We start from the raw sequence: 278730 nt of genomic DNA, 5'->3' as shown, positions 1-278730 counted from the left end.
CATTCACTGGGGAAAGACTGATTTTATACCTGCTGCGTGCCGGGTAGTATACGAGGCCCTGGGGACAGAAACCAGGCTTAGCCTTGGTGCTCAGGAAGTGGACGGTCCAGGTGGAGAGAAAGGTGTGGAAGTCACGTGCTCAGGAATCCAACTACAACCAGTGCATGTTGGCAAGGGGCCCGGGGCGGGGGAGGGGGGCAGGGAGCCCACCAGGAGGGGAAGAGTGGGTCAAGCAGGGTTCAACTGAGGTGAGGAGAGTCTTAACCAGCTCAGACGCAAGGCTGGTGAGGCCGGAGCCCAGAAGGAGAGAGAAGTCGGGGCGCCTGGGTGGCTCGGTCGGTTGAGCGTCCGACTTTGGCTCGGGTCACGATCTCACGGCTGGTGGGTTCGAGCCCCGCGTCGGGCTCTGTGCTGATGGCTTGGAGCCTCAAGCCTGCTTTGGATTCTGTGTGTGTCTCTCTCTCTGCCCCTAACCCACTCACATTCTGTCTCTGTCTCTCTCAAAAATAAATAAACATTAAAAAAAATTAAAAAAAAAAAAAAAAGAGAGAGAGAGAAGTAGCCAGTGGCTGAGGCTGCCAAGGTGGGCAGGGGCTACACCCTGCTGGGCTTATAGATCGTGGTGAGGGGTTCGGACGTAATTTTAAGGTTGGACTATGTCACTGAGACTCTGAGAGGTGGCAAGGGTCAGATGCGGCAAAGAGGTGATGGGGGAGGGTGGGGAGACTTAGGGAGGCCCCGTCACCCGGAGCACAGCACTCGGGTAGGCCCTGGGTTAGTATCACGAGGGAGGGAGGGAGGCCGGCTCTCTGCTCCAGGCTGAGGCTGGAGAGGCAGTGGAGAAGGGTGGGCCACGTGTCATCAGTGACTGCGGGCTGGCAGAGAAATGGCCCAGTGGAAGCTTTGGTTGATGGGCTGGGGACAGCCTTTTCTTTCTTCCAGTTTCTTTCAGGGAAAGGGAGAAGGGGAAAGAGAATGACATGACTAGCCCCTTGAAAGCGAAGAAGAGACTCCTTCCATGTAGGACAGCACTCGCCGGGGAGAGATGACGATGGGATTGAGCTCACAATTGGATTTCCTCCCAACTTCCTCCACCCAGCTGAGGCTGATAAAGGCCCCCGAGTTCGGAGTGGCTTAGATGCCAGCCCGTTGCCAGACCTCACGGAAGACTTTCCTGCCCAGTGAGCACGGGGGCTTGCTTCAATCAACCCTGCACAAACCTGTGGACTCATGCTACCTAATCCAGAAGGCCAGGGTCAAGGCTTCATTAGCACGACCACTGCGACCTGCCCCTTTGAGTGCCTCCTACACTGCCCAGCTAATTGCTTCCCTGGAGTGTGTTCTCTTCTCCGTTTTACTCTTTATCAGCTGAGGGTCAAGATGGTCTCAAAGTAAAGGCACCCAGCAGAACCTGGGAGGCCAGAGCAGTCGAGAACGTGGCCCAGCAGGTGGAAGCCTTGACCTGCCCCATAGGGCGAGAGGGTTGCTGGCATTGGAAGGATCACAGGAGGCAGGTGCTGAGGGAGAGGCTGAACTGAGCCCTACCTGCCGTCTGGGACCCTGGGGAAGGGAAGTGCTCTACGGCTGAGGCTCTCAAATGTTTGTTCTTCGTCGTGATTCAGGACACGTATGCATGTGCATAACTAGAACAAGGGTTGTACAACTTTTTTTTTTTTTAACCATCAACAGACCCTAAGCCTCAACCACCCTTTGGTTGATTGATTGATTCTTCACTTATTTACACAACAAGCACTTCTCAGGAGTCAGAGTGTGTCCTGTGCTGTACTTAGAACTGGGGAGACGGATGGAGTGAATTAAAGGGCCTCCTGGGTCGTGGATTTGGAATGTTGGTGGAGGAGACAGATACTAGACAAACGCTCACACCAAAGGTAAATGGCACATTTCGGGGGTGATTAAAGGAAATATATGGGCTGGCCTCCTCTGCCTGGTCCGTTTGTCCACCTGCGAAGGGTGGGAAGTCAGCTGGAGTGGACTCTGAACACCTGGCTGGCTCAGATTCCAGGAGGGAGGGTCAGGGTTTAGGAGCCCTGTTTCCAATTTAGAGCTGGGGTCAGGGAAGGGCTTCCAGGGGAAGTGATGTGGACGTTGGGCCCCTGAACGATGAACTGTAGGCAGCCAGGCAAGGGGGGAACAGCACATGCACAGGCTGTGAGGTGCCTGGTTACATGGACCATTCAAGGAACTGGAAGACAGCCATGGAGGCCGGAGAAGAGTGAGCCCACACGAGTCCCTGTGGTCTCGGCTCAGAGGGGAGAGTCTCTAACCCATGCCTACACCACCACCAGGAAGGAAGCCCTGATTTTACCTTCCGTTTAAAAAACTGTTTCCTGGGGCGCCTGGCTGGCTCAGTCGGTTGAGCGTCCGACTTCGGCTCAGGTCCTGATCTCGCAGTTCGTGGGTTCGAGCCCTGCGTCGGGCTCTGTGCTGACAGCTCAGAGCCTGGATCCCGTTTCAGATTCTGTGTCTCCCTCTCTCTCTGACCCTCCCCCGTTCATGATCTGTCTCTCTCTGTCTCAAAAATAAATAAACGTTAAAAAAATAATTAAAAAAAACCTGTTTCCTGTGGCGCCTGGGTGGTTCGGTAGGTTAAGCATCCAAGTCTTGTTTTCGGCTCAGGTCATGATCTCATCATGATATGTGGGTTCGAGTCCTGCGTTAGGCTCTGCGCTGACAGCATGGAGCCTACTTGGGATTCTCTCTCTCTCTCTTCCTCTCTCTTTCTCAGAATAAATAAATAAACTTAAAAATATATATTTAACGGGGCACCTGGGTGGCTCGGTGGGTTAGGCGTCCGACTTCGGCTCAGGTCATGATCTCGTGGTCCGTGAGTTCAAGCCCCACGTCGGGCTCTGTGCTGACGGCTCGGAGCCTGGAGCCTGCTTCCGATTCTGTGTCTCGCTCCCTCCCCGTCCCTCCCTTACTCGCACTCTGACTCCCTTTCTCTCTCAAAAATAAATAAACATTAAAAAGAATATATATATATATTTATGCAAATATATATAAACAGTTATTTATATATATCTAAAAAATGTTTCCTTTGCACTTTGGATTCTGTTTTGGGCAGGTGTGGGAGTGGGGATTTGGGAAAACAAACAAACACATGTAACAAACCCGGTGTGCGGCTCAGTGAAGGCTGGACCACAGGAGACTGGTCGGTTAAGCACTACTCTCGCCAGCTGCCAGCTGAAAACATAAGAACCACTCACTGTGTCGGTATTTGGGAATCTCCCGTGAGCGCGAAATAGGCCGGGGTCAGTGGGACACAGAACAGGGGCAGAGAACAGGCCAGGCCCCTTTGTCAGGAGCCACCAGGAGGATGTCCTGCCAGGGAGGGCCCTGGACGAACGGGCCTCTCTAACGCCGAGCCCGGCAGGCAGGCATCATGGCAGAGGACAGGGAGGGCCGCCCCGAAGATTTGTGAGGTGCTACTCCCCAGTCAGCAGCAGGGAAGTGCGGGTGAGCGCGAAGGGAAAGAGGGGGCACGAGACGCCTGTTCTGGGGAGTCGGTCCCTCCCTCCCTTCAGGTTCCAACCCAGGAGCAGTGACCTGGAATCTGTCCGTCTGCCCAGTGTGGCCTCAGGAACCCAAGGATCTGAGGAGGCAAAGAGCCCTCCACTGAGGGCAATGGGCATGAGGGGGTCGGGATGAGGGTTCCATGTCTGAACCCGACGGCTAGTCCTCCCCTTGGGGATCCCCGACCAGGGGACCTGGTGCTAGGACCTAGCACAGTACCACATTCATCAATCTTAGCATCTAGGGGCTGTGCCTGAGCCCCTTTCTCTCTGCAAGACTCCCTAGTAAAGGAGACCCAGACCGAGGGGGCAGCTGGGGCCAGGACCCTCAGGACGGCTCCGACCTCCCAGCTTCCTCCCCAGGGTGCGAGCCGCGGGGTCAGGGCGGGCTGACTGGCCGGACACCCGGCCCCAGGTGGCGAAGATGGCCCGGAAGAGGGCACAGCTGGGGCCCCCACCAGCGAACCCGTCCTGGGACAGCGGCTCCAGGTCTGGCTGCCACGGGGGAGAAGAGAGGAAAGAGAAAGGACCAGACTGTTTTCCTGGAAGAGCGGAAGTGGACCCGAGGGCATGTGTCAAGGCCACACACGTGCCCTTGAAAATAACCCCATCCACGATTAAACGGTGGGTGAGTGAGTGTTCTCGGAACCCGCCTGGTAAGAGGAGCCTTCCTCCTTTGTCCACCCTCTCCATCTTCCATCCTGTCACAACAGATGACGCGTCCCTCGATTGAAGGGGTTTTTCTTATTTTTTTTTTTTTGTATTTTTTACATTTATTTATTTTTTGAGAGACAGAGCACAAGCTGGGAAGGGGCAGAGAGAGAAGGAGACACAGAATCTGAAGGTGGCTCAGGCTCTGAGCTGTCAGCACAGAGCCCGACGCGGGGCTCGAACTCACCAGCCGTGAGATCATGACCTGAGCCGAAGTCGGACGCTTAACCGACTGAGCCACCCAGGCGCCCCTCGATTGAAGGTTTTAATGTGCTGGATGCCTCCCCTTCCCTCCCCTTCCCTCCCCTCCCCTCCCCTCCCCTTCCCTCCCCTCCCCTCCCCTCCCCTCCCCTTCCCTCCTCTTCCACATTCTTAGCAACTTGATATCATCATTTATGTCTCCTCTCTCCCAAACGCTCACTGCCTCCTCTCTCCTGCACCATTTATTTCCATTAGCATTCGGACACACTCAAGTCTCACCCATCCTGCACAACGAAATCATTCCCTTGATCCCACATTCCCCTTCCATCTACAGCCCTGCCTCTCTCCCCGCCTGGAGCCTCGGTCTGCATTTTCTGTGTCCATTTTCTTGCCTCCCGAATCCACGTGCTCCCATCCAGCTTCCCGCATGCACTTTGCCAATGCACCTGCTGCTAAAGCCACCAGCGGCGGCCTTGACCCTAAATGATATACCCAGTCCCGGTTTTCTCCATCTCTCTGGAGCCCGTGACCTTTAGACCCTTTACTCTAGGGATAGGAACCCCCCCCCCAGGTTTCCACCTACTGCCCTGGTAGCTCCTTCTCCAACTCCTTTCTACCCCACATTGTTGTGCAGAGAGGTTTGTCCCCGCTGCGTCCTCAGTAACCCCTCCTCTCACATCACGCTTCTCCTCCCGCCACAGCAAGTGGTTCAACACTGGCTGCACCTTCAGAATCATCTGGGAGCTTTTAAAGAGTACCAGCACCTAGGGGTGCCTGGGTGGCTCAGTCCGTTAAGTGTCCGACTTCGGCTCAGGTCATGATCTCCTGGCTAGTGAGTTCCAGCCCCGCATCGGGCTCTGGGCTGACAGCTCGGAGCCTGGAGCCGGCTTCGGATTCTGTGTCTCCCTCTCTCTCTGCTCCTCCCCCGCTTACACTCTATGTCTCTCTCTCTCTCTCTCTCTCTCAAAAATAAACATTAAAAAATTAAAAAAAAAAAAGTTCCAGCACCTGAACGCTACCCTAATTAAGTCAAAGGCACAAGCATGGGGCCCCGGTGTGAGAGCTTTCAAGCTCCCAGATGATTCTGAAGGTGCAGCCAGAGTTTTGAGCCGATTCCCCAGATGACCTTGATCATGTAAGCGCCAGGAGACTTCAGAGTCCCATCTGCACATCCTGCAACATCCAGAAGCATTCTTGGTTCCCCAGAGGCATCTGGTCAGATGTCTTCTCATACACGGAGTCCATTCAGTTTACAAGCCACTCCAGAGTCCAACAGCTTATTCTAACACTGAAGTCATATGGTTCTTCCTCTTATCTACGGGTAATCTTCCATAATGGGAAGATATTTTCTCTCTCTCTGGCCTAAGACTTTAATAGCACATCCAGAACAAAGTGTATTATTTTTTTTCAGTAAGCTCTATGCCCAATGTGGGGCTTGAACTCATGACCCCAAAATCACATGTTCCATGGCATGTGCCAGCCAGGCACCCCCAAATTTATTTTTTCCCCAAATTTATTATTTTTATATCTTGAATCATGAATGAAAACCATCGAGAATGCTAAAATGCCTTTGATGGCGTTATGATACTCTGGTGCATTTCTCTTCTCAATTTGTCTCTCTCTCTCTCTCTCAAAAAAAAAAAAAAAGTCACTGCTTCCTGCTTCCTGCTTCCTGCTTCCCTAACCTGGGAAGCTGTCCTGTCCTGGTGACTACGTGTTTCCCCAGCCAGATCTCAAGATCTTTGGAGGCAGGGACCATGCCTTAGTCACCACTGTGTCTCCCACATCTTGCATGGTGCCCAGTGCAAAGTTTTGTTGAATGAATAGGTGCATAAAATTTTACAAGTATAGCCCACAGAATAAGCCACCACTCTGGCTGGTTTCCCTGGGTGGATTCATAAAGAGGAGACACGAGCTCTTAGTCTAGAAGCTGTAATTTAGAAGGCAGACCTATACTGTCTGCAGAAAGTACATGGTCCTCGTCTGAGCATGAACTTGAAGGAGGGTCCTGTAGAGAATCCGGAGCCTGGCACACGTAAGAATCACCCGGAGGGCTTGCAAAACTTGTCCTGATCCCACTGGGGTAGGGAGTTTGTCTCTTCACACGCTCCCACCGGCTGCAGACCAGAATTGAGGGACGTCTGGCAGTCCCCAAGGGCAAAGTTTCTATCGCTCAAATATCTAAGGAGTAAACTGAAGGGAAAAGCACTGCAAGGTGGAAATTCACCAGCAGTCCAGGTAGAAAACAACTTTCCGGCACCAAACTTGCCCCAGCGCCCCTTGCTAGGGTGGGGAAGCCCCACGTGGCCACAGAAGGGACGCCGCAGACATCATCCAGGGGCTGACCAGCGGCCTCCCTTACCGGGCAAGGGGACCTCCTGTCTCCCCAGGGAGGATCGAATAAATCATCCAAATGGGGGAGACAAGACAGGGTTTAAAAGGTACTTCCTGGGTCCTGTGTGCTCCTGGCTATATTCGCCAGCCCCTAGCATACACCTGCCCTGTCAAGGAGACACTTCTCTGTTCCAGAATAGATGTCGAAATGTGGTATCTATCCACGCAATGGAATATTATACTATTAGTCAACCCTGAGAACATGATACATGCTATAATGTGGCTAGGCCTTAAAAGCATAGTGCTGAGTGAAAGAAGCTAAGTGAAAGGCCATGTATTACACGATTCCATGTGTATAAAACGTCCAGAACAAACGCAGAGAAACGGAAAGCAGATTAGTGGTGGCCAGGGGCTGTGAGGAATGGCGAGTGACTGCTAATGGGTATGGAATGTCCTTTGAGGGTGATGGAAAGGTTCTGGAACCAGATATGGTGATGGTTGCCCGATAATGTGAATGCACTAAATGCTCCTGAATCGTACCCTTTAAAATCATTTAAATGGGGGCGACTGGGTGGCTCAGTCGGTTAAGCATCCGACTTCGGCTCAGGTGGTGATCTCCCGGTTTGTGAGTTCAAGCCCCATGTCAGGCTCTGTGCTGACAGCTCAGAGCCTGGAGCCTGCTTCCGATTCTGTGTGTGTGTCTCTCTCTCTGCCCCTTTGCCACTCATGCTCTGTCTCTCTCTCTCTTTCAAAAATAAATCAACAGTAATTAAAAAAAAATTTTTTTAATGGTTTAAATGGTAACTTTTATGTTATGTGTATTTTACCACAATTTTAAAAAAAAGAACACGTACGGTTGTTCGTAAGTAGAGTGTTTTCTGTGGACCCCTCGTGGTTCTGTGAGAACCCCCAGGGCTGGGCCCCACCGGTCAGCTCAAAGGCTTAGGGGTTCAGCCCAGGGACTGGTGTGGTTCCCCAAACCAGGTCAACAGCCAGAACGCCCAGAAACAATAAGACCCCTGTGCCTCCCAGTCACCCACGACCGTGGTCTGTTTCTACCCACAGAACACTGCTGACACCAAATGCGGGCCGGGTGGGGGCCCACACTAAGCAATTCTCCAACACCAACTGGGCGTCCTGCAGTTTAATTCAATTCCGACCCTAAGTACCTGGAGTTAGCCTCAGACCCCACAGGCTAAGGGCTCCGTCCCCCAACACTGCCCCGGCTTCAGATGCCAGTTGCACGTCTTGGGCCACCGGGACTTCTGACTGAGGAGCTGTAAATTCGGGGGGTTCCCACCGCCTCCTCCCCAGGTTTGATAATTTGCACAGAACCCAGAAAAACAGTTTACGTACTGTTCCCAGTTTATTATAAAGAACACAGCTCAGGCACGGTCAGATGGAAGAGAGGCGTAGGGCCAGACATGGAAGGATTTCTGAGCCCTCGCCAAGTGCACCCTTCCCCCCACCCCCAACCCCCACCAGGACCGGTGTTCACCACCCGGAAGCTCTCCGAACCTCCTCGCCACCCCATCATCTGTGGTGAGGGGTCATAGCGATTTCATTACTTGGGCAGGATTGAGTGAATCATGGCCATTAGTGATTAACTCAATCTGCAGCCCCTTCCCCTCCCGGGAGGCTGGGGTTGGGCTGTGGGGAGCTGACCTCAGGCCCAGGGCGCGTGCAGAGCAGCGAGGGAGCAGCAGCGTGGACACGGCGGACTCAGGGTCGTCTCAGAGGAGGGGACGCTGAGGAAGCCCAGGGCGGCCGGTGAGCCAGACCAAGGTGGCCCGGAGCACTGCAGAGGAGGCAGCTTGCAAGGGGAGTCAGAGTCTGGCAGGTGAGGGGTGAGTAGAATGTTCCAGGCACAGGGACTGACCGGCCGAGGGTAGAGGGCAGGAACTGAAAGATGCACACAACTGACGGGATTCCAAAGACCGAGGAGATGAGCGGGCAAGGATGTGTCTGGAAGGACGGGCCGGGGCCATGGAGGACAGGGCTGTGTGGTCCACGGTGACGCGTTGGTTCTCGACTGTAGGGAAATCTGCGACTCCTCTCTGCTTCATCCTCTCTAGTCGAGTGACTCCCGAGTTGCCTCCAAGATACCTATTGCCTGTCTACTTCCCTTGTCCTCCTTGTTATGAATCTAGTTTATGACACCATCGTCTTGTCCAAGAGTGGCTCCCCTGCTCGCTTTTTCTGGTTCCTCGGAAGTCCCTCAACATCACTGTCGCAGGGAATCCTAGCCTTCCCCTCGACTAACCCCAAGGCCTCTTGGCCTCTTCCCACCTCCTGTCCCCCAAGGATGGCTCTAAGATGAAGGCTGTGACTGGAGGTCACCTGCCCTCACCATGTTGCCTTGACTCCTCATGGTCACAAAGTAGCTGCAGCAGTTCCAGCCTCCCCCCACCAAAAAAAAAAAAAAAAAGAAACAAAACAAAAAAACACCAACACACCCAGAAAGAGCTGGGACATTTCCCTCAACAGCTCTTTCTAGAAGAGGATTAAATCCTTCCCAAAGGCATCTCCACAGTCTTCCCTTCAGATTCCATTCCTAAATCAATCACTGGCCAGAGGAGTGAGACATCATGATCCCCCCCCCCCCCACCAGGAAGGAGCCCACAGGGCCCAGGACTGCTCACATGAGAAAGAACCAGAGTTTTCTCAGTAAGAAGGTGAGGACGGCTCTTGGCCAGGAAGCAGCAGGTCTCATTACTTCCTGTGAACACTGCAATTTACTCACAAATCTACTTTCCCTCTCCAGGACAAATCCATCCTAAAATATACCTTTGTTGGATGCCGCAGACCCATAACACCCCACCCACCGGCTTCCTTCTGCAGCATCTCTCACGGGAGATCTGTGAAGACCCCAGCCTGGTCCTCCAGCCCCGGGCCACGCTGGAACATCCATCCTGTTCGCCCTGTGCCCAGACCACACAGTCCTCTTCCAGAGAGTAATTCCAGACACCCACCGCTCGGGCTCTGGCGATTTTCTCTTTGCAACATTGTTCGGCCGACAGTTTAGCAGAGATGGAACCCTGAGGCGTGTCCTGGCTTAGTTCCACTAATGCAGTGACTCGAGGGAGGTCGGACGCCGCCACACTTCCGTTCCCAGCAAACCCCGAATCTGCCTGTGTCCTCAATGGTGAAGGGAGGGATGGAACTTCCTCTTAGTCAAGACAGAACTTTGGCGTTGTCTGGGAAGGGATACTCGGAGCCCAGGAGGATGGAGAAAATGGGTCATCAGTTTTGAGTAGTGTCTTCCACCTGTACCGACAGTGACATGCTGGAAAATGGCTAATAACCAGTCCTTATCTTTCTCCCCCCTCCACACACCTCTCTCTCTCTTTCATCTATCTATAATGAACTTGAGGGGCACCTGGTTGGCTCAGTGGGTTGAGCGTCCGACTTCAGCTCAGGTCATGATCTCGCGGTTCACGAATTCGAGCCCCACGTTGGGCTCTGTGCTGACGGCTCAGAGCCCAGAACCTGCCTCGGATTCTGTGTCTCCCTCTCTCTCTGCCCCTCCTCCACTCATGCTCTGTCTCTCTGTCTTTCTCTCTCAAAAATAAATTAAAAACATTTATTTATTTATTTATTTATCTCTGCCACCTGGGTTGGGTGGCAGAGACACTCATGGGTCTTCAAACCCTCCAGCTGCTCCCTCAAATCCTTGGAGCCACTGTCCTGAGAGTCCATTCCCCTTGGCTCCTTCCCTTCTATCTCCCCCCACACACTCTGTACCCTCACTACCACGACCTAAATCGGTGCCAGAAGGCTAAGGGTCTGTTCTGTGCTTAATGTGACCAGTCAATAGAGAGGAAGCATTGTGAATAACCCAGGACCAGGAGAACTGCATGGAGTCTCTGGACCGCCAGGCATTTTCACAGTCTTCATTTCGAACTACCAGCCTTGACTCCCCTTCCTGGTCTCTCAATTCCTATTTGTTCAACCCTCAACAGCCTTGTCCTACTGGAACCGGATACTCAGCCTCATTTCCCTGGAAGTTCTGTTCTTGCCTGTCCCCTCCCTTTCAGACTGTTGCTCTGGCTCCAAATGCTTGGGCTGCTGAAGAGGCACAAGTCTGGAAGTGTGTGGCCCCAACGGTTACTTGCCTCCCTCCACGTGCAGGAATTTGACCCCTCAGTCACCTACCTGAGGAAAGGGGATCCAGTGAACTGAAAGAAGTTTACTGCATCTGGTGCACAGGGCACCCGCTGACAGTCGTCAGTACACCAGCATCCAATGGATCTCCCAGGGAGGTCACTTGTATTGACCACGCTGGGCTCCAGGAAACAAAAATTGATGTTATTTTGAGCGATGCAAAATGTCAGAACTTTTGCAGCAAAAATGACATCCATGTTGCATTTCCAGGAAGACAGAATATTGTACTAGTTGTGACCTCATGATAGCTCTGTGTCACCGTGTATTAGTTTTCGGTGGGTGCTATAACAAATTACCACAAGTATGGTGGCTTAATTCAACAGCATTTGTTATCCCTCTTGCTCTGGAGGCCAGGAGTCTGAAATCAGTTTTTGCTGGGCAAGGATCTAGGGGAGGACCCATCGCTGGGCAAGGATCTAGGGGAGGACCCATCGCTGGGCAAGGATCTAGGGGAGGACCCATCGCTGGGCAAGGATCTAGGGGAGGACCCATCGCTGGGCAAGGATCTAGGGGAGGACCCATCGCTGGGCAAGGATCTAGGGGAGGACCCATCGCTGGGCAAGGATCTAGGGGAGGACCCATCGCTGGGCAAGGATCTAGGGGAGGACCCATCGCTGGGCAAGGATCTAGGGGAGGACCCATCGCTGGGCAAGGATCTAGGGGAGGACCCATCGCTGGGCAAGGATCTAGGGGAGGACCCATCGCTGGGCAAGGATCTAGGGGAGGACCCATCGCTGCGCAAGGATCTAGGGGAGGACCCATTACTGGGCAAGGATCTAGGCAAGAATCTCTTCCGGCTTCTGCTGCCTTCTAGCTCCCCAGCTGCACCACCTCAATCTGCCTCTGTCTACCCAAGTCCTCTTCTTGAGTAACATCTCCCGATGTCTCGATCTGATGGGAATACTTGTGGTGTATTTAGGGCCCACCGAGATAATCCAGGATAATCTCCCCATCTCAAAATCCTCAGCTTAATCACATTTTGGGCCATAGAAGCTAATGTACCTTCCAAGGATTAAGAATGGATTTCTTTGGGAACCTTCATTCAGCCCCCCACACACGGGGGAACTACAGACTTCAATCTTTTAAAAACATCCTACACTACAATGGTGCCAGGCACAGATAATTACAGGACTTGTAGACGTTATTAATTCATACAGATGCCGTGGTCCAGGGACAGAGCATCAATTCAAGTCTGTACGAGAACCTTCCAGTCCCACCAGTGCCTCTCTGCTTCTGCATGGACAACCTTGCTTAGAGAGAGCATCTAAAATCTTCATGTGAGGCGTTCTGAAAAATATGAGGGCCCAGCCAGTGGCAGTCCGCCAACCCCACTCCATGCCTGCTCAGGATAGGCCCCATGGCCGGTGCACCATGGTGCCTCCAATTCCCCAGGCAGGGAGCCCATTTGGAGCCCACTCACATCTTCATCCAAAACTCGACGCCTGAAGCCCCCACCTATTTGTCTGAAGGAGGCCTGTCTTATTATTCTTATTGTGCCAAAATACGTCTCACATAAACGCCACCATTTTAGCCATTTAAGGACGGACAGATCAGTGGCATTAAGGACATTCACAATGTTGTGCAACGATCATCATTAGCTAGACCATTAGCTAGACTCCTGTACCCCCTCCCCCAGTCCTGGCAACCCTAATCTGCTTTCTGTCTCTATGGATTTGCCCATCTGGATCTTTCCTATAAAGGGAATTGTACAATGTTGGCCATAAAGAATGTGGCCGTGATAAGCCGGGCTCCTTAATGAAATGCGCACCTGCCTTTTGGTCTCCCCAATCCCTCCTTCAGGGAACAACCATCCTTCTTCTGACCCTGTGGTTCTAGTGGGTCTTCCGTGCCCTCCCAGCATTCTTGACAGATACAGAAGTCCGAAGCTCTCGGCGTTTCCTGGGAGTGGAGGAACCAAGTCCACAGCGGGAGGGAACAAACCATGTGGGGAGAGGGAAGCAGGGCTGAGAGAAGAGAGTCCTGGGAGGGGCAGGGGGGGGCAGTCCCAGAAACCACTGTGCCTGAGTGCAAGGCTTTCCTGCCGTTGGTTGGTTGATTCTGGTAAATTCCTCTCTCTGCCTAAGCTGCTTCATATTGGATTTCTGTCACTTTTAACTCGAAGGATCCTGGGACATCCTCAGACCTCTGCCACCACGAGGCTTGGTGTTCTCTGAAGCGGAGAAGATGGGGAACCTCACCTTTGCCCAGACTACTGTCACCTCGATGTAATGACTCTGTGGGATCCCAGGCATTTTGCTGAACTTTGAATGTGCAGGACAAACTGCGCGGAGTTCAAATCCAGGTGGGGATGGGGGGGTATGCACAGCCTTGTTAGGACCCTGGAGGTCAAGAGCACAAGGTTTTCTAGTTATTCCTTGGACAGTTAAGCAGCTGGGAATCAACCCTCAACTTGTGGGATGGCTCTACCCACACTCCTCGTGTTATTTAGTGGGAAACAAATGGGATCCTGCAGTGGGTCACTCTGGACCCGGAGAACCTCCCTGGGAGCTGCCCAATGTGGCCTTGAAGAGTCACAGGCCAGGGCAGTGTCACTTCCGAGACAGCCAGTCCTCAGGCCCGTGTTATCCCCAGTGTAGACCTCCTGGGCCCTGCTGTGTCTAGCCAGGGCCTCCCCAGGAGCAAGCCTCCCTACCTCCCCTTCGTAATGAGTTGTGAAATCAGAAAGTGTAAGTCTTCCCTTTAAAGATGAGAAACGCAGGGGCGCCTGGGTGACTCAGTCGGTTGAGCGTCCGACTTCGGCTTGGGTCAGGATCTCCCAGTTCATGGGTTCAAGCCCCACATCGGGCTCTCTGCTGTCAGTGCAGAGCCTGCTTTGGATCTTCTGTCTCCCTCTCTCTGCCCCTCTCAAGCATGTACTATCTCTCTCTCTCTCTCTCTCTCTCCCTCACAAAAAAAAAAAAAAAAAAAAAAAAAGATGAGAAGTGCAGAATGACAATTATAGAAACTTCTTTTGTTTGGTCTTCTTTAAAAGGGAACAATGGACCAAGCAATTTCCTTGTCATGCCCCCAAAAAGAAGTATTGAGGTTATTAAAATAGCTTGCTTACTTTGTGCTAATGAGAAAAGCTGGAGAATATCAATGAACTTGTGGAGTCCACAGAGCCCAGATTATCCGACTCATCAGGCAAAGGTCCCGAGTACAACTAAAGGAGACTCTTCTCCGACTTCTAGGACAAAAGACTGGGTGGCACCTGGCTGGCTCAGTTGGTTGAGCGTCTGACTTCGGCTCAGGTCACGATCTCATGGTTCATCAGTTTGAGCTCCACATCGGGCTCACTGCTGTCAGCCTGTCAGCACAGAGCCCGACATGGGGCTCGAACTCGCGAGCTGCGAGATCATGACCTGAGCCGAAGTCCGAGCTTAACCGACTAAGCCACCCAGACGCCCCTGCAGATACTGGTTTTAGAATGAAGGTGCCTCTCACTATTTCTGAGTTTCAGTGAAGGCAAAGCTCTTACTTCTCCCACCCAGACCCCGCCCAGGAGGCGGGGTCGGGCGGTGACTCAGGCTGAACCCCACTCTGGTTACAGTGATTGCCATGTCAGACGCATCAAGACCCTTCTCTGCTCCGGCCCCTCAGCTGATGGGGCAGGAAGCTGTGGCCTGGAGCTGCTGAAGCTCCGGGAACCACATCCCCAACTCGACTTCCAAGCTCTTCAGGGACGCCCCGGCTGAGGGCACTCTGGGGCTCTCCTTGGTGACCTACCAAGAGAGGCCCCTTTTTCTGTTTTAACCAGTTTGAGTAGACTGTCAAAGAGACCCCAACATTTCCGGGGCTCAACAGAGGTGAGAGAAACTCCACTGCCATTGCCACAGCCCTATCGCCCAATAGCCAGCCTCCTTAGCAAGGAGAAAGGCCCGGCCTTCAATGGCAGCCACGGGCCCCCGGGAGCTGGGACACCCATTCACATCTGGGCACCCTGGTCTCCTCTGAGCTGGCCTTACAGAGGGTGGTGCCTTTTGTGTGCTGCCGGGGACAGAAGATCCAACAGGAGGCAAAAGCACAGGTGTACCATCACTTTGGAGACAGCTGGTCCTCGCTGAGGTCAGTGTCCCAGGAAGGAGTAATTAGGCCACCTTCAGAGGGCGGGCAAACCATTTTACAGGGCCCTGGCTCCCCAAGAGGGTGCATCTGACCTCCATAGCCCAGTCATCCGAGACAAGTGACCTGGCTTGTGCCCAGTGAGATGGAACTGTTTCCCAAGAATTTCTACATCTGCTACAGGCCAGGGAGCCGAAAGTGCTGAGCGGGTGTCAGAATAGCTGGGGACAGAAGCTAAGAGATCTTGTGGCCTGAAAGCTTCGTGGCTACCTGTGTTATGAGGGTAAGTCAATGCTTCGAAACACAAGCCCAAGAATGACAGCGCATAAGCCCAGTGAAGTTGGTTTCTCATTCACATAAACGGCCCCAGGCGGGCCCAGGTCTGATGGTTGATTGGAGGTGGAGATCTTCAAGTCCCTGGGCTCTGTCACCTTCCACATGGCTTCCAAGATGGCCCTGGTGTTGACAGCCAGTAATGAAAGGGCAAACACAAGTGGGGAAGACTTCTATAGTTATAGCAGGCCTAGAAGAAGAATGGGCATATTTCACAGGCTAGAACTCTGTCGCACGACCACATCTAACTCCAAGGGAGGTGGGGTGCCGTCTGTCTGTGTGCCCAGAACGACGAGGACACCAGTTTGGAGAGCAGCCGGAAAATCTCATCACACCATCCAACCATGGCTGCCATGGATATGAGGTTCACCTGTGTGTGTGGTATCCACGCTCCTGAAGCCCGGAACCACCCTGGCGGCTTCCACGGGAGGAGCTCCTAGGGAACACCAGACTATAAATTCCGCTAGGTTATACCCCCTAGCCCCACCCTCCAGGGAAGGCTGGCTCCTCCGTGCTCACTCATCAGAGGGCAAATTCTGCATGGCCCTCCTGGATGCTGGACGCTCTGCCCATCATGTGGTCTCGGCCTTGGGACCCTTGACCTTGACCCCAAACTGAGAGCCTCTCTAGGGTACCATGGCTGAGGGTTTCTAGATGAGCCTCCCATCCGCACCCCACTGCCTCTGTGGCTGTCTCACCACCCTGGGAGCACCGTCCATCCTCCACCTTGACCCCCGCCAACCCCGGCCACTTCCACTTACCTGGCAGAAGCTCTCTCCTTCCATGAATGATTCAGCTCCCTGAAGTCACAGTTCCCTCCCAGGTTGGACAACCATCGTCTCCCCTCGACTACCCACCACCCAACAACCAATGACCAAAGAGAACTTCTCAACCACATCCTTCAGGAGTTGGGGCAACAGCGGGATGAAGCCAAGGAACTTTCGGTGACAAGGAGTCCTGACTCCAGACGCCCTCTCTGCCACTGGCTAGCTGGGTCTCTCTGCGCGAGTTCCCTACCTCGCCAAACCACAGCAAAATGAGGGTGATGAAACCTCTGTGCAGGATTCCAAGAGTTGGAGGAGACGGTGCATACAGAGCCCGGGGCCTGGTGCACAGTAGTTCAGCCGCGGTCGCTGTTGTAACCCGGGGGCTCCAGGCCGCTGCCATGCGCTTCGAACTTGGAGGCGACGGTACACCCAGGCCCCTGCCCAGATGATCCCACGCCTCCGCGGGGTTGATGACCACAGACACTGCCGGTGACTCCCAAGTCCTTCCCAGTGCCCAGCAGCTCGCCCACCGCGGCCAGGATGACCTAATTCACAAACTGGATCTGGTCTTCATGCTTCGAACCCATGCGTGTTGTCCCATCGCCTAGAGGATTCAGTCCAGACTCCAGGGTCCAGGACTCCTGGCTGTCTGGTCCCTGCCTGTGACCTCTGCCGCATTGCTGGCCCGGCCCCCCACTTTGGTTCTTCCGGCCTTCTGAGTGATTTGCATCCTTGAAAGGCACCTGGATTCCCTGGGTCTCCCTTCCTTTCACTTCCAGGAGAACCCCACTCACCCCTCAGTGGCCCTCCCAAACGACAGCTCCCCGCCTCTCCAAGCCTAGCTGGGGCCCCTCCCCCAGCCGTCCGTCCCCGGAGTGTTCCCGACCAGAGCATTTCTCCCTGTTGTCACTTTGCTTTTGTGTCCCCGGTGGCACTGCATCTGCTATGTGACAAGTGCTGAGTGTATGGTGCAGAACAAAGGCATAAATTAATGACCAAGCCGAGCCCGACCCTGAGGCGGCCCTGAGGAGACCCAGTGCCTGCGAGAAGCCGGCTTTGCACCGCCTTCCTCACCCAGCTCCGCTGCGGCCTCCCCGGGGTTGGGCCAAGGCGGCTGGCCAAGGACTGTTGGTCAGGAAGCGCAGGCTGCAAACCCTATGCATTACCAGCACGTTGTGGCTCATGCAACTGTTCTGGAAGGGGGGTCTGCGGTTGCCTACCTCCTTGCTCTGCCACGTCTGCAGTTGCCAGGAGCTCTGCAGGGGTGGGGGGGGAGGGGATGCCAAAGTCCAGAGGGTGTTCAGGGCCGGGGCTTGTTAAGGAAAGGCAAATTAGCTCGCGGGGTATACGGGTTGAATTGTGTCCCCCAAAAGATATGTTGGCGTCTTGACTTCCAGTCCTGGGAACGTGACCTCATTTGGAAATAGAGTTGTAACAGGTAAGATGAGGTCATACTGGAGTAGGGTGGGCCCTTCACCCAGTCTGTGTCCCTGTGAGAAAAGGAGAAGAGGGACAGACACACAAAGGGGGACGCCATGAGAAAACAGGCACAGGTTGGAGTTTTGCTGCCGCGAGCCAAGGAGCACGGGAGTGCGGGCAAGTCCAGAAGCGAGGACGGCAGAAAGCAGGAGGTTCTCCGGCAGGATTCAGAGGGAGCTCAGTCCTGCCGACGCCTTGACCTGAGACTCTGGCTTCCAGAACATGAGACGATACATTTCTATGGTTTAAGCCACCACGTTTGTGGAGCGTTAGGACAGGAGCCCTGGGAACAAACGGGGCAAAAGGGAGGCCTCAGATTTGGAGGAAATGGCTCTGATCGCCTACAGTGAGTTTTGGAACCTCTGTCGTGTCCATTCCTGTCCCTAGTCATTCTTCTTGTGAGGCCACCAAGAGCAAAGGCCAAGTAATGGAACTGGCAGGCGGAGAGTCTGGGGAGCCCCGGTCCCCAGACCCCTCCTCATTTAGGGCGAGGAGGAAGCTGGTGGAGGGCGGCCAGGGCCAGCGTCGTCTCACACCCGGCACCTGCCTCCCCAGGCCCAGCGCCGGCTCTGTCCCAGCCGCTCACAGCTCACACCGATGCCCTGCTGTCCCCCAGGGCTGCCCCGCTGCATGCACTTCAGATTCAGGCAGGCCAGCCCCATCCCTTGGTGTCTCCACGGTGCCAATGCCTGGGGACAGCTGAAGAGCCCCACGGTGTCGTGGAAAGAGAAGGAGGAGAATCCCACGCACTTGCCTTCGAATCCGGGCTCTGCCATTTCTAGCTGTGGGGCCCTGGGCTAGCTCCACCCCGCATCTCTGTTCCCTCCTTGTAAAGCTGAGATCCCTGCGGGTTAGGGGAGGTAGCTAATCAAGGTTAGCAGAGGTTCTTTTCCCTGGGCTCCTGGGCTGGCCTCCAGAACTCCAAGGAAGCACCGAGGCCGGCGATAAAACAGCACGTGCCTGCCTCGCGCGTTGCTCTGAGGAGAGAGTCTTTAGCCTTTTTCTGGTTCTCAGAGGGGTCCACGACCCCAGCAGTCGAGACCCCTGCGTCAGTCCCTGCGTCCAAGGCGCCCAGCACACACTGCCCACTTGGTGCTGAGCGCCTTTCCTGGGCTCCCCCTCCGCCGACCCCGCATTTTGCTGTGAGTTGCACTTAGCATGTGCCATTGTGGGGCTGTGTCTCCCACATCCTTTGAGGAAAGGGACTCACACAGGGACATCCTGTTCGCTATGCCTGACCCAGGGCTCATTTGCCAACTAGAGTCTTTTTTTTTTTTTTTAATGTTTATTTATTTATTTTTCAGAGAGAGAGAGACAGCACAAGGTGGAGAGGGACAGAGAGGGAGACACAGAGTCTGAAGCAGGCTCCAGGCTCTTGAGCTGTCCGCACAGGGCTCGACATGGGGCTTGAACTCGTGACCCGCGAGATCGTGACCTGAGCAGAAGTCAGATGCTTAAAGCACTGAGCCACCCAGGCGCCCCACAAAATAGTTTTAACAGTGTTCCTTCCGGGGACCCCCTCCCCCCCAGAGCCCTCAGTCTCCTTGTGCCTATTTCTCAGCCTACCTTGTGGCCACCTCCCTTTGCCCAGCCTCAGAGCACTGATGTTCCCAAGGTCCTGCCTGGTTGCCCTCTCTCCAGACAGAGTGAGCCTCACAGCTTCCATAGTTTTCCCTGGATTCCAGTGGGGGTGACATCAGCCGCTCTGACACAGAAACCCAAGGGTTCACAAGGGAGATGCCTTTTTTCCTCCGCAGAATCCAACTGGCACTGTGTCCCACAAAGTCATCAAGGGAACAGCCCCCGCCATATTTAGCACATGGTTTCCAAGTGGCCTCGGGCATCTGTGTCCGGCAGCCTGGAGAGCACGCGGAGAACAACGTGGAAGGTTTTGTGGGCTTTTATGATCGACACAAATGTCACTTCCACTGGCCAGAACTCCGCCTGTCTTGGTCCCTTCAGGCTGCCACAACAAAATACCACAGGCCGGGCGGCTTACAAACAACAAACATTTCCTCTCACAGTTCTGGAAACTGGCAGGTCTAAGATCAAGATTCGGTGTCTGGTGAGACCTGCTTCCTGCTTCACGGACGGCTCCTCGTGCGGCAAGAGGGGCAGGGAGCCCTCTGGGGTCCCTCTCTCAGGGCGCTAATCCCATTCACGAGGGCTCCCCCCTCATGACCTCATCACCTCCCAGAGCCCCTAACTCCTGATAGCATCACAATTGGGGCTAGGATCTCAACATATGAACTTGGGGGGTGGGACACAAACATTCAGCCCACGGCCAATGGCCACATCTAACGACAAGGAAAGTAGGAGACGTGGTCCTGACGTGCAACAGGCAGCAGACGGGTTACGGTGGGCGGGCAGCCAGCTAGTCCCCGTCACGAGCTGCCCGTCTGGTCCTGGAAGAACCAGCCCCCGCTTCCTCTCCGACGGGGAGCACACGCATCGCTCCCCAAAGGGACAGCTGAGTCCCGTGGCCTCGCCGTCTTCTGGGACCTCCGCGAGAGGCACGGTTCTTTCTCCCTCTGGGTCCTCTGCAGTTCCTGGCCATCTGGTATCCGGAAACCGACCAACTGAAAGAACAAGTTATCTGTGCCCTTCCCTCCCCCCACAGCCCAAACACACACAGTGTTGGACATAGGGGTCGGACAGAGTTAACCACAGTACAGTATCCCAATGGGAAGGGGAAGGACGGAGGACATATGCAGGCTCTGAACGCGGGAACACTCCTGCCCCTGGAGGTTCTGGGGGAGCCCTGTTCTCTCTGACTCCTGGCTCCACCCTCCAGAGCTTCTGCCATTTTGCTCTGAGGTCACGTTGGAAGTGACCTTTCTTGCCTTTTTTTTTTTTTTTTTAATTTTTAAAGTATTTATTTTTGAGACAGAGACAGAGCGTGAGTGGGGGAGGGGCAGAGAGAGAGGGAAACACAGCATCCGAAGCGGGCTCCAGGCTCCGAGCCATCAGCACAGAGCCCTACGCAGGGCTCAAACTCACAAGCTGCGAGGTCATGACCTGAGCGGAAGCCGGACGCTTAAGCCCCTGAGCCACCCAGGCGCCCCTCCTCCTTTTTTTTCTAACACTGTTCTTTAATTTTTAGCCCAGGAATTCTCATATAGGAAGAGGTGGTGGTGGGAGATCGAATACAATAAAACACTCTTTTCTAAGAGACACAAGAGACTTAGAGATGGTCCATGCTAATGGCTGAGAACACTCAATGTTCTCAAATGTGAACATGTGAGGCGGGTGTGGGGGATGGGCCCTCCTCCGGTAGGCGCTCGTCTTTTGCAGCTCCTGGTGGTAAACGTTTTGAGGCGGAAGGTAGTCTGAAGGCCCAAAGGGTTAAAGACTTGTTTTAAGTTCAGGTTTCTGGCTCACTGGACAATGCCGCTCCCTCAGAACCTGCAAAGGCTTCTCATCTCTTTGCTTCCTGTCGGCGTGAGGTGCCAGGGACCACATTTAAGATTCATTTTGAGACTCAGTTCTCCTGACTTTTTTTTCTGCTCCCTGGCCTCGGGCTATTCTCTGTCAATGTACTAATGGCAATCCCGAGACTCTCAGGCCCCTGGATGGGATGGAGGACGCACCCTTACCCTGACCCTTGCACAAGGCCAAGGCTTGCCGAGCTTTTGCCGCACAAAGCTTTGTTCAATATGATTTCCTTCGGCTTGGCATCTAGAAGCGGTCAGCTTTCCCAACCACGGCCCCAAACTTCTGGAATCTTTCTATTTCGTTTTAGTTTTGCTTTGCAGATCAGCCGATTCTGGCCTGGGCTCATCTTTTCTCTTCTAATAGCTTGCTAAGCGCTGCCTGTGACATCCAAGGCTCACTATGACAATCTGGTTTACAACCTCTTCCCTGAGAATGACAGGCTCAGAGGACAGCAGTCCTGATTACCTTGGGCCACTGCACAGGACGGGCCTCCACCCTTCCAGACCGCAACTCCAAACCAAGGCCACACGTTTTAGATTTTCATTATGGTAGCACCTGACTCCTGGTACCAATTTCTGTCTTAAAGTAACACTAACTTATATAAGAGATACACCCCCCAAATTTCATTTGCTAAACACACTGTATTTTTTTTACTGGTATAAAAGGCAGTGGGGCACTATCAACAATAGCCAAAGTATGGAAAGAGCCCAAATGTCCATCGATGGATGCATGGATAAAGAAGATGTGGTATATTTATATACAATTACTCGGCAATCAAACAGCATGAAATCTTGCCATTTGCAACTATGTGGATGGAACTGGAGGGTATTATGCTAAGCAAAATTAGTCAATCAGAGAAAGACAAATATCAGATGACTTCACTCATATGAGGACTTTTAAGACACAGAACAGATGAACACAAGGGAAGGGAAGCAAAAATAATATAAAAACAGGGAGGGGGACAACATGTAAGAGACTCTTAAATATGGAGAACAAACAGAGGGTTGCTGGAGGGGTTGTGGGAAGAGGGATGGGCTAAATGGGTAAATCATTGTTGCACTATATGCTAACTAACTTGGATGTAAATTTAAATACATACATACATACATACATACATAAAAAGCAGTGGGGAGGGGATGCGCGTGGGTGGCTCGGTCGGTTGAGCATCCGACTTCAGTTCAGGTCATGATCTCACGGCTCGTGAGTTTGAACCCCGGGCTGGGCTCTGTGCTGACAGCTCAGATTCTGGAACCTGCTTCCGATTCTGTGTCTCCCTCTCTCTCTCTGCCCTTCCCCTGCTCACACTCAGTCTCTCTCTCTCTCTCTCTCTCTTTCAAAAATGAACAAACATTAAAACAAATTTTTTTAAGGCAGGGGGCACCTGGGTGGCTCTGTCGATTAAGCATCCCACTCTTGGTCTCAGCTCAGGTCTTGACCTCGGGGTTGTGAATTCAAGCACCGCACTGGGCTCCTTGCTGGGCGTGGAGCCTACTTAAAAAAAAAAAAAAAAAAAAAGCAGAAAGGAGGAGGGCGAGGGATTAGGGACCTCTGTTGCTTACAGCCCTTCAGTGACTCAGGCAGATTGAACCCGTACCCTGTTCAGTACACAGCTTCTAAGGGAGACCTGGACATCAGAATCCAGGCACAAAGAGACAAGAGCAGAGCAGGGGTTAGCCTGATTCTGGAACACAGCGAGACCCATTCATTTACATATGGCTCATGGCTGCTGTCATGCTGCAGGGACAGAGTCGATTCAGCCCAGCCGAGATTGTATGGCTCACAAAGCCTAAAGCAGTTACTTACCCAGCCCTCTGCAGAAATGTCAGCCAATCCCTGCAGGGGGGGACCTGAGGGTACGCGGGCCAGGCCTGGAAGCGCCATCAAGGTTTCACTCTGGTTCCATTGGCCAGAACTCTGCCACGTGGCGCCTCAACTGTAAGGGAGGCTGGTAAGCGTGTTCTCAGGGGGCCCCTGGAAGGCAGGGGAAAGAGAGAGTCAGCATCCGGCCAGTCCCCGCCAGAAACACCCTCCAGGTCCCGGGGCTTCTGACTCAGCACGCTTTCTACACTCCAGATCCATATTTCTAGCCACGTGCCCGACTCCTCACACTTTACCTCCTCCAACAGACTCTGACCCTTTCCCCTCCAACTGTTTCTCCTTCTGTGGTTTGTAATTCGGTTAACAGTTCATCATTCCCCGAAGGGCCCAAACCGGAAAGCCCGGGATTGCCCATGACCTTCCCATTCCCTCAGCCCCAGATACACACTCTTCCCGTACCTTGGAGCTTGCACCTCCCAAATTTGCCCCCCTCTTCTCTGTACCCTGCTGTGGCATTGGTATTAGCCTACCAACTTGCAGCCAGGACCCCAACTACCCCTGAAGTGTGCACACGATGGTCTGGGCCGGCTGCTTCAACATCTGGTCTGCCCAAACCGCTCCCTTGCTTGAACTTTGTGCCGACCCCAAAGGAGAGAGGCTAGTCACCTGGGATCACCCATGTGTGCAATGGCAGAACTGAGGCGGGAACTTTGGTTTATGGGCCTTCAAAGACCCGTTGCTCCGCTCCCCCATTCTTGGCAGGATAAACCTCCAGGAAGCACAAAGAAAATTCTTTGCATAGCAGAAACTCTCAAACCAGTGCAAGGGGAGCGGCCCCCGTTGCATGCTCAGAGAAGAATTTTGCCGTCGTCTGAGCTGGTTTGCTCTGCGGGGATGCGGTCATGTACCTTTCGCGGGTTCTGTCCCCTTGCCTCTCGTTTCCACCTGTTCTGTCAGAGAGTCCTAGTTCCCACAGCCTGATACCCAGGATGTGTTCACAGAGAGAGTCTTCCCCAAGAGAGTCTTCCTCTAGGACCAAGTCCTTCCCAAAGACCCTCGAGGGTCACTGTGGGTCCACTCCTCGCCCGGCCCCTCCTCATGACACTTTGGGGGGCAAAAAGAAGCCGAATCGGGCCAGGGTCCTCCTGGAGAATCTGGCGTTGGTCCTCAGGGCTGCCTGGATGATCATCTGATCTAATTGTGACTTCCCTGGTCGCTCGCTGCCACTCTCCAGGGTTTCCTTGAGACACCCATCCTTCTCTGAAATCAGCTTGCCTCGCGCATGTGTGTGCTTATTCCTCACCTGGCTCCCCACTAGAAAGTAAGGTACCGAACCAGAGTGATGCTGTTGTCTCTCTGTCCTGCTGCTTCCCCAGCATCCAAGAACGTGTCTGGTTTATCCTTGGTGCTCAACAAAGCTTTGCTAATGAGGGAGTGGATGGATGGATGGATGGATGGATGGATGGAGTGACACTCTGATGGCCTCTTGCTTCCCCCATGGAACGTGGGGTTCCGCAAGCCTCCACACCCGCCTCTGTCACTGCATTTCCAATGACTCTCTGCTCCCAGGGAATTTTCATTTCCCAAATGGAGCCCCTTCCTGGCTCCCATCCAAGCAATAGCAACCCCATTTACCCATCTGTTCAGACCAAAATGTCAACCATTCTTGACTCTTGCTTCCCTTTCCTCCAATGTGACCCATGTATATTCTGAGTCTGTATGTTCTGACTCTGTCTTGCATGTATATTCTGACTCTGACCACCTCACATGGCGCCCATCACTGCCACCACCCCCATGACGACTGCAACAATCCCCGAACAGGGCTCCCCACCTCCCTGATGGGGTGGGCCTTCTGGAGGTGTAATTGAGATGGCCTCACCCCCCCTGCCGGCCACCCCCTAACTGCTCCCTTCACACCTGGAGTGGAATCCAAAGTGCTCGCCAGACCCACAAAGCCGTGCATGGCCCGCCCCAGCTATCTCCATACTCCTCCTTCCTTCCTCTCTCTGCTTCATGCTGTCCCAGCTGCCCGGGCTTCCCGCTGTTCGACAAGCACACCAAGTGCATCAAGCACCTGCTGCCCCAGTGCCTTTGCACCTGCTGTTGCCCTGGCTTGGAACCTTCTACCCCACATATCCATGCAGCTCGCCCTCTCACTTCAGTAAAGTCTCGGCCCAAACATCTCATCAGCAAGGGCTTCTCTGGCTGTCCCGTCTACAGTAGAGCCCATCCCTGCTTCCCGTTTCTTCATAGCATGTCCCGGACTTCACAGAGCACTTCCCGGACTTTGTTTCTCCATTTGTTTTGTGTCATAAACCTCTAAAGTATAAGCTGCCAAAAGGCAGGGACTTTGTGTGCTGCTGTGTCCCCAGTGGCAAATGCTCAACAGACATCTGTTAGTTAAGAACAGGACAGTGACTGAAGGAGAGAGATCCTGGAAGTCCCTGTGCACCGGAGGGACGGGCGGGGTTGGGAGCTGAGGTCAAGTGTGCAAGAGTCCCCACCCCTAACTGCCGTCCCTCGCTGCCTCCTCACGACGTGCCATCTGTGCTCCTAGTGCCCACTCCCTTGGCCTCGGGCTCCGCTGTGTGGCACTCCGGCCAGTAGGATGCTAGCAGACAAGACACAGCAGAGGGCTGGGCACTGCCTTCTGCTCACACCCTCTGCTTCGCTAGGACACACCCGGCCAAGCCTGCGGGATGACGAGAGGCCCGGGGATGTGTGAGGTAGGACATCTGGGCTGAGGGAGCAGCCAGGGCAAAGGGCCCAACGCAGGGGCTCTCCTGGTGTGTTTGAGAGAGCAGAGGGCCAGCGGGGCTACGGCCCAGTGAGGAAGGGGACAGGACAGATGCGGGGAGGTCACAGGGGCCAGACCACGGGGGGCTTTGCAGACTCTCGGAAGACTCGGACTATTCCTCAGAGTGAAATGAGAAGCTGAAGTTGTGTGGTCTGACTTACGCGTCACAGGATTGCTTTGGTGCTGCCGGAAGGCGGACACAAGGTGACACAGAGCAGGGAAACCAGGGGGCCGGGGATGTTGCACTAAGGAGACCAGGGTGGCCACCGTGCAGGCGGGGAGAAGAGGTCAGATTCCAACTGTGCTGGCAGCTTTGAACTTAGAGGATTTGCAGAGGGGCCGAAGGTGGGGTGAGACTGTGGGATGAGGCAGGCGTTCTGAGCTGAGGACAGCCCAGAGACCCTGCCGGAACAGGCCCGAGGTCCCGCCTAGAGGTTCTCAGCTCTCTCCCTTCCAGCTGTACTGGCCCTCTTTTCATTCTGCAGACACATTCAATTCTTTCCTGCCTCAGGACCTTGGCACTTGCTGTGGCATCTGTCCCCTTGCTCTTTGCCTGGCCAAATCTTGTCACGGGGTCACAGCTTGAAAGCACTTCATGAAGACCTTCCCTGGGACCCACATTGTCATTCTAGTATACTCCCTCCTTTCACCCTGCTCTTTCCTTTTCCAGTGCTCGTTGTAATGATGTACATAACCCTATGCTTCCTGGTTTGATGTCTGTCTGTCTCCACTGGATTACAGAGTGGAAGCCTCCTCCTAGCCAAGCTCCAGAGTAGAGGCTGCCTGGATCCAAGTCTCTCTTCTTTGCATTGAAACCTGTGTGAATTTGGAAAAGCAACTAAACCGTCTGGCCTCAGTTTCCTCCTTGGAAACACGGCAGCAACTTTCAGGGCGGGACCCAGCGAGATCATTGACATAAAGCACTCAGCTCAGTGCTCGGGACCTTGTTCAATGAACACTAGTTATTAGGCTAGCCATGGAAAGAAGGCCGGGGTGAGAATTATCTAGAAGCACGCAGTCTGTTTACATGATTTAACCATATTTGGCAAGCATTCCGAGTGGCATAAACAAAACAGTGCTCCAGGTACCAGACTGCCTAGATGAGGCAGGTTTGAAACTGCCTCTTGGCAAATGCACATTTGGGGATATAAGAGAGATGTATGGCATTTGTTGTTTCTGGTTGCTTAGCATCGAAATATCCATGGTGGGGGGCGGGGCATGGATCCCCGGAGGGGCGGGAGTCAGGGTTCCCCTACGGAAGCCCAGCGGGGCCAGACTCCCTCTCCCAGATCACACTGCAGAGGGAACTTGGGCACTCAACCTGGACTCGTCCCGCTTTGGACTTTGGCACTGATTGAGGGTCATGGGGAAGCTGGGACCACTGAGATGTCACTCCTCCCGCGTCAGGACGGGGGTGGCGGTCATTCTCACTCGTCCTTCTGCGTCCCAGCCTTCTGGGTTCCTGCCCAAATGATGCCCTGATTCTCCAGCCTATCCTGTGATTCTATGGGCCACCCATCATCCTTCCAGAAAATTCCTTTCGGGCTCTCATTAACTAGAGTTGTTTTCTGTTGTGGCAAGCAGGAACTCTGACTCTTCTACCCTCCCAAAAGGGGCTGAGCGCCAACCCTCAGAAAACCTCCGCCGTCACCCTTGACTCCACCCGACCCATTACCAGGAGCACAAAACTCCCCTGGAGTGCTCTGGGCCGTGAGTCAGTCCTGTACAGTACCCAGAAAACAGGGTAAAAGGTGTGGCAGGCTGATATTTGGAAATATCGAGAACATCATCCCACCCTGCCCCGGACGCAGATGGCAGCAAGGAGGTCTCCAGGGCAGGGGCTGTTCCGGAAGAAATGAGAGAGGCAAAAGGAGCTAGGTCTTGAACCTGGAGTTTCAAAGCTGAGGTCCTTGCCTCGGGAACCACAGTAAGCTTGCAAGAGCGTTTTCCTCACAGCTACTCCATCCCACTCTCCTGGCCGGACCAGAGGGCACCACAGAGCTCAGGGAAGAGACAGGCCTGCTGCCTGGGTGAGGGGGTGGGGGTGCCACCCTCTCGGAACACCCTGCATGTATTTACATGTAACGCAGATGTGGTCACGCAGATAAGTACATGTCTCTTGCCTGCGCAGAGAAGGCCTGAGGCAGCCCCCTCTCAAGTTTCCCACAGAAGTGGCTGCGAGAGGGTTCTGGGGCGAGAAGATGCTGGGAGTCTGCATGATACAAGGACAAAGGAGGCGGGATGGACCGCGGGCCTTCTTGGTGAATGCTGGCAGCTGTGGCCACCAAGCGGGGTGGACAGCAAGCAGCATGGACAGACACCTGCGACTAATGGCCAATGGGGACAAAGACCATCGTTCTAGCGGCCAGCGGAGCAAATGAGTGACCAAGGTCAGAAGCCCTCTCCTACTGATGGCACTACTTGGAACCCTGGGGAGAAAGGGAAACTGAGGCAATCCTGAATCCTTTAAGCACATGTTTCCACAGCATGCAGCATGAAAAACTGAGATGGGAATTAATGTTAGTTATGGAAAACAAAAACGCCCACACATCTGACTGCAAGGTTTCTATCTGTTACAAAAGTATCCCACCCCAGGAACCCCACCACGTCATTGCCCGAGGGAACAAAGGGTGGACAGATCTTCCTATGGCCTTTAAGGGGACCCATGGAGACATTCGTAGAATTTTGAAACCTTGCTATCAAACCTTGCTTTTTTTTTTTTTTTAAGAATTCATTTTTTTTTTTTTTTTTAACATTTATTTTTGAGAGACAGAGCATGAGCAGAGGAGGGGGAGAGAGAGAGAGAGCGAGGGAGACCCAGCATCCAAAGCAGGCTCCAGGCTGTCAGCACAGAGCCCGATGCGGGGCTTGAACTCACGAACCCTGAGATCCTGACCTGAGCCGAAGCCGGACGCTTAACCGACTGAGCCACCCAGGCGCCCCAAGCCTTGCTTTCATTAAGCCCTTCCTGGGTGCCAGCCGCCCTGCTACACGCCGTACGTGTTATTTTTGAGCGAGGTGGGAAATCGTTCCCATTCTGCAGGTGAGATAACCGTGGCACAGAGGCATGGAATGAAAGAGCCAGGCTGCACTGGGCTGATTTCCCACAGGACGCTTTAAGTCGTGGCAGCTGCAGCAGTGGGCTCCTCCCCTAACCTGGAAAACGGCTCTGGGGCTTTAAGCCCGAAGGTGTCGCTGGGAGATGGGAGGACTGGGAGGGACGAGGTAAATTAAAGCGCAGGTTCCGGCAGGGAACTCAGGCAGGAGCGGGGCGGCCCCTGGTGGACGTGACGAGGATGGCAGCTGGGTGGCGGAGACCGCGCCCAGGGCCCTGAATGGGAGTGGGGGTAGGGAGAGGACGGGGAGGCGCTGAGACAGGCCACGCGCTGGTCGCTGTGTGGGGTCTGGACATCAGTGGCTCTAGGGAGGGGCATTCTGTGCGGACAGAGAGGAGGGAGGAAACCCACCTTCACTAAGGGCTGACCACATGCGCAGAGACACGGGGCGCACGCAGACCAAAAGAAAACCAAGGTTATGACCTGAAGAGCAAAGCTGAATTCAACTCAGAGAATTACATGGGACGAAACAGATCTCTTTCGAATGCTGAGGGGAGCAAAGGCAACATACCAGAAAAACGTGTCCATCAATAAGTGAACGCCACCCCACGGGATGGGAGAAAATATTTGCAAATCACGTGTCGGGTACGCGACTTGGATTCATCATATACGCAAAAATCTCTTAGGACGCCAACACTGAAAAGCCAACCCGATTTACAAATGGGCAAAGGATTTGAGTAGACAGGTCTCCAAAAAAAGGCATACAACGGCCAAGAACAAGAAACAATGCACAGGGTCATCAGTGATTAGGGAAATGCAAAACCACGAAGAGATACAGCATTTCACAGCCACTAGGATGACCAAAATGAAAAAAGACGGGTATTACCAGGTACGAGCGAGGATGTGGGTAAATCGGACCCTTTTGCGTCGTTAAGGGCCACGTGGCAGGACTCCATTTAAAAGAAATGTCCGGCACAGGCACATCCGTGGAGACAGAACGTAGGTTCGTGGTTGCCAGGGGCTGGGGGAAGGGGTGATGAGGGGTGACTGTTGCCGGATTTCTTTTCGTGGCGAGGAAAATGTTCGGAAGTAAGATAGCGGCGATGGTTGCACAAGCTTGGGAATGGACTAGAAACCCGTGAATGGTACGCTGTGAAGTGGGCCAGTTTTACAGTGTGTGAGTTTTATTTTAAGATGTTTAAAAGGGGCGCCTGGGTGGCTCAGTCGGTTAAGCCGCTGACTTCAGCTCAGGTCACGATCTCGCGGTCTGTGATCTCGCGGTCTGTGAGTTCGAGCCCCGTATCGGGCTCTGGGCTGATGGCTCAGAGCCTGGAGCCTGCTTCCAATTCTGTGTCTCCCTCTCTCTCTGCCCCTCCCCCGTTCATGCTCTGTCTCTCTCTGTCTCAAAAATAAATTTAAAAAAAACGTTAAAAAAAATTTAAGATGTTTAAAAAACATATACAAAGCAGAAACTGTAGAAAACGCAGGGAAAAGGAGACAAACGGAAGCGTCTCTCAGTCCTGAACAGATCCGATATTTGAAAGAGGAAGAAAATAATCATCCTTCTTGGAAGTTGTATGTTGCAAACAATGAATACATCTTTACAAGGGCCACCCACCCACTCCTTTTTTTTTTTATAAGCTTATTTATTTATGGTTTAGTAATCTCTACACCCAACGTGGGGCTTGAACTCACGACCCTGAGATCAAGAGTTGCCCTCTCTTCTGACCGAGCCAGTCGGTGCCCTTCATCCACTCTTTATTCAACGGATTGATATTGAGCACCAACTGTGTGTGATATCATTCAAAGCCCTGGGGACACAGTTGTGGGGGGATTTGGGGGGGGGTGTCTCCGCCCTGGTGTCACGTTCTACAGGTAATGTAATATTTATGAACATTTATGAAAATTGACTTAGGCTGCAAAGAAAATCTCAATAAATTCCCAAAGAAACAGTACAGACCGGCCCTATATTTCATCACCACAATTGAACACATTAGGAATCCATAATCAAAGTAGAAATAAAATCGTCCGACCGCTTAGAAACTTTAATGCTCTCTCATCAACAACCTTCTGTTCAGAGAGGATGTTAAGACCCCATTGCGGAGCGCTTGAAAAGCAAGTTAATATCGAAAACGCACACATACCTATCTCTGGGAAGAGCGTTTCTCCAAGTATACCACTCAAGTCGGAGCCCAAAGGGGGAAGGCTTCTGGTGATCACTGCTCTTACTTCACATTTTCCTGGAAGGAACGATCAATACAGTTCTACAAGAGAACAAAATAAGAAATGCCACTGCCCATAAACCGCATCGAATTGGCAACGACTGGAGAGGTGAATTCCCATCGCCACGGAGCCCGCAGTGAGGCGGGCCCTGTCATGCCTCTTCGCTGGGGGCACAGATGCATGCGAGGGCGCCCCGGCTTCAGCTCAGCGGTGTCCCACTTCTGGAAAGTGTCCTGTGGAAACACACAAGTGCTCCCGTGGGCCCCTTGCAAGGGACCGAAAACAACTCGGCATCTTTGACAAATGAGCTTAAAGATCCCACAGCCACACTCTTTCTTGGAATACTCTGAGAGCCAAGAAGAGAAGCAGGTCTGTAAATCTATGGTTTCTCCAGTGGGGGGCGATCTTGCCCCCCCAGGGGACATTCGATAACACCTAGAAACCTGTATTATTATTGTTCAGTGGAGAGTGTGGTACTGGCATCTTGGTGGGCGGAGGCCAGGGATGCTGTCCATCCTGTGGTGCACAGGACTGCCCCCAACGAGTCCTGACCCAACCCTGAACACCAATAGTGCCACACTTGAGAAACCCTGGTATAAAGTAACAGGGACAAGCCCCCGCAAGGAATTGTTCAATTTTTTTCAAGCATTCAGAACCGCATTTATACCATGACCCCATATTTTTTCTATGTTTACGCTGGTAGACACATGGAGAAAATACTGGAAAATGCTTCCCAAACTGCTCATTCGTTCATAATTCCTTTCTTTATTCAATAAACATTGGGCACCCCAGGGTCCCAGACACCGGTCCGTCCTACGGGCTGGGCACACCTCAGGGCCCCTGCCTTCGTGGGAACCCTGGGGATTCTTGGGAGGTGCCCTGGAGAACTGAATTTTCTACTTTCCAAGCTTTTGAGGTTTTGACTTTTCTCTTTTTTAACCAGGAACTTTATGTTACTTTGTAAATAAAAAACAACAAATACCGTAGCAGCCAACAAGCACACAGATGCAGAGGAAAGTCAGGCAGGGGGAGTCCCACGGTTCAAAGCAGCAGGTGGGCTGGACAGGTGCCAGGACCCTCCCCACCCCCAGCTCTTCCGGCTGCCTGCCTGAACCTCCTGGGGTGAGGGAGACACCCACAGTCCAGGGCAAATGAAGCCGGGACAAGGCCACGGGGAGAAGCCCGCAGATGGCCTCACACGCTCTTACCCGCTTCAACATTGTCCTGTGGCGACACCGTGATAGGCAATCCCGCCACCCCAATGAGTAACGCTCTCAGATTGGCCCTTGTTCCCTTCATCCTAAATTCAAGTCCTCTTGTCCTGCAACAGCCCCGGGACTCTTCTACCCACCCTCGTGGTTGGGAGCGCTATACAAGGTGGTTAACAGCCCCGCATGTATGTATGCTACAAAGTCAGCACCTTTCTCTAGGGAGCCTTCTCGCAGCTTCTAAGACCAAAGAAAACATTTATGGCCACAGTGATGTCCCTTCTGCCCAAGGAGACAAAACTGAACAGCTGAGGGAAGGTGCAGCCTGGGGGTGCAGGGTCTTTGGTATCTCAATACCTTCCTCAAAGCCATTAAAAGTCTTTTTTCTTTTTTTTTTCAAAGTAAGATACACAAATAACTTAAAAAATCATCATAAGAAAACAGCTTGTGGGGCGCCTAGGTGGCTCAGTCGGTTAAGCATCCGACTCCGGCTCAGGTCGTGATCTCGCAGTTTTCGTGGGTTCGAGACCCACGTCAGGCTCTGGGCTGACAGCTCAGAGGTTGGAGCCGGCTTCAGATTCTGTGTCTCCCTGTCTTTCTGCCCCTTCACCACTCATGCTCTGTCTCTCTCTCTCAAAAACAAATAGACATTAAAAATTTTTTTAATTAAAAAAAAAAAAAAAAAAACAGCTTGCAAAGGAGGACCCTGACCTCAGGGAACCAGAATCTTTTACAACGGTCAGTAGGCTTGCCTGACCCAGAAGGAGTCATTATCTTTGTTACACTGACAGTAAAGAAACCTGCCCTTGGCTCTGGAGAGAGACACTATCTCTAACTTCCGAGATTGTTCACTCCAGAAATGTCCTTGAAAAAGTCCAGACAAAGACAGCCAATGCCTATGCTGTGCTAACTTCAGGCCAGAGGCGCGTGAAGAATTCTCTCTCAACAATGAAAAAGGCCATTTGGCTAAATGATAAAGCCAAAACAACAGAAGAATGCAAATGTGGCAGGGTATAAAGCTCCCACGCTCTGGGCCATTCTCCACTTGCCCTAACAACCCAGGGCTGGGTACCAGACGATTAGGCTGCCTCTATACCCCAGAGACCAGTGAAACGTTCATTCAGACCAGCCAGTCTTAAACCTGCTTAGCCATTCTTCCCATTGAAATAAAGGCTCTTGTCTACACTTCCGTCTCACTCCCTCTGCCTCCTGATCGACCTGGTGCTTTTCTGTGTGGCCCCAGGTGGCACACCATGTCCCCTTCCTCTTGGGAACTGTGAGTAACACTACCTTCCCAGTGCTAGTGGTCTCCTGATCTCTTGGCCTCATCATCCCTCAGTAATAGTAACATCTACATTCCAACATGGCATCTCTTATATCTGATAGGCAAAAGCTTGACAACAGTCTGTTCGTGAGGCCATGGGGAGCCAAGCACTCTTGTATGTGGCTGGAGGGAACGGGAAATGGTTAAGCATTAATGGAGAGAAGTTTGGTCATGTCAAACAAAACCATGTATGCATTTACTTTGTGACCCACCAATGCTACTTCTAGGAATCTACCCAGAATATAAACCTTCAACAATAAAAAAATACATAGGCAGATTACTAACTATGGCATTATCTGTAATTACAAAATTTTGGAAATATGCTGAATACCTGTATGTAGGCAATTAATTGAATCGACTACAGAATGCCCATACAGGTAGTGGGGAGGCGATCTCTAGGAACTGATATAAAACGATTTCCAGGGGCATCTGGCTGCCTCAGTCAGTAGAGCATGAGACTCTCGATCTCAGAGTTATAAGTCCGAGACTCATGTTGGGTGTAGAGATTAGTTGAGAATAAAATCTTTAAAAATAAATTAAATACATAGGGCGCCTGGGTGGCTCAGTCGGTTAAGCGGCCGACTTTGGCTCAGGCCATGATCTTGCAGTCCATGAGTTCTAGCCCCGCGTCGGGCTCTGTGCTGACAGCTCAGAGCCTGGAGCCTGCTTCAGATTCTATGTCTCCCTCTCTCTGACCCTCCCCTGTTCATGCTCTGTCTCTCCCTGTCTCAAAAATAAATAAACATTAAAAAAATTTTTTTAAAAATAAATTAATTAAAATAAATTAAATACATACATACAATAAAATAACTTCCAGATGGATTGTTTAGTGAATAAAAAGCAAGGTAGAAAAGAATATATGTACTACTCTTTCTGTAAGAAAAGAAGAAATAACAAGAAAATAAACATCCACCTGGTTAATTCTACAAAAAGAAATCTAGAAATGATGGCTCAAAAACTACAGAGATAGGGAGCACCTGGTGGGTTAGCCAGTTGAGCGTCAGTTTCCTGATTTCAGCTCAGGTCATGATCTCACAGTTTGTGGGATCGAGCCCCACGTTAGGCTCGGCGCTGACAGCATGGAGCCTGCTTGAGATTCTCTTCTCTCTCCGCCTCTCCCCCCTCACGCGTGTGCTTTCTCTCTAAATAAATAAATAAACTTAAAAAGAAAAAACTACGGGTATTCATTTCCCACAGGAAATAGATGAGAACCAAATGGAAGGGGCAGAAATGCCAAATGATATTTCTCTAAATATACATTTTTGTACAGTTTTGATTCTTAGAACCACACCATGTTTCATATGCTTAAAAAAGTATCGACAAGGTTCGGGAAGAACTCTAAAGCACAATCACAAACAACAAACCTGTGGTTTCTTTTTATTTTTTTATTTTTTTATTATTTTTTTTAACGTTTATTTATTTTTGAGACAGAGATAGAGCATGAATGGGGGAGGGTCAGAGAGAGAGGGAGACACAGAATCTGAAACAGGCTCCAGGCTCTGAGCCATCAGCACAGAGCCCGATGCGGGGCTGGAACTCACAGACCGTGAGATCATGACCTGAGCTGAAGTGGGACGCTCAACCGACTGAGCCACCCAGGCGCCCCGGAACCTGTGGTTTCAAACGAGCAGCACTGGAACTATTTTCTGTGGATTGTAGGATTAGTAGATGAGTAAATACATTAAAGGGGTTAGGAGCCTGATTTCCCACTGTTGAGGGAGAGAGTTGTAATATGGGACTGAAGAAAGCCAGGGAGAGCCCGATGTTGGGGGATGATGGAAGTCCGTGCATATGTGTGTATATGCAAGTGTGTATGTGTGGTTCCAGTTCTGTCCACTGAAAGGGTCCCGATGCATTCTTCTTGGCATCTCTGTAGGAATGAGTACACCTCTTCCCCCCACTAGAAGGAATCTGGCTTCTTGGAGCAGCGACGGATTCCAGGGCTGGGGTGGGGAGGCACAAGTTGAGCCCAGAACATCTTGATGTGCCAGAAATTAAGAAAGTGCTCATAAAATGATGGAGATATGTCACAGAATATGGGAAGCACATACTGTATAAATTTGGGATCATTTGAACATCAAAATAGGGACCCCTGGCCAGCTGGGTCGGTAGAGTGTGTGACTCTTGATCTCAGGGTCATGAGTTTGAGCCCCACATTGGTTGTCAAGATTAAATACATAAAATCTTTGGGGCGCCTGGATGACTCAGTTGGTTAAGCCACCGACTCCAGCTCAGGTCATGATCTCTCGGTCTGCGAGCTCGAGCCCCACGTCGGGCTCTGCGCTGACAGCTCGGAGCCTGGAGCCTGTTTCGGACTGTCTCCCTCTCTCTCTGCCCCTCCCCCACTCATGTTCTGTCTCTCGCACTCCCAAAAATAAATAAACATAAAACACTTTTTTAAATAAATAAATACATAAAATGTTTTAAAGCAGAAACCATAAAAATTTAAAAAAATTTTTAAATGATGATAGTAATGGATCATAACCCACCATATAAAGTAAGAACCCATGAGTCCATATTGCTGACGGATGAAGGAATGAGAAGGAAATCTCTTCCTTACAGTAGAATACCAAATATTTATATAATATCTGGTATATTATTCTTTAAAGAATAATGGAATTCAAGAGTCACCATTTTGCAATTATTATGCATCACAATTGCTTCAAGCCAAAGTCTTCAATGAATTCTAAATACTAAGGGGTGAAGATCTGAAAACTCAGGTTTCACAGTATCTCCCCATAAAATACACACTAATTACAAAGGGAGGAAAACAAAGCCTGCAGAGGAAAACCTGGCAGACGCCTCCTCTCCCAAGTAATTGAAGTCACCGTCCCCTCAAATGGGGCGAACCAACACGTGCCCCCTGGTGTGGACGCACTAAGAGAGACAGGACAGAACTTCTCCAGCATTGCTGCCAAAGGGCTTAATTTGAATCGAATCATGAGGAAACGTCAGACAAAGCCAACTGAGGGAAGAATGACAAAATTGTTGGCTTGGATCCTTCAAAAATGTCAATGTCATGAAAAACAAAGGCTGAAGAACTAGTCCGGATTAAAGAAATTTGAGACTTGACTGTTAAATGCGGTGCATGATCCTGAACTGAATCCTGCACCAGGAAGAAAAAAAAAAAAAGCAAAAAAGGACATTGTGGGTCGATTGATAAAATTTGAGTATGGACCAAGGTTTAGGTAATGACATTATATCGATGTTAGATTTCCTGAGTTTGACCCTTGTATCCTGCCATGGAAGAGAATAGCCTTCATATTAGGAAAGACACCCTGATGTCTTTGGGCAGAAAGGAACATGAGGTCTACAACTTACTCTCACATGGTTGAGGGGGGGAAATGTGTATATACACACATACATATATATACATATTTAGAAAAAATTTAAAGCAAATGTGGCAAAATGTGAACCATGGGTAAAGGGTATAAATTCTTGCAACTTTTATGTAAGTTTGAAACTACGTAAAAATAAAAAGCTACGCCCCCCACACACAAAAAACACATAAATACATTAAAAATATTTTTAATATGAAATTTATTGTCCAATTAGTTTCCATACAACACCCAGTGTGCATCCCAAAATGTGCCCTCCTCAATACCCATCACCCACCCTCCCTTCCCTCCCACCCCCCCATCAACCCTGTTTGTTCTCAGTTTTTAAGAGTCTCTTATGCTTTGGCTCTCTCCCTCTGTAACCTCTTTTTTTTTTTTTCTTCCCCTCCCCCATGGACTTCTGTTAAGTTTCTCAGGATCCACATAAGAGTGAAAACATATGGTATCTGTCTTTCTCTGTATGACTTAACTTCACTTAGCATCACACTCTCCAGTTCCATCCACGTTGCTACAAAAGGCCATATTTCATTCTTTCTCATTGCCACATAGTATTCCATTGTGTATATAAACCACAATTTCTTTAACCATTCGTCAGTTGATGGACATTTAGGCTCTTTCCATAATTTGGCTATTGTTGAAAGTGCTGCTATAAACATTGGGGTACACGTGCCCCTTAAATACATTTTTTTTAAACATTTATTTATTTTTGAGACAGAGAGAGACAAAGCATGAACGGGGGAGGGTCAGGGAGAGGGAGACACAGAATCTGAAACAGGCTCCAGGCTCTGAGCTGTCAGCACAGAGCCTGACGCGGGGCTCGAACTCACGGACCGTGAGATCATGACCTGAGCCGAAGTCGGCCGCTTAACCGACTGAGCCACCCAGGCGCCCCTAAATACATTTTTTTAACGTTTTATTTATTTTTGAGAGAGACCGAGGGCAAGAGGGGGAGGGGCAGAAAGAGGGAGACACAGAATCCCAGGCAGGGTCCAGGCTCTGAGCTATTAGCACAGAGCCCGACACGGGGCTCGAACTCACGAACCGTGAGATCACGACCTGAGCCGAAGGTCAGACGCCTAACTGACTGAACCACCCAGGCGCCCCTAAAGCTAAGGCATAAATAAAAGGGGCCACGGAGTGCCCGGCATGATGAATGAAAAAGACCCACACCAAGGCCTGTGCGACTCCCTCCCCACCAGGCACTTTGCCTTCTTCCTAGCTAATGGCCCCGATTTTGAGCAACATTAGACGGTTGAAACCAGAGCATGCAATATTCTGATTGAAAACAAGTTAAATACATTAAAAGGGACCCAAAAAGAGAGCTCCGAAAATGAGAAGAAAAAGCGAGCCTTGTTGCGTGAATATGTGAATGAAGGGATCCGTGAATGGGGAGCGCGTGAGTGAATGGACAGAGTCATGAATGGAAATGGATGGAGGTTCCCCCTTAGTCCAAGCCTTTTTATCTCCAGCCCCTCCTCATCTCTAGTCCCCCCACCCACTCAGGTGACCGAGGCGAAGAATGGCTCTTTTTATGGTTGACCACACCCTGGTGGCCAGACTGGCCAAAGTGCATTCTCTTCCCCATTCTCAGGCTGCTTCCTTCTCTGCTGGAGCCCCACCTTCCTCCATTCCTGGCAGAAAGGGCACCACCGCATGCCGAGGGGAGGCAGCGTCGGGCTGGCGACCTGGCGGCCCAGAGCTGGCCCCAGCCCTGTGCCCGGCAGCCCAGGCGACCATCAGTGAGCACTTCCTCGGGTCTCCATTACCCTCATCTGCCCCTTAAGCAGTTTGACCAAATCGGCAGTTCTCAACTGGGGCCACACATTAAAATCAGCTGGGGACCTCTTAAATATTCCAGGGCCCAGATGGCACCCCAGACCAACGATGTTGGACCCTTCAGAGGGTGGGACCCAGGCACCCACTGTTTTTAAGGCTTCCTGGGTGATGAGAACCTGTGAGCTATGATCTCCTTGGCTTCCTCCGGCCTTCTGATGCCCTGTCCCTGGAGAGTTAAATGAAATGTGAGAGTCGTCCCCGGACCCGTGGGCTCCTATCCTCAGCACCCCTTTGAGGCAGCAGCCCTTTCTGGGACTTGGCCTAGCCCCACCCACCCTTCATCGAACGTCCTGCTCCAGTCCTTGCCTCCTCCAGTTTAATGTTGGAAATCAAGGGATCTGGGATCATGGTCGACGGCAGAGTCTCCCAGTTGTGGGCTGGGGTCTTCCCGCTTTCTTGAGTGTCCCATTGGGGTTTGGGCCATGATTGGTCTCCCTCCCTCACAGGATGGGAGGCGAAATGGGGGAGGGAACGGGGAGGACGAGAAGCCTGTTCGAATCAAGAACCTAAGTGTTTGGCTTTTCTTACCCCTGATGTAGTAGCTGCTAACCTTTTCCAGAGAGGAAAGGCTAACGCTGCCTGGGTCTGGCTGGGGGCTGGGGGCCGAGCCTTCCAGGGGCGCATTCCCTTGGGCGAGCACTATTAGCCTACGGGTGTTACCCGATGGACACAGCCTGAGGGAGGAGGGAGCCTCGAACTTCACTCACATCATTCCCTGCAAGTCTTACGACACCGCTGAGTCTTACTCGGCCCGTCTATAACATGGCAACCCCCTGCCCCATTTCACCAGGCCGGCGACACAACACGCTTGTTGCCCTGCAGACGGACGCACTGGGGCTTTTGGAGGTGCTTATGTGGTTGCGAGCTCGTGCACACATGCCAGAGGGGACAGTGATCTGATGAATCGTGGCCAAATGTCCTGATCGTGGGACACGAAGAAGCCGGCAGGTGAGTCTAGAAGACCTGTTTCCCATGGAGTCCTCAGGGATCTGGGAGGGGCCGGTGGCCCTCGCCAGCTCTGCCACTGGTGAAGCCGGGAGCGAAGGAAGCAGACCAAGGGTCCTTGCAGGGGGAGGCAAGCTTCCATAGCTGTGACGAAGGGTAATAGCAGCCAGCAATCGCTGGCGCTCACTTCTTCCTTGGTCCTTGCAACTTCTCGAAGGCAGAGATTACGAATCCCATTTTCCAGGGCAGAAAACTGAAGTTCGGAGAGGTTAAGTAACTTGTCTCATGAGCCACTGCTGCTGCGTCAGAGGAAATCTTCAGACCCAAATCTGCGTGCCTTCGAAGGGCATGCTTTCTGACCTCCTCGAGAGACCCGGTCCAGGGTCTCTTAATCAGACAGGCTCGCCAGCGCTGAGGGGTTCCCGAGAGAGGGGCTGGCTCCGTGGCTCAGAGTGCAGGGCAAAGACAAGACTACAGATCCCGCTGTCCTGGGGGAGGTTGGGAGGCCCTGGGCCGTGTGGAAAGAATACTTTTTCAGTCCAAAGCAAGGCTGGCTTCTTGGGCCTATGATCCCAGCAGCCGTGCAGGGCCCCACGCTTGGGATGCAATGCTCTGTGGTCACTGGCTTGACATTTGAAATAATTTTATCTTGCAGTCCGTCTGGTAAGTGAAGTCAGCTGAGACAGTGGAGCATGTGCTGGGGGGTTGGGAGCTCGGAGCCTTGGCTCCCCGGGGTGCGAGGTCCCACTCCTTCCCCCCACCCCCCCCACCGCATAACCTCCACCAGAGTCCTGGTTCTGTTGTCACCTTCAGCCCCTGGCAGGGATTCCAGCAAGAGTTGGGAGTTGAGGCAGACAAGGCAAGGGCATGTTCTGAGGGCCACAGGCAGGCAAGAGACGGGAACCTCTCGCCCACCCCCATCCAGGTACAGATGCATGCAGGCGGGGGGTTGCAATTGCTTGGGGGTCGCCCATCTGGTAGGGGGTGCCGCTTTGGGGAAGCCGTTTTGCGGATCTTCCATTCGCTCTGGGCTCCGCCGATGGGGCTGGCCCTGTTCACATCCGGGTCCTGCCATTTCCTCATGGAGCAAACTGAAGCAAGTTACCTCACCCGTCGGCCTCAAATGTCTCGTCTGAAAATGGGAATGATGTCAACACCCCACAGGATTCTTTTGAGGACAGTGAGTCTTGTTTCCCACCCCCCCTCCCCACCAAAACGCAAATCTGATTAGGACAGCCTTGGGCTGAGAACTATCTAATGGCTGGGTGTTGTTCTAGAACAAAAACCAAAATCTTTCACCTAGACCAGTGCTGTCCAGTAAAAATATGATGTAAACCACGCATGTAATTAGAAATTTCCTAGCAGGCACATTTAAAAAAGTAAAGACAGGTGAAATTAATTTTAATAATTTACTTCACTCAGCATATCAAAATTATCATTTCAACATCGAACCAATATTGAAAAGTAAATATTTCACTGTTCCTGTCTTTGAAGTTGTATTTTAGTTTTTTAATGTTTATGTATTTATTTTTGAGAGAGAGAGAGAGAGAGAGAGAGAGAGAACAGAGGAGGGGCAGAGAGAGGAGACAGAGAATCCCAAGCAGGCTCCAAAGCTGTCAGTGCAGAGCCCAATGCGGGGCTCAAGCTCACCAACTGTGGTGAGATTGTGACCTGAGCGGAAGCCAAGAGTCAGATGCTTAACTGACTGAGCCACCCAGGCGCCCCTATTTTATGTATTTTTATGAAATAAGCATATCTCGTTTCACAGGACTCACGGCTCCCGAGCTGGACGGCACAGGCTCCCCCAACGTCCAGGCTCCCCCAACCTGGCCACTGCCCCCAACGAGCTCTGCCCGGTGGCCATGTTGGATTGCCCATCTTTCCTCAAAAGCACCACTCCATCCACACAGGTTCCTTCTGCTGTTCCCAGCCCTGGAAGGCCCTTCTTCCCTCTGGATCTGGTTAAGCCTACTCACCCCTCAGATGTCAGCTCGAAGGCCTTGCCTTCAGGGAGACCTTCCTTGACCCCTTTCCGTGCTTCTGTGCTGTGTATCTGGCCCTCACGACTGACATTTCACCCTTTACCTGAGGTCACCTGATTTACCTCTCCCTCTCTCTCTCTCTCCTGCTCGTCTGTAAACTCTAGGGCAGAGACCACTCCGGGGTTCTGTGGCGGTGGTTCTAATCATCTCCCCAGGGTGGGGCACCCTCCACGTGCAGGACGGACACCGTTAAGAATGGGAAAGGCCTTGGCACCTGGAAAGGAACATTCATTCCTTCCCCTTCCCTCTGGTTGAGAAAATGCCCAAGAAAGGGACTCTTCTAGCTGTAGAGCTCTGCTGGAGAACCGGGGACACGAAGCTCTCAGTGCCGAAAATATTTAAGTAGGAGCTCGAGTTGAGCACCCAGATTGTCTTTCCGAGTTGAGCACCCAGATTGTCTTTCTTCCCCAGATTACATACCACTTAAAAATAGCGTCTCGGTGCCTCTTCATGATTTGGGCCGTGATTAAGGAAAATTGCTCTTCAAGTCTCAACATAATTACTGCCCTTCTCAGGACTTGGCTTCTCGGTCGAGGAGGCGGCGGAACTGTGGAGCAGGAAGTGGAGAGGGGGCATCATTGTCCCTGTTCAACTGGCGGATCTGGCAGAGCACCAAACACGGAGGTGCTGCTGTTCAACGCTTTCTAATTCTTTCCCAGGTGAATAGCAACAAGGCGCCAGTCCACAGTTGCCAACTGACCCAGGTGATGCCACACCTGAGGACGCCTGTCTAGGTGAGGACTCAGCCCCTAGACCATGTTGCAAAGCCAAATTCCATTTGGGTCCTTCCACCTTCAGTCAACTACTCCTTCTTAAGGACAGCTAAGTTTGGAGACTCAACACCACAGTCTCCAAAAAAGATGGCGGTAGAACTACCTCAGGGCCTGTCACCCTGAAGTCCTGGGGAGGGGGGTACAGTAGGAGTCACACAGGATGATTTGCACCTCGGCACAACGGCTTCTGAAGGATACAGAACCCCAGGGCTAAACATTTCCTTCAAGCTTTCCAAATAACCAGCAGGTTCAAACACCCACCGTGGATTGCTCGAGGGTGACACATTTAAATATTCGTTGCATATTTTAAATCCTAGCCGGGCTTCAAACTGCAAGCTTGTTGGGGGGTATAATGGGGCATACACCCCAGAGCTTGCCCAGCATCCCAAGAAAAGCCTCAGATAATTTCAAGTTTATATACACCAATAAAAGCTCCGTGTCTATTCATTATTTTCTTGGGATTACCTATGCTATAATCACCGACGAGGTCAACTGAAAGGCTTTAAATTAGGTATTGTTTCTTTTACAAATGAATTTGGGGGTGATCTAGAGCTGGTGCTTAAAGTCAGAATTCAGAGGCCCAAAGAAAATGACTTCACTGAAGTTGAACTGAACAGAGGAGAGCTGAGCTATCAAAATCTACTAAAAGTGAGTTGCTGTGAATGAGGGGTTAAGCCAGAGCAAGTGAAGATCAGAAGGCCACCAAACACGCTGCTCAGAAAGGTGGGGTTTCCAAGGTTCTAAGTGGGCAAAATTAATGTTCTGTGAATCTAATCATTTACCTTTTGCATTCCTAATGTGAAAACAAAACTTAAGACACTGGACATTCTGGCTACGGGATAGCCAAACACAGGAGCTAGGTCATTTTCAATCTGGTGCTTTTTACAGACTTACACCCCTAAATTCATAAACCCTTTAAAACGGCCTGAATGATAACTTAGTGCCCATTTTTAAGACTCAGTTCAAAGCATATGGCCCCTTCTACCTCTGCAAACCTGGCCGGTTAACAGTAAGTGACATGATCCCTGGCAAGGAAAATACTAACTCACCCTTACCTGCTTAGCAACAGTCAGCCTTTGTAATCTCACGACACAAAATAGTTTTGCATTTTTATAGATTTATCCGATTCAAAACACAGGTCTCAATTCTTTATTTCAGAAGAAAAATCTCACTTCTCTGGGCATTATTTTTTTTTAAAGCTTTAAAAATACCTTTAACAGTACTCACTGGTGTCTCGGCTAACGGTATAAAGAATTGGCAGGAAGATCATATTTTCTGGATTTTTTTTTTTTAATGCCCTGGCCTGAGGTTTTCTCTTCAGCAATATCAATTTGAGACTATAGATAGTCCCCTTAGAAACCTACAACAGAGACCAAAGAAAGGAAAAACAACCTTCTGAACTGCTGAGTTTACCATGAATAGACTGAGAAACCAATCAGAAACAGCCTGAGTTTAGACAAGAACCCAAGACGTTGGCCATCAAGACTTTTTCATCTTAATAATTTGACATGTTATTTATAAACTGTAAAAATCTCTTTTGCATATTAAGGACAAAGACATTAAGACTACAGGACTTCCAGGAAATAAAACTCGTTTCAATGAAAAATGGAAGCTCTGAATTGGTAGCACACGCACCATCCCTGACAGAGAAGCCCTGCTTCACAACAGCCACGCTGCAAACCTGACCTATCAGAAAATCCCAGAAATGAACAACTCGAGTCTATGTTTTATAAACAATGCAGTACTGGTTTGCTAACTTCATGTGGGTACTTTGGAAAATCGTTCCCTTGTCTTGAACTTCTCTGGACCGGGATAAAATTTCAAAGTGCTCTGACAAATAGAGCCATTAAAAAATTGTGCAGTATGGTACCTATAAACACAAGTTTATTTTGTAGAGTTGTAGGTCAATCCTTATCAGGCACGGGTATGTACCACTGAGGTTCAGTCAGGACAAATGGCCAGGGTCTGTTCATGTTCATGTGAACTACAAAAGGGTTGGGGGGAGGGTAAGCTGACAGACCTGGAAAAGCCAAGACCCCCTTGGCACGCTGGTCCAACCAGTGTTGTTGCTGTTGTTTAATCTTTAAATAATCTCTACACCCAACATGGAGGTTGAACTCATAACCCCGAGATCAAGAGTCACATGCTCCAGACGGAGCCTGTCCGGCGCCACCGCCCCCCTTGATGCTCCATCTTTAAAAGCATGTCATACCATCATTTCCTATTTACACTTTTAAACTTGCCTATAAAATGGCAGGACTTGAGTAACTACCTTTGGGGCCACTTTTAACATACAACTTGTAGAACGGCCAAGGCACAGCCCACAGCAGTGAACTCTTACTAAACAGATGGAAAGAACAAAGTTGGCAGGCACCCTTACCGACAACTAGCTCCAAGATAGGCTGTCATCCCATCCCACGCTGAGCTCCTTCCACCACACTATCTAGAATCCTTCTGGGTCAACCCTCCCAAACTGCTAGTTGAGAACCACCAGTACTTTGGAAGCACTCGGGTGCTGTTTGACCCCATTTACCCATGTTAACACACTGTACACGGTCACTTCTTTTCTCAGCCGTTACTCCTGGGCTATAAAGTCGCCACTAATCCCCATGGAACTGAGCTATAAAATACCATAGCTCCTTCTGGGCAAGCACAATGTCTTGTCTTCCCCAGCACATAAAATTGGCCTCATCTCCCAAATTCTCAATACTTCAGGGCTGATGGAGGGTGGGGGACACACACTAGACACCCAACTGTCCAAAGAGCAGTCTTATTAAACAATGTGGGTACAGATGTACCATTCCACTCCTAGAAATGAGACGAGTATACGAGGCCTGAATCTGCAATTTGCTTAGTACCCATGGATCTCTTTGGTGGGAGCATCTCAGCTGGGAAGAAGTCACAGGTCTTTTTGAAAGACCACACAGCCCCTAACGTGGGCCAATTCCACGTAGCGCTGTTCTAGTGCCACAGGATTCTGGAGGATGACAAGGGGTCCATCCCCAAGTGCCACCTCCCTCAGGTATTCTCAATTTATTTGAATAATAAGGAAAATCTGTGGGGTGCCTGGGTGGCTCAGTGAGTTAAGTGTCTTTTGATCTCGGCTCAAGGCAATCACCTCACGGTTTGTGAGATCCGAGCCCTGTGTGTCAGGCTCCCCACTGACAGTGCAGAACCTGCTTGGGATTCTCTCCCTCTCTCTCTGCCCCTTCCCAGCTTGCTCGTGCACGCACGCAAGCTCTCACAAAATAAACAAACTTTAAAAAAATAAGGAAAATTTGGGCAGGAGTTCCAGATTAGGCTGTTAACGGTCCCAAATCACCCTTTGTGGGAAACTGAGACTTTCATTTGTGTTTTTAAGTGAATATGGTAGAATTCGATTACAAAATGCCAGTCAGGAGGAAAGCTTACACTATGTTAACAGCAGAACCTACAGGTTGCCTCATGGTTACAGTAATTCAACAAGGGCAGCAACTGAATTATCACCAGGTTGTTGAGCAAATTCAATATCCATTCCAATCAACAGTTTGCACCAAACAACATGATAAAAACTGACTTCCTGTAACAAACACGAATAGCCTTAAGGATGAAGATTGAGAATAAACATTTGAAGCTTCAAGAGCAATTTTCATTAGAATTTATATTTCATGGCAGAGATTGCAAAAACGAATTTCTGAGGAAGCTACAACTCCACCAACTTTTACGCCAACTTGATGTCATTTTAAGATTTTTAGGTTGTTGAAATGAATCCGATACTAGGATACGATCTTAAAAAGTTCCAGAACACATTTGGGTTAAAACAAGACAGAATGATCTAGAATTCTTAGTCGTTTGCAACCTACATTCATTTACAATGAGGTGACTGGTAAATCAGCTGTACCTCCCTTCCACCCCTCAGCGCAGAAATCCTTCCTGCACAGCTCACAGGGCCTGACAGACTCCACCCAGAGAAGGTGGTGCTCCTATTTTGCTCACAGACCTTTCCACGGTGTCAAAACAGCACCGGATGCACTAGGACTCAGGGATGCACAGAAGAAACTCAGGGCTAAGCCCTACACTCCCACTAGGGGATTAAAGGCTCACCTGGGGACCATGGTTGGGGGTAAGAAGTCCGGGGCTGGCACAGGTGAATTTCATGTACCTGCAGGTACATTCCTACTTTGAACTACTTCCCTTCTGAAGAGCGAACATCTAACATTTCATGGTACTCCTACCCAGAGTAGAACAAGGCCGAAATGGAGTAGCCCCTCTGATTTGACACTCTAGCTTGAAGAGGGGAAGGATGTGCTGACCACAAGCCAGGAGTATGGCTCTTTTCACCCAACAAGTTCCCTTTCTGGAAGGGCATGAATGTGTAAGAAATGCACAGCTACAAAAGTAGCAGCTCCCTGGCTGACACCCAAATGCAAATTATGGAAAGATAAAAATAAGTGATCGCGGAGAAAACATACACTTGGGCTCTGCTTCTAGCTTTTAAAGGACTACAATTAAGACCCTAAATTTGGTGCTCAAGAAACCGTACCTTTTACATCTGCCAGTCATTAAACGAGGGTAAACTTCATTACATACAGTGTGCTTTTATTATGTTTTATTAGTCGCTACCTACACCAAGACCTTTTCCCATTCTTTCTTTAAATTTAAATTTTATTAAGAAATATCATACATACAAAAAGCACATAAACATACAGTTTAAAAAAGAAACCACCCACCCAGCTCTCGCAACAGAGCACTGTCAGCAGTTCCTCTGAAGGCTGCTCCTTGCCCTCCGTGGTCTCGTCTCCCTCCATCGTCGCAATAGGTAACAGTGGATTTCACGTTAATCATTTCCTTGCTTTTCTTTCATTTACCACAGACTTAATTTAACCGCTCGGTTTTGACCTTCACAGAAGTGGAACTGTGGCGGATGTAGTCTTCTGTAACTTGTTTTCCGACCACTGAGATTCATCTGTGTTCACACGTGTAGCTGTAGTTCAGCTGGACTTCTGTGTAATCCCACAGAATTGGTAGGAATATACCACGGTATTTATCCAGTGGACGGAAGGACATTTGGGGTCTTCCCAGTTTGTTTTGGTTTTCCTTTTCTTCCTATTACAAACAATGCTGTTATGACATTTTCACATCCATGTCCTGACACACATGTGTAAGAGTTTCTCTAGGGTATGTATCTAGGAGTGGAATAGCCACAAGAGAAGTTAGGGCACGGACCCTTATGCCAAACTATTTCCCAAAGCTGTTAAAACATTCTTAAATCTGTTGACAATTGAGCTACTTGGGATGGCTGAGGGGAAGAAATAGATCAAGGACTCTCAAACTGCATTTTTAAAGTAGGAAATTAAAAAATCTGATACAACAATGAAAAGCACATTTACGTCTCTGCTTTGGTTTACTTGAAATGTACTTTGAAAAACTACATGTTTAAAACTTAAAAGGGTGGTCTCCTAGGTCTCCAATGTTTCTAAATATACGAGTGAAAACAGCAAGATTCAAAACATATGGTGTACTATCATATATAAAAAAAGGTCTATACATATATGCTTATACCTCCCACCTCCCTCCAGCAAGAGTAACTGTTTAACAGTAGTTCCTGAAAAGGAACAGGAGGACAGGAGAAGGGGAGAGAGATCACCTAACACTTCTAATGTTGTTTTTTGAACCATGTACAAGCATTACAATTGTAATACAAAATTTTTAAAAAGTAGTCACCTGGGGTTCTTTCATAAACAACTAAAAAATCAGTCTGAACTCAAACCCGAAAATCGGCCCTAAACAAAGTTCCATCCTACAGAAAATACACAATTCTCAAGTGTTTTCCTTTTGTTTCATGCACTGTAGAATAATGTTTAAAAATATTCACACAGCCCATCTAAAATGCATTTTTAGAAGCATGGAACGGACACAAGCTCAAAAAACTCCCACCCTAAGTTGTTCCATTGTAACATCTCTAGAAACTTTAATCAGAAGGTGGCTGACAACCTGTATGTATGAGGTGTCCTCTGTGACACTAACTATATATGGAAAAAGTAGACAGACTGCCTGCAGGTGTGACGGTATAAGGAGAGGAGATAAACACTTAAGCCGAAATAGGACTAGTTTATTACAACCTCAAGAAGGCAAGAAATAGGTTTTAATCCAAAATGAAGAATACAGCTGACCCTTGAACAACACGATTTTGAACTGCATGGGTCCACTTATACAGGGATTTTTTTACAGCATGGTAAATGCATGGTCTCCTATGATTTTCTCAACACTGTTCCTTGAGCTTACTTTATTGTAAGCACACAATACATAATATGCATACAAAATGTGTGTTTATCAACTATGTTGTAGGTAAGGCTCTGGTCAACAGGCTTTTGGCAGTTCTGGGGGAGTCAAGTATGTATGTGGATTTGACCACACAGGGGGTGGGGGTGGGGGTGGTTGGCATGCCTAATCTCCCCACATTGTTCCAGGGTCAACTGTAAATATCTTGTGATCTATTTGAAGAAAAAATGTAACAAAAAGGGAGGTGACGCATAGTCTTTCTACATCGAACAGAAGAGGATGCCAGAGCAGCAGACTCATTACATGGTCCCTTCGAGACACACAGTGGAAAGTAAGCTACCAGACCAGTTCTACGGTTGAGGACTCCAGCCAATTAAAAGTTCATCCGGTTTATTTTCATTAATGAACTTGTTTCTTAACTTTTAGAAATACATGCTGAACTATTTACAGATTAAATGGTGTGTCTGACACTTGCCCGAAAGTAATAGGAGGCAGGGGATACATACACACATGCACGAACATATAAAATTAAGACTGGCCACTGAGTCTTACTAGTGGTGAGTTTTAATAAAGGCTGATTGTACTGTTCTACTTTTATGTAGGTCTGAAGTTTTCCAAAATGAAAAGTTAAAAAACCCTGATTGCTCTCATCCAATTCCAATCTTATCAAGTAATCTTCTGAGTAGTAAAATCTGGCTCCCCTTAAAGGCTCTTCACAGAGAAAATACACACTGACCAACTGACAACTGTTTAGCCCTAAAGGCAGAAACGTGTATTTCTTACAGTAAATTCAATTAGCACACAGCCTCTATATTTGATTATGAATTTAAGTAAGAATAGTTTCCTCTTGAGCCTGATAAATTCTGGGTGTTGAGGGCAACCCAACTTCTAAATCTCCAGCTAAAACCAGACCTTAGTCATGGACACCTTAAGGGGCCAGGCCCCTCCCTCAAATCCTACATAAGTCCCATCGTGATCAATACATCTAAGTGTCCATGGAATCATGAAGATGATGAAGACTTTTCATGAACTCATTTACTGTATGTACCTCATTAAAGTAATTTAGCTATGGATTCTAGAAGAGGCAAGGACAAGTCTGGCATTTTAAATCCCTTAATAATTTTAGTAGCTTAATACTTTAGTAAACTGTTTTTGGTTTTTCAGGATGGTTTTTCCAGAGACGGAGCAACAGAATATGATGAACTAGCACTCCAAAGTCCTTCGCTCTCACGACCACAACCTCGTCCAACTCCACCAACAGTGCCTGGGAGGGGCTGACTTTGTATCAGATGGCTTCACATCTTATCTTATTCCTGACAAAGTCAGAGATCTCCAACCCATTCGCCTGCTGCTGTACCTCCAAAATCAGCTAGTGAGCCAGGAGTGCTCTGTGCCCCTGGCATGATCTCACACAAAGCACCTCTAAAGTGGTAGCTTCATCATTTCCCAAAGCTTGGTGGAGGGTATTTTAGGAAACTCTGTGATACTGCACTATGCCTATCAGAACGAATACAGTGGCAGAACAGGGAGGCACCAGACCAAAAGGCAGAGGCTAGGTTCCATGAGCTAGCTCTCCGCCAACATGGAGCCACGTGACTTTGCGTATGTCATCTAACCCAGTTACCCGGTTTCTCTACCTTATAAACTGACAGCAATATTTGAAAATTATAAATCACAAAAAAACTGCTAGGATATATGTAGCTGGATAATACTTTTACACAGTTGACAAAGCTGGCTATAGATAGAAACATGCTGCCGAATCAGCTGGGGGTGGGGGGACCACCTGCTTAAGCCTCAGTTTTTAAGAATAAATCCTTATCATGTGTACTACACACCCCATACACAGAACTGAATACATCTGTAATCTGACAAGACCAGGTTAAAAGAAATCTTGACACAGGATTTAAAACAAAGACCAAAAGCTAGTTAAAAGTTCTTGAATAGTCTTCTACATCATTATTTCATAGCTAGAAGAAGATAGTGTTCATCAGAAGGCTATTTTGAATTTTCTACTACTAAAGGAATCTCTCAGGGATGTAAAAATATATTCTAGTTCACTGTACATCTTTGCTATTAAAAGCAAAATTCAAATTTATTCATAACCACCCAAAATTGAAGCACCATTATTTAAAACATTTAAACTGCAGAAATTCTATAAAAATTAGTCTTTAACAGAACAATCAGATAAAACTGTACACCAACACTTCTAGTAACAGTGCACCTCATATTTAAAACAGGGGACTAGTTCAGAGTCAATAGCTTTATTAGAAAAGATTAATACTAAAACTTTTCAATGACAGAGACAATCAAATTTGTAACAGAAAGTCAGAGATACTTTATTTTCACTTCTAAATCCAAAGGCTAGATAGAGCAGAGTTGTAAAAATGGAATCCCACTTAATCTGATTCACACAAATACTAACGTTTAATCCTGTTTTCAAAGTCCAAGAATGAAAACTTGCAATTAAACACTGAGCAAGCCACATGTTTAGGTAATATTTCTTAAAAAGTCTTAAAGAAAACAATATGATACAGGACCTAAGTTTTCAGTGGCATATATATGCTATTAACACGTGTTCTGAAATCTGGGAGGTCACGTCAGTCCTGAATTAATTTTTAATAAAAAAACAAAACAAAACAGAACAACTAACTGAGCTTTCTACTTTTCTATGCCACTATAGTTTTCTTTCACCTCATTTTAATGTCGATCTTCATGTTATGCCGTTTTCAGGTTTCTTCCAGAAATCTTCGAACAGTTGTCCTACAATGCAAAAGTTGGGGAAAAAGGATAATTAGACAACATGTAAAAGGCAAATTTTTATGACTAAGTGTTGGCCCAGTCACTAACTGCTACTTAACATATGGACACGGAACGTCTGTATTCTTTGTAAGTTATCAAGGCATCAGCGTGGTCTTAAAAGCCCTGTGCCCGCGTGTGCTGGCCTATGCGTGAATGGCTCACACACGTAACACTACACTGCTGTCCTAGAAGAAGAAAGCCATTGACAAACCAACTACTTGGTACTCCCTTTCCGTAGAAATCTTTTATCCCAAGCCACTAGCCCAAAGAATGAATAGTTTATAGGTTTTCAGAACTCATCAAACCTAACTTTTAATAGTTCTTTAAAAACCCAAATTCATTCTACATGATTCATCAACTCCTTGTATTTCACAGATTGAAGGTGTCTGTCTCTGCCATCCACTGCTGCTTGAAACGTCTCAGCCAGTGACTATTCCTAGGGATCTATGGCTGCCTGCAGATTCTCCTACACCGTAGGAAATATTAAACACATACCTCTTAAAGACTTGAGAATTGCATTGAGTGTAACAAGGCGAATAATGTGAAGTGTTTATTGTATTTAAAATTCTTTAAAGATATCTAATTCTGGGCACCACTGCATCCCTACATACAGTTGAAAAAAAATTCCATTCTGTTAACATTTGATTGATAAGTTTTCACGCAATACACAAAAAACCCCTCTGTGCGTCTTGTAAAGAACAAAAAAGATACACAACAGTTAAGCGTAAAGATCACAGGCAATAGCATTCAAACATGGATGTGGGTAGAGAAAGGAGTACCTGGCATGAGTACCTGCTTAGTTTGACTGAATCCTTGATTTTTAATTTGGCTTTTCATGGGCCGCTCACAACACCAACGCTGTGTGAGGTATGGTAGTCAGCTGCAATAATTCATAAACCCTACACTTCCATCAATCCAATGCTACTGGCTCTCGAGTTACAGAACAAACTGCATTAGAATGCAAGGCAATAAAGCAAAAAACTAGAAACATCCTTGACAAAGAAATACTAGCAGTTTAATTAAAACAAAGTAGTCCAACATGTGCCTCAGAAATATTTAAGTTGTTAAAGCATATGTCTCTGCCAATGTACCAACACAAGATGGACTTAATACCAAAAAGAAAAAAAAACAGTTCAACCTTTTTATTAAAAAAAAGAAAAAAAAAAGAAATGACAGCAAAATCCCTAAAAAAAAGGATAATTAACTTTTCAATGGCGACTACATTACAAACGTGGGCAGTAATTTCCAAAGAGGCACACTAATGGGGGCACGAGTCTGCTACAAAATAGCTGAGACAAAACAATGTACCTCAAAATGTTTTGCAGGACTACACTGTCTTTTCCTTCAGAAGATGCTTTTGTATGTCTTCTTACTCGGCTTAGCTCCGTCTTCGTCTGTGCATACTTACGCTGCACTGCCAAACAGTAACAAAAAGCCCTAATCAAAGTGAGAAACAATACACTTACCTCTGTCTGATCTGAGGTCTTATCAGATCAGTTTTAATTGGACTGAGTGTCACCTTCAGATTTAATGTCTTCACTGGTCCCATTGACCTCATTCTTAGTATCACTTTCCTTTGATTCAGTGTTTGTGTCTTCACTCTGTTTTTCTCGACTACTGGACTTCACACTACTTTTTTTATCATCAGATCCCCTCTTTTCTGCCATAAAAGAAGACATTGATCGTGGATTTTAAAGTAAAATACAATACACATATGACATTTTGAAAAGCGAAACAATTGAGAGATGAAAAGACAATTATTTTCCACACACTGCAAGTAACACAGTTTGGCGAATCTATCAAAGGGATAAAAATCGGGGAGCACCATACGGGGGAATTAAGAGAGAGCAAAAGGTAAAAGAGAATGCAAATTCTCTCAAACTGGTGAGAATCTACTAAGTACGGGCAACTCCAAATCACTGCAGGATCTAAGATGTAAGTAAATTTCATCTGGGGCGAGGAACATCAAAAGGCAATGGGAAGGGTATGAACGGTAGCACACAAGAACTGTGTTCACACAAAGTGAGTTACTGAGGTAAAAAGTAAAAACAGTTCAACATTTAATAGGCCTGTTTCTCCAACTGTAGATTTGGTAATGCAACAGACTACTTACATATGTATCAATCTGAACACCTAAGAGGAACAAGCCCAATGAAAGAAAGTGGACCTTAGATCTCAATCCAAGCACTGCGCTTTGCTAAGAAAGTGCTTTGCTAAGAAAAGTAATATAGATGCCACCTCAGAGTTGTTTTTCCAAAAGGAGAAATTAAAATTCAACTCAGCTGCGCATGAAGAACGAAAAAAGTATCTCAACTTTTTCTCCTACTGTTTTCCTCGTAATGGTGAAACCTCAGACTAGGGGCAGAAAGTGGGATGTGGAGCAAGAATATTCCAGCTTTTTTAGTTCCAAGTATTGCCTAACAAAAGATTTCTACAGAAAATGCTAACACAAACTACAAGCTTCCTGGAAAAATTGTTTTTCCCCTTAAAACTAAGTTAAGAACTGGTCTAGCAGAGTAGTCCATAAGACAGAAAGACGTTTTAAGAGAAGCACAACCTTTACAGATTCTGGACAAAGTTGTTAAGACACAACTACAAGTAACTAGGAGAGGGATGGTAATGCAAACAAAATATGGTGGTGGCAGGGGGCGCTCATTCAAAGAATGGAAGAACTGAAGATCTTATGTGAAGGAGCAGATTCAGTCCATAAGACTTGCAAAATGCACACGAAGCAATGTCCAAGTAGCTGATGGCAGGACTTGCTCCATGTCTGTCCATCGACTCAGGAGAACTGAGCCAGTACAGTGTGCTCTAACTGACCTTGTGGGCAAGTCCTCCCTTTGTGCCTTATGGGCTTCTCCGGTGCACGGGTAGCTTCAATGAGGAAGAGTCGTCTTGTTGCCCCGTAGAGGACTAGTAGTCAGTCCAATAATCTTATCTTCTGCCCTATGTAGATATGGTAGATCTTAATAGTCCTAAGGACATCCACAAAGTGTGGTGGATTTCAGGGCTATGGATTAAAGAAGGAAACTCTCTGACAAAGAGAGAACCTTAAATTGGTTGGTGTTAAGAAATATAGGTCTGTGTAAGAAACCACTTTTCACTGTGGCGTTCAAGTACTTCCAATCACAGCACCTGGAGTAGTGACCTTCCGCTTACTCATGTGCCATTATCAAGTGCTGTTCCTGCTCAGAATTCAGGCCTTTGGTCATCTGTATACCTAGGCGTGCCTCAATGGCTACATGGCATTTTCAAAAGCCAGTAAATCGTATCGCTTTTAAAAGAGATCCCCAAGTTCAAGACAAATCTATAATGCATTCCCAATCTTTCAAGGTGAACCTGATGCAGAACTTTCTCCAAATCAAGTCTTCCCTCCTTCCTCCGTGAAAATCTGTCCATAATCCAAACAATGTAGCTTATTCTACTTAAGCAAAGGTTTTTATTAAATTCTATGATGTCACCATTATAATTAAGATTCTATTACAGCTATGCAATTCAGGACATCTTTTTGCTCCATCCAGAAATTACACAAACATGTCTGTTTGAAAGCAAGCCAGTTGCATCTATTGCTCATTTCTGATCCCAGACAGTTCTGAAGGCTAGCTATTGTCCCTGGGCATCAATCCAACTATTTTAAGCGACACAAAGGGAATATAGCAAAGAGCTTTAGTTCTCAAAGAGAAGTGATTAATTTGATCTCTGACGCCCATAATCTGGCTCTGGAGACTGGACCCCTCACCCAAAAAACACATTTACAAAGTCTTGCAAAAAAGGTTGGGTGAAACTTTCTAAACTAATGTAAAATCAGTTGATAACCCTTTGTAGCAACTGCCTATTGAATCACAGAAGTAATTTCTGGACTTAAATGACACATAATAAAGCTCGTGACAGCAAGTTTAAAAAACTGTCGTTTCCTATTTAACATTTGCTCCAGGTGGTAGAAAAAACAACATATGTAAATATTTTTAAAAGAAAAGGGATACTTATTTCAGGAAAAATGAAAGCGTAAGACCAAAAATATATGTCCATTGTTTGTGTGCTGGCATTTCTCTAACTCAGTTTAACAAAAACCTGAGTCTGGCCCAAAAAACAAAAAAAACCCAACACAACAACAAAAAAAAAACCACACACAAAACAAAAACCATAGAATAGTTCCATAAAAGAAAGTAAGAAACGAGTATCACACAAAAGTCCAGTTTAACAAACTCAAACACAGCAGCACGTATGTCGGGTGATCTAACACGGACACCAATAGGCAGGACAGGATGGAAAAAGCAGAGCCAAGAAAATTAGAAACAGGCCCTTGCTCTCATTCCTAAAAACCATGCAAAGCGGAACAGCCCATTCAAGACAAAATGAAAGATGCTTAAAAGATCTAAAGAAAATACAGAAGGGAGACCCTGATTTTCAAAGAATGATCTTTCAGTTAAGACTAAGCTAAACAATGAGAATATCCATGTGAAAACATGCCAAAGACAAAATGAGAAAGTCCATTAACAGAGCAGTGACAGTGCACTCCAGCCACCAGAATGCCACAGAAAACCAAAGGGAAAGGTAGAAAGGAAAGAGCGTGTTGTTTCAATAGAAAACACAGTGAAGACGTATGTAAGATACTCAACTTCTGCAAACTTAGAAGTTAATTACGGAGGTAAATGAAGGCTGCACATGAGGACCAATGCAAAATAGCACACTTACTCTGCAAGACATATTATGGAACACGCAGCAGATAAAAAAAATGTTGCCAATAACCAAGCTAATAAATTCTACAGCCTTATAATCCTGAAGAGTAATGCGATACTTGGAAGAATTGAGACGATAAACCTCAGGTTAACAACTGAAGGATGTGGTTTTGGCATGTTCTAAGAAAACACCAGGTCAACTGTCACTGTCACAAGTCAGAGCAGGAGGGGAAAATAATGCCTGCCTCCTACTGAATGGTGTTGGTTCTAAGTAAAAAAGAAGATAGCTTGAAATGGAACTCTGCCTATCTCCAAAGAAATGTGAGTGCAGAGAAAGGAGTGTTAAAATAATCTAATTAATGAATTAAATCTTTAATTAATGAATTAAATTCTCACATAAACTAACCTTTCTCCTTGGATTTTCTATCTTGTTCTCTGTCCCGACTTTTGCTCCTGTGCTTATAGGACTTTCGATCCCGGCTTTTTGATCTTCTTCGATCCCGACTACGAGATCTATGTTTTCTTTCTGATCGATCATGGCTTCTGCTTCTTCGTCGATCTCTGCTTCTTCACAATTTGAAATAAAAGGAAAGCAACTTCAGCTGACATGACAATGAGAAAAACCTTGCAAAAATTATGTACTGTTTAATAATTAACAAGATTAAGCAAAACTTAGCCTTAAAAGGCAAATGAATAGAATCCACTACTAAAACATATGTACAGTAGAAATCTTAAGAAGTTACTGAAAATCTAACTTCAACTTTTCAAATAGTGCTAAGATAATTATCATGGTCTTTAAGACTCCTCTTCAATCGTTAACTCTAAAATAATAAAACCGATTTCATTTTTTTTGTGTTTTTAAAGAATCAGTTACATAACACTTTATTTCTTTTTAACTTTTTATGTTATTTTATTTTATTTTTGAGAGAGAAAGAGTGTGAGTGGTTGAGGGGCAGAGAAAGAGGGAGACACAGAATCTGAAGTAGGCTCCAGGCTCTGAGCTGTCAGCACAGAGCCCAATACAGGGCTCAAACTCATGAGCCGTGCCATCATGACCTGAGCCAAAGTCAGATGCTTAACCAACTGAGCCACCCACCGGCCCCTAATTTTTGTTTATTTTAGAGGGAGAAAGAATCCCAAACAGGCTCCACAATGTCAGTGCAAAGCCCGACGTGGAGCTTGAACTTACAAACTGTAAGATCATGCTGTGAACTGAAATCAAGAGTTGGGCACTTAACTGACTAAACCACCCAGGCATCCCAGTTAGGTAACACTTTAGTTCTTGTATTAAGCGTGGTGTCCTCCAAAGTAAATGTACGTAATTTTACCCAAAATAACTTATAATTTAAATGTCTTCTTAGAATCAGTGAGAAGAGAAACAAAGAGACCACCCAGTTGCATGGACTTCCTAGTAAGAGCACATCAAACCTCCTTAGACAGGTGAAATAGCAAAGAAGTTGCCTTGAAGATGGAGTGGCTAACTGACTCTACTCTCATAATCTATTCTAGTCTTTGACAGTACTTGAGAGCTTCCCAAGGACCAAGGAAATAACATTAGTAATCACTACTGTTTATTGCACACTCGCTCTATGCTGGGCACAGTCTTGTGTGCTCTATGTACCTGCTTCGCCTTCTTTCTCTACTTCGTGATCTTTTGTGGTCCCGAGACCTGCTGCATCTTCGGTCTGAGGTTCGGCTTGAATGCCGACTTCTTGAACGACTTCGTTTTCTTCTTTCTCTGTCTCTAGCCCTTTCTTTCTCTCTTTCTTCCTCTTCTCTCCGTCTTTTCCTTTCTCTTTCCTCTCTTTCTCTTTCCCGTTCTTTTTCTCTTTCTTCCCGTTCTTGCTTCTCCTTTTTTAAACGCTCATCACGATCAGGTTCTTCAGTTCTTTTTCTTAACTTTTCCTAAAAGAAATCAAGTTCAATTTTTATAAACACCCTTAAAGACTCTGTCAAACAAGGGCTGACGTGTAAAACATGTGTAAATCAACTTATGGAATCTGATGTCCTAAAAGAAAATGTAGAAATTCTGACACCATGTTTGTATGCAAGATAATGTTACTTGACAAAGTCCTCAGGGATAGGCTTTCTCCCAAATTCCTGGCACGAAAGAGTGAAGGAATTAAAATGCTTTGATAGTATTCAGTAATAGCAAAATTTTATAGGGATTATTAGTTTCAAATAATACACATCAACAAAATATCCACAAGAGGCTTATGTCTCTATGTGATCAATTTTTAGCCACACTGAAGTACAGTACTAGCTGTGGCTAAAGTGCATGCTTGAAAGCTTACTTTTAATTCTTCAACAGTAGCTTTAATTTTGGCATATCCCATGTGCTGCTTTCCCATCAAATGGTCATCTACCCGGGACTGGGCATCTCCGACTATCAAAAAGGCTCCACACACTTCACAAACTTCCATTTGTTTTTCTTGGGCAGCAAAACTTTCAATCGTCTGAAATGACAAATCAGTTACTATAAAGAATATCTGAGTGAGAACAAACAAATCCAAAATATATACTTAAAATTTAGAACAGAGTTCTAATTTTGTGCATTTCTCCAAAGCCATTAATACTGAGTACCGACTGGCCAACTTTTAGAGCAGGGAACAAGGCAACAGCAACCAACTTTCCATTATCATTAAGGAAGTGTGGAGACCCCGTCCCTCAACAGTAACTAGTCAATTACCCACACCACCTTGAAAATGGTTAACTACCTCTCAGAAAGCTACCTATTTTAGTCTGAATTCCTTTCTTAGGTTCAACAGGCTAAAGGTGTGGCCTCCATATTAAAAGTATTTTTAAAGGGGGCTTCTGGGTAGCTCAGTCAGTTAAGCATCTGACTTTGGCTCAGGTTATGATCTCATGGTTCCTAAGTTTGAGCTCCATCATCAGGTGAGCAGGAGCCCCACCTCTCTCTCTCTGCCCCTCCCTCACTTGCACCCTCTCTAAATAAATAAATAAACTAAAAAAAGTATTTTGGTGGTGGGGGGGGCGGTTTCCTGAGCTCAGCAGGTTAAGCATCCAACTCTTGATTTCGGCTCAGGTCATGATCTTACGGTTCAATGGGATCAAGCCCCACATCAATGGGACTTGGGATTCCCTCCCTCCCCCGCTCCCAATCTCTCTCTCAAAATAAACAAACATTTAAAAAATACAAATAGGGGCGCCTGGGTGGCTCAGTCGGTTAAGATTCTGAATTAGCTCAGGTCCTTATCTCCTAACAGCTCGGAGCCTGGAGCCTACTTCAAATTCTGTGTCTCCCTCTCTCTCTGCCCCTCCCCCACTCATGCTGGCTCTCTCAAAAATGAATGATGTTAAAAAAAATTTTAATAAAATATATATGTGTATTTTTTCAAGAGGCACCTAATCGGCTCAGTCAGCAGAGCATGCAACCCTTGACCTTGGGGCCATGAATTCAAGCCCATGCTAGGCACAGAGCTATGTAAAAAAAAATTTTCCAAAATGCTTAGGGAACTGAACTCACCGAGCATAATCTGTACATATCCTATTCAATATATGGGAACCAATGACCAATTATTTTCTACCATCGACACCCAAAACAGGTATATCACATTCTCTAATATAAAAAAGTAGAAGATACTTTGAGTACACTAATTTTGAGCTAAGGTAAATATATATGGAGTAATTAGGGATGCCTGGGTGGCTTAGTCAGTTAAGTGTCCAACTTCAGCTCAGGTCATGATCTTGCAGTTCGTGGGTTCGTGCCCCAGGTCGGGCTCCGTGCTGACAGCTCAGAGCTTGGAGCCTGCTTCAGACTCTGTGTCTCCCTCTCTCTCTCTGCCCCTCCCCAACTCCTGCTCTCTCTCAAAATTAAATAAAAACATACATATATACATATACATACACACATACACATATACACATATACATACACACACACACACACACACACACACACACACACACAGTAATTTATTGGAACAAGAAAGCAAAGAAAGCAAAACCCAGGCCCAAATGAGTAGTCCTAAGGCATGGGCTGGCATGCCAGTACCTAGAGGCTTGTTTTTGTAAATAAAAGTTTTATTGGAACACAGCCACGTCAATTTGTTTATATGCTGTCCAAAGTCGCTTTCATAAAATAAAAGCGGAGCTTGGTAGCTGCCAGGGATCTTCTGGCCTGCAAACCTGAAGTATTTACTGTGTGGCCTTTTAAGATACAGTTTGCGAACTCCTGATTTAGGACATTAGAAAATTGTCTACAAAGATTCTCAAGTAGCAACAGGTCATAGTAATTCACAGTGAAGAGCCTGGATAAATCAAAATGAGGTTGCTACTCACCGAGGTCGTGGATCTAAGCAACTCTCTCTCTTCTTTTAACTGTTCAACTAATTTCATCATTCCCTGGGCTTCTTCTACTTTTCCTTCAGATCCTAATTCTTCAATCTAAGAGGGATTTAAAAAAAAAAATGCAGTCAAGACTTCTTTCTAACCAAACTACCTAAGTATTTTTCTGTTCTTTCCCAAGTTTCATTAGCATTTAGTGGTTGTTTTGGGTCTTTTGTCTAATTTTTTTATTGAAGCCTCTTTGGGTTAAATTTATCCTTTTGATTTTTTACAGCATTAGTAAAGTGTATTTGACATGCAATAAACTGCATATTTTTAAGGTGTACAATCTAGTAAGTTTTGACAACCATGAAACTAACACCATCATCTACATAATGAACACATCCATCACCCTAAATTTGCTTTGTAGCACCTCCTCCCCAGGCAGCCACTGATCTGTTTTCTGTCACTACAGACTACTTTGCATTTTTTAGGATTTTATGTAAATGGAATTATGTACTTCTTATTCCTTTTTTTGGGCTGGCTTCTTTCACTCAGCCTAATTATCTTAAGATTCACCCACTGTTACATTCATTTTTATTACTGAGCCATATTCCACTGCATGGATGCACCACAGCATTTATCCATTTGTCTACTGATAGACATTTGAGCAGTTTCCAGTTTAAGGGTTTTTGCCAATTACAAACAAAGCTGCTATTATACAACCCTGTGTAAACATATGCTTTCATTTCTCTTGGGTTAATATCTAGGACTGGAATGACTCATGACGCGTCTTAACTTTTTAAGAAACCTCCTCTTTCCAAAGTGGCTATACCATTTTTAGCTCCGACCAGCAGTGTATGATAGTTCCAGTTTGCCCACATCTTCATTAACACTTGGTATGGCCAGTCGTCTTAGCTTTAGCCATTCTAACAGAAGAATGAACAGTAAATGTCTCATTGTGGTTTTAATTTGTATTTATCTAATGACTTCGAGCATCTTTACATGTATGTATTTGCCATCCCTTTATCTTCTTTGGTTAAGGACTATTCCAAGGATTTTCTGTTATTCATGTATACAATTCTCACCTGCTGCAGGAGTACATCAATTTTATCTGTTAGAACCTGAATTTTTTCTTCATTTTTGCCTGTTGGACCAGCTGCCTATTGAAAAGAAAATAAATGTATTATCAGTAAGTAAAACACAGGAATATTCAAGCTCTCACATACCATACAGAACACTTGCATTCATCCGTTAAAATACTGAATCACAAGGATAACTCAATTACCTTCAAATAGTCAATTACATATTTTATCAGTTACTAATAATTAGAAGAAAAATCTTAATGATTAGCAAAATCAGTACTACTAATAAAGACTGAAAAAACTGAATGCCTTTTAAGTTTATGTCATTCTAAAAGAACACAAATTAATGAACCTGAACACAAGTTTCAATACTACAGAGGCCTCTGGGTCTCCAGAGAAAAGGGACATGTTACAAAGACTAACAAATTAATTTCATACTCACCCCAGAAGACTGCTGGTTTTGAGATAATGCCAAACGAGCATGGCCTCGTCTAATTCTACGCTCTACTTCTGCAAGTAAGCTCTGCAGGTATCGCAAAAAATCTCTCTCATAGCCAACTTTCATAAAACGAGAACTCTTCTCATACCTGATAAGAATAAACAAGCGTTACTTTCTTTTCACATCTTTATCCATTAAAACTCACATATTCTATCTTAACTATTTTTGTTAATGTTTATTTTTGAAGAGAGAGAGCATGAGTGGGGAGGGGCAGAGAAAGAGAGACAGAGAGAGAGAAAGAGAGACAGACACACACACACACACACACACACACACACACACACAGAATCTGAAGCAGGCTCCAGGCTCTGAGCTGTCAGCACAGAGCCCACAGCAGGGATCGAACTCACGAGCCATGAGATCATGACACCCGACCAACTGAGCCACCCAGGCACCCCTTAACTAATCTTATACACTGCTGTATTTACTCTGAAGGGTAAATCAAGTGTTTAAGAAAATTTCTAGTCCCTCAGCTTGGTAAAAGGAAAGTAGTACTTAGCATTTTGTCTGGTTAAGAGCACAGATAAGGCAAATCTAGGTGCTTCGACAGCTCTACAGCTCTACCACAATACTGGACCTGTGACCCTCGCCCCAGGATAAGTCTCATTTATAAAATCAGGGATGTTAAGGGGCACCTGGGTGGCTCGGTAGTTTAAGCGTCCCACTCTTGATTTCAGCTCAGGTCATGATTCCAGGATCATGAGACAGAACCCTGCCCTGGGCTCTATGCTGAGCATGGAACCTGCTTGGGATTCTCTCCTTCTCTCTCTGCCCCTCCCCACCTCATGTGCACACACACCTTCTCTCCCTCTCTCTCTCAGAATAAATATAAAAAAAAAAAAATCAGGGCTCTTAAAAAAAAAGATCAGGGTTTATTAGTATTTAAGCATATAGTATGCACTCATGTGGTGGCTAACAGTATCATTTTTGAAGCTATGACTTTCTACCATCCCACCTATTGAATAGAACCCCAACAAGACATTCATTTTATACTAATTGCAATTATTTCTTTAATCCTTATCCCCTTTAAACCAAATAACTGACCAAGGGGAAAGGACCTCAAAAGACAACTTACTGTTTCCGAAGATTTTCATCATGAATTTTCTCACATGGACCTGAAAAAAAATGAGAAATGTAATGTATAAATTATTGGGGATGTTAACCTTTTCTCTTGCCAAAACAAAAGAAATTTCTTTAAAAAAAGATCCATTTGATCACTGAGTAGTCTGTACACACCTAAATTGGGCCTAATGAATCACAAAGCAATGTGCCCAAAGTAAACACATAAAAATTGTTCCCATTAATCTTCAAGATCAGTATAACGGAGAGCAACTATACTGTAAGAAGAAAGAAGAGGGAATGCATGGAAAGAGAAATCATTCCTACTGCCACCCAAGAAAAAAACTGTAATGAGGGCCAACCTGCTGATCTTTTACTAATTTGGGGCATCTGCAAACAAAGCCAAAGAGTACAAGAATACTGACCTAGTCCCACCCCCACCTACCTCCAGAAGGCAACCGATTTTAACCACATCAACTACGCCTTCCGGAATTTATTTCCATATTTCTAAACAATTTTGCCTTTTCCTGGTTGATCTTAGACATCAAAATTTTAGGTTCAATAAACACTTTATATTTTGACTATACAAGTACTATTACTTGCTGAGTCCAACAAAAGGAGCATTATGAGGACTTATGATATACTTCGTACTTTCGCTGGAATTCTTTTCATTTGCTTAATTTTCTGTATCTCCAAATTCTTCTCACTTTAATTCAGCTACAGAAAGTCCCTCAATACTAATTTCTCTCAAGATTCCAAATCTATCAGATAATCAGCTTCAATTTCATCCCTGAGCTTTCTGTTCTGTTTCAATCCAGCTGCGTATTTTCTAAACTCACTGATAAGAGTTGTCATCCTGAGAGGTTCCTTTTCTGGTCTGCACTGGATGCAGTTTACTGGATCTCTTGTTTTTCTCCTTGGTCTTACACTCATGTGTCGGTGGAATTTCCAGAGAAAAGAATCATGGGAGATAAATTTGCTGAGATCTTGCATATCTGAAAATGTCTTTTTTTCACCTGCAGGCTTTGATGTTTGGCTATATAGCTAACCCAGCAAAAAATATATTTTCACTCAGAATCCTGAGGGTGTTTCTCCAAAGTCTTCAAGCGTCCAGTGCTGTTACTGACAAATCTGAGGCCATTCGGATTCATAATCTTGTGTGCTCCTGGCCCACCCCCACCATTCTGAAATTTCAGTGGTGTGCCTCGGGATGGATCTTTTTTCATCCAGTGTGCTGAGCATTTAAAGGACACGCTCAATCAAGAGACTAACGTCCTTCAGTATTGTAGAATTTTTAATTTGCTCTCTTCTGCTTTCTCTAGAATTTCTAATTAGTGTTGGACTGATACAATTTTGTCAAATTTTAGTATTTTCTGTGAGATCACCCAACATTCCAGCAAATTTCTTTGACTTTATTCTCAAACCTTTATAGTGATTTTATTCAGATTTCTCCAGTCCTAATTTCCAAGAGTTCTTTTGGTTTTTCAAAAGGTCCCTTTTTATATAGCATCCTATTTCTGATGTCCTCTCTTATTTCTCTGAAGATACTAAATTTAGTTATGACTTTTAATATTTTAGAGTGCCTGGCTGGCTCAGTTGGTAGAGCATACAACTCAGGGTCATGAGTTCAAGCCCCACGTTGGCCACAGAGCTTACTTTAAAAAAAAAAAAAAAAAAAGACTTTTAATACCTTTTCTTCTCCTTCCCCCCTTATCTCTAATTTCACTAAACTTTTTCCCCCCTCTTATTGGTTTTGGTTAATCTTTTGTTTTGAAAGTTTTCTTCAAAGGCCTAACTTGGATTCCTTGGCTGGAAAAACACTTCCAAAATCTAACTGGAAGTTCGTATGCACAGGCAGGGTTTATCAACAAATGGGCTTTACCACAGGAAAATAAGGCAGCAAAATTCTTTTAGGAGATTCCCCAAGGGTCAGTACCTGTAGATCACTTCTCTGGAACTGTTCACTTTCTCTAAAGACTCCTCTTCTCTTCTGCCTGAGGAAAAACATCTGGCTGTATCCTTCTAGGAACAGGGCAGAGGAAGGGAATGGGAAAACCCCACTAGTAAGAATATAGACTTAACTCTCTTATAAGTCTCATTTTTACTCACGACTGCCCTGTGCTATGTCTGGAATCCCAATATCTAGGTTTGTCCAGTCCTAATGTGCTTCTGATGAGCTGGGGCAAGCATCGTGCTTAATGAATTAACTTCTCTTTTACGTTTCTAAAATGATACTAATTATGTACCATTCTTGGGAGAAGTCACTCAACTGGGGTTTTTTTTTTTTTTTGCAATCTGTGGTTCAGATGAACTACAATCTCAGTGGTCCAATTTCTCCAGAAAATAACCCCCTAGTATCTCCAGGTTGTGGGAGTAGAAGTCGAATCACCAGATGCACAGGTCTTACGAGTCTCTCCAGGGACATTTGGCAATGCCTTTTTAGTTGGAGATGTTTTTGGTTGTCACACTCAAGGGCTACCTGCATCTAGTGGGTAGAGGCCAGGAATGCTACTAAACGTCTTACGATACACAAGACAGCCCCCCCTAAAACAAAATCATCCAGCTCAAAATGTCAAATGTCAAGGTTGAGAGACCATGAACTAGACTAATTTTTAATTTTCAGCCCCATGACTATGTTCTAGGGTACGTGGTGCCTCCAAATCCTGAGCCTGTCCAAGGTTCTGCTGATCACTCACTCACTTCCTTTTAATATTCCCTTCGGCAGACTTTTAGGGTACAGGGTTTCTCTGTTGAGTTTGCTGCTACTATTCCATCCACTTGTCATCTTCCAAAAATTTGTTGACATCTCTAATGTTATCTCTTCTTCTGTTTATACCTTTTTTGTTTTTAAATTTTCATTTTAGTGGAGAGATTTGGGAAGGAGTGGAAATAGACATGTATGTTCATGTAAGCTACCGTGTTTAACTAGACTGGCATTTATTAATATAAAGTCTAAGCCAAGAAAGAAGTTATTTTATCAACAAACCTTATTTAAGAGAAAAGTTTTCAGAATTTATAAAGTACAAGTTTTTATTTTAAATCATAATTTGATATAAGTTACATAGAAAATTCACTTACCAAGATCAGAACGAGTGTTTGTGAACAATTCCGCGGGACAAAAACCACAGAGATAATATTTACAAACCTAGTGAAGAAAAACAAAGGTACTTAAATTTTTTAAGTTGTTCGGTTTTAAAACTATATTGGAAAAGGGTACGAAATAACTATTTTCTCATTTTTTAACCTTCATCTTTCAACCAAATAAGTATAAGAACAGGTTCGTTTGTTAAGCCATATTAGTTTTTAAATTCATGACTTTCCAACTCCCAGATTTCACTAAAAAATGTCAGGATGGACGAAGAGTCACCAGAATTTCCTACTACCTACCTTTTTTTGTTTAATGTTTATTTATTCTTGAGAGAGAGAGAGAGAGAGAGAGAGAGAGAGAGAGAGAAGGGAGGAGGGGGCCGAAAGAGAGGGAAACACAGAATCCGAAGCTGGCTCCAGGCTCTGAGCTGTCAGCAAGAGCCCGACACGGAGCTCAAACCCCTGAACCAGGAGATCATGACCTGAGCCAAAGTCGGATGCTTAGCCGACTCAGCCATCCAGGTGCCCCTCCTACTATCTACTTTTAATCACCACTCTCCTCACAAAGCAACAAATATGGGAAAGATATCCACAAGGGAAAATTTTAACTTTATTGAAAACAAAAAAAACCCCTACACTGTTATCATCGTTCTAACTCTGTTAAAGACCAGAACCAATTTACAGATTAGAATTTGGAAATCACTGTCTAAATTACAAATAACATTCATATAAAGCAATCTGGGTGGGTATTTTCCTTTAAGAGATCCTGTAACAAGCCCTGAAACGCCCTGGATATTTTCACACACGAGCACTTCACTAAGCGACTCCTCATGGGCTCCTACAGTATAAGCAAAGACTATTAACACGAAACTGACTTTTAATTCTCTCCATTAGTACTTACTCTTAACTCCTTCAGATATATTCCAAGACTGCCCTAGCTGATTATTTAATTGTACACACTGCAAACCAAAAGCTAAAAACTGTTAAGCAAAATTCCAAAATATCTCCTTCTTTCTTATACTACTTCATTGTTATTAGGTAATCAATGTGCAACACTGAAAGGTATGAAAAGAAAAGGTCTGTTAAATTTAAGAGAATTCTTTGTAAATACATAGGACTGGATGTTAAATTTGAAATCGAGGGGTGCCTGGCTGGCTCAGTCAGAACAGCATCTGACTCAGTCTCGGCTGTGAGTTGGAGCCCCACGTTGAGTATACAGATTACTTAAATAAAACTTTAAAAATCAATCAATTGGGGCACCTAGGTCGCTCAAATCAGTTAAGTGTCCAACTTCAGCTCAGGTCACCATCTCACGGTTTATGCGCATCGGGGTCTGTGCTGATAGAGCGGAGCCAGCTTCTGTCTCCCACTCTCTGCCCTTGTCCCCACTGCTCTCACTCACTCTCGAAATAAATAAAAATAAACCTAAACACACACACACACACACACACACACAAACACACACACACACACACACACACAAACACAAAAGGAATAAACAGCTCTATGGTCCCTCTCCTGACTCTAAAATACAAGCAAACATAAACTTTTTTCTAGACAGGAAATCATACAATTCTTTTTGGTAATGAAATATCAATATAGTACTTACTGAATCTTAGTTGTAATATTTTTCACTGAAATCAAAAGGACCCAGATCTGACTTTGGGCTTTACCTGTGGCTTACCTTTTCTGTAAAACTGGTGATTACTACTAAGCTTCAACGTTTGTCATAAACTGATATATGTTGTTTTTTAAAACTAAAATATTTCTAGCTTACCATAAACCCTAAGTTTCATTTATACAAATAAGACTTTCTCAAAAATAGTAGATTCTTGGGTGCCTGGTCAGTGGAGCATGTGACTCCTGATCTTGAGACCATGAGTTCAGGCCCCACATTAAAAAGAAATTAAAAATAATAAATAAATGTAGATTCTAAGTGGCCAAAACTCTAAGTCTAAATGTTCTATGAGACATAGAAGTTTTTACATAAAACTTCAATAAAGTATTTTCAATTAAATAAACACATCCTCAAATCTAATTAAGTACTGCATGGGATTTTAATTTAAAGTGGCAGTTAGAGGGCCCTAAAGAAATTGGATCCCAAAGATTACAGGTGGGCATTTTTGAAATATGTCCACATTCAAGTGGAGATCAAAGAAGCCCAACAGAAGGAACTCCGGACAGTGAATTTGGATTGAACAAAAAAGTTCTTTTTCTAAGTTTTTTTTGAAGATAATGATTCTGACTTTGGAGGAACTATGGTGATTGGCAGTGGAAGGAATCACATGTAAAATTCATTAAATAAAAACTTATTGAGGGGTGCCTGGATGGCTCAGTCGGTTAAGCGTCCAACTTTAGCTCAGGTCATGATCTCATGGTTCGTGAGTTCAAGCACCATGTGGGCTCTGTGTTGACAGCTCAGAACCTGGAGCCTGCTTCAGATTCTATCTCCTTCTCTCTCTACCCCTTCCCCACTCGTACTCTTAAAAATAAATGAACATTAAAAAACAAAACAAAAAAACCAGGGCGCCTGGGTGGCTCAGTCGGTTAAGCGCCTGACTTCAGCTCAGGTCATGATCTCACAGTCTGTGGGTTCCAGCCCCACGTCAGGCTCTGTGCTGACAGCTCGGAGCCTGGAACCTGCTTCAGATTCCGTGTCTCCCTCTCTCCCTGCCTCTCTCCTTCTCATGCTCTGGCTCTGTCTCTCTCAAAAATAAACAAACAAACAAAAAAACCTTATTGACTTTAAAGTTAAGTTAAATAAATAAGCAAGTAAGCAAACAAATAAATAAAGTGCCATTCAGGGGCACCTGGCTGGCTCAGTCGATCTGTGGAACATGTGACTCTTAATCTCAGGGTTTTGAGTTTGAGCCCCACATTGAGTGTGAAGACTACCTAAAGGAATTTTTTTTAAAAACCCTTAAAAACTAAAGTCAAAGGGGCATCTCAGTGGGTTAAGCAACCACCTTTGGTTCAGGTCATGATCTCATGGTTTGTGAGTTTAAGCCCCACATTGGGCTCTCTGCTCTCAGCATGGAGTCCACTTCAGATCCTCTGTCCCTCTCTCTGTCTCTCTCAAAAAATAAACAAAGTGGCATTTAATTTTAGATGACATTTTAATTTTAAAAAGTAGAAAGTGACACTTCAATAATAATTTAAGACTATGTGCTAAAAACAATGCTAGAAATCCAAGAATGAATTAAGACCTACTCTTCAGGAAGATCAGTCTCATAGAAGACCGTCAAAAACAAAATATAGAGTGTACTAGAATATACATGCAACACCAGACACAGAAGTGAATTTAGTCAGGACTGTCAGGTCATCACAGGTGGTGAAGCTTGAACTGGTTCTTAAGTTCAGAAGGAGAAAGACTGTAAGGCATTCTAGGCATAAGGAAAACAATATGTGAAAAAAGATTATGATAGTATGAAATGGGGAAGTGTAAACAGGTATGCTTGGAGAGACAACACAGTGCGGAGCTTGAATCTTGGCTCACACTTATCCATTGTGAACTATAGACTAACTCTTGGTTTCCTCATCTAAAAAAAGTAGACAACACTGTTTCATAGCGAAATTATAATATTTAAATTATATGTTTGTTACATGAGGAGAGGGGACAAATTAGTCTGATTTTTACCATACTGTTTTTTTTTTAATGGTTTTAGACACTATGGACACCAAGTAAGACATGCCTACCAGTGGGCTAACCAGGTGCTACCTAGAATTTAGTCCAATCACCCCATTTAAGAGATCAACCACATGACCTGCCCTAAAAGCACCTCGCTATTTACAAAATCCAGATTAGAAGCCACTTTCCTGGGGTGCCTGGGTGGCTCAGTCAGTTGAGCGGCCGACTTCGGCTCAGGTCATGATCTCGCGGTCCGTGGGTTCGAGCCCCGCGTCGGGCTCTGGGCTGACAGCTCGGAGCCTGGAGCCTGTTTCGGATTCTGTGTCGCCCTCTCTCTGACCCTCCCCCATTCATGCTCTGTCTCTCCCTGTCTCAAAAATAAACGTTAAAAAAAAAATTTTTTTTTTTTAAAAAGAAGCCACTTTCCTAATCCAGTTCTATGTGCTCTTTTCCACTCTTCAATTCTCCTTAAGATACCGCTGTAACATGACTGGTACATCAAAATATGTTACTCTAGGGGAACCTGGGTGGCTCAGTTGGTTAAGCATCCATCCACAAGACTCTTGATTTCGGCTCTGGTCATGACTTCATGATAGCATGGAGCCTGCTTGGGATTTTCTCTCTCTACTCCTCCCTCCTCGCTCACGGGCTTGCACGCGCTCTTGGCTCTCTCAAAATAAATACACTTAAAAAAATGTTATTCTACCCATTAAACTCTAGCTACTTAGACTGCTTCTTTTCTTTTCCAGGAAGAGAGTGAGAGCACACACAAGTGGGGGAGAGAAGTGGGGGAGAGGGGTACAGAGGGAGAAAGAATCTCAAGCAGGCTCCAAGCAGAGCGCAGAGACTGCTTGGGATTCTCTCTCCCTCTCTGCCCCTCCACTGCTCTCTCTCTCTAATAAAGAAAAAAAAGTTGGACCCTCAACTGACTGAGCCACTCAGATGCCTCCAGACTGGTTCTTTTAAACTCTCCCCAGGGACTAAGGATCTTTAACTAAAAATACTAACAGTCTTTTATTCAGCAAATGTTTACTAAATGTGCATCATGGAGCTAACAATCTGATAACCAAAGGTGGGACAGGGAGGCACCAAGGGAGTGGGGTGACCAGGATTCTTGTGATTTATCTTCTTGATAAATCTAAGGCAACACCACTGACCAGAAGAGTTCAATCTCAATAGCATCCTTTAGTGAATTCATTAGCAGTCAAGAGAAAGCAGAAATAATAATCAATCTTGGAAATCTGACTAGAAAATCTGAAACGCAAATTCCCATATTAAACAAAGTCAAATTGTCAAAAATTAAAACAATATCTGGCATTAGATACAGTGCTGTGACAAGGATACTCCAAACATACTAGAGGGCTGTGGGACAATTTGGCAGCGTCCATCAAAATGTAAAACGTGCGTTTACTTTAGCCATGACCTTTCTAGGAACCCATCCTACAAGTGACTCAGCTATATGTACTAGAATGTTCTCTGCAGCTTAGTAATGGGAAAAGAATTAGACATAATCTACATACCCACCAGAGAACAAAAAGTTAAAAATTAAGGTAGATTTTTTTCTTAAAGATTTTATTTTTAAGTAATCTCTACACCCAATGTGGGGCTTGAACTCACAACCCTGAGATCAAGAGTCACATGCTCTACCAACTGAGCCAGCCAGGTGCCCCAATTAAGGTAGATTTTTATGTACGAACAAGGAAAGATGCCACAATGGAAACTAAAACTGTTAAATATATAATTAATTATATATTACATATTATTACGTTAAGCTACCTGTAACTTTCACTTACATATGTACACGTCTATAAACATAATTACGTGTTATGTAATATTACATTAAGCTATCTGTAACTTTCACTTACATATGTGTATACATCTGTAAATTATCAGGAAAGGCACAGAAACATACACACCAATTTTTCAAGTTTTTCAGAGGGATTTGGCAATGGGGAGGGGAGGCAAGGACAGGCTTTCACTATTTCTAAGTTAAATTTTAATTTTTTACAGCAAGCATGTTTACTTTGGTAAAAAATAATTTTAATGGTGCTAAGTTCAGAGGGAAAACTTGAAATAATAAAATCAACTCCCAATTATTAATGGAATCAGTATTTAAATGAGATTATTTAGTATAAAGAACACTTACACATGTTAGGAAACTGAAGTATAAATATCTAACTCAAACTATGCTAAGACTTACACCTTAACAAAAACAGTCCTATTTTTTTTAGCATTCACTTCTTCAAGGCACAATCAATTCTGGTCATTTATTTAGACCACTTCTAATCACAAAAGTATGTTAAGAATACCTTATTTTTTGTCTTTCTATACCCACTTGAATCAAACAATATTAATTCTCCCTTGAGCTAATCAAATATTTTCAATGCTGTCTGCATTATTTTTGTTAAACTGCTTTCCCCAAGTCAGTTGAATCCCTAGTTGTTTCTCACCCCAACAGGCCATCTAGTTATAATTTACAGACAGTGAAGCCTTCAAATCATTAAAGCACATGTAAATGTCTTTACAGGGGCGTGTGGGTGGCTCAGGTGGTTAAGTGGCCGGTCTCTTGGTTTCCCCTCAGGTCATGAACTCACCATTCTTGGGATCCAGCAAGGACAGCATGGAGCCTGCTTAGAATTCGCTTTCTCCCTCTCTTTCTGACCCTCCCTCATTTGTGTGTGTGTTTCCTCTCAAAATAAAAATAAACTTTAAATGTCTTTACAGACACCTACAAACATAGGTCTCCAGCTAAAATCCTATGAATGTCTTAAAAGAGTTTCTTTGGTATTGTAAGTTATTAACAGCCTTGGACACATCTTTGGTTCCACGAGATAACAAGTTCCATTTTATAAGCAAATTCTAAAGAGAATGAATTTATTCAATTTCTATTTCTGGTCATCTAAATACTGGCATTTAAAATTCATCATGTTGGCAACAGTCAATCTGATATTCCATCTACTGCTTAAAGCCTTTGTTCCCCAATGTAATTCAGTCCCAACTTTTAACAAGGCTTACAAAAATCATTCAAAACCAGATTTCTGCCCATCTATCCACATCCCCTTCTCCAACAAAAGCAACAAGGCCTCCAGCACTATTCACAATTTCTCAAGCCTAAGATCTTCTCCAGCTCCTAGTAACAGGTCTTCTCTCCCACTCCCTGAGGCTAATTCCCAGTATTTAAGAGCCACTTTTAGATGCCTTTCCCAACCACCCCAGTCTAGGTTATTAGATGCCCCTCTGATGTGTGCTTTTCAAGACGCTATATGTGTTCTATTGTGGCACTTACCACATGTTACAAAAGCACATTTACTCTTTTATATCTGTCACCAGACTGATGGTTCTCTCAGGCCAAGTGCCCTATCTCTACTATTACGGTTCTGTTCTATATTTTTGTTGAATAAATGAAAACAGAAAATATGCCCAGCTTACACCTAAGAAATGAGAAAATTAAACATATTTCATAAAACAATGAAGCACTATTATTACTAACTTAAGCTGTCTCCCCCTGTGAAATCAATTCTAATGATACATACGCACATTTTCCCTGAAGCAATCAAACAAATATTAAAGAAATACCTAACATTTTTAGTGTGATAACAGTAGTGTGGTTATGTTCTCTTGAAGTCCTTACATTGTAGAGATATATAATGATGTCTTTAAAGCTTAAATGAGAGAACTGCTTCAAAATAAAAGGCGGAGAATATAGCAACTATAATACTGCCAATAATAAACGCATTAATGTGGCATTGGGCATAGGTACACAATTTATTATAGTATTTACTTCTGTATATGTTTTGGGAAACTGCAAACAACAGTTATGTACATACACAACACATAGACTGCTGCCAATTTGGAGAAGCCCAACACTTATGTACAGGAAGACAGGAAATGCCTGCATTTCTGACAAAACGAACACTTTGTAACTGAACGAAAACTATCCAGTAAAATGCTTACATTAGATGTCATGAGCTATAATGACTAATTTTTGTTGTCAAAGTTCACAGGTAAACATGTGGACAGGATTGTTTTTCTTTTTCAAACAGCTTTCAGTGTCAACGACAGTATCTGTTAACATTCTGAAGATTTTAGAAAAGAACATTTAGTTCAACTCCCTCCATAAATTATTAAACCCCCACTGAGCAGGAGGCACACTTGAATTTGATAAATGATGAAAGAAATCTCACTTTTTTTTGAGAGTATGCGTGTGCACAAGTGGGGGGGAGGGGGAGAGGGAGGGAGAAGGGGAGAAAGACACTCTCAAGCAGGCTCCTCGCAGGCCTCAATGCGGGGCTCCAACTCACAAACTGTGAGATCATGACCTGAGTCAAAGTCGACACTTAACTGAGTGAGCCACCCAGGCGCCCCAAGAAATCTCATTTTAGAGTTAAGCCAACAGTTAAATATTTCACTTCCGTATTGAGATCTACAATGTAAAAACCTCAATTTGAACTACAAAGTTCCTGTTATATCATATAAGAGATACTGAAAACTCTAGACCAAACCTTAACACATCCCCTACAATCTGAGCTATTCAGATAATTAGAAAGGTATTAACGCCTTCTCTGACAAACACTGAAATCTTCCCATGTGGACACCCACTGAAAGATGCTCACACTAGGCAGTTAAAATCGTATGCTTTCCTCATTACTGCAGTTGTTTAGAATTAACAGAACTGCTTAATGCAAAAATACTAATAACCTCAAGGAAATGTAAAATATTAATAAGCGAGGTAGCAGGATTATGAATGAATCCTTGGAATGGTATTAAAGCTGATTTGACTGTAGCTGAAAACTACTTTCAGACCCAGAGGTAACAACAAAGAAGGTGGAAATGCCTGTAAAACTCCAGTAAAGCACTTTCCAAGATTCAATCAGGATAGTGGTTACATAGACACCATAACAAAGGAAAGGTTGATAATTTGCATCACAGATATGCATCCTTCACTTAAAAAGGAGCTTCAAGTGCTACTAAGTCACAATTAAAAACCCAGGACTAATCAAGTGGGTCAGGAAGCTACTGTAGTTCACAAGCTTCAGAATGCATAAGGCCATTTAAAGAAAATCCAGATTTCCAAGGTTTTCCCTCAGGGCTACAAAATCAGTATCTCTCCAGGGTGAGGTACAGAAATCTGCATTTAAAACAAATTCCACAGGTCAGTCAGATACAGACATCCAACAACTATTTTTTTAACCACTAAGGTAAAGTTTCTATTTCAGTTGTTAAACAAAAGGACCCCACCCAGATGAAACAGCTTTTCCCATCTAGTGCAAATGTAGCAAAGAAAAATTTCCAGATAGAATGGGAATGTAAAAATATTTTGAAATATCAGGTTGCAGTATCCTGAAACCTGGGGTTGTCCATTTTCACAGGATTTTACCACTAACAACCAACAGCATAAGAATATGCAAATGACCCGGAAGTGATGCCACGAGCTTCCAGAGCTTTATTATACCCCAGAGTAATTGAGTCTTATTTAGAAGAGGCCATGTGCTTTGTTCCAGGTCAACACCAACATTCTCCCAGCAGACATAAATCTGAAATACCAGTAATTGGCTTTTCAAATCCCTTGATCGAGAATAAAGTGCAACCTGTCATTAAAGGCATAAATACCTTGGTGACAAGCACTAAGAGTTTAAATCAACAAGAAGCACTAAAAGTGAAAGATCATAGCTGAGATGACAAAACCTAAGTGGCTATTCTGAGAGCCTCATTGCTAACTAAAAGCAATGCTCAATAAAATACAACAGGAAAACAAAGTTTCTTCACAACACGTGTTCAAAACCAAGGAGGCGTAGACATTAGACTGCTCTAGTTGCTGAGCAGGCAATCAAAAGCAATTTTCTCTTTAATCCAAAATAATGTCCAAAATGTCCTATTTGCACATCAGCTAAATTGTAATTTTGTTTTGTTTTGCAAAGCAAGATAAAAGATTCCCAAGTAGTAAAGAAAAAATGACTTCACTGTGACAAACAGATGCCTAGAAAGAGGTTCAAAACAATCCACAAAGTTACTCAGCTTCCTATTTTAACATGCAGAGAAAAAACCCAAATATAAGAATGAACGAAAGAAAGAAAGAAAGAAAGAAAGAAAGAAAGAAAGAAAAGCTTTTAAAAAGCTTCACCTCTGCTAAATTCAATGACAGATGCATGAATTTGACCCCACACAATAAATTCTACTGTAACACTTCCTATTACTTTGGAATCAGGCAACACCTCAATACATCTTTAGCCACTTATTTTTTAAGATCCTGAAAGGATTCACCTAGCACCAACTTGTTTTCCTGCATCACAAAAAAGAAATTTTACTAAAGCCTACATTAAAAAAAAAAAAAGAGTAAGCAACTTTTTAAAACAGCTTAATTGTTCAACTACACTTCATATTTTGACTAGCAACCGCCTTTAAATTACCACGTTGTTTGGTTATAACCGCGAGCTAAGTAAAATTAAAATCTACACCTGCTCTTCAGGTTAAGACCCAACATAAAACATTACACTGCATGTTCAAAACACTTGAAATAGACTGGTTATCTGCAGAGAGTCAGTTTCATAGAATCGTGGAAAGTGAACACAACTACAAAGATTAGGTTCAGTTTCGCCACTTGCCAAGAGACCTTGGGTAACCTCTCAAGACTCACCTGTGAAAATGGGATTATAATATTTACCCTTACTCATAAGGTTAAAATGACCAAATGAGTTTTTATTCAAGCATAATTAACAGTGTTTTATTAGGTTCAGGTGTACAATATAATGATTCAACAATTCTGTTTCTCAGGGCTCATCAAGATACGTGTACTCGTATCAAGTGAGTTTTACGTGAAAGAAAAAATCTTGACAACCATCTACATGAAGGGCTTACTAAAACGTACTGCTATCAAACAGTATCTGTTTATCATCATGGTAAACCCTACCAAGTTATGACCTCTTAAAATTTTATTTCCTCATATAAGCGTCGAAATTGAACTATTACTAAAGTAATAGAGTGCCACGGTTTTTACCACTAATCCTGGCCAGAAATTTCAGTCTAAATACGACGCTCAACCCAAATAACGGAAGAATGTGCCCTTTTCCCTATCTTATAATGAGGTGAAAACTCCGGAGCCTCTAGATGTAATAAAATCCTTTCCCGCGTTTCCCTGCCTCACTAAGGTGCTCTTCAATTCTGCCAAGGGCCCTTTTCGACTTCCTAGGTACTAAAACAACAACAACAAAAACAAATCATCCTTCATCCCCAGACCCGGGCGGGCTCCTCCCTCCCGCCACAGACTCACTCGTCCCTGGCGCGGCCCGCGCCCCAAATCGCGCCGCGGGCCGGACCGGCCCCGGCCCGCGCCGCTCCCCTCCCCCACGGCACCCGGGCACAGACCCAAGGCCCGCGGGACTTACGCTCTCGTGGTCCCACCGCACGTTGCTGCGCTTCTCGTCCGGGGCGAGGTTTCGGTCCCGGCCCATTAACTCATCCAACAACTGCGCGGCCGAAATCATGGTGCTTTTCTCGGGCGGCTGCTCCCACCAGCCCTGGCACCCGCTAAAGAAAACGCCGGCGACACAGTCGCCAATCCCTTCGGCCTGCTTGCAGGCCGAAAAGCCTCCTCTAAAGAGGAGCCGATAAGACAAAATGGCCGCCGCGCGGCCGCCCTCCCAGCATGCCGTGCGCGCGCGTGCGCCCGCGCGGATACGCCCAGGCCTAGGAGGTGTGGACGGGCCCGCTTCCGCCTGCCGGGGGGGCGGAGCCTGCCGAGGCCTGGTCCGGACTCCGCCCCTGCCCCGTGGCACCGCCCCACTTCAAGCCTGGCGGAACCGAGGGTCACGCAGCTCCACAGCGCTTCACGCCTCCTTCCCTAGGCGGTCGTCTTCGCTGAGCTCCTTCGCAGGAAGCAATGGGAGGCTACGTGTTGAAACCTGGCCCCCGCTCTGAAATGGAGAAAGGGGCAGTGTCTCCCTTCGCACCACGCGGTGCGGTCTGTACCATCTTCCAGTGGAGGAAACTGAAGATCTGCACTCCGATTCCGTGTTCCGACTGCGGTGTTCCTAGTCACTGCGCTCGCTTCCTCTTCCACCTGGGGATCCTCCCACCCCGATTCCCCTGATCAGGCAGAGTGTGGAGATTCAGTCATGCACCTGATGACCTCCCAGTCGAATTTTTTAAAATTATTCATCTCTTCAACAACAGTATTTACCGTGTGCCAGGTAAGCTCTTGAAGCTTGAAGCTAAGCTCTGAACCTTTCAGACACAGTCCTTGCTCCCCCAGACCTTGAGGATTATTGAGGGAGACAGTCACTAAAGAAATAAAATGAAATCTGTCAATATAAATTGTGCTAAGTACTCCATCACAGTTAAGGGTATGGACTCTGAAGCCAGATCAACCTGATTTGGTAATCCCAGCTCTGCCACTCTGTGCCACCTTTTCCCCATCTGAAAAATGGGATGAATGATAGTGGTCCTGTTAAAAAAAAAAACAGGCCCCAAAATGGAGTCACTGTTGATAAACCCCACTAAGAATGTGTAACCTTTAGCCTCTCCCAGGAGTAGAATGTAAACGAACAGATCTGGAATTTCCTGATCTGCACTCCCCACCTTACTCTACTCTAGAGGAAGGTAACCTTGCCTGAAACAATCCACTCTTGACTTCCTTTTCATATCCTCCTTCTATTTATAAAATCCTTCCATTTTGTGCAGCTCAGAGCTCTTCCTGTCTGCTTGCTGGATGAGATGCTGCCCCATTCATGAATCTTTATCAAAAAAGCCAATTAGATCTTTAAGTTCACTTAGTTGAATATTGTGGTTTTTTTTTTTAAGTTACCTACCCACAGTTTGTTCTCCTGAAAATTAAATTAATTGATACAATATAAGGCATGTAGAACAGGCCCAACACATTTTAAGTTTAATTAATCATTAGTTGATATGATGAGGGAGAAAAATCAGGGTTCTTGTAAAGAGTAAGAGAGAGGCTTCTCTGTGGAAATGACTTAAAACCTGAAAGATAAGGATCCAGCCAAGCAAAGTGAACGAACAAGAATTCAAGGCAGTGAGAGTAGCATTATGAAAGCATGTCATGAAACAATGTTCACATTATTTCAAATATACATAAAACTGATTCTAGGTATGCAGGGTGCCCATTAGGTGGCCTGAGGATGCCAAATATTTGAGACACTGCTTTTTGAAGTTTTTTTTAAATTTTATTTTCGAGAGAGAGGGAGAGAGAATCTCAAGCAGGCTCAGAGCCTCCAGCAGGTAGCTCCCCCCGCCCCCCACCTCGGGGCTAAAACCTGGGAGGTCATGGCCTGAGGTGAAATCAAGAGCCAGATGCTTAACTGACTGAGGCACCCAGGGGCCCTGAGCCTACTTCTTAGGAAGAAAGAAAGAAAGAAAAAGAAAGAAAGAAAGAGAGAGAGAGAGAGAGAGAGAGAGAGAGAGAGAGGGAGGGAGGGAGGAAGGAAGGAAGAAAAGAAAGAGAAAGGAAGGAAGGAAGGAAAAGAAGAAAGAAAAAAGGAAAGGAAAAAGAGAAAGAGAAGAGGCTCAGCTTGCTTGGGATTCTCTCACCTCTCTCCTGCCCCACTGGAGCTCTCTCCCTCTCTCTCAAAAAACTTTAAGAAAAGAAAAAGAAAAAAAAAAAAGTACCCATTGGATCTTACAGTTGGGAGCCAGATTGGAATGGATTGAAGAATGAAAGGGAAATTAGGAAGATAAATGATTGGACAACTCATTTAAAAAAAATTTTTTTTTTAACGTTTATTTTTGGGACAGAGAGAGACAGAGCATGAACAGGGGAGGGGCAGAGAGAGAGGGAGACACAGAATCGGAAGCAGGCTCCAGGCTCTGAGCCGTCAGCCCAGAGCCCGACGCAGGGCTCAAACTCACAGACTGAGATCGTGACCTGAGCTGAAGTCAGACGCTTAACCGACTGAGCCACACAGGCGCCCCTGGACAACTCATTTTAAGAAGGGAAGGGGTGAAATGGGGAGAGACCTGAAAGGAGCTATGGGCCAAGGGAGGCTTTTTTAAGATGGGAAATTAGAATATGTTTAATGTCAAAGCAAGAGGTGGAAGATAAAAGTTGTAAGTTCTTAAGGTGGCGCCTGGGTGGCTCAGTCTGACTTCGGCTCAGGTCAGGATCTCACGGTTTGTGGGTTTGTGCCCTGCGTCGGGCTGTCTGCTGTCAGCACAGAGCCCCGCTTCGGATCCTCTGTTCCCCTCTCCCTCTGCCCCTCCCCACTTGAGCTCTCTCTCTGTCTCTCTCAAAATAAATAAATAAACTTAAAAACAAAAACAAAAACGTGGTGGTGGAGCTCATCTCTGCTAGGTGGGATGCTGCCCAACTCATGAGTCATTTAATAAAGCCAATTAGATCTTTCAATTAAAGAGAAGATAATGGTGGTATAGGCTTCAGGACATATTTGTAGCTTATTGCCTTTGCTACAGGAAAGGACCTTTCTACACTGAAACAAGAAAAAAGACATCAGTTTGTAGATGTAGCAGTGAAATGAGAGAGTTCTCAGCTGCTGATGGCTACTCTTTGCTCAATGAAGCACTTTTTGAAGGTTCACCACTGCCACTACCACCAAAAGTGGGGACAGGGGGTAGTATAGATCTTGAACCACAAAGAGTTCTTATAAAACCTGAATGCAGGGGCGCCTGGGTGGCTCAGTCGGTTAAGCAACCGACTTTGGCTCAGGTCATGATCTCGCGGTTTGTGAGTTCGAACCCCACGTCTGGCTCTGTGCTGATGGCTCAGAGCCTAGAGCCTGCTTCAGATTTTGTGTCTCCCTCTCTCTCTGCCTCTACCCCCGCCCCCCACTGCTTGCGCTCTGTCTCAAAAATGAATAAACGTTACAAAAATAAAACCTGAATGCAAAGTTCCAGCTTCTGCTCACTAAAACTTTTAAATCGAATTCCCTCATTCATTCCACAAGCTTTACTGAAGCATGTGCTCTGTGCCAGGAACTGGATTAATGGCTGGGAATGCTGAGACAGTTGTAGAAAACCCTTTTCCCAGAAAGCTCCTGATCAGTGGAAGACCCCCCCCCCCTCCAAAAGGAACAATAATTTGAAATGAAATGAAATGAAAATATTAAATGCGTTTGGATTTTATCCAGTCACACCCTCAGCAAGTCTTACACTACAACCCTGCTTTCCCTAGACTCTAAGGGCGGACACTTCCATGTGTATTACAAGTACAGATAATTGTTTCATTCATCTATCCTACAATAATTCAACCAGAACCAGCATCATCTGCTTCAGACTCTGCCAGGCAGCAGGGACTCAGAAATAAAAGTAGTCTATTAACATCACAATGCCCAGTTTACCGTTAGCTTCTACAGATTTTATGAATTGGTCATTTCCTAATGATGAGAAGGGAAACAATCTTAACAGCCAGTGGTCTCCAGACCCCATTCCATACATCCTACTAATGGAAAGTATTAATGGGCTGAATTGTGTCCCTTCCCCCCCCCCCTTAAATTCATATGTTGAAGTTCTAATCTCCAATATCTCATAATGTGACTGCGTTTGGAGATGAACCTTTAGAGAGGTGATTAAGTTAATGGGGCGCCTGGGTGGTTCAGTCAGTTAAGCGTCTGGCTTTGGCTCAGGTCATGATCTCGTGGTTTGTGAGTTCGAGCCCCTCATTGGGTTCTGTGCTGATAGCTCAAAGCCTGAAGTCGTCTTCAGATTCTGTGTCTCCTTCTCTCTGCTTCTCCCCACCCCCCCTCTCAAAAATAAATAAACAAAAAATATATCAAAAAAGTAATAATAAAAAATAAAGAGGTGATTGAGTTCAAATGAGACTGTTGGGGAATGGACGGATGGGCAGTCTGATATAACTAGTGTCCTTATAAGAAGAGATTTGGACACACAAAGAAACCTTAGGGAGGCGCACACAGAGGGAAGACGGCCATCTGCAAGCCAAGGACAGAGGCCTCAGGAGAAACCAAACCTGCTGACACCTTAATCTTGGACTTTTCACCTCCAGGACTATGAGAATAAATTCCTGTTGTTTAAACCACCCTAGGGGCGCCTGGGTGGCTCGGTCGGTTGAGCAACCGACTTCGGCTCAGGTCATGATCTCACGGTTTATGAGTTCGAGCCTTGCATCAGGCTCTGTGCTGACGGCTCGGAGCCTGGAGCCTGCTTCCAGTTCTGTGTCTCCCTCTCTCTCTGCCCCTCCCTCACTCATGCTCTGTCTCTCTCTGTCTGAGAAATAAATAAACATTAATAAATAAATAAACCACCCAATCTGTGGTATTTTGTGATGGCGGCCCTAGTGACCTCCTGTGGAAAGAAAACCAGTTATGACAGGTCTCCTAACTGCTTCCCAGTTTCCAGCGTGGCCCCCAGGCCCCTGGCCTCCACCTGCTTTGCTGCCTCAGTCACCTTAATAAATGTAAATCTGGTCCTGTCTCTTTCCTGTTCAAAACTCTTCAATGGCTCCCCATCACCCCCACTCAAAAAACCACAAGGTCACCCGTGATCTGACCTGCCTCTCTAACTTCATCTGCTACTGCTGGCCCACACCCTCCACACCCCAGCTTCCTACCACGTTATACTGTGTTCCACTGCTCCAGGCGGGGGATGCTCTTCCCTCCCTCCAGCAGTTACCGCCCATCTTTCTCAGGTCACAGCCCAAGCATCCCCAGCTCTGTGAATCCAACCTGGACCCTCATTCTTCACCTGCCACACACAACTGATCACCATCTTTTTTGTGCCACGATTTTACCGTACGTAAACCTTCACATTTTGAGGTTGGCCACACAATATGGCAAATCTGAATCTCCCTATAAAATCAATGAAAGTTCTTCTCGGTGGTAACACCATTTCTTACTTGTCCCTGTAATTCCCACATTCCCACAGAGGATATAATCTGTAGGAAGTAGCTCCCGTTTACTTCTAACTCCATGATAGCCCAGCTGTCCTCCCTACCACTCAACTGCAAACTTCCTTCTCCAAGCTCTCCAGCAATCTCCTCGTGGCTGAATCTATTCCACACTTTTCAGTCCCTTGTTTCTTGCCCTATCTGCAGCACTTGGCCCTGTGGGTCCTTCTCTTTTCTCCAAATTTTCCCATTCCTTTGCTTTTTCCTCTTCTTCATCTCATTTGTGGATTCTCTTCTGCCCATCATTAAAATGTTGAGTGTTCTTTGGGGTTCTGTCTTTGTCTACTCAGCACACTCTGTTGGGGCTATCTCTTCCTTTTCCATGATTTCGATCAGCACCTTGTACTGGTGGCTACCAAATCCAAATCACCAGCCCAGAACTCCTTTATAAAAAAAAAAAAAAAATTTTAATGTTTATTTATTTTGAGAGAGAGAGGCAGAGACAGAGTTTGAGCAGCGGAGGGGCAGAGAGAAAGGGAGACACAGAACCTGAAACAGGCTCCAAGCTCCAAGCTGTCAGCACAGGGCCTGACACGGGGCTCAAACTCACCAGTTGTGAGATCGTGCATGACCTGAGCCGAAGTCGGATATTTAACCGACTGAGTCACCCAGGTTGCCCCTAGAACTCCTTTCTAAATGTCACACTGTCACAGCCCTATACACAACTCCTTATGGGTAACCATTTAAATGAAAGTCGGGCACCTGCGTGGCTCTGTCCGTTAAGCATCTTGATCTCAACCCAGGTCATGGTCTCAAGGTTCTTGAGATTGAACCCCGAGTCGAGCTTTGTGCTGACAGTGCAGAAGCTGCTTGGGATTCTCTCCCTCTCTGTCTGCCCCTCCCCTGCTCATGCTCTCTCTCTCTCTCTCTAAAGAAAAAAAGAAAATCAAAAAAGAAAGCACAGGTTCTGGAGTCAAACTGCTTGAGTTCAAAGCCTTGCCCTATCACTAAGCTGTATCATGTTGGGCAAGTTACTTACCTCTCTGTGCATCAGAGAATTATGATGGATCTACCTTTATGGGGTTGTTGTGAGAATTAACTGGGATAATCCACGTACAGCACTTAGGGTAGTACCTGGCAATAAGTAAATGTTGGTAGAAGCAGTAATTAAAGGTCTTCAGAAAGCTCAACTCAGGAGATTCAAAAGTGAATTCATCATACCTAAAACCCTTTCTTCCTTCTTTGACTCAAATCTCGGTAAATGGCACCATAATCTCCCCAACCAGAAACCTGGGTTTTATCCTTGTTTCCTGACCACCACTGCCCTCCCATTCTATCAGGGGCTCTTCCTTGACTCAACCTTGTCATAACCTACCTATGATCGACTGATCAGCCCCATTTGCAGATGCAGAATTTGAGGCACAGAAAGGATAAGTAACTCATCTAAGATTATACGAGTGGCAAAAGCTCAGATGCAAATACATGCAGGCTGGTTTTAATCTCCCCACTCAACAAACACTGTACCATATGCCATACTGTTTCTATTGTAATACCTCTCGCATTCTATTGTTTGCCTTGTCTCCCCTGCTAGACTGTTCTTTGAAACCAGGGACTCTTAATTTGTTTGCAGCAATACCTTCAGTGACTAGAATAGTTCCTGGCAAAGAATGCATGCTTACTATACCCGGTGAGTTAGAGACGAGACAAAGTATAAACAAATGGAAGTAAAAGAATAGCGATCAGGTTGCATTCAGTTGTGGCCAGGGTTAAAGGTTTTGTTTGTGGAGAAAGTTTTTTTCTTTTTTTTTTTTTTTTAAGTTTATTTATTTATTTTGAGAGAGCGCAAGAGGAGTAGAGGCAGAGAGAGGGAGAGAATCCCAGGCAGGCTCCATGCTGTCCCTGCAGAGCCCAACTCGGTGTTCGACCCCATAAACCGTGAGATCGTGACCTGAGCCGAAAACAAGAGTCAGATGCTTAGGGGGGCCTGGGTGGCCCAGTCGGTTGGGCATTCGGCTTCGGCTCGGGTCATGATCTCATGGCTTGGGAGTTCAAGCCCAGCATCAAGCCTGCTTCGGATTCTGTGTCCCTCTCTCGCTCTGCCCCTCCCCCACTCATGCTTTGTCTCTCTCAAAAATAAACATTAAAAAAAAAAGTTTTTTTTAAGAGTCAGATGCTTAACTGACTGAGCCACGCAAGCACCCCAAGTTTGTTTGTTTGTTTTTTTAATATGTGAGGATAACAAGGAGCAGATTGGAGTCAAAGATAAGCAAAGGTTGAGTTTAAGAAGATATTATCTACTGATTTAACGGTTATTGTAGGGCACGTGCTCTAATCCTCTTAAGGAAGGATTCACAGACTTTGTCGTGCAGTCACTACCAATTTTTTAAAACTGCTTTTTAATTATTTATTTTTAAATTTACATCCAAGTTAGTTAGCATGTAGTGCAACAATGATTTCAGGAGTACATTCCTTAATGCCACTTACCCATTTAGGTCATTTCCCCCCCCCCCCCAACCCCTCCAGTAACCCTCTGTTTTAAAACTGCTTTTTTTTAAAAAAAAAAAAAGGATGCTACCTACTCCCCTGTCATTCAAATTATGTTAAAGGACCCACTTCCACTGCTGTGCACGTCAGCATCAGATGGAGCATCATGCTGGATCTGAGAATTAAAATTTAAATTGGGGGACAAATAAAAATGTAAGCTCAAGCTGAGTTCCAATTTGCCTTGGGGTCAATTTAAGTGCGCAGTCAGTTTATATTCAGCACCACCTGGTGTGCACTGAGCCCAGTGTGAATTACTGTGTCATAATAAACAAACCTGGGTCTTCCTTAAACAGCAGCAAGAAAAATGCTTGGCTGTGCAGACCCTGGGCAGTCCCAAGAAAGGGAAATGAAAACTCCATGGCTAAAGTTATCCCTTCCTATTTCTCTCCTCTCTTTGTTCAGGTCTTCCTCCTTTCCATCACAGGGTTATTTCCTTAACATACCCCGTCCGCATCTGCAAGGTTCCATCCTGTGCCACACTGGAAGATCTGTCTCTCCAAGACACCTGGGCTGGGCAAAACAATATTTTGGCTTTGTCCTACTAGGTGGTAAACCGGTGCCAAACCAGGCTCTGAGCCTCATGAGACTGATCAGGCAGGAGTCAGGCAAAACACTGTGTATAATACACACCATAGCTCTCCCGGGAGATCCTGGCATCAGCACCAGGATAGATAACGCCACCGTCTCTGTGGTGTTCTTCTTTGCTTTCTTTTATCCTTACATGGCTTTCATGAAGAGTAATCAGTTATGGTTTATAATCAGAAATAAATTACAGTTTATAGACTCTGGGCACAATATAAATATTTTCCCTGAAAGCCAAGTTAGAAGAAATCGGTCTAAAACGAGATGTAAAACAACAGCGACTGAAATAAATATTCCAACTGGCTGGTCCTGAGCACTGTCAAAAGAAGAAAGAACAGTGTAATCTGTCTCTGCAATTATGGGCATATAATAGTAGGATCGTTTTCAGCCCATTTCCCCATCCTGCTGGGCAAGAGTTGGCTCAGATAAGGAAAAAGAGCCAAACACACACTTGGGGCGCGGGGGGGGGGGGGGGGGCGGTGTGAAGAAACACCAATTATTTCTGATGCCTGGTAAACAGCCTGCGCCAGAGGATAAGGCTTTTCTGGCTCTCAGCTATGCTTTCTTCTCTTTCCATGTGTCTGTCCTCCTCCTCTGAAGCTGCGGGGTGGGGACGTCTAAAAATAGTCCATGAATCACGGCAGATAATGTTGTGCAGCAGTTACATAAACAGCCAGCCCGGGCGCCGGGGCCGAGGGTAGGAACGGAAAAGATCTGGGTCAGGGTTGTCACTCCGAATAGGGTCCCCCGGAGTCGGCCTGCGGGAGGCGCGGCCGGGGCGGAGGCTGGGGCCTGCGGCCGGGAGCAGCCGGGGAGCGGCGGGCGGCGCGGCGGCGGCGACGGCGGCGGCGGGCGGGCGCAGCAGCCCCGGGCCGGGCGCGAGCAGGGCGGGCAAGCCCCGCGCGCTCCCCATGGCGGGGAGCGGGCCGCGGCGGCGGCGGCGCTGACGGGCCCGGGGCGGGGCGGGCGGCCGGCTGGGGCCTGGGCCCGAGGGGGAAGATGAGCGCTCTCCTAGAGCAGAAGGAGCAGCAGGAGAGGCTGCGGGAAGCCGCGGCCTTGGGGGACATTCGGGAGGTGCAGAAACTGGTGGAGAGCGGGGTGGATGTGAACTCCCAAAATGAGGTCAACGGCTGGTAAGTGGGGGAGCGGGGGAGGCCTAGGTCAGAGCAGCCGGCGGGGCCGGGGCGTGGGGGCGGGCGCCCATGACCGAGGCCCGGCGCAGGCTGCCGCCGCCCGCCAAGGCGTGGCCCAGCGTCTGGGCCTCCGAGGCCGTGCGCTCGCGAGGCCTGCCCGGGCCCCCTCCCCCCCGCCCCCAGCCCCGCGCGGTGCCGTCGGGAGCGCGGCCTGCCCCAGTCCCCGCCCACGTAGTCCTCCCGGGGCAGCGCCCACCTGAGCCCCGGCCCCCCCTCCCCGCCCCGCACCCCCGGGCTCGCTGGGCCGGAGCCCTGCTGGCTACGATTCGATCGATTCGCACGCTCGTACGGAGCTCACCCCACTTCGCGTGTGCGATTATTTTGCCCTAGGAGCTTCTGGAGAACACACCTGTGCAGAGCAAAAAGCATAAGCAACCGAGCGAATGTGATCTTATAAATTAGCACCGTTTCTTTTCCCAAGACCGGAAAACAAAAACAAAAAAACCAAATCACTTTGCATCACTCTTCTGCCTCTCTGTTGCCTCACTGTAGCCTTGATATGCCGCTGCCTACAGCTGCCTGTTGAGGGAAGACTTACTCGTTTATCCCATAGAGTGTTTTGCCTTGTTTTCTTACTGCAATTTTAAATGCAGAATTTGAATTCAAGACTCCAGATGCCGGCCCGCAAACTGAGTCCTTCTCAATTAAATAAGGAGTCACATTTTAGGATGTGCCGGTCAGATTTTTAGTGTTAAGTTACTTACTGGATGTGGTATTATTCTGCCCTCTTCACATTTAAATTTAAATTTTTATTTGATCCAAGTCATGCCTAAGCAGCCTGTTTTTGCTAGCTTAGAGTTACAGTGAGTTTGGAAATATTTTTTTCAAGTGGCATCCTACATTTTGGAACTGAGAGGGACATTGGAGATGGGTCCAAGGGCAGAGAATAACCACACAGCTGTGACCCCAACCATGGTTTCCATGACTCCCTTGCAAAGTTATCTACCTCTTATAGAAAACAGCTTGGATAGCTGTGCAGAAGGCCAGGAAACAGTAGACACTACTGCCTTTTGTTTTCTTTAAAAGCGTTTGCAAACAAGCCTTGCCCTTTGGTGTGTACCTTCTCTGAGCATGGCTCTGTGGTTCACAAGCTGTGACTCACTGTTTTGGCAGTGGGAGGCGGTGTTGTATAGAGGAAGGAGCCTGGTCTTTCCCCGCAGACTCTCCATTCCTGCTTAGCTAATGCAACCTTCCTGAGTCACTTCATTTTCCAGTTATGTGAGAAGAGTGTTGTGACCATTGAAGGAGATGAAGCATTGTATAAATAGCTCACATTCCTGGAGTTTGCTCTGTGACACAAGCCAGGCTCTCTCGTTCACAACTACTCAAGAACAGAGTTGTTGTTATTCTCTCCATTTTACAGGTGAGGAAACTGAGGCCCAGAAAGATTAAGTAATTTCCCCAAGGTCATAGAATTTACTAGGAAGGAGCCCCGTATCTGATTCTAGACCCTGCTTTCCTAACCATGACGCCTGCCACGTAGTAGGTGCTCAGTAAATGTAGGCTGAATCTGAAGCAACCTGAACAGGCTTCTCATAGATTTATCGGGGAAGATGTCTATTAAGGCACCTCATGTCGGAGGTTCAAGGTTGAATTCCTGATCTCCCCTCATCCCCCAGACTGCCCCAAGCCTGTTCCTCTGAGTCCTCCTCAGCTCAGCATCTGACATGTTCAGCCCAGAACCCTCGATGCCCTCCTTGCCTCCTGTCTTTCCCTCACATTCCACATCCAGTGTGTCGGCTAATTCTGCCAGCTTCACCTACAGCTATAATCTGACCACTTCTCACTAACTCTCCCTCAACACTTCTGGTTTACACAGCCACCATTCTGGTGCCCCGGATTCTTGCTGTAGCCACCACCACCACTCCCCCCCCCCCCCCCCCAACTAGTCTTGCTTCCCTCATACGCTGTAGTCGTTTCTCAGCACAGCGGAGGGATCCTGACCTAAAACAAGTCAAAAGTCGCATCATTTCACTCTGCTCAAAACCCTCTAATGGCCCCCATCACACTCTGAGTAAAAGCTCAGAGGGTCCTCGAATTTCTGCTTCCAGTCCCCATCGTCCTCCCTCTCTGCCTCAAGGCCTCATCCCCGGATTTGCCCCCTCACTCCCCTCATTCTGCTCCCCTGGCCTCCTCCCTTTTCCTGAAACACCAGGCACAGTCCTGATTCAAGGCCTTTATGTTTTTTCTTCCAAGTCTGAAATGCTTTTCTTCCCTCACCTCTGTCAGGTCTTAGCTTAGATGTCACCTTGGTGAGCTTTCCTTTGCCCTCGATTTAAAATGGCACCATGCCCCTCCCCTGCCTCTGGCGTTCCCTGGTCCCTCCCCTTGTTTTATTGTCCCTGTAACATTGAATCACCAAAGCATACTGTTTGTTCTGCCTTTTGCTGACTGCTTCTGTTTCCACTTCTGTAAAATGAAGGGAATGTCGATAACAGCACTTAACTCAAGGGTTGTTCAGAAGATTGACTCAGTTAATATATATGAAGCCTTTAGAACAGCATCCCCCATGTAAAAAGCACTATATCTTTGTTAACTATTATTTTCTTATTATTAAGCAGCATGCTGGCATAGAACACTTAATCTCTAGCATAGAAAAGCCGAATGGTTACTGCTTTCACTTTGTAGTTGGTCAGTAACCACAATTTCAGCACTGATGAAGGATACCCAGCCCCTCTGGTCTGACATACTTCCCAGGACTAACCAGATATTCTGACTGCAAATTTAAAGCTTGAAGAGTTAAATTTCAAAGATAGAGTTCCCATATCAATTGTAATTCAAGGGTCGTGCGTACCCCTTGGCTTTAAGCAACAAGCATAATGGCTCATGAAAAAGCTGAAAATATTGCCTGGCTGCAATGGCTCTGAGTTATGGCTGCCCAGAGCCACACAGGTCTGGACTGTAAGTGATGGCCACTCAGGGCACGTGGTTGTGGGGATCGTGCTGTGTGGCCTTAACACCACTTTACATGGTGATGCTTTAGCTAGTTGGTTTTCCCAGAGTGTCTCAGACCCACTGGCAGTAAATTACCTTCTTCAGTCTCAAGCTTGTCATGAACAAGTGATTTACTACCAGCGAGTGAGCACTTTATTTCCAAAAGGGAACATATTTTTCTCATCATGCTCCATTCATTTTTGAATGCTTACTTATTATAATTATTCACTTTTCAAGCCCATGCCACAGAGATCCACAAACACTCTCAGCTGCAGTTTGCCCACAATCAAGGATGTACTGGATCCTTCTGCCCGGACCAGTGTCCACCTTGTTCTTGGTTCCCTTGTTGAGCAATTAAGTACCTGTACGTCCAAGCAGACACTTCCTTATCTCCATGAGCTCATATTTCAGAAGCAGAAGCAGCCTCTTCCCTTATTTTTCCCAAGTTGGCAATCTTTTCTTTATAGAGGACACCTTAAAGGTACCCGGATAATCTAATTCTAATCGGTAATAGTATGGAATGTCCCTCTGAAAGATTGATGGAGTCCCAGCCAGCCGGACAAGCTAGCTTTCTGCAAGCCTGAAATGTTGAGGAGGCCAGGGCACATCACCTTCTCCCCGGAACCAAATGAACTTTATTGATAGTTGTACTTTGCAGGTTAGTGACCTAACTTAATCCTCACTACCGAACATTATTGTTCTGTTCTTTATCTTATCTGTACTTGGCTGGCAGCTCTGAAGAAATTTTCTCCATTCAATTAGAGAATTGGTGAGGACGTTTCAGAACAGAGGGGAGAAAGGATTTTCCTTCCACAATATCATTCAGCTTTGGCAACCAGGGATGAATTTAGCAACTCCAAATCCCTTCATTTCTGTTTAAGATGGAGTTTTTACCAGCATGCTAATTATATTTCTACGCGGTGTTAAAATAATAGCCCTTCAGAGTGTGCATAATCCCTTCCTGTGTGTACAATAATAAATAATTAGTTTTACTTAAATGAGGCTAATATGTTAGAAGAGTTTGTTCTTGAAAATTTTGGTCGTTGGTGTACATTTTTCAAGTGCCTTAGGAATTAAAGCCTGTGCGCAGTGCCTTACATTTAAGCAGATGAGGGTATGTTTGTAGCCTTCTGGAGAGAACTAGAGGATCCAAGTATTTTAAAAATGGAAATTTAAAGTGTGTGTGTGTGTGTGTGTGTGTGTGTGTGTCTAGGAAAGAAAAGGAAAAAGAATGAGCAACTGAGATTCAGCCGGGAATGTCTATGTAGCAATAATAATTTCAGTGGCAGAGCAAGCTGTAGATGATTATTACCCTGATAATATTTAATGTTCGTGTGTCATTTGATGCATATGAAGCAAGTTTCCATTGTCCCTAAAAAGGAAAAGTGACACCATAAAAACATTTTAAAGAGACTGGGACAATCTAACGAGCGTTAGTGCTAGAAGACCTGTCAGCAATACCATTAGAGTTAACCAGCCAGCCTCCTGGAACTCCTCGAAATGAAAGCTCCTGGGATAAATTAGTTTTTCCCAAGGGTCAGAAATGAAAATAAAAATAAGTTGGTTTTTTTTTTTTTTAATTTTTTTTTAACGTTTATTTATTTTTGAGACAGAGAGAGACAGAGCATGAACGGGGGAGGGTCAGAGAGAGGGAGACACAGAATCTGAAACAGGCTCCAGGCTCTGAGCTGTCTGCACAGAGCCCAACGTGGGGCTCGAACTCACGGACCGCGAGATCATGACCCGAGCTAAAGTCGGCCGCTTAACCGACTGAGCCACCCAGGCGCCCCAAAAATAAGTTTTAAGCATGCTAAATATTTTGATCATCTGCTTTCCGAAAAGAAAAGTTGAGGTTACCTGCCCGGTTTCCTGGTTCTAGCTGAGCTCTTAACAGGCTTGCATACATTTATTGACTAGCACCTGGAATTTGAAATCCCACCTCACCTCTTCTGTTTTTAACTCTTTTCTCCTTTTCTTTGGACAGGACCTGTTTACACTGGGCGTGTAAACGCAATCATGGTCAGGTGGTCTCTTACTTATTAAAATCAGGAGCTGACAAAGAGATTCTTACGACAAAAGGAGAAATGCCAGTCCAATTGACGTCAAGGAGAGAAATCAGGAAGATCATGGGGGGTGAGTCCGGGTTGGGGGGCAACTTTTGATTTTGTCAAACTCATTTAAGACTTGTGGTCTCATTGGCTGTGTTCTTGATGCCAGTCGAACCACAAATCTGTTTTTATTTTTATTTATTTAAAAAAAAAAATTTAACGCTTATTTATTATCAAGAGACAGAGCATGAACAGAGGAGGGGTAAGAGAGAGGGGGAGACACAGAATCCGAAGCAGGCTCCAGGCTCTGAGCTGTCAGCACAGAGCCACACGCAGGGCTCAAACTCACGAACCGTGAGATCATGGCCTGAGCCGAAGTTGGACGCTTAACCGACTGAGACACCCAGGCGCCCCACAAATCTGTTTGTTTTTTTTTTTAATTTTTATTATTATTTTTTAACCTTTATTTTTGAGACAGAGAGAGACAAAGCATGAACGGGAGAAGGTCAGAGAGAGAGAGACACAGAATCCGAAACAGGCTCCAGGCTCTGAGCTGTCAGCACAGAGCCCGATGCGGGGCTCGAACTCACGGACGGCGAAATCATGACCTGAGCCGAAGTCGGCCACTTAACCGACTGAGCCACCCAGGCGCCCCTTTTTTTTTTTTAATATATTTTTTTTCACAAATCTGTTTTTAAAAGCAAAGGTAAGGGGTGCCTGGGTGGCTCAGTCGGTTGGGTGTCCGACTTCGGCTCAGGTCATGATCTCACGGTTCGTGAGTTCGAGCCCCGCATTGGGCTCTGTGCTGACAGCTGACAGCTGACAGCTCAGAGCCTGGAGCCTGCTTCGGGTTCTGTGTCTCTTTCTGTCTCTGTCCCTCCCCAACTTGTGTTCTGTCTCTCAAAAAATAAATAAATGTAAAAAAAAAATTAAAAAAAAAAAAAGAAGCCAAGGTAATACTACTGTGCCACGATAGTAATTCCATGTCATTTCCAGATAGGTAGGCATTATAAGTTTTTTTGTTTTTTTTTTTAGTCTATTAAATTTAAGGCAATCAAAACAGTGATCATAAACCTAATGAAACACTCTTTTGTCTTCTGATTTGAAGAGGCAGTAAACACGGAACAAAATATGCCATATACCAAAGGACACTAGCTTTCACAAGACACTCTTTTCCTGGTAATTTTTAAAGGGCTATGTAAATGTTATGCGTTTTCTTCTTTGTAAGTGGAAGAAGATGATGGTGATGACAGCCTCCCCCAGCTGAAGAAGGAGTCAGAACTGCCCTTTGTTCCCAACTATTTGGCCAACCCAGCCTTCCCTTTTCTCTACACCCCTGCGGCGGCAGAGGATGCGGCCCAGCTCCAGAACGGGGGCCCCTCCACACCTCCTGCGTCACCCCCTGCGGAAAGCACTCCTCCACTGCTGCCTGCCGGGGAGCCTCCCCTGGTCGGGGCCTTTCCACGGGACCACGCCTCGTTGGCCCTGGTTCAGAACCGAGATGTGTCTGCCCCCTCTGCCATACTCCGAACACCAGAAAGCACAAAACCGGGTCCTGTCTGTCAGCCACCAGTGAGTCAGAGCCGCTCACTGTTCTCTTCTGTCCCGTCCAAGCCACCAGTGTCTCTGGAGCCTCAAAATGGGACATACGCAGGGCCAGCGCCAGCCTTCCAGCCATTTTTCTTCACGGGGGCATTTCCATTTAACATGCAAGGTAACCCTCCTCAGGGGACAGCCTCTGCGGGGTGGGGTGGGGAGGGCGCCCAGAGGTCTAGCGTTTCACTCCCCGGTTTTTTTGGGGGGGGGGTTGGGAGGATGGGATTTATGTCTGTATTTATTTATGTGTTTAGAGCCTAATTGTAAACTTGTAGAAGTTTTGCAAGACCACTATAAGGAGCTCCCTTTAGTCAGACTCATATATTATTTACATTTTGCCCTTTTACCTGCAGTGGTAAAGTGTGTATTTCCTAAGAGCAAGGAGAGTCTGTTACATAACCACAGTCCAGTGACCACATTTAGGAAATGTAACCTTGCTATAATACCATTCTCTAAGCCACCTGTGTTCTCTAATTCAGGCCATGTTTCAGTGTTGGTGCCCTCTGCAGCTCTCTGTGCTCCCTCCACCCCTGTCCTCTGCCCAGGGTCACCTGTCGCCTTTGGTTATCATACTGTTCCATTCTCCTTTCACCTGGAAGCTTCCTCAGCCCTTCTCTATCATTTTGGACCTCAGTATTTTTTGAAGAGTCCAGGCCAGGTACTGTGTAGAATATGATCTCCTATCTGGGCGTCTGGGTGGCTCAGTCAGTTAAGCCCGGCTCCTGATTTCTGCTCAGGTCACCATCTCACAGTTCGTGGGATCGAGCCCCACATCAGGCTTTGTGCTGACAGTGCAGAGCCTGCTTGGGATTCTCACTCTCTGTCTCTCCCCAGCTCACGTGGGCACTCTCTCTCTCTCAAAAATAAATAAATGAACTTAAAACAAAAGAATACGATCTCCTATTACCTTTCTCTAGGGACTATTTGATATTCTGTTGTAAAGAAGTTCCTTCCCTTCTCCATTTAGATCAGTATGAACTCGTAGATTCTTTATTATTAGGTTATAATTTTGTTACTGTCATCATCTTGATGTTCACATTATACCAGATCTGTCGAGAAGGAGCCCCTTGGAGCCAGTTCTCACATCGCTTGGACACATGCCCTCATTCTTGGAGCATTTCCTTACTTTTTGGTGCAGCAAGAGGGCTCCGGGCTCCTAGTGTCACTTTCCCTGCTCCTGCCCCGGAGGCAGCCATTTCTCCGAGGAGCCCTTGTTCTTTCTGGCAGAGAATGGTGTTCAGAAACTAGGATGTGGACACCAGGTGCCCTTATGCTCCAGGGGTGTCATGTCTTCCAGGCCTACACAGAGGACAAAGCCAGGAAAGAAAAAGAAAGAAAGAAAGAAAGAAAGAAAGAAAGAAAGAAAGAAAGAAAGAAAGGGAGAGAGAAAGAGAGGGAGGGGGGGAGGGGGGGAGGAAGGAAGGAAGGAGCAAACAGAAATACCCGTATACATAGTTACATTTCCTCCTATGTTTCTGTATCTATTTCTCTCTATAAAAATATTAAAAACAAGTTCATCCTGATCCCTCCCATTCCAGACAGACACCCCGGGGCACAGTCTAGTCTTACCTTTACTTTTTTTTTTTTTATTGTTTTCTTTATTTTTGAGAGAGAGAGAGAGAGAGAGAGAGAGAGACAGAGTGCGAGCGGGGGAAGGGCAGAGAGAGAGGGAGACACAGAATCTGAAGCGGGCTGCAGGCTCCCAGCTGACAGCACAGAGCCCGACGTGGGGCTCGAACTCACGAACCCTGAGATCATGACCTGAACCGAAGTCAATGCTTAACCGACTGAGCCACTCAGGCACCCTCCCCTTTACTTTTTCTGTGTAAGTAACTCCCTCACTTTCTGGTTTTGAGGACCTGCTGTTATATGTGCTGATAACAGTGACCTGGGGGTGCTCTGAGAGATTCCTATAGAAGGAGCAAAACAGAACCACCAAACCCACATAGGTATTTGACTTGGGCCATCTTGGCAGCCAGGCTCAGAACTTAAGGGCAGACCGCTTAGATCCCCGACCCTAAAGTAATAGTCCTTATTTACTCCCCACCCAGACTCCTTCCTTGTTGAGGCATGCTGCATTCAAATCATAGACTGTCATTTTTATTAATAGCTTGTCTTTTTGCTCTTTTACTGTGTTTATCGCGAGGAATTCCATATTTCTTTTTTTTTTTTTTTTTTATTTTTAAAATGTGTATCTTAGAGAGAAAGAGCGTTAGCAGGGGAGGGACAGAGGGAGAGGGAGACACAGAATCAAAACAGGCTCCAGGCTCTGAGCTGCCAGCACAGAGCCCGGCACAGGTCTTGAACCCACAAACCGTGAGACCATGACCTGAGCCAAAGTCTGACGCTCAACCGACTGAGCCACCCAGGCGCCCTAGTAATTTCATATTCCACAAATACCTTTAGATTCGCAATTATTAAATCCTTTTAGAGTAACTCGTATCCCATCTCTTGCCTGTGCCTTCTTTCCACCCCCCTTCCCCTGCTTATGTATGGTTCGATACCCACACCCGTTCGTAAGCCTTTACCTACTCAGCACCAGCAGCAGAAGTTAATTATCCTTCAACACACTGGATGGTTGTCTCCCCCCGAACACACACCCCTTTTACTTCGTGAACCACAGTTCTCGATGTAGGGAAGACAGTGCAGAAAACTGCCACCAGAGCCAGAACTGGGGCTGAGCAAAACCCTGCTGACGGTGCTTAGTTTTCTCATCGGGTGGCGCGGGCCTCCGGCACAGGGCATGATTATGTATAACCAGCTTCTGGAAAAGATCTTAAATTACATCGACTGACTATGCAGGAACCATTCATTGACATTTCTCCCTGTTTCCCGCCCCCACCGCCCTAGAGCTGGTACTCAAGGTGAGGATTCAGAACCCATCTCTTCGAGAAAATGATTTCATTGAAATTGAACTGGACCGACAGGAGCTCACCTATCAAGAGTTGCTCAGAGTGAGTTGCTGTGAGCTGGGTGTTAATCCAGATCAAGTGGAGAAGATCAGAAAGTTACCTAATACCCTGGTAAGAAAGGTAAGAGAGGTCTGAGCAGTTGCTTGCTTTTTGCATTTGGAAAATACCCAGCTTCCTCCTTGGCTGGATGAGTCATAGTTGAGAACTGAGAAGAGAATAGAAAAGGGGCAAAGGGTGGTTTTCCAGATGAGCTTTCTTTCCCTCTCCTGGTCGACAGGGACATGACATTTTTGAAGGCGGTAGCATAGCAGAGAGAATTTTCTGAATTACCGTTCCCGTGTACCTGGTGTGGTTGTTTGCGTAGTGACACGTGAGGATTACACTATCGCGTCTCGGGGCACCTGGGGAAAACTGGTCTGAATGGCCTCTCCCTCCAAGTCCAAGGTGCGCTCATCCTGCAGTAGCTGCCGTTCAGGGCTGCCACCCTCCCATCCTCCAGGCAGCCCAACTCACGCCCCCGGGGACTTCCCCGCACAGTCACCAATGGGCACAGTCACCAATGGCCTGCCACAGGGATTTTCTTTTTTTTTTTTTTAATGTTTGTTTATTTTTGAGACAGAGACAAAGACAGAGTGTGAGCAGAGGAGGGGCAGAGAGAGAGAGAGAGAGAGAGAGAGAGGATATGAGTGGGGGAGCAGCAAAGGAACAGGGAGAGGGAAGCAGGCTCCATGCCCAGTGCAGAGCCCGACACGGGGCTCTCCCCCACGAACATGAGATCATGACCTGAGCCAAAATCAAGAGTGGGATGCTCGACCGACTGAGCCACCCAGGCGCCCCGACAAGTGGCTCCTCTTAATGGGCTTAACCCATTTTGTTTTAGGACAAAGACGTTGCTCGACTCCAAGATTTCCAGGAGCTGGAACTGGTTTTAATGATAAGCGAAAACAATTTCCTGTTCCGAAATGCTGCGTCCACACTGACTGAAAGACCTTGCTACAACAGGAGAGCTTCTAAACTGACGTACTAAGTTCAGCAGGGACTTTTATCGCTGAGTATTGTGACAGTGCGCGTCACCTCCGGGCCAAGGACGAGCCATGGATCTAACCGTCTTGGGCGCCCAGGAGGGCCCCGGTGCCACTGCGTCGTCTACACTAACATCGTTTCTGCCATGGTAGGGAGCCCCTGACCCCCCGCAGCGGTGCCACTCTTCCACGCCTCTTGGTGCACAATAAACCTCCTGCTTGAAGCGGTGAACAGCGGAGAAGCTGGAGAGGCCGAAGCCGGCGCTTCTGAACCCCTGTTTCCCGTGCCCAAGCTAAGTGAGCCGTCTCAGCAGAAGCGGAGAGGGAGCGGAGCGCGGCTGTCGCCCCTCCTGCGGACAGTGCACCTGCAGGGCTTTCTCGGGACTTGCACGCTCACCGCTCTCCTAAGTGTGAACCGGCTAGAGGGGAAATTGGGGAAAGCACACTGGACAGACGATTTCTAGCGCGACTTGGGGCTGTGAGGTTTCACATAACATATTTACCAATGTTACTCAGGTTTAAAGTATTTAAGACTACAGTTACCTAGTTGTAAATATGCTGTTAACCAAAAGAGCTGCCCCTCCCCCTCTTTGCCCTTTGTCAACACTCAAGACTGCTTCTCTGTCTCCCGTGTCCGCCTTTGCCTGGACAGTCGTCTCTGCATTGACTCTGTGGTCACTAGAGGGCTCTCTGATGCTTTCCAAAAGAGCAGCCGCTTTTTTTTTTTTTTCCTTTTTCTTTTTTTCTTTTCTTTTCTTTTCTTTAAACCTCTGGAGTGATTCCTGGCCTCTCCGTGTTTAACCGCACCGTCCGAGAAGAGCACGAACATTGCCGGCCCGTGTTCCCCACTTGCGTTCCCCACTAGGCACGAAAAGCAATTTTTGAAACCGAATCTGTTGCTGTTTTCCAGGTGATTGTGGGAAACTGAGCTAAAGGAGTTAGTGTCTTTATTTTTGTATCAAAGATAAAGGTTATTTTGAAATTCCTAGGGTTTTTACACAACTCCGGTATCTGTTGCTTTTGTAAACAAATTGTTTGCCCTTAGGCCTCCCCCACCACCACCCACCCATCCGCTTCACAGAGGCGGTTTGTGAGCCTGCCAGGCTTTGTTCTGGAAAACACCTGATTACACTCTTGAGCACGGCCTAGGCCTACGAGAATCGTAAGGAACGCCTTCAAGAGTTCCCTTCCTTTCTTTCGGTGTCATTAACGTTAAAAGAGCCACTGTCGTGTCGAAACCAACAGCTTCACTTTAGAAATAAGAACGAGCACACTCAGACGAACAGGAGGGCAGGGGTTCGAAGCCAGCTGTCGAAGAGCATCCCTGCTGTCTTAAGAAGCTTTTTCCCCATAGTGCCTAAATAGTTTCCAAAGAAACTTAACTTCCTAACTGTGTTAATTTTGTTGGAACGCTGCGACTGATTGCTGACGGAGCGAGAGCATGCAGACGACGTCAATGGAGGAGAATGTTGGGCCGAGATAATGGCCTCCTGTTGCCGCCTCAGTGCTGAGCTGAGGTCGAGGCCGTCCTCAAGGCCGGCTTTGTGGAATCACTCCGTTCAGTGAGTCCCCCTTAGCCCACCGATTCCTGGTGGTGACTCACTCACCCTTGTACGGTGTTCGCACAGCAGAGTCAGACTCCGCAGGGAAGTTACTTATTACCCCTTCCCTGAAGTGCTTTAAAGAAGAAACCGCCCTGGTGGTTCAACCAATTGGAAGCTAGTTTACCGAGACATACTAACCTTCTTTCCTTCCCTTTGGAAAAAGTGACAGTTTACTGATAACACTAAGGCTAGCTCTATCCTGGCAGAAATAAATCCGGTATTAATTCATGTCTAAATCACTGGGGTTAAAACTCTTCCAACCATTTTGATCAATTAGAGACTCAGAAGCAGTGGAGGTCCCGGCCGGGAGGTGGCCTACCGAGTGGCTGCAGGGCATTCCCCCCCTGGTTCAGAAACTGGCGAGGGCGAGGGAGAGGCTTGGTGTCTCGGGTGAGGGATGAGCCCGACACCGTCCTCCTTCTCCCTTGTAAAGTCCCTCTGCGGTCACCTGACTCCTGCCTAAGGCGGTTGGATGAGACTGACAGTTGCCGGTAGGTGAGTTTTAAAGTCTTAATCTATGCATTCAGAGAAATATTTTTATATGCTTTGTGTAATTTATAACAAGGATTTTTTTTTTTAGCTTTGTTAACTGTGAATTCACCCCCCCTCCACTGCATATTTAAAGCATGTGTTCACACCGTGTGTAAACATTCACCGAAGATTGTTTTCTTTGTGCATTGCCGACTGTTCAAACATAACCAGTATTACTAAAATTAAAATATTAACGAACCGAGCCCATATTTTTCATTTGGGCCTCCTAAGCAGCACTGTACTCCTAATCACCGGGGGGTTCGAGTTGTTGGACAGTCCCGGGGACACGGTGCTCTAGGGGAAAAATCGGAGGGACCATTCGCCCAGCTGAGGCTCCTCTGTCTTGCTGCCACCAAGGGGCTCGTGCCTGACAGTGGCACCCGCAGACACTGTGCAGCGCCTTTCCTCCCGGCTCTCAGCGGCCAGCTTCCTTTCCCCGGAGGAGGTGAGCCGGCTAGATGGAGGTCATCCTCTAGTGACCACATTTTTCGATTAGCCTATTTACCTTATGCAACCGAGCCTCTCCTTTGGGCTGCCGGCACCTGTCAGGGCCTCCATGAGCTCAGAAACAGACTCCCAAGGCAGGAGAGGAAGTAACAGCCTCCCACCTTCAGATCTTCAGCTGAGCGTGATGCCGAATGAATCTGCGTTTCTGTTGGGTTAGGGCAGCTAGAACCTCACAAAGCAGACGTCATGCCAAATTGGCCTAATAAATCAGGGAGCATAGCAGAGACCTTTTCTTAGCACCAAGGAGAGGCAGAATAATTTGGGCATTTGGGCTTTCATACTCGCTTTATCACAAGGATGGAAGTCTTCTTCTCTACACTCATAAACATCCTGGGCAGAAACAGGCTGCCAAAAAAAATGTGATTAACCTTTAACAAATGGTCCTGCAGCACAGGCTGACCCGATACATACAGGAAAACCAGATCAAAGGAGCCATCTCCGCACCTACTGCAAACCATTTAGGGAAGAAAGACAAACTATCCCCTACAACCTGTCACATCATACCAAGCAGAAAGGTCGAGGAAACGAGAGGGTCAGACACCAGAAAACTCAGTAAGGTAACAAAGAGAAGAGATCCATTCCAAATTTCCAAATACGCCTTGTGCCAGGTGGACTCTGACCCACAGGAAATGAGCACTCTGTCGGTTTGCTCAAAACCAAATTTAATTCGGCCCCTCATCTTGCTTATTGGCCCGAGACTGTCAGGGCCAGGGGCGCCTCTGGGCTGTTCTGTGCTCTCACATGCAGCTTTGGCCACATTGAGGAAGACGAATGGCTCTGAGGCCTCGCTGGTTACGAGGACCTGTCTGGAATAGACTTGTTTTTTTGTTTTTTTTTTCAGTTTATTTATTGGCAGATGAAGAGAGTGAGTGGGGAGGGGCAGGGAGACAGGGAGAGACAGAATCCCAAGCAGGCTCCGCGCCGTTGCCACAAAGCTTGATGCGGGGTTTGAACTCACAAACCAGGAGATGACACCCTGAGTGGAGATCAAGAGTCAGACAATTAACCGACTGAGCCACCCAGGTGCCCCTGGCATAGACTACTAAAGGAGCAAGGGAGTAAAAGTCACCACGCACATCCCAGCCCCTAGAGAAGCAGGCTTGGAGGTCTGAGGGATGGCATGAGGGAGGCGTTCACAGCAGCCTTCCCAAGAGGCCTCGGGTCCGATTTCAGGGGCTTTATTTCTCGCCTTTTCACAGTATCTGCACAGCAGAGCAGGAAGTATTGGCAATTACCCAGTGACTTTTGGCTGTAAAGACAATATTTCTAGCCAAAAGCTCTGGAGACTGAAGTTTTCAGATAATCCCAGCCATGTAGATGTACATAAAGTCTGCCTCCACCTCTCTCCCTCCCTCCCTGCCCCCTGCAAAGGCCCTAACCCCCAAACCTTATGAACAGGCAGAGAAAGGCTGCATCGGGGTATACGTATTGTTGACCATGTCGCTTTATTTCATCAGTGCTCCATTTTTAATGGATTCAGGCCAGCACCCCAGAGTACAGGACTCAGTTCCTAAGGACACCCTGACCCGGCAGTCTGCTGTTCCAGGAGGAAAAAGCTTTACTTTAAAAAAAAAAAAAAAAAAAAATCCTTCTGAGTAGAAAATACAAAAAATCAGACAGAGTGGAGAGGTCATTCCATGAAATGACTGAAAACAGCACAGCGTGGCAAGAACACTAGGTTGGGAATCAGGAGACCCCGGGCACCAGTCTGGGCTCTGCCTCAAACTAGCTGTGGCCTTGGGCCCGTAGTTCACCTCTTGGGCCCCACTTCCTCATCTAAAGCATTTAGCACAATTATTCTGTGAGGCACTTTGCAGGGCAAGAATCTAGCAAATGCCTCCAGTGTTTGCCATCGAGTCCATCCTGCAGACGTGCTTGGTGTCTTTTTTTCTCCTGATGAAAACCAGCAATGGCCAGGAGCAAGTCCCAGGAATATATTTTAGACAAGTCCAGCGTCTCTGGCCATCCCGTAGAAGATGCCTCTGGCTGCGATGAGGTTGGCTGGAGAATCAAATTCAGCTACTGTCCCTCTGTCCAGGACAAGGACCCTAGCCAAAGAAAAGAAGTGGTCAGGTCTCCATCAGTTTCGACCTGGCCCTTACCGTCCAACTCTGCCCTTCTGGGTCCTGCTCAGGCCCTGCGGGGACATGCCAACCCTCCTGCTTCAGGAGACCCACCCAACACAGCCACTAGGCCACATGTGCACGCTCGCAAGGCTGGTTATTTTAGCCACTCCGTTTGCTCTCCTAGCAGATGAGACCGTTTCTGGGATCAAACACAAGGTTCCTATTCATCTCTGCTCTTCAGGCCTCTGAAAACCTTCCCTAATGAGCCCTTCCCTCAACCGGGGTCACAGGACTGTGCGCAGGGAGCCACGGGCCTGTGCGCTGGGCCCTGTGCGCTCCTACCTGCTTTGTGCCAACTCACAAAGGCACACGGCAGGAAACTGGGCTGCACGGAGGCCTGACACTGGAATCTGGGACTTTGGCTGCATATCTGGTTGCTGCTGATGGATGGATACACACACACACACACACACACACACACACACACACAGAGTCAGGTCTGGGCCTGGGATTAGAATCCCCTGCCAATCAAGCACGGGGTGCACCTGGTGCAGGGCTAACAGCCTGACTCCCAGGGTGAGGCAGGAGCCAAAAGGGCTCCCCTGAGCCCGGCGAGATGCTCCTGGATGGGAAGGGATGGGCCTCACTCTGTTCCCTTACCTACAGGGCTCCCGGAAACACGTCCTGGGAAGGAGTGTGTGCACATCTCTGCCTGGTCACTGCCCAAATGAGCCCGGGAGATGCCCCTCCTCCCTTCAGTGGTTTCTCACTGTTCCCTAGGGTAACGACTGCTTCCCCAGGGTCCTCAAAGTGCAGGATGGTGGGGCCTGTCCCTCTCTCCTCCTCATCTTGCCTCCACTCCCCCCTTCCCCCTCTGCACTCCTGCCTCATGTGCCCTCCTACCTTTGCCTGAAATTTGTATCCGTACCCCATCTCCTCGCCCACTCGCCAACTCTTACTCATCCTGTAGGGCCTGGCTGGTGCTTCCTTTCCTTAGGAAAGATAGTGTCCTGGCTGCCCTGTGTGGATTGGCTTTCTCTTCCCTACATACACATACCCCTGCTTCCTTCCCGCAGGCTCTCCTTACACGTTTGATAGCAGGAGTATTTGATTAATTTCTGCCAGTCCCACTAGAATGAATGAACTCCCAACCTCCAAGGTTGGTTTGAGCCTTCTGCCCTCAGGGTTACCGGTGACCGCCGTCTTCAGTTAGGCCTGAGAACAGATCCTCTCAGCCCATCCCTGTCCCTTGTCTGGACCCAAGGCCTGGCACCTCTGTCTGCCCTCTCTTCTCTCAGTGGGGGCCTGGATAGGGGTGGGGTAGGGATGGAACAGACAGACGGTAGCGTTGGGCATTCTCGGCTTGGTTCCCCAGCCCCTGGGGGCTGTGTGGGGACACTTCTGAGGCAGGGACAAGGTCTGCCCATTGCCCTATCCATGGCATCCTCCCTACCTCCCCGTGCCTGGAGATGTTTATTTTGTGAATAAAGCCTTATTGATGTACTCCCGCCACACTCCTTCGACACAGATTTATCTCAGCTTCCTCCTCTTCCTCCTTCTGAGCTCCCACATCTCCAAGGGGGCCAGTCTGCCAGGCCAGTGCCACGTCACTTCCGTGAGGCTCCTGATCCCCCTGCCCCTGACCTTGTCCTCCAGCATCACACCTTAACGTTGGACACAGTGAGGGAATAGGTCCCAGATTTTTCTTTTGGCTGAGTGGCTGCCTCCCCAGGGAAGGCATGAGATTCCCCAGGGCAAGGCCCTTGCCCTAATCCTTAGAGGAGGTTATGGTAAGAGGCTGGGGGAGAAGCTAACACTTTCCAGGGTCGCCTGCATTTGAAACGCTTCATTTCGTTGACTCCTTACAACAACCCCGAGAGAGAGGTTCTGCACCTTGCCCAAGGTCACACAGTAGTCAGCAGCTGCTGGGGCTGGGGCTCAGCCCTCCGCTCTCTCACCACAGGGTGTCTGCTCCTGAGGGTCCAGGCTGTCAGGGTCCAGCCCTCTGAGGCAGGGACTCTAGCATCATACACTTCTCTTAGCGGCTTCCCCACCTGTACACCCAGCTCGGATTGTGGGAGCGACGTACAAACAAAGGGATGGCCACGCGGGCCCTCTAAAGATGCAGGGTGCTCAGAGAGTGAGGGTTTTGTCATGAAGGACCCGGTTCCAGCTCATAGCATTAACAGAGGGTGGCAGGGAGGCAGCGTGGGCACAATTCACGATGCCTAGGGAGCCCCAGTGTGCCCCTTCCCTACACGTTGGTGACCTCAAAGTGTCCCGTATGTCTCAGAAAACATCACCGTGCCCACCGTGGGTAGATGACTCCACTCTGTCCTGCCCCTTATCTATAACTTGGGAAGCCCTGCTCTGTCCCTCATGCCCTAGACAATCCCACGAGCTCTCCCGTGTCCAGGTAATCTGCATGCCTCTTCCTGGTGACCTAGATAACCCCACCAGGTTCCCCCCACCGCCCCCCGCGCTGGGTTCTGGCGCCCCACCTGGTACAGTCTACGATGGTGTCGAGCCGGTGCGCGACGGTCAGTACCGTGCAGTTCTCAAACTGGGTGCGGATGGTAGCCCGGATGAGGTCGTCAGTCTCCAGGTCCATGACAGCCTGGCCTCGTCTAAAACCAGGATGCGGTTGGGGCGCCTGGGTGGCTCAGTTGGTTAAGCGGCCAACTTCCGCTCAGGTCATGATCTCGCGGTCCGTGAGTTCGAGCCCCGCGTCGGGCTCTGGGCTGATGGCTCAGAGCCTGGAGCCTGTTTCGGATTCTGTGTCTCCCTCTCTCTGACCCTCCCCTGTTCACGCTCTGTCTCTGTCTCAAAAATAAATAAACGTAAAAAAAAAAAAAAAAAAATTTAAAACCAGGATGCGGCTCCTGCGGAGCACGGCTCGGGCCAGGCACACGAGCTGGCGCTGGGAACGGGCAAGGCAGGCATCTCGAGCTGGGTTCCCCCACCTGCCCCCAGGCAGGACTCCCTGAACTGCTTCTGTCTGCATTCCTTCCCAAAGGCCCAGGACTGGCTTTCTGTCTAACTTCTCCCATTTCTGCCTCAGCCCAGTCCTCCTGGAACACGGAGTCACGGAGATCTGGGTCCCACAGGGCTGATGAGGGGTCTGGGGTAGAGCAGTGCTCAACACTGTGAAATCCTGGTCTGTCTCTGGCACCCCCGGCTTCCTCCTTCTGTGTCTTTTTCCCTGTCCTCGCTCCTCAGCTAGTGCCATGATGCTTCTCTGCTTCTATCCGTCATTTACACTCTAGAAAGAACACACCTAAATGTCTCTTCCCGGATATTTGCACGCATTGTCATCTTGCCGAGCCTAATGTCACACAATTCAGACAGTCATCTCCCAGCCCCATGGGGGAATACAGGCCAGGGCTCTGTTGTGAGGACAAGAAGGGTCAGGGACACGGGGACTCCCGAGTCTGGTCACTGGGGAGGTGGAGGAGAGGTGGGGCGCATACCTTCAACCTCTTGCCTTGGAAGCCAGAGCTAGTGAACAAAGCGAGGCTGTGTTCCCAACCACAGAGGCTGCTATAACCCCACACCCAAGGACAAATACCTCAGCCTTTCCCAAAGGGGTGAGTCACCGCAGCCCAAGTGAAGGCCAGGCTCTCTCGCTGGCCCATTCCCGCAGCTAATGAAGGTTCTGGCATCAGAGTGAGCCTCCAGCTAGAACTCAGGGCTGATTTATGGTAGGACTGGCACAGGATGCAAGTTCTCCTTATTAAAGCGGCTATAATCTCAGTGAGGGGTGGGGGGGGAGCCGACCTGTCTCAGACCCTGGCAGACGGGGGGGACGGAGGGGAAGCTCCAGGAGAGGTGCTGACAGCAAGCAGAGGTAGGAAAATGGAGGAAAGCCAGCTCTGGGTGCAGGGTCTGGAAGCTTGTGCTTATCCACCAGCCACCCCAACACGGCTGCGTAAATGAAATCCCGTTGAAGGGCATATTCAATCTCCCGGGACTAGCAGGGGAAGTGGGGGGCGGGGGGCAGGGCCATCCCACGCATGGCTGTGACACAGCGATGAAGGGTTTGGGGCAAAAGCCCTGGCTTCCCTGAGTCCCTGCCCCCCCCCCCCCCTTCTTGCTAGCTGAGAAGCTTTGGGCAATCATTTTATGCATTGGAGCCTCATTCCTGGCCCACAGGACTGCAGTAAAGATTAAACAAGATAGCGGATGCCAACGTTCTTTGAACGCTATTAAGTGCTGAGCAAATGTAAAGGTTTTTGTTTTTGTTTTTGAGGTCTGGAGAGAGTCCATGGGTGTGGACCCAGCAGACTAATACGAAGAAGAATAAAATAGCTAAATATCTCAGGAGTGTATCCAGGCTAAGTGCTTTCTGTTTCATCCCAATGACCTCAAGACTGCTCTGTCCAAATGATAGCCACTGGCCACGTGTGGCTATGGAGCGCTTGAAATGCGGCTGGTCTAAATTGGGATGTACCGTAAAGGTAAAAGTCCACACGGGGGGGGGGGGGGGGGGTTCAAACTTAGTGTGAAAAAAATGTAAAATATCCCTAATAATTTTTATATCAATTACTTGTTGAAATGGCAACATTTTAGATAGACTGGGATAAATGAAGTACACTTTTCGAATGTATTCCATCTATTTCTTTTCTTTTCTACCTGCTCCTTTTTCTTTTTTTAATGTGGCTACTGGAAAAAAATTTAATTACACATACATGTCTCACATTATATTTTTTAGTGGGCGGCACGGTGCAAAAAGGTATGGGACTGCTATTATCCCCATTTTAGAGGGAAGGAAGAGGTACAACAGAGAGGTTAAGCAACTTGCCCCAAAATCACACAGCTAACACAGGTGTGGGAATCAATCGCAAGCCTTTAGACTTAGTAAGAAGTGACTCCCGGCCCTCCCTGCTGCACAGCCCGGGGGCTGTGGATACAACACTGGGGTGGTAAGAAAGCAAAGAAGGGCTTGGAGAGCTCACTTCGCTCACTCGGAAACTTCAGAAGGACTTGCAGAGCCATCTTGGGAAATATCTGTGAGCTACCTAATGCACTGTAGGTTTTGCTCTTACCTGATCCAAGGGCTCAGTACAGACCCCCACCCCAGGCCAAGCACAGCATTGACAACCTCGCAGGACAGGACTGACAATGGTTTTCGAATCTCCCGGTTCCAATCCCAGGCATGCCTTCACCTAGCTAGGTGACTTTGGCTCCGCCTCAGTTTTCTCATCTGCAAAGGGGGACCATCACCACCTCGGGAGCTTGTGGGAGGCGTCAGTGAGATCCCACAGAATATGTTCAATACGAAACAACAGCCCCGCCCCCCCTCCCCCGAGCGCCCCCAGACTGAGACGGGAGTGGGGAGGGGGCTGTGGCCTGGACTCTGTGTCATTTGATACGAAGTCTTCTACCCCTTGGGTTGCTGTTTCTGACCCACCCAACCCCAGCTGTTACCTGAGATTCTCCCCTCCCTCGGAGCCCTGGAAGTCCAGGCCCTCCGGCTGTGAGCTCACAAAGGTGTGCAGGTAGGAAAGCTCCAAGGCTCGCCATAGATCTGCCTCCGAGTAATACCCAAAGGGGTCCAGGTTCATACGTAGGGACACGGAGAACAGGATGGGGTCCTGGCAACACAACAAGGTCTCGGAAGAGGGCCGTTCAGGCCCCCTCAGGAGCCATGGGTCCCAGGGCCAGAGAAAAAGAAAGGAATTTGGGGCAGCGTTTCCTATTCTGTCCCCAGCCCTCCAGGAGGGAGGCAAAGGGCAGATAAATGCCTGTGGGGAAGCGATAAACCCCAGCTTTGCCGGTCAAAGTTGTCCACCAAAGCAGACAGAGGAACCGCTAATCTGACTCCAAAATGTCCAGTCAGCAGAAAAAAACACCCCAGAGGAGCTAGAAAAAGTGAAATGCAATTCCGAGTGGGGAAACAGGCAGACCAGGACAGAGCGTCTCAGGGGGATGGGGTACTTGAAGGGTCCTGCAATCCTGGTCTCAACTGGTAGCCCAGGTGGCCGGAGGGCAGCGTCTGATGGGGCCAGGATAGTCTGACCCCTTTCAGATCCATGACAGGTGGCTGCTCTGTGGCTCTGCTCCTGCTGTCAGGCTCTCCAGCCTCTCAGACGGAGGTCCGGGGCCTGGACCTCAAGCTACAAAGCAGGGTGGGGCCCGCCCCCCCAACCCCCAGGGCTGCTCAGTGCGGCCAGTCCATGGCAGGCTTGTACCTGGGGGATGACGGTCAGCTGAGGACGCAGGTCGTGGAGTCCCACATCTGCCACGTTGAGGCCGTCGATGCGGATTTCACCTTCTGCGGCCTCCAGGATGTGGAACGGGCAGAGGGTCATGGACGATTTGCCGGCCCCGGTGCGGCTCACGATCCCCACCTGGAGGGAGTGAGGGGGGCTTTCAAGGGGCGGGAGGAGTCAGCGGGCATCTCCAGGGCCGCCGGACTTCTGGGCTGCGGCACCTGCTCTCCCAAAGGCTGTGGCCGCGTCCCCGGCACAAACCCACCCCTCGCGTACCTTCTCGCCACCGTGCACACGCAGACTCAGGTTCCTCAGCACCAGCTCCAGGCCCGGCCGGTAGCGCACAGAGAAGTTCCAGAACTCCACTTCGCCCCGCAGGGGCCAGCCCGCGGGAGGACGGCCGCTCTCCACCACCCAGGGGGCCTGGCCCAGCGGGGAGGATGGGTCTGCGTCAGGGTGGCCCCTCTTCCGCAGCCGGGCCCTCTCCCACTCTCTCCTAGGAGCCTGAGCTCCTCTCCCTGCCTGCCCTAGCTCCCTGAGTGGCCACTCTGTGACAGCTACCGGGGTCACAAGTCACAAGGTACCGCACAATGGAGGGGCACACCATCAACAAATAAGCACATCTGCATAATGTAGCAAAGTGCCGAGTGCTGAGAAGTGCTTGGTGTTGTAGAAGTACAGAGTGGTCATGGAAGGCTTCCTGGAGGAGGTGATATTCAAATAAAGACCCAAAGCAGGGTGGGGGAGGTGACAAGCCAAGTAAATATCTGGGGTAAGGGCATGCCAGGCGGAGGGCACAGAAAGCGTGAATACCTCCCCAGATGTGTTCTGGAGCCTAGTGACAAAGTGAGAGGTAGGAGACAGATAGTGGGTGGCCCCCTCATGAAGGGCTTTGCAAGCCATTTTAAGAACCATGGTTTTGTTTTTTTGTTTTTGTTTTTTTTCACTCCAAGATGCAGAGCCATCAGGGGCCATGTGCAGAGCAATGGCACGATTTGATGTGTTTTTAAAGGATCCCTCTAGCTGCTATGAGGGGAAGGAGAGGGGATGATGGAAAACAGGGAAGCTAGTTAGGAGGTTCTTAAAATAAATTGGGCATAAGATGATGGTGGCTTTGAGACAGGACCAGCAACAACTTGGGAGGTTCAGTGCAAAATGCAAATGTGGGGTCTCTTGTTCGATAGTTATTAAGAATGTCCACGTGGTGACAGCACAGAGCATTAAAGCAGATGTAAGACCCTTCCTTCTAAGCGCGGGGACCCGTGTGACTCTGCAGGTCACGTAAAGCCACCCTGCTTCGAGACAGGAGAAGCCAGACTGTCACCAGTCAAAAAGCAAAGCAGCCAGTATAGACCATTCTCTCGAGGAGTTGTCAAAAGATTGGGCAACAGGGTTGGGGGCAAAGATTTTTAGGCTATGGAGACAGATCGTGTCTATGGACAGGGGGAAATGGGAACGTTAGACATGAAGAGGGAGAATTTAAAGATCCCTGCCAGCAGAGGATTGAGGGGGGTGATAGGAGATGTCTGGGGAAGGCAGGGGGGAGGCCGGGGGGGCCACGGCGGCAAGAGAGGCCAGGCTGAGAGGAACAGGTGAGGTGGGGGCTCAAAGGAGACTGACAGGGCAAGAGCTTGGGTCACAGACGCTATGAGGGAGGGCCTTCCAAGAAGAAGGCAGGGGTCATTTTGTCTGAACGTCACTGAGAGATTGAATTAGATGAGAACAAGAAAGTGTCCCCTAGGTTTGGAACCAGGCGGGTCGTTGGTGGAGTGACAGGGCCAGAAACCAGACCGCGGGAGGCAGATGTGTTACAGGGTGACGGGGTTCCCCACTTCCCCGTGTGTGCTTTAAAACGAGCTTCGTGACAAAGGAGAGCAGAGAGACGGGGCCGTGAGATGTAAGGGGGAGGGGAGGTGGGTGTGTGTGTGCAGGACGGATGCTATGATAGCTCATGTTTGCCAGTGAATGGGAATCATCCAACAGAGGGAGCAGGCTGTAGGAAGCAGAGGGTGTAATGAGGGGGGTGAAGTCCGCAGGGGTAGACTTTGGTAGCAGGAGGGACACTTCCTGCTAAAAGAGGAAGGAAGAGGTGAAGGGACCACAGGCAGTTGGAAAGTCTGGAGGCGAGAAGGTTGAGGGAGTTCACATCTCCTACCCTATTTTTCTCAGGGGCAAGTAAGTCACACAAGGTCCATGGCTGAGCCAAGGGGAGGAAATATGGGGGTTCGAGGAAAGAAGGTTCAAATGGCTCTTTCTGGAAGTGGGATCACATGCTTTTGGGGGAAGCAAAATAGAAATACCCAGCAGTGATGTGTGGTCACAAACTGGAAGTAAAATCAGTGATTTTCTCCAGCGATGTCTTAGCTGCTGAGTGTCAGTATGTAGAAGGTAGACAGAGGGGCTCGGCTGGGGAGGGGTTTTGTAGGCGAGGACCACTGACAGAAAGGAGGGCAAGGGAGTTGGGAGCATTGGCACCGGTGGAGCACAGAACCCAGGCTAGATGACCTGGGGGACAGAGGGACAAAGGTAGGCCACAGGGTTGGGGGTCCTAACGATGACAAAGTTCTGGGACAGCAGAGGTTTGGGGCACATGAGCTGGGAGGACTGGGAAGGGTGGTTTAAAAGCTTGACTTGAGGGGCAACTGGGTGGCTCAGTCGGTTAAGCGTCCAGCTTCGGCTCAGGTCATGATCTCACGGTCCGAGAGTTTGAGCCCCGCGTCGGGCTCTGTGCTGACAGCTCAGAGCCTGGAGCCTGTTTCGGATTCTGTGTCTCCCTCTCTCTCTGCCCCTCCCCTGTTCATGCTCTGTCTCTCTCTGTCTCAAAAATAAATAAACGTTAAAAAAATTTTTTTTTTTTTTTTTTAAATAAAAGCTTGACTTGAGATCTCAGAGATGGTGCAGCTTCTGGGTGTGAGGAGGTCTGGGGTGTGACCACAGGAAGAAGTAAGTGGAGAAGAGTCTGCATCTCCCCGCCGCCATTAGGGGACAACTCCCTTTCCCCAACAAAGGCCATGCTGCCCCACCCCTGCTCCTTCCACCCAGCTAATCTCTGGCTGGAGTCATTACCCTCCTGAATACCCCAGCTGAATGACCTTCCTCTTGTCCGCCCTCTTTGGGTGCATCACTCCAGGGCTCTTATCAGAGCCCTGTCTTCCCTCTCCCACATCAGAATCTGCCTGAAGAGAGACCCACCATGATCAACTCTGGACCCTCTTCACCTCCTAGCATAGACCTCTGGCTGATGCTCGATAAGGGTTGAGTGGATGAATGAATGAATGAATGAATGAAGAATCCCCCAAATGAAGAGCTGGTCTTGGGATGTAGGGACGATGGGCCACCAAGCACCCTTCCCCAGCTATTCCAGAATCGCCCTGCCCAAGGCTCATCCTAGGACCCACCTCAGTCTCTATCTTGGAGTACTCCTTGACTCTCTCCACGGCCACGATGTTAGACTCCAAGTCTGACATCATTTGGATCATCCACATCAGACTAATTGTTATCTGGCCAAAGGGACTGGGTCATGGATACGGTGATCTCCCCTCCCCCCAATAGCTATGGGAGGAGTTCCGACTCCCTGATTATGCTCCTTGCCTCTACGCCCCAGGTGGGCCTGGGCAAGCCCATAGGTGTGCCACCTGGGGCTCTATCACAACTGTATCTCAGGCAGTGACCTTGCAGACTTAACCAAAGACTACCTAGCCCAGTGTTTCTCAAACTTTAATATGTATAAGAAAGTTTCCCCAGAGAATCTTGTTAAAACGTTGCTTATGATTCAGTAGGTCTGTGGTGGGACTTGAGATTTTGTATTTTTTTTTTTTTTTAATTTTTTTTTTTTTAACGTTTTTTTTTTTATTTATTTTTGGGACAGAGAGAGACAGAGCATGAACGGGGGAGGGGCAGAGAGAGAGGGAGACACAGAATCGGAAACAGGCTCCAGGCTCCGAGCCATCAGCCCAGAGCCTGACGCGGGGCTCGAACTCACAGACCGCGAGATCGTGAGATCGTGACCTGGCTGAAGTCGGTCGCTCAACCGACTGCGCCACCCAGGTGCCCCGAGATTTTGTATTTTTTTAAATTTTATTTTGAGACAGAGAGAGACAGAGAAAGAGAGAATCCCAAGCAGGCTCTGTGCTGTCAGCACAGAGCCCGTCATGGGGCTCGATCTCCCAGTTCATGAGACCATGACCTGAGCTGAAACCAAGAGTCAGATGGTGATGTTGGTGTAACCGGTCCCTGGACCACACTGCGTGCCAAGGAGTCTTGATAGGCATGCAGAATCCTGAGCCCCACCCTGGGCCTGCTGTATCAGAACCCACATTCCAGGTGATTCATAACACAGGAAAGCTTGAGAAGACTCATTTGTCTAGATTGCCCTTTGTTTACCAAAGCATTCAAGGCTTGAGCCCTCTGAGGCATTGAAAATGTGATCTAAGTCACAAAAATGCCATTTGCAGTCATTTAAGATTTTATTTTTTAAGTGATCTCTACACCCAACGTGGGGCTTGAACTCACGACCCCGAGATCAAGAGTCGCACGTTCCACCGACTGAGCCAGCCAGGCGCCCCACCATTTGTAGTTATTTAAGCCTTTGATAACACAGGCTGATGTCAGGTGACCAGCCCGCCCTCTACTCCAGGCTCCAGTCACCTTCTCTGTGTATATTCTCTGCAGGCCTGTGAAATGAGGTATCTTCCAGCCCTCTGCTTCCCTGCCCCAGGACTGCTGTCAGGGTTGTTGACCTTCTAAATCTCATGCACAGGCAGGACAAGCTCTGTTTGTCCTTTGGCACCAAGATACTTTCTCCAACGCCAACACCCAAGGTAGAGAATCTCCTCCGGGGTCTTACCACATTTTGTTCCTTCCTCCACAAAGACCTGTTCACCCGGCATTACAATCCCCTGTTGGTTGAGAGTGTCTCTCCATGCCTCACTGTGGGCTCACGGTCCTGGTGAGCAGAACCCGTGGCTGGTCCCCATACTGGGCAGAGCGAAAGCTTGGGAGATGCTTGTGACACCTGTGTTGTCTCTGCCCCAGTTGTAGCCCCCGCCCCGGGACCCGGACCCCTGCGTACCTGTAGGGCGTAGGACACAGAAAGGCCCACCAGCCCCGGACTCGGGCTGTTTCTGCCAATCACAGCAGAGAGTGCAGCAAAGAACACAACACAGTTCCCCACGGACTCCGCGTGGACCCACAGCCACCTGTGGGAACAAGACAAGGAGGAAGTGGGGCAGGTACAGGAAGGGGCAGTTTCCTGTGTAGGGGGGAGAGCCGGAACCCAGAACTCCAGGGTCTGTCCTGCAGAGACCCTGGTGGGAACTCTTGGAGGAATAGGGGGTGAGGGAAGAGGCTTGTGACCTGTTGGAGGCAACGTAGGGGTAGGAGCTCCTCATGTTGGTGTCCACCTTAGCATCACTGATGGCCTTGAAGTCCTGGCTGCGGCCATAGGCCCGAATGACGCTGGTGCCAGTCACCGTCTCTGAAAAGTGGGAGTATATGGGCGAGCGGCTGATGGAGTCCAGCCTCTTCAGGTGCTTGGGGTCAGCACCGTAGGACCCCTGACTCAGTCCGGCATGCCTTCTGAACCCATATGGGCCTTCTTCCGGCCAGCCCCCTTAGCCATAAGACTTGGCTACTTTTCGCTACCTGATGTGGCTCCATGAACTCATTCCACCCTTTCCCTTTGGTCAGCTCTGCTCAATCTTCCAGGCCACTTCCTCCACGAAGCCCTTCCTGAATCCCTCTCAGCTCCTGACCCCCTAGCCCCCTGTAGGGGCCTGGACTGCAGTACAGACCTTGCGTGGCCTCCTAAATCAGTGAACGTGCCTGTCTCCACCGAGGGGGTCCCAGCAAGGTGCTCACACAGAATATCACAAGATTTGCAAAAATAAGATCATTTTGTATTCTTTTGCATAAAGAGCTTTTCCCTGCCCCAACTCCAGTTTTCTAAAACTTCAGCCCCACAAAAACATGTTTCTGCCTCCAGTTTCCATCCTGTGGGCCCCAAGATGGCCAGGGCCTTACAGGATGGGTATCTGAGAGTCTCCTGTCCCTGAACAGAACACAGCCCAGATCAGGGACTCCCCACAAGGGCCTGAGCTTCCAGTCACCTTGTGGGTTACCTTCATCAACTGATTAAACTCATGGAAGGACAGGGGCTCAGAAACGCAAAGGACTTCTACAATCAGCTGTAACTGAATGTTACCAAATCATCTATGTTAAACACATATATGCACATATATGTTTAAATATGTCTAAAAGAAGGGAAGGATAATGTGTCTCGCACGGTTAACAATATTTTATTTAAAAATAGGCAGCGGCGGGGCGGGGTGGGGGCGTCGCCTGGGTGGCTCATTCTCATAAGCATCCTATGCTTGATTTCAGCTCAGGTCTTGATCTCACGGTTCGTGAGTTCGAGCCCTGAATCGGGCTCCACCCTCCCCGACAGTGTGAGGCCTGCTTGGGATGCTCTCTCTCCCTCTCTCTCTGCCTCTCCCCTGCTCGCTCTCCCTGTCTCAAAACTTCCGAAGAAAAAATAGGCAGCAGGAAGCAGTTTCAGGGTCAGTCACAATTTACAAGGATTTCATTTTACCCTAACAACAACCCTATGAGGTAGGTTCCAGGATTCTATTTTACAGGCGAGGAAAATGAATTTCAAAGAAGTAAAGTAACCGACTACAGTCCCTAACCAAATCCAACTGCAAGGTCCCTGGGTCCCAACCCTGGTGGCCAGTCCAAACGAGAGCCCCGCCCACACCAGCGCCCCGCCCACAGAGAGCCCCGCCCACACCACCACCTCCGGAGAGCCACGCCTACACAAAAACCACGCCCCCTCTCTGGCTGCGGACCTGCAACGTGATGTACAGGACAGCCAGAGGCAGGGTGACCACAGTGAAGAGCGGCGTGCTGGCTATGGTGACCACGAAGGCCGAGATGGAGTTGTGGAAGGAATTCAGCGGCATGAGGATGGTGGGGGCCAGAACCTCATGGATGACCTAGATGTCCTTAGAGAAGCGGTTGAGGATCCGGCCTGAGGGCGTCGTATGGAAGAAGGACTGTGGCGAGCGCCTCTTGTGCAGCAGCACCCGGTGAAGCGAGCGTGCATCCTGGACACTCCCCACCATCAGCGTGATGGCTGACACCATCACCAGGAGCCCCGCTGGAGGAGCCGGAGGGGTGCTTATTCACTGGCCAGGTGGTGGGCATGCAGGGCAAGGTTAGGAGGTAGGGGGTGGCCACGGTGGCTGGCAGGCTCAGAGACAGAGCACTGCTGGGATGAGCTGGAGAGGCCCAGAGGCAGGTGGACTGCTAGGGTGGCTTAGGGAGGCACTGGGGCCAGGCAATGGCTGGGATGATGGAAGAAAACACAGAGTCAAGGGCATTGTTTGAGGGATCCAGCACCCCCGACGTGAGGAAAATACCTCCGGCTGTCTCTGCACGCTCACCTTGCAGAATTCCCAAGGCAGCATAGACACCCAGCCTCACGGAGGTATTATTCTGTTGGCCATCCACCATAGCCTCATCGCTCCAGGCACTGAGCCACACGCTGGCCCCGATGGCAGCCGCACTATGACCCAGGTACAGAAGACAGATGGCCACTATGGTATAGAGCCCCATGCCCTTGGCGTAATCCTAGAACACACTCAGCTTCACCTGCAGGCCATGGCGGTCAAGGACAGAGGACTCTCGTGAGCCCCGGGACTGCTGGGGGCCTGCCCGCCCTCTCCAGCCTTCCTTGTCCACCCTACTCACAGTGCCTATCTCCGCCTTCTCCTCCTGGATCAGTGCCCCGCTCGCCTTCACCTCTGCTGCCTGCACTACCTTCTCTGTTGAACCTGGGCGTCTCTGGGGCACAGGCCGGCCCTGGCCCTCGCCTTCCGAGGACATGACACTCAGCTGTCTGTGAAGGCAGCTGGTCAGGCCCAGAGAGGCGATCTCCAACAAACCCACAGGACAGAGCCCCAGGGGGTTCAGGCTGTAGCCGGAGGCCCAGGTGTGGCCGTCAGGGAGAGAACGCCCACCTGTGCCCCACCTGGCCCCACCGGGCATAGGGAGGGCGCTGAGAGCTCTCAGGAGCTCACCTCATAAACTGCCTCTGGACCTCATACATGACTGGCTCATGATCCGTCAGGCCTGTGTGATTGCTCAGCGTGTCCTCAATCAGCAGCACCTCCTCCTCGTCTGTGTCCTCCAAGGCTGCAGCAGGGTGGGAGAAAGGAGAAGCGGCTGGCTAGCTCGCCCTGCAAGCCACTAGTGCTCCCCAATCCCCACGCCAGAGAAGAGACCCGAGTGGACCAGCATGAGAGAACACGAGAAGCACGAGAGAACACGAAAGGGCAGCCAAGAACAAGAACGGAAGTAAACGATCAGTTTTGGGCTGGGGGAGGGGGAGGGTAAGGCAGCAAGAAAGACTTAGGTTAGATACGGAGAAAAACTTCCCTGCAGGGGCTATGGAGAAGGAGCCTCAAATATAAGGGTCGGGGGCTTGGGCTCTGGAGGCAGACTGGCTGAGCTTAAATGTCACTTCCTCCCTGCCTGACTTTAGGCAGGCAAGTAAAATGGGGATAATAATAGTACCCACTTGATCGTGTCATTGTGACTGGGAGGATTAAAGGGAAGATATGTGTGTCAAGTGCTTAGCAAGGGGCCCAGCACTTAGTAAATGTTCAAGTCATGTTAGCTGTCTATACAGCAGTAGGCAAGAAAACTCAGGAAAAGATCTGTGGGCCAGCCCAGGGTTTGGTGTTGGGGAGCCAGGACTGGACAACAAAGGGGGTGGGGGGTTTCTGGGCTCAGAGACTTCAAAACGCTCCACGAGGACAGGGAATTTTCCATTTGGCCACGGCCATCTCTCAGTGCCCAGAGTAGTGCTAGGACCTGGTAATTACTCAGTCCATCTTTGCTGGTAACTAACTGACTTCTCCAAGCACTTGCAGATTTATCAAATGACTTCTCTGTGAGATAGCCTTGACGTTCAGGCTGGGCCCGGGCCCTTATGCCCTTCGGACACAAGGGAAAAGTAAGGCTCTGAGGCCTGAGCTGCTGATAAGGTCACACAGGCAAGAGAAGGGAGAGGCACTCGACTACGTCCAGTTCGGTTTCCCTCTTGGTGACGTCTGATTGTCACGCAGATGGTCGAAGTTCCTCGGAACCTCCCTTGTGTGACACTGGGCCCATCCAGCGACAGACACCCCAAGACAGGGGAGATGCCGGGAGGGCACAGGAATGTGGAGGGTGAGGGATGGTTACCGGTCCTGCTGCCTTCCTTCAGGTTCTTCTCGGGCTTGTCAGGTGCGTAGTTGCAGAGGAAGTTGGCAAAGGAGCCGCTATGCTGCAGCAGGGCTGGGTAGGGGCCCGCCTCAGACACCTGCCCGTCAGCCAGCACTATGATGAAGTCCATCTGGGGCAGGAAGTTGATGCTGTGTGTCACCAGCACCCGTGTCTGGGGAGAAGACAGCAGGCCATCATTTCCACTGACCTCAGCACACACACCCCTGGCGTTGGCACAGGGGTGAAAGTCATCTCACATCCCTCACCCCAGGCTCACTGCAGCCAGCTCGGTGCCCCTGGGGTGTGTCCCCCCTCCCCAGGCTTCCCCTGCCACCCAACAGACGTTCCTGCTTCTCAGGCCTCCCATATCTCCAGGTCTCCTCCAAACCCCTTGGCCTCCCACTGCTTCTCTCCTAAGGCCCTAGATCTCTCCGGGCCTCCCCCACAACCTCCTGGAGGCCTCACCTTGCCTGCCAGCACGCCTTCGGGCCCTATGACTTGGTCAAAGAGATGCTTGGCCACATGGGAGTCCACAGCTGACAGTGGGTCATCCAACATAAAAAGGTCAGCTTCCCTGTAAACAGCTCGGCCCAGACTCACCCGCTGTCGCTGGCCCCCAGACAGGTTAATGCCCTGGATGGAGGAGAGAGGTGGGAGGTGTGTACTGGGGAGAAGAGAGTCAGACAGGCACAAGGGGACAAGGGCCCTGTCACCGTCATTCAACAAAGCAGACCTCTCAATTCTCATTTGATATGCCTGGTCTTGTCCCTGTGAAGCTCTGAGGCCATAGGAGAAGAGGTGGTGGCCCTCAAGCGTCCCCCCGGGGCAGGTGAGGATATCTGCTCCCTCTGCTTCACCACCCTGCCCAGCTGGTTTCCCTGGCTGCTGCCTGTATACTCTGAAAGGCTGGAAATCCCCCAGGAGGTCCTTAATAGACCTTTTAATCTGCCATCGCCCATACAGTTTGCAGATGGCTTTCATAACGGGGATCCCATTTGACCCTCATATCAGTCCTTTCAGGGAGGTGTCATCAGCCCCACCTTCTAGATGAAGAAATTAGAACCCAAGATGTTAATGACTTTGTCCAAGGTCCTGAACTCTCAAGAGCAGAAGCAAGAATGGAAACCCGGTTCCGGACCCCGAATTCATTAACCCTGGGATGGTCCAGGAGCCAGAGGAGAGGTAAGATCTCTCTTTAAACCCATGATGTGGAAACCGAGGCACATAGCAGCAGGGCTGGGCCCCGAAAGCAGATCCCAGAGGTGTGGTCTGCTTTCCCACCTCCAGCTTCCTTCATTCCCTCTGGAACAGGACCCAGCTTTTTCAGGTACCCTGAGAAATGGACCCAGAATGGGTTGGGGAGTGGCAAATGTGGGATGGGAGCTCGGGATACAGGGAGAAGCAGGGAGTGGGCACACAGCTGAAGTGACTGAGGCATGTGAGCATGTCTGCATTCAACGAACCAGTCTTTTTTGAGTGCCTACTAAGTGCTGGGCGCTAAATTAGGTTTGTGTGTGCGCAAGGTTAGTGCGGCTTCAGGAGAGATGGGAAGGAGGGGTTGCATCATAGATGAGGAGGTCTCCTTTGGCTTCCTATAACCTCAGACTCCCATCCCCACTGCCCGGCTCAGGTCCTCATTGCTTCCCCCAGACCACCATGAGAGCCTCTCACTGGTTCCTGTGCCTTTGGGCCCCTCACACTGCAGTCAGGGCAGCTTTACAAAATGCAGGTCATGTCCCTACTTAAAACCCTCCATGGACAAGTTGAACATCAAGATAAGTGATGATGGTAGGGGATTATAATCCATTGAGTCAAATAAGAACTCTTGAGCTCGTATTGATATAAAGAGATTAATAAGTAAAAAAGGGGAAGGAGGGGAAAGCTCTTTTTAATTTTTTTATATATATATTTTTTTATTTGAGAAAGAGAGACAGACAGAGCACAGGCAGGGGAGGAACAGAGACAGAGGGGGACACAGAATCTGAAGCAGGCTCCGGGCTCTGAGCTGTCAGCACAGAGCCCAACGCGGGGCTCGAACTCACGGGCAGCGAGATCGTGACCTGAGCCGAAGTCGGACGCCCAACTGGCTGAGCCACCCAGGCGCCCTGGGAAGGCTCTTTTTTAGACTAGAATGGCAGCTAATAACTGTAGGAGGAATGGGGTTAGGGAATCACCATTTGGCAAACATGACAGTAAACACTGACTCAGGCAAGAATCATCAGTGAACGTTGTAAATGAAATCACCAATGAAAGACACGACCTCAATCAAGCGATCAAAGTTAGCGTTGTCAATAAGGTACGAACTGACATGTGTCTCCTGCTATGATGCACCAGTAAGGACATAATATTACTTCTTTGACACTTCCCCCCCCAACATACAATCTAACCCAATTGTGTTCAAATTGAGAGACATTCTACAAAATAGCTGGCCTTCAGTCTTCAAAACTGTCAAGGTCCCGAAAGACAAAGCCTGAGGAATTCTCCAGATTGACAGAGAATAAAGAAATGTGACAACTAACTATAGCTCGTGATCCTGGACTGGATCCTCGCCCAGGAAAGAAAACAGCTAAAAAAGACATGTACGGGGACAAACGAGAACATGTGAATACAGACAGTAAATTAAATAATAGTCTCGTATCAATGTTAAGTTTCTTGATTTTGATAATTCAAGTATAGTTATGTTAGGGAATGTCTGTTTTGAGGGAATACCAAAATCGTCAGTGTGAAAAACCTCCCGAGCGGAAACTATAAAACTCTTAGAAGAAAGCATAGGAGGAGAGTTTCATCAGGTTTGGCGATGATTTTTTTTGGATATGACACTAAAAGCACAGGCAGTAAAAGTAAAACAAGATATATCGGATCACATTAAAATTGAAAACTTTTGCGCATCAAAGGACACGATCCACGGAGTGAAAAGGCAACTTTCAGAAGAGGAGAAAATATTTGCGACTCATAAACCTGATAAGGGGTTAATATCCAGTCTGCATAAGGAACTCCTGCACATCAACAACAGAAAGACAAACAACTGGATTAAAAATGAGCAAAGGACTTGGGGCAGATGCCTGGGTGGCTCAGTCAGTTAAGCGTCTGACTTCGGCTCAGGTCATGATCTCATGGTGCATGGGTTTGAGCCCCGCATCGGGCTCTGTGCCGACAGCTCAGAGCCTGGAGCCTGCTTGGGATTCTGTGTCTCCCTCTCTCTCTGCCCCTCCCTTGCTTTGTCTCTGTCTCTCTCTCAAAAAAATAAATAAACATTAAAAAAAATTTTTTTTTTAATGAGCAAAGGACTTGAATAGATAGTCCTCCAAAGAAAAATCTTCAAATGGCAAGAAACACAAGATGCTCAGCATCAGTAATCACTAGGGAAACGCGAGTCCAAACCACAACGAAATACCATCTCGCAGCCATGAGAATGGCCGCTGTCAAAAACCAAACACCCGCTCCCCCCAAGAAAACGACAGCGTTGGCCAGGATGTGCGGAGGGTGAAATCCTCCTGCACGGTTAGTGGGAATATAAAATGGTGCAGCCGTGACGGAGAACGACATGGCATTTGCTCAAAAAATAGAATTACCTCGTGACTTAGCAATCCCACTTCTGGGTACATACTCAGAAGAATCGGAAGTAGGGTCTCCAAAAGATATTTGCATGCCCGTGTTCAGAGTAGTAGCATTCACCATAGCTAACAGGTGGAAGCAATCCAAGTGTCCCCTGACAGGTGAATGGATAAGCAAAATATGACCCATATGCATAATAAAATATTGACCTTAAAAAGGAAAGAGATTCTGACACAGGTAACAACATGAATGAACCTTGAGGATAGTATGCGAAGTGAAATAAGCCAGTCACACACACACACACACACACACACACACACACACACACACACAAAAGCAGGTATCATGCTGTAGGATTCCATTTATATGATGTACCTGGAGTAGTCAACTTCCTAGGGACAGGAAGTAGAATGACAGTTGCCAGGGGCTGAGGGGGGCGGGGTGCATGGGGAATTGTTTACATGGGCACAGGGCAAGATGAAAAGAGTTTTGCACTTGGCTATCCAACAAGGTGAATATACTTACCGCGACTGACCTGTACCATTAAAAATGGCTAAGATGGTAAATTTTATGGTGTGTAAATTTGGCAAAAATTAAAAATAAATTAATTTTAAAAATTTCACTGGTGCCCCGTGGTTTTTAGGGTATAGGCCAAAACCTTCACTAAGGTTTTTAAGGTTCTGCCTTGCCCTGTACCCTCCCCACCTCTTCCAAACCTCTGCTCGCACCAAACTGCCCCGGAATGCCGGTCCCATCACTGTTCCTTGGCTCACACCTTCGAAGACTTTCCATCACTCTTGATAAAAGCCCACAAGGCCTTACATGACCTGGCTGCCTGGATACCTCAGTGGCTTCACCTACTCCTCCTCACCCCAGCTCGCTCCACTCCAGCCACACCGGACTCTTTGTGGATCCTGACTGCTTCAACACAAAGGCCTCAGGGCCTTTGCACTTACTGCTCTCTCTGCCTCAAATGTCCCCAGATGGGGCTCCACACCCCCAGATATGGACTACTTCCTCACTTTGTTCTCAGTGAGGCTTTCCCAAGGCATCCTAATACAGCCCTGTACATATTCCTATATCCCTTTCCTGTTTCATTCTTTCCCGTTAACATTTATCTAATATATATTTTATAAATAATATTATATTATATTAATATAGGACTTAATATTAATTAATATAAGTCCGAATTAATTTAATATAATATTAATATAATACAATAGTATATAATATTATATTAATATTATAATAAATAATATATATTTATCTTGCTTATCCTCTCTTTCCCCCACTAGAATATAAGTGATATAAAGGGCAGAGATTTTAGTCTGGTATTCGTTGCCATGTAAGACAGTCTGGCATGCAGTAGGTATGTAATAAAATCTGATAATGAATGAATGGATGATGAGCTCTTTTTCCTCAGCTGTTAAGATTCAGCTCAAAAGTGACACCCTTCCTTATGCAGCTCTGCCCACCCTCACTTCCCTCCTTGTCCCCTGCACCAGCTTCCGGCCTGGTCCCCAGCGCATTCTACACCCCCTACCTGTTCATAAGTCAGCCTACCCCAGTCGTAGACCCGTTCCCCCATTGCCAAGCACAGAGCTGGGTGATTTACATGAATGTGGGAAGGAAGGAAGGAAGGAAGGAAGGAAGGAAGGAAGGAAGGAAGGAAGGGAGGATTGGATGCATTTATGGACCTGAGCTGGGCTAAGGTGGGCAGCTGTATGTGCTGACTCCCTAGAGGATGGGAGGGGACCCTGTACCTTCTCTCCAATCTCTGTCTGGTCCCCGGCAGGCAGCATCTCCAGGTCAGCTAGCAAGGCACAGGCTTCCAGAGCCTGTTGGTACCGCTTGGGGTCCAGGGCTCGGCCAAACAGTATGTCTTCCTGAAGAGTGCAATTCTGGATCCATGCCTGCTGGGGCACGTAGGCCACAGAGCCCTGGCCGGAGGAGAAGCTACCTCAGGGTGTACCCCGGGCCTGGCCAAGCGGCCCTTCCCGGGAGTTGTACCCTCTCTCACCTTCACACACACCGTGCCTTCCAGTTTCTCCATCTCTCCCAGCAGGGCAGACACCAGGGAGGACTTCCCACAGCCCACAGGCCCCACCACGGCCATCAGTGCCCCTTTCGGCACCTGGATGTCTAGACTGAGGGCAAGGAGTCCAGGAACCCGGTCAGAGGTAGGGATTGGGATTTCCTTCCCCAACCTCTCACCTAGAGACTCAAGCCCTCCTCCCTTTCAGATACCACCTTGACAAGTTGAGGCTCTTTCTGGTTTCCAGGCCAAAGATGGGAGTGGAAGGAGTTGGGGGTGGGGGGGGTGAGAGGAGGGAGAGGTGGGGGGAGCCCTGGGGGGAGGGGCCAATGTGAGAAGGCCGGGAAGCTTGGCGGGGGGGGGGGGGGGGGGGGGGGAGGGGCAGGGAGGCCTAAGAAAGGACAAAAAAGTGGGGGAGGCCCGGGGAGGGACTGCACAAAGGGAGGGAGAAGGCGGGGCCGGTGGGAAGACAGGAAGAAGAAACGGATAAGTTAAAAGCTTGGAACAGAAGATTTTCTGGAGCAGGGTCTGGGGCAAGGGCAGCCCAGGTAGAGGGTGTCTGGACCTGGGGTGATGGTCTTTCTTTCCACACAGTGGGGGTCAAGTTCATCTTGGCTCAGGAAATGCTGGATCCCTTTCAGAGACAAACTGATCTGCCGGAGAGTGAGTCAGCCCAGGAAGCTCTCCCTTCCCCCACCTGCTCCCACACTTGCCTGGCCCGGGACTTCCTGGGAGAGGCAGGGCCCCCTAAAGACCCAGACGGGGTGCTGGACACCCCCCACCCTACGACTGAGTCTTCTCTGGCACCCACTGCCAAGAATAGGGTCTAGGTTGGTACGAGGAGGTTGTCTTCAGAATCCATGTTTCCAGGGACCTTTCCTCTCTTCCTCTGTCTCCAAATGACCCCTGGTTCTAATGACCTCATGCCAACTGCCCGCCCCCTCAATTCCAATAATTCTCCTGGATTGTCCCCTGACCCTAACAGCCTGCCCTACCTCCCGCAGAACCCCCAGCCTTACCCGGGGTTACCTGGACCAGGCTGCTGATTATCTGGGGCCGCAGGTTCCGGGGAGTCTTTAAAATATTGAACAGGGACACAGACACAAAGGCCTTCTCAGCATCTAGCACGTTGTTCTGGTCCACGGACACACAGACCCCAAGGGTAATCAGGGTCACCGGGGCAGGGGTGGAGGGCGAGTGTCAGAATGGAATCTGTTGAGTCCAGAGGCCTGGGCTGGCCAGGTGGGAGGTGGGGGGCCAGCCCCGGTCGGGGGAGAGCCTCACCAGGAAGGGGGTGCAGACCCAGGTGAACGTGGATATGGCTTGGAGGTAGGCAGACCGGCGTAGTATCCGGAGCTCGTCCTCCCGGATGCCCTCCACCCTCCCCAAGAAAACGGGTTCCCAGGCATACAGCTTCAGCACCTTGAAGCCACCCAGGATCTCACTCATCAGCTTGGTGCACGAGTCCTTGAACTTCATTTGCTCCGCCCGTGGGAAGAGTGGCAGTGACACGCCCTGCTCTCCTCCCCAGACCCCTCCCCACTGGGGTTCCTACCTTCCGTGCCCTGGCACGCACCGCAGCCATTCAGACGGCTCCCATTCCCCCCCTCGTCCTTCCGCGTGGCCCGAGCTGCCCCTCAGCCCAGCTGCGCCCTCTCCTCCGCCCACAGAGTCCAACTCCAGCCTCAGTGCTTCCATCACTGACCCTCCCAGGTGGCATCCTCTGCCCCCTTTGCTGGGTTTCTAAGCCACGTTGTTCTTCTCTTTCGTTCCCGTGGAAATCCCTGCGCGCGCAGGACTCCACAGTCAGACTGGGGGCCTCCTGAGGGTGCAGACCGCTTAACTTTCTCTTTGTTTCCCCAGGCCCTAACCCAGGGCACGGCAGCCCGACTTGATTTATCCATTCAGCCCTATTCGTTGCATGCCTACTCTGTGCCAGGCCACGTGTCAGACATGCGGCACATAATGATGAGCAACTCAAGCGAGGCCCCGGCCATCATGAAGCTGACAGTCTGACGGGGGAGGCAAACAGGAAGCAAACATTAACTAAGTAAATGCTTAGTAAATCAGTACGTGGGACTCTGTGGGAGAGTAATGGGGCGGGGACTGGGAACTCAGAGTTTATGCTGGGGAACAATGGGGAGGAGTGAGCAAGCAAGGAAGGGATGAGACGCATGGCAGGGAACAGTGGGTGGGGGGGCCCAGAGGTACGCGTAGCTTGGTGCTTTGGAGAAAAGAAAGAAGGCCAGAGTGGCTGCCACTTGGCCATGCCCTGGGGGGTGAGGACTTGCAGGTGGGCAGGGGCCTGGTGGGTGGTCATGGGGAGTTTGTCATTTATTCTACGCACAGTGGGAGGCTACTGAAGACTTCAATAAACATTTGAAAATGAAGGCTTGGACGACTATTTACACTGAGCACAGTGTGGTGGGAGAAGGCTCTCATTAGACCGGAAGACGCAGGGGCGCCTGGGTGGCTCAGTCGGTTAAGCGTCCAACTTCGGCTCAGGTCGTGATCTCGCGCTCCGTGAGTTCGAGCCCCGCGTCGGGCTCTGTGCTGACAGCTCGGAGCCTGGAGCCTGTTTCCGATTCTGTGTCTCCCTCTCTCTCTGACCCTCCCCCCCTTCATGCTCTGTCTCTCTCTGTCTCAAAAATAAATAAATGTTAAAAAAAAAAATTAAAAAAAAGACCGGAAGACGCAGGTTTGAGGCCCGGCTTGCCCTGATTCTGGACGCAGGTTTGAGGCCCGGCTCGCCCTGATTCTGGACTGCCCTTATCTCTCTGGGCTTTGATTTCTCAGCTGCTACACGAGAATGTGGCCAGAGCCCTTTCAGGGCTGTCATGAGGTTGCAGTGAGCTAAGGTTTGTGGAAGCGGCTTATAGCCATCCTTCCTCAGTAAGCAAGGCAACTGAGGGGCCCCAGGTTAGGGAAGGCCCTCCCCCAGGCACCTTGGCCGGGTGCTCCAGGCAGGAGCAGCAGACCCGTGATAGCGCCTACCTGTAAGGCATGCATCTTCATGGCCACAGCCACAGCTCCGTTGAGTGGGACCAGCAAGACGATTAAAGCCACCCCAGCCAAGATGGAAGGACCCAGGTTCTGAGGAGGCATGGGTGGATCGATAAGACAAATACCTAAAGAATGTGCACAGACCCCCACAGACGGACAGAGGCCTATGGATCAGAAATGTGGAGCTGGGCAGGAAGCAAGAGATGGTAGTCAGCCCAACAGATAGTGAGAAACAAACATACGGAAAAAGGCCAAATACGAAAACAGGTGCAGAAGCCCCCGGCCATCAGACAATGTCAAAAGCTAGAAACAAAGAGGCAAACAGAGGAAGGAGTCCAGACACACAGGAAGGCGACTACAGCCGGCCAGCCAAGGATAGTCAGACTCACACCCAGGCCCCCCGGCACCCTGTTCCAGCGGACCTTCCTATAGATGACACCTGTGATCGCCGAACGAAGCCTCAACACCGTCACATAGATACAGTGGAGATACTGTTGTGAGAGCAGAGTCTGCATCACAGAGCACGCAAACATCAGCCCGGCCACCGGGAAACCCCACCAGGTGGGGGCCACGGGGTTTGAGATAAACCTGATCCGGATGCTGCAAGGAGAGGAGAGAGGCATGAGAGCGGGGAGGGGTCCCCCAGGCCACTCCTTCTCCTGCCGCCCTCCCCTCCCACCCTTAGCCTCCACTCTCCCAGGCAGGGGCTGCTGGCCCTCCACACCCCCACCCAGACCACCCCCACACCCCGGCTCAGCCCTATGCCACCTTAAGACCACGACCCCCCCATCGTCTGTCCCTTCTGCCCTCACCTCTTTTCCCACCTGCCATGGCGCTGCGGCCCACTGCTTCTATCACTCTCTCCCTGCGAGCCTGCCTGCCTGCCTTTCTTGCCTCTTGGACCACGTGGCAGGAAGAAATGCCACAGGTCCATAGCTTAGACTTTCCTGCACCTTCTCCTTGGCTGCTGAAGGCTCTAGAACCTACCACACGACCCCACAGACTCTCCCCCTCAAATCCAGCCTTTCCAACATCAGTGGCCCCCGGTGCTGCTGGTGACCTTCTCCAGGGCGCTAATCTACCTCTTGTCCCCTGGCCCTCTGCACCTCTTGTCTCTAACCTTCTCACTGCCCCCACTCCCCACCCCACTCAGTAGCCGCCCCGCTCGTGTCTTACCACTTAACCGCCCATTGAGAACTCCCTGACAACCACGGACTTCCCTCCAAACACTTGCTCTCTTCTTTTTCTTCTGGCTTTCCGAGCCTGATCCTGCCCCGCTGAGCCCTGACTCCCATCCACCTGCTCAGCAACACGCTCCCTCATTGCCACCCTTTCTGGACCATCAAGATCTTCATCCCTGCTGGCGGCTCTGTACCTTCACCCACCGGCATGACCAAGTCTCTTCCATGTTGGGACAAACCTCCCCTCAACCTCATGGAGCTACCTCCCGAGGTGTAGACAGGCCTCTCCTTTTGCTGCGTGTTGACTGTGTCTCCCCCCAAAAAAGATGTTCCGGTCCTAACCTCCGGTACCTGCGAATTCGACCTTATTCAAAAATAAGGTCTCTACAGATGTAATCAAGTTAGAATGAGGTCATACTGGAGTCGGGTGGGCTCTAATCCAGGGACCGGTGTCTTTATAAGAGAAGGAGAGGGGATTTGCACACAGAGACCCACGGATGTGAGTGCACACACAGATATGTGCACATGCACGTGTACACACACACACACACACACACACACACACACTGGGGAGAATGCTGGAGGCCGACATGGGAGTGATGTGTCTACAAGCGGAGGCCAAGGATTGCCAGCAACCACAAGAAGCTAGGAGGCACAGTACAGATTCTCATTCAGAACCTCTAGAAGGGGCCAACCCTGCCAACATCTTGATTTCAGACTTCTGGCCTCCAGAACTGTGAGACGGTAAGTTCCTGTCGTTTTAAGGCCCCTCCCCACCTAGTTTGTGGCAATTTGTCCCAGCAGCCATAGGAAATGAATGTGTTTTCCTTATGGGAACTTTCTAGACCTCCCTAGCCCCTGCTCTCCAAGGCAGACCCACTGCTCTAGGTCCTTCCCCTCCGTCTCAGCCTCTATTCTCGGCACTAACAAACCCCACGTTGTCCCCCTCAGGCTCTATTTCACCGGCCAACCTGCTGCACTGGAGGCCATGCTTTCTGCCAGAAGCATTCTCTGTGCTCTGCTCCACGACTGGCTCTTTCCCCAGCTTTCGCCCTTCCAAGCCAGCCTTCTGCTCACCCCTTACTTGTCACATTTCCCTAGGGCTCTGTCTGGGGCCACCGACATGAGTTCTCTGGGAGAGCCCAGCCACAGATACCGGACCCTGGGCCTCTACCTGATGGCTCTGAAACTGTGGTCTCCAGCTAGCTGGGAATGTCCCCCTGGGACAATGTCCCCCAGCACCTTGACTCCAACGTAGCCAAGACTCAACTCACCACCTTGCCTGGTGCCCAGCCCCCTCCTCCTGCTGCATTCATCATCTCAGAGAAAGATCCGACAGCCAGGTGGCCCACGACCCCTCCCTCTCCCTGGCACACACCCAATTCCCCAGCAGCTCCTGAATCGTATCTCATTCCTGGCCTGGACTCTCCTCTGACCTGGTTGGCCCACCTCCATCCCGCCACCCGGCCCTACATCCCCTGACAGAGGGGTCCTTCTGAAATGCAAACCAGATGCCCCTCCCCCGGCTTCAAATCTTCCAAGGATTTCCTTGGCTCTCCCTCTCTCTCCCTCCCTCGGGTCACCCTTTCCTCCAGAAATACCCGGAGTTCTTGAGTCATGTCGGCTGAGGCCTTTGTGACTCTGCATGCGCTGAACTTTCTCCTCCTTCCTCATCTAGTCGACCAACACCTGACTGTCCTTCCCACCTTGCTGACCTCTCCTGGAAGCAAGTGCACCCGCTGTTGCTCCTTCCCTGCCTGGCCTCCTTGTCCCTCCTAGGGATTTCCAGACACCCGAGTCTACCTCTGTCTGCACAGTGCTCTAATGGATTCCCACATTGGTCTTCCACCGTGTTTTCTTTTTTCTTTTTTTTTTTTTTTTTAACGTTTTTTTATTTATTTTTGAGACAGAGAGAGACAGAGCATGAACGGGGGAGGGGCAGAGAGAGAGGGAGACACAGAATCGGAAGCAGGCTCCAGGCTCCGAGCCATCAGCCCAGAGCCCGACGCGGGGCTCGAACTCACGGACCTTGAGATCATGACCTGAGCTGAAGTCGGGACGCTTAACCGACTGAGCCACCCAGGCGCCCCCACCGTGTTTTCTTGATCTCTGCATCCTTAGTATCTAGCGTCATTCTGGTACACTGGGGGCTCAACAGCTGTTTTTTGAATGAGAATACACAGATGCACACGTGGAGGGACAAGGTGTTGGGGGGCTCAGCGGCGAGGTAGCCCTCCTTCTTACCCCCCGATTTGAGAGCTTTCCCTGGTCCAGGCCACTCATGGGACAGACGACAGAGCCTATCAACTGGCAAGAACCCCCTGGCTGGAGTTCAGGGGGTTGAAGAGAGGATGTTTGTCCATCCGCCCACCAGGGTGCCTGGCATATAGCACGTGCCCAATGAAGATGAGCTGGATGTGAATTGGGGAAACTCTGGCACAGGGGTATTGTCACTTGCCAAAGGCCACACAGCAAGTTGGGAGAGCCCCTTCGGTCCCGGTCTGGGATCTTTCCCATGGTGTCCCTCTGCGCTCAGACCTCAGGGACGCCAGCCGGCGCCCCTTACCCAGGAGGGTGGCAGCAAGAGTGAGTGTGGTCAGACCTGAGCAGCTGCGGATTGACGAAGGAGAGCAGGTCCTGGGTCAACTTGAAGCAGATGCTCGTGAAGATGCCCAAACCACAGGTGGCCAGCACGGCCCACGGGAAGGATGACTCCCGGGGCCTGGGCCGGCCCCCCGAGCAGCACCACATCCTCACCGGACACACTCTTCCCAGATGCCACCGCGGCCCTGTGTCTGGTCCAGGGAGGAAGGAGCAGTGGGTAGGAAGGGTCACATGTGCCCCACGAGACAAGCACCAGTGGGGCCTGGCGAGGAGCAGGGGTGCGGGGACCTGCTTTCTTGGCTCTTAGGACTGGCAGAGGGACAGACAACATGACCTTCCGGGTGAGAACTCCCCAAGTGACTCTGTCTGCGGGCATATGAGGCTATCGCACGGGCTGCCTTAACCACTACCCCCAAGGACTACAACTCAAGCAATTTCCAGCCCTCTCCCTGCCTCCACAGCACGGCTCCAGGGAGGATGCCGACAGGGAAGGGAGACAAGGGGAGAGATGGCGAGTGACCTGGTCACTGAAGAGCTGGGCAGGGAGGGGGTAAAGGTGGCATGGAGGGGAAGAGAGGGGGTGCAGCATGCAGACTGGGGGGCCCGTATGTCTTCTCCGAGGCCCCGAACTAAGGAAGCCGAGACACCACAGACTAAGTCCAAGTCCCTGGCTCCTCCACCAGCCAGCTGCCAATCAGGGGCTCTGGGCTGAAAAGGCACGGAGGTCCTGGGTCCCCAATTATGGGGGGGAGGGAAGGGGGTTCAGTCCTGGGGTCAGAAACGGGTAGGGAAGGAGGACTCGGAGCTCTAGCTCTCTTGGTTGGGCGGTTGGCCAGACAGGTCCCTGGGTCTTTGATGGGAAACTGCCAGTGGGAAGGCCCTTCAGTCCAAGGATCATCTTCTTCGGTCCCTTCCTCCAGACAGGAGGAGGCGGGATTGAGAAGAGGGGCTGGCCTCAACCTTCTTCCCCTGACCCTTCCCCTTCTGAGGGAAGTCCCCGGAAAACACCTTTCAGGACGGGCACGATAGCACAGCGGTGAGAGCAGTGGGTCCGGACACCGGTGGGTTCCAGCCCCGCCACCACCAAGTCGGGGACCTTGCAGGCCCTGTTAGGCCCTCGCTCCTCAGCGTCCACTTGTAACACGGAAACAATAGAACCCACACGGCAGGGCTGTTAGAGATTGAGTGAATCTACGTGTTTAGGGCCACGTAGTAACAGAAGAAGTGCTACGCAAGTGTCAGCTATTCCCTGGAATTAGAAGAGCTGGGGAGAGCTGGCCCCACTCAGGCCCGGGCGTCCCCCCTCAGGACCGCCCGCACCTGCTTTTCTCCCCACCCCCACCCCTGCGATCGGCCTCAGGGCTACCCGCCTCCCCCGCAGGAGACTTGGGATGTGGGAACCCAGGGAGGGCCTCACGGCGCTGCCTGCTTCTGCTGCTTCTTCCATGCCTCCGTCAGCCTGTCCACCACCACCTGCCAGCGGTCCTCCTCGGTCAGGGACCAGAGGTCCTGCTCCTCCAGGGGGCGCCGGTAGCCAAGGATGGCCGTCCTGGGGCGGGCAGCAAGCCCACGCAGGGTCAGAGCTCAGCAGCCTAGAGCTAGGGACCGGGGTCTCCAGAGCCCCCAGAGTCTCCCTGAAGGGCTATGGCCACGGGCCACAGTGAACAGCCTGGAGGTCACTGCCTCCCATCCCAAGTTCCTATCCCTACCCACCCCGTCTCCGCCTCTTCCCCAGATGCCATGTTGACCCTCGCGCCTTGGTGATGAAATTCACACGGACTGTGGCCCCGGGGGGAGGACAAGTGCGGGTGGATGGAGTCCCAGACCCAGGTGCCTCCTCAGTGTGGTGTGGTTAATGAGCTGTCACCCAGGTCACAGACACAATTATCCTGCTCAAGCCACACTGAGGGGCCGCCAAGGAAATGACAAGCTGTAAGCTTATCCCAGATGGAAGAGCTCGGAAGTAATTACAGTTTCCCTCTAGCTCCCGGGGCCTGTTCCTGTGAACAGGCCCAGATGCAGGGCTGGGATGGGAGCTGGGCCAGCTGGACCTCTACACTCAGCCCCCAGTCCAAATGGTCCAAATGGACAGGTTTCCTCACCCTCGCCTGCCCCGAATGCCCTCTGGGGTCAGGGTTTGGGGCAGGGAAACAAGCCGGCTCAACTTGTGGCCCGCTCCCCTTCCTCCCCACCTCCCCTCTCCTCCTCCCTCTGGCCCAGCACGGAGGGAGAGCTGACTCACTTTGTGAACCACCAGAAAGACAGGCAGGAGAAGAAGCCAGCGCTGACCTCTGGGGAGGGGTTCTAGAAGATGAGAGGGTAGGAGAGGAAGACTCTGGCGTGCCCACCACCCTCCCGAAGAGGAGCAGAGGGAGCAGGGGCCCTCGTTCCTTCCTGGAGGGAAGGACGACATGGGGATGGAAGGAACTGGAAGGGACGGGAGCTGCTGGTAAGGGCTGGGCTGAGGAGTGGGCTGTGGAAACCCCACGGCCACCCAGCCTCCATAGCAGACTCACAAGGTCGACATTCTTTGGGGAGAAAAATGGCGGCTGCTCCCTGAAGCAGGACAGGATGAGAGCGAAAAGCACCAGGGCGAAGTAGATGTAGAAGGTGGCAAAGCGGAAGGGGTCTGAGGTCTTGCCCTGCAGGGGAGAGTGGGGAGGGACGTCAGACACAGGCAACCCTGGACCTGCAGTCCTGCCCCCCACAGGGTCCTTTGGGGTGCCAGGCTCCCTCAGGGTCGGATGCAGGACCCAGAAGGTTCCGAGAGATGGGGCGAGGTCACGAGGGGGCCGCTGTTCGGTGAGGGCTCGCCAAGCACCCCACCGAAGTCACCTTGTCTGACCCTCCCCACAGGGTAGGAAATCTCGGGATATCCAGTTTGCAATCGAGGAAATGATCGCGAAGCAACTGGCCCAGGATCACAGAGAGGGCGAGTAGAATGTTCTGAGCCTGCACTTTCACTACCACGTTCGACTGCCCCCCACCCTGGAAATGGAGGAATCTTGCACCCCACCACCGCAGGAAAGGTCAAGACGAAGACCAGAGAAGTGAGGGGGATGGGAAGAAAAGGGAAGAGCAGGACAACAGGACTTCCTGGTAGGACAGACTACTCGTGCGCGTCCGCACACACGTGTCCAATACGCAGACGCTGACAGGCCCCTGGCAGACCCTGCACGTGGCGGTGCCCGTGGTGGCGGCAGAACGGCCCCCTGTATCCGGTGAACGTCCCACAATGGCCGTGTCCCGCCTCATTCCCTTGTGTGACACCAGCCCTCTCCCCCGGCTCCCTGGTCTGCTTCCCAGCACAGATACAGCAAGTAGGGGACAACGTAGAAAGGACTGAACAGCAGGGGAGGTCCTGGGAGCAGGGGAGGGGCAGCTTGGGACCCGGCGGTGACCTTGAGCCCCGAGGCCATCCCCTGGATAGGGCTGCACCTGGCAGGTTCCCCTTTTGCCCCTTACCTTTGCCACGGCCGACAGGATCTTGGAGCGGAAGGGGACAATGGCACAGACCATGCACGGGAACCAGAAGATGATGAGGACTCCTGGGGACTGTACCCCTTGCAGCCGCTCATGCTGGATTAGCAGAGTGGCCAGCAGCTGTGCCGAGAGGGCAAGGAAGGCTGGGCCGGAGTACACAGATATCTGGACCTTCTCTGTCCTCCCCACCCCACATGGCCAGATGTTTTGGGGGGTCACTCCTTCCTCTTCCCACTGCTAAGGTGTCCGGCCCTCTCCAAGGAGCCCATGGCTCCCCTATCACGGTCCCACAACTCACTGGAGACCCTCCCCCATCAACTTCCAGGGCCCCGCACTGACCACAGTGACCCCCACCAGCAACGGGGTGACAAAGAAGATGGGGGCGGGGGCCCAGCCGTGGACCAGGCCATGGAAGGCGTAGAAGAGGTCAGCCCAGGAGATGCACCACAGCAGGACGCCCAAGGCCTACAAACAGGGCACAGGGTGGAAACCCCACCTTCAAAAGTAGGGACGGTTCCCACCGGAGGATGTCCTTTTTTTTCAATCTTTTTTTTTATGTTTATTTTTTGTTTTTGAGAGGGAGACAGAGACAGAGGCAGAGAGCACACACAAGCAGGGGAGGGGCAGAGAGTGAGAAAGGGAGACACGGAACCTGAAGCAGGCTCCAGGCTCTGAGCTGTCAGTATAGAGCCCGATGCGGGGCTCAAACCCACGGACTGTGAGTTCATGACCTGAGCCAAAGTCTGGCGCTTAACTGGCTAAGCCACCCAGGCGCCCCTGGAGGATGTCCTTTTATCCTACCCAGGGTCTGGCCCCGGAGGCTAGGTGGTGCACTGGCCAGAAGCGCCCCGGGGGCGGGGAGAGTGTTGCCAGAGAACTTTCTTGAACTTTCGCAAGCAGGGACTATCTCGTTTGACCGCAGACTCAGCTGGCAGGCTGTCGTGGCCTGAGCTGCGGGGCAGGTGTAGCTGGGAAAGCGTTCAGCCACCGAGGGTGGGGGATGGGAGGGGGGGGAGAATCGTGATGAGCAGAACCTTCCGGGTCCCAGCCCCACCCGCGAGAGATCCCTGACCCCCTGACCGTCTTGAGCCTGGAGAGGTGGGAGAGGATAACATAGCCTCGGTGATGGTGCCGCAGATGGAAGAGGTAGCAGGGCAGGGAGGCCTACAGGTAGATGCAGGGGACCCAGGCCAGCACGGAGTTCTGGAAACAGGGAGTGAGGTCCGGGTCATCGGTGTGCACAGACAGATTGGCGTCCTGGGGGCAGAGGGAACAATTCGGTGCTGTGGCAGCCTGCCGCAGAACGGGGCTCCCCCTGGAGGAAGGTGGCTGGGCCAGAGAGGCACTCCACCTGCTCCGGGGGTCAGAGGGCACGTGGAGATGACACGAGGTTGGCGAGCAAGCGAGCAAGCCCCGGGAGGAGTGTGCGCTCTCCCGGGAGGCCATGGTCGCCCCTCTTTTCTCATTTCCCTCTCTCTCTAATTGAGGTATCATTAAAGCACGATAAACTGTGCCCGTGCAAAGTGCACAACCCAGTGGGCTTGGTTGTCATACACACCAGAAAACCACTGCCGCGGGAAAGATACAGGGTATTTCCGTCATTCCACAACCTCCCTTGGGCCCCTCTGCAGCCCATCCCTCGCAGGCAACCACTGCTCTCCTTTCCACTATTCTAGATTTCCACTCTTCTAAAAAAAAAAAAAAATCAGTGTTTTATTTTTTATTCATTTTTGAGAGACAGAGAGACAGAGCGTGAGCGGGGGAGGGGCAGAGAGCGAGGGAGACACAGAATCCGAAGCAGGCTCCAGGCTCTGAGCTGTCAGCACAGAGCCCGAGGCGGGGCTCGAACTCACGAACCTCGAGATCATGACCTGAGCCACTGAGTCACCCAGGCGCTCCATGTGTTTTATTTTATCAACGCGATATATGCGCATGGTTGAAGAGCCCACTTCCTCTCCATGCCTCTCCCAGGGAAGGGACTGGGAGCTTCTCTGAGATTAATTTGCTTCTCCTTTGGATTCAGGAAAGTGATCCATCACCCCACCTACCTCACTGACTGGGTAGGCTCAAAGGAGCAAGGGAATGAAAAGAGACCTTTGTACGTTACAAAGCCTGGGTGACCAACCATCCCCATTTGGGACTGCCCCGGTCCTAGCACTAGAAGTCTGGTATTGGTGGGGAGCCACTGAGTCACGACAAGACCGGGTCCAGTCTTTGAATACAACTCCACCCACCAAGCTTTTTGGAAAGAGGTGGGGGAATACATTCAAACACGTATTTTAGTGAGACTGTTTCTTCCAAGGCCACAAATGAACTGATCTTCCAACCTCCACAAAGCATTAGATGTTCTTTCCAGAAAGCTCAGAAAATATAAGCAGGTAACAAAAAAACCAAAAAACCAAAAACCAAAAAACCCATCCCCAATCTCATCCATCTAGAGACAACTGCTAACACCAGAGGATATAAAACTCCTTACTTCCCAACTGGCCATTTAAATAATGATCATTTTTGTTTTTGTCCAAGTTATACTTTCACATAACTTTTTTTTTAAAGAGCTGTCAACACAGAGCCCAACGGCGGGGCTTGAACTCATGAACTTCGAGATCATGACCTGAGCGCAAGTTGGATGCTTAGTGGACTGAGCCACACAAGTGCCTCCCTAGTTCCATTTTCTGGGGGCAAATACGTTCAAATATGCTAACTTCTATCTACTTCTACATGTTAAAGCAATTTGTTCTTACCTTTATTGTTCGATTTATTATTATTTGATAATGAGGCTGCACCTGTCTTGTCCTTCCCATTTGAGTGTCCTCACCCTTCCAGTATAGAATGGCTTTTGCCATACAAATATTCAGAGTTTACACTTACTTGACTCTGTCAAGGTCCACTACAGTGGGCTCTATGTTTTTCAAGCTGTGTGATGTTGAGCAACATGCTTAACCTTTGCCTCTCTGGGCCTTGGTTTCTTTGAAGGTAATGTTGGGAATAACATCTCCCCAACCCCCTCCCCTCTGGCTCCTCAGCTGTCATACTAGTCCAGGCCCTCACTTCCCCCCTGAGTAATTTCCATAAGGTTCTGATCTTTTCCCTTCCATCCCCTAGGTGCCCAGATCCCTGCCCAGACAGACCTCTCCCTTCCTCCCTGGTCTTTCCTTCTAAGTCTCCTGGCCGGTTCCCTCTCTTGGCATGGCAGTGTCCTGGGGGCCCATCCAGCTCCTTCTACACACCAGTGACTCTCCTTACCTTCTCCTTGCCTTCTCTGCTCTTTTTGTTTTTTTAATGTTTATTTTTGAGCGCAAGCGGGGAAGGGGCAGAGAGAGAGAGGAAGACACAGAATCCAAAGCAGAATCCTCACTCTGAGCCGTCAGCACAGAGCCCAATGCGGGGTTCGAACCCATGAACTGCGAGATCATGACCTGAGCCAAAGTCAGTCGTTTAACCGCCTGAGCCACCCAGGCGTCCCATCTTCCTTTTCTTTATAGCACCTGTCACCTTCTAACATGCTATGTAAGTCACTGGCTTATTGTGTTTTCTCTCATCTTTTCCTGCTGGGGTGCCATTTTTATTTCATTTATTGATGTGTTTTAAGTACTTAGAACAATGCCAAGCACATAGCGGGGGTGGCGGGGAATGTGGTTACATAACTTAAATGAAATATTTGTTAAATAAATGAATGAATAAAATAATTTTATACTTTCCCCTTAAACCTTCAGCGGTGCCCTAAAGCCTAGAAGACAAAGTCCAAGCATATTACTACGGCATTCGAAATTTCCAGCTGGTCCTGAATCATCTGATCCTGGGAACTACTGAACTATCCACATGCTTGAGTTCTCCCATCTTTTTAAAAATTTTTTTTTAAATGTTTATTTATTTTTGAGAAAGAGAGAGAGAGACACACACACAGTGCGAGTGGGGGGAGGGGCAGAGAGGGGGGGAGGGGCAGAGAGAGAGGGAGACCCAGAATCCAAAGCAGGCTCCAGGCTGTCAACCCAGAGCCCGACGCGGGGCTCGAACTCACGAACTGCGAGATCATGACGCTTAACCAGTGGAGCCACCCAGGCGCCCAGTTGCGTTCTCCCATCTTAAAATACTCACAGGGTGGTTTGCACACCCTGCCTCCCATTCCTCAGCTTCTACTCTTTACTTCCATCTGGGTCAGCCCTCTGCCCTCTGATGCCCCTGCCCCAGAGCTCTTCCTGAAATGCGGCTTTGTGCCCCCTTGCTTCAGGGCCATGAACCTACATTGCCTCCTGCTGCTCATGGGGCGCCCACGCACCCTGCAGCCCTCTCTTCCCCGCTGCCCCTTTCCCCTGCTGCTAGCTCACTTCGTCCTAAATGTGCTCTGAGGGTCCCACCGCTACGCTTTTGCTCAACCTGCTTTCTGTCTCTTCCACCCTCCACCCGGTGGGCCCGGCTTGGGAGCCACGTCTCCCACCGTGAATACCACCCCACCCCACCCCCCGCCTCTGAAGTCAGCACCTCATGAGGGATCCGCCTTTCTAGAGCATCCGTTTTCTCGCTTGATGATGCTGTGTTGAGGGTATGCTCTGAGTCGCGCCCTGGGCTGGGTGCACCCGTGGCAGACGTGTCCCTGCCTTTGGGGAGCATGAGGTCCAGGGGCATGCTGCTTTGGGGTATTAGATTCACGCCCCGGTGGGCAAAGTGTATACCACGTACAGCTTGTAGTCTAGGGCCCTGCATTCAGTGAGCTCAGGACCCACAAGGACTAAGGACTCCTGCTGAGCACCTGGCATGCTGGCCCAGGGCTCGGTGCCGCGTCAGAGCTGGGTACACCCCTAGGCCTAGTCGAGGCACCCCAGGGGGAGGGCAAGCAGACACAATTAATCCAGCCCTTTGCCCTTTTTAAAACACTTCTTATGGGGCGTCTGGGTGGCTCGGTCAGCTAAGTGTCCGACTTCGGCTCAGGTCATGATCTCACAGCTCGTGGGTTTGAGCCCCGCGTCGGGCTCTGTGCTGGCAGCTCGGAGCCTGGAGCCTGCTTCGGATTCTGTGTCTCCCTCTGTCTCTGCCTCTTTCCCGCTTGTTCTCTCTCTCTCTCTCTCAAAAATAAATAAATATAAAAATAAATAAATAAACAAAATGCTTCCTGTTCAACTTCCAGAACACTGGCTATTATAAACTTACAGAAAAGCGCACACGTTTTAGGCGTACCCTTCAGTGAATTCTCACACACTGAACATACTTGTGTAACCAGCACCTGAATCGTCGCTGGGAGCAACAAGACATTGCTGGGACCTAGACACCCCCTCCTCGTGCCCCCTCCCAGCCACTACTCACCGCAGAGGAACGCTATCCTGACTTCTAACCATGTGGATTACCTTTTGCCCATCTGGCATCTTCCCCTAAAGGAAATTATACAAGTATGTGTCTTTCACGTCTGGCTTCTTTCACACAACTCTGTGTTTGTGGGGGTCATCCTCGGGGTTGAGTGTGAGTAGGGATTCTCCCTCCTCGTTTCTAAGTGGTGGCCCTTGAACGAAGGGACCTTCTAGGTGGTGGCGCATCGCATGAATGGACCCATGTATGTATCCATTCTATTGTCAGCGGCAGCCCCACCCTATTTTAAATTTAGCAAGCCCATTAAACCCACCCACTTCCTCACGATCCAGCAGGCCTGCCCAAGGCCATCCATAACTCAGACCTTCAGGTCTCCAGACCTCACTGGGCCCAGCCTGAGCCTCACCTCCTGCAGGAAGCCTTCCTGGGACACCCCAGCCTCTGCCAGGGCTTTCTTTTGCTTTATCCTGGGTGGTTTGGGCAGCCAGGTAAGTGACTGTCACCTGAGAGTGATAAAGGCCCCCTCTGTGGCATTTTGTTACAGCACTTACATGGTCATTACCTGGCCGTCATTTCAGAACAACTTCCAGAAGTAGAGAAGTGGAACGGTATTAGGTCCAGCTCACGAGAGAGAAAGCAGGCTCCACCCAGTCGGGCCACAGGTCAGAGGACCTGGCCACAGAGAGCTGGGACAGGCACCCAGGCCTTGTCACAGCAAGCTTGGGTTTCTCCTGACCCCCGCCACCTGCACCTGCACACATATCCCATCTGCTGCAGCAACGTGCGCCCTGGAGGGCAGACGCCCGGCCCCCCGCCCCTCCAGCCTGCTGCACGGGGCTGGGTACACAGGAGCAGCCCGGATACGGTGTGGGTGCTGATGACAAGGGAGTGTGTATGTAGCAGGGATGGAGCCCGAGTTCGAAGGCCATGATGGGGAATCACTGTATGAACGTGCAAGTCGGGGGCATGGCTTTTTAAGGCAGGTGGGGAGTGGCCACAAAGCCTGATGCAGAAGGCCCAGTACGAGTTGCCACTCCCGAGCCACGGAAGCGGGGACAAGTTCCTTCACCTTCTGAAGCTCCGTCTCCAACGTGAGTACCGGGGTGGGGGTGGGGGGTGGGGTGGGGATGCCTGCATCTCAGGCAGCTCCCCACAGGGAGAGAATGAACAACAGATCACCCCGCGTCTCACAGGACAGCACTCAGGGAGACAGGGGCCAGAGCAAGAGGCTGCTGGGACTTTGTTTCGGTTTCACACACAGGCTGCGCTGTGGCAACAATCAAGAGATCTTGGGGGTGTGAAACCTCAGATGGCTGCTTGGACCGACGGGGAGATCCAGCCTAGGCTCCTTTACCTTGGCCACCTTGGCAGAGCCTTCTGCAGGGGCGGTGGGCACCCACCCATGCCTGTGCCCCTAGATTATTCACCCCAGAGCCCTTGCTGGGACATCGAGGGGACAGATCATACACAATGCGTCCAGAACCGAACTCCTGCCCACCCCCACCTCCCTTGGCCCGTCCCATTTTCCCTAGCCACTGGAACACACGCTCCATGAGGACCAGGGTGTTCACCACAGGGCCCCAGAACAGTGGTCGGCACAGGAGAGGACACTCATAATGCATTTGGTGAACAAAAGAATGAATGAATGGAGAAAGGAATGAAGGGGGCCCTCTGAAGCCCGGTTTCTGCAGCTGAGTGCCCAGGGGTACAGTATGCTCTCTCTCTGACAGCAAGACCACAGCCCTCGGCACCCAAGGGGGGTCTCTGATCCAAACAGAGTGCAAAGGACAAGGTTGGTGGAGGTCATTCCTGGACCCCATGACGCTCCCTACAATTCTGCTGGGCAGGGTGAATGATCCCCTCTGAAACCACGAGCATTCAAAAGAGAAGAGCTGGGTTGGGCCGGACTGGCAACCCGGCCCACAGCCTGCCCACCCCCCACCCCCATACAGTTTCCACAGGCGACAACAGCTTCCTTAATAATGCAATTCGACAGCTGCACGGGACTGATAAGGTCTGGCGCCCAATGGACCGCACGGAGGAGGGCCCCTCCGTGGGCACGGAGGCTGAAATCCCTAGAGACCCAAGCAGGAGCCAGGTGGGTGGGAGGATGGCCCTGGCTGGGTCACAGCTCTGTCAGGGACTTCCCAGCACCCTCCCAACCCCCCCTACCCTTCCCACCCCCCCACCATCCAGCCCCAACCCCACCCCCGCCAGGGCCCCAGGCTTGTGGACAGCCTCTGCTCAGCGGGAAGAGTAATTACTTCCTTAATCCTGTGCAGGAGGGAGAAGGGAGGAGAAGCGATCAACTGACAAGTTCGTTTATCTCAGCAGAAATGGAGGTGCCGAAAGGCCAAGGGCCTGCTCTGATCCCTGATCCCCGATCCCCATTCAAGCTCACTGCCCTACTGTGGCTGCAACAGCAGCCTTTGCAAGGGCCTGGGGGTGGGGACAAGGCCCTCTGTGCTGGGCCAGCCTGTGGCTCACGGGCCCGCTGGCCCAGATGCTGAAGGGGGGGCCTGCCAACCACCAGGGACTCTGGTTATTTGAGCACCTCTGTGCTCTAGGATTATCATCTCACGTCCACAATAGCTGAGACCCATGGCTGGCTGGGCAGTGAACGCCCCAGATCCCACGGGTTAGCACCAGGACTGGGACCCCGGGCAGTCTAGCTCCAGAGTCCCCGTCCCTGTTCTACTGCACTTCCTCTAGGACTCCAGCATGACCTCCCACAGGTGTCCAGATCACCTGAAATGTTAAAAATCTCCTTTCGGCCAATGCAACCCCCTCTCGAATCACCTTCTGGCTGCGGTTCTGGGAGCCGCTAGACTAGAAACCTGAATACCCAGTAAGAAGGAGAGATCTGACCCAAGGGTACCACCCCCATTACGACCTCCTGCATCTACCATGGGAAACAGAAACAGCTCCAGGTGGGGAGGGGAGAGGCCTGGCCACCCAGGAGTGGCATACCTGAGTGCCCCCCCCCCCCCACTCTGAGGGATCCCTAATGTTTAGAGGGCTCTAATCATGGCCATGGCCCTGAGCCTGAGAATTAGCCTCCCGGAATCGGTGTGGGGAAACTGTACCTGAAGGGGGCCCCCCCGGAGTCCACCTAAGCTCAGCTGGAGCCCAGAGAGGGTGAGCGGTTTGCCAAAAGTCACACAGCTAGTGAGTGACTGAATGGAACTAGCTGGATGGGAGAAGACACAGGGAGCCAAGCCTCCGCAGGATGAGGGCTTTGCCTCTGCCGAGGGTGGGCAGACAACCAAGGGAACACAAAGGTGCTGGTGCCTGACCAGTGGCAGACCTGTGGGTCTCTACCAAGAGCCGCTGCTAGGTAAGCTCCATGTCCGAAGTGGAGAGAGAGCCAGGGAAAGAGAGGTCTGGACGTGTCAGAGGAGGAACCCGTGAATCTTCCACTGGCCACATCTTCCTTCTTCCTAGTTGGTCACAGAATTTCAGAGTAGGACTCCTTCCTTGACTTGAATCCTCTCTTCAGCATCCATACCAAGTGGTCACTAACCATATGCTTGCACACCCTCAGTGATGGGGAGCTCACTACTTCTCAGGCAATCGGTGCCACCTTTGGACAGTCCTCATGGTCAGGACCTTCCGATATCTGAGCCAACATCAGCCTCCCAAGAGCTTCCTGGGGGCACCAGATAGAGACTAATTCTGCCAACCAGTCAAGATCTCCTGGGGCACCGTGTCCTTTGTTCACACTTGAGGGCTCCCCTGACTCCGTTGTTCATAACAGAAAACAATCCTCCAGGTGGTAGGCAATGGGGCATCAAAGGAACACTACCACCTCTTTATTCTAGAAGCATCTTTGGCCTCATTAGTGCTGGGCACTTTGGTCATGGTTCGCTCATTTGGAAATTTATGTCTATAACAATTCCCAAGGAACCCTCGGAGGTGCTAGTGATCTACCCCAAAGCAGTAGAGGTGAGAGAGAGAAAGTCAAAGAGAAATCACTCACTCCATGCTTTCTGTGTGCTAGCGCCCGGGTGTGTGTGCACAAGTCCAGGGGCTCATGGATGCCCTCTGGCTTGTCTGGGGCTGAGGCAGACAGATTTAAGCCACAAAACCCCCAGCAAAGAGCTGACATAGAGGCCCCTGGCCCAGTGGCCCCGTCAGCCCCTCTCTCATAGGTCTTCCCAGACCTGCCTCCCTCTTCGAACCTCATTTCTCACTTCCCTCTCTTTTCCAGAACTATCAGGACCCTGTCACCCACAGAAAGTTTTGTGGTTCTTGGAATGGTTTCCCATTCCCTGCTCATGTGATCACAACAGTCTTAGGTGGTTAGGAGATGAGTTATTCTATGTCACAGATGAGTAAGGGAGGCTGTGCGGGTAAGCTAGTGAGAAGGCACAGAGATTAAGTGGGCGGACAGGCCTGAACCATGGGGGCGGAGGGGAGGGCCCAACCCCCACCTTTTCGGTCCTGGCTCGGGCCCTTCGCATGCTGCCCTGAACTACTTTCCACAAGGTGGGTCACCCGCAGGCCCCTGAGATAAAAGCTTCTGGGCAGCATACCCGAATAACGCGCAATACACATGAGATGCAAACTAGCCCACCTTGAAGGTCACCCACAACTCCCGGGCCTCTGGGGTAACTGAACTGGCCCTGGGGATATAGCTCCAGCCTTCTGGCCTCGGGTCCTCCCTTGTCTCAGCTCAGAGGAGGAGCCGGAAGGCCCCCTGCTTTCTCCCCATCCCGCCCCGTCACCAACCACGCTGGGTCCAGCCTGGCACAACTTCAGGAGCGAGGAGGTGATGTGGAAGACGGTAGCCATTCAGACTGGAATGAGGAAAAGGAGTGAGTTCCCTGTCCTCTGAGGGACCCAAGCAGAGACTGCCACAAGGGATTCATCCCTTGGACCTAATACAGATAAGCTGACTCCCGTGGATCCTGAGGTCTCAGAGGAAGTACACTGAGTTCACGAGCAGCAAGAAGGCCAGGGACAAGGAGCCTAGAAGCCCAAGGACGCACAGTCGGGCGATGGCAAGGCTGGACCCATGTCTCAGGGGCCCTGCTTCCCAGTCCAGCGCTCTGCAACTTACTGTTGTGTGACCTTGACAAGTCCATTGCCTCCCTGGCCCTCAGTTTCCCAAGCTCTGCGATAAGGCGCTGGGCTAGCTGCTTCAAGCCCCCGAGGTCTGTCTGTGCAACGTCTGGGATTCTACAATGTCACAGAAAGCTGCAAAGGATCTCTAAGCTTCGAGGAAGAAGGGAGTCGTGAGTTCCTCACCTCCACGTCCTCAGTCTGACTCTGTCCAGTCCTAACCTTCTGTCTGCCGTTAACAGTCTGCCCGGGCACGGGGAGCCCTTGCACTTGAGGCATGGGTACGTCTGCCCCTTTATTTTTGTGCAAGTCCCCTGCCTGGCCATCTCAGCCCCCGTGATCCTGCCATGGCCATGCCAGCTGAGTCAAACAAAGTACGCTCATCAACCAAAGGGACAACCTCTGGACTTGGGGACAAATGAGTAGTCCAAGCTGGACGATGGATGTGGGTCCCTATGCGGGTGGGCAAGAAAGTTGTACCACCTTTGATTAATGACCCTTTAGTGATCCAGAGGGAGAAAGAGATCTCCAAAGATACGCTTTTATAGGTACTCCATTGTATAGGTCCCTAGTTTCAAAAATCCATGCACCACCCCTTAGTTCATGCTAAACACAGCCCAAGAACAGAGTTCTTCACCATATACACGCTGTATGTACACACACATGCTCACGCACCCACACAAGAACACATCCGCGGATAACACGCACTGGGCATGCACACATCAGGCATATAGGTACAAACACCCGACGTGGGGAAGAGATTTAGAGATCGAAAATCAGGGGCCTTGGATTCGAGGCCAGCCTACACTGGGCATGCCTGCATAACCATGGACAAGACCCTCGAACCTGAGACTGTCTGTAAAACGGAGCAACACCACCACCTGCCCCCAGAGCTGCAGTGAAGACCAAAGGAGCTGGTGTGGGTAGGTCTTGAAAGCTGTAAAAAAAAGCTCCTGGGCTGTCTACACTTAAACCTGAACTATGTTAGGGAACTAGAATCAGCAGCCTGAAAAGCACCTGATGTTTTAGAAAAGGATTTGGCATATGAGTCAAAAGGCTTGCTTTTCTAACCCAGCTCTGTTTTCTTGTAACGGGGGGGACTTTGAGCAAATCCCTCCCTCTCTCCCAGCCTCCCTCCCCCCCCCCTCTGTAAAAGGAGAGGGTTGGAGAGGGACTCCCTACTTCTTAGTGGCTCTCAACACCAGAGAAAAGAAGGTGACAGGAGCCCTTTCCAAGAAGAGCAAAGCCAGCTTCCGTAAAGCACCTGGTTGAACAGGTGTTCTGGATGCTCCCGCGGCCGCTGGAAGGGGTCGGGGCAGGCGTAGAGCTGGGCAACTGAGCCCTAGTTCGCGTGGGGGCACCTTCTGATTCGTGCCTCGCTTTCCCGGGCTCTTCCGGGCGTCCCCGGGACAGCCGGGCAGGTCCCCGTGCGTCCCGGGCAGGGATCTGGCTGGGGGTGGGGGTGGCACGGCCAGACCCCCTCCCGGCGATGCCTCCTCCCCAGGGCCCTCTCAGGAGCTCGCGGATGCGCGCCCTCGGTCCCGGGACACTTCCTTACCCAGAACTTGGAGCCGCACAGGGCGTCCATGGGGTCGAGGCTCCTCGGCCAGGAGGCGAAGGCGGGTAGCCTGCCCAAGCGGGACCCCCGCAGCGCCCCGGAGCCGCCTCCGCCCCCGCCCCTCCCCGCGCTCCGCCCCCTCCCGACCCTATCCTCAGCCCTTTGGGTCGAATGTCTAGTGGCCGAGAACTGCGACAGAGCCTCCCTGAGACTGCGGCTCCTGGAGGAACTTTGAGACAGGGGTGGCGGGCCACTGACACAGCGACAACTCCTTCAAGTGGCCGGTGGGCCGTGCTGGAGAGATGCCCCTCCAGGTACTGAGGCTGAGAGGGCTGGCGCAGGGGTCTGTTTCCAAGGGGCGCACCCCTGCTTCCACCGGGCGCAAGTCTGCCGGCCCAGGAGTCATGGAGACGTGGAAAGTGACTTAGCAAGACTCCTCCGTGAATACATCCTTGATGAGGTCGCGTTCAACTGTGGGTCTCAGTCTTCTTATCCGTGAAATGGGAATGCTTAGTACTCAGCCAATCAGGAAGTTGACCTCTCCGCCCACAGGTTACCTGGGAACCGGCAGAAACCGGTGGTGCTCGCGGGTGCGGTGTACCCAAGGAGAGGGGGTGGGGAGGGGTCCTAGCGTCATCCAGATGGTGGCTTTCCATGGCCCTCTTAAATGGCTGCCTTGCTGAGGTTCTGTGGCTCCCGGATCTGGTTCCTGCTGCCTCCACTTTTGCTTCCAGGAAACAGGGATAATCCTAGCTGGGAGGGTTACTCTGAGGGTTAAATGGCAACAGCAGGTAAAGCATCAAGCGCCTTGCCCGGCGCTCTTGGTGGGCACCCAATAGGTGTTGATTTCCTCCGCTCCAGCCTGGGCAGGGTGGGAGATGGGCAGGTGAAGCCCCAGAAGGAGCCCCCACATGCCCACACTCCCGAGGCTGCGTCTTCACATTCCCCAACTGTAAAACCCGTTTGGGCTCAGTGGCCTTCTCCTGCTTGCCCAGTTTGGCCATGTTAGGTTCCCTCCGGCCTTCTATCGCTCACTCCCCCAGCGGGATCACAGAAGCCACTTCTCCACTCCTTCTTGGGGCTGAGAAGGAATCCCTCCACCCGCCCCTGTGCCACCTCTCCCCTGCCTTCACCTCCCCAACCCTGTGGTCTTGGCCCCTCTCTGCGGGGTCTGCCCGGGGTTCACCCTGGTGATCCCTTTCCTGGTGCTTGTTCTTAAGTGGTGTTTTCCTCCTTGGGTGCCTAGCTGCAGGCGTGGGGTAGGGGGCGGCAAGATAACACAGGGGCAGCCAGCCACCGCCTGTCCTTCTGGGCAGGCAGGAAGTGACCAGAAGGAAGTCTATGCCCTGAGCTATCAGAACAGAGATCTGAGCTGCGCTGGGCAGAGCAGGGTGGACAAGGCTCCCCCTTCCCAGGCAGAGGGATAGAGGGTCTGCTCCCCCTCCACTGGGCAAGCCCTCTCAGCCCTTTGTCTGCCCCCCTCCCCTCCCCTGACCCAGTCACCCTCCACCCCAGCCCCATCCCAGAGCCCAAGACTTTATAAAGCTTTCACATCTTGTCATAGAGTGCCTTGGGTTATATTTAGTTGTGAAGTACCTGTCTTCCCTGCCAGTCTGAGAGGTCCCCAAGGGCAGGGATTGACTGAATCACCTCCAACCCCCTCCCTGCCTCGGGCAGTAACTTCTGTATGCCGTGTGACCTTAACAAGGCCCTTGAGGTCCCTGGGACTCAGTTTCTTGAGCAACGTGGACAAAATGCCATCTAAGGTCTCTTCTAGCCCTGCTGATCCAGATGCTTCTGTGGTGAGCAGACCGGGGTTCCTCCTCCAACCCTTCCTCTAGTTCGGGGCCAAGAAAGACCCTTGGGTCCTGTCTTCAGCACTGGGGCTGAAGCACTGTCCTTTCTGGGCACCATCCCACACCGCCTTTGGAGAGCCCTTCGCGAACTCACGGCATTGGGTGGGAGCCTCTGAGGTCACAGCAAGGGGACCTTGGCAATCCTCAACTTCCTTCCCATCTCTCTTGAGCTTCTTCCCTGGGGGTTTGCGGTTTCTGGTCCCTCTTGGAATGTGGTCCCGCTTGCGTAGCCCTTGAATAACAACCATAAAATTCCTAGGGCATGAATACTTTGATTCCACCAGAGCAAGTAAACTGAGGCCCTGAGGTGTCTTGTCCCAGCAGAGGAGTGATGAGCTCCGTATCTTCCGAATGCCAGGCCGTTTCCATGCAGACACTTTGGGCAGGGATGCGTGTCTGGTGTCCTTAGCTGATGCCGTTGTGCCCATGGGCCCCCTTTCAAGGTTGCTTGCCACGGTCTCCTCCCTACACCTCACCTCCCTTTCTGCGCCCGGCAAACTACCTGTCCTTGAAGATTTCACTCAAGCCCCACAGCACCCCCCCCCAAAGCCTACCTTGAACCTCCCTCACCCCAGTCCTGGACTAGAGACCCTTTCTCTGCACAGTCTTCCCCCTTGTATTGTACTCACTGTCTGTCTTGCTCACCTCCCCCAGGAGACTGTAGACACCTTCAGAATAGGGACCAAGCACACTTGTTTGTTGCCGTGTCCTCAGCACCCGGGACAGTGCCTGGGAAAGGTGAACCTCAGGAAATGTTTGTTGACTGACTCGACAAGCATCTCATGCCCTTAGAAGAGGTTGTAAGTAACGAGGCTACTGTGGCCTTAGCTGTAGTCCCAGCAGTGGGCACAGTCTGTCCACTCTGTTTTCAACTTTCCAGAACCAAGATGTTTCCGGCCGGAGGCTCCTGTGTAGCAACAAGGACTTGTGGCTTGGGCTGCCGGGGAGACAGGGACTGCACTCCCCCAGCTTTGTGGTCCCAGCCCCATCCTCCCCTCCGACTGACTGCAGCTCCGGGAGGGATGGGCCGAGCGTGTGCTGTACCTCCCTGGCCGGGGAGCATCCCAGGGGAACCCACTGGAGATTTCCTGGCAGGGAGATGGAAAGAGAAGATAATTGCAAGGCACAGCTCTAAGCAGCAATGACAGCAGAGAGAAGAAAGCAAAGCAAGGCAGGGACGGGGAGACCCGGGGGCAGAAAATGCTGCAAACGGGGACAGTCAGGTGGGAACTCGGGCAGGGCGGGGTGTGGAAAAGCAAAGGCTATGGAACTCTCCACTTTACTCACTACCTGATTCTTTTGAGCCCCTTGTGGCTCCTTGAAGGCCTGGAGCACCCCCAAACCAGATCCAGCCCCCACACTCCAGCCTGGTGGAAGCCACACCGGCCCCCCTCGTGGCCTCAGCGAGGCTGCCTCTTCGCTCCCAGCCTGCACTTGATCTGATTTGGCATGCATGTGAGCACGGGCTGCTGTGACCGATGCAGGAGTTTTCAAAGCAAGAAGAATTAATTAGCTCCGTGGGCCACCGTCAGCAGCTCCCACCCCTGGACCGGGACTAAGCCAGAGTTCTGAAGTTCTCAGCAGATATCCCCCCTGGGTGTTTGCTGAGGTGCCGCCTCCCTGACCCGCCTCGCCGTGTCCTCAGAGTAGGGAGCCAGTCCACAGCTCAACTCGTTCCTGGTAGCCGTTGTCCTGGGGTTAGTCCTGGGTGCACAGGCCTTAGGCAGGTGTCACTGAGCACTGTGGACTCACCACTCCCATGGCGGACGAATCATGCAGACAAGTCCTTCATTGCGTCTCTGAGCCTGTTTCCTCCCATGGAGGGCCATGCAGAGCACCCCCCTGTAGAAGGTGTCCATCAGTGTGGTGTCCTCTCCCTGGCTACGTCCCTCCAAGGAAGGGGACCCCCCGTGCACCAGGTGGCACCAGGTGAAGGTACCTTGTGCTGCCACCTGCTGTCTGATGTCCTCACTGCACCACGGTCACCAGCCCCCCAGGTTGGGTGACGGCTGGCCCAGGAAAGGAGAGAGGAGGCCACGGTTGTGATGGGTGGGGACTAAGGGTGACATTAGAGGTGAAAGCTGTTTGCCAAGTGGGAGAGGTCTGGGTGGGGCACGGGGAGAGGACGGGAAGGACAAGGGGGTGGCAGGCGGGGGAGGGGAGCCAGTGCTCTGTGGTTCAAGGGCAGCATTATGCCGGGGAAAGGTGGTATCTGGGAAACTGGGTGATTGCACAGACAGCCTTGGCCAGCCTTCGGAGAAGCAGCCAGAGCTCAGGGATGCCTTCCTTTGTGGTTAAGCCTCTCTCCTCACACGAGGTGAAGGACCGTGGGCTCCTTTAAGCCTCTGAGTACGCCAAGCTGGGAGCTCGGGCGTGCATTTCTATGAACACAAATGTGACTGCCTTGGAAAAGGCCTCCCTGGCAAGTCGTTTCATGATCGGGATTCCTTGCCCCATGTCCCATTCCTTCGACAATGACAAGAGGCTGAGGTGGATGAAGCCGATGGGCTAGAGGTTGGCCAGACACATACGATGCAGCCCCAACCCTGCCGCTTCCTGCCTGTGTGATCTTGGGCACGTCACTAAACCTCTCTGAACTCACTGGCTCGTGCAAAACCGATAGCAGTGCTAGCCTCCTTGTTAGCGCGTTGGGAAGAATAAGCGAGAGATTACAGATGAGCCTCAGATTTGTTTTTAGCATCAGCTCAGCTCTCTCCTCTTTCGGGTCCCCACCCCCCACGCCCAGGCAGACCTTTTCCTGGAGTCTTGGGGGGGAGGAAGCAGAAGCTGCCAAGCCCAAGGTGGGGGCCTGTGGCTGTTGACACAATTCCCTCCGAAGCCCCCACATCCCTGAAGCTCCTGGCCACTTCCTGCTCCTGGAGGCCTTAATCCAAGACCTGCTTTGCCCCCACCAGCTCCTCCCCCCATCCCAGCTTCCTTCAGTCTCGTCCAGTCCCTGCTGTACCCTAGAGCAGATAGAACCATCCGGACAAGCGTCATGAGGTTTGCCTCATCATCATTAGTACTGTTAATAAGATTCAGCAGTGTTATTATTTCCACTTTTAATGAGACACATCAGCTTCCATCGTTGATAAAGATTTTACATTGTTGGGGGAGAGGCCACAATTCTGTCCCCGAAAATGCCCACGTTGACTCCGGGGGCTCCCGGGGGGGCAGAGGTTAGGGTGAAGCCTTGGATGGAGGAGAGGGGGTTATAGCCAAGCTCTCTGGCTTTACCTTGACCCAGAATCCTCCAACCATTAGAAGGCAAAAAGACCCCAGAGCCCCCTCCCCCAAATCTCCCACCCTCGTTAGGGAATAGACAGCTACAGATTTCGACAAATATATAAAAGCTTAATCTGCAGACCTAGGTGACAAAAGTCTAGGAAGTTGGTACAGTTTTGCTTTAAAAAAAAAAAAAAAAGACAGTTCCCATAAGCACCCCCCTCTGTCCACCCAAGGAGGCCAGAGGACAAGAGCTCCACACTACTGCACACCCCAAGAGGATAAAACCTGCTTGCTTCAAGTGTCATTTCTGTCCAGAAGAGCAATTAGAAAACCTTTCGCCACCTTAGAAAATACAGGATGGGCCAAAGCCTCCAGGCTCATCCGTCCAGCAGCCCCGCACCCCTGATCCCAGGGTCGGGGTGGGGGAGGGGGTTGCTGAAGGAGGGCTGCCCAGCCCCTTGGAGCTGCCTTTGAGGTTTCAAGGGTCCTGGGGCTTGAAGGTGCTGGGGATGAGGGGGTGGGGTTGAGGTGGGTGTTTGGGGTGGCTGGCTGAGCCTGCGGTTGGCTCTGTGGCACTGCCTCTTAGCTCAGGGTTCCAGGCAAGAGAGTATTGCCCCAAGGTAGCACCAGAAAGGAGGTTCTGGGCCGCACCAATAATAGCCCCTCCTCCTCTCCCCCTTCTCCTCCTCCTCCTTCTCCCTTCTCCGCCTTCCCTCCCTGGCCTGCCTTCCCAGCCCCTCCCCCGCCCCCCCCCTCCTCCGCTGGCTCCCACTGGGCAGGCAGCAGCAGACCATGTAAACACCTTGATGGCGCTCATTCATCACCCCCCAGGGGTCCAGCTCCGCACTCCGCAGCCTGGCTGCCTGGCCCTCCCGACTCCACCGGGAGGTGGCCTTTGGACTCCTGGCCCCCTCCATCTCGGGAGGGAGCAGCCCGCTCTGTTTGTACAGCTTAATCCCATTGCCAGCTTGATGGAGCAGTGCCCACGGTGCGGGTCAGCAGGGCTCCCAAGGCGTGAGGCTAACGCCCAGACCTCCAAGGTCAAGGGGGCTGAAGCCTGGGGAAGGAAAACCCGGACGCGCTTGCCCCCTCCCCCACCGATCCCGTTGGCAGCGGCTGAGGCTGCCTCCCCCAGTCTCAGTCGGCCCCATTAACCAAAACAGCTTCATTATGCCAATTTCCAGCTTTCAATGTGGGGCTGATAGCTGTCAGCAGAAATAAGAGTTAATCTGGAACTACTCACATTCACAGAGCTGCTGCCTGGCTAAGAGGAAGCGATAAAGCTTTGGTAGAAGCAGTAAACCCTGCTTGCCTAGCCTCCTACCAGGCAGAGGGGCTTCCCTCCTCCCTTGCCCCTGGGGGGTGAGGCTGCAAGGTTGCAGCCCTCCTGGGGAGGATTAGGTTCTCTCTCCCCCAGACAGCCAGCCAGACACGCAGACACACACACACACACACACACACACACACGCGTGCACGCGTGCACACACACACTCCTATACACACACAGGCAGCTCTGACCCCTTCCCTGCCCGCTGCCCACTCCCCAGCTCCGGGGGTCTTTCTCCAGTGCCACCTGGAAATGCCTAACTCTGTCCCTTTCGCTTTCACTCTGGACCGTGATTAACTTTTTTATTTTGGAAAATTACTTTATTATAGATATAGATATAGATATGTATGTATGTATATATAAAAAGGTTCCATTTCATTTGTAAAATCTTATTTTTTGCTTTTTCTCTTTTTCTTTTTTTTTTTCCTACACAAAATGATGACGAGGTTAAAGGAGAAAATAAGTTACATTACAGTTTCCAAAATGGTCCCCGCTCTCCGCTGAAGATGGGCCACCGTCAGGGCTGAAATGCACTCTCGGTCCCAGCTTGTGCTTTGCAAGAAGAGGGGATATAACTAGACTGGTTATTTTAGGTTAAAATAGCCAAGAGACAGACGCCTTCGCCTCAAAAATATTCTGAGACACATAAAAGTACAAGGAAACAAGTCTCTTCAGTCACAAAATGTCGTACATCCCGCATATACTAGATTCAATTAATTTAATAAAATAGAATATACATAGAGATTCTGCACAAACGTATTGCTTTCTCCCAGTAGCTCCTGGTGTTGGGAACCTCAGCTGCACTGGGCCTCTCTCTCTCTCTCTCTGTCTCTGTCTCTGTGTCTCTCCTCTCTCTCTGCCCGGAGCCAGGGTGACCAGGGCTGCTGCTTTCAACGCTCTGGAAATTCTGCTCGCCGGTTCCCAGCGCCACTGAGGCGGGGAGGAGCTCCTCCTTGGAGTCCGTATGGAAGGTTTTTCAGGAACATAGCCCAGGAGGAGGAGCTAGGATTTGGCACCCGGTGGAGAAAGGTGAATGGGGGAGTAGGGCAGGACTCAGGGGTCCAGGTCTGCTGGGTCGGAGGCTAAACCGGAGAGACTCAGCACGTCTTTCTTTGGGGGGGGCGAGGCAGCCATGCTGTCAGGGGGGCCGGAGGCCGAGGGATCCTTGGAGTCGCTGGACGGAGCCCTCCGCCGGAGGCAGACGCCAGGGCTCAGTGGGGGCCGAGGGCCCTGACTCTCTGGGGGGTCTATGGAGATACTAGGCGGGCTGAGTTTTTTCTTGGGCCGGCTTCCGGGCCCCCCGAGAGGCTGGCCCCCAAGGCTAGAGGGGTCGGGGCCCAGGCTGGGTTGGGAGATGCTGTCCAGGCAGCTGACCGCAATGGAGTGCCTCCTCTGTTCATCCAGCCAGGACGAGGGCCTGCGCCGGCCGCTCTGGGCCTCCACACTGTAGCACTTCTTCAGGTCCCGTGGCGACGGGGGCTCCTCCTGGCTGCCCACGGTCAGGGGGTCTCCTGAAACCCAGCTCAGTTCCGTGTCCAGCTCCAAGCTGCTCCTGGTCTCTGGCGGGCCCTTGCTCCAGCTGGGGTCGGAGCCTGGGCAGGGGGCCGGCGGGGGCATGTGCTTCGAGGTCTGGCTCTGGCGGCGGGGTTGCGGCTGCACCTGGGTGCCCAAGTGGCCCCAGAAGGAGGAGGCCCGGGCCAGAGGCGGGGAGGGCCCACTCCCCTCGGACATCAGGTCTTCCCGGCTGCCCAGGCCCTGAACGTCCAGGGAATCAGTCCTTATTGCTGCCTGCGCGAGGTGGGAGGACAGCTCAGCCTAGGGGCTTCCGCTCCCCCATGGACTGTTCCCACCTCCCCCCACCCCCACCCCCAAGCCGGATAGCCCCCGCCTCCCCCCGCGGGCCCACCCTAAGCAGGAGTATCAGCGTTTGCTCTTGTTGGGAGAAGGGGGCCACCATGCCTGCTCCCCCACCCCTCCCCCACGCCTGCAGGAATCGTTCTCTGAAGCTCCCCGCCCTCGGGACACCAGAGCGCACTGGGCCGGCTCTAGTGCACAGCTGGCTCCTTCACTCTTCCCGGCCTTCGCACAGGCTATTCCTTTGGCCTTGAATGCCCTTCTCGAATGACAGGCACCCCTCAACTTGATGGGCTCAGGTCCTCTTGTGACATGGTGCCTGACAATCTGTATCCCCACGTTACAACTAACCCATTCCTCCTCTCTGCTCCCTGCTGCACCGCACACGTGAGCATCCCAGCAGCTGTGAGCTATTGCTGTAATGGTCTGATGGCATTTATGTCTCTGACGCCAGACTGGGAGCTCCAGAGAGCAGGGGCTGTGTCCCCAGTGCCTGGCACACAGAAGCTGCTCGGTGAAACTCTGTAAAATGGGTGGCGACCGTGCCTGTTTCAAGTGTGTGGCATTGAGCAGATTCTCGTGTGGCCAGGATTACACACGAGGGCACCCTGGGCGTGGGCTGTGGCCTTGTCACAGTGGGGTCAGACAAGCCTCACCTGGCTACATAAGCCTCGGCCCTGTGCCCCGGGAAGGGGGCGCCGCGGGCTTGGCCAAAGGTGGAGATACCCAAAACATGCCCTGTGTCCCGTGGCTAAGTCTAGAAGTACAGAGAATCATTGGAAGGCAACTCTGGGCCAGGGAGAGGGAGTCCAGAGACCTGGGCTCTCCCACCAAGTCGACCCGTGTCCCTAAGCCCCCGTGGCCCGCTCCGGTCTCCAGCCCTCCTCAGTGGAAGAAAGGAGCAGGGTGCAAATGCCAGAAGGGCACAGACCACTTCTGCTTTGCCAGGCACCGTGCCCCCGGCACCTAGAACTGCCTCTGGACCGCGGTCAGCACACAATAAACGTTTGTTGGAAGAAAGAAAAGTGGCCACCTGGTTGTCACCAACAGCCCAGGATTCCCAGCGGAGAGGCCGGCGCCGGGGCCCTGGCCCACCTCTCCACACCTGCTTACCTGGCGCCTGAGTGGCCTCTGAGCCAAAGGGGAGCGGCCCGGTGGGGGCAGTTTGGGGATGGTGCCCCAGGTGGGGGCGCTGTGGGGCTGGAGCAGGTGGGGTGTCTCTTTGGGAAGCTGCAGGATGTAGCTGGTGTCTGCTGGCTGGGAGTGGACTGACAAGACGGAGCCTGTGGACAGAGAGGGGAGGAGAAGAGGAAGGAGCTGGCAGGTCAGTGGCCTGGCTCTTACCCCAGTCCCTCTTTTCCACTCTCCCTCCCCCATCGGGGCCTCTCCCCTCACCGCAGACCCCCCGCCCCGGATTGAAAACCACTCTCCACGGGCTGGCGGGGGGCGGAGGGGGGAGCCCTTGGAGTTCGGAGAGACCTCTTTTGCTGCCTCGGTGCCCCTCCCACCCAGGTCAGGAGTGGGCTTAGGCAAGGATGGGGTCTCCCTGTGCGAGCCGAGCAGCCCTGCCTGAGCCCTGGTACCTGACTGAGCTTTGGGGAGCCCCCAGCTTCTGCGTCCTAGGGACCCCTCGGCGGTGCTCTCGTCCCGGCACATGTAGCTGTCATTGGGCAGAGAGTGCGTCCGGCTGACTCCAGACTTCCGCACGGTCAGCAGGTCTGGTCCCAGGGCGAGGGGAACCTCCTCAGGGTGGGGCTCCATCTGCAAAAGGAACAGGGGAGGGAGGTGGGAAAAAGAGGGGCACCCGGATATCCGGACTGGCTAACTGAGGCAGAGCTGGACAACAGCAAGCAGAAGCGCCCCCAGGCTCTGGCCCCCTCCCCCCACCCTCTGGCCCCCTCCCTCCCACCCTCCCGGGCGGTAATGGGATGAGTTAGTGGGTGGGGGGAAAGGGGGCAGACACATGGGTGAGCCCTCCAGCACAGCAAGGAAGCAGAAAACTATCCAATACTGCATCATCTCAGAGCCTCCTGGTGGGGATGGTGGAGGGGGGAGAAGGTGTCCAGAAAACAGAGAGCAGCCCCCAGGTCCAGCCCGGCAGGTGGTTCAAGAGATGGTTCTCAGGGCCCCCGTAAGAGGCCCTGGAGCAGGACAGTGGAGGCTGAAAAGCTAAAAGCACCCCCTATCCCAGTGCTGGGGTTGTGGGGGTGGGGGTGGGGAATGGGAGGACCTGTCCAGTGAGCGAGGACTGCCTACAGAGCAGAGGCTGTTCACCATCCAGTTCTCTAAGGCAACCCCACGACCCAGCGTGGGGCAGGAGCTGGGCTAATGTGGGTTCGATGACAGGTGAACACTAGAGAGTGTCAGCTGGCTCACCCACCTGTGGCCCTGCACCTTTTAATTACTCAGTGACTCTGGCAGGAGGCAAATGGGAGGTGGGGGGCAAGGTCTGAGTATCACGGCTTCAGGTCCTCCCTTACTGGACAGATTGGGGGTGGGAGTGGGCTTTTTAAATTGGTTTCAAAGAAAAGCAGTAATCTGCCTTTGACCCCAGCTGGAGGGAGCCAAGGTGTGCTCCCAGATTTCTCCATCTCCCTGGGACCCCTTTCCTCCTTGGGGTCCCTTGTATCTTCCATTCCTAATTCTCAGAGAGGCGGGAGGGTTCCTGTCTCCACGCAGACCCCGCCAGCTAAGCACCCCAGGAGGGACGGTTGGAAAAGTCTGGATCCTTTGCTTCCCCTCTCGGCTTCAGGCTCCACTTCTGCCAGCTACCCCAAGACCCCTAGGGACCCCCAGCCTGTGGTCAAGACCCTGTCGCAGCCGAGCCCTGCTGTGGGGAAGGGGCCCCTGTCTCTTCTTAAGTGCCCAGAGGAGGGGGCAGGCAGGGAGGAGGGGGCTGCTCACAGTCTGAAGGGGAAAGGGAGCTGGGCAAGGGTAGAGAAGCTGTCCAAACACAAAGAACACCCCCCCCCAACACGGGGACACACAGTGACAGTGACGGAGGAGACAGAGACAACCCCCCCAGGTACAGAAGGGCATGGTGGTAGCAGCAGAGAGGTATGAGGCTCTCAGCCACTACGTGGAGGGAAATGGCTCATGTTGCAGGTAGGCGAGAAGGAGGGGGTGGGGAGGGGAAGGGCTGGCTTGCACAGGCTCCAAACACAGAGACTGGGTCTACATCGAGGGGGACCCTTTGGTCAGCTGCCTGATGCTGACCTCTGTTTCGGAGGGCCGTGTTACTACTCCTGGGTGTTGGGATTAACTCTTTCACAACTGCGCCCCTGGACCCTTGAGGCCCCAATTTAATCTCATCTCATTTCTTGGTCCACAGTGGGGACCCGGAAAGACCCATCAAAGCCTAGAGCACTAAGTGCCTGCCGGTTGATGCCTCCGGTGGCCAAGAGAGAGGAGGGAGGGATCTGGAGCCCTGCAGCCAGCCCAGCCCCTGGGGAGGCTAGGGGAGCAGTGAGGAGCGTGTGTAAGTACATTGCTCTCCAGGGCACTAAGTAAGAGTGTGTGAGTGTCATCAGGCAAAGAGTCATCCGTCAGAGCTAGAGAGCAGGACAGTTCAGACACAATCTCTGACGTCAGAGACAGAGCCTCCCTCTCAGCTAGAGGGATCTAGACAGGGAGAGAGATGATCAGGCATTAGAGACCAGGACAGAGCACCTGCTCGCGCGTGCATGCGTGCACACACGCACACACACACACACACATACACACACGCGCGCGCGTGCACACACACAGGCCCCCCCCTCCCCCTTTCCACAAAGCACGGGGGAGGGGAAGGCCTCTCTTCTCTCTCCCCACCACCCCTCTCCCGAGTAAACTGACAGTGCCTCCCCCACCCCACTTTGAAACACCCCCCCCCCCCCACCTCGGATCAGAGGCTGCGGCAGGCACCAAAGAGCCAGAGCCAGAGCGAACACCGACAAAGCAGGAGAAGCAGAAACTTATTCTAAAGATACCCCAGGAACCTGAACAGCCCCCTCCCACACCACCACCACCAAGAGAGGAAGCGGGGAGCAGGGAAGGCTTTCGACTCTCATAAAGATGATACCAGAAAAAAAAAAAAAAAAAATGAAGAAAGGCCAGCAAAGCGCCTCTCTCTGCTCTCGGCACAGACAGAGCCGCGTGGGGGGCGCTGGGGACAAAGCCGCCAATCTGATGACTGTTTTCTGCCTATTCTCTCTGCTTCCAAAAGCCTGGCAGGACTTGGCCTGCCCCCAGATTTTGGCTTCTCCCCTCCTGGGCCCTCCTCCGCCTGCCGGCAGCTTGCCCGCCCTCTTTAGCTTGGGTTCTGGGAGATGCTCTCCTCCTGCCGCCACACAAACTGGCTGGCTCACCAGGGATCTGCAGGGGGATTTCAGTGCCTGGGGGAGGGGAGAGCCATCCCTCCCAGATGAACCAACCGCCTGATCACCCCATCGCGTCCTCTTCTTTCCCTGTTCCTTTGCCCCATGAGCCTCCTTCAGGATGAGAGGCCTTGGGAAGGGATGTGCTCTCTCACTGATCATTCTAGGTCATTGCCATGTTGAAGCGCCTATAGCCTATCTGAGACTGAATCCCAAGGGCGGACCCCTAGAGGCAGGGTCCTTTCTCTATGTGAGGGTCACTGTTCATTGGAGTCAGGCTACAGGTGTCCCAGGTACTGGGAGCCTGCCTTCCTTCCCCTCCACCCAACAGGGCCTGTGGAACTCTAGGCTTTTCTATCTCCTGCTGACACCCGTCTCTTTGCCTCCACTCCAGGTCTACTGAGGTCTTCCCTGCAGCACCTGACCCCGGACCTAGGAGGGACGGCAGGGTGCTCTGCCAAGTGGAGGGGGTCAGGGGCAACCAGACAGGTCAAAAGGTGGGAAGAGGTGGGTGGGAGAGCCCCAGAGAGCAGGAAAGCCACGTTTAGATGGGACTGGGGGAGAAAACCATGCATGAGCTGTGGAAAGGGGCTGTGCTGAGGCGGGACGCCCAGTTTTATTTCACAGCGAGGTCCCCAGAATCCACTCACAGCTGGAACCTTCCAGGCCCTCTCAGGGCCAGGTCAGAAACCACTGTCTACTGAGGGCACTCATCATGTCTAGTGGGCTCCGTGGCTCAGAACGCCACCGAACAGAGGCTTTGGGGGTAGGTGCTGGACACAGGAAAGAAGCAGACTGTGGCCTAAGATATATCCCTCAAAGGGTCCCCTGGCCACCTGCAGTACCCCCCAAAGCCCTTCTCCCCTGGGTTTGGTACCTCACTTCCTCCACCCACTAAGGTCCCACTCCCAGCTTGTCTTCTGCCCTGCCCTCTTCTCTTCTCCTTTTGGTCCAGGTTCCTTCTGACAAATGCCCTCCGCAAGCCCCTCCTCTAGCCATCCTTCACTCCTAGAGGTGCGGTCCTTACCATCCCTACCTTCCAAATATGTATTCCAGGGGTTGATCTCAACTTGTACGAACCCCTGGCTGCCTCCCGCCGAGCCCAAAGCTCAACTGAGGCCCCGAGGCTGCTCTTTCTCCAGATACCCAGTGGGCAGGAAACACCCCGCCTCCCCAGAAGCACAGCACAGCATGGCACAGCCCGGCACGGCACAGGGGCACGGTAACCTGCGGGTCGGAGCCGCCCAGGCTGCGGGCGGGAGGCAAGGCAGAGGGCTGGCCCCCAGGGCCCGCCAGCTCTTCCATCAGCTTCAGCTCCCCCTCCAGGGAGCCCTGGATCAGCAGGGATATGGTGTCAAACAGCTGTCTGTCCTGGGGGGGGACCAGCCCATGAGGGGAGCGGGGATCAGAGGGGCAACAATGGGAAGTGTCGTGGCAGGGGATTGACAAAAGACACGGAGGGAAAAGGAGGAAGAGGTAACACACACACACACACACACACACACACACCAGCAACAGACAGACAGGAGAAGGGGGAGGGGAGGGGATGTAGGGAAGAGAGGTGAGGGAGGAAGGAGAAGGGGAGCCGGAGAGGAGAAGAGCTCAGGAGGAAAGAGGGAGAAGGGGAGCAAAGATAGGGAAAGGATGGAGAGGTGGAATTGGGCAGGTGGAAGGGTGGGAAGGAAAGAGGTTGGTAATCGGGCAAGGGTAAGAAAGAAACAGGAAGGAAACAGAAAACTTAGCCTTGAACCTAAGAGCCGAGAAGGGGAGGCCGGCTGGGCCGGAGGCACAGGGTGTGCTGGGGGCTTGCCGGGGTGGCCCCTAGGCTGCGAGCGCACGCAGCCACCGTCTGGGGGCGGGCGAGGGACCGCTCATCCCTCAGCATCCAAGCAGGAGGGGCAAAAGGACACAGGCGGGGCCCCGGGGTCTGCCACGCTGCCTGCCCGCTCCCTGCGCACCACCCACCCGGACCCACCCCACACCCCTCTTGGCAGGGGTGGCTGCTGGCTCACCGTGGGGTGCTCCAAGGAGAAGCGCGAGGCCGCGCCGGCAGCGTGGGCTGCAGCACCGGGCTTGGGGCTGTCGGGGCCCTCCACCCCGGGCCAGAGGAAGGGGCTGCCCAGAGGCGAGCGGGGCTGCGGGCTAAGCGTCTTCATCTCCAACTCCAGCTCGGCCTCCAGCTCGGCCTCCTCCTTGGCCTCCTTGTTGCTTTCCTCCAGGTGCTTCATCAGCACGGCGATCACCACGTTGACCAGCACGAACTGGGCCGTCAGCACAAAGGACACGAAGTAGATGGGGGAGATGACCGTGTTGTAGCAGGTGGACTCCTGGTCACAGTCCCGGAGGGTGTCCTGGGGGCAGAGAAAGCATTACACACTGTCCTGGGGAGAGGGAGTCCCGGAATGTTTCCGCCTGACGGACAGAAGGTCACATGCTTTCATTCGGGGTCAAGGAATTCATCCTGCCGGGGAATCTGGGCTCCAGGTGTGGGACCGTGTCTCTGGGGCCAGGGCCAGCCGGGGGCGGGGCGGGGAGGGGACACGGCTGTGGTGCGCCCTCACCTTCATAATGCCATTCCAATTGTCACCTGTGGAGACTCGGAAGAGGGTCAGGAAGGCCATGCCAAAGTTCCGAAAAGTGGCATGCCGGCCCAGGCCCTCGCAGGGGTGCGTCTCGTCACACTCTGGAGGAGGAGGGAAGGAGAGAGAGGCCTGAGTTAGTGCAGCAGCCCCGGGGCCTCCAGCCCTGACTCCTCTGCCCTCCCCACCCCGACTCACCCAGGTCTCCAAAGAGCTCCACACCCAGAGCTGCAAAGATGAAAAACAACAACATGAAGAGAAGTCCCAGGTTCCCCACCTGGAAAAGAGGAAAAGAAATGGGAGAGGTGCCACTGGATCTCCCAGCCAGCTTCCCTGAGCTCCCTTTGGAAAGCACCCCCTTCGCCCCGAGGGGACCCCTCCCACCCACCCCCACCTCCAGCTACCTGGGGCAGGGCCTGCATGACCGTATCCAGCAGTGCCCGCATGCCCACGGCCATCTTCAGCAGCTTCAGCACTGCAGAACAGGACAAAGTTGTGAGCGGGCCCCGCTGGGTCCCAGGCCACACAGCTGGTGGAGCCAGGGCCACGGTGGGGGCTGGGGTTGGTGGGATGGCCAGCCAGGCCGCCAGGGCCCTACCTCGGCCCAGCCCCCCCGGCCCTCCCCTTTGTCAAAGGCTGGGAGAGAGACCCATGGGATCACACACACACACGTACAAGGTCCCTGGCCGGCCACAGAGCCGACCCCTGCTATCTCCCCCTGGGTAGGCGCATGGCGGGCAAGAAGGCGGGCACCGACCTCGGGCAATGCGTAGCACCCTCATGATGCGGATGATGGTGGGGTTGATGGGCAGCGAGGCATTGACCTCGATCTCCTCCAGCGTGATGCCCATGATGGACAGCAGCACGATGGCCAGATCCAGCTGGTTCCACCTGGAAAGCCCAGGACACAGCTCCTTGAGTGGGGGGGAGTCGGGGGCACCGCGGAGGAGGGGGCAGTCAAAGTAACACAAGTGACTGCAGAAAGGAGGGTGGAGGTCAGCCAGTCCCGCCTCCCCATCCTGCAGAGAAGGCATGGCTTGACCCTGGTCACACAGCCCGTCGGTGGCACGGGTGGGGCCAAGACTTTAGCTCGAGGACCTCTACTTTCCATGTGTATTCATTCTTTTTTTTTTTTTTTTTTAATTTGGCACTTATATGCTGTTTACTAGGTGCCAAGCACTGTTTTAAGGGCTTTACAAAAAAAACTCTTAATCTTCATAGCTCTGTGATACGGACAGTATTATTATCGCTCATTTTACAGATGAAGAAATTGAGACACAGAGAAGTTAAGTCACTTACCCCAAGTCACCAGCTTCTAAGTGGGAGAGCCAGGATCCGAATCCGGTCCAGGCAGTCTGGCTCCAGGCTCTGTGCTCTTAAGCCCCAGTCTGGGCCACATGGACTTCCAGCTGCCAATGGCCCCCAGGCCCTGTCTTGTCAAATTCCTTCCCTTCCCTCCCGTCTCCCAGGCTCTGGACGGCCCCCCCTTCCCCCTCGCCATCAGCCCTGGGTGGGTCCTAGCGTGGAGGCTGAACCTCAGGAGTCCAGAAAGGTTTTCAGGCATTTCCCTGGGAGACATGCCCTTTCCCCACTCCCCCCCACCCCCCACCCCCCACCCCTCTCTGTTACCTGTCCTGGAAGAACCGGCGGAAGCCAAAGGCCACGAGTTTGAAGACCGACTCTAACACAAAGATGATGGTGAAGATGTAGTTGCAGATCTTCAGGGCCTCGTCCAGGATCTGGCAGGGATGGGTGGGGGGGTGTCTATGCAGGGTCTCCTAAGGCCCAGGGGTGGTGCCTGCCCCTCCCCCTCCATCACACTCCGGGATCTGGGAGACAGGTGAGTCTAAGGGGGCCGCTGGCCACCACACCGGGACAGAAGAGGGTCCTCATTCACATGCACGAGCCAAACTTTGAGCTAAAGGATCTCTCTCCTTGAGGGATGGTGAAGAGACCACATGAGAACGAGCTGGAGGCCACAGAAGGCTAGAACCCGGAAAGGGCCTGGTGCATTACTAATTCGACATCCCCATTTTACAGATGGGGAAACTGAGGCCTGGAGGACAGCTGACGGTGGCTGATTCGAGGAGTGGCAGGATCATTGGTGAGTTTAGAGCTGGACATTCACCAGAATCTAAACTCCAGAAGGGCAGACACTGGCCTTCACTGGTCTGTCTTCTTTACCCTCAAAGGGTAAAGAAGGAAGCACGTGGCAGGCACTCAATAAATATTTTGTCGGGGAAAGAAATCAGGTCCTCTACTTCCCAGCTGCGTGACCTTGGTGTAGTCGACTAACCTCTCTGAGCCTCAGGGTCCTCATCTGTGAAACCAAGACGATACCCACTTCCAGGGGCCACTGCAAGGTGTACAAGAGGGCGCCCAGCACTTGCCTGAGGTCCCCTGGCACGGGCTGGGGTAGCCTCAGCCTGCAGTCCCACGGCTGGAGGCAGGACTCACTCCTACCTGGGGCTGCTGGTAGTGCTCCATGGCCATGGTGACCACATTCAGCCCGATGACACCCGTGATGAAGAGATCCAGATAATGGCTGGTGCACAAGTGGTGAACGAGGAGCCGGAAGCGAGAGTAGTCTGAATAGTAGGGTTTGCACTGGGCCTCTGGTGGGGTGGGGGGTGGGGGGGGAGAGCAGAGCAGCCGTCGGGCCCCTGCCCGCTGCGCCCCCTCCACCCAAGTCCCTCACAGCCGCCAGCCTCTAATGCCAGAGCTGAAACATTCCAGTATCATCCGCATCCTCGCCCTCCACACACCGCCTTCCTCGGGGCGGGGGCGGGGGGAGCTCTCTCGCGTCTGCCCTCCAAGCGTCTGTTCTACTGGCCACAGTTGGGTGCAGAAGGGGTCAGGACATGCAGAGCTCCCTGCCCACATTAGACACCAGGTGAGCCCCCTCCCCAAGGCAGCCTCCCAAATCCGCCGGCCCCTCGCAACGCCCTTGACTTGGCGTTCCGCAGCAAGGCCAGATCGGTAAGACGAAACACAACCGGTCTTATCAGGCTCAGAGGAAGCTCCATCAGCAGAGAGGCAAAGGCCCTTGCTCTCAAGCTCAGCCCCCCGAGGGGGAGCAGAGCAGATTACACAGAGCTGGGATTTGGAGATAACACCGGAGATTGGAAATTGGACATCCTCTTGGCCGGCCGCGCTGACCCGCCCTGAGGGCCTCCAGAGGGGCAGGAGCCTGGGCCTCCGGTGCCCTCACGGGGGGTGCGGGGCAGAGGGAGGCCACGGGGCTCTGCTCTTCCCCCAGATTCACGTGGGAGGGCTCCACCTGAAGGACTCACCCAGTTTCTAACGAGGCAATGCCCTGCTCTCGAGTGGCAGGCTAGCATCAGGCTCCAGGCTGGGCTGGAAGCACTGTCTGAGATCTGTCAGAGGCATATTTCTCTTGTAATTAGCGAACCACTTAGTTATAAAATCATGGTGCCAGAAGGTTGGCCTGCTAAGCAGGCGGAATGAATCTGGGGGCAGAAGATGGCAGGGGGCCCCCTCCTCCAGGTGCTGAGGAAAGGCCAGGCCAAGTTGGGGATAGATGTCATCTGGAGGCGGTTGACAGATCGGTCTCCCAGGCAGCCACAGAGAAAGAAGAGGCTCCCCGTGGGGAGGCTTGGGGCAGCCTCAGGTCCCAGACAGCCCTTCCCCCTCAGAACGTCTAGGGCAGAAGCCAGCCAGCGAGGGCTGCAGCCTCTGAGGCCGGTGCCAGGGGTGGCTGGCTCAGGGGCAGCAGGAAGCTTTGGGTCCGGGCCAGCTCAGTTATAAGTGTCCTTCCCCATGCAGAGGACTATTTCACAGAGAGGGAAACTGAGTCAGGGGGTGGCCTGGGGGGTGGCCAGGGGGTGGCCTCCCACCCAAGGCCGAAGGAAGAAGAGTGCCCAAGAGCTGCACGTTCGGCCTCGCCTGACGCCACTCTCCAGCATCGGCCTCGATGTGTGGATAACCAAGAGGCCGGAAGTCCCGAATGTTCTGGCACACCACAGCGTGGGTTATGCCATCATCTCGTTTTCGGAGATGGGCCGGCCAACTGTGGCTTTGTTAGCTCAGGTGGCCCTCCTGATCCCCAGGACGGGGTGGGGGTGGAGAAGCTCAGGACAAGGGACAACATGAGGCCACGGGTCATCCACACTGCGATTGTGGAGGGTGGACCCGGCGAGCCGGGCGTCTTCCTTCCTTCAGTACCCACAAGAACCAGAGGGCGCTAATCGCCCTGCGTTGCCTTAGCAGCTGGAACACTGTCTCTGCATTAATCTCCATAAGTGCCGAGAGCACCCGATCCCATTATGCTAAAATATGAATGGAGAATTAACTAAAATGTTTGAATACAATTAGGTTAGAAAAAGCAGCTCCTTATTAGCCCCATTATTAGCTAAGATAATGCAGAGGAGAGGTGGGGAGAGTCTCCCTCTCCCCTGTCCCCCTAGCCTGACTAGGTAGCAGCCCCAAACTGAAGGGGGCTGCTGTCACCACCTCTGCCTTCTGGCCTTGCTCTGGCTGTCTGAGGGCAGGTGGGCTGGGACTAGCTTGGGACCCTCCTCCCCGCAGCCCATAGGAAAGGTGGGGACAAGGCTGAGGCCGGGCATCTGCTCGTAGCGACAGGTGCCAGGCCCTTGAGGTCTGCGGCTCGAGCCCCAGTCCCAACCCCAGACCAGCAGATGCCGAGGCTGCCAGAAATCCCCCTTCAGAGCACAGGTCCAAAGAGTCCCAGGGCCAATCTGATCAGCATGTCCTTGGTCAAACTCTTTGTTTTACAGAGGAGAGAATGAGGTCCGGCACAAGTGGGTTGTCCACACATGGTGAGGCCGTGACGGAGCCAGGATCCGAACTCCCAGCCCCAATCCCTTGCCAGCTGCCTGGTGGGTTTAGACCTCGAAGAGTTTGCCCGAAGGCTCTCGCCGTTAGGCTTTGGATGATACCACCCCCTGCCTGAGCTCAGAGAAGTAGAGACCTCCTGGAAGAGCCCTGGGCAGGTCTGGTGCTCCAAGAGCTCCGGCCATAGCCCCTCTCCCTGCCCCCCACCAGTACGAGCTGCCTTAGGCGGAGAAAATGGCAGAGCTGGGCAGTAGGAGGAGGGCACCTCCAGGACTGCCCAGCCCTCAGCCGAGGGCAAGAGCCAGGAGAGGAGCAGGGACAGCACGGCTGTGAGTGAGGGCAGCAGGCGCAGGTAGTTAGTAGAGCCCGAGGCACAGCCAGGGCAGAGGGTTTGCAAGGAAGAGTGACAGGGAGTAGGCGGAAGGCAGGGGTTCCTCCCAGGGACACAGGCCCCCTAGGGCAGAGGCCACACCTTCAGCTGCTGTGGCCAGGCCTGATCACTGGGTCCCAGCGGAAGGAGAGAGGGTGAGTGGACGCAGGTGCCACAGGTGGCTGAGGGGAGTGGTCACCCGATCAGCCGGTGGCCCCAGTCCCTCCCTTCGCCTGGAAGCTGGGCTGGACCCAGGTGCCCGGTCAGGCCCATTCCCCTGATGATCGAGGGCGCTTCCCTTCTGCCTTTCCCTGGGGTCTGGCTGGCCCCCTCCTCTGGGAGCAGCACAGAGCGAGAGCGGCGCTGGCCGGGAGGTGTGGTGCATGGGGGTTTGATTCCAGCTGCCCCAGACTAGGGGCATCACACAGTTGGCTAGACCAAGCACCGTCCCCTGGCAACTGATTGAAAATGCGGACGTTCAGGTCCTGCCCCAGACCGCTCCATGAGAATTTCTAGGGCGGTGCTCAAGCATCTGTGTTTTAGTACGTTCTCCAGGTGATTCTTACACGCACGGAAGTTTGAAAAGCTCTACCAGCGACCACACAGAACACCAGGTTTGGGAAAGAGGGATGGGGGGTGATCTGAGCCCCTATTAAGGGTCTCTGAGTCTTCATTACCAGCTGGAAAGGTAAGACACGCTATTGTCATCAGGGTATATGCTTGTATGTGCCAACGGGCGCATGGCGGAATGTGACTGGAATGGGGGTGCAGCGTGAAGGTAACAAAGGTATTGGGCATCGAATGGGTGTGTTGGGAGGAGCTCTGGGCCCAAGAGGGTCTGAGCGTGTTAATTCCTGGTGGAGAAGACTCTGTGGGCCAGCCCCAGGCCAGGACAGTGTTGGGGTAAATGTGTATGTGTGGACACTTCGGCCTGCAGGCCAGGTGACCCCGTAAGGGAAAACCTGTAGGGTACTTCCTCCCGCCCTCCCTCACCCCTAACACATCAGGAATTCGCAGTACAGCCTGACACAGAGACATGGGACCCAGGCAAATAGTTACGAATTGGCAAGAGCCTCCTGAGCGCCCAGACAGAGGGTCTCTCAATGACAAATACCATAGCTTGGCATCATGGGGACAGGAGACATCAACCCTCAAGGATGGCCTCCCAAAACAAGGCTCAGGGGGTCCCTGAGCCCCCACAGATCAGGTAGCCCAGCACCCAGAGGGCAGCGTCTGCCGGGGTCTGGCGTCTGGGGGAGCACAGAATAGTGGAGAAAGTCCCAGCCCAGCGGTTCCCAGCCTGAAGTCTCAAGTCCTCTGCAGCCTGAGAAGGCAGCCACATGGGGGTCCTTAACGTTCTTTTCAATATTTCCAAAAGCGTAAAAGAAATCATACATAGGCCTGTGTTAAGGCCCCATGGACTAATTTGATGGCAAAATGGTCTTTCTTTGCTACCGTTGAGTGTGAAACCCTCTGCAGCTCAGAAGCTCTGGTTAGCAATTAGATGTGCCTCTGATTAGTAAAAACAGCGAAAAAAAGTCATTACTGAAGGTGCTTGTAACTTCAAAGACAGTCTCTTAAAATGTGGGATCTGCTGGAGGACGTGATGAGGGGTGCCCTTGAGGACGAACAGGCTGGGAACCACCTGGGGAAGACATCAGAGGGTGTGACAAGGCCCCGCGGCCTGTCACAGGGTCTCCGAGCCTCTGACCCTCTGTCGAGGGCCCGTGTTGGGGGAGGCAGCGGCCAGAGGACCAGGGGAGGGAGAGCAGGACCAAAGCCATCCCGGCGGGGGCAGGTGGGGGGTGGGGCACGGCTCTCAAAGACAAAGACCCAATTCACTCCCAAATCTTTGGCTTTTAGGGGCCAGAAGCTTGTGGCCAACTCAGGCCTCAGATACCCCATCCTGCTGTTCGTAGGGATGACGTGGCCACCGCGATTACTTGACTCTTAATGAGTCTGTTCAATTATTCATCGTTACATTTTTAAAACAAATCCTTTCCCTCTCTGCTCCTCTCATCCTGCTTTGCTTGGATCAAAGTCTTCCCTTCAGACAAAAGGAGACGGGCGAGATTTGCAGCTCTAATAATCGAACGGTGTGACAGGGAGGAGGAGCGGGAGCGGGACCGGGCAGCAGGGGGCTGGGCGGCTCGGCCCTTGGAAGCCTTGCGGGAGAAGGAGGGTCCGCCACGAGGGGTCAGAGGAAGGGGCGTGCAAGGCCCTCAGCCCCCGGCCGGTGTAGCACAGGCCTATAGGATGACGCAGAGCCCGGCGGCGCCCCGGGGACCCTCACTCCCTCGCCCCAAGAGGATGGAATCAATGAGCCACGGAGGGGGGGAAGCAAAGAGGACATCCCAGCACGCATGAGGCGGGCCTGGGGGCAGGTACGGCTTGACTGCCCCCGGGCCTCGCCCTGGAACCCACAACCCCAGACGCAGTACCTGGCGCCGCGCTGGAGGAGCTGCCGGAAGCATTTACATCGTCCAGCATTAGATCTAAAAGAACGAAACACGACATTGGTCACTGGCCGGACCAGCTGGGCTGGGCAGGGCCCCCTAGAAGCAGCTCGCTCCCCCTTGGCTCCAACCCTCACTCCGCCTATGAATGGGGTGTGCTGAGCATGGCTGGCTGGTCCTGAGTGTCCAGCCCCAAGCTCCGGGCCCAGGGCACTTGAGGAAGATGAGCAATCGGGCCAGCCCATAGGGGTCACAGGGGCAGAGGGCCGGAGGCACGGCGAGGGGCAGGCAGTCCGTCATCAGAACAGACGTCCACTCCTACCCGTGACTCGGCCTCAGCACCACCTGAGATAGCTACAGACCCCAGAAGGGGAGCCAGCTGGTCAGGCAGGACCACAAGTGCCTCCTGCCAAAAGAATTCCATGTGCAGATGCCCTGCCGAGAAGGCAGACTGCAAGGAGGGGTGGGGCCGATGGAGCAGGGGTGGGAGCGTGGCTGCTGGGGGTGGTGTGCCAGCTCAGCCTCAGGCATCCACACGGAAAGCCCAGCGGGGGCCCTACCCCAGAGCTGAGCGAGGGGCCTGGGGCACGGGCGTTGAGGACGTGGGACGTGGAGAACCGTACCACCCACCGCTGCCCGGAGGCCAGTATCTCCTTGCCTCCGGTCCTGAGCAGCCCCCACCTCCCCTCGCACAGGGAGCTTTGGCTCTGTCCCTCCCCTGCCCACCCCCCCCCACACCCCCTCCCCTCGCTCCAGGTGTCCCTCCCAGGTAGCAGGAGATAGAGCCACGGGGAGAGTGGAGGGGGGGTGGCACCACAGCCCCTAACCCATTTGGTAGTACTCACATTTCAACAAACCAAAGGGAAAGCTCAGAGCACTGCACACATCTTACTGGCGTAAGGAAGGCGGTGTGTGAAAGGAAGGGTGCAGAGAAGGGAACCCCGCAGACCAAACAGAGACAGACACACAAAGGCTTAGAGAAACCCACACAGAAAGACACTCAGCGAGAAGTGGGCAGTGACTGAGAGAGAGAGTCACAGAGATTACTGAGTACCAGACAGACGGACAGGAACCCTGCAGACAGGGAGACAGGTGCAGACACACCTGGAGAAACAAAGGGGCTCCCGCGCCCGTTACTTCTCTGGAATCCTTCCCGGAATCTGTGTCTTTCCCCTTAGTCTTGGCCCACCCCTGGCGTAAGAGCACGAGGAGGGATCGGATGGGGGCCTCCCCCAGCCCAAGCCAAGAGATGTTGGAGGTCACAGGTGAGGGGGCTGAGGGGTCGAAGGCTTAGAGTCCCTGTAACTTCAGACCTTCCCTGAGCCAGGAGAGATTTTTCACGCCCCGCCCCCGCCCCAGGCTTGGCCCCCCCCCCAAAAAAAAAAAAGACAGCCAGGAAGCCAGGGACTTTTGTTGGAGATGAGGAGAGAGTGGGTCTGGGGTTCTCTCATGCTGCTTGTGCATTTGTAGTTTCTGCCGAGGCCTTGCTCAGCAGCTACAGACACTAGGCAGGCACAGGGTCAAGGTGCTCGCTCCCCAACCTTGGAGCAGACCCATCTGGCACCTGGGCCAATCCCTGGGTCTCTGGGCGAGCGACAAAGTAGGGTGATCCTTATCCTGCAAGGCTCCCCTGAGGGACGAGCTGGCAGAGGTCATGCATCAGCTTCGACCTGGCATCTCGTCTGAGGAGTACGATGCTGAGACCTGGGGAGCCCCCCAGGGTGGGGGGTTGCTCCCCTCCCCCACGGGGCCGAATTGGTCTGCTTCATGCGTGCTCTAAAGGCTGACATGCTCTTGAGGGGAAGGAGGTGAGGAGGGGGCGGTGGGAGCATCTTCTCCCTGCCCCCAGCCCCAGCCCCTGGTCCCCTGCAGTCACAAGGCCAAGGTCAAGCACGACTCAGAGAGATGTGGAAAGACTACCGACCAGCCATCTGCTTCTCCTTACTCCTTCTCTTTTTCTCCAGTCTCCGCAGACGCTTCTCCTCCCGCCGCCGGGCCTCCTCCTCCTCCTGGTGCTGCCGACACTTGTGGAAATTCTCCACCACCACGCCCACAAACATGTTCAGGACAAAGAAGGCCACAATGAGCAGGAACGAGATGAAGTATAGCAGCATCCAGGGGTTGTGGTTCATGATGGGCTGGTGGGGATCAGGAAGGACAGGTGGAGGCATCAGGCAGGGATACGTCAGACCTGACTGTCTCAGGTGCCACCCCACAGCCCGGGTTCCTTAAGACAAGGTCTGCAAACTTGGTTAGCTACAGGGCCCCAGCAGGTGCTGCGAATGAATGGGAGGGGTGGGGACTGTGGCAAAGTAGAGAGTAGATGTTCTACCCCAAAGAGGCACCGGCTGCTCGGTTCCAGGTTAACTCCTGCCCTGAGGCAGTGCAAGCCCTATGTTCCCAGATCTCCAGACTTCTGAGCAGGCCCAACTCTGGATTTTCACATGAAATCCACCAATTTTTAAATGTTTGCTACTAATTCAAAGAAGTGTAAACATGTTGCAATCCAATACAACACGCCCAGATATGGCCCTCAGGCTACTGGTCAAATCCTCAGCTAATGGGGTGATGCCTCTTTGATGGAATTTGCCAATCAGCCTTGCCCTCTTTCTGTCCCGTGCCTGCATCCCATCATGCCTTGTTGAGTGACCCGAGCCCAAAGATGGATCCTGCCCACCTCAGCCCTACCTGTTGGTCCACACCCACGGCATCCAGCCCGTCGTACATGATGTCCACCCAGCCATCTTTGGAGGCCAGCACGAACAGGGACATCAGGGCCTTGGGGCGGGGCGGGGGGGGGGGGAGGAGAAACCACGTGAAACCTAAGATGTATGGCTAAACCACCCACCACCTGTCCCCAAAGCACCTCATGGCAGCAGCTCAGGGGACCCTAGCCTTTCAGAGGTCAGGCCTAATCACACTCTGGGCCCTAGAAGAACTCTCTGTCCCGGGGCCCCATGGCTGGTATGAAGCCAAAGAAGCCATGGAAGACGATCAAGCCCTCTGACCTCAGCCAGGAGGAGCCAGAGACACCAGAGCCCTGGAAAATCCAGAGAGCAAAACCAGGCTGGGTCTGGGAAACAAACCAGCAAGAGGGAGTGAGCCATTTCATTTTCGACATTTCTCCATTTTTCCAAATATGGAGTAAGCAAAGGCAGTATCTCGAGAATATAGATGTGGCCGGTCCCATGCTCAGCAAATCCACACATCATTTCATCGCACCCTTAACGACAAACCCCCGAAGAAATACCATTATGTCCCATTAGCCAGTTGATGAAGCTGAGGCCCTGGCAAGTCAGTTGCCCTGCGTGCATCACTACGCATGCGCCCGTGTCCCCTCCAGACTCCTGCTACTACCCCTGCCCCCACCCCCACCCCCACGCCCACCCCGGAGCACGGAGCTCACCTGGCCGAGGTTGTCAAAGTTGTACTTGTGCCGGACCCACCGGTAACTGGCCTCAGCACAGTCCGATTTGTTGGTGATGTTCCTGGTGTCCTCGCCCTGGCACACGAAGAACTTCCCTTTGAAGAGCTGGGCACAAACATCCCCAGAGACAGAGCGAAGTGAGCTGTGGCCATGGGAACTCACCAGCCCTTCCTCCCCCACACAAGCCCCGGGGCCAAAGAGCTCTGGGCACACCCTGAGTGAGGACAGGGTGCTCAACCAAGTCAGGGAGACACTGACAGAAGCCTCCCCCGCAGGCGCCCCTTCCTCTGGGCTCCTGGGAGCAGAGGCCTTAGAGGAGAAAAGGTCATCGGGGCAGGTGCTGAGGAAGGCTGGCAGGAGGGGAATAGTTATTTATTTTCTACAAAGGGTGAAGCCAGGGGTTTTCCAAGAGGGGTCCGTGGACCAGCAAACAGCAGCGGCTGGGAACACGCTAGGAATGCAGATTCTCAGGCCCACCCCAGACCCGCTGAACCAGATACTCTGGGGGAGGGGGCCTGGTTTAATGGTGGGGGCAGGCTAGGTATTATAGACTCCACTTTACAGATGAGGAACACTGAGGCTCAGAGGAGTAAATTCACTCACTAAGGTTGAATGTAGGTGGCAGAAAGGGGGCTTGAACGCAGGTATTTCTGACTGGAAAGCTCACCCTCACTCCAGAACACATCTGGCTATGACTGTGGGTGGGCAAGGGATGGGAGGGTCAGGAGGACCAGAGGGTCTGGGCAAGCCACTCAGGATGGACCTACATCCACTGGAAAAGCCCAGGACCGGGCTTACGAGGGTTGCCTCTGCTCACCCAGGCCGGCTGGAAACGAGGGAAGGGGAAGGGGCACCACACAGCTTTGGTGAGTGTACCCCAGCCCGGTCCCTGGGGCTAGAGAATTCTAGGAAACCGGGAACAGCCCTCTCCCCGGGGCAAAGAGGACACTCCAGGAAGCCAAAGGACAGGAATGGGGGGTGGGGGGCGGTAGCCACCCAGGAGTTCCCCTGCTTGCCCCGACAGCCAGCTGTCTACCCTAAAGCTGAAACAGCTGGAGCCAGGGGGTTCTGGAAGACTGGGGTGGAGGCAAAGCCAGTTTCCTCCCTGGGCCGGAGGCCAAGTTTCCCCCAGCAGCCCCCACTTCCTGCCTCGTCTGGGGTCTGCACCCTCCTGCCTGCCAGCTCACCGCCGCTAACCTGGCCCAGCTGTCTGGGCCCTGGATCCCCAGGCCTGGCCTGCGGCCCACTCGGCTCAAGCAGGGAAGGAGGGGAAGGGATCCCGGAGCAGACTGGGCCAGGACAGCGTCTGAGCTCCAGAGTGCGGCGTGTGAGGGGGGCAGGGGGGGGCGGCAAGGGCAGTGCTCCAGCTACCACAGGTCAGCAGCCTCTCTGAGGCCCTCATCCCTTTGGGAACCTCTTCTAGGCTCCTAGTTTTCTGCAAAAACGCCCAGGAGGCAAAGGGGCCTGAGGCCTAGGGCCTCGAGGGAAGTGTCCCTGTTTTTTCCTTTCTGGAATAAAGATGGCAGCTGCAGCTCGAGTCTCAGCTGCTTGGAGTCTCAGACTCGGAGTCTTCCTCCAAGAGGAAGGCCACTCCTCAGGTTCCCACTGACACCTGGCCCCCAGACCCCCACAAACCTGCACCCCCAGGATGCCAAAGATGATGAAGAAGGCACAACAGATGACCACGATGTTGCCAATGGGCTTCAGCGAGGACATCAGCGTTTCCACTACCAGCTTCAGCCCCTGGGCCCGGCTAATGACCCTGGGGAGGGGGGGGTGGGAATAAGACGGGTTCCCTCAGCTCCGACGCTCCCTTGTCCCTTGCCCTGCTGCTCCCCCATTCCCACCCCCCATCTGGGCTCACGGGTCCCCCATCTTGGACTCTGGCTTCCTGGGCAGTTCTCTTTTCGCAAGATCCCCGCCATGGGGACTCCCACCTCTAATGTCTCAAAACAGGATGCAGACACCCCCACCTCCCCCATCTTCCCTTCCACTCCCAGATCTCCAAGCATCACCTGATGGGGCTGGGGAGGGGACTCAACCCAAGGGAGGTGTTACCCAGGGATGCAGTGTGTCGTGGGGACAGGGAGGTTGACTTGCCGGGATCATGGAGGGTGCACGCAAGGAGGGGAAGGGGGTGGGAGGTGGATTATCACAGCCAGGGAGGCATCACTAGTCTGTCAGTGCGGTCCGTGTCCATGGAAAGTTCTGACAGCGGGGTGGAGGGTGATTGAGGGAGGGTTTCCTGAGGAAGCAGATTCCCTGCTAGAGGCGTTACCTGCTAGGTGGTCCCTGAGAGGCGTGTGAAGGTGTGTGAAGGGGGGGGGGAAGGAGTCTGTTACCTCACCGGGGAGGATGGTCATCCCTGATGTTACCACCCCAGGCACAGCTCCAGCTGAAGGATACGAGGGCCTTGCCTGTGGCCTCTTATATTGTGCCCAGCACAAGGTCAGGGGCATGGTAGCCCTGAGCAGTATGTCACGTGGGGAGTATGTCATGTGGAGGGGGCGTGCCCAAGGGGGGGGGGGAACTCCTGGGGCCATGGTTTGAGCCCAGTGGTGACATGGTTCCCCGTGGGGGGTCAGAGGCAGGAAGCAGGGGCACTTGGGGCTCTCGCTCCGTCAGGGAGTTGTTGGAGGCGTCCCTGAGGAGGACGCACGGCCGGGGGCTCACCTGAGTGGGCGCAGGGTCCGCAGCAGCCTCAGCACCCTCAACATGCCCAGGATCTTGGTGCCGCTGTCGGAGACCATGGATACCAGGATGTCGATGATGGAGATGAGCACCAGTAGCCCGTCGAGAACGTTCCAGCTGCTACGCAGGTACGCCTGCTCCCCGAAGCACCAGCCCAGCGCTACCACCTGGGGACGCCCGCTGCATCACTGTGGCCGCCGCCTCCCTGCGGTCCCCAGGCCTGCCCTCTGATTGTGGTCAATCTCTCCAATCCCCTCCCACCACCAACCCGGCCCTGGGAACCAGACAGCCCCGGAGCAACACCGACCCCCCATCACCTTCACGGTCATCTCTGCCAGAAAGACTGCGGTAAAGATGTAATTGGAGAGGGTCAGGAAGATGCGTTCCTGCAAGAGACAGCAGGCGGGTGTTGCCCACTAGGACCTCCTTTCGTGAGCCAGGGCTGCTCTGCACACAGAAGCCAGGAACTGCCTCTGACGTTTGACTCAGGACAATGACTTCCACCTTCCCCAACAAGGCAATCTCCTCTTCCCAGAATCCCCCTCCCTCTCTCTGTCTCTCTGTCTCTGTCTCTGTCTCTCTCTCTCTCACACATACACACACAGAGCCAGTGCCAGGCCCCCTGACTCTCAGCTCTGGACAGTCTCACCCCTGCCCTGGAACAGCACTGCCTCCCACCCCCGCCCCCGGAATGGCCTGGAAGGGGAAACGTTCCCCCAACAATTCTCATCTGAGCCCCATATCTCAGGCCTATCCTGATTCCCTTCTTAAAACTGGGGCAGGGTTTACCTTGATCTCTGACCCCCCTCATCCTACTCTCCGCCCTTCTGCCTGCACCTGTTTTCCTGCTGTGTGGCCCAGAAATGGAGCCACAGGGCAAGCGAGGCTGTACATCCCTGAAGGCGACCCATGTCCCCTGATATCTATAGGCTGAGTCCCTCCCTGGGTGGCCGAGAGAGGGCTGGAGAGGCCTGGAGAGGCAGCGCGCAGAGCATGAGAGTCAGGGAGAGCAAGAAACAGAGAAAGGGAAAGAGAGAAGCGGGGAAGCGGGGGAGGAACTGAGGGGAAGATGTGGTGACAATGACAGAGGGCCCTGCAGTGAGACCTTGGGCAGAAGGCCGACCAGGGGCTTATGTGACCAGCTGCCCTTGCTCCACCCTGCACGAGCCCCAGGGGTGGGGATCTCCTCACCCACCTATTTCAGGCCTGCCCTCCATTCAAAAGGGTCTCTCCCTCCCCACCCGGGCCTGGCTGGAGCCCACCCTAATGAAAAACAAAGCACAGCAACACCGAAATCTGAACGGCGGTGTGGGAGGCGGTGGGGAGGGGTGGGGGGGCCACTCCAAGCAAGTGCGGCAAGATGTCATGAGGGGCCACCGTTGTCTGGGGCGGGGACTATGATGCCCGGGTGGGGGGAGACAGCCGCCAGAACAACTTGCACCCATTCTGAAGAGGTCAGGCCCCTGGGAGCAGGTCCAGATACGCAGGCCTCTGGCCCTTCTTCTCCTTCAGAGCGGGCCTAGCAGGTTCACAGCCAAGCAGAAGTGACCAATGTCCCCCCTGAAAACCTATGTGTTTGTGATCTGGCCGGACCCAGAGGAGCAAAGGGCAGCTCCCTCTCCCCTACTCTGCACTGCCCATGGGGGAGGCTAGGCAGGACGTCTCCCCCAGCAGCGCACAGGTCGTGGGCAAAACCGAGCCCCTTTGCAGGAAGCAGGGGAAGCAAGACACTCAGCCCCGCCGGGGCCAGTCTGCTGCTCCCATCACGCTGACACTCACCGACTCACACCCAGCTGGGCCCCACAAGTGCCTGGCTCATGAGAACGTGCTGTCTGCAAATAGCCAGGATGCAACGGGGCTCACTTTTTACCCAGGTAAGGAGCAGGGCCCCACTCCCCGAGCTGGGCTGGTGCATCACAGGAGGGAAATGGAGGCAGAGGCAGGAGAAGGACACAGGAGGCAAGCCTGGGTACCAGTTGCAAGGGAAGCCTACAGCCACCAAGTTTAGTCTTTGGTGACTCACAGCGCTGTGGGGGTCGATCTTGGGACGCTCCATGGCGATGGTGATGCAGTTGAGGAAGATGATGACAAGGACCACATGGTCGAACATCTTGTGGGTGATGATTCGGTGACAGAAGAGGCGGAACCTGTTCGGAGACGAGCAAAGGCTGGGCAGGAGGCAGGCCGGGCAGCGGGGCACGGCCTTGCCTCCTCGGGGCCCTCCCAGCCCGAGGCCCCTCTCTCACGTGCCCTCAGGCCAGGACACTTCTAGCGTCCCCCAGGGTGGTGTCGCGGGATAGTTCCCCAGGAGGAGAGGTCAGGGATCCCCTGCTCACCTTGACTGAGGAGAGAAGACATAGGCGGACCAGGAGTCTCGCTCCCGGCAGCAGGCGGGCAGCCGGGCTCGGATCCACACTCTCATCCGCTCCCCTCTGCTCTGTAGAAGGACCACAGGACTGGTGTGCGGGGCCGGGACCCTCAAGTTCCCCACGCCCTACCCCTTGTCTGCAGCAACATGGCCTCCACTCCCTGCCCAGCCCTTCACACTGGGCCCAGTCCTCAGCCCCGCTTCTCTTCCTTTATTCCTCAGACCCCCAGTCTCCCTCTAAGCCCCCTCTGGTCCCCTGAGCATGCCTCGCTCCGTGCATCTCCTGTCTCCTCCCCTGCACGCCCCCCTCCCCCCAGGCTCTCTGCGCTTATGTCTCTGCCTCCAGCCTCCAGCCCAGCCCCGAAGGCCCTCCTTGCTTCCCTCCCCGCTGGGCTTGGGAGCTGCATCAATTATCAAACATTGTACCCATCACAGCTGTCTGTTCAAAGACACACCTGGCGGGAGGAGACCCTGGCCCCTTCTCCTCACGCGCTAACCCTGAGGTCCTAGATCCACGTGCCCATCCCCCAGGGTTAGAGGTGGTGGTGGTGTGGAGGCCGGGGGAGGGGTGAATGGGTAAGGACGGGCGGGCGTGAAGTCAAGACTTGTGATAAGGTCGAGATGAGAGAGGGGGAGACAGGGGAGGGCATCAGTTTGGAGGGATGAGTTATGGGTATTTCTGAGTCACTGGGGGAGGGCCATGAAAGATTCATACGCATCTGCCCGAAACCATTCATATCCACCAAGGACCGCAGTCCCGCATGTGACGAGGATCTGGGGCTCGGCAGGGCGGGCATAGGGAGAAAAAAGGGGCTGTTTGGAGCTCCGCTTCAGGGCCGGCACCCCTTGAGACCCCTCGGGCGTGACGGTAACTCCCTGAAAGCCACGGAACCGGGAGCGGGGCGTCCAGCCCAGCGCCAGGTCAGGCATTGCCCCCCTCGCTCAAGGTCAGGTGTGAGAAGTCACCGCGCCCGCAGGGGCCTCACCAGGTTGCCCTCGTCGTCGCCATCGTCCCCATCCAGTGGGGGGGCGTCGGGCCGCTGGGCCCGGGCCAGGCGCCCCGAGGCCGACTTGCCATTGCAGTCCTGGTGCTCGGAGGCCGAGCTGCGGCCACTGGCTGTGCGGTGCAGCCCGGGCACCTGCAGCGTGTCCGGCAGGTCAAAGGAGCTCTTGGCCTCCCGCTCCAGGGAGCCCCTGTGGCGACGGTCGCTGCCCGCCGGGCTGGCTCTCTCCTCTTCCGAGCTCTCGTCCTCGTCCTGGCTCTCCTGGCCCTCGCCCGACAGCAGGGAGCGCCGTTCCCCACTCGGGCTCCTTCGCTTCAGGCTGGGGGCTCGGCCCAGGCTGTTCCGGCTGGAGCGCCTGCTGGTCCAGCTGCTTGCCGCGCTCCAGGGGCTGTGCGGAGAGCTGCGGGCGCTCGGCTGGGGGTGGGGGTGAGCCAGGGAGAGGGCGGTCTCAACCAGGACCCCGCAGCCCTGCACCCCACCCCCCACAGGCACCCTGTCTCTTGTGAGCCTCCTCGGCGCCGTATCAGGAGTCGAGGTGTAAGCGGGAGCCGTGGACCAGACGCCTGGGTTCAGATTACTCACTCCCACCAGCTGGGTGACCCTGGGCAAGTGACTAAACCTCTCTGTGCCTCAGTTCCTCATCTGGAGAAGAGCTACGACACGAGTACCTATTCCTCATGTAGCTGACTGGCCGTATAAAGTGACGGCAGGCGCGCGGGCCCCGACGCCGACTCCTGGATTAAACTTCTGGCTCTGTCACCGGCTCACTGCCGAGCTTCCCACCAATCAGTTTGGCAAGCTAAGACCCGGGGCCCCATCTGTCAAGTGGGGATAATAATGAGACCTACCTCATGGGGCTGCTCTGGTACAGAATCAGTAACTGCACGGGGTTTGCTATTATGATGAAGTATTAAGGAGAGAAGGACCTCCCCTATCTTATAGCAGAGGCTCAGAGGTTGAGTTTCACCCAAGGGCAGTTAAGGAACACAAGAATAGGATTAGAACACTGCTCTTTCTCCCCCCAAGGCCAGAGCTCTGCACCTGCCTGCATTACTAGCCCTACTGACCTCCCGGGGGCTTGTCCAACCTAGGGCTCAGGGGCCTTGGGCCTCTCCGCCCCCATCCTCTCTTCCCTCCTGACCTCTGCGCACGTCCCACCGTAGGGCACCCGTGTGCACCCCATACCGGTGACTTCATCTCATGGGCCGCCCCTGGCTCAGCAGACCCGCTGCTGCTGGTGCGGCGGGAGGCGGGGCCCAGCGCCTCGGCCAGGCCGGTGCTGGAACTCTTGGGGAGCGACATGGGCGTGGCGGCCGTGTGGATGATAAGAGGCGGCAGCAGGTTCTTCCGCAGCTCCGGGTGCTCTCCCAGGGACACCACTGCCGGGGGAGTGAGAGAAGGAGAGACCCTGAGTCCACTCAAGGCTGGCCCAGGGCCAGGGCCCGCACCCCCAGGATAGATACTCACAGGCCAGGCGCTTCTTCCTGTCCCCGTCACCATCCAGGCTGGGTGAGAAGAAATCGGGCTCTGACTCGGACTTGGTGGCATCTCCCTAGGGTGGGGGTGGGGGGGGGGGCAGCAGGCCATTAGAGACCTGGCCCGGCAGGGGCTAGTGGGCTGGACTGAGGCCTCCCTGTCTCCACAAGCATACACCACATATAGGCTATGGGAACCAGCAACCACGGCACGAGGCATGCACTGGCACAGGCCACACCATCCAGGCGTGGGGCCCAGAGCTCCCCAGGGCCCCCGACACCTCTGCCTCCCACCTGCCACACCTCAGAGAAGGCCACGGCTAACCCCATAGCCCACGGCACAACCAGCCTGGCGGGGACTGGCTCCGGGAAGGGCTGAGGGGAGAGGGGAACAGCCGGGCAGGCGGGTGGGCGGGTGGCATAGGCCAAAGGGAGCTGGGGACCTGAGTGAAATGGTCACTAGAGCCTAAATTCCCAAGGCCATTTGTGCCCTCTGCTTTCCCTCCATGGCTGCCCTCCCCTGAGCCGCAGACCTGAGGACCCCAGAAGGAAATTGAAAGACCCCAGACAGAGCAGCTCAGCCCAAGGAGAACACTTCAGGCCCTCTGCTTCTTCCCCTCGTCTTTCCCAAGACCCCACCCCGTCCCCTGGCCCCATTTTTACCTCTGTCCCTGTCTCTGGGGTACTTTTTTCTTCCTTCTTAGCAGGTCAGTGGGTTCCCCAGTAATTACACACTTCTCCTTAAGAAGTTATTAAGAAATACTTGATTGCTACTTTTGATAAGGGCATAAATATTGCGTAATTGGCATCTCAGGGGATCATTTTCATTAACTCAGTTTACATCCCTAACGAGGCCTTTAATTATCGAGTGGGATCTCCAGGGGGCCGCTCGGGATGCACAGCACTGTGGGGTCCCGCGGGAACCCCGGCCTTGGCCCGAATTCCAGGGCCAGCGCAGGAAACAGTGGAGCACGGGCTCGGTGTGGAGGCCAGAGTGGGGGCAGGCCCCCAAATGCCTGCTGGACCTCCCAGGTGGCCAGGGGGCCAGAGACTCGGAAGTGGGTTTAAAAATCTGGGACCTTCTGGCAAGAGGCACCCCACCCTCACATCCTCCAAAGACTTGTCCTGAGCTGAGGCAGCTTGTGGGGGTCTCCAATAGGGGCTCAGGGCAAGGGGGAGGGGAGAGAGATGGGGAAGCGCAGTCTGCGGCCACGATCCCGAGACTCCGACTCCTCGGGGACCTCAGTGTAGGCACCCACACGCGGTGGACCACACACGTGCACACAGAGATTCTAAGTCCCTTCCTTCTCCCGCCCCTCTACTGGTCCAGCGGGGGACGGGAACAGTGCCCTTGGCAGGGTGGTGGGGGCAGAGGCAAGGAGGCCCCTCCTCTCCATGTCCTCAGGGGGAAGGGACTTAAAATCGAAGCAAACCTCACGACACCAATGACCACCACAGCTACCACAGTTGCACAGCGGCTGAGCGTGAACACGAGCACAGAGACACGGAGGTGGAGGGGGCACAGGGCACGGGGAGCGGGGGCATGCCGACTCATGATCGCGTACCTACCCCCTGGGAGTCGACAGGCAGCTGAATACAGCTTAACTGTCCACTCGCATCTTCCCGTTTGCTGATTTCCTACAGGGAGACGGGGAGGCAGGGGACGGGCGCTGGTCACAGGTGCTCGGGCTTTCAAACATCAGCAGTGTCAAAAGAGGACGAAGAAAAGGATGGCACAAACCCAACAGGGGTGGAAGGGGGACGAGACACTGGGGGTAGGGGAGGAGGAGAAAGGGGACAGACGGCCTTCCAGAATTCAACCACAGGCCCTCGGGCCCGAATGAATCTGAAGGGTGAGGGCAGAGGCCATGAAGGTGGGGGTAAAGGGCAGGCAAGGAGATCGAGCCCCCCAGTAATCCTAATAATGACAGCTACGATGCACAAGGGGCATGCCAGCCGCCCGGAAACTGCTTTAGTCACACCAGCTCGCCTCTCGCAAGGCGGGAAGGAAGTCACTCGTGTCACCATAAAGGAGGCAGCTGAGGTTTGGAGAAGCTAAGACAGCTGTCCCCAGGCACGCAGAGAGTCAGAGGTCCACCTGGGCCTTGCACCTGAGTCTCCAGCTCACCTTGTACTGGCCCCGCACTGGCAGCGGGCTTGGGGATGGGCAGGGAGGCGGGGAAGGAGGAGGGCATGAGCCAGAGGCCGGGAGGAGGCTGCGGGCCGGGAACTGCAGCGGGGCTCCCCACTCCCATACGCCCAGCCTGCGTCCCCCAGAATCAGACCGGGTCCAGCTGCTCCCACTGGGATGGGATGTGACAAGTAACACTGGGATGACAGCTATGATGTTGTTTAATACCAATTAATGGCCTCACACAGGGCCTGCTGTCTGCTCATTTAATTAAGTGTGTGCATGACAAATACACAGGGATTCAGGATGCTGCCCCCTGCACGTCGGCAAATGGGCAGCCGAGCCAGCCCCGTCTCCCGGGCCTCCTCCCTCTGACCTCTTGGCAAGGTGGCCAGGCCAGCTGGGGCTACCCTGGAGCCCTCCTGCTACTGACGACCAACAACTTCCTCGCAGAGGGGGGCTGCCTCTTTTGTAAAAGAGCGGGCCATCACAACAGCAACAACCAGCCTCTCCTCCCAGAATGTGGGGCTTCCTCAGAGCCACATGTGCAACACCCCCCCCCCCCCCCCGCCTTAAAACTCTGTACAAGACAGGGCAGGTGCTTCTGGAGGTATCCAGGTCACCGGCCTGGCTTGACCAGCCCTCCCCTCCCCCACCTAGGTGTTGGCCCACGACACACAGGACAGTGGGCGGCTGGTCCTGCCCCTCCCGTGGGCACTTCAGGGCCAGGCTGCCGCCCACCCCCATGGAGGGGGGTTGATCTGGAAATCCTTTCTCCATCCCAGCCCCAACCTGAAGCATCAAACTCTGAGACTCTTGCCACTGGGCACCTGTGCCCTGCAGGTTGAGGCGGCCGTGGCCCCAGGCCCTAGCTGACCCCTCGGGCTGGGGCAGCCATAGGCCCCCGGCAAGGCCAGAGTGACCTGTCTTCCTTCCCAACAGCAGACATCGCCGCTGCCTAGCAACCAGGCCAGCTCAGCAGCATTCAATTTAACAAGGTGTTTGCTGAAAGGGCCGGCGGTGGGGAGGGGGCTGTCTGCACCGGGCACCTCCAGGGCTGCTGAGACGACCGAACGGCCAGCTGAGGGGAGGGGAATAGGCTCGAGGTGTTTTCCATATCCCCTGGAGGAGTTCCTCGGGGATTTTTCTGAGGACATCTTAGCCGCCAGGGGCAGTGGTTTGCAAGGGGCGGCGGGACCCCCGTCCCTGCTCAGCAGTTCTTCCCACCGGCTAAGAGCGGTGGGTGTCCACGGAGACCCTGGCTCTTACGGGAGCATGGTGTCACCCCTGAACTTTTCAGGCCCCGGGGAACCCCCAATGAAGTGCCTCGTCCCTCGGCACAAGAGGCCCGGCCATCACCAGAGGCAGGGCCGGCCTCCCCCACCAGCTGCCCTCGCTGCCACCCAGTGGGAGGAAATGCGATAATGGATAAGTACAGAATGTGCACGGCCGGCAGGCAGCCGGAGAGGGCCGGTGTGGGACAGAGGCACCCGCACCCCACCAGCCCAGCCGGCCTACGGGGAACGGCCCTCCCTCGCGAAGGCTGGGAAAGAGTCGGAAAATAGATTTTTGTTTTTCCACCGTGTGCCGAGTATTTATAGACCAGGCCGCAGCGGGAGTTTCCATCCGGGTCACCCGGAGAGAACTGGACCAAGAGCTTCTCTGCGCCCAACCTGGAGCATTTCTAGGTTGGGTCAACCTGCCTGTAAAAGACGCCTGGACTGGAGGCTGGGCTGGGCCTGGAGCTCGGGGGACGGGCGGGGGGGAGCTGAGGGACAGGAACGACGTACGGCCCTCCAGGCAGGTGCTGAGCCCTGGCACAGCCAGGGGAGGATCGATGCAAATCAATATGAATGGATGACGCCGCCTGTGATGGAGGTGATGGAGCCTGGGCTGGAAATAGGACGGTCGTCTCTGCCACGCCTGCAGCTAATTGGGCTCATTTCTCACCCTGGGCAGCTTAGCCCTGCCTGGGCCCTGGTGGCATCTTCATCAGTTTAGCCGGAGCTTGGATGATTTGCCCCTACCCCTCGGCTCAGAGGGGTCCCCTCTGGATGTCCCCGAGAGCACCCGTACTCGGGATCCAGCTGGCACCGTGTGCCAACACTTATCCAGCTCTCCGGGGAAGAATCTGGCTGACCTTGATGCGGAAGCCCACTCAGGAGCTAGTGGGCCCAGGGATCCCCCACAACCGCCCTGTCTCCCCGGTGCTGAGGGGCTGCCCGAGACCCAGGACCTTCGACCCCAAGTCCCCCAGCCTGGCCTGATGGGCACTTTCTGCGAGACCTCCCCGGCCACCATGGCTCAAGCCAGGCAGCCGACTCCTCCCGGAACTGGACTGCTGTGGGCAGGGGGTTACCTCTGCCTGGAAGCCCTCCACCAGAATGGCGACGAGCAGATTAAAGAGCACGTAGTTGCCGAAGGTCATGAGGGCAATGAAATAAAGAGCAGCCCAGGACGACGTGGAGGCCATTCCATTGTAGAGTACCTTGTTCCAGTCCTCCTGGGTCAGGATCTGTGGGCAGAGGCTGGGGGTCAGGGCCTTCACCGGGGGTGCCCCGCCCCTCCCTCCCCCCCTCCCCCCCCCACGTCCACCCCTGCCTGGTTACCCTGGCACCTGAAAGACGGTGACGATGGCCCAGAGCAGGGAGTCAAAATTCTTCCGGTCCGGCAGCGTGTCCCCGTCCCGCTCAGATGCAAATTTGCAGCCGAAGAGATGCATGCCCAGGATGCTGAAGACACAGGAGCCGGGAGATGGGGGGCAGGGGCGGGGGCACCCCCTGCCCCTCAGGCCCTCCTCCCAGCCGGCGCGGAGGCCGCCCCTGCCCTCACCTGAAGATGAAGATGAAGAGCATGAGCAGCATGCAGAAGGTGGCCACGTTGTCCATGGTCTTCATGAGCACCACCAGCTGTCGCTGCAGCGCCGGCAGGAAGCGCACCAGCTTCAGCACCCGCATCAGGCGGAAGGTCCGCAGCACCGACAGGCCACCCCCCTGCTGGCCCACGATCTCCCACACGCTGCAAGGAGGGCGGGGAGCCTGAGCCCCTGCGTGCTCGCCCTCCCGCCACCCCTCCCTCTGAGAGGGCCTGGAAAAGCCGGCCCAGCGCCAGGGCGCGGGGCACAGGCGGGAACCTCCGAGACGGGTGTAGGTGACAGCTCTGGCCCTCTCCACGCCCTCCTCTCTCCAGGCCGGAGATCACCTCCTGGCAGCGGACAGCCCTCTCCCACATTCCGGCCCATGCAACAGCGTCAAGTTAGGGAATATTTGCTTTGTTCCCTTCTAATGAAATCTAAAGCCGGTTCCAAAAAGAAATAAGGCAGTTCTCCTGGCCCCAGGCCTAGGGGGACGGAGCACTTTCCCAGGGTCTGGGAAACCCTAAAGCAAGTCGAGGGTGTCTGAGATGGTTTCCAAGCACTTTGCTGGCCGGGCCTCACACCCCCTTCAGCTCCTCTGCAAAGCCAGCTGCCCAGTCCTCACTCGCCCCGGGGCCCGCATGGGCTCAAGGGCAAGAAGCAGAAGTGGGGAGAGGAGACTGCACGGCGGGTCACCCCCCCCACCCCGCACTGCGGAAGTGGCAGGGCCTGCGGGGGTCAGTGGGGCCTGACTCCAGACCCCTCCACCCCAGAGGAACAGGCTGCCTGGCTTCTCGTCCAAGCCACCCCACAGGCATTCCTCAGGCGACAGGCAGTGGAGGGGCCGCCATACCTGATGACGACGATGACGCCATCGAAGATGTTGTAGGGGTTCTTGATGTAGCCAAAGGGACCATACACGAGCAGCTTCAGCAGCATCTCCAGGGCAAAGAGGCTGGTGAAGACGATGTTGCTGATTTCCAGGGCGTTGGTGAGCTCCTCGGGCTGGAGGGCAGGGTGGGGTATGAAGCAGCCGAGGCTCACCCCTGAGCCCCTCACCCCTGCCGTCCCTAGCGGACGCCACCGGCAGAGAAGCAGCAGGAATAGCAAGGTGGGGGGTAGGCGGGGCGGGGGGCGGGCAGTGGTGATGCTGGATGGACTCTCCAGAGGAGGGCTCACCCCCAAATGGCCCATGAGGAAATGCACTCGGGGGCAGCTGCCACGCCAAATCTCAGCCCCGGGTCTCAGAGCCTGGGACTGCAGGCTCGCGGGAAGCCTGTATAATAGGTTCTGCCCACCGCCTGCGAGGAGGTCCGAGACCCTTCTTGTCCTGTGCTGCCCGGTCAGCTCAGCAGGCTGTGGCCAGCGGCGCAGTGAGGCTGGCCAATGTCACAGGGCGACCGCCAAGGCCTCACACGCATACCCAGACACACAGCCACACGCAAAGTCACACGTGCTCTACAATTACTCTGTGGATTTGGCAGCCTTCTCCCGGACAACTGTTGGCTAACGTTGCTTTCTTCCAGACACAGGCACACACGGCACACCCCCGCACACCGTGCACACAAACACACGAACGAGCACGCGCACGCGCACGTACGCCCGCAGGCACACGCAAACGTGCTGGTGGGCAGAAAGGAGGTGACCGAGCAGGTTGTCGCAGACGAGGAGGACCTGGGGCTGCCCCCCGAGACTGCGATGCCCGGGTTCATTGCCAGCCCATCCTGTCCACTCGCTGTGTGACCTTCAGCAAGATTCTCAACCTCTCTGGCCAAATGTAAAACACTGGCGGTAATCACTTTTATGCTTCCAGCCAGGGTCCGGGATTGGGATCGAGGACCCATCCTAGAGAGGTCATCAGAAAATAATGAAAAACGTCTGCCACTCCAGCTCACTCGTCGCCTCCCTCCCTCCCTTCCATCAAAATTAAGCATCTACTGTATGCCTAGCAATACATCAGGTATGAAAGGAGCCGCAAAAACATGCCGACTATTCTCCCTGCCTCCCGGGAGCCCAGAGTCTCTCTGGAAACAGGTCGTACACAAAACAGCTGAGTAACCACAAGAGGCCTTAGATACTTAGATGCCAAAATAAATTATCCCGCCGGTAAATCCAAGAGTCCAGGGGAGAGATGGTGAGGGAGGAACTAAGGCTGGGAAAGCCTTAGTCAGGAAGCAGCGTTTGCAATGAGCTCTGAAGGGTAAGGTCTCTCCAGGGAAAGGGGCGTGGAAGGCGTCACAGGGCGAAGCACGAGGAATGAACTGTGTTTGGGGAGAAAGAGAGTGGCAGGGCTGAGCTGAGGGCTGGAGATGCAGGGTGAGGTATGATTGGCTCAGTGGAGCTCAATGCCTACCTAATGGGGTGTCTTGATCGCCCCAAAGCCTTCGTTTCAAAACAGCTCAAGAAGTTTCAGTTAAAATAAACAACCAGATGAAGCTCTCAGTCCATCAGACACCTCCCCCTGTTTACCCAGCTGCCTCCTCTGGCTGGCTGCCCAGGTAGGTCACCCAAGCACGGAAGCAGGCCTGGGCACCCACCAAATGTATCCTGATGGCCTGACTTTGTGTGGCCAGCCTGGGTAGGGGGTGGGGAGACCTGGAAGGAAGGGCCTTCTGGCTGGCAGGTGAGGGGTGTTTGGGGGTCAACAGCTACTCAGGAGGAGAGAAGCTCTCGGCCTGTGCACAGATTCTTTCCGAAGGCAGGCCTGGGGGGCCGGGCCAGGGTCAGCAGGCAGGGCCGAGAGCCAGCCGTCCAGAGAGTGGGTGGCTGGTACAGGGCCGGTGTGGCAAGGAGCCCATTGGCCCAGTAGATCCCGAGCAAGTCCTTGCTCCCCAGACGGCAAATGGGGGCAGGAAAGGACACTGCCACCTGACCTAGTGAATGGGGTCACAGAGAGACAGGATCTTGGGCCCCTCCAGCATTAGCATAGTGCAGGTGGCGGGGAAGGGGTCATCGTCAGGACAGGTAAAGCTCAGGGCTCAGATCCCTCCTGACTAAGTGGATCCCCTCTCGGCATCCCGAGTCCAGTCTGCCAGGGACCAGGCTCAGTGAGCCTGCCTCCCTGTCACTCTGCCACCTGCCCAGCTCTCCAGCTGGATTGCATAAAGGTGATGGGCACAGGTGCAATGCCTTGAGGGTCCCCAGGCTCACCCTGCGTCTCACCTCATGCTATCCACATAACTGCCTTGGCACCCTCACTTCAGATAAGAGCCAAAAGGTCAAGAGATGGTGAATGACGGGTTCAAAGTCACGGGGCAGGGAGAATCAGGGAGTGGGACCCAATCCCATTTCATTCGGATTCTGATAACACGAGGCAGCAGTCAGGGGCCAAACCCACCCCAGGTGACAGCAAGGCGCCCGTGAATCCAGACACACTGAATTCATAACACGCCTTCTAAAGTCTACAAAACCGTATTTCGCATGAACTTAACGTATGAATAAAGAACACGCTGATTCGAAGGCACAGCTGAGGTACAGCTTACAATGGGTGAATTTTATGGCATATACACGATACCTCAAAAAACGCTGCCAAAAATAAAAATTAATAAACCTTTTTTTTAAAAAAAAGTGGCTGAAAGCACAGTAGCTTTTGGCCTCTTGCATCGACTCCATTAGTGAATCTTAAAAGTACGACCAGCACGGGGCATGTGGAGGGGGGTATTTCCAGAATTCCCTGATGTCATTCAAGGTGGGGTGCAATGGTCTATACCCGATGGCTCATGGCTCGTGGACACCTGCACACCGGCCGAGAGCCTCAATGGAAAGGTGGTACAGGGCTCCCCTGAGGTCCTGGTTGAGGGGAGCAGGCAGCAAAGGCTGGACCCCCCCCCCCTCATGCCTCCAGGCAGCTGGACAGGAACAGCAGGTGAAAAGGAAAAGCCGGCACTGTCCCTCAGCCTGCCCTCTCTCTCCTGGGCAGTCTCACGGCACACACCCCCGGGCAATGCCTATTTGCTCCCAGGGCCCCGGAATCCCCCCGTGATCCATGGGAAAAGGCACTCCTCCCCAGACAGGTCAGCCCAAGTTACTAAATCGGAGGCTGGGAACGTTCTGCAAACACAGGCAGGACGCAGGACGAGGATACAGAGACACAATCTTAGCAACACGGTGGCCCCAGGGACCAGAGCCGTGATCACAGCCACTGCAGCTGCAAAGGGGCGGGGAGGGAGCCAACTTCTGCCAGTATCTCCCCGGGGCAGTGCGCTGGCTACCCGGTCCCTCCCAGGGTTTCATTTCCTCCCTGCCTCCTTAGATAGCCGGGGAAACTGAGGCTCCAAGAGGTGTGGTGACTTGGTGGAGGTCACACCGCTGGCTCAGGAAGCCCCCCCCCCCCCCCCCCCCGCCACCAGGTGGGCACCAGCCCCCCTCGCGACTCTCTCCTGCTGCCAGGAAGTCCTTTCTCAGGTCTCAATCCTCCCTCAAGACGTCAAGGCCCAGCGGGGGGCTGCAGTGAGTTGAGGCCAGGCAGCCTCTCCCACACAGGGGCCCCGGGCTCTTCTTTGGGAAGATGCTAACTGCAAACGCCCCACCTCCTAACACTTCCCCTCCCCTCAGCCTGTCCTCTTGGAGCAAGTATAGCCCCCCCCCCCCAACAAGCTCCCTGATACTTCTCGGCACCAGGATCCCCTGAAAGCATCAGGTCTCACCTCCATCAGCCAACCCTTAACGGGCCCACAGCGTGCAGAACACTGGTGATCAAAACATGGGGTGGAACCAGAGTGTGGGAGGTCGGCCTACCCTGAGACTTTCTGCCTGTGTGACCTTGGGGAGGTCCCTTAGCCCCTCTGATCCCCAGTGGCCTTCGCCATTAAACAGGGTAGCATCACCTCATGGCAGAACTGCTCTGCAGAACAGAGGCGCTAAAGACCATGAAAACACCCGGCACAGAGCCACGCTCAGGCAGCCCCGCGGGCACTGACGGTGGACGCGGGCTTCACACACGGCAGGACGGAATGCCTGCAAGGCCGCACGAAGCCCCATGCTGGGGGCAGACACCAGGAGCACCCCGGGAGCTCAAGCCCAGCTGAGGCCGGGGAGGAAGGGGCGGAAGGAGAACCCCATGGAGGGCACCCCCAGCTGAGGATTGTAGGAGCAAAGATGCAGAGGAAGGAATGCATGGGGACAGGGACACAGAATCAAGTGCTTCTCCGGGGTCAGAGCGGGGGAGGGGTCCGTGGAGGAGACGGCTGCAAGGCTGGCAGGGCCCAGGCAGGATGGCCTTGAACTCTGTCCCACCACTGGGGCTGGACTCGCCTCTGCCCGCGATGCTGCCACTGGGGCTTCTGGGGGGAGGAAAGAGATGTGCAGAGTGGTGTATTAAGAAGATTAATCTGGCTGCGGTGGTGGCAGCATGCTGACGGCTTGGAGAGATGGAGAGACGGAGACCAATTAGGGGGATGCTGCAGAGGCCCAGGCAGGAGGCCCAGGAGCGGCTCCGGCACACGGGGACGGCGAGAGGAGTGGGCGAGCCGGGAGACAGCTGGGCAGAGGCTCGTACGAGTCACCCCAGACCTGCCCCAGCGCCACCCCACCCCCATCTCCTCCGCTCCCAACAGCTCCACTGACCTGAAATCTCTGCTCCTTGGTTCACTTCACCTCTGCTTTTGACAGTCCTGCCCGCTGTACCCCCTCCCCCAACCCAGGATGGGGGAATCCAGTCAGGCCACAGCGATGGGGCAAGGGTCACTGGCATCTCTTGCCTCCTCCTCCTCCAAGGAGGGGTGTGGGAAGTCAGGAGCCACCTGGATGGCAGGTGGTTTCAAGCAAAGCCCACGGGCTTCACCATATCGATCACCACCTTGCTCTTCTCAGACCTCCGGGAGCTCTCCAGCTTGGAACTTTGCCTCTCTGGGCCAATCCCCTTGCGGCCCCTCATGCCCACTGGGCCCACTGCTGGGTGTCACTGTGCCCCAGAACCCCGTATCCAGGGGTGGCTCCAGCCCCTCCCCACAATCTCCTACCGGCGCCCAGAAGTCACCTCCAGGAAACACACCAGCAAAGCAGGCACACGGCACTCACAGTGTGCTCCCAGCTGGGACACAGCCAAGCCAAAGCCCCTGAGACTCCAGATTCTGGAGCTGGGGCCCCTGCCCCTCACCTGCCAGGACACCCTCTCAGCCTGGAGCCCGGGGCGGACCATTTCAAGGCTGCCTTCCTGCCGCAGACCTCAGAGCGCCCCTGCCGGGCCGGCCCCAGTCCAGGTAAGACCCCACCCCCTCTGCTTCTGCTGCGGCCATCGAATTGTTGAGCGGTGCTGTCACGAGCCTGTGCTGACTGGACAGGGCAATGCCAGCTGGGGGCCTCACGGCAGCTCTGTACCTTCCCTCACCCTCCTCTGCTGCTGGGGCTCCGTCTCTCCCCACCTAGAGCTGTTCCAAACCTTCTCCCTCTCCTCGCCCCGCCTCGTCCCCACTCCCAGCCTGGCCTCTCCCCGCCCCCCCCCCCCCACCGGCTCCGCTCCCCTCCCCACAAACAGCTCTGTGACGCACAGCACAGCCGACTCTTCTCTCCTCCCCTCCTCCACCTGCACCTGCACCTCCCTCCACACACACCCCACGTCCCCAGGGCCCTGTTCACGTATCCCCTGTTCCCTCACTCCCCCAGTCTCCTTTCCTGGGCTCAGAGCAGAAACCCCCATGTGAGTGCAGGCCTAGTCCCCCCAAACCCCAGCTCTGTCTAGACTGTCTTCCAAATCCCTCTCTCAGGGGATGCCAGGACAGCACCAGGGCCTGCTGTCGGCCCCACCTGCCAGCGCCCGTGCCCCCTCCTGCCCTCCTAGGGCTCCTCTCCCGTCCCCTTTCTCTGCTCAGAGTTCAGTCAGAACCCACTCCCTCCTCTTGCCCCCCAGCTCCCGACTCCCACCGCCGCAGCCCCCTCCCACCCGGCTGTCACTGGGGTGTGGACGACACTAAACAATCTCCCTCCAAGCCCTTGGCTCCTCACCCAGAGAGCCAACCTGCCTGATAGCGTTCCCGGGATGGCCGGCCTCCAGCTCAAATGCAGCGCTCCAAAACAAACCCTCCCACCCCCTCCATCAAACCTGCCCCTTCCCGGACGGCCAGCTCCATCACCCTCCAGAATTCTGTCTTGGCGCCTGGGAGTTATCTAGGATTCCTGTGGGCCCTCATCCCTCCAGCAGCAGGTGCCGGCCCCCGCCCCCTTGTCCTTTCCACCACCACCATACTTGGGGCCCTCGCTGCCTCTGGTCTGAAGGACAGAAATAGCCTCTGGGCCTCTCCCTCGACCCAGCCCGCACCCACTGGAATCTCTGGCTTCCTTCAACACAGCTGGGCTCACATCACTCCTGCTCAGACACCTCGGTGGGGGTGGGGGTGGGGGTGGGAGGCAACATGACTGTCCTCCGAGCATCCCACGCCACCCTGTGCTCCTCCAGGCTAGGTTGCCAGATTTCCCCTTAATCCTTCCATCGAGGCCTCTCTGCACCAATCCCGCCTAGCTAGCTTTCAAGGACCCCTCTCAACAGCCACCTCTTTTGTGAAGCCCTTCCAAGCCCCCAACTGGGTGTGAGCATCTCTCCTCTGTCCCCAGAAGCCTCCCTTACGACATTTGGCATAATCGTCCATGAAGCAGAACTTTTCGGCTAGAACCTAAATTTCTCCGGTGCTTCTGGTGCTTCTGGCTCTGTCCCCCGCCCCCTGCCATTCTGTCATCCTATTCTGGCATGCTGTGCACAGGAGGAGGTGTTTGCTGAGCCGCAGGAGCCTATAGGACCAGAGGACGCCTGAAGGAATGTGAACACCCCGTTAGCCAGCCATCTCCAAAACAGCACCCATTCCCCACCCTCCCCACATCTGCAGAGACTTTGGAAATCTGGGGCCAGGACGGCTCTAAAAGGATCATCCCCCCCCCCTCCACCCCCCGGTTCTGCTTGGTCAGCCTCAGCTCCTAAGACAGGGCTCCTCTGTCTGGAGGCCAAGAACTGCTAGAAGGCCCAAGGGATAGACTTGGGGTGGGAGGTGTCCATAAACCCTTGTCCTCGAAGGCCACATGTGGGGTGTCCCTGCATGTGTGTATTTTCTGGGGAGAGAGTCCCCAGTTTTCAGCAGAATCCCAAAGGAGTCTGTGAATCCCTTCAAAGTTAAGACCTGCCACATCTGGATTTCCACCACCCCTCCACCCCAATCCACCCCCAACTTCCCTTGCCTTGAACAGCTGACCTCACTCACTTATAAATAGAAACCCTCCCTGGACATGTATCTAGAGTGACAGGATGGGTCCAGAGTCTGAGCAACGAACAGAATCGTCACCTGCCCTGTCCTCTGCTGGCCCGAAAGGCAGTCTACTCTGGACCCTGCCTCTCTCTTTGGCAGCCCAGAGACCCACTGGGCCACATGCCCCTCCCCCACCTCTCTCTGTTGTCCCTCCTCTAGAATGTGAAGTTAACCTCTGCCCTCAGCACCCCGGAGCTAGGAAAGGGGTGATTAGGAAGCTCCTATGTCCCCAAGACCCCCTCCCCGCACCACCCCCACTCCTCCTGGAGCAGCTTGGCCCCAGGGCAGACGCCGGCAGAGACACACTCTCTTCTGAGCCCCAGCAGCCTGCTAGGTACGCCCCAGGACGGCCCACGGATGCCTTGTACGCAACGTCCTGCAGCCCCAATCTGCTCAAGGCCCAGTGCTCCCACCCTAAGCAGAAACCTGGGTCTTGTCCTTGCTGTGTCCTCCCCCCAAATCTCCAATTGGTGTCGAGTCCTGCAGATTCAGCCACCTGCCAGCTGTCCCCGGCCCTCTTCCCTCCACTTCCAAGGACAGAGATGTATGAACCGTTTGGACCACTGCAGTAGCCCTCTCCTTGGCCGCCCTGCTTCCTGTCTCCCCTCCTTGGCTCCACAGAATGTCTATTGATAGAGCACAAACCTGCTCGTATCACTGACCCGCTTAAAACATTTTTGGGGAACCTATCACCTTCAGGAAAAAACTCCTTCCTATCCCTCTCAGGACCTGGCCCTGAATTTTTTTCCAAACTGGTCTCTTGTCACTTGTCCATCCCGGCCCCCAGCCTGTGCCCCACTCATTCTGAACTCCTCACAAATCTCTCAGTTTTGGTGTTCGGTGCCTCTGACCCCTCCCCCCATCTTGTGCCCTACCCCCTCCCCCCCTTTTGCTGGCTACACCTCGCTCTTCCTGCAGACTCTGCTCTCAGATCACATCCTGCGCGGGGCTCTCCCTGAATCCCTTCCCTGGTCTGGATCCCAGACTACTCCCCACGTCTGTCTCTGAGCACGTACTGCATCAAGTAAATATGACTGTTCACTTGCCGATGACCTCTCTGAGAGGAAGAACGCAGTGTCCTAGGCCCAGTGTGTGTACGTCTCTTCCCGACCCCACAGTCAGTGACATCATGCTGCTAGCTTGACATGGGTCATGGTGACAGCATTTACACCATGGTAATTGGTGAACGCTATAAACACCACAAACCAAGATGTTTTTCCCCAACTCTGATGCACAGGAAATGTGTGTGGGAGGGAGGAAGGAAGGAAGGAAGGAAGGAAGGAAGGAAGGAAAGAAGGATGGCTGGATGGATGGAAGGAGATGGGGAGGGATGGAAGCGGGGATGGAGGGATGGGTGAAGGATGGATGGATGGCTGGATGGAAGGAGAGGGGGAGGGATGGAAGGAGAGGGGGAGGGATGGATAATTCACAATAAGTTCCTTGCTCCATATTCTGCTGTCTCATGGATGGGGCACACGCATGCTTGTCCTCCATCCCTCCATCAGGTGACACTTCTGTCCTCAAGTCACATTCTTGCTCCCTTCTCAGTGTCCCGTGTCCTTGTCCTCCTCACTAGTCCCTCTGGGAGAAACAGTCCTGCGGGTCTCACCAGCCAATGGGTGAAGGGGTGGGGGAAGCAGGAGGCCATGGACAGCGTGGGGCCCACCTTGGGTTGGGTATGACAAAATGGGGGCTTCCTCTGTTGGTAGAGAGGGGCAGGAGGGCGTCACCATCCCTGGCAGGAACACCGAGTGGGGGGTAAGGTAGGTGACAGTGGGAGAGGACAGGCCTGGGGAGGGCCAGTAGCCATGGGCGGGGAAGAGGGCTGGGCCCCTCGCTGAGGATCCCCAATACCGGGATCCTCTCCTGACCGATACCAGGGTCCATGGACATGGTCGCCTCGTTCAGGGTGCTGCAGGGAGACCACGAGCCACTGTGGCTCCTCTGCTCTGTTGCCACGTCCCCTCAGTGCCCCCCCAACTTTGTTCCTCACCTGGTTCCCCTCTCCCTGTCTGGGAGGCTCCATTTGAACCTGTGTCCCGAGCCCTGCAACCCCTCTCCTCATCTCTGTCTCTGTCACCCCGATGTCTCTGTGCCTCCATCTGTCTGTCTCGTCCCCGAGTGTCCATCGCCCCCTCCGTAGCTCTGTCCCTCTTGTCCCTGCGTCTCCGTCCTCCCGTCTTCGTGCCTGCCTCTCTCCCCCCAGGTCTTCGTCTTGCTCTCTGGGACCCCCTCTCCCGGTCTCCGTCTCCCTCTGAGTCTCTGTCTCTCTGCCCCCGCATCTCCTCACCCCCCTCCCGGCCCCCCTCCGCCTGCTCAGGCTCCGAGGCGCAGATGGCGGGACGTTCACGCCGCAGTGCCTGCAAGCACAGGGCCATGGCTGCTTCTGGGACTTCTTCCCCGGCCCCTGAGGCTGCGGAGAGCAGTCAGTCATCTGCCAGGCCTGCTGGGGACTCCCACTCACCCCTGTGGGGCCCGCGCAGCGACCAGGTACTGAGACAGACCCCTCCCGGGAGCAGACGCTGCGCCACCACCAGGGGGGGACCCCCTGCCGCTGAGGGCTTGGTAGGGGGTGCCCCCTGCTTTCCTCGGGGACTTGGGCAAGGAGATGCTGCAGGCACCCCTGACGGATGGCTTTTATTTCCCCCCCAAGGGGGTGTCCTTCTTGACGTCTAACCGAAAGGCTTCCTGCTGCCGCTTCATCGGCCCTCGGTCTCCGTGACTCAGCTTCTCCCCAGCGCGGTCAAAGCCTCCGCCAGCAGCGTCCGCTAGGGCACGTGGCGGGATGCAGCGCCCCCCAGGGAGAGGGACACCTGACCACGGCTAGAACTGGGGGGAGGGAGGGGAGGCTGAGGTCCAGGCTCACGGAGCCGGGTAACGGGAGGTCAGGGGCTGCCCTCACCAGCCTGGTAGAGTGGAGCACCTCTCCCCAGGGGGCCGGCTGAGCGGGCGTGTGCACACACACCGTGCCCCGTGCGCCCAGACACAACACGCCTACCACGGTGCCGTACTCCCCACCTGCTGGAGCCGCAGCCGGCGTCCTGCCCCCTCCCCGCACCTCACCTCCAAAAAGAGGGAATCCGGCATAGCCACCTGGGGGGAGGGGGAGCCCTGAGGCAGGAGGAAGGGGTGCCAACATGGTGTGACGGTGACGGAGGTGGGGCTGGGGCCGGCGTGCCCCTGGCTGGACAGGGCATCTGGGTTAGGCGCTGAGCGTGCACCACGTGAAAAGGCACGGAGGTCGGCAGGGTTGGGGAGGGGGCTCTGATCCCCCTGAAAAGTGACCGTCTCATATCAGCTCCAGCCCTGGCTTGGACCCAGACCTTCCATCCCCCTCGGCCATGAGCACCACCTGGCCCGTGTCGCCAGCGCCTGCCCGGCCCCCACCCCCTCCGCACACCCCTTTAGTTCTGTACCAGGAAAGGTCAAGTTCTGGCGGCCCAGTCCCCTGCCCAAGCCTCGGGGAGGCAGGAACACCCAGGAAAGAGCACAGAAGGGCCTGGAGGAACACCTGCCTCCCTCCTTTCCCGAGAAGCAGCCAAGGGGGGTGACCCGGAAGGCCAAACCGGGACTAAGGGCCACCTTCTGGAAGGAGCCCTGTTGGGAGGCCCGGCCCCAGTCAGCGTGGGGGGTCGAAGGCAGGGGTGGGGGTCCCCCAGATCACCCTTCGCATACTTGCACAGCCCTGGGAGTGAGAACAGCCACCTCCCGTTCGGCCCAGATCCCATCTGCTCGCAGCCATCGGCCCCACGACACAAGCCTGCTCCCTCTTCCACATGACAGCCCTTCAAATATTTGAAGACAGCTCGCCTGTCCCCGCTGAGCCTCCTCTTCTCCTGACTAAACATCCCGGTTCTTAGAACGATTCCTCAAACGCAATGGTTTCAAGTCTCTTCAGCATGCTGGGCGTTCTCATCCACCCAGCCGCCCCACTCACAGCAAGGCTCCCGGAATGGAGGCCGGGAGCAGATGGCCTCCCTCCCTACCGGCCGGGCCTCAGCTCCACCAAGGCGCCGCCACCGACCCTCTCCTCCTCGCCCCTACCTGCTGCCAGTCGGTCACACTCCCAGTTACTGAGTCAGGTGGATGCTGGGGGGGGACCCAGTACTGGGCTGGGGGATCCCCCAACACCTTCTCTCCCCTCTGTGTCTTCTCCAAAGACCCAAATCTCTTCCAATGACTTGTCCCTCCAGAGAGGTCTTACCCACACCTGAGGCTCCTCACTCACTCATATCCCTCAAAGCCCACCTCCTCTGGGAAGCCTTCCCAGATAGAACAGGCTCAGCTCAGACCCTGCCCCTGCCCTGGGGCCACCTCCAAACACACAGACTGCATGGTATTCATCGGTTTTCACCGTCCAAAGTCCCCACACATTGGTGCACCTCCTTCCTGTCCTCCTCCCTGCCATCAGGCTAGCAGCATGGAGAGGCAATGGGACCCGGGGGCAGGAGGGGAGGAAGGCAGAGGGTCTCCAGGTCCAGGGCCCGTGCCCTTGCACATGCCCCTACCTGTTCATGGTACTCGATGCCCATGCTGAGGGTGTTGACCAGGATAGCAATCATGATTCCCCGACCAAAGTACTTGCTGTCCACGATCTTCCGGAAAGTGTCACAGATCAGCCTCCAGAAGGCCAGCACAGAGTTGGGCTCTGCGTCCAGCCCTAGACTCTGTCGGTGCCGGCTGTGAGGGTCCCGGAGATCACTGTGCTGGGCGTCTTGTGTGAGCTCATAAACTGCCTCGCTGTCTGAGTCAGGCATCTCATGGCCGGCGAGCTCCACCTGCCCTGCCCCCGCCCGGGCACAGTAGGGGCAGCTGTCTGGGCCACAGGCTCCACTGTCCGCCTTCAAGCAAGGGCTGGAGATCTTGCAAGAGCTTTGGCAGGCACCTGGGACAAGAGGAGGGTAGAGGTTAGAGGCTGCAGGGTTTCCTGCGTGGGGCGGACCTTCCCTCACAGCACATATAAAATGAGTTAGGTGGGGTGCCTGGGTGGCTCAGTCGGTTAAGCGTCCGACTTCAGCTCAGGTCATGATCTCACAGTCCGTGAGTTCAAGCCCTGCATCGGGCCCTGTGCTGACAGCTCAGAGCCTGGAGCCTGCTTCAGATTCTGTGTCTCGCTCTCTCTCTCTGCCTCCCCTGCTCATGCTCTGTCTCTCGATGTCTCAAAAATAAATAAAAACATTAAAATAAAATAAAATAAAATAAAATAAAATAAAATAAAATGAGTTAGGAAGTTAGGGGTTCTTTCAATGGTGGGGGTTCTAGGCACTTCATGGGCCAGGAGTACTTAGTGCCGGCAGTGTGGACAGTCCTGAGCAACAGAATGCCCCCAAATACCGATAGCATTCTACTGACAGTCATTGTTGGGTGTCTTGGGCTTTGGCAGGTGGCCTTGATGTCCTCTGAGGTCCTGGGCAGCTCTCCTGTCCTGGGAGCCTTCAGTAAGGAGCCTAGACCATCTCTCCTTCCCGCGAAAGCCAGCCCTGCACCAGCACTGCTCTGAGTAGCATTTTCCAAGGGATCCTTATGACACACACCCGCAGATGTGTGCTCACGTACACACACACACACCGGACACATGCACGCACGTGCACTGGCCATTTGCATACACACATGTACTGGGTGCGTATACGTACTGTTTGGGAACCACACACACCTGCACAGCTGAACATGAGCATGCACAGATATATGCACGTTATACAATGCACACGTGGGCACGCGTCCTCACCAGACAGGGGCACCGCCCTTGCGTGTGCACCCATTTGACGACACATATCAGACACACGTGTATACAGACACACACGAACATCAAACACGTGCGTGCACATGCCCACATACACACACTGGACGCCTTCCTGCACACACACACACACATGCACATACATACACGCCAGACCGCACACGCTCATGCACACAGTGACCTATCCCAAGACGCCAATCAATGTCCATTTAAATCGGCTTTGATCTTAGAATCTGAGAGCTGAAGGGCACCTCGGAGGGCACGCAGGGAAAGCACGTACGTGAAGTGAAGGTGCCTAGCTCGGGGCCCAGCCCCTAGTAAGCACCCAATAACATTCCCCCTTCTGACTGCACCCAGGAAGGTTCGCCAGCAACCGTGGTGGCCCCCGCCCTGCCTTCTACACAGGACGGAGCTGAGACACACATGCACGTGACTGGCTTACGTCCCATGGCAGGGTAGCGGAAAAGCTGGCACAGGCACCGTTCGCACGGCATTCCGCACCGGCATCTTCCTGTCCCAGCCCACGTTCCCGCATGACTCCCACACGTATCCCACTGCTCCCACGTGCCACAGCTTTCCCGAATCCCAGGCCCTGGGCTTCGGCTGCAGTGCGTCTGTCTTCGGAGGAGGGCCCGCCACCCCTGTCTGACGGGGGGGGACGCCTACAGGCAGGGAATATCTCACTTCCCCTGTGACGCTGGGTGTTCCTCCCACCAGACTAGCAACCCCCTGAGAACTTCCTGCTCCGGGCCCCCGGTCTCCCTGTGGGGAGGGAATGAAAGTCGTGTTTACAAGTCTCCTTAGCAGTGGGGTGGGGGTGGGGGGCAATGCTGGCCACAGTCACACATCATTGCCCCTCTGGGCCTCACAATGTAGTGTGTGGGCCTCAGCGTCAGGTGGCCCTGAGTTCACCCCTCCCCAGTGGCACAACCTTGGGCAAGTCAAGCAACCTCTTCGAGCCTCCTTTTCCTCATCAGTAAAATGGGGACAACAAGAAAGCTTAGCATCTACACTGTTGAGAGGATCCGATGGGATTCCACCCGCAGAGCATGGGACAGGCACTCAGCAATCGGTCGACACCCGTTGACCTCATAGAGCAGAGCAGATCGGGTGCTCATTACATGATCGATATTGTTCCCATTACAACGTGGGAATTAAGATTCCCGTTTTAGCAGATGAGGCCATTAGGGCTCAAAGACGCGACGGGACGGCTCGAAGGTCCCAAGGCCTCAAGTGGCAGAACGGAAATCAGAGGCCTGTCCTTGGGGCGCCAGGCCCCCAACCCTCTCCAGGACCCCACCTGGCCCCCGGGGAAGGGTCCCAGCATGCCCCACCCAGAGCGCTCACCTGTGCTCTGTGTCTCGAGCAGCTTGTGCATGGAGCTGTAGGGCCCGGGCGGGATGTTGAGGCTGGTGAGGGTGGGGGGTCCGGAGGTGGGGGCCGCCTCCACTAGCGCCTTCTCCTTCAGCATCTCTGGGGGAGGGCTGGTGTGCACCGTGGGGTACACCTTCCCGCTGCCCACGGTCCTGCCCGACGTCTCGGACGGCGATCTGGGAGGGGGTGCCTGACAGCGGACCGGCTCTAGGCGGCAGTCGGCGTGGTAGAAGCTGTGTACGGACTCTGCGCCCCCCGGGGGGCCCCCGGAGAGGGCGGGTGTCGAGGGCGGTGGCAGCATCAGCCGGCGGGCCCCGTTGGCATCCCTGTCCTGGATCTCCGGGCTGGCCCGGGGGGCCCGCAGCGTCCCGTTGCCCAGGTGGTAGTGGTGGTGATGGTGGTGGTGGTGGTGAACCAGGTGGTGGACAGACGGACGGCGGTGGGAGCGAGAGCAGCTGCCGCCGGGCTGGGGCTCCTGGCCGCCGCGCGGCACCGGGCTGCTGAGCAGCCCGGCCCGCACACCCGCCGCCCGGGAGACCTGGGCCAGCCTGCGGGCCGCTTTACGGAGGACGTACACCAGGTACTTCAACAGCTCCTCGTAGCAGCTGCCTGGCTCCGAGAAGCTGGCCAGGGTGCTGGCATTGGACAGGAAGCGCACGCGCTGCTCCCGCATCAGCTGGCTCTCCCGCTGCTTGGTCTCTGAGAACTGCGTGGCGATCACCACCAGGCACAGGTTGATCATGAAGAAGGAGCCCACCTGTTGGGGTGGGGACAGGAAGAGGAGATATCCTGAAGAAAAGGGCACCGCTGCCGCGGCCGCGTACCCCCGTGCCTCTCCCCTCCCCCAGCCGGGCGATGGCCCGGACCCTGACCCCTGCAGGCTAGCCAGGCTGCCGCTCTTGAACTCGCCCGCGCTCCCTCGTCCCCCACCTCCCTGCCTCAGTTTCTCCGGGACTCCGGGATGGCATCGCTGGGACAACAATCCAGAATGAAGGAAATGAATATTTATGGTGACAAGGCAGATTTTTTTTTTTTTCTAGATTGTGTCCTAGTAATTATGATAATTAGCTTCACTAGTATGATTCCAGAGAGCTGTTTGGAAGATTCTTCACGGAGAGTGTGGGTGGAAACTAGGCCCCTTACCTCCCTGTCTGCTTCCGTCCCCTCCCCCCAGCCCAGGGAGAGAAGCACAGTGAGAAGACCACGCTTCCCAGAGGTGCTGGCCTCACTCCGCAGGTGGCCGGTGACGGTGGGGGAGGGGAAGAGGCCCCAGGCGTGGCCCCTCTTCCATATGCAGGGGCGGCAGGGATAGCCTGGAGGGTTTGCTTTTTCTCAGAGCCTCTGCCTGTCACCAAGAGCTGCCTTAGTCTGTCTCCACCTCTCTCTGGAGATTGTCCTAAATCCTGCGTAGATTTTTTTTTTTTTACGATGTTTATTTATTTTTGAGACACAGAGAGAGACATGGCATGAGTGGGGGAGGGGCAGAGAGAGGGAGGGAGACACAGAATCCAAAGCAGGCTCCAGGCTCTGAGCTGTCAGCACAGAGCCCGTCGCGGGGCTCGAACTCACGAGCTGTGAGATCGTGACCTGAGCCAAAGTCGGACGCTGAGCCGACTGAGCCGCCCAGGCGCCCCAGTCCCGAGTAGATCTTAATCTCCGTCTTCGTCTCTTTCTCTCCCTATCTGTCCCTCTCTCTCTTGCTCTGTCACTGGCCTCTTGGTGACATGGAGAAGGGCTGGACTTGGAGTCCATTGCTAGGCTCAGCGTTCTCATTTAGGAGGTGGGACCACACCCTCTCCACTCCGCCACCCCCCCCCCCACCCCCCACCACAGGGCACTATGAGGATTAAGCAGGTAGCAGATGTCACAGCACACATCAACCCCAACGCCCGCCCAGCGAGATTAATCCACGGCACCCGCAAAGCCCGTGACGGAGACAGACCAGTGAAGACACGTGGGTTTCCTCTCTATAAAACAGAGATGATAACAGGACCGTGGTGAGGATTCGATGCACCAGCACAGAAAAAGTGCTTAGAGCAGGACTGGCGCAGAGTAAATGCTCAATAAATATTAGCTGTAAGTAGTAGCAGTTTAATTATTAACTATGAATGCTGGTGACGAAAACTATTAAATATTGCTACTTTTGCCTCTGCCTTCTGCCCTCAGGAAGGCTTGGGATTTCTGAGCTGGAAGGAACAAGAGGTCAGGCACTGTTTCTCAACACAGGGTGATGGGAACGGGGGGTGGTAACAGTCCTCTGTTGGGGGGACAGTCATTTCAGGATGTTTGCCAGCTCTCCCCAGCCCCCCAACAAAACGCCAGCGGTGCTCCCCTAGACCCCGTAGGAAACAGGACCACCCTTTGCCATTTCCAAATGCCCCCTGAGAGAGGTGATGCCAGCTTGGGTTGAGAATCGCCCTTTTTACTGAGGCCTAAAGTGGGGCTAGAGGCCTCGTGGGGAATGACGTTGCCAGAGGTCGTAAGTGGTAGTAAGTGATAGAACCCAGCCTCGACCTTGGATTTCCTCCTGACTCCTCATGACGGGTGCCCTCTCTCTCTGCCTGCCTCTCTATGGGACCCGTCCTGAGAGCCAGAACTTCAGACCCAGGAGGCCTTCCCCTCTCTGGGCGCCCCACCCTGTGTCCCCAGGATCCCTCATTCTCACAGGGGCCCAAGGAGCACTCACGATGATGAGGAGGATGAAGTAGATAAAGTTGTAGAAGGAATGAGCATCCATCACGAAGTACATGATGTCGACCCAGCCCTCCAGCGTGATGACCTGGGGAGAGTGCAGAGGGACAGGCTGGTTTGGGGCCCCCTAAAGCCTCCTGCGGCCCCCTCGGAGGCCCCGACCCCATCCCAGCCCTGAGGACGGCCGCTCTGAGGCCAGACTGCATCCTGGCGCTTGCATTCTGGGGAACCTCCCCGTGCCCAGGCCGCCCCACCTGGAAGATGGCAATCCAGGCGTAGCCGATGTTGTCGAAGTTGATGGCGCCCTTGAAGGGGTTGTGCTCCCCTGCGGAGCAGTTGGTGTAGTACTGGTTCCAGTTGACGCAAGTGGTGTTGCTGGAGCTGTTGTAGGCCTCGTAGTCCAGGCCGCAGGGGGGGCCGCCGCCACCCTCCCCACGCAGCGTGGGCACACTCCTGCACGAGCGCATGCCGTTCTCCCGCGGCTGGGAGCAGATGAAGGGGTTCTCGTCCTCATTCTCCGTCTGGTAGTAGCGCTCCAGGTCCACGCTCAGGGGGCTGCAGAGGGGACAGGGAGGAGCTGGGGGCGGGGGGCCTCCAGGGAGAGGGCCCAGGACGGACGAGCCGCGTGGGCGCGCTGAGACCCGCAGGGTGAGCAAGGCAGGGAGCAGAGCCGGGCACGCACCGGGCAGGGGCAGGGGCAGGGGCCTGTGGGTGTGGGTTGGAGGGCACCAGGAGTGTGCGGACTGAGTGTGCAACTCCAGAGTCGGGCTGATGGAAGGTTACGTCCCAGACGGATGGTTTTCCCACGCGGCTGCACATGAGGCTCATTGTGGAGCCTGTGCGGCTCCCCACGCCCGTGCTGAACCCCAGATGGAGGAAATCAGAGTCTGTGGGGGGCGGGACCCAGGCCACGGGGACTCCAATGCGTAGCCAAGTTTGAGAACCAGACATGGCACCGGTGTGAGGACGGAAATGTCAACGGCAACGGGGACTGAGGTCGCCCCCCCCCTCCCCCGCAACCGCTCCCAGGTCACGCCCACTCTGGGCAACACTCACAGGCTGAAATTCTCCGGCAGGAAGCACCGGTTACGAAGGAGCCCCGCCCACAGCTGGACGCCAACGATGCCAAAGATGAAGAAGACGAAGAAGCAGAGCAGCAAGACGTTGCCCAGCATGGGCAGTGTGTCCAGCAGCAGCGTGACAAGGATGCGCATGCCTGTGGGGCAGAAGCCACGCTGGGGGGGGGGGGGGCAGGCAGCACTCCCAGAGGAGGCCCATCGGGGCTTCCGGGGCACAGACAGCCGGCTCAAGCTGGCCGGGAGACCGGTAGACACCTCTAACTCCACCGGCAGCCCCGGCAGCCCCCAGCCCCTGCCCACTACCCGTCTTGGCCCATCCGTATGAATCAGGGCACGGTACCACCAAGGATGAGACACAGAGATGGAGGTTTCCAGAGCTCTCTCCTGCACTGCTCCCCACCTAACTCCCCACATCATCTCAGCTTACAGATGAGGATCGAGGATGCCCAGAGGACTGAGGACTGATGTGACTTGTCTAGCATCACAGAGCTGCCCAGCTTTCTGTCCCTGGATCCTACCCCCCAACACACACACACACACACACACACACACACACACACACTCTTCTCCTACTTCCTTCTCTCACCCAACACAGTCACCTGACCTTTCTAAGTTATCACGACTGTAGTCACTGGGGAAACTGAGGCAGGGAACTCCAGGAGGGACATCAGCTGACAGGCTCTCACTCTGAGAGCCATCCCTTCAGCAGGAGTCCAGATGCCCCCGAGCTTCACCATGGTTCTGAGCCCCCTGCCCCTAGTCCATTCTCTGCTTGATACAGATCCCCACATCGGGACGTGAGGAGACACAAGGCCATCTTTCCAAGTGGCCATCAATTAACAAGTCCCTCTGCAGGAACAGCCACCACAGCTGTGCCCCAACAAGCCTTGTTGGAGATACTGCCCTCCCTCCCCATTCCGGGTCTGGGACCACCCCCACATGGTCTGAACCAGCCCCCGGGCCATTAAGCCCTTGTTAAGCACACAGACCTCTAATGACCGGTTTTGACCCCCAAAGTGCCACTCGTGGCCCCCTGCCCCTCCAGGGAAAAAGCTTCTAAGCAGCAGCCAATTAACCCTCTTGGTGAATGCAGCCGCCCTGCCCAGCCATTCTGGCCGGGACTTCTCACTCAGTCCCTCACCACCACCACCACCCCCGCCCCCAGCCCTCCAGCCCCATCCTCCTTCGGCTCCTCCATGCTCCAACTGAGATCAATTCCTCAGGGTTTGCATTAAGGGAATTACACCGGTGGTTAGACAGAGGCCTATAAATCTGTCAGCCATCACCTGGGGTGGGAGCGGGGGTGATAGCCTGTCCCTCGTCCAGAACTCCCGTTAACACTAACACCCCAGCACACCGAGCAGCTCTGCCCACCCGAAAGCAGCCGCATCTCATACACACACACGCACGCGCACACGCGCACGCACACACGCACACACCGCACAGGGGGCTGCTGCTACATCAGGAGCAGAAACCCCCAAACATGCCCCTACCCCTCATTTCTGGAACTTCAGTGGAGACCATTTGCAGCTTGTGTAGGTTGGGGAGTTGCATAGGGGGCCTGAGTAAGAGTGGGGGGGGGTGGCAGGATGTAGGGGGAGCTAGGGCTGCCAAAGCTTGGCTGGCTCGGGAAACCAATGCGGTTTAATTTAGATAATGGTCCCGGCAGTCAGTTGCGGCAGTGGGTTGGAAGGGAGTGGGAAGGAGGAAGGGGACACAGGCGGAGCATGAGACATGGAGTGGCCTTGCTTTGAGAGAAGTCATGCTCGGTGTGGCCAGTGTGGGCTCACCAATGAGAACCAGACTGCGTGAGAGGCCGTTCTGGCTAGAAAAGGCCATTACACTTTGTCCCCACTCCTCCTGGCCTACCGGCCTCTCTTCATTCTCACTCTCCACCCCCCTTCCGCTGCAGGGAGTGGTCTTTTAGCTGAAGGGAGGGGTCATCTGAAACATTTCTGAGACTCTGACCCCAAATCAGTCTGAAACAAGGGGGATGGTCTTTCCTGCTAACTCTCCCAGTGCCACAGCCAGGTGTGGGGGCTCCATTTGGCTCCAGGGGCCCTGATTCCCCCACCCCCATCCCGAGCCCTTATCTGATGAGGTCTGCCTCAGAACGCCAGGCCTATGAGTGGTCAGAAGGTAGGGGTGGGGTCTGGGGGTTCCATATTTCCTCTTGGGGCTCCCTGTGCAGGGGCTGAGGGCCAAGGGGTCACTCACTGGGCACCCGGTTAATGGCCCTGAGCGGTCGCAGCACACGGACTGTCCTGACAGCTGAGAAGCTGACGTTCTGAAGGTCCAGCGAATACTCCAGCATCCTGCAGGGAGGGGCCCAAAGGGAGGCCCTTTGAGTCTGAGGCCGCCGTGGGGGTCAAAAGAGGTCAATGAGGAATCCTGCTGCGGTGGGCAGCACAGCCTCTGACCCCTCCCCCCCTCAACCAAGGGGCCCTGAAGAGCCGGCTCTCTGTCTGGGAGCAAGGCCACCCCCAAGCCAAGGACAGCTCCCCATCAGAGAATAAACAGAGGAGGGGACGGATTCAGGGGCCATGGAATTCAGAAGTACAGGCTCAGGTGTCACAGGCACTGTCTCGCCCACCAGGACCGTCCAGACTCGAGGGTCCGGACAGCCTCGGGCCCTTAGTGGACAGCCAAGGAGAAAGCATCGTTGTAAGTGGGCTGGGCAGGGGCCGGGGGTGGGGGCAGTGCTGGGGCCTAGAACCCTGGCCCTGGGGTCGGGGTTGATCTGGTCATTGCTCTCCCACCTCCAGCCCAGGCCCTCACCCTGCGATGACGATGAAGAAATCAAGCCGGTTCCAAGTGTCTCCCAGGTAACACTTTTTCCCGAAGATGCCCAAGGCCACCATCTTCACCACCATCTCCACGGCGAAGAAGGCAAAGATGAAGTCATCGAAGGCCTGACGTGGGGACAAGAGGTTTTGGAAACTGAGAAGGGGGAGGGGAAACCCCCTCCCCCCCCCCCGCCCCCGCCCGCCCCACGCACACACACTCACCTGCAGGATCCGGCAACGCTGCGAGTCACAGGCGATGTCCTCACATGGCCGGAACATGCCCAGGGTCACACAGTTGAGAAGGATAACCAACATGCTGATGCGCTCAAACCAGGTATCCAGGCGGTCAAGGAAACAGCTGGCTGGGGCTGGAGCCACGCCCGCGCCTCGTGCCCCGCACCTGCCCTTGCGCCTCCCGCTCCACGACACCACCCCCCCCCCCCCCCGGCAATCTGAGGTGGAACCAGGTGCGAAGGGAGGACCCCGGCTCACATGTCTGACCGACCCCAGATCCGGGCCCACCTTGGCCGTCACCCCACTGGACCCAGACTCCTCGGCGGTGCAGTAGGAAAAGCCACAAATACCCTGACTATTTGCACAAGCCACTCGGGGGATAAAATCGATCGAGCTTGTGGAAATGCCAGACACTGAGAGTGTGCTGCTGAATCTGAATCCTATTCTCCCTACCTCACGGGGAAGATGTGAGAAGCAAATGAGATAATGTATGTGAATGTGTGACACAAACCTAAAGTCGGATTATGCCTGCCTTACAGTTTACCAAGCACCTTCACGCCATGCCACATCTGCGGCTCGCAACAGCCCCGTGAGGTAGCGGGGGTAGACCATTTCCTTCCCCAGAACCCAAGCACCCGGAGGCCCAGAGGGCCCAAGTCATGTGCTGAAGGTCACGGGAGAAGCCAGGATGAGACTGAGGTATCCAAGTCCCCCATCTGGGAGACCTGTTTCCGTGGTTGCCCAGGCCTGTGGGGGAGGGGTCAGGACTGTCCTGGCACCAGACAGACAGGCGGAACTAAACAACAGGGTCCTTCACCACAACACGGCCTCAGCCTGCCTCTCCCACCACCCACCAGCCCCCTGGCCTCCCGAAGCCCTCGGACGCCTCTAAACGCAGTCACGCATTTAAGTAACGAGGACCCACTCCACATCAGGCCCTGTGCTAGACAGAAGTCCCCAGCCCACACAGAGTAGAACGTACCCTGCACACACAGGCCCTGAGTCTTTTCCACATGGTGGGTTTTATTAAGGGACTCACTTCCAGCCCATCAACAGGAGGATGTACAAAGCGGCTTCTGGACCTTAGAAGGTTCTGGACACCGGACTGACAAAGAAGGGAGCGAGCATCCTATTCTTCTCAAATACAATGCAGAGTGGGGGAAACAAAGAGGCTAGAAAGGAGGAGAGAGTGGAGACTGGGCGGAGGCGGGGCCTCGGGGCTGGAGGTGAGGAGGGTGTCATGGCGGCCCATGGCATGACCCACGAAGCCAGACTGTGGGGCGCAAAGGGCCTACAGCAGGTGGAATCTTCCTGTCAGGACCCCACTTCTGGAGTGAGAAGGCTCTGTCAGGGAACCCCAGGGCTTTCCTCCCAGCTGGTCCCAGCCACCGCCCCCCATCTCCATCTTGAGGCTCAGGCCACCCCACTCTGCAACAGCCTGCCATGCCCTCAATCCCCCCTCCCAGGCCTCCTCTGCCACCCAGGCGGTTTGCCTTCACATCCCTGCCCACTGACAGGCACCCACATGGGCAGAGGCACTACAGTTTCCCCTGCCTCCACCTCCTCCTCACAAGAATAAGAGTAAAAAAAAAAAAAAAAAATAGTTCTAGGTTTTTGGGGTAAGTAGATGGACGAGGTAAATAAAGAGTGCTCTGTTTCCATGGAGCTGTTTTCCAGAGTGGAGCCTGAGCCCAATGGATCTCTCCCCAGAATGGGGTCAGCCAGGGGTCACCTTGGAAAAAGGAGGATAGGGAGGGAGCTCTCTGAGGGTGATTATCGGGAAAGAGCAGGACACAATTACCCTCAAGAACCGGTCTGCCCGCCCCGAGCTACCCCCTCCTGTCCTCTGCAGAAAGGGACCCATTTGAGCAGTTACCTCCACAAGGGGGAATGTGGGTAGTTCCGTTGGGAAAAGCTCCTGGAACACCTGTTTGGACCCCTCCAATGGCAGTGGCTCCACCGTGCCATCTGTGCACTAGTCTTGTCTCCCTTGCTGAGGCAGGCACACTCTGATTTTACAGCTCGTACGAAGCCTACAGTAGTGCCTGTCCTGTAGTCGATGATCAATGCATTGGGAAAATGAATGAATGAATGAATCAAGCAAGCAAGCAATCAATCAATCTCCCTGCTTAGAAACCGGGTGTATCTCCCCATTCATGTTTTCCTGCCTTGTCTGCCTCAACAGTGATAAATTGATAACTTGGGGTGGGCGTGGGGGGAGTGAGGGGCAGAAGTGACACCACAGAGGAGCTGGGACTCCTGTCCCCACCTTACACATGCTCACACTGGGGCCTCTTACAGCTAGATTCTACCTCCAAATAACCCCATCTCCAGCTCTTAACCACAGAAACCCCCCTAGCAATTTAGCTTTACTCCCAGGTACATCCTGTCTGCTCTCTACCTTCCCCTTTCCCTTCAATGAAATGTAAACGGACAAAGGAAGACACCAAAGCAGGGGGAAATTTGGGACAATCTGAACTGGGAAGTAATCAGTGGAGATGGGGGTCTTTCACCCTTCTCAGGGTAGGGCTTGTTTCCTTGGGAACATGGCCTTATGTCACTGTGTGATGTTCCTCTGTTGCCATAACAACAGGAGGATGTGTCACCAGGTGGTGTGGATTTGTTGCTATGGCAACTAAAAGGGACCCCTCACACATGAACTCCCCTTAGCCAGACTGCTGTCTTGTCCTCATGCAGGGAAGGGAAAGCAGGAGGACCCACAGGTTATCAGGTTGGGGGGAAACCATGTGACAAATCCCCATGGCAACCAAGGGAACGGGGGACACTGGTTGCCATAGTGACTATGAGAGACCTGTGCGGTCACATGTCTACTGTTGCTATGGTGACTGTCCGGGCTGGAGTGGATCCCAAAGGGGGAGGTGGGTAGGAGAGGGGAGGCTTTCTTCTCCCCACAACCCACCATCAAAAGCAGAGAAAAAGGAAATGGAAGGGCGAGGAAACACACTTCCATCCCTCCTCCTCCAGGAGGGACAGCTGGAGCATGTTATCTGCCCAACTGAGTCCTCTCCGTGGGGCTTTATCTAGTGCCCTTGCCTAGCCTGGCAGCTGTAAGGGAGAGGGGGGTGGGTAGAGGAGGGAGGAGGGGGGGCACCTCCAGGGGCACGTGGGGGCCCGGGTGTGACTGAGAAGGGAAGCAGGCCCTCCAGCTGCCCCCCTTCCCAACTGGGGCCTGGAAATCTGAGACTGCGCAGCACTGAGGAGGAGACGGGCCTGGACCCAGGAATCCTGGCCTCCCAGTATGAGTTGGGAAGGTGGGATCCTAGTCTGGTCCACCCTATGAGAGGCTGGCGTCTATGGGAAACGGCATTCCCAGGGGGTAGGGTGGGAGACGGGGGCTCGGCCATGTGGTTGGCACTGGGCAGGCCGAAAGGGGGATTCCCTCCAGCCAAGCCCCCACTCCCACAGCCAGTTCCCCAGTGGTCTGCGCTCCAGCCTGTGGGCGTGCAGGGAGAGAGGTTTCCAGCTGAACTGAAAACTGAAGCCCAAAGAAAGGCAGCCGGCCCCACCCAGAGACAGAGACGTGAGACCCAGAGACACAAGAGAGAGCCGGCCTGTTGGAATCTTTGGAAGGGGAAATAGGCCAGAAATCTGATTCAAATGTCTGTGACTGTGTGTGTGTGTGTGTGTGTGTGTGTGTGTGTGCGCGCGCGCGCACACACACACACGTGTGAGTAGTTGTGTCTGTCGCCACCCTGGCTGAGGCAGGCAGGGTGGGGTGAGGGCTGGGGCGGGAGCAGGCGAGGGGTGAGGGGGGGTTGAGTGGTGGGGGTAATCCCAGGAATGGCTCCAGCTGGCACCATGGGTGATGGGGAGTCCCCCAACAGTTCTGTGGAGTAGAATGGGTGTGTGACCCAGAAGGAAGGTGGGCCTGGGGCAGAAGGAGTGCTAGGGGATGCTCTGCCCTCCCCAGTCCTATCCCATTCCCCAGCCTCAACCTTCCTACCCAGAACCCCTCTGGAGAGTCTGGAGTTTTAAAATGAGACGAGGGAATTGGTGAGGAGACAGGAAGAACACCCCCCTCCCATTTCCTCTGAGGACCAAAATGGAGACTTCTCCCTAAGGTAAGAGACACAGGCAAACTTGGGGCACTGGGACAGTGGCAAGGAAAACTCCAGAAATTCCCGGTGCCCCCTCCCCTCCAGACACACACACTCAGACACACACACAGTGATGCAGTCACACACTCGCACTCACTTCTGGAAGCCATTAGGGCTCCTGCCTTTCGGGCCTCCCCCTTCTCCTTCCCCTACTCCTGGCAGGCTCCCTTCTCCCCCTCTGGCCCCCCTCCCACTCCCCCTCTCGGCATCCCAAATGCCAGCCTGTGATTTCCAAATGAGAAAAAGCTGTGCTGGGCTCTGAGCTTGGAGAAACTCCTACACAAACTTCCAGATGTGACACAACAGCCGGAGAGGGAATGCTCAGGATCTCCTTTCCGGGAGGGGCGCCACACTCCCTCACACTTCAAGAAACACACACTGGAAAGTCCAACACGCTCTCCTATAACCGGGGAGGAGGGGGCCCTTCTGATGTGAGTACCCCTGGTCTTCCCAGCACGTGCACTTCTGAGCCTCTCTTCCTTTTGCTGCCCTCCCCTCCCCCCAACACACACACACACACACACACACACACACACACACACACCTTCCTACCTGGGTCTAAATCTCCTCTCTAGGAAACCTGGTGTCCTAAGAGGCTCAAAAAGGAGGGGCTGAGAAAAATGCCAACAAAAGTGGAACTGGCTTCAGATAGTGGGGGAGGTGCCCCTATGTCCCTCAGACTCAGAGGTGCAGAGGACCTTGTGGAGTCAGGCGGAGGTGCACTGACACCAAAAAGAGAGAAGGGAAAGCCCGAGGTCCAGGAGTCAGCTCAGAGCCCACTGCCCCCCGCCCCCCCGGCCATGAAAAGACAGGTTTCCCCTGACACTCAGGTGTGATGGGATTGGTGGGGCACGGCTTAGGCAGTTCCCTTGCCAAGACACTGTTCTCTCAGCCCATCCTCAGCCAACCCAGGCTTAGCGACTTGTCTAGACCCAGTGATGCCAATGCCCCACCCCCCAGACTCCCACCACCCCAGGCGTAGGCCTGCTTTTCCATCCCCAAGACGAGCCCTGGGGTCCCACCTCTCTTCCCTCCTTCCAGCCCTCTCCACTTGCTCCCTCCCGGAGCCCCTCAAGGAAGGAATCTGCACCCAGACCATCCACTAGCACCTAGAGGTAGGGCAGGTGGGGAGATGCTGGCCCAGAGGCCTGGCTGTTTTAGAGGAAGAGGGGAGACAAGGTCTCACTATCTCCCCTGGACCCCCAGGAGAAGGGAATGGTGCTTTCACTCCCCATTCCTGGAGAGGGCAGGTGGTGAGGGGTCGAGAGGAAGGATGTGCTGAGCTCATCCTCTCAGAGACATTTGTTCCCCAGGTCCCTCTCTGCCATGGAGAAAGGGGCCTCGGGGGTAGGGGAGGAGTCAGAGCTCTCTGAGACCTCCTACCTCTCTCTTTCAGCAGCTCAGAGAAAAAAGAAGGGGCAAGCGATGGAGAGAGGGTGTCACGAGGGGGGCTTCCTAAAGACCCACGGGGTGTAGAGGATGGGGGTTGGGGGGGGGACCCAAGCTCACATCCCTGCTTTGCGCACTAGAGGCAGCCGAACTGCAGAGTGAGGCAACACCAGGCTCCCCCCCCCCCCACCACACACCTTCCCCAAAGCACAGTCCCGGTTGGGCTCTCAGGGGTTGCAAGGGAAACCTGAGGTCCCCCACCCTGGTGCAAAAGAGCCTCTGAGCCGGGAGGAAGGAGTCAGGAGAAGCTGTCAAGACCTGGGATGGCAGCACACTCCCCCTCCCCTTTCCTTCCGGCAGTGACGGGACCCACCCGGAGCCTGGAACCCGGCAGTAGTCAAGCAGCGCTTTGTGCTAGGAACTGAGGGGAAGAGGCCAGGGGGGCAGGGGGGTTGGGGTCTCCCATGCCACCCCAGACCAGGCAGAGAACAGGGGGCAGTGCTAAATCTATCTCCCTGAAATGTGGGGATTGCATTCCACACACCCAGCCAAGGAGCAGACCCTCCGGGGTGCTGGACCCGAGTCTTCCTTAGCCGACCGGCTCACAGGCTCGCGGTTCCCCCAATACTTTCTTGGAGGGCTGCGGTCTCCCATACCTGCTCTGCCCTCAGGCGGGAGCACTCTGTGTTTGTGAAAGGGTAACTTGGACCCGATCAATCCCATCCCCCGCTTGCCAAAGCACTGGCCACAGTCTTTCCCTCTATAAGAAAAAATCTAGCACAAAACTCCCCAACCCACCCTTAAGCACCCCGCACTGAATAAAGAATTGGGGAGAAAGGAGGCACTCCGGGCACTGGGCTCCAGCTGAAAGGGTCTCTACTCCGGCTCTGGGGGCAGACAGCTTCCCCTTCACCACATCTTGTTCTCATTCTGCGCCCCTGACATCAGCCGCCGCCGGAATCTCCTTGTTGTGCCTCCAACCCGCGGGTGGGGGTGGGGGAGTTAGGACCCGGTCCCCGCCCCCCCACCCCCAACATCTCCCTCTGGGTCAGTAAAAACCTCAGCCTCAAGGACCAGGTTGGGGGTAGGGATCAGACCCTAGAATCCACCTCAAACTTTGAAGCCGGTGGAAGGGGGGGGGGGGCGGGCAGGAGGGAAACCCAGGAGATTGCAGTCCCCCTCCCCCGTCCCCGCAGCTTCCTCCCCACCCCACCCCCCAAAGTCGGAAACCAAACCCAGCTCGCTAACGGGCGGCGGGCGGAGTAGAGCTCCCAGGCTCCCGAAGCTTCCCACATCTGGAGGATGACGACCCTCCCCTGCCCACATCTGGAGAGCATCCAGCTACAAACCGGCGGGGCACGTCTCCTCTCTTTTCCTGGCCTGGATCCCAACCCCCCAAGGAGGACTGAGGTGTGTGTACCGAGGTGGGGCTCGTCTGGGGTATCAGCCAAACCTGCTCGCGGCTCCGCTCCCACTCTGAAGCCCCCTCCCTCCCTGAGCAGCGCCCCCCCCCCCCAACTCTCATCTGCCCACCTTCCAGGCTCACTTCTCCGACTCACCTGGCTTTCGGTCCCCTCCGGCGGCTCGGCCCGCCCCCCTGCGGACCCCCCAACCCGGCCGTCGTGCCCTGGAGGATATGGGTTACAGACCGTGCGGAGACACCAGCTCCGCGGGCGGCTGTCCTGGCTCAAGTAGAAGAAAACCACCGGGGCCAGCGCCGGGTACGGCAGCCCCTCCGCCTCGGAGTCCGCGCTGCCCGGGTCCTTTTCCGTCGACCCCGGCCCCGGCCGGCCCCCGGCCCCCGACAGGTCGTTGAGCCGCATGAAGCTCCGGGGCTGTCCTGACTCCTCGGTGCCCGCTCCATCCTCCTCCTCGTCCATCCTCTGGCCAGCCGGGGCCCCGGGCGGTCTCGAGAGGGGCGAGCGGCGCCCCTCAGAGGAGGTGTCCTCACGCAACCGGGGGGCCCCGGCGGGGGCGCATCTGGGGGGCTCTAGGGCGCAGGCTGAGCCCCCGGGAGGGCCAGTTCAGCCCAGCTCCCCCTGCCCGCAGGGGCATGCTGCCCGCGGGGCGCCGGGTCGCAGGGAAGCCCCGCCCGGCGCGAGTCCCGCTTCCCCAGGGCTCCTGGGGCCCCCCGGGCCAGCCGGCCGGCTCCCCCTCACTTTGTTCCGGCTTCTTCGCTTCGCGCCCAGGCTCCAGTCGCCCGATTCGGCGCTACCTTCGGCGAAGCGGCCGGGAGAGGGGGGGAGAGAAGGGGGTCGGAGAACAGGGGGTACGGGGGAGGGGCGCCCCCTCTTCCTGCGGCGCAGCTGGAGCAGGATCTAAGGGGTCAGCATCGTCCCGGCTCCGCGCCAGCGGCGGCGGGGGGAGGGGAAGAGGGATCTCTTTGGGGGTGGGTTTGAAGGGGGTGGGGGGCGGCTCCTTCCTCCGCCCCGCGGCGGGCTCCCGGTCCGGGAGGGGCGGGGAGACGGTGGGGGGCCGTCCCGGGCGGGGGTGGAGGCGGAGATGCCGCCGCCGCAGCCGCCGCGGTGGCTGCCGCTGCCGTAGCTGTCGCCGGCGCCACTGCCTCCTCCTCCGGCCGAGACGCGGAGCGAGCGAGCGAAAGCGGCCGCGAGGAGCCCGGCGCACACCACAGCTGGATCCCTCACTCCAACTTCAAGCCTCGGCCCCGCCTCTCCCCAGCCAGCCTCGCAGCCAATCGCTGCGCGCCGCCGGCCCCGAGCCCCGCGCCCATTGGCGGGCCGCCGTGGCAGTGCGGGCGGGGGCGCCGGGGGAGAGAACCACAGCTGGAATCCGGTTCCCACCCTGAAGCCCAGGACCGCCCCTCTCCCCTCCCCTTGCCCCTGGGTCCGCTCCCGAAGGCCAGAGCCAATTAGACGGCTACCCAGACCGAACCCATTTTCCTATTGGCCGCTGGGGTCTCTGGGACTCCCCTGGAGGGAGCCCCGGGGAATCAGAGTATTCGGCGCCGGGTCCCGGGATAGCGCTGCGGGCCCCGGGGCACCCTTTGTCCAAGACCCCTGAATTGGACCGCAGCCGGAGGGCGGGGCCCAGCTCTGGGCGGGCCTGGGCAGAAGAGAGGCTGGCGGCCGGGGCTCTGGGTGGTGACCAGGGTCCCCAGAGCGAAACCCTGGGTGTCCACCGGATTAATCGCCTACCCTGGAGTCGAGCCCGGGAGCGCGACTGAAGAAGGGGAGGAGCGGAGTAGGATGTCCCGGGGGTAGGGGCTTCAGGCTGGAGGGGGACGGTCTTGGAGAAACAGGCGGAGCCTAGGAAAGTCCGGGGCCATCAAGGTCTGGGCGTGGTTTCCACCAACCTCCTCGTAGACCCCTCTCCCAGGTCCACTTCTGCGACGTTGACCCTGACCTTCTAACGCTAAGCCGCCGACCCTGACCTCAGGTCAACACTCCTGAGCTTCCTCCTCTCTGCCCCTAGGGATCCTTTGGAAGCCGTGGATCTCTCGCAGGGGCTTCGAGCTCGAACACGTGGCCCCAAACAGGTCAAGTCAGTCCCAGAGCCCAGGTCCCCAAGATCAGCTGAGGAGCAGAGAGAAGCTCCCTCGAAGGGACCTGCGGTGGCCTCGGGTGTGTAGGAGGGAGTGGAAGCACGGAGCTGGGCTTTGCTGGCTCTTGGCCTGCAAGGTCTTACCAACCTCCCACCCCGTGTCTCAGTTTTTCCCTCTCGAGTTCCAGTACGGCTGGGAAGGCAGCCGCAGGACAGGAGCTTCTCGTGGCTGCTCTCGCACACCTCTGCTACCGGGGGAGCGGGTCCTCGAGTGTCTGCAGCTCTCCACTCGCGCACACGCTCGTGTGCCCCGGGAACCTCGCCCCGCCCCACCTTCGCGAGTCCCCGGGCTCAGTCAGCTCCTGCTCCCTCTCACCGCCAGCGCCGCCCCAAAAGGCTGTAGGTGCCCGGGTGCAGAGCGCCGCGGGAGCGCTGGGCGCTGGAGCGAGGTGGGGCGGAGAGGGCGTCGAGCATTAGACGTCCGGAAAGCACTTCCCCACCTCTGGGAAGGTGGACACGGCGGCGGGACCAAGAAGGTCAGTCAGTGCTGGGTCCCGAGACTTCGGGGCGCTGACGCCACTGCGGAGAGGCAGAGGCGTGGACCGGATGATCTCCCGTCCCCGCCCCCCCCCCCCCCGACTCCCTAGCCACCCGAGCAGCCCCCGCGTGCCTCCGGCCGCCCGGGGTGGGTGTCTCAGCCCCCTCGAGGGCGGGCTGCAGTGAGTGCAGTGGGGAGGCGCCGAGAGGTTGCAGCCTCTCGGGTTGCCCTTTCGCCAAATCCGGGCACCGTGTTGTGTAAATGAGGCCGAGCTCATTTGCATTGCATGCTAATGAGCAGATCCCTTAAGTGCCTTTCCCTCCTGGCGGGAGTCTCTGCTCTCATTCCGCGTGTGCCGCGCCAGGCTTGAACTCTCAGCGGTCTTCTGGGAGAGGGGCCTATTTATGGTTCACTCCACGTGTCTGACACCTTCATCCCTCCCGCAGGTCCGCAGTCTGCCTGGTCGGCCTGCCCTTCCCCCACAGCGTCAAGAAGCCCCAGGGCTGGCACCAGGATGTAGGGACTTTAATCATCCCCTCTTTGCAGAGGGTACAATGAGCCCAGAGAGGCTTGCCCGGCCCAATGGTCAAGTTTCCTGGTGGTCAGCAGGTCCCACACCTCCATCCATCATCCAGGCCACCCCTGTCTCTGGGCTGAGCTCTATTCTAGAGCATACCCAGGAAGGTGGCAGGGTGTGGGGCAGACACATTTACCTCCCTGGCCTTGGGACCTGGGGTGACCTGCCCCCTAAAGCATCCTGATCCCTGGGTGGGGGCACCAGGGGACCCCGCCTCAGATGCTCTCTTAGCCTGAGTGGGTAAGGGGAGAAGGGAGGCAAGACCTACAGAGAAGGCAAAAAAGAAAGGGTGAAACCCTCTTTAACTCCTACCTTCCAAGTCTCAGCTCCACCATCACCTCCTCAGAATGGCCTTTTTCAGCAAGTATTGCAGTGCTTACTAAGTGTCAAGGTGCTGAGGACACAGTACAGAGCTAGACAAGAATCTGGAACCTCGAAGACTTCACCCAGACTCGGATTATAGGTTTATGTTTGTAGTAATGAAACCTCCTCTAGGCTCTATGTTCCCTCGGACAAGACTTTATGTCCATTTTGCTCACCAGAGCCTGGTCCCATGTTTGGCACATAGTAGGTACTTAATAAATCTTTGTTAGATGAATAACCTTAGGCAGGGAGGAGAATGAGAGGGACAAGAAATTCCTTTCCTTGGGCCTCAGTTTCCTAACAAAGAAGTTAGGCCTAAGTGTGCCTAAGATGTCCTCTGGGTTTGAGGAAGAGCCTTCATACCTGCTCTGCCAGCCCCACCAGCCCCCTCCAACCGTCTCCCCCTTACACCTCCTTCACAGCCTGGCTGGCTCCCTCAGGAACTGAGATAATCCCATCTCTGACATGCTCTGCTCAGCGACGACACATCATTCCATGTAGTCACCTCACAGCCTTGGGAGTTGGGTGGAGGTCGTCCCATTTTTTGGGTAAGAAAACTGAGGCTTGGGGAGATGACATTCTTTCAGTGACTTCTCAAACTGGGAGGTCCTGTCTCCAATGGCACTGGCCCACAGCTCCTCCAGAACAGCCCCCGCTGGCTGGGCGAGGAGCGGACGCAAGAGGGACCAGCAAAGGCTGCAGACTTTAAAAATCCCGTATCTGAGCAAGACTTACGTTCAGCTTTGTCCTAGTCAGAAAATGCTAGCTCTCCCGGAGCCCTAACCCTTTAAGGCCCTAACTCCTTCCTTTGAACCTGTTACGGGATCCCTTTCTCAAGCACATGCCTGGTATCAGGGGAAGGGAACTGAGGACACACAGAGCAGAGTGAAGGCTGGCTAGAGAGGTAGGAAACACCAAATGTACCTCCTTTCACAGCTGTGCCTGCACCTCCTGGAGGAAGAGGAAGGTTCAGCAGTTTTTACTGTACCCTGAAGGCCCCAGAAAGAACCAGATGTGATGAGTGGGCACAGGTCCGTCTGTTACCCTCCCTGGGCCTTGACTATCTAACCATCGAAGGCCAAAGGTACCTGCCTCACTGCCTCATTCGTATGGGTCAATGAGACGGACGCAGAGGGTTTTGCAAACTGCCCAGACTTTCCAGGGCCAGGGCTGGGGCTGCCAAAAAGGCCACCTGTGCTTCACCACACTCCATCCTCCCTCCTCACTGCCCCCCCCCCAAGACCCGGCTCCACTGGCCCAGTCCTCAGACTTCCTGGCCAACACTGAGCAGGCTCTAGCCAGAAAAGGGCCAGCTGACCTTGTTGGCCAGAGCCCTAATCCCCTCCAGATGGGCCGAGGTGGCTTGCACCACCAAAAGCTGCCCAGCCAAAGCTGACCCTGGTCCCACTGAGCATGTGTGGCTGTGTGTGACCATGTGCAGACCTTGCAGTGACAGTCCGGTCTCCCACTCCTCCCCACTGCTGACATCCGCACAAACAGTGGTCCCACTCCAGTCTCCCCTCCAACAGCCTCTTCTGGCTGTCTGTACTGGGTGGCTCTGGGGCTGCGACAGTGCCCAGGCTCGGCAGACCCCTGAAGGGTGTGGGGAGGGAGAAGCTCCTCCCACCCCCCCACCCCCCCACCCCCGCCTGTCAGCCTCATCCCGCTGCACCTGCCCTTCCCAAAGCATGCTTCCCAGTACCTTCCCCGCGGCGGAAGCTAGATGGGGTTTCTGGGGTCTGTGAAGATGTGGAAGCCAAGGACAGGACTTGTGATCATCTCCCAACACAGAAGGGACAGGAGGAGGCCACAGAAAAGTACCAGCTTTCCCTGCAGCAGGAAGGAACCCGATTTGGAGAATGACTTCCAACCCAACGGATGTTCCAAATGAAGGAGAACTCTCCCCAGACTGGTTTGTGTGAAAGCAGGGGCAGGGACAGTATGACCTCCTGCAGGGAGGCCTCCATCCTGCTAAGGCTGGGGGCTGGGTGGACACCCCCAAAATGACCATCCCTGGTTCTTAGCTCCCATGATGTGCCAGAGAATATGCAAATGTTACCCTTCCTTGAAAAATAAATGCTCATGTGAAGCATCCTCTACCACTGCCCCAGCTTAAAACAGGAGACAATGGGAAGAGGAGAGCAGGCCCCTTTCTTAACCCCACTGAGGGCAAGGACTAGCCTTTCCCCTCCAGGACAAGTCCACACCCCAACCCCACCCCTGGCGATCATCACAGGCCCCCTGCCCTCAGTTTCATTCAAGCTGCAATGACCATGGACGGGGCGGCGTCAGCCTGGTGACCTCTAGAGGTGAAGAAGGAATTCGAGAAGACAAAGGGGTCAGCCCGAGGCCCCTCTCTCCCAAGCAAGGCTGAGGCCCTGAGATTACTGCAGGATGCCGTTAGGTTTATTCCAGGGTGAGTGGGGGCCCATGGTGGGCCAGTGAGGATGTCCAAGGGCATCCGGTGACAGGGTGCCCAGGGATGGCCGCAGGGTGTGCAGGGCCCTGCCGGGCCTGAGTCTCTGATCAGCTGGGAAGCTCTGCCTTCTGCCCCAGCCCGAGGAGGGCGAGGCAGTCACTGATGTAGCAGTTTTCGTAACTCACAGGGCTCCGTGATGGGTATTGAGCAGGCTTGATTCTCACACACGTAGGCCGTGGCCCGGTCTTCTAGCCGTCGCAGGGTACTCAGAAAGGGCAGCTGACGGGACAGGAAGCTGGAGGGGTCCCCGTTGGCCAAGATCAGCACCTGTGATGGCAGCAGAGTAGACGGTCACCCAGGGGGGCGCTGGGACACTGGCAGGGCCCACTGGTGGGCTTCCTCTCCCAGGCCTACAGAAGAGGGGATCATTGGAGAGCCGCATGGGGGTGGCAGACAAGGGAGCTGGAGGGTGGGGCCGGGCTCACAGTCTCGAACCTTGTTAGGAATGTAGATGGAGTGGACACACTGCAACAGAGCCTTGGTGTCCTTGGCCTGGGGGTCTCCACAGATCACGATCTGGCCGGAACAGAAAGGCAACTCCAGGGTCAGGTGCAGGGAGCTGGATCCACACCTACCACGGGTTCCCCATCCTCCCTCCACCCCACACTACATCCCCAGGAAGGAATGGGAACTCAGCTCAGCATCCTCCAGACCCGCTGCTGGGAGGCTGCCTCAGGGAGTCACTGCTGGGCATGTGGGAACACGTACGTACACACATGAGCACACACACACACACACACACACAGAGGCAGAGATATACAGGCAAACGTGCAAATATAAGCCGGCAGACCTGAACCCGGGGCATACACGTGCAGACAGGCAAACATTTACTGGTGAACACTCAGTGTTCAGAGCCCCTGCCTCTTGCCCTCCCTACTCTGAGAGCCCCAGTAACAGGCAGGCACAGAGGCGCTCCCTTGCCAGAGGCCTGGCTCCTCAGATGCACACTCGCTCAGATACCTCCGCTGCCTAAAGCAGCTCGTATAGATATGCCCCTGGAGACACCTGCACACGTACTCATAGATGGCCACACGCTCACAGACCTGAGCTCTGGGGAGCCCCACCCCATGCCCCTGTCCCCCACAGCAGCCCCAGATGCCCCCCCACTCAGGGTCCCAATGCAAACGCCCTTGCTACCCCCCCACACACACCTGCTTGAGGGTCTGCTGATGGGCTGAGAGGGCGCGGACCATCTCGGGCAAGGCCACGGGCACACGGCGCAGGCGCTCAGAGAAGGCGGTCAACAGGCTCACGCACTTGTCCATCCAGTCTTTGTGGCCAGTAAAGCCGTGCAGCCGAAGCAGATTGTGGGCCGAGACAGAGTTGGCACTGGGCTCTGCGCCATCCTGGTCTGCAGGGGGCAGCGGGGGGTGGGGGCGGTGAGGGAGGGTCACTGGGTCCCGAGACTGTGGCCACAGTGGCGGGGGACGGGGACGGGATGCAGAAGAGTCTACCCAACCCAGCCCCCACCCCCACCCCCCGAGCTGTTCAAGCCAGAGTGCCATCACCCTTGCCTCTCCCTCCCTCTCTCTCACTCCCCACTTCTAATTCCTCCCCCCCCCCCACCACCCCCCCCCTGCCCGAGTCCACCGGGCCTGCAGCCGGAGTAGACCTGAATCCTACCATTTCTCCCCATCTCATACTTCCAGCTCGTCCGAAGCCTTTGCCAGCCCCTGCGGGACTGAATGCTGCTGACAGTTTTCCTACCTGGTCACCCTGTTTCCCCTGCCCCCTTCTAAAGGTCCCTCCTCCATTTTCAGTCGGAATGACGTTCCTAGACCTAATCGGAGCCGATCACGACCCACTTAAAGCCCTCCAGAGACGTCCACTACTCGTCACGCCTGTTAAGACCTTGCAGGGACCCAGCTTTGCCCACATGGGCACACCCCGCCTCCGCCTCGACCCTCCTGGCCTCCCATAGCCCTTGGCTCAACGACACCTGTTCCAGGTTTGGTCTGACCTCCCCGGAGCTGAGTCAGGCCCCACCGCTGTTCTCTCCCCAGGTCCCTTTGGGGACTAACGTTGACGTCAGCTGACATTGACGGAGGACCTACAATCTGCCAGACATGCACCAGAACCTGGGCATGTAGCAACAAAAGGCAAGGCCTTGCTCTCAGGACACTTACACTTGGGTCGGGGGCGGGGGGAGAGAGCAGACCATTAACAGACATGTCCGGTGACGGAGAGCGCTCCTGAAGAGGAAGGCGCCAGGCACCTACTCCTTTATGGCACTCTCGTTGCAACCACCCATCTGCGCGTGCACTTTCGTGTTAGTTAATACTGTTGACTAGTTGTTTCCCCGGGGCCACGCTCTTGTACTTCGTGAGGGTAGGGACCGAGCGGGCCTCGTGTGATATATGAATCCCAAGCACGGCAGTCATTGCTGCCAAGCGTGTTCGCATAATGGCCAAATTCATCTCTCTCGCCACCCCGCGAGTACCAATGTTGGCTGTTTCACATATCGAGAAACCGACGCTCTGGAATTTAACGAGACCAACCCAAAGTCAGTTAGCGGTGGAACCCACGCAGGCTCCTTACGACCACACTGCGCTGATGCCTCCCACAGGGAGAGCCAAGCCCTTACCGGGTCCAGGCCAGCTCCAAGCCCACCACTGACCGTCCTTCAGACGCAGGGGCAGACCAGCCCCCAGCTCGGCCTCGCTGCAGAAGTAGCCGCCACCTCGGGAGTCCCAGAAGAGCCTGTCCTGGGCATCCTGCAGCCTCAGAGCCCACTCGAGCCACGAGCTCTCCTGTGAGGCCTCGTACAGGTCCAGTAGGCCCCGCACTACGAAGGCATAGTCCTCCAGGAAGCCCCAGCAGGGCGGGTTGCTGGTGGGGGGGGGGGGGGAGGGGGACAGACATTAGGGAAGAGGCTACAGGCAGGCCCAGGGAGAGAGGGGCTTTCCCAGAGGAGGCCCTTTGCACGCATCCTTTCGCTTAACCCTCAGAATCTACCTCTTTGTTGGATACCATTAGCCCATTTTCTGGATGAGTAACTGGGCCCGGGGAAGCTCAGAGCTCACGGCGAGCAGATAGCAGAGTCGGGGTTGGGGCCTAACAGGAGGTAGGGGAGAGGGGCAGAGACAGGCCTGGAATGCCCAGGGAGACAAGCCTTCCCAGGCTGCCCGGCCCCCGACCTGTGCTCCACGGTTCCCCCGGAGCCTGCATAGCATGTCCGCATGAGGCGGCCGCTGGCCATGTCAAACATATGCCGCTTCAGGAACTTGGCACCATTGGTGGCATAGTTGATCAGCCTCTCCAGGCCCAGGACAGCCCCAGTCACAGCGAACCCAGACACCATCAATCCTGGAGGGAGGAGACACTGGTGGCCGTGAGAAGCTGGCCGGAGCGGGGGGGGGGGGGGGGGGGGGCGCCTTCCAGGTATGCCCACCCTGACCCCCCGAGCCCTGGCCTCTCTGGAGCAATGGGGTGAATGGGTAAGAGCTCCTGGCCCCTGTGTGTGACGTCGGGTGGGTCACTTAAGCTCTCCAAGCCTCAGTTCACTCGTTTGTAAACTGAGGATCAGAAACAGGATACAGGGAGACCTGATTTCTAGCAGGTGCCTGGCACACAGAAGGGGCCTTCATAGAGGGTAAATCTGTAAATGGGACCCGGCGTCAGGCACGGCCGCCCCACCGTTCCAGGAAGCCAGCATCTTGCTGTCCAGGTGCGGCCTCGGCCGATGTTTCCGGGCCTGGAAGAGCTTCTCCAGCCCCGTATTGAGCAAGGTCCGCACGGCCTCCACGTCCAGGCCGAAGCGGGCAGCGGTCAGTTCCAGAGAATAGCGGACAGTCAGCACATTCCGGCCGTGCAGCTCCCCCTTGGGGTCCTGAGGAAAACGGCCCCTGTGAGAGGGAGTCCCCCTCACCGCCTGGCTTCAGGACCCCTTCCCCATCCTCAAGCGTCCTCACCTGACTGGGACTGATGTTGCCCGCCTCCGTGAGCCCGTAATGCTTCATGAGGAGCTGGCCCGAGGTCAGGGGCTCCGTGGCACCCGGCACAGGCTCAGAAAGTAGCTGCTGGACCTCTTTGACCGTCCACACGTAGAAGGCACCCTCTTTGGGCTGCATGCCCCGCTCTGGGGGCGAGTCTGCGTCCTCTGCGCTGCAGAAGCCTCCAGACTGTGGGGAGAGGAGATTTGGCTGGCCCCGGCCTTCAGGGCAACGGGGGGCCCCCAAGCCCTCCCGCAGCCAGGCCCGCCTGCCTCAGTGGACACACACCCGATGACTCAGGTTCCGAGCCACGTACTGCAGGATGCCTCTGGCAACATCGGAGTAGAACTCGTCACCAGAGATCTGAGTGGGGAGGAAGGAGACTGTAAACAGAGAACCAGGCCACCGCCTGCCTGGGTACAGAGGGGACAGCCAACATCTCCCAGGAGGGCCCGGGAGGGAGCCTGGGCACAGGGGAGGGAATTAAGAATGAAGTTGAGGCAGAGCCACAAGTCCCGGAGAAAGCCCTTGACGAAGAGGGGCAGCCAGAAGTAGGTGGACAGGCTAGGTGTCTTTGCTCTGGGCTGGGTTCAGGGGTCACCTGGAAGGCCTGTGAATAGGCCACCGCGAGCTGCGCCTGGTCGTACAGCATCTTCTCAAAGTGGGGGATGTGCCACTGGCGGTCCGTGGAGTAGCGGTGGAAGCCCTGTGCCAGGCAGGACACGGGGCTGGTGGCCAAGCCCAGCCTCTGCCTCCGCCCCGCTGCCCCCTCCCAGGAATGCCTAATCCCCCTCACCTGTCCCACGTGGTCTCGGATGCCCCCGTTAGCCATCATCTTCAGGGTGTGCAAGGCCATCTGCTGGGCCCGAGAGCCATCCTGGGTGAGTCGATGGCTGAGCCAGTAGGAGAACAGGAAGCTCAGGATCACTGTGGGCACCAAGTGCACTTGGGTGAGAGAATGGGGGACGCAGAGGGCAGAGATCTGGGCGATCAGAGATCGGGCCAGGCTGGGGTTGGGAGTGCACTCAACAGGCCGTCTCCCTGGACAGACTGCAGGTTAGGGAGTCAGCGGTCAGCACAGACGACCGAAGATCATTACCCAGGCCAGTGTCCCGGCGTTGCTGCGGAGACCAGAAGTTAGGTCTACGCTAGGTAGCTAGTGCCAGGCTGGGGTAAGGAGGTCACTGGCCAGTCAGGAGAGCAGGAGGCTAGTGACCAAGCCAGAGGTCAGAAGCTGTTGACCAGGACAGGGATCAGAAAGCTGGGATGGGGATGGGGCAGGCATGAAGGGGACACTGACCCGGTGTGGGGAACTTGGGGGCCTCGGCGAAGCCCCCGTACTCCTCGTCATAGCCCTCGTCCAGCTGCTGGAAGCAGCGGCTGTTCATGGTGGCACCAGAGGGCGGCAGCTGGCGGTCACCCATGCTGATCTCTGAGCGGGCCAGTAGGGCTGCGGTGACACGTTGGCTGTTCTCTAGCAGGGTGTTCTTGTTCTGTTTCCACTGTGGGAGGCAGGGGCAGACCTGGAGGTCAGCATGCGGTGGGGGGGGGGGGTGCCTCTTGTTTCCTTGCCCTTGACCCCCCCCCCCCAGTCCTCACCCCTCTTCCCTCCCCAGGGGGCATATACCCACCTGCTCCCGTATCCTCAGCAACACCGTGCGGAAGCCAACTCGGGTCAAGCCATCCTCAGGGGGAAAGTAGGTGCCCCCCACAAAGGGCTGGAGGTTGGGAGTCAACCACACGTTCATGGGCCAGCCCCCACCACTGCTGGTGGCCTAGCAGAGAGAGGGCGGGGGTGAGGGGAGCGGCACCCCCCCCCCCGTGCGGGGACCAACCCCCCCCCTCCCCACCGCCCGATACGTGGACACACTACTCACTTGTACGAAGGTCATATACACCTTGTCCACATCTGGCCGCTCTTCCCGGTCCACTTTCACGCTGACAAAGTCCTCACTGAGCAGGCGGCCAATCTCCTCATTCTGGAAGGACTCCTCCTCCATCATGTGGCACCAGTGGCAGGTGGAGTACCCCACTGGAACGGGAACATGGTGGGCCGGGCGGGGGGCGGGGGGAGGGGGGCATCCAGTGACCGGCTAGAGATTTCCTGGGCGGCCGCAGGCCCAGAGGACCCTTCTGCCCCTGCCCCCATCCACTACCGCTCCCTTCCTCCCATCCCAGGGAAGGTGGCTGTGTTACCTGAAAGGAAAATTGGCTTGTTTTCTTTCCTGGCCTTGTCGAAGGCTTCCTGTCCCCAGGGGTACCTAGGGCGGGCAGGGCTGGGCATCACTCACTGGCCCCCAGGTGTGGGGGAGGGGGTGTAGGAGGGGCCAAGGGCCCAGCTGCCCCAGGGCAAGGACATCAGGGGTACTCACCAGTCCACAGGGTTGTAGGCATGCTGCAGGAGGTACGGTGACTTCTCATTGATCAGGCGGTTGGGGACCTTCTGGGGTGTGGATGGGGAGCAGTTGGTCCGGCTTCCCTTCCCTCCAGCGGGCATGGGCCCTGAACTGCTGACCGTCACACTTCGGTCCTTGTCCCGGGAGGAGCTACCCCTGGCACGGGCAGGCAGGTGCAGTGAGGGCTTTCCAGCCCACTCCCGCCTAGGCTTTCCCCAGAGCTCGGCTCCACTCCCCCCTGCCCTCTGGCACCTCCCCCCGGAACCCCCTGCTCCCAGCCCAACCCACCTTTCTGAACCACGGGGGAGACCGTGGCCTTTGTGCTCCCCCTTGTGTTTTGGGGGGGGTGAAGAAAGGTGGCTCATTGGGGGCTCCCTGCCAGGTTAGTCTCCCCCAACCTCTCGGACCTGGCGGTGGGAAGGCTGATGACTGTGAGGTCAGGGTGAGTCACAATGGACAGAAGGGTCCTTCGGCCTCCATTCTTTCCCCCTAACAGGGCCCCTCCCCAGGGAGGCTGCGCTGGAGGGGTCTCTCTGGCAGGCCTGGGTTGGTGGTCTGGGCAGGAGGCTGCAAGCTCTTGGTGGCTGGACAGGGCAATAATCGGATCTGGGACCAGACCGAGTGAGGGACAACGAGGGGAAAATTGACACAGAGGACCGCCTCACTCAACATCCATGCCCTGGGCACTTCCATGAGGCCAGACCCCCAGGACCCCTAGGAAGTCATTAACTGGCTCAGATCTCACAGGGCTTAGCTTGGGAGCCTGGTGCCCTGGCGCGGGGGGGCTGGGGGTGGGGGGTGGGGGCAGACCTAAATGACAGGCTCCTGAAGCCACGAGGACTGTGATCAGCCCAGGGTGCTGCCGGATAAGGATCCTCGGCCCAGCATTGGGGTTCAAGGAAGGCTTCCTGGAGGTGGTGTCTGAAGAGACCCAAGGGAGCTAGCCCTGCAGCTGGAAGGGACTGAAAGGAGTAGAGGGAAGGAGGTCGTTACTGCCCGGACCAGGTCGTGAGCGCAGACTTGGTGCGGCGGAGTTCCGGAGGAGGCAGTAGGGGTGGCGGGGCTGGTACTAGGGAACCAGCGCGGTGACAGCCGGCCCGGGGCCCCTCGGGCGCAGCGCTCGCCGCAGCGGCCAGTTCACCCGCCCGTACCTGGGGCTCGCGGCGAGGCCCGCCCGGGCGCAGGGCAGCAGGAGGCCGCGGCCCAGCCAGGTCCGAGCGCCCAGCATGGCTGCTGGCGGCCGAGGCCGGGACGCTGCGCACCGGGAGGAAGGGCGGCAGGCTGCGAGGGGGCGGGCCCCGGCACCCACCCGAGCCGCAGGCGGGTCTTCGCCGTGACTCCCGGCCGCGTGGCCGGTCTCCGCGCGCCGCCCGGTGGCCGAACTTGGGATTGCAGACCGGACCGCCCGGGCTTGGGAGGACCGGAGTCTGTGCGCAAAACTGGGCCGACTCAGCGAGGCCTAAGCCAGCGGCCGGCGGGAGAATAAACCCCCTGAGGAGAACATGGGCGGTTATGAGGATGCCAGGGCCTCGGGTCATTTTGTCAAACTTCGCTCCTTTTACAAATGAGAAATGAGGCGCCAGCAGAAGGCATGGCTTGTCCAGGCCCGCCTGGCCAGTGAGCTTTGGCTCTGCCCCTCCCTCTCGAGGGCCTGCCCAAATCCCACCCACTCCAAGAAGCCTTCCCTGAATAACGACGACGAGCCAACTTTGTGTCCCATCATGTACTTTTACACTTGTCTCATTCGCTACATTTTGCCAATATTTATTGAGTGCCTGCTGCCTGCCAGGCACCCTGCTTAGGTACGAGGGTGGGTGGAGAGAGACCAGGCTCCTGCCCTTGTGTTGCTCACAGTCTGTTGAAGGAGACGGAAGCTAATCTGACAGCCATACACACGAATGTACAACCACCCACTGTAAGAAGGGCCGTGACTAACAAGGAGCCTGGCCTGGTGGGAGAGGCTTCCCTGAGGAAATCACATCTGTGTAGCAGCCGTGGAGGAACAAGGTGGGGTGTGGAGAGGGCGTGGGAGGAGTGCTGGGGAAGCAGGAGGAACATGTGCAAAGGCCCTGTGGCATAGTGGTGAGTCAGAGGTGAGGAACTACGGAAGGCCGGCATGGCTGCCGGGCAAGCATCCAGGTCTTGGAGGGACTCCGGAAGTCTGCGTAAGCAATTCTGGTTGCTGATGAAAGAAGAAAGATGTTGAAGGGCTTTGGTCAGGGGAGTGATCCTGTACTTTGGAAAGGTCCCTCTGGCTTCCTAGTGGAGAATGGACTGGAAAGGGGCAGGAGCAGAAGGAGGATTGGTTGGGAGGCCGTAGCAGGACCCAGGGGAGATGGCGGAGGTCTGCAGCAGGTGGAGGCAGAGGTAGTGAGAAGGGTCTTGAGGCCTGTAGAGGAGGAAACATCCTAAAAATTGGCAGTGAGGGAGGGGGAGGCATCAAGAGTGGTTTGCAGAGGGGGGATTATGCTGGGCGAGGCCATTTGCTGAGGAGGGGGCACTGAGAGGCTCACGTGGGGGTTCATGACGTCATTTTTGGACATGTTCGCTTGAGGTGCCCTTGGGACGCGTGTGTGGAGACAGCACGGCTCTGGGACGCAGAGGAGAGGTTGGTGGGAGGGATCGGGGTGTTCATCGTGGAGACAGTGCAGGCATGGAAGGGAATCATCTGGGGAGCAGCAAGAGAGAAGCAGGCTCAGGCCTGGGCTCAGGGAACTCAGGAGTGCCCCTGTGAAAGAGAAGCACTAGAAGGTCAAGGAAACCCCAGGAGAGGTGGTGTCCCAAAGGCAAAGGGACGGAGAGTTGCAAGGAGGGAGGACCTTCATGGTCGGGCTCTGGAAAAGCCAATCAAGATGGGACTGAAAAAAGCCTACTGGTTTCAGCATCATGGCGGCCATTGGGTGGGCTTAGCATACAGTGTTCCAGTGAGGCAGGGCTGACAGCAGAAGCCGATGAAGTGGGTTAGGAGGACGGGAAAGAAGGGACATGGGGGGCACCTGGGTGGCTCAGTCAGTGGGGCTTCCGACTTTGGCTCAGGTCATGGTCTCAGGGTTCCTGAGTTCAAGCCCCACATTGGCTTGCTGCTGTCACCACAGAGCCTGGATCCTCTGTACCCCGCACCCCCCCCCCACTCTTTCTCAGCTAGTGCTCTCTCTCTCTCAAAATATAAACATTTAAAAAAAGAAAGGAGACAAAGGGAGGTAGTATGGGTGTTTGATATGAAGGGAAAGATGGAAAGACTTTCAAGATGGATGAGGCAGATTATGACAAATATTAAGGGACAGGCTTTGGTTGAGAGAAGGCGATTGATGACATTGATCATGGCAGAGAGGATGGCAAGCCAGAGGGTATGGTGGATGCCAAGGAATGAGATTAAGATCAGAGAACAGGAAGCCTGCCTTGAATGGGGAGGAATTTGGGGTGATGACAAGCCCAAAAATGTGACCATGGGTGAGAGGTCAAGGCCATCCTCCTGAATAATAGAGTCACGCGGGGTTAAGCAAGATCTGGATGAGAAGACTGTGAGCCAGGCCTGAAGCCTGGTGAGAATGGGGTGGAGCACAGCCCCAGGCAACGAGGAGGCACAGCAGCCCAGTGGCTTGAGCCTCCAAGAAGGAAGGCTCTCATTGGAGGAAAACGGTCCAGAAATAGCTACAGGGAACAAAACTACCAATCTCTTCTTGGTGGCGGTCAAGCAGGACCCCTTGGGAGTCCTGAGGAAAGTCAAGTCCACAGGGAGAGTCAGTTTAGAAGAAGAGGAGGGCGCAGGTAGGGAAGGGGTGACAGGTGGGACAGTGGCCAAGAACGATGGAGACCTCCCAGGTGTAGGTGCACATGCCAGAAGACTGATGGCGGCTGGACTCGGCACTGCCGGGCAAGACCGGGAATGAGGGGTATGACGGGCTGACTGCTCAGGGTTAGTCTCTGAAGGGGGTAGGCCCTGGGCCAAACGGACACTGACCCGGGAGGAGCCGCCGAGCAAACCTCATAAGGAAGGAATTCTTGTTCCCATCTGACAAGTAAGGAAACGGAGGCACAGAGTCATAGAGAGGTTAAGTAATTTACTCAAGGTCAGGGAGCATAACCACTTATTACTAAGTGACTACTATTATTATTAAGTGCAAATCTTGGAGCAGAGTTCTGAACTCTGGGGGTCTGACTCCTAGTAGGTGCTCTTGTCCATCCCGCCTGTAACAGTCACAGCAGAACTCCCTCTCTCCCTCTAAAAAAACACCAAAACCTAAACCAAAACCCGGCAGCTCCTTTCCCTGCATCCCCCTTCCACTTAAGAAAGACAGCAGCATCCTGTTCCCCGCCCCCCCCCCCACCCCCCAATTTTCTTCTGGCCTATAGAAGGCCATCTTCCCTCAGTAGCAGGCTGCTTGTAGGGCCAGACTCTGAGCACTGAGGACAAATCAGCGGTTGGGAGAGCATTGAGTGGAAAAGGAGTAGGGGTGACCAAGGTGGCCCCAGGATGAGGTACCAGGCCCTGCCCCTCCCTTTGGTTTCTCAGACCCCACGGAAGCCCCCGGGAGGGGTCAGGCTCTCTCAGCATGGCTGAGATTGAATTTCTTGCCCTGGTGAAGAGGGGAAAGGGTGGAGCTAGATTTAAGGTGACTCAGTAAAGCAAAGGAACATGAGGGCTCCTCTACCCGGCTTGTCTCCCCAGAGTTCTGAGCTCCTGGAGGCTGTGGGCTTAGCAGCCCTTGGATCCCTCCCAGGTGAGCACACCACTTTGTTCCGGGCTGTTAATATTTGCAGATGAAACCGGGGGGGCCCAGCCTGGGCGCTCAGGGCTGTGGAGCCAGACAGTCTGAATCGCAGCCCAGTGTGTGCTAGCTTTGTGACCTTGAGCATGCCACTTAACCTCTCTGAGCCTGTTTCCTCACCTCTAAAGTGACAGGAGGACCGAGGGCTGTACACTTGGTTTAATGCCCTGCTGCCCCCAGTTTGCTATTCTTAATTTGGAGCAAGGGCCCTGCATTTTCATTTTGCACCGGCCCCCACAAATTACGTAGCCAGTCTTGAATGGGAATAGTATTATCTACCTCAGAGGGTTGTTGCAAGGATTAAATTAAATAATCTGTCTAAAGTGCTTACAGCACAGAGAGCACAATGAGCGGGAACAACTGCCTATTGTTCCCTGCCATTAGATCACCCCCAGTGCAGATCTGTGGTAAATGAATGAAATGAGCGAATGAGCGAGAGCCCGGGGAGCATCTGGAAGCGAAGGTGCCGGGGCTGAGGGGGTGGTGCGGGAAGTGGGAGCATTTTTGTGCCCCACACGGCGAAGCACTCGTTCCCACGGCAGCCGGTGGTTTGCGCCGTGGTCCTGACCCAGACACCACGCCTCGAAACAGTCCACTCGGTGGGAGCTGAGGACGCGGGCGTGGTCTCAGCCCCGGGCAGTCTTCAGGGTCAAGCTTCCAGAGCGGCGAGAGAGGGTCGGCCGGGGCCACTTGGAGCGTCCAGGCGGGACTGGGGGCGGAGTCAGCCCTTCCGACCTTCCCGGGGGCGGGTCCTGGGGTGACAGCCCCGCCCCGCGCCGGGGACGGGGCCTCGCGCATGCGCCGGCCAGCCGGGGCAGGGCGGGGCCGCGCTCAGAGGAAGGGGTTGGTGCCGGGATGCGGGGGCGGCTGGAGCGGCCCCGCGGAGCCCGACGTGGGCAACAGGGGCTGTGGCAGGCTCGCGGGCGGCGGCGTGAAGGCGCCGGCCTGCGGGAAGACGCTGACCGAGGCGGGGAGGGTCACGCCAGCTGGCACGCTGCTGAGCGGGAGAGGCAGGGAGGCGCTGTAGGTCATGGAGCCCAAGGGCGCCCCGACCGGCCCGCCGGCCGCCAAGCCTAGCGCGGGCGACCCGGTGCGCATCTGGTTCAGGGTCGGCCTGGCCTGCTCGCTCCCACCGAACGGGTTGGTGGGGGATGGAGCGCTGAGACCTGCGGAACGAGAGCGGATGGGGAGCTTGGAGTGCGCCGGGGGGGGGGGGGGGGACACAGCCCTAAATGGGGTGGCGAGGAGAGGAGGCACGATCTGGGGTCTCAGAAATAGGGAAGAAGAGTAACATTTTTAGGGCAGGGGCTGAAAGGAGGGATGGAGAGAGCAGGGGCCCCCAGTGTTGAGACGCGGCAGGGACAAGGGGTGTCCTACCTGTCAGAAAAGGGTTTCGCGTCTTTGCAGCCTGGGGCACCTTGACTAATGAATCAAGGTTGACCAAGGAGGAGGCCGAAGGGCCCAGGAAAGACTCAGGAGTCCGGCATGCTCGGGCCTCCTTACTGGGCTGGGTTAGCGCTTCCTCCAGTACACCCAGGTCAAAGGATTCTGGCTCCTTGGTGCCATTTTGCTTGGAACTGGGAATGGGGTCTCCAAACAGGTCCAGCTCTGGAACAGAAATGATTGCGCTCATGGGTAGGGATGGGGAGTGGTCACTCTGGGAAGAAGAGGACAGAGGCCACCTCTGGGCAGGTCCCTCATTCCCCAGAGCTGTATCATCCCCTGCCTCCTGCTTACCCACAGGACTGCCGGGCTTTCCCGAAGGCAGGGCCTGGGCACACTCCGGCCCCTCCTTGGTCTCTGTGGATACTGGAGGGTTGGCAAATGGGTCAAAAGGTGAGGTACCACCTAGAGCTAGCCAAGGAGGAAGAGGAAGATGAGATGGGCTGGCAAAAAGGTCGGGCACTGGTCTGACCCCTTTTAGGCAAGCAGCTGTCTTGACACAGACAGGATGTGCTGCCCCTTGGCGCTGGAGGGAGGGGACCCGGAAGTCCTCCCAGCCCCTCACCCACACCCTCTGGCCCTCTACTTACCAGGTGCATTGGAGGTCTCCACCGAGGCTCCCCAAGGGTCAGCCCCAGTGTCGGGGAGTTGGTGATGGGGGGAGCTCTGTGCCCAGAGGTCTGCGGATGGGGGTCTGGCAGGCAGCACTGGGGTCCGGCCCCAGGGCTCTGAGGAGGAGAGCATAGGGGGCAAGTCCCAGGGCTGGCTTCTGGACAGGGCACTTCCCGAGGGGACAGGAGACCAGGGGTCTGCGGAAGGCCCCCAGGAGGAGCCACTGGGCTCTGTGTTGGGCCTGAGACCTAAAACGGAAACAGTACAGACATGACCCCAGGCCCACCTTTACACCCAGCCCAGGGCCCTTCCCAGTTACCCAGACCAAGTTGGGAGGCCAAGGGTCCCATTTCACAGATGGGATGCTGACTCAGGACCACCCAGCAAGCTGGAGCCCATATTCGTCAAGTTCTGCCAGGAACGTGGAGTCCCGGGCATGGGCAGCTCAGGCCACCTTCCCAGTCAAGGGCAGGGACGGGCTGGGGCTTCAGGAAAGCCAAGGTGACCGGGGGAACCGAGAGAACATCTCCGAGTTTTCCATGAGCTGGGCTCTTCAGATGTGCGCTTCCATCCCTCACTACAACCCCATGTCCCAGAGGAAGCTGAGGCTCAGAGGGGTGAGTGTCTTGCCCTCAGCTGGCCCTCAGCTATGGGGAGGGGCTTTCTGGGGCCAGCCTGGAAACCTCTTGCAGCCCTGCATGCCCACCTGGGATGTCCCATGGGTCAGCAGAGCAGCGTGTGGAGGGCGGGGCCGGGGCAGGTACGAAGATGTCTGCCAAGTCCAGAATGGAAGACTGTGGAGGGAGAGAGGCAGCCATGGCTCAGAAGTGGGCGAGACCAGAAGAAGGGCGGTCCTTGGCCTGTCCTCCTCAGCCCAGCTCCTTCTCGCCTTTGTTCACTTCACAAACACCTACTAATGATCCCTTGTCTCCGTACAGTGCTTTGCAGTTTATAAAATGTTTCCTCATCCGCTTGGTGCCTCCACAACAACCCTGTGCACTAAGTAGTGCAGGTAGTGGTGTCTCCATTTTACAGACACACGAGCGGAGGCTCAGAGAGGGGAAACGATGGGCAGGGAGCCGCACAGCTGGGGAGAGGCAGAACTGGGATAAACCCAGGCCCGCCTGACCCCTTCAGTTGTTCTGCTCCCCAGCCCATCCGTGGTAAAAGACAGATTTTATAACAAGTCTGCTTTCCTAAGTCAGAAACCAGCCACAGTGAACACAGGCAGAAAGGGGATAGAGACATCCTGGCTCCATGCACGGCTTTGGAGGGTGGCCTTGTTCCCAGAAGCTACCCACTCCCCTATTCTTGGAAAGTATGTATATGAGCCCAAGATATTGCGAGTACCGTGTGCCTGAGCCCGCCTCCCCCCGCCCCCAATCTGGATCCACAGTATCACGTAATCCTAGAATACCAGAGATGGAGCTGCCCAACTAAAGGAGGAAACCGAGCCCACAGCAGTGATGTGCCCCAAGTCAAATAAATGACAGCAAATCCAGAACCCAAATCCGGGGGAGGGGATCAGGATTCTTTGTATCCCACTTTGCTGTCAGCTCAGTCACCAGCCCATGTGGTCTGGGCCCGAGGGCTGCTGCACCCCCTCTATCCCTCTCTCCATTGAATAAACACTTAAACAGTGCTTACTATATATGAAGCGCAGTTCTGAAGTCTACAAATACCGACTCAGCTCATCTCTCGGGCTCAGTCAGCCGGTGCAGCCCAGCCCCTCCCTACCTGGCTGGTTTTCAGCTTCTCCTCCTTTCCGTCTTCTCTCTCTGGCTCTTTGTCTTGCCAACGGCGAACTGCAGCCCCAGCACCATTGGCCACAGGGGAGTCCTCTCCCCGCCAGGACCTCACCTCCTGTGGAAGGCACAGAGGAGTGAGGACAGCACGAGCAGCCCAGGCTGGACTTGAGGGGACCGGGGGAGCTGGAGTCAAGAGGAGTGCGGGGAGAGAGGTTAGGCACAGCGGGACCACTGGGTGCAGTGGGAGGAGCCTGGTTAGTGCCTGTGTAGCACCTGCACCAGCACCCGCACCAGCACCTGCACCAGCACCTGCACCTGCACCAGCACCTGCACCCGCACCAGCACCTGCACAGGCTCGGCCTGCTACCTTCTCGTGCTCCTGCCGGCTCAGGCGCAGAGCCAGCTGCAGCTGCAGGTCCTCATCCCTGTGGGAGGCTGGGGGGACGGGCTGCAAAGGAGGAAGAAAGGGGTGAACTCGGCCCAGTGCTCCCACTCCTGGGCGGGAGGGCAACGCAGCCCCGCAGGGGGAAGGGAGGTGGAGAGAGAAGGGCCCACCCTGAGTGGATGTGGGCATCCTGACCCCAAGGCATCAAGGTGTGTGTGGCCTTCTCCCTGCCCGGGTCTGCGATGCAGTTTCCAAGATCAAGGAGATTGATCCTTTGCTTCCGGGTCCCCTGAGCGTCCCCGGGCCCTGCTGTGTGAGGCCCGGCTGCTTCCTGCCCAGTCTGCCTGGATCCGCAGAGAGGATGATGACGGGGGGTGGGGGCTGTCCCTGCCCCCCTAAAAGGACAGCAACCCCACAGCAGGGGTTGTGGGGGCGGAATATCTCTGGGTCTCCCAGGAATGTGTCTGTCAGCGCACTTGCCTTCCCCGGGGCCGCGACAGGCCCGTAAGACACATATGTGCCCTCACCCCACTCAGCGTTCGCTGCCCTTTCCAGGCGCAGCCAGAGGGGACCGCAGGCAGGGAGGCAGTCCCTGCCAGGACAGTCCCGGGGACACGGACAGGCCCTGTGCTGTCCAGAGTAGAGGAGCCTAGGAGCCAAGGGTGTGGGGCACCAGTGCCCTCCCCAGGCCACCGGGGGGGCCCTCACCTTCTCAGCCTCCTCGCGGCTCATGGCCAGGGCCAGCTGCAGATGCAACTCCTCTTCTCCTGACGTCTGGGGCCGGGCCTGCTCCAAGTCGGACGTGTAGCGGGGGGATGAGGAGGAGGCTGCAACGACCGTGGACCGTCAGCCATCGTGGCTCCTGTGACCGCGTGCCTCCCCTCCCCTGCCCCTCCCCCCACAACCAGGAAGCTCTAAGGCTCAGAGGGGGAAACTGAGGAAGGAAACGACTGGCAGCCAGGGCCCCAGGGGGACTGGCAGTGTGCTTGGCACTCTGTGTGAGGCTTCCCATGCTCCCCCTCCCCCCCCAACTAGAGACTCCAGTCCCTCCTTTACAGACGTGCCAATAGCCAGAGGTTGCCTGGCCAGGGTCCTAAGGTAAGACTTGGAGCCAGGTCCCTTCCGGTGGGGGGGGGCGCGGGGAAGGGGGGGCAGGGTGCCCATCCTGTCTGGGATCAAGTGAGGTGGGAGGGAGAGAGTTCCAGCCAATCAGGGCCACGGCTCTCAAAGCCCTTGGCACACTGTCAAGGGCTTTATGAAAGGAGGACCATCCTGAGTACCCCTCAGATCCCAGAAGCCCGCTTCGGGGCAGGGAGGAGAGTCCAGAACTGCTCTGCAGGGGCGCCGGGGTGGCTCAGTCAGTTGAGCGTCCGACTCTTGATTTCGGCTCAGGTCACAATCACATGGTTCATGGGATCAAGCCCCATGCTCGGCTCTTCACTTACAGCACGGAGCCTGCTTGGGATTCTCTTTCTCTGCCCCTCCCCCACTCACATTTCTCTCCCTCCCTCTCTCTCTCTCAAAACAACAACAACAACAACAACAAAAACTCTGCAGCACCCTGTTTTCAGGAAGGGGTCATGAGGAATGCCACTGATGGAGCACCTTGTGCCCTGTGTCTGGGCACAGGGCCAAGGGCATTCCTGAGCCTGGTCTCATTGATTCTCACATCCAACACCTGAAAGATTTTCCCTGCTTCACAGATGAGGAAGCGGAGACTCAGAGAGGCGGCCGTCTAGACCCCTCCGCTCGAAAGGGGCAGAATGAGGAACGCTGCTGGACTCCAGAAGCCCGAGCTTCTGCTACCACAGCAGCCCACGGGGCATGGTCCCACTGTCGTCTGCGCTAACTTGCGGGGCACCTGCTGTGCCAGGCGTCCTGCCTTCCGTGCTCCATTCGTCACCTCCCTGAATGCTCGCGGCATCCCTCTGACCTCGGGCTGCCTCCTGGCCCCCAGCCACAGCCCCGAGGCTCACTCACAGTTGTAGGAGGACGGGGATCCGTGGCGGCGGCCCAGGCCCAGCTGCCCGCTGCCGATGCCCATGCCCTCCAGCGCCATGCGCTCCTTGGTCTTGAGGGCGTGGGTCCGCTCCTGCCGGAGGCGCTCCTCGTCCCTGAGCAAGGCCATCACCTGCTTGACCTTCTCGCGCACGTTGACGCCCTGGTCCTTGCCGTCGCGGTCGATGTACTGGAAGTCCTTGAGCGTCTGGATGGTGTAGAGGTTCTCGCGGCACTGGTGGGCCACCCTCTCGGAGCCCGTCTTGAGCAGGTAGTCCAGCAGCGTTAGCGCCTTGTACACGTGCCGCCAGTTCTTGCCGCTGTCGTTGAGCCGCCGCCACAGCATGCCCATGACCTCGGCGAAGGCCACCGTGTTGAAGGTCAGGTCGGCAATCTCCGACATGAGCGTGCTGGGCGGGCCCCACGGGTCATTGCTGGTGGCCTCGCGCACCTTGATCTCGGCCTCCGAGTAGTTGTGCACGATGTTCTTCACCTGGCGCCGCAGCGCTGAGGTCGTCATGGCTGGGGACTTGGAGATGGGCGGCCCCCGCCCCAGCCGGAGGTGGAGGGCCGAGGGCCACCGTCTCGAGGTCACGGTCTCCAGGGATGGGCCGCCGAGCTCTCAGCGGGGCGGCTGCGTCCTTGGGTTCCACATGGGTCTGAGGAAGAGAGGGACTGGAACTCAGGAACTCAGGGGCAGTGGCTCACCTGGACAGCCACTCGGGCCTGGCCGGGGTCCCTGCTGCCAGGAACAGCCTCTGGCAGGTGCTTATTCTTATTTTTCTTATCTTACACATTATTCGGCCAACACTTGCAGCTTTGCGTGCTCTTTGCTCTTTTACAGTCCCGCTACAAAGACGGGGTGATTATTATTATCTCCATTCACAGATGGGGAAGTGAGGTTCAGAGAAGGATTGAGTGATTCGTTCGAGTTCACAGAGCTGATGCGATTGGGAGTGACCCCGGCAGACGCACTCCCCACATCCTCACCCTTAGCGACAGGCAGGAAAGCGACCCCCAGGAATGCCTGCTCACCTCCCTCCTGTTTAATTATCTCTCCCTCCCGTTTCTGAGGCCAGGATCTCACTTAGGAGCTATCCCTCCCAGCTCCTCGTTCCCCACTCCTCGTTTCTCAAATCACTAGTTTGTGCAGCTTAATTCATTCGGCACCTAGTTCCCGGGGCCTTCTCTGAGCCCGACATTGTGCCAGGCACAGAGCACAAGTCCTGGTCCGCACACGTCCAGATGCGGGGCATAGACGATCCAGCCTAACACGGACATGCACAGGAACACCCAAGCTAGGAAAATCAGGGGAGACTTCCCAGTGGAGGTGACAGCCTGAGATCTGAAGGGGAGGGTGAGGAGGAGCAAAGCCACAGGGCGAGGAAGGACAGATGGGAGGGAATGCTTGAGCTGGGCCAGAAGGCCAGAGAGGGACATGGGGCAGGAACGTAAGCTCCCTGAAGGCAAGGCTGGTCTGGGCTCCCCAAACCTGAGGCCCTGGGTGCGTGGTCATCTCCTGATAGCCCAGAGGGGAGGGAATCAGGGTCAGCCCTCTGCCCTCCCCACAGCGTCAGGACCAGGCCATCTGGAGAAAGGAAACCCAGGCTCATGATAGAAAAATGTTCTTCCAGGGTCCTACCAGAAACCAAACCCAGAATCCCCCTGCCACGGCTGTTTTTCTGGTATGCATACACACACACACACACACACACACACACACACACACACACAGGCTGGACCCACAGAGCCTCCACACCAACCGTGAACCCCCACCCCCACTTATGGAGAGGGCGCCTCTCAGCACCTCTCCGCTCAATCCTGGGGCTCAATCTTGGGACTCGCAGGAGTCAGAAGCTGCCTGTCCTGCCCTCCCCCAGTCTGGGCTTTCCCTCCACCCGGCCCTGCCAACCCTGGGCTCGGTTCAAAGCGGCCAGCAGGCCTTGGCAGGCTTCTTCAGGGCCCAGGTGCCTGGGAGAGCTTGGGCCTGGAGGAGGGGATCCTGTGGGAGACCAGGCGGATAGAGTGCTGACTGAAAGGCTGCCTACCTTCTGTCTGCTGTCTGTCCGTCCAGCCTGGCAGGCCCTTCTGTGGGGATGCCACGGCCAACGCTTGTTTAACTCCTGTCCTCCTCCTCACTAGTGACTCAGACCTATCTTTACCTCCCCAACCGGTGGGCTGGAGGGTGGCAAGAGTCAAGATGAGAAATAATTGTGCCCCAGAGCCCGCCCGCCCGGAGTGCGCGCCCCTCCCAGTGCTGGCCGCAGAAACCAGCAAAACCAGTCAGGCATCCTGCCTCCACCAGCAGCCCTACTAGAGCCTGGCTGCCCGAGCCCTCCAGCCCAGCCTGGGGGAGTGGGAGGGGCCCTCAGTGCGGACCCCCTGGCCCTGTCTGGACTTTCCTCCTAGAAGGGGGAACAGAGGAAACTCCTCTGCACACCTCTGCTCGAGCTGGGGGAAGAGAGGGATCAGAAACTCCGGGGAGGTGCCTGGACCTCCCTCCCCTGAAGTTAAAAGGGACAGGTTGGGGGGGAGGGAGGGAGGGGGGAAGAGGGGGCAGGGTGAGGCCCAGGGAGCACGGAAGGGAGGGAGGAGGAAAGGAAGGATCGCGGGAGGGAGCCGCTGGGAGCTCTGCCAGCCGTGTTACAAGCAAAGGGTTTTATCGAACACAATATGCCCAGAAATAAAAGGGAGTGAAACAGAAACCCGGCAGCCAGTGGCGGCAGCGGCAGGCCCGGGAGGCCGGGTATGGAATTACTGCAGTGACCTTGAGCCAGACCCTGTCAGGTGGAGGGAAGGACACTGAGAAGGCAGAGCCTGAGAGGCTAATTCAGAGACGGGGTGGAGGGTGGGGGGCAGAGCGGGGAGGGGAAGGCTGGAGGAGGAGGCGGGGCACGGAGCACAAGTATCTGCTCTCTCCTTTATATAAGGTGCCCAGGAGAACTTTGGGGGGGGGGGCGGCTCCTTTTCTCGGGACTAAGGGAATCCTCAGGGCTGAGGAAGTCAATGGCCATCCCCCGAGTGGGGATTCAGGGAGAAGGAAGGAGCCTAGATGTGTCGAGTCACGTGCGAGAGTTTGTCCAAAGTGTGTGTGCGCCCCACCAGCCCACAGTCCCTCCCATCCTCTGCTAAGGTGCCCCGGCCCCTGCCCTGCATCAGGTCAGCGGCTGCTAAGGGGTGGGGGGTGGGAAGGGAGTGGCGGTGCCCTAACTCTTCTCGCTGAGGGACAGGAGGGAGCTAGAGCTCTAAGCTGGAGTCAGCCCTGAGGTGGCTGTGTCCTGGGGCCCCGGAATGGGGTAGGGGCTGCCCTGAGGCTAGAGGTGCCACAGAGGCCAAGGGGGAGGGGCGGGCAGAGGAGAACGGGAGTCTGCGGAGGGAATGTCACCGGAGATGTTAGTCCCAGGGTGGGGAGCCGATCCTTGAGTCCTGCTTCCCCGGGGGGCTGCAGGGAGGGGAGGAGGGAGCGGCAGCGGGCAGAAAGCCTCCAGGATCCGCTAGAGCCCTGCCCTCCTCACCCCTCTCCGTGGGACCCGAGAGGGAGGCTAAGCCCCGAGCCTTCCATGAGAGGCACCACCGCCTCCACGGAGGCACCAGCTTACCTCCGGTGCAGGCTCCCTTGGCCCCAGCCCCGGGACCACGAGCAGCCTCTGCAGTGACCTTCCGACCTGCGCGGCAGGGGGACAGTACAGCCTTGGGAGCGTCCCCAGAGCCATCCACCACGGACCCCGGTCCTGGAGATGCCCACCCTCTCCCAGGAGGCGCAGACCCCTTGGAAGGGTGGAGGCAGGGTCCCCAGGAGGGGCTGCAGCCCTGCCTCTTGCCCGTTGGTCTTTTAGCCGCCCAGCCGGCAGGCAGGCAGCACTCGGAGGAAAGTTGCCCAGCTGGCCGGGCAGGTCTGCCTCAGCAGTAACAGGACACAGGAGGAAGCGCAGGGTTGTTAACCCCTTCCTGCTGGCTGGGCAGGCGGCACGGGCAGAGTGGGGCGGCCTGCCTGCAGGCTGTCCCCAGGACGTGCACATCCAGACCCAGGGCTGGTAGCCCACTCCCACCCAGCAGTGAGTTAACCCTTCCCCTGCCTAAACAGGAAATAGGGTGGGGAGGGCTCCAACACCCACCCCACCCCTCCCCCATCCCCCCCCGGAGCCAGGAAGACCATTCCCAGGCCATTTGGCGGAGTCTTGTTTTCTGTGGGCTCCAGCTGGCCCCCTCAGCCACCCCGAGAGGGGCACGCAGGCTCCAGGCATAGCCTCTCTGAGGAACGAAGTGACCTGATCTTTCCAGAACTCCTCCCGCTCTCCACTGGAGGATGCTGAGGCCCACGAGGTCCTTATCAGAAGCACCACATGCGAAACCAAGCCGGCAGGAGGCTATGGCCACTGCCCCGTGTCCCACCCACACCCCTGCTCCACCAGCACTTAAAGCAATGAGCCCAGCATTAGCACAGTTGTTCTTTGAACTCTGGGAGCCGGGACCCGGAGCCCACTCGCACGGGAGGCCTGGCCCAGAATGAGGATTTCGGACAGACAACCCCGTTCAGGTATGGAGTCTGAGCGGACAGCACTTTTCTTTCCAGGGGCCACCTCTTGTCCACTTCGCACTGCTCTGAGCAAGGCGGTGGGCATTCAAGTCCAGAGGCTGTTTTTAAGGCAAAAAGTGGCTCAAGGAAACCAGCTGGTCTGACACGAGGAGGGGCAGAGACAGGCTGCTGAGGACACAGGATCTGGTCTCTGGGGTGGGGCGGTGCAGTGAGCATGACCCCCAGGGCCCTTGGACCCAGCTGAAGTGGGAGGATCTCAGGGAGCCAGGCCCCATGGGGTCTAGTTCTCCTGGTCTCACATTGGTCATACTTGGTGATGACACTTGGGAAAGACCTGGCTCCCGGAAGTGTAACCCCAAAAGCCTGGGCCAAGGAAGGTCAGAGGCGGGGTTCATGACAGGTGATGCTGTCCTGTCACCGGACTCGTTCCTTGTCCTGCTACCAACCTGCTCCTCTGCTCAGCACCCCACACATCACCTTCCGGGTGTGTTTCTCCTACCTCCTGTTGGATGGCTCCAGGAACTGGGAGGAGGGGGATCTGGGGCAGGTGGGACACGGGAGACCCGGGTCATGACCTGGCTTCATCAAGATCTGACATTCAAGACACAAAGGCCTAAAAGTTCTTTATTGACTTGTTTGTTAATCAGTTTCCCAGAAGGCACCTTCCGTGAGTCAGATACAAAGATGCAAAGTCTCCTCGACATTCTTTATGGGTCTGAGCTCGTCAGCCAGGACCATGAGGTCAGTCACTAGGGTGTCCAGCAGCCCGTAGACCTGGAAGAATGGGATGAAACCACAGGCCAGGGTTTGCTCTGTGGGAAGCCCCTACACAAGGGAGCACCTGGCAGGCTATGAGGGACATGTCTACACCAGGACAGAAGCGGCAGAAGGGGTAAAAACAAACTTGTGGAGCTTCTGTAGAACTGTTGTTTTTGCAGAGAGCTTTATTTTTCGGACCGGCCTGCGGAGGTCATCCTGCACTAGCCCCTTGGACATATGGGGGCCTTAGAGCCTGGGGTGGTTGAAGAGGCAATTCCAAGGAACAGTGGGGCGGTCCAGTTCCACCCTGGCCCTCGGGGGTGTAAGATCCTTCCTGTGAGATCACAGATCCACATACCGAAATGTCTCCAGGACCAAGCCCTCCCGTGGGGCCGGACCACATGAGCCTCGGCAAGCTGATTCTTTATTTCAAAGAGCCCTATGATTACTCTCTAAACCCCATCAGCCTTCGGAAATCACAGTGATGTCACCAGTAGCAAATGGAACTTCTGATCAAATGGGATCCGGAGCGTTACCACAATGTAGGATGCAATCGCGGCTACCTAGCTGTCCGCACCAGAGGAAGACAAAGCACTGCCATTAGACACGGTGACAATCGAATGTGGCCTCGTGGACCTCCGCTCCGAAATAACAAAGAACAGAACACAACACCCGGGTGACTCTCTAAGGACTTACCGCTTAAGAATAGACCATTATGCTCAGGTCACGATCTCCCCGGTTCATGAGACCCAGCCCCACGTCGGGCTGTGCGTTGACAGCAAGGAGTCTGCCTGGGATTCTCTCTCTCTCTCTCTCTCTCTCTCTCTCTCTCTCTCCACCCCCCTTTCTCTCTGCCCCTCCCCCACCCATGCATGTGCCCTCTCTCTCAAAATAAATAAATAAACATTTAAAACCAAGAAGAATTGGGGCGCCTGGGTGGCTCAGTCAGTTAAGCGTCTGACTTCAGCTCAGGTCATGAACTCGTGGTTCGTGAGTTCGAGCCCCACATCGGGCTCTGTGCCGACAGGTCAGAGCCCGGAGCCTGCTTCGGATTCTGTGTCTCCCTCTCTCTCTCTGCCCCTTCCCTGCTCGTGCTCTGTCTCTCTCTCGCAAGAATAAATAAAACGTTAAAAAAAAATTATAAAGAAAGAAAGAAAAAGAGCGTATACCATTAGGAAGTCTCTGCAGTGCTTTACAACCCTCACACTTGCTGAAAATCCACCCTACCTAATGTTCCCCCATCTGCCGTGACGCACCTAACACAGACAGGAAGTGGGGGTGGCAGAAAAGGAGGCGCTTCTGCTCTGTTCCCCTAGTCTGTTTTCCCAACCACAGCCAGGGTGATCTTCTAAAGCCTAAGTCAGACCATATCACTCCTCCGTTCAAAACCCTGGGACTTCTCATTTCACTCAGAAAAACCCCAAGGCCACACACTGACCTACGAAGCCCCACACGCCCTAAGACTTGCTCCCTCTCAGTGGCCTCTGTGGCCTCTGTCCTCCCGGCCACTCCCTCCCCTGCCTTAACTGCACCCTCTGCCTGGGGCACTCTTCCTGGATGTCCACATGGCCGCCCCTCACCTCCCTTCGGGTCTGTTCGTGTCGCAGTGAGGCTCACCTGCCCCCACCCAGGCCTTCCCCACCCCCTGGCCCTGGGTTATCTCTCTCCCACACTGCTGGTCACTGAACACACCCGGTGTGCCATTTATGCCCGAGGCCTGTCCCTCACACACCAGGATGCCCTTCACAGGGACAGCTCTGCTTCCGTCTTCCATCACGGACACGCTAGGCGTTTCTCGCTCGTGGAATAAACCGGATGAATGAGGGAGGGGAGGATGGCACGCAGAGCAGGTGTGAGCGAGGGGAGGGCTGGGCGCGGGGCTCGGGCCCTCACCTCCGTGTGCAGCCTCTCGGTGTATTTCTTCATGACCAGGGGATCTATGGGTTCCTGGGAGGTCATAGTGCTGTCAGGGGCAGGGTCTTCCAAGGAAACCCTGTCCCGACTTGAAGATTTCAGCGGTTTCTTGTCATCCTTTGCCTTGTGCTTCTTGCTGTTTAAACGGTCCTGCGTGGAGAGACGGAGACACGCACAGCCTTCAGGAGCTCCCGGGGGAGGGCCAGGGCTTTCCCAAGAGCAGTTCACTGGGAGGCCCAGGGTCTCGCGCTGGAGTGACCGTCCACCTGCCACAGCCCCTCCGACGCCTCCCCGGCCCCACCTGAGGCCCACACTATGTCCCAGCATGCCTCTTTCCCCGGCAGCTTGGCAGGTTTTCTATCCTCTTTCTCTCTGATTCCCAGCTGCTTCTTTTCCTGGGCTGCCCCTTTCCGGTCCTCCTTCCCAACCTTCCCGGCAGTCACTTTCACTTCTGTGACAGGCGGGGACTTGCCATCTAAGGGAGGTGGATGTAAGACGGCGTGACCTGGCCTCGCTGACCCCACAGGCAGGGTCGGGAAAGCCAAGGACCCTGAGCTGTCGGTGCTCCGAGAAGGAGCAGAGCACGTGACCTTGGGCAGCAGGACTGCAGGGCAGGGGTGAGTCATTCAACCTCTCTAGGGCTCCGCCTGTCAAACCAGGGGACTGAGCGAAGGTGGTCACTCAAGTCGCTTCTGGGTCCCAAGTCCTGGCAGCAGATAGAAGGGTAGTGGGGCCCACCCCGCGGATCCACCTGACGGAGTTTCCACCAGAAGGGTGCAAATGGCTGAGGGGCCACTGCCAGCGGGGCGGAGGGGTGGGGAGGGGCATGGCTGCAGTCTGACCTTGCTCTTCTGGTAGGTCCAAATAGATGGTCTCCTTCTCAGGCAGGCCCAGCAGGGCCCTCAGCCACAGGGAATGGCCCACCAGGCCATCAATCACATCCCGCCATAGCTGCAAACTAGAGAGCAGGGATACTGGAGAGAGCCATCACCCCTCGTTTGCCCTTGAATGTGCAGAGGCGCGGGTCCTTCCCTTCCAGGACACGGGTGCCAAGGGCTACCACGGAGGGGCCATGCCCTGTCTAGCCCAGCAGCCTCACCAGTACCCGTGCAGGTGCTCAGACGGGGATCTGGCTCCCCTCAGGCAGCCGCCGGGAAAGAGTGGCCCCGGGGCTAGGGGTAGGTCAGTCTAGGCTCCGGCTTGAGACCCTGGCTAGACTTGGGACCGGCCCTGTGGGAGCAGGGTAGCTTTTGCGAGGTTCCCCGAGGGCCCCACTGAAGGCGCTCATGCATAACCAAGCAAGTTCCAAGCAAGAAGGGAGGCTTTTCACGGATTCTGCTCTTCTCGCTGTCCTCCGGTTTCTCCTCGGCCCATTCCTCTGCTGGTTGAGAAGGAACCAGGAGAGGGGGCGGGAAAGAGAGAGCAGCTGCTTCCTCCGCTCTGGAGAGCAGCCGGTGCCCGAGAGGCTGCCGCGGCAGGTGCCAGAGTGTGAAGGGTCTCCAGCACCTTTTTTGCGACCTAGGACTGCGGGCGCCCAGAACCACAGGCCGTCAGACGTCCCATCGGGGAGCCCGGGCCAGCTCTGCCGGGGGGCACCTACCACATCTGGTGCAGTAAGTCAGATTGCAGGGGCCTCGGTTCCTGGCACAGCTCCAGGGCTGCTTTGTTGAGCCCGATGAGGGCGTCCTCCCTCTGGCTCTCCTCAGGGAGTGCCATCACTGCCTGGCAGGGTTGTAGGGAGCATGAGCAGTCATTCTGCCCGGGACACCAAGGGTCCCCGCGTCCCCTAGCGATGGGCCTCGTGCAGTGAGGACAGAGAGCCGTACGGGGGTGCGGCCATGGAGGGTGGACCTCCCCCAGAAATATGTACCCGTGATCCCCTTCTCCAACGTGTGCCTGGGTCGGAGAGGGCACCCCTCCTATCCCGTGGTGGCCTAGGCGCCCGAGACAAAAAGAGATGACCCAAGAGATTGCTTTCTCTGGGCCTTCATGAGAGTTTGTTTCTTCGCCCAAGGGGGCAAAGGGGACAACTGGGGCCCTCCCTCGGTGCGCTGGCACCTCCACCAGGGCCGCCCTCCTACCGACCCCTCAGGGTCAGGGGAGCACCTTTCCGAAATCCTCCAAACAGAGGTTCCACTGAGGTGGGGGAAGGCCATCCAGCTCCCAGGGGCTCTTGGTGCTCCCCAGGTCTGGGCTCTCCTCCACCAGGATCTCCTCCATAATGCTCTTCCGCTGAGAACTCTGAGCCCCCGCTCCAGGCTTCTGGGTCCCTAAAGCGTCTCGGGAGTCCCTGAAGGCCTCACTCTCCTGCCGGGCCACTTGGGATTCCGAGACCGGGCTCTTAGAGTGTGCCGAGGGCTCCACGTTCACGGAGGCCTTCTCCAAGTAGGCAGCCCGGGCCCTGGGGCTGTGGCGCTCCTCCTCACTGGGCCTGGCCTCCTCGGCCTTGGGGGGCAGGGTGAGGTACTGGCGCCACAGGCTGTGCAGGTTTTGCACCACTTGGTGCTGGTAATGCAGCTGCAGCAAAGGCAAGGGAAGACACGTGTTGGGGAGGCTAGGCCGTGGGGCACCCAGAGTCCCAGCCGGCCCATTCCCTCGAGGGCACTGGTGGGGGGGCTGCAGGGAGGAAGCCAGCAGGGGCCGCGGTGGCCGGAGTGGCCCCTCGCATCCCCTTCAAGCTGTTCTCGCATTCGCGACCCCAAGTTAAGATCGCGTTTGAATGGAGGAGTTCGCCAAGCTCTGTTCCCGCCCCAGCATCCACTTACTTGCTAAGTTACGTAACCCGCCCTGGGCCTCAGTTTCCTCACCGGAAAGCGAGGATGTAACTAGTACCCCCGTCACAGGCCTGCACCTGAGGATTTCTGTGGCGGAACAAGTCCTCCTCAGTGAGATAGGCGTCCACGGGGGACGGCGCACGCTCTGGGGTCAGGATCCCACTCAGCAGCTCCTGCAGCACGCTGTCCACAATGGTGACCGCTTCGTGGGCAGCCAGCTTGTCCTGGGGAAGGGAAGGTGGCACACGATGGGGGCTCAGCCTTTCAAAACCCCCGCTGCATCCTTGAGGGGAGCCGGAGCCCTCAGGACTTTGTGCCTTCCCAGGGGCTGAGCTCTTTCTACCGTCCGTCTCTCTCACGCGTACATACACTCCCGTTTCCGGACTCAAAACCCCCTCGGTATCTCCAAACATCCATGTTCCCTACAACTGGCTGAAAGCCTGTAGGAGGGGAGCCAGTCCGAGAGAAGTTGCTCTCTCATGGGGCCAGAAGGTCACACAGTCAGCATTTCTCCCAGATTAGGAAGGAGGGCAAGGGGCGGGGGCCACATGGTTTGGGTGCACCGCGGGCGGAGCCTCAGCTAAAGTAGTTGGCTTATGTTTGGGGGCCACAGTAGGAAAAAAAAAAAAAAAAGCCCAGCTTTCTATAGAATGCCCGAAGGCATAGCACCAGGGGCCAGCTCTGGAACTGACTGGGGGCCGGGGCCGGCGGACTCCCAGTGCCCACCTCTCCCAACAAACACTCCCCAGGTCTTTGTTGGCAAAAACAGCGGCCTGTTGGTGAAAAATTCACCTCTTGGGCTGGAGGAAATAAGATCCCCGCAGGCAGTGCCAGGAAGAAAAGCAGAGGAACCTATCTGGTGTCCAGGGGGAGGTGGGGGCGGGGGGGGCAAGATCCTGGGTTACCTTCAGTAACTTCCTCTCTTCCCTGAAAACATCCTGGGTCAGGGAGACTGCGTGGAGGTTGACCTGCAGGAGAGCACCTCCTAATAAGGCGGGGTGGGTTCCAAACTCCCAACATTCCCTGAAGATGCCAGCATTCAGAGACTTGAAGAAGAAGGTAAAGGTTTTCGTTTCTCCAGGCAGAATCACACCTGCGAGGGACAGAGCCCATGCATACAGTTAACTGGGCCCCTGGCCAGGGTGGTGACCAGAACCGAGGGGTTTCCTGGGAAGTGGGACTTTTGACTTCCTGCGCAAAAACTGGCAAAGTCCCAGGCAAACGGGGATGAGGCGTGTGGGGTGGGGGTTCATCCTAGCCTCAGGCCTGAGCATGTGGGTAACTGAACCCCTAGACAGTTTCTGCTCCCTGGTGAGCGAGACTCTCTGTGTTCTCGAGTTCGGCTGTTCCCCCAACAGACATGCACAGTTAGGAGAGGACACAATTCACAGAAGAAATGGATGAGAGGAGGCAGAGGAGAGGGGTTCAAAACTTGCAGGCACTTCAGCTAAACTTTGGCTCCTCGCAGACCACAGACAGGAGCCCGGGAGTAGGGCAGCTGGGTACCTTCTCGATTGTTAAAGTAAAACCGCTCCATCCTGTTTCTCTTCAGGTCTTGGAAAGAGTCCAGCTGAGACCGCCTCCGCCAGTTGTACCAAATGGCCACGGTGCCATTATTGACCACGGTCAGTTCCGAAGAGGTCTTCTCCCTTTCTAGAGTTTCGAAGGTCAAGCGAACAGCGATTCCAACACGCTTCTGGGGAAGGAGAGGTACGAGAAAGGTCTTTGAGGGAGGTTCTGGGCCAGGGTGACCGATTCATCCTTGATTGCCAGGGGCGTTTTTGGGTTTGGCCCTCCGGGGCCTGGCTGCTCTCAGGATGCCATCACTGTACCCCAACAACGGCTGTCTCTGAGGCTGCCGTCCACGGCAAGAAGTGAAGATAAAACAGATTTTGTATCTGATGGACAATTCTGCTCCTTTAGAACCTTCTTGAAGCCACACCTGCTCGAGAAGTTTCACTTATTTACATGCTTGGGGGGCTAGTAAGAGCTGGGTGGCTTGTGACAGTCTCTTTTCAGTCTTGTGATTTCCTTCTAGCTTAAGTTAGCCTTGCTGTTACCATTTTCAGACCTGCTGAATGCCTGACTAGATAAAAATGCAAATAGGTGACTATCCAGGCTCCTTGTGACTGCGCCTGAGGGAGGCCCTGCCCGCAGGTAGGTGAGGGTGAAGGCAGTTTTACCGTGTCTTCTGGGTTACGGCCTCTGATCCAGCAGGCTGGCTTCCCACAGAACAGCAGAGAAGGGCCAAGAACAGGCATGGGGACATCGTCAGGGTAACTGGCCAATGAGTCTCTGGAAGAAAACCCGAGGACTTCCTTTCCCTGAGGCTACCACGGTCTTGCCATGTGCAGCCCACGGAAATGGCTGCCAGGCCCAAAGAGGGGCCCGGCTCTACCCTCTGATGGAGGGCTCCGCTCGGGCTCAGCTCTGTCCTGCTCTGTTCCTGCAGGTGGGCGCTTCTGGGACACAGAGACTCTTCACGCACAGCCATTTGGCGTGCACGGCATTTCGCAGCATTTCCATGGCTGGAAGATCCCCATTAGGGGCTGGTTGCTGGAAGGGGGCAGACGGTCACAGAAAAGCTGGTGCAGGTGTTGGAAGGGGCCCATTGAGAGGCCGGGACAGAGGCCGCCAGATTTCAGAGCGGGGAGTCCTCCCTTTACACTGTGGGTGCGGGGTGGGGGTGGGGGAGGGAGGCCGCTCTTTCCAACCTCTCTGCCTAGGGCCCAGCCCGACTCACGAGGGCCCTGTGTCTTCAGAGGAACTTTCCTGGCTCCTATCGAATACTGGATAGTCTTCCACGGTAACGGTCGAGAAAGGCTGCCCTCTGCCCACCACCTCCAGGCCATCGATATCCTCAGGGAGACCAAGAAAGGGAAGATTAGCTGACTGAAGACAGGCCCCGCGTTAAGGGGTTTCCCGACACAGAGGGGCACTGACCTGCTGGCTGAAGTCCAGCTCTGCCATGACGCTCTGCAGCTCCTTGCGTCGGTAGATCAGGAACAGACTCCGATCCCAGGTGTAGCGGTACCAAGCATCCTTCTGGGCCGGCAGTCCTAGAGCAGCAGGGTCCAGGGACCCTCAGCACGGTCTGCTGTGGGGGCCTCTTCTCCACCCGCCGTCAGGGCTCTGAGAGCACCCAGCCCGGCACCACTTCCGGGAAAGGGGAAAATACACCTTCCCTGTGCAGCTGGACTCTGGTCCGCCTGCCCCATACCTACCGCGTCCGCAACGCTGCTCAGCGCTCCCACAAAATCAGCTTGCGAAGCTGCAAACCTTTGGGTTATAACAGCAACAGCAGCTCCATTTAACTGTGTTAACAACCCGCCAAAGCCTCTCACACACGCGCCCTGTCTCATTTAACACTCTCTTGTCCCACGGTACTTTACAGATGGGGAAACGGAGGACCAGGGAGGTTAAGTAACTCACTGGAGCTCACAAACCCAACACAGCTGGGGTCTGAACCCAGGCAGCCCAGCAGCCTTTAAAGCAGTGCAGCCGCACAGAAATACCACGCAAACCGCACATACAAGCCACCAATGTAATTTCAAAGTTCCTAGATGCCACGCTGAAAAAGGCAAAAACAGGTGAAATTAGCCTTAGTAACCTAGTTTAACCCAACAGATCAAAGATAGTATCGGTTCAGTAAGTAATCAATATAAACGTGATTCGTAAAAATATATTTAATGGCTTGTATTTTATACGAGCAGGAATCTTCGAAACCCAGCGTGTAGTTGAGACTTACAGCACTTGAGTTCACACTAGCCACGTCCCAGGTGCTCGATGACCCCAGTGGCCACGGTGGCCGCGTAGACAGAGCAGCCCCACAGCTCACGCTCCAGCTCGCCTCCCCATCGCTGTCTTACTGCCGGGGGGACTGGACCTCCAAGGGTTACGGGCCCCCATCCCAGGCCGTTCTCACTCCACAGCCATGCTGTCCCCCGTCCCAGGCCCATCCCAAGCTGCTGGTTTCCCGCCCACCCCTCACCTGTCTCCGCCTGGATGCAGTGGGGCTTCCTGACGTGAGTGATCGGTTCCAGGAGGCCACGCTGAGCTTTGGTCTTTGTCATTACCAGACCCGTCATTTCATCTCCCAAGTATTCCAGTCGACTCCAGAACCCACTGGTCTCCTCACAGCTCTGGCAAGGAAGGACACATGGGTCAGATCACCTGGACACTTTGGAGAGAGGCTGGCAGAGGTGGGGGGTCCGGGCGGACAAGACTGCCCCACAGACTTCAGATGCTCCCTCTGGGGGATTCGCTGCTGCCCTGGGAGCAGGAAAGAAGCACCCGTTTTGAGGGGCGCCTGGGTGGCTCAGTCGGTTAAGCGGCCGACTTCGGCTCAGGTCGCGATCTCGCGGTCCGTGAGTTCGAGCCCGTGTCGGGCTCTGTGCTGACAGCTCGGAGCCTGAAGCCTGCTTCGGATTCTGTGTCTCCCTCTCTCTCTGCCCCTCCCCTGTTCATGCTCTGTCTCTCTCTGTCTCAAAAATAAATAAACATTAAAAAAAAAAAAAATTAAAAAAAAAAAAAAAAAAAAAGAAGCACCCGTTTTGTTCTTAGGATGCCCTGCTTCAGCCCCACACGGATAGTGTGGGCCCAGACCGGCCACCGCACTGACAAACCAGAACATAGTGTGGTGCCCTGGGTCATCTGAAAGCCGCAGCCTCAGCTTTTAGGAGACGACACTGAGACTGTTCTAATAACTCAGTACCTGTGATATCTTTCTCCTCAAGCTGACTACCGCTGAGCACCACAGGCTGAGTAACTTAGCTCGCCAGGCCCCCAGTGCCCGATAACAGGACCCATAACAGGATTTAGCAAAGGCCTGGAGGGCTTAACAATGCCTTTCGAAGGAGCAGATTTTTTTTTTTTTTTTTTTGCCCCCAACTGTGCAACCTGAGGCAGCCATCCCCGGGTCCGGGCCCCCTCCTCCCAGAGCACTGGGCGACTCACCTTCCCATCATGCTGTGTCGGAAGCGTTCGGTCAATGAGCTCCCGCTCCTCCTGGATCTGCCTGTAGGTCTCCCCAGTGTGCATAAGCAGCTCGCCCACCGGCTTCTTGAGGCGTTCTAGAGGGAGCGAGTCAGGACGAACAGGGGCCCTAGCACTGCTCACGGGTCAGTCCCACCGCCGGGCTGATCTCAGGACCCGCTAACAGCGATAAACACTGGGGGGTAGATGGCACAAGTGCGACCAGCCTGAACCCAGGCTCCGGCAGGTGGAGCGACAGAAAAACCCAGCACTGGAGCCTCGGTGGTTGATGAGGCCCGGCGGGAGCCCTGTCCGCTTTGCTCACCACTCAGGGCTTCCTGCTGCTGCTTCCGCAAGGCTAGGTTGCGCCGCCAGTTTCTGAGAAAGTTGTGCTGAGGAGGCGGGGCCCAGGGATGCGCCTTCTCCTTCTCTTCTTTTGGGGCTTTCTGCTTTGGCTCCTCTTTAGCTGAGATGAGGGTCACCAGACAGGGCGGGGTGTGTATGAGCTCAGCCAGCTAAAAAGTACACCGAGAGGGGCACTTGGGTGGCTCGGTCGGTCAAGCGTCCAACTCTATGATTTCAGCTCAGGACGTAATCTCACGGTTGTGAGATCGAGCCCCGAGTCGGGCTCGCGCTGGGTGTGGAGGCTGCTTAAGACTCTCTCTCTCTCTCTCTCTCTCTCTCTCTCTCTCTGTCTTGCCATTTGCAGCGACGTGGATGGAGCTAGAGAGTGTTATGCTGGGAGAAATGGGTCAGTCGGAGAAAGACAAATACCACGGGATTTCACTCATATGTGCAGCTCAGGAAGCAGAACAGATGAACATATAGGAGGGGGGAGAAAAAAAAAAAAAAGAGAGGGAAACAAACCATGAGAGACTCTTCCAGACAGAGAGCAAACTGAGGGTCGATGGAGGGAGGTGGGTGGGGGATGGGCTAGATGGGGGACGGGTACGAAGGAGGGCCCCTGTTGTGATGAGAATTGGGTGTTGCGTGTAAGTGATGAACCACTGAATTCTACTCCTGAAGCCAGTATTGTACTGTACGTTAACTAACTAGAATTTCAATAAAATTTTGGAGAAAAAAAAAAAAAAGATTCTCCCTCTCCCTCTGCCCTTTCGCCCTCCTCCTCTAAACAAACCAACGAACAAACAAGTAAATAAAAAGTACGCGGTGAGCATGTGGATCCTGGCGAGGAGGAGCTGAGCCGGGGCTGAGCAGAGACTTCTTTAGGCCTAACCCCCTGCAGTCCCCCCACGCTGCTCAGAGTCCCTCCTCTCCTGGACCCCAAGGTAGTGAGTGACAGAACCAGGGGGCCTTGGAAGCCCGCGTCAGTTCCCTTCTCTTCCAGAGGGGAACCTTTGCTCTAAGCCTGTGGCCGACAACTCTCAGTGTATCTGTCCTCACAACTGATGCTGTTTGACACCAGCACCTGCAGAGTGACAAGAGACATTTTGATATGACCCCAGGCCCCTTAGCACCAGACCAATCGGAGACGTTTTGCCTGGAACCGGGGAAGCAAAGGAACTGAGAGAGAGTGAAGCACCTCACGACGGGGAAAGTCAGACAGACTGTGTGGCCCTCTTCATGTGGCCCTGGGAGCTGCGGGAAGCCACCTTCCTCCACCCTGTGGACCGGAGAGGAGAGCAGGCCAGACCTTGGGGAAGGGAAAACGAAGCCGGCGCACAGAGGAGTGGAGGGCAGCGAAGGAGTGTGAGCCCTGAGCCCGGATGCCTCTCGGGGTTCAGGCTAACTGGGGCTGGACACGCTGGCTTTGGGGTTCCTGGAGGCACCTCTGTATCCTGATAGTGAATTCCTGACTTCAGCTGAACTAGCTTCAGGTGGCTTCACGGTTTCCAGGGGGAGGGTCACTATCACTTCAGATTCCCCGGGGCCCCGAGACTGAACTGCCTCTCTGGGACCCCAGTCCTGCTTGACTGTGCCAGGTGGTTAAGAACCGAGATGACTTCAGCGACTTCTCTCATCCCAGCGGCTCTGTACAAACAAACCTGGATGTTTCCTCGAGCAACTGCAATTCTCTTAAAGTCCTGGAGACTCCCCAAGATGTGGTGAGGCAGAATCTGGTCACAGCCATGGAAGCTGTCACCCGGACCTGGGGGGGAAAGGGGAGGGGACAGAGTAGCTCCTGTAAACGATTCCACATTCGAGGGGTTACTTTCTGATGGCGACCCGGCTTTCTCTCAAGGCCGCTCCACGAATTCAGAGACCAGTGAGGCCAAGGCCAAGGCCAAGGCCAAGGCTGGGCATACCAGAGTAGTCCAGGGGCTTCGTGGCTGCATCTGGAGTAGCAGGATATGCTACTAAGTGGCAGACCTTCCTCTTATGATCCTTGGGTTTGAGTTTACGGATGATAAATTTCTGGGTGACGACAGGTCTATCTTGTGTCTCAATAAAGCGAGGAATGTGTTGCTAAAAAAAAACAAAAAACAAAAGAGGAGAATCCCACTTGAGCTCAGGAGGAGGAAATAACACCACCCATCTCCTCTGTCCTAATTCTTGGTGGGGTTCCTGAAGGCTGACAAATCTGTTTCTCCAGTTCTGTCCATATGTTCTGTCGAGGAAATGCCTATGCAACAGACTTACGACTTAGCAATGTCCTGGAGGGGAAAAAAAAATAACATCTAATGCCTCCAGACAGTTCAGGTGAGAGGTGGTTGACTCTTCCAGGTAAAGCGTGGGGTTAGGGTTTAGCAGCTTTATCCGCCTCTGTAACATGTTTCTCAAACTCACTTTTCCCTTCTGTGAAATGGGGATTATAGACACTTGCCTCCATGGGAAGCAAGACACCTCAACATCTCATTTCCCTGGAGTTCTATGTAAATCTCAGAAACATTAAAACAAACAACATAGTAAATTCCTTCAGATGCAAAGGTGAGGGCACCCGGGTGGCTGAGCTGGTTAAGTGTCCGACTCTGGATTTCGGCTCAGGTCGTGATCTCACGGTTCGTGAGTTCGAGCCCCAAGTTGGGTTCCACACTGACAGTGTGGAGTCTGCTTGGGATACTCTCTCTCTCTGTTCCTCCCCTGCTTGTGCGCGTGCACTCTCTCCCAAAATAAATAAACAAACTTAAAAAAATTTAGAGGGGTGCCTGGATGGCTCAGTTGGTTAAGCATCTGACTTCGTCTCAGGTCACGATCTCACGGTTCATGAGTTGGAGCCCTGCATTGGGCTCTGTGCTGACAGCTCAGAGCCTGGAGCTTGCTTCAGATTCTGTGTCTCCCTCTCTCTCTGCCCGTCCCCTGCCTGTGCTCTTTCTCTCTCTCTCGAAAATAAATATTGAAAAAAATTAGATGCAGAAGTAAAAAGAATTTGTGCTCAATTCCTCCATGGAATTAGACGCTCCCCCTGCAGTGAGGGGATCCCTGGATTTTATCCTTACCTTCTTCAAGTCTTCCTTTTTAATGGCTAAGGCCAGGATGTCACCCCCTTGTAGGACACTGCTAACAGGCTCAGGTTCTTCCTGAACGGGGGGTGTGAGCTGCTCAGGTACCTTTGCCCGCTTCCTTTCTGAAGAGAAGCAGAAAAGTACAAGTGCTGAAATAGACATATATTTCTAATATATAATATATATTATAACATAGCTATGTAACATATTCTAATATATAGTATCTCTCCACATATATCAGATTTCATGGCGAGAGGCAGAGCTCAACACCTGCACAGACAGCAGAGGCTGCCAAGGTGGCTCGAGTTCTCTCCTGAGGGTCCCCCTACCCGTTCCCCCTGGCCTGTTACAGTGAGACTGAGACTTCTGAAGCTGAGACCAGAATATATCCCATTCCGGGCTGTGCTACTTATAAGCTGTAAAACCTTGGGTACATACATCACTTGCCCTCTCCTGGTCTCCTTCTTTTTTGTAAAAAGAGAAAGCTGGACTAAATCAGTGGTTCCTGAACATTAGTCAGATGCTTGCCCGAGGATCTTCTGGAGAGATTTACAAACACAGCTTCCTGGCTACTGCATGGAGCCGGCGCTAAGGGAAACCGTATTTTTTTAAAAACTCCCTAGGTGGTTCTGATGCACGGAAGTTTGGTACAAGTGGACTAGATGCTTTCTCAGCCTCCCCCCATTGCTGGCATTGATGCATTATTCTAGGGGAAGGCGTCAGGTTTCCTTCTCTTTTTTTTTTTAAACGTTATTTATTTTATATTTAGAGAGAGAGAAACAGTGCTCGTGTGCGAGCAGGGTAGGGGCAGAGAGACAGGGAGAGAATCTCAAGCAGGCTCTACACTGTCAGTGCAGAGCCTGATGCGGGGCTTGATCCCATGAACTGTGAGATCATGACCTGAGCTGAACGCTTAACTGACTAAGCCACCCAGGTACCCCAGCATCAGGTTTCTTAGGACACTGTCTAAAATGCAGATGCTCTGGGGGAAACAGAACATTCCCCTCTGAGCGTATATTTCACATTCTTTCATTTATTTTATTTTTTTAAATTTTTTTTTTTCAACGTTTTTTTTAATTTATTTTTGGGACAGAGAGAGACAGAGCATGAACGGGGGAGGGGCAGAGAGAGAGGGAGACACAGAATCGGAAACAGGCTCCAGGCTCCGAGCCCTCAGCCCAGAGCCCGACGCGGGGCTCGAACTCACGGACCGCGAGATCGTGACCTGGCTGAAGTCGGACGCTTAACCGACTGCGCCACCCAGGCGCCCCAACACATTCTTTCATTTAATAAATACTTTTAGCCAGGCATCTTCTAGCTAGGCACTGTGCTAGGCTCTGGGGATATAAGGCAGAGTCCTGGGCCTCAAAGAGCACAAGCCCATGGGAGACAAGGCTGTCAAACAGGGTCATTGAACTGGGGTTACTATGGAAGCATCCAGGGGGACCCCAGCCCAGTGTGCAGGGAGGCCAGGGAGGGCTTCGGGGGGAAGTGATATTTAAACTGAGAGCTAAAGATGACAGAAGTTAGACATGGGAAAGGCACTGGGGAACAGGCATCGCAAAGGGAAGAGGCCTAGAGGCAACAGAACAGTGTGTGCATGGGGAACTCAGAGCACATTTTTTAAATAGCTGGAGTTCATCAGGGCAGGGTGGGGGTGGCTGGTAGGAAGAGCTTAGTGAGCTGTGGAAAGGACTTCCGTCTTTACCCCGTGGGCCACAACATAGCAAGGGAGGGCTTAGGGGGTGTAAGGGTGAGGACAGGACTAGTTAGGAGTCTACTGCAGGAATGAAGGGGTTGACAAAAGTGGCTCATGGGACTGGGAAAGTGGAGAAATCTGAGCCGATTTCCCTCAGGTGCCGGACCCTGAGATCTCATGGGACAGAATGAATCCTTTTCCAGTGAGGACGCACTCCCTGCCTTCCTCCCACAGAGGTGTTAACGGGTTTCAAATGCATTTTGTTTCTCTGGCTTGGGTCCTCCTGTCTGCTGCCCCCTGGTTTAGAAAGGTTCGATCCAAGGCCCGAGGCTGACACGCGAAATACCATAAGAAAGCCTAAGTCCTGTCTTTAAGGACTTTAAAAACAAAACCTGGATTTGTCCGCTGCTATGCAGAGTAATTTTCGAGGGGCAATGTCACTAAAACATCAAGGCAGGTATTCGGATTATCAAAATCAAGTGTTTTTAGGAAATGCCCACATAGTGGCCAAAAATCCCAAATCGGAATCATTCCAATAGAACTCTAAATCCAGCCTATCGCCGAGTCTGTCTCCTCAGCAACCGGTTCAGCAGAAACCCAGGTGTATCTGTCAGTTAAACCACATGGCGCTGTGTGCACGCGCGTGCGCGCGCGCACACACACACACACACACACACACACACACACACAGGGCTGAACAGCTCCACCCTGAGTTCTGGTCCCCTCCGCCATCACGTATGAAAATGCAGCCTTCGGTTTTAATTTCCACTTCCTCTCTCCCTTCTTTACAAAGGCACCAAAGGTGATGGTAGACCAAGAGAGAACTGGTAACAGCTGAAGTTCTGCCTTTATAAACATTTTGGAATTTCGGCTGTCTGGCTGGCTCAGTCGGAGGAACATGTGACTCTTGATCTCGGGGCCATGAGTTTGAGCCCCACATTGGGTGTAGAGGTTACTTAAACAAACAAACAAAGACTTTAAATAAATATTTTGGAATTATTTCTATTTTCCAGGACATTTGCTTCCTCTGTCTGTCACCTTGGCTGACTCTAACACCTTCCCAAAGGATTAAACATCTCCCGATGTGTGCTTTTTACTGGGGCGTGTATAATTACCATGTGTAAATTTATTTTAATTTAAAAAAAAAATTGTTAATGTTTATTTATTTTTGAGAGAAAGACAAAGCATGAGTGGGGGAGGAGCAGAGAAAGAGAGAGGGAGACATCCTCTCCTAAGCAGGAGAATCTTAAGCAGGCTCCAGGCTCCCAGCACAGAGCCCGACGCGGGGCTCGAACTCATGAACCGTGAGATCATGACCTGAGCCGAAGTCGGACGCTTAACCAAATGAGCCACCCAGGCACCCCTCACTATGTGTAAATTTACAAACCTTCAACGTTGCTGAAGACTTCTGAAATAGTGAAACTCTGGTCTGAGGTCTTTCTGAGGTTATCTTGGGTACAGTTCAATACAAGCCCTGTTACTGCATACAGTCAGTGAGTAGCGTGTTCTAGTTAATAAAAGTATTTATCAAAATGACATATACACAGAGGATATTGACCAAGCAACTTCTTTGCGCTATAAACTACAGAGAAGATGGTATAAAAGGTTAAGATACGGCTCCTCTTGAGAAACCGAAGACTAGAGCCAACACACACACCAGCATAACATAAGGGCCTAAGTTAGTGGCACAGACGATGCATTTGGTTACTTGTCCAAGAAGGAACGGATGGATGTGGCTCATACAGTTTAGTAAAGAAAGGTTCGGAAGAGAAGCTGCGGGGGTCATAGGCGGCTCTCCAGGCTAAGTCAGGCCTTGAAGGAGAGGAAGCCTTTGCCCAGACAGAGCAGCAAACAGAGCTGTTCCCAGTGAAGTCACAGAACGAAGATGGAACGTGGCTTCCGCGAGGCGTGGCGACACAGAATGCGTGTTGGGGAGGTGGGGGTGATGTTGGAGATGAGAGAAAAACCAGGGCATGACAGCTTTGCAAAGGAAGGCGGAAGCATTGGTGTTCCTGCTGGAAGGAAGCAGGTTTGGTCCAGGAGGGTGAGTTGGTGAAAGCCGAGTTTCAAAGTGATACATCCAGTGCGGGTAAGTCAGGTGGCTGGGGCGGAGAGCGGGAGGGGGGGGGGGGGGGGTTGTATCTCGAAACCCACGCTGAATGCGGCTTCTGGTGAGCCCCACAACCAGCATTTTCCCTCGATCTTGGCAGCTGCGAGGGGGTCAAAGACCAGCCTGGGGCAGTAAAGTGACACATCTCTTGGGGAGCCAGGCTGGGCAGCTGGAAGCAAGGTGCTCAGGTCAGGTGGGAGTGGGGGAAAGGGGGAAGCCATGGAGGGGAAGAAACCCAGCCTCGATGTTTTGGTTTCTTGTTTTATCTAAATGTACTCTTTTTCAGTGTTGATTAAGGCCCTTGGGAAATTCTGACTTTGGGGTTGCTCTGGAGGAACCAAGGGAGAGGCTGTCCCTACCAGGCCTGAGCTTTAATTGATCAGGGAGGGGCATCTGGTACTGCTGGGAGTGCTCCTGGTTTCTTAACAAGAGCAGGGAGAAACTTGGGAGTCCAAAAGGACTCACATCTCTTAACAGGTTTCGTCACAATATTTGCTTGCCTTTTTCCTTATAATTCAGAGACCTTAGAAAAACACAGCATGAGATTATGTGTGTTGATTAGCTATATTGTTCTGAAAGGGGGGGGGGACAAAAGTATTGTCCTACTACGCTGATGTCCCCTGAGATACTTAGAGGGGAAAAAGGAATATTGCATGCTAAACTAAACACTCCACTTTTTTTCCTCCTCGCCCTGGTGCATGTTCTCAACTCGAGGGCTATTTAACAAACTAAATTTCCCCTTCTTAAAAATAAATACGCAGTGATAAATCTTTCCTTGATTTGTTTACAGCAGAAAGTTCAAATCTGATAAGATGCAGAAAGTAGGAGGCAGTAGCTAGGAAAGCCCTTGACTGCCCTTGGGAAAGGGGCCAGCTGTTTTGCTCTCTTCTCTCTCCATCGTTAAGAACTATATCATGAAACAACATCTCAGTCCTGCCTACATCTGACTTTTATACCATGAAGAGGGATTAAAGCCAGCCATACTTAGTTAGCAGGCCTCCCAGGGGCCCCTGCTGACCTGCAGACCTGCCCTTCCTCTCACACGGTCACTACTACCTGAGGCTGGCTCTGGGTCTCCCCAAGGCCTGCAAGAGCATGCCCAGACTTTCTGACCTAGCAAGGTGTGGCCCCTGCCTCCCTGTGCAGCCCTCTCTGGCTCTTTTCCCATTCCTCCACACTCACCGCCTCTGCCCTGGCCACCAATGTCATCTACATTCTCAGTTCCACGCTTCAGCGGATGCTGTTCCTTGCTCCCTAGACCTGGAGAAGCAAACTGCCTTTTGGGGAGCTGTGAAGTGTCAGCCACAGATGTCACCTGCTTCAGAAAACCTTCCCCCCAAATTCTAGCATCTAAGACCTAGGTCAGGGGCTCTGAGCCCCCTTAACTGCTAGGGATCCCTATATCACAGCATTGATATTTATCTATTTCCTCCTCTGGCAGTTCACTAGATTCTGAGTTTCTTGTGGGCTGGGATCACACAGTTAATAATGACACCATTGTCGTCCAGCACGGTGCCCACACACAGCAGGCCCCCAGTAAATGGAAACAGCAAAAAATGATGGAAGAGGGGGTGGGTTGCAAATGGGAACACGTCCAGGGGGTCAGTCTGCTGTCACACACCCTGGGACTCTCTCACCTGCAACCAGAGGGTAGCTGAGGAGGCCAGGAAGCAGTCATGTCTGTGACTGTCTCCAGGTTACACAAATGGGACACGTGTCATCCAGCCAGAAAGGGTATATATGTGGTGGAAAGACACGGGAGGCAGAATCGGCCAGGTTAAGCATTTCTCCTGCGTTTTTCCAGCAGGCCTCTTAGGTGAACACCCTCCAAAGAACCCCCCAACTTGTTGGTTTCACGGCCCCAACATGTTTCTTGCATTCTTTCCTGAATTTCTTTTCCCAAGGACTCCTGTTCCCCGCCTTTCTGAAACTCTTTCCTGACTCTTCTGCACCTCATCCAGTGGAGGGCTCCTGCCTTCAGAGTCCCACCCTAAGATTTGGCTAGAGGTAGAAGTCTCCTATGCCTTCCTGCCCAATGCCATCTCCCCAACAACTGATCCCTGGGGCCTCTGGCAGTCCCCTACTTCCTAATCCCCATCCCCAAGACCCTGTGCACTGGGCCTCCTCCCTTTCGGGGGTCGCTGCCTTGTACATCATCCCTGAGGTATGGGGTACGCCTTGTTCCGTACCCCATTCCCTCATGATCTTTACCTCCATCCTGGTGTCACCCCCGTCCTCCAGGCCCCGTGTCGTGAATCCCATCCAAGAACCCCAGCCCCTGTCGGGTTCTCCTGAGCTCCCAAGGTAGCCAGCGCCAACCTTTAATGAGTTCTGCGGCCTCCAAGAATCTGCTTGCGGGTATTCTCAAGCGGGACTCCTTCTTTACAGACTTCATGGTGTGGCCCGGGCTGTGAGCGTGGCCCTGCGCCACGGGGACCTGGGATAACGAGGCTATGCGGCACCCCCCCGCGCCCCCCTGCGACCCCGCGCGCGAGCGCGCCGCCTGCCAGCGGCCGCCAACGCGTCCATAGCAACCAGCGCCCCGCGCGGGGGCGCGCACCCACCGATCAACTTGGGCGGAGACTGCTTGGCAGCCACTTTTTTCATCTGGCCACGCCTACGCGCCCGCCGCGGGCCGCTCCTCCCGCGCGCGAACCCCGAGAACTGCGCCGGCCGGGGGTGTGACGTCACAGGGGCGCCGGCGAGCGCCGTGACGTCAGCGGCCAGCGGTGGGGGGGCTGGAGGGGTAGGTGAGAGGGAGGGATGCGCCCCGCCTGCGGCTGCCGCGGCTCCAGGGCCTTCCTTCGGTGCCTCCAGATGGCTATTTTCACGCCCTGCCGAAGCCCCCCTGCGTGGCTTCCCGTGGGTTTCAGGGACCTGGTGGCCCCTGCCTGCCCCCTACGCGCGCGCCTGTGACCTCCCCCACCCGGGCTTGCGACAGGCCCTCCATCGCTTCCCAAACAATCCAGGCTTTTTCCCCCGACTTGGGCCCTTCTCCTACCGCTGGTTTCAGTCCTTGGAGATGCTGCCCTTAACCGCCCAATCTAAAGTAGCCCCTCTGCGGTCCCAACGTTACAGTTGCACCCGGGTTCCTTTTTTTCCTAGAGCCGGAACGCATTTGCAAATTATTCTGTTTGTTTAGGGGGTTGCCTGTTGGGAAGTTCCCTGTGAGAATGTAAATTCCGTAGGAGCATGGAAGGCCTGTCACTGGTCCCCGCCCCAGCCCAGGTTTAGCACATAAGTAGTCACTCAAACTGTTTGTGGAAGAATGAAAGGGCTTTAAAGCCAGACCACCGGCTTGCTAGCTTTGTGTTCTTGGACCAGTGCCTTGCCGTCTCTGGCCACAATTTTCTCCCTTATAAGGTGGAGGTCATATTGCCTCCCACACAGGGCAAGTTGAAGGATTAGCCGAGAGTATGCACTTAAACTACCCACCACAGTGTCCTCCATAAGCTGTAGAACCTTCTCAGTCAGTTCTCAAAATCCTGCTGGCGTTGGACGGGGGAGATACACTCTATACCCATTTTACAGATGAAAAACCTGAGGTCTATAGAAGAGAAGAATGTAAAGTCACCTGACTAGCAAGAAGCATCGTTTGAACCTGATTCTCCCAAATCCAACTTCAGGGGTCTTTGTGCCCTGTCTTCTAGGCTAGTTCCGAGATTTGCTGCAGTCTGCCCTAGACGGGAGAAACTAGGGAGGATGCCTGTAGGGCTGGTCAGTCAATCTCCAGTCTCCCTGTGTGTTCCCCGTTACCCAGCCTCTCCCAGGGGGTGTGGCCTCTTCATGCCCTTCTACATGGTCTCTTATGACTGAGACATCCTCCATGGGCAGCCTCTCTTCTGCTCTGGGAGGTCCAAGCACCAGCCTCCTTCCAGTTCACTCCATTAATGTTTACTGAGCACATAGGATAACCAAGCTGAGCACTGTGTCATCTGGGCTCTCTGGGAGGCAGACACTGAGACACTGGGTCAGGAGTGCAAGATGTTTATTGTGGGGAAGAGTGGGGGTAGGGGAGGGCTTATGAAAGATGAAGGGGGAGGAAGCAGGACTGGGCTGGGAGAGCCACAGACTGCGTGGCAGATCTCCCAAAGTCATGGACGTCTGGGGCAAAGAATGTTCATTAGAGGCTGTCAGCTAACTGCACTCCTTGCGGGTGAACAGTGAGTTCTTTCTTGAGGGAAGAAACCTGGAGCTCAGTGACATACAGAGGACAGTAAGAAGCATTCCCTCTTGCCCTCTAGGTGCTTAGAGCGAAAGACAAACACTCATGCAACTCATTCCAGGAGCCCAGCTTCCGGAGGGCCTTTTAACTTTGGGGCGTGACACAGCTTGTGCATAGCCTGGCTCGGCACAGGACAGAGGGCTGGGGGCCATTCGGGTTCAGCAGAGGCTAAAGGACAAGGGAAGAAAGAGTGGGGGAGAGATGTATGGTTAGGCTGAGCTCTGCCACCATCCTTTGAGTGAACTTGGACAGATCTCATCTGCTCTCTGTGCTTCAGTATCACCGTCTGCTTCATGAAGGTGCCAGACCAGATCAGAGCTGCTTGACCTTCGGAGAACCTAAGCAAAGCTAGGAAGTCTCCCCCCTGATATGTGCATTTGGATTTTTTTTTTTTTACTATGGTAAAATACATGTAACATAATATTCACCATTTTAACAAAAGGCAATTCAGTGGCATTTAGTACACTCACAATGCTGTCCAACCATTGTTCTCTGGTTCTAGAACTTTTTAATCATCCCCAAAGAAACCTTGTATCCATTAAGCAGTCACTCCCCATTCCCCTCTCTCCCCAGCCCCAGGCAACCACTCATCTCCTTTCTGGCTTTATTGATTTGGATATTTTCTATATTTTCTATATTCTGGGTATTTTCTATAAATGGAATCACACACTATTCAGCCTCTTGTGTCTCTCTTCTTTCACTCGGCATAATGTTTTCAAGGCTCGTCCATGTTGTAGCACGTATCAGCACTTGCGTCCTTTTTATGGCCAAATAATATTCCCTGGTATGGTTGTACCACCTTTTGTTTATCTATCATCTCTGCATCTGGTTTTGCACGTGATTTTGCATTCAATTCCAGGAACTCCCTGGAGTGCACTCATGTGTCCCTGGGGTGAACCGGGCTGACGTCAGTGTGCCTTAGACACGGAGCTGGGTCATCTCAAAGTGGATTTCCAACTCTAATGTATGTGCTCAGGGGGTAGTGATTAATCACAAGTCGGGAAGGCAGAGTGAATATCAAGGGAGCCTTCCTGGAGGAGGTAGCATTTGAGGCAGGCTGCTGAAGGGAAGAATGCAACAGGCAGGTCCTCTTCAGGAGGACACAGCAGGAGCTGAAGCCCCAACAGGATAAAGCTCTAGAGGGGTGGGGGTGGGGGGACAGGGCAGAATAGCATCATTTAGCTACTGCAGCTGTGACAGTCTCCTCCCCCCTGAGCAACAGCCAGCCAGGAGCCCCGGGGAGAAGGCGGTGGCTAGGTTGACAGAGGGCACAACCTCAATTACTGCTTCATGTCTCTGTTTGTTTCCACCCAGCCAGGTGCCGGGCATGTCGTCAGCCACTCTTTGCAGAGGCTAACTAGCCTCCCGAAATAGAAAATGTGTTTCCTCCACGGGCTGCACCGCCCTCTCCCAAGGCCTGAGGCTGGGGCAGCCAGTTCTCCAGCCCCTCGCATCTTTTTTTTTTTTTTTTTTTTTAATGTTTATTTATTTTTGAGAGACAGAGACAAAACATGAGCGGGGGAGGGGCAGAGAGAGAGGGAGACACAGAATCCGAAGCAGGCTCCAGGCTCCGGGCTGCAGGCACAGAACCCGATGCGGGGCTCGAACCCACCAACTGCAAGATCGTGCCCTGCGCTGAATCAGGTGCTCAACTGACTGAGCCACCCAGGGGCCCCGCCAGCCCCTCACATCTTGCTGGCCGCCCTCCCCTCCCTCTGGCTCTCTCCTCCCAGTTCGTGCCACTGCTTCCGCCTCCCCTCCGCACACACGCCGGGCCCACTCTCCACATCTGGCTCCCTCTCCTCTAATCTGGCCTCCACCCTCTGAACTGACTACTCACACCACCACCCCCTCCTCCCTGGAACCTTGCTCAGCCAGCACTCAGTGGCAATCTTCTGTTGTCCTGGACCCGAAAGTCAGGCCACAGCTGGACTCTGTTTCCAGGAGGGACTGACTCCAGCATCAGGGATGGTGCAAAGACTCCAGGCGCCGCCCCCAGGCTCAACCTGCCCTTACTCCCCCCTGCAGAAGGACACCAGGGGAGAGACTTTAGGAGCCTACACAGAGTAGAGGTCTGGAGCAAGAGGAGGTTTGGAATAAAACGGGGCGGGGGTGGGGGCAGGGGTTACATCTTAACGTTGCCCTTCCTGAGCCATCTCTCTCCTCTTTGGAGTGGGGGCAGCACTGGCCTCAGAGTCGCTGTCACCCTCTGTCGTCTCACCCTGTTTTGCTATCCTCAGAATCCTTTCCACATCCTCCTCCTCCGTCTGTTACCGTTGGCCCCCTCTGAAGCGTGAGGGTCAGGGGCGCCGGCAGTATCCCAGTTCCTGGAAGCGTGTCTGGTACACGTGAGCCATCAACAATGGGTAGGTGTGGGGGGGAGCCTGGAGAAGCAGCAGTAGGTTCATGGCAGCTGCCTTTCAATATCTTCGGGGCAGGGAGAGAGAGCCTGGCTCCCGGGGAGCAGTGCCCAAAGGCAAAACCGCAAACCACAGGGACGCATTCCCAGGAGGTTTGCTGCAAGACGTCTAAGAACCAGAGCTCTCGCCTCTGGTTCGGGAATTGCTGGGACCATCTGCCTGGGGCTGCAGTCAAAGACAAGCCCCGAGGGTCCAAGGTGAAACCTCCCCCAAAAGGAGGTTCTCTGCCGGTTCCTTCCCTCTCTCGCTCCCTCCCTCCTTGTGCTGGTCAGAAGGCTGCTTGCTGAGGGAAGAATCAGGGCCCTGGGGAGCTGCCTCTTCTTCCTTTAGATTGTGGGGGTACCCCGCTCCTCCAGTGAGAACATTGTTCTAGAGGCTCTCGGCTTGGAACTGAGAGGGAAGTTGCTGGCAAAGGGCCCTGGGCCCGAGTCTCTTTCTTTTTCTTTTCTTTTTTTCCTTTTTAATGTTTATTTATTTCTGAGAGAGAGAGAGACAGACAGACAGAGTGCAAGCAGGGGAAGGGCAGCGAGAGAGAGAGAGAGAGAGAGAGAGAGAGAGAGATACAGAATCTGAAGCAGGCTCCAGGCTGTGAGCTGTCAGCACAGAGCCCGACGTGGGGCTCGAACTCACGGACCGTGAGATCATGACCTGAGCTGGAAGACGGGACGCTTAACCAACTGAGCCACCCAGCGCCCCCACCCCCCAGCCCCAGTCTCTTTCTACCTGGGTGACTCTGGCCCTGTGTCTCCCTCCTCTCCTCCCCTTGCAGAACGAGCTCCATACCGCCTTCCTCCATCCACTTCCCAGGATCAGTGCAAGGAGAAAAACAAAAGTAAGTACTCTATGTGTAAGTACTCTGAAAACTACAGATGAAAGGGATTACAGTTAAGGCCCAGAGCACTCCAGTCCACTAGATAATTTCTGTCTTAGACTGTGCGGTAGGCAGAGTGATGGCTCCCCAAGGATTTCCACATCCTCAGCGCCAGAAGCTGTGAATTTGTTACCCTAACACAGCAAAAAGGACTTCGCCCATGTGATCTGCAGATAAGGCTTCTGAGAAGGGGATATTATCCAGAACTGTCCCATGGGCCCAGTGTAATTCCAGGGCCCTTATAAGAGAGACGCAGGGGGGTCAGGGACAGAAAAGGAGATGGGATGGCAGAGACAGTGTTGGCACGATGCGACAGCCTTTAGTCGCCAGAAAAGGCAAGGAGCACCTTCTTTCCTAGAGCCCCAGGAGAAACACGGCTTGGCCGACACCTGGATTTTAGCCATTTCTGTCTTGTGACCTCCGGAATTGTAAGACAGTAGATGTGTGTTGTTTTAAGCCACTAAGTTCGTGGCAGTGTGTTACGGCAGCAGTAGGAAATTAACATGGACAGGGCCATACAGACACTGCTTTAAATTTGGTTCCCTAACACGCTTTTTCAGTATTCCTCCTTGGTCAATGCTAAGTGCTGTCATTACCAAGTTAAGTCATGACTCCCATGTTCCCAGTAAGTAGATCACTGTTTATTGGTCTTGAGTTCCATTTTAGCAGAGCATCCAAATTCCCACACAACCGAGTTCAAATCCCAGCACAATAATTTTCTAGCTGGTGACCTTGAGCTAGGTCACTTAACCTCTCTGAGCCAGTCTGTTCTATGGCAAAAATAGGGAGTTGTAAGAATGAATAGGATTCCATTCAAAAACTCTTTCCTTTCTCAGACATTAAAGGGTCGTGTTCGAGGTTGCCAGATAAAATACAGAATGCCCAGTTAAATTAGAATTTCAGATGAAACAGGGGCACCCAGGTGGCTCAGTCGGTTAAGCGTCCGACTTCAGCTCAGGTCATGATCTCATGGTTCACAGGTTTAAGCCCTGCTCAGCCCCTGGAGCCTGCTTCGAATTCTGTGTCTCCCTCTCTCTCTGTCCCTCCCCCACTCACACTCTGTCTCTCTCTCTCTCAAAAATAAACATAAAAAAAATAAAAATAAAATAAAACAGGGGCGCCTGGGTGGCTCAGTTGGTTAAGCATCCGACTTCAGCTCAGGTCATGATCTCACAGTTCATGAGTTTGAGCCCCGCATTGAGCTCTGTGCTCCAGCTCAGAGCCTGGAGCCTGCTTTGCATTCTGTGTCCCCCTCTCTCTGACCCTCCCTCAGTCATGCTCTGTCTCCCTCTCTCTCAAGAATAAATAAACATTAAAAAAATTTTTTTAAGTTTTTTTTCAGATAAAACAAATAATTTTTTTTTTCAGTATGCCCCATGCAATATTTAGGACATATACTAAAAATGTATTCATTGTTTTATCTGAAATTCAAACGTAACTGGGTGTCTATATTTTTATTTATCAGATCTGGCAACTCTAGTCTTGTCCCAGGTCACATAGCTTGTAAGCAACAGAGTGAAGGGCCTGGCTTTGAGCAGATTGGCTGAGCCACACAGCAGCCCTGAACTCACAGCTCAGGGGAGGCTTCAAAGACAAATGCAATTTAAGCTTTGGAAACCCATTTCATATCTTAAAAATATCTAAAATGATCATGAAAATCAAATTTTCTTTTCCTTTTCTTTTGTTTATAGTAATCTCCACACCCAGCATGAGGCTCAAACTCATGACCCTAAGATCAAGAGTCGCATGCTCTATTAGGGGAGCCTGAGTGGCTCAGTCGGTTAAGCGTCTGACTTCAGCTCAGGTCATAATCTCCCTGTTTGTGGGTTTGATCCCCACATTGGGCTCTGTGATGACAGCTCAGAGCCTGGAGCCTGTTTCGGATTCTGGGTCTCCCCCGCTGTCTCTGCCCTTCCCTGACTCGAGCTCTGTCTCTGTCTCTCTCCCTCTCTCAAGAATAAATAAACATTAAAAAAAAAAATCTTAAAAAAAAAAAAAAAAAAGAATCACATGCCCTATGGACTGAGCCGGTCAGGCACTGCATGAAAATCACATTTTAAACCACTACACAAATAAATGTTTGTCTCTGTTATATGTATACATGAACGTGTGTATAAAGTATATAAAATCAAAACTGATCTGGACCATCCCACAAGTCCCGTGGAGTTTAAGCTAAATGGCGACTAACTTCACTGAGGGCTCACCATGGCCTGGGGCACCTTCTACGGAGCTTAGGTGTACTGACTTTTTTAAAAAACCAAGAGGAAATTCACATGACATCTCATAGAACACAGAGTTCGCCACTTAGGGGCACCTTGCTGGCTCAGTAGGTGGAGCCTGTGACTCATGATCTTGGGCTGTGAGTGAGTTTGGGTCCTGTGTTGGGCATAGAGATTACGTAAAGAAAAATAAAATCTTAAAAAAAAAAAAATCACTATTTAAAGTGTGTCAATTCAGTGGTTTTTGCTATATTCGCAAAGTTGTGCAACCATCACCACTATCTGGTTCCAGATCACCCTGGAAAGAAACCTTGTGTCCATTAGCAGTCACTCTTTGATCCACACACCCCCCCCCCCCGCCCCCCACCGGGTTCCCTGGCAAACACTAATCTACCTTCTGTCTCTACAGATGTGCCTCTTCTGGACATTTCGTGTGTATCAAATCATACAGTATGGGCCTTTTGTGTCTGGTTTCTTTCACTTAGCATGATGTTGTCAAGATTCATCCGTGTAGCGTGTATTGGTACATCACTTCTTTTTATTGACGAATATTTCTTTTTTTTTTTTAATTTTGTTAATGTTTCTTTTTTTTTTTTTTTAATTTTTTTTTTCAACATTTTTTATTTATTTTTGGGACAGAGAGAGACAGAGCATGAACGGGGGAGGGGCAGAGAGAGAGGGAGACACAGAATCCGAAACAGGCTCCAGGCTCCGAGCCATCAGCCCAGAGCCTGACGCGGGGCTCGAACTCACGGACCGCGAGATCGTGACCTGGCTGAAGTCGGACGCTTAACCGACTGCGCCACCCAGGCGCCCCTAATGTTTCTTTTTGAGAGACAGAGAGAGAGAGAGACAGAGGAGTCTGTCCCACAGTGCCCGACGTGGGACTCGAACTCACAAGCCGTGAGATCACGACCTGAGCCGAAGTCGGACACTTACCCGACTGAGCCATCCAGGCGGCCCCAACGAATAATATTTCGTTGTATGAATATACTACATTGTATTTCTCCATTCATCAGTTGATGGGTACTTGGGTTGTTTCCACTTTGTGGCTATTGTGATTAATGCTGCTATGAACATTTGTGTATGAGTTTTTGTGTGACCGTCTGTTTTCAGCACCTTAGACGCATACCCAGTCATTCCACTCCTGGGTCATGTGGTAACTCTATATTTAACTTTTTGAGGCAAAAAACCTTTGTTTTCCACGCAACTACACCGTGCTACATTCCTACCAACACCAGCGGGGTATGAGGGTTCCAATTTCTCCACAAACGTACCGACACGTCTTATTTTCCTTTCCAGAAATAATTATAACCGTCCTCGCGGGTGCGAGGTAACATCTCACTGTGGTTTTGATGTGCATTTCCTTAATGGCTGTAATGATATCAAGCAGGTTTTCATGTGTTATCTGTCTTCTTTGGAGAAATGTCTATTCACATCCTTTGCCCATTTTTTTTAAGTTTATTTTTGAGAGGGAGACGGAGATGGGGTGAGTGGGGGAAGGGCAGAGAGACAGAGAGAGAGAGAGAGAGAGAATCCCAAACAGGCTCCACGACATCAGCACAGAACCAGACATGGGGCTGAAACTCACGAACGGTGAGATCATGACCTGAGCCAAACTCAGACGCTCAACCAACTGAGCCACCCAGGTGCCCCTATGTATGCTAACTTCTTTAATGCTTACGATAATCAAATGAGGTGGAGAATCTTATTAGCATTCCTGTTTTACAGATGAAGAAACTGAGGCACAGAAAGGTGAAGTCGTTTGCCTGAGATTAAGCAGCAAACAGGTGACAGAGCTGGGATCCGAACTGTTCACACACCAGGGCCCCAGAAGGGCCCCTGTTCACCCTGTGCTTAAGCTGGAGTGCCTGAGTAGGATCCTTAAATTGTCCCCGGACCAGAGTGCCTCGGTGGGTCTGTGGGTTGAGCATCCCACTCTTGATTTCAGCTCAGGTCACAATCCCAGGGTCATGGGATTAAGCCTCGTGTTGGGCTCCATGCTGAGTGTGGATCCTGCTTGGGATTTTCTCTCTCTCTCTCTCTCTCTCTCTCTAATAAAATATTAAAAAATTTAAAAAAATTGTCCCTAGACCTTCAGATCTTGTTCAAGATTAGGATTGCCTGCTGGACAGTTCACAGAGCTCATTTGTATTGCCCATGAATTACCCTCAAGGGTCAGTGCTGGGTGGGGATTGGGAGGAGGGGGCACTTGTTTCCTCCATGATGTAAAGCTGAGACTCTGCCCATCCTGTCCCCCCATTGGTGTCGCCAAGGCCCTCAGAAAGGCATATAGTCTCTCATTGGGGTCTTTATTATTATTATTATTATTTTTAACATTTATTTATTTTTGAGAGAGAGAAGAGTCAAAACACGAGCAGGGGAGGGGCAGAGAGACAGGGGGACACAGAATCCCAAGCAGGCTCCAGGCTCTGAGCTGTCAGCTCAGAGCTGGATGCGGGGCCCGAACCCATGGACCACAAGAATCATGACCTGAGCTGAAGTCGGATGCTTAACCAACTGAGCCACCCAGGCGCCCTTCATTGGAGTCTTAATCACAATAAGAAAGGTCATCAAGGAGAGTGAGGTAAATCGGTCAGGTTCAAGGGCAGTGGAAGCCCAGGCTAAGTCAGGAACAGCAGGAACAGAGGTAAGAAGGCCCAAGGTCTAGGGAATGAGAGGCAGTGGGAACCATGAGAGACCTAATCAGGAGCCGGGCACAAAGCAAAGGCTCGCTCTGGGAGTGTGCCTCAGGAGTCTGGAAGGCAGGTGGGGACAGTCCCTGCCCGCATAGGTCAGCCACCTGAAGAGTGGGGCCATTCCTGCCTGACCTGCTAGGAAAGAGAGAGAGCACGGAACACTGGTATAAAAAGTCACCGAGCGAGGGGCCCTTCTTTCCACTGTGGGTGATGCCACCTGGGAGCTATCACTCTGCCCTGTGGCCCACACCCTCCCAGCCACCTGGGAGGTGGCAAATTCTTCATTGGGATGGCAGGAAAAATCTTCCAAGGCTACCTACTGACAAGTTTGGGCCTCACAAAGAAATGACAGGTGTCTTCGTCAGTCACCAGGAATTCCTGTTCAGGACCTGCCTTCTTTAGGGCTGGCATGTTTTCATGACAATGAAAACACTAATAGTAATAATGACTGCAGTTTTCAAATGTGTATTTTGTGCCAGGAATTGCACTAGGCTCTTCTCATCCAACCAACTATCCACCCATCCACCCACCCACCCATCCATCCACCCATCCTTGCCAACCTTATAATAACCTTGAAAAAGGCGCAGTCCCTGCCTTCAGAGCTGAGGAAATGGAGACTCACAGAGTGAGCGGCTATATTAAGGTCACCCCCCCCCCAGCTTACAGTTACTTTGGTCTTCTGTCCCATGCACTTGAACCCAAACTTAACTGATAATCACCTCAAACCTCTGGAAGTATAAAGGGGACTTTCACACTTTACCTTCTATGCTATGGCATTGCCGGTGCTGATTGTTATTGCTTTTTACAATAAGAATATATTCATGTCTTCGTTGTATACACGTCTGTTTCAGAGTCCCAGAGAACGCAAATTGAATGCCAGCCCCACCACTTCCTACCTATGTGACCTTGGGCACTCGGTTAACTCTCTGAGTCTGTTCCCTCACCTATAAAACTTATCTCATTGGGTTGTTGTGGAGCTTAAATGCACTAATGCAGATAAAATTCTTGGCATCATGCCTGGCTTACAGCTATGACTGTACGACATAATGCTACCACACAGGCACTGATGGTGGCAAAACCAAGGAGAAAAGCCCAGAACATATTGTTGAGTAAGAAAACAGCTTGCAAAACTGGCACACGAGTGTGATCCCTTGGGTGAAAAATTATTTTTATTTCTACATCTAGCTGTATATGTATGCATCAAGACATGTCTGGAGGGATGGTTGTCCAAATGTTAGTAGTGGTAACTTCAGGGTAGTAGAATTTTTGCTTTCTTCTATATGGTTGAAAAAAAAAAGCATTATGATTCCTTGAGCAGGAAAGTGAAAAAAGAAAAAAAAAAAAAAAGAAAAAGAAAAACCCTTCGGAAAACAATATAACGATTCACACCAAGAATCATTAGAGCATTCCTACCCTTTGACCCAGCTATGTCACTCTTGGGAACTGACCCGAGGAAATAATTCAAATGAAAGAAGAAGCTATATCCATAAAAGCATGCACTGTGGCATTATTTATAGTCGAGGAAAACGAGTAACCACTTAAGTGGCTTGCATTAGGGTAATAATTATTAGATTATTCACCCATTGGAACACTGTGCAACAATTAAAATGAGAAAGATGATAACCGTGTAGCAACATGGAAAATGCTGATGACCGAATGAGAGGCAGAACGGGTAGATGCAGAATGAGATCTGTGAGCGCGGGCAAAAAAAAAAAATCCTGCATGCATTTGGATGAGGACTTCAAGGAACACAGGCAAGTAAAAACCACTGAATTTGTTGGGGCCATTGACTGTCGGAGATTTTTTTTTTCTTTTTCATTTAGAATTCTAACGTTTCTATAACGTTGTTTGTGTAATTTTTTTTATCCTTTTTTTTTTTTAAGTGGGGAGCCCGACACGGAGCTTAAACTCACGACTCTGAGATCAACACCGGTGCCGAGATCAAGAGTTGGATGCTTAACCGCGCTCCTGTGAAATAATTTTTTCAATGGAGATTGGGGTGCCTGGGTGGCGCAGTCGGTTAAGCATCCAACTCCTGACTTTGGTTCAGGTCATGATCTCAGGGTTGTGGGATCGAGCCCCGAATTGGGCTCTGCGGTGAGCGTGGAGCCTGCTTAACATTTTCTCTCTCTCTCTCTCTCTCTCTGCTTCTGTCCCTCCCACTGCTCCTGTGTGCACCTGTTCACGTTCTCTTTTTCTAAAAATAAAAATAAATATAAGTGGAGATGGGCTAGATGGGTGATGGGTATTAAGGAGGGCACTTGTGATGAGCCCTGGGTGTCGTATGTAAGTGAGGAATCACGGAAGTCTATTCCTGAAACCAATATTGCACTATATGTTAACTAAATAACATTTTCAAAAATGGCTTTGACATCCCCTTGGGGAACAGAAGGGGAAGCAGGGAGAGGTAGATAAGAGGGAGGGGCTCCGGAGAAGTGAAATACAGAGTCGATCTAAAATACAGGGCAACATTTCCAGCGTGGCCTTTTACTTGGGTGGCTTCTGAGGTTGCACCCACTTTGTTCCCTGACTTGAGAGTGATCAGACGGACAGCAGAGTTGCCCAGGTTAAGAAGGCTGGTAATAAAGCTAGGGTTGAGTGCTCTTCAGATTGGGGTCATTTGGAAAAGTCCGTCAGGCTTGCCATTGACGAGATTTATAGAGAAGCGAGCGCTAGCTTGGGAGGGTGAACTGGGCAGGTTTCTTGGAGGGTGGTTTGGCATCGTGTAGCCGAAGAATGTGCGTGTCCTCAGAATTGACAACCCCGCCTCTTAGGACTTATCCTCGACCTAAGGAAATGATTAAGTCGGTGCATAAAAATATTTACGTAGGATGTTCATCACACACAGTTTCATCGAAAAAGAATTGGTAAACCAAATTTTGGCATAACCGTGCAGTGGTACATTATGGAGCTACACTAGGGTAGAAATAACAACTTTTTTAGATGTTTATTTATTTTGTGAGAGAGAGAGAGAGAGAGAGCACAGGAGAGGGGCAGAGAGAAAGGGAGAGAGAGTCCCAAGCAGGCTCCGTGCTGTCAGCACACAGCCAGACACAAGGCAGGGCTTGAACCCATGAACTGTGAGATTGTGACCTGAACCAAAATCAAGAGTCAAGTTCACTGACTGAGCCACCCAGGCGCCCCTAGATAACAAATCTGACATGGTAAGATGCTCACCACATATTAGGTAGAAGACCGAGGCAAGACATAGATTATCCCATTTTTGTAAGATTAGGTATGCAGGGGCACCTGGGTGGCTCAGCCGCTTACGCGTCTGGCTCTTGGTCTCCGATCTGGCCATGATCTCACAGTTCATGAGTTCGAGCCCTACATGGGGCTTTGCGCCGACTGCTTGGAGCCTGCTCGGGATTCTCTCTCTCCCCTGCTCACATTCTCTCAAAATATATAAATAAACTTAAAAAAAAAATCTGTTCATTAGAAAAAAAAAAAAGATTGTGTGGGGCGCCTGGGTGGCGCAGTCGGTTAAGCGTCCGACTTCAGCCAGGTCACGATCTCGCGGTCTGTGAGTTCGAGCCCCGCGTCAGGCTCTGGGCTGAGGGCTCGGAGCCTGGAGCCTGTTTCAGATTCTGTGTCTCCCTCTCTCTCTGCCCCTCCCCCGTTCATGCTCTGTCTCTCTCTGTCCCAAAAATAAATAAAAAACGTTGAAAAAAAAAATTAAAAAAAAAAAAAAAAGAAAAAAAGAAAAAAAAGATTGTGGGGTCGCCTGGGTGGCTGAGTCGGTTAAATGGTTAAATGTCTGACTTCGGCTTAGGTCATGATCTCATGGCTTGTGAGTTCAAGTCCCACATCGGGCTCTGTGCTGACAGCTCAGAGCCTGGAGGCTGCTTCGGATTCTGTGTCTCCCTCTCTCTTTGTCCTTCCCCCGCTCATGCTCTGTCTCCCTCTCTCTCTCACAAAAAATAAACATTAAAAAAAATTTTTTAAAAAGATCGTGTATGTAAACGTGTTCATTTTCATGTAAGAATTTCTCACGGTGATTAATCTGAATGGTGGGATTATAAATTGCAGGGGCCAGTGTAGTCTCAACTATGCTGTAGTAACAAACAGCCCCAAAACCTATCAGTTTCCAACAGCAAAGATAATTTCTCACTCGGCTCATGTCTGTTGTGCTTGGCTACTCCTCTGCCCCCCATCTTCACTGCGGGGCCCAGGGTGACATTCTCTTCCCGAACACTGCAGGTCTCTGTGGCAGAGGAAGGAGACGGTGGCCCACCCATGTAAGACATGGCTCTTACAGACGGCACTAGGCAAGTGTCATGGCCCTTCCCAGGTCCAACAGGGCAGGCATATGATCTCCCATGGGTCCTCAGGGAGGGGTAATCAAGGAGGGGTAGTAAACATTTTCTACCACACACGTTATCTCACCCTTGTCTTAGTCCCTTGGGCTGTTATAACAAAAATGCCATAGATGGGGTGGCTTCAACAATACACATTTACTATCAAAATAACACCAGCATTCTTCACAGAGCTGGAACAGATACTCCTAAAATTTGCACGGAACCAGAAAAGACACCGAAGAGCCAAAGCAATCTTGAAAAAGAAAACCAAAGCAGGAAGCATCACAATCCCAGACTTCAAGCCGTATTACAAAGCTGTAACCATCAAGACGGTATGGTACCGGCACAAGAACAGCCACTCAGATCAATGGACCAGAATAGAGCACCCAGAAATGGATCCACGAACGTATGGCCAACTAATCTTTGACAAAGCAGGAAAGAATATCCAATGGAATAAAGATAGTCTCTTCAGCAAGTGGTGCTGGGAAAACTGGACAGCAACATGCAGAAAAATGAACCTGGACCACTTTCTTACACCATACACAAAAACAAACTCAAAATGGATGAAAGACCTCAATGTAAGACAGGTAGCCATCAAAATCTTCGAGGAGAAAGCAGGCAAAAACCTCTTTGATCTTGCCCACAGCAACTTCTTACTCAACACGTCTCTGGAGGCAAGGGAAACAAAAGCAAAAATGAACTACTGGGACCTCATCAAAATAAAAAGCTTCTGCACAGCGAAGGAAACAATCAACAAAACTAAAAGGCAACTGACAGAATGGGAGAAGATATTTGCAAATGACATATCAGATAAAGGGTCAGTATCCGAAATCTATAAAGAACTTATCAAACTCAATACCCAAAAAACAAATAATCCAGTGGAGAAATGGGCAAAAGGCATGAATAGACAATTCTCCAAAGAAGATATCCAGAGGGCTAACCGACACATGAAAAGATACTCAACATCACTCATCATCAGGGAAATACAAATCAAAACCACAATGAGATACCACCTCACACCTGTCAGAATGGCTCACATTAACAACTCAGGCAACGACAGATGTTGGCGAGGATACGGAGAAAGAGGATCTCTTTTGCATTGTTGGTGGGAATGCAAGCTGGTGCAGCCACTCTGGAAAACAGTATGGAGGTTCCTCAAAAAACTAAAAATAGAACTACCCTACGACTCAGCAATTGCACTACTAGGCATCTATCCAAGGGATACAGGTGTGCTGTTTTGAAGGGACACATGCACCCCTATGTTTATAGCAGCACTATCAACAATAGCCAAAGTATGGAAAGAGCCCAAATGTCCATCGATGGATGAATGGATAAAGAAGATGTGGTATATACATACAATGGAGTATTACTCGGCAATCAAAAAGAATGAAATCTTGACATTTGCAACTACGTGGATGGAACTGGAGGGTAGTATGCTATGTGAAATTAGTCAGTCAGAGAAAGACAAAAACCATATGGCTTCACTCATATGAGGACTTTAAGAGACAAAACAGATGAACATAAGGGAGGGGAAACAAAAATAATTTAAAAACAGCTAGGGGGACAAAACAGAAGAGAGTCACGGAGAACAAACAGAGGGTTACGGGAGGGGGTGTGGGAGTGGGGTTGGGCTAAATGGGTAAGGGGCACTAAGGAATCTACTCCTGAAATCATTGTTGCACTCTATGCTAACTAATTTGGATGTAAATTTTTAAAAATAAAAAAATAAACAAAAAAACAATACACATTTACTTCTCAGATCTGGAGGTGGGGAAGTCCAAGATCAAGACGCCAGCAGATTCAAGTGTCTGGTGAGGGCCCACTTCCTGGTTTGCAGTCGTCCACCTCCTCTCCAGGTCCTCAGGTGGCGGAAGGAGCAAGAGAGCTCTCTGGGGCCTGTTTTATAAAGGCACTGATCCCATTCATGACTCCCGGCCTTGTCACCATCTGAAGGCCCCACCTCCTAATACCATCACCTTGGGGATTAGGTTTCCACAGTATGAATTCCTGGGGTGGGGGTGGAGGGGGGATAACACAAACACTGACTCTATAGCAATCCTATTATTTAAAGTCCTTTTCGGGGCGCCTGGGTGGCTCAGTCGGTTAAGCATCCGACTTCAGCTCAGGTCACGATCTCGCGGTCTGTGAGTTCGAGCCCCGCGTCGGGCTCTGGGCTGACAGCTCAGAGCCTGGAGCCTGTTTCGGATTCTGTGTCTCCCTCTCTCTCTGACCCTCCCCCACTCATGCTCTGTCTCTCTCTGTCTCAAAAATAAATAAACGTTAAAAAATAAATAAATAAATAAAATAAAGTCCTTTTCTTTGCAGAATGTAGTTCTGTCCTAGGAAGTGGGTGGTCTCACTGTTGGAGACTCCACGGGAGGGAGAAGAGACACCCAGTCTAAGCTGCTTGTCACCAGGCATAGATAGCCGCTTCAAGCCTGAGGCCGAGAGGCCTGAAAGAGGTCAGAAATCTGCCTAATTTAGGAGGCAGATTTATCAACCTGGACCCAGGGTAAGTTTAAAACCACAATGTAACAGAAAGTTCTGGATGTCCAGAAGTGTTATGCCAGGTCTGCCACTTACCACTCATACGACCTGAGATTCAAGAATCTCTCTGAATGTCCCTGTATGTAAAATGGAAATTAAAATATCTGCCCCAGGGGCGCCCGGCTGGTCAGTCGGTACAGCATGGGATTCTTGATCTCAGGGTCTCGAGTTTGAGCCCCACAGTGGGCATAGAGCTTACTTTAAAAAAGATTAAAACAAAACAAAATAAAATAAAATAAAGTAAAATAAAATAAAATAAAATAAAATAAAATAAAATAAAATAAAGGGCACCTGGGTGGCTCAGTCGGTTGAGCATCCGACTTCAGCTCAGGTCATGATCTCACGGTCCACGAGTTCGAGCCCGCATTGGGCTCTGTGCTGTCAGCTCAGAGCCTGGAGCCTGCTTGGGATTCTGTGTCTCCCTCTCTCTCTCTGCCCTCTGCCCCTCCCCCACTCACGCTCTGTCTCTCTTTATCAAAAAATGAATCAACGTTAAAAAAAATTAAAAATAAATAAAATAGAATAATAAAACAAAATAATAAAGTATAAAATAAAATAAATAAAATAGTTGATCCGCCTACTTCACAGTACCCGGTGGGGCGGGGGGGGGGGTGCGTGGCTCAGTCTCAGGCTTTAAAACTGTAGAGCTCTTGCACGTGGAAAGTTTGGTGCTTCAAGCTGTAACCACACACTCCCGCATATTACATCTCCCCAGCTCCTCACATCGCTTCGTCCCCAAA

General features: G+C 53.3%; 8 protein-coding genes and 1 long non-coding RNA gene across 47 annotated transcripts; 3 read left to right on the top strand and 6 right to left on the bottom strand.

The window, feature by feature from the left end:
* The first annotated feature begins 42466 nt into the window (after positions 1-42466).
* On the top strand, positions 42467-44921 carry ANKRD40CL (ANKRD40 C-terminal like). The gene is given in 6 exon segments (XM_053892233.1): positions 42467-42472; positions 42812-43102; positions 43929-43939; positions 43941-44040; positions 44043-44097; positions 44827-44921. Coding segments are annotated over 6 exon segments (558 nt in total).
* Positions 44922-50885: 5964 nt separating this feature from the next.
* LUC7L3 (LUC7 like 3 pre-mRNA splicing factor) lies at positions 50886-77400 on the bottom strand. Of its 10 annotated transcripts, XM_053892181.1 has the most exons (13): positions 77146-77400; positions 66127-66193; positions 63065-63104; positions 61933-62077; positions 61494-61568; positions 60421-60525; positions 58413-58574; positions 57740-58023; positions 56525-56685; positions 52959-53099; positions 52748-52853; positions 52232-52297; positions 50886-51400 (listed from the first exon to the last, which is right to left on the bottom strand). In XM_053892181.1, the coding sequence occupies exons 1-12, from the start codon at positions 77242-77244 to the stop codon at positions 52273-52275; spliced, it is 1410 nt and encodes a 469-aa protein (XP_053748156.1). In that variant the 5' UTR covers positions 77245-77400; the 3' UTR covers positions 50886-51400; positions 52232-52272. The 10 variants fall into 10 exon arrangements, 7 of the variants coding, with proteins under 7 accessions (XP_053748156.1, XP_053748155.1, XP_019271309.1 ...); XR_002071671.1 differs by having other exon boundaries at positions 52232-52853; positions 77146-77399; XR_008418561.1 differs by lacking the exon at positions 52959-53099 and adding an exon at positions 54260-54385 and having other exon boundaries at positions 50886-52297; positions 77146-77398.
* A 9043-nt stretch (positions 77401-86443) lies between these two features.
* On the top strand, positions 86444-99735 carry ANKRD40 (ankyrin repeat domain 40). Its single transcript, XM_053892546.1, has 5 exons — positions 86444-86830; positions 91809-91957; positions 93101-93586; positions 96319-96500; positions 97261-99735. Exons 1-5 carry the CDS (start codon positions 86697-86699, stop codon positions 97405-97407), a joined length of 1098 nt encoding a protein of 365 aa, XP_053748521.1. The 5' UTR covers positions 86444-86696; the 3' UTR covers positions 97408-99735.
* Positions 99736-101472: 1737 nt separating this feature from the next.
* On the bottom strand, positions 101473-145400 carry ABCC3 (ATP binding cassette subfamily C member 3). The gene is given in 29 exon segments (XM_053892232.1): positions 101473-102092; positions 107538-107704; positions 108302-108460; positions 108599-108745; positions 111721-111822; positions 113394-113520; positions 113678-113877; positions 115168-115478; positions 115765-115972; positions 116072-116219; positions 116401-116515; positions 117569-117761; positions 118055-118222; positions 122908-123084; positions 123165-123358; positions 123721-123832; positions 124209-124356; positions 124465-124661; positions 126174-126346; positions 126526-126782; positions 129966-130099; positions 130101-130158; positions 131385-131516; positions 132210-132271; positions 132484-132609; positions 133433-133570; positions 133790-133915; positions 134531-134707; positions 145371-145400. Coding segments are annotated over 29 exon segments (4395 nt in total). The 3' UTR covers positions 101473-101983.
* Positions 145401-152482: 7082 nt separating this feature from the next.
* CACNA1G (calcium voltage-gated channel subunit alpha1 G) lies at positions 152483-214425 on the bottom strand. Of its 22 annotated transcripts, XM_053892195.1 has the most exons (38): positions 213438-214425; positions 206281-206392; positions 206051-206184; positions 205490-205587; positions 203250-203409; positions 202448-202748; positions 202189-202281; positions 199476-200259; positions 196900-197276; positions 185014-185165; positions 184139-184324; positions 183924-184038; positions 183666-183821; positions 180745-180813; positions 179168-179252; positions 178886-179079; positions 177683-178114; positions 176665-176765; positions 176352-176475; positions 174646-174714; positions 174311-174495; positions 173273-173399; positions 171617-171742; positions 170899-170988; positions 170156-170348; positions 168196-168249; positions 163033-163184; positions 162199-162308; positions 161327-161460; positions 160974-161044; positions 160768-160846; positions 160552-160673; positions 160003-160341; positions 159218-159361; positions 157122-157256; positions 155219-155396; positions 154749-154918; positions 152483-153569 (listed from the first exon to the last, which is right to left on the bottom strand). In XM_053892195.1, the coding sequence occupies exons 1-38, from the start codon at positions 213677-213679 to the stop codon at positions 152835-152837; spliced, it is 7128 nt and encodes a 2375-aa protein (XP_053748170.1). In that variant the 5' UTR covers positions 213680-214425; the 3' UTR covers positions 152483-152834. The 22 variants fall into 22 exon arrangements, with proteins under 22 accessions (XP_053748170.1, XP_053748171.1, XP_053748173.1 ...); XM_053892196.1 differs by lacking the exon at positions 168196-168249 and having other exon boundaries at positions 170135-170348; XM_053892198.1 differs by lacking the exon at positions 157122-157256.
* Positions 214426-219162: 4737 nt separating this feature from the next.
* Positions 219163-226861, bottom strand: SPATA20 (spermatogenesis associated 20). Of its 5 annotated transcripts, XM_019415780.2 has the most exons (17): positions 226737-226844; positions 226396-226547; positions 225562-225741; positions 225386-225450; positions 225067-225221; positions 224821-224964; positions 224490-224691; positions 223986-224116; positions 223791-223895; positions 223478-223552; positions 223169-223378; positions 222894-223086; positions 222395-222563; positions 221875-222086; positions 220409-220608; positions 219693-219773; positions 219163-219524 (listed from the first exon to the last, which is right to left on the bottom strand). In XM_019415780.2, the coding sequence occupies exons 3-17, from the start codon at positions 225684-225686 to the stop codon at positions 219354-219356; spliced, it is 2238 nt and encodes a 745-aa protein (XP_019271325.1). In that variant the 5' UTR covers positions 225687-225741; positions 226396-226547; positions 226737-226844; the 3' UTR covers positions 219163-219353. The 5 variants fall into 5 exon arrangements, with proteins under 5 accessions (XP_019271325.1, XP_019271323.1, XP_019271324.1 ...); XM_019415778.2 differs by lacking the exon at positions 226396-226547 and having other exon boundaries at positions 226737-226861; XM_019415779.2 differs by lacking the exons at positions 226396-226547; positions 226737-226844 and adding an exon at positions 225874-226279 and having other exon boundaries at positions 224821-224907.
* Positions 226862-231062: 4201 nt separating this feature from the next.
* Positions 231063-240553, bottom strand: EPN3 (epsin 3). 3 transcript variants are annotated; one of them, XM_019415782.2, is made up of 10 exons: positions 240140-240546; positions 236523-237199; positions 235251-235369; positions 234525-234605; positions 234147-234272; positions 233116-233203; positions 232388-232657; positions 232092-232208; positions 231732-231962; positions 231063-231520 (listed from the first exon to the last, which is right to left on the bottom strand). In XM_019415782.2, exons 2-10 carry the CDS (start codon positions 237058-237060, stop codon positions 231186-231188), a joined length of 1905 nt encoding a protein of 634 aa, XP_019271327.2. In that variant the 5' UTR covers positions 237061-237199; positions 240140-240546; the 3' UTR covers positions 231063-231185. The 3 variants fall into 3 exon arrangements, with proteins under 3 accessions (XP_019271327.2, XP_019271329.2, XP_019271328.2); XM_019415784.2 differs by lacking the exon at positions 232092-232208 and having other exon boundaries at positions 240140-240553; XM_019415783.2 differs by lacking the exon at positions 234525-234605 and having other exon boundaries at positions 240140-240545.
* Positions 240554-241685: 1132 nt separating this feature from the next.
* MYCBPAP (MYCBP associated protein) lies at positions 241686-261191 on the bottom strand. Of its 3 annotated transcripts, XM_019415785.2 has the most exons (19): positions 261031-261191; positions 254897-255024; positions 253766-253925; positions 253505-253608; positions 251824-252013; positions 251481-251596; positions 250516-250666; positions 249468-249583; positions 249268-249383; positions 248708-248819; positions 248031-248220; positions 247430-247617; positions 246602-246748; positions 245857-246267; positions 245351-245472; positions 244593-244708; positions 244080-244225; positions 243730-243900; positions 241686-241851 (listed from the first exon to the last, which is right to left on the bottom strand). In XM_019415785.2, exons 1-19 carry the CDS (start codon positions 261104-261106, stop codon positions 241750-241752), a joined length of 2862 nt encoding a protein of 953 aa, XP_019271330.2. In that variant the 5' UTR covers positions 261107-261191; the 3' UTR covers positions 241686-241749. The 3 variants fall into 3 exon arrangements, with proteins under 3 accessions (XP_019271330.2, XP_053748501.1, XP_053748502.1); XM_053892526.1 differs by lacking the exons at positions 241686-241851; positions 243730-243900; positions 244080-244225 and having other exon boundaries at positions 244595-245131; positions 261031-261181; XM_053892527.1 differs by lacking the exons at positions 241686-241851; positions 243730-243900; positions 244080-244225 and having other exon boundaries at positions 244595-245128; positions 261031-261181.
* LOC128774193 (uncharacterized) lies at positions 248128-251068 on the top strand. The gene is made up of 3 exons (XR_008418645.1): positions 248128-248234; positions 248594-248681; positions 250604-251068. It is a non-coding gene; the product is annotated as an uncharacterized LOC128774193 (long non-coding RNA).
* Positions 261192-278730: the final 17539 nt, after the last annotated feature.

This window comes from Panthera pardus, unplaced genomic scaffold, assembly GCF_024362965.1.
Source record: "Panthera pardus isolate Hobbes unplaced genomic scaffold, ASM2436296v1 HiC_scaffold_3, whole genome shotgun sequence".
NCBI lineage: Eukaryota > Metazoa > Chordata > Mammalia > Carnivora > Felidae > Panthera > Panthera pardus.
Note: the sequence above shows the minus strand (reverse complement) of the source record. Positions and strands in the feature narration are given on the sequence as shown.

What these genes read in the sequence shown, in the direction of transcription:
- LUC7L3 (XM_019415763.1), bottom strand. Translation starts at nt 77,244, where the DNA reads ATGATTTCGGCCGCGCAGTTGTTGGATGAGTTAATGGGCCGGGACCGA. An exon ending in TTGATGTACTCCTGCAGCAG is followed by an intron (nt 60,526 to 61,493) that starts GTGAGAATTGTA and finishes AATCCCTCTTAG; the next exon opens with ATTGAAGAATTAGGATCTGA. An exon ending in TGAAGACATTAAATCTGAAG is followed by an intron (nt 52,854 to 52,958) that starts GTGACACTCAGT and finishes ACTGTTTGGCAG; the next exon opens with TGCAGCGTAAGTATGCACAG.
- ANKRD40 (XM_053892546.1), top strand. Translation starts at nt 86,697, where the DNA reads ATGAGCGCTCTCCTAGAGCAGAAGGAGCAGCAGGAGAGGCTGCGGGAA. An exon ending in CAAAATGAGGTCAACGGCTG is followed by an intron (nt 86,831 to 91,808) that starts GTAAGTGGGGGA and finishes TTCTTTGGACAG; the next exon opens with GACCTGTTTACACTGGGCGT. An exon ending in CTAATACCCTGGTAAGAAAG is followed by an intron (nt 96,501 to 97,260) that starts GTAAGAGAGGTC and finishes ATTTTGTTTTAG; the next exon opens with GACAAAGACGTTGCTCGACT.
- CACNA1G (XM_053892195.1), bottom strand. Translation starts at nt 213,679, where the DNA reads ATGGACGAGGAGGAGGATGGAGCGGGCACCGAGGAGTCAGGACAGCCC. An exon ending in TGCCTGTCGACTCCCAGGGG is followed by an intron (nt 179,253 to 180,744) that starts GTAGGTACGCGA and finishes CCCCCACCCTAG; the next exon opens with GGAGATGCCACCAAGTCCGA. An exon ending in CGCCGGTTCTTCCAGGACAG is followed by an intron (nt 161,461 to 162,198) that starts GTAACAGAGAGG and finishes TGGGCTTTCCAG; the next exon opens with GTGGAACCAGCTGGATCTGG.
- SPATA20 (XM_019415778.2), bottom strand. Translation starts at nt 226,813, where the DNA reads ATGCTGGGCGCTCGGACCTGGCTGGGCCGCGGCCTCCTGCTGCCCTGC. An exon ending in TGCTGAGGATACGGGAGCAG is followed by an intron (nt 224,692 to 224,820) that starts GTGGGTATATGC and finishes TGCCTCCCACAG; the next exon opens with TGGAAACAGAACAAGAACAC. An exon ending in ATCAGCAGACCCTCAAGCAG is followed by an intron (nt 219,774 to 220,408) that starts GTGTGTGTGGGG and finishes TGTTCCGGCCAG; the next exon opens with ATCGTGATCTGTGGAGACCC.
- EPN3 (XM_019415782.2), bottom strand. Translation starts at nt 237,060, where the DNA reads ATGACGACCTCAGCGCTGCGGCGCCAGGTGAAGAACATCGTGCACAAC. An exon ending in TGACCCATGGGACATCCCAG is followed by an intron (nt 232,658 to 233,115) that starts GTGGGCATGCAG and finishes TTTCCGTTTTAG; the next exon opens with GTCTCAGGCCCAACACAGAG. An exon ending in AAAGCCCGGCAGTCCTGTGG is followed by an intron (nt 231,963 to 232,091) that starts GTAAGCAGGAGG and finishes TTTCTGTTCCAG; the next exon opens with AGCTGGACCTGTTTGGAGAC.
- MYCBPAP (XM_019415785.2), bottom strand. Translation starts at nt 261,106, where the DNA reads ATGAAGTCTGTAAAGAAGGAGTCCCGCTTGAGAATACCCGCAAGCAGA. An exon ending in TCTGAAGACACAGGGCCCTC is followed by an intron (nt 248,820 to 249,267) that starts GTGAGTCGGGCT and finishes GTTTTCTTCCAG; the next exon opens with AGACTCATTGGCCAGTTACC. An exon ending in CCAAGCTGCCGGGGAAAGAG is followed by an intron (nt 243,901 to 244,079) that starts GCATGCTGGGAC and finishes CTCTCCACGCAG; the next exon opens with GACCGTTTAAACAGCAAGAA.